Source organism: Pagrus pagrus (assembly GCF_965226575.1).
Source record: "Pagrus pagrus genome assembly, chromosome: 6".
NCBI lineage: Eukaryota > Metazoa > Chordata > Actinopteri > Spariformes > Sparidae > Pagrus > Pagrus pagrus.
Genome location: NC_140190.1, coordinates 32199546 through 32487903, shown reverse-complemented (window position 1 = coordinate 32487903; position 288358 = coordinate 32199546). Strand labels below are relative to the sequence as shown.

General features: G+C 41.1%; 4 protein-coding genes and 1 long non-coding RNA gene across 10 annotated transcripts in view; 1 reads left to right on the top strand and 4 right to left on the bottom strand.

The window, feature by feature from the left end:
* The window catches only part of rsph4a (radial spoke head component 4A), a 22357-nt gene extending 13930 nt beyond the window's left edge, over nt 1-8427 (bottom strand). For 2 of the 3 annotated variants that reach the window (XM_084356066.1, XM_084356065.1), the window contains exons 1-3: nt 8114-8426; nt 4248-4470; nt 214-504 (exon numbers count right to left, since the gene is read on the bottom strand). In XM_084356066.1, coding sequence (XP_084212192.1) covers nt 214-504; nt 4248-4470; nt 8114-8220 — 621 coding nt within the window. In that variant the 5' untranslated portion in view covers nt 8221-8426. Of the gene's footprint in view, nt 1-213; nt 505-4247; nt 4471-8113 lie in introns of all 3 variants that reach the window. The other variant, XM_084356067.1, reaches the window with a different exon arrangement.
* An 8454-nt stretch (nt 8428-16881) lies between these two features.
* Nucleotides 16882-25372, bottom strand: dohh (deoxyhypusine hydroxylase/monooxygenase). 2 transcript variants are annotated; one of them, XM_084354309.1, is made up of 6 exons: nt 25284-25372; nt 23629-23738; nt 21803-21970; nt 19422-19498; nt 18423-18678; nt 16882-18111 (listed from the first exon to the last, which is right to left on the bottom strand). In XM_084354309.1, exons 2-6 carry the CDS (start codon nt 23732-23734, stop codon nt 17801-17803), a joined length of 918 nt encoding a protein of 305 aa, XP_084210435.1. In that variant the 5' UTR covers nt 23735-23738; nt 25284-25372; the 3' UTR covers nt 16882-17800. The 2 variants fall into 2 exon arrangements, with proteins under 2 accessions (XP_084210435.1, XP_084210436.1); XM_084354310.1 differs by having other exon boundaries at nt 23629-23735; nt 25284-25363.
* Nucleotides 25373-29015: 3643 nt separating this feature from the next.
* Nucleotides 29016-49845, top strand: cherp (calcium homeostasis endoplasmic reticulum protein). 3 transcript variants are annotated; one of them, XM_084354823.1, is made up of 20 exons: nt 29016-29172; nt 32153-32326; nt 35435-35473; nt 37025-37194; nt 37868-38005; nt 38105-38256; nt 38914-39025; nt 39585-39674; nt 41500-41692; nt 42336-42499; nt 43433-43687; nt 43809-44004; nt 44101-44342; nt 44752-44885; nt 45796-45882; nt 46171-46323; nt 47186-47299; nt 47394-47488; nt 48184-48369; nt 48675-49845. In XM_084354823.1, exons 1-20 carry the CDS (start codon nt 29148-29150, stop codon nt 48710-48712), a joined length of 2757 nt encoding a protein of 918 aa, XP_084210949.1. In that variant the 5' UTR covers nt 29016-29147; the 3' UTR covers nt 48713-49845. The 3 variants fall into 3 exon arrangements, with proteins under 3 accessions (XP_084210949.1, XP_084210948.1, XP_084210950.1); XM_084354822.1 differs by having other exon boundaries at nt 43433-43696; XM_084354824.1 differs by lacking the exon at nt 35435-35473.
* A 45698-nt stretch (nt 49846-95543) lies between these two features.
* LOC311258352 (cadherin-2-like) lies at nt 95544-221600 on the bottom strand. The gene is made up of 16 exons (XM_084354555.1): nt 221389-221600; nt 209725-209863; nt 162396-162604; nt 157703-157876; nt 153839-153994; nt 149928-150072; nt 149665-149837; nt 148087-148224; nt 147542-147727; nt 143318-143571; nt 140588-140730; nt 135101-135334; nt 131021-131254; nt 121930-122069; nt 113295-113456; nt 95544-101653 (listed from the first exon to the last, which is right to left on the bottom strand). Exons 1-16 carry the CDS (start codon nt 221428-221430, stop codon nt 101447-101449), a joined length of 2736 nt encoding a protein of 911 aa, XP_084210681.1. The 5' UTR covers nt 221431-221600; the 3' UTR covers nt 95544-101446.
* A 60147-nt stretch (nt 221601-281747) lies between these two features.
* LOC311258325 lies at nt 281748-284600 on the bottom strand. Its single transcript, XR_014622727.1, has 6 exons — nt 284567-284600; nt 284434-284496; nt 284268-284355; nt 284080-284180; nt 283902-283962; nt 281748-282021 (listed from the first exon to the last, which is right to left on the bottom strand). It is a non-coding gene; the product is annotated as an uncharacterized lncRNA (long non-coding RNA).
* Nucleotides 284601-288358: the final 3758 nt, after the last annotated feature.

Genomic DNA, 288358 nt, shown 5'->3' with positions numbered 1-288358 from the left:
AATAATACAGTGGAAATTAACATTATTCTGAGTTTATCAAGAACTAAACAGGTAGGAGGAAGTGGTGACTTTGCATTAACAGCTAATAAAAACAGGGAGGCTTCAGTTCTTCTTAAATATGATCAAATATACAAAGAGGAACATCTGATCAAGGGCCTCTCTCTGCAGTTTAGGTAAATAAAGATTCTGTACACTGAACACTTTCCACCTCACCTCATTCTCAGTCAGATGGGTCTCAGCCTTCCTCCCCTCTTCATCAGCTGCTTCCTCATCAGTGCTCTGCTCTTCATCTTCCTCTCCCTCTCTGTACTCAGCTTCAGCAATGATGTAGCTTGTCTCTATTCCCAGAATCTTCCCCCACAGGCGGCAGCGCATCAGTGCCTGTGACTCAACGAGCTGCTTGAGTGCAAGGAAGACTCTCTGCATCTCCTCTCTGCCCAGACCCACGCCAGCCTGCTCCAGGTAAAAGCCAGTCTCACTCACATTAGGAAGAGGTGTTTCCACCTGATGAAGACCAATAAACAGTGTTACATTATGCATATTAAGCTCCAGTGTTTCCCACACATAGGTATGTTCACAATCCCCTGTGTGCTGTATTTGGTGACCCATTTTAGCATTTTTTTACTCATTTTTTTAATCTGTTTGAGAGAATGAGACCATCAGGGATTTACTAGTGGACAATCTGCCCTCGCTCTTCCCCTCCCGTCTACTGTCACTCACACATGCTGCATGTCAGTCAGTAGCATGCGTCCTGTAAACGCACTGATTGTGATGTTTATTTTCATTTGGTACCATGTTGGTTTTGATAGTTTTTACATAATGAATGCACGGCTCACATATTGTAGTGAAAATGGAATCAGGAGTGTAAAGATCCTAAACACAGGTGTGTTCTTTTTTTTAAATACATTTTCAGGGGGGACAGTGTAGAGGCAACATTATCATGGTTAACAGGTTTTCTAAAATCTTCTGAACTCAACATTAGTGAAACAGCACAGACCCTGGAAAAAAGACTGAATGAACATGGGAAAAAGACAACATCATCTGTATATGAACGCCATACCAAAACATCTCACAGCACTAATGGGTGGAGGTCAAACATCATGGACAAGCAGTCAGTCGATCTGTTTCATTCCTCATACCTGCCCCACCCTCTTGTCTCCTGTGTTTTCACTGTGTGTGTCCACTCTGGGTACTTTATGTGGTTACCTCCCTCCCCCTCCTGGACTCCTGTAGCTGGAGTCCCTGCTCTTCATTTCCTCATCAAGCTGCTGCAGTGTATCAACTCTGGCTCTCTACTCAATCTCTGCCATTTTGTTTGGTCATGTACACTGGATAACTTCTAGTTTCTGCTTGTTCTAACATTGTTCTCCTGTGTGTGATCAACGTGCCGGGCTGCCCACTCTCCACCACCGCTCTTGTCTCCACCCTGCCTGCCAACTTGCCTCTGGATCGTCTCCATTTCCCCCTCATCTGCTGGATCACTTCATGTGCCACTGTCCCCCCCCCCTAAAATTATACACATTAAAGTGTGTTTACAGGTCTTGGGGAGTACTACTCCATATGTGAAAAAGTAGAATAAAGCATTTTGTGGCTGCAGAGGAAGCTGCATGTAATGTGTAATTCTTTCTGTATTTGCCTTTGTATTTTCATTGTATTCTATATCTAATCTGATAAATTAAATCCAGTCGCATATCAAAAACCATCTCAGTGAAGACAGGTTCACCCCAGGGTTGGTCCTGAGCCTATGTTATTCACCCTGCAGACACGACAACACTGCCAGACTCAATACCAATTACGTCATTAAATTTGCTGACGGAGGTGGAGCAGACAACAGAGTGGTGCAGATCCCACAATCTCTCCCTCAATATAGAAAAAACAAAAGAGATGGTGATCAACCTCAGTAGGGCCAGCAGGCATCATCACACGCCGCTGACCATCAATGCCGCTGCTGTGGAGAGGGTTAGCAACATCCTGGTTATCAAGATCCTGGGTGCATATCTGGCGGATGACCTGACCTCCACCAGCAACACCAGAAAGCCCAACAGCGGCTCCATCCTCTCTGGAGACTCAAAAAAGGCCAGCCTTCCCAAATTCACACCTCACCCCCTTCTACAGGTGGTGGCAAGATATTGAACCCCAGACTGCTCCTGATGAGCAGTTGGCACCTTGCATGGCAGCCTCTGCCATCAGTGTATGAATGTGTGTGTGAATAGGTGAATGTGACAAGTGTTGTAAAGTTCATTGGGCATTCAGTATACTGGAAAAGCGCTGTAGTCCATTTACCATTTACAGGAACACCACAGAAAACATCATCTCTCTCTCTCTGGTTAAGCAACTACAAGCCATCAGATGGATGGATGGATGTTTTGTTGTCCTTTTACAAGGAAATGTGTTACTACAGTCTGTACAGAGCCTCCATACATAGATACATAAATACAGTAAACATCCATAGCACATATACATGAAAGACATCCATAATAATAATAATAATAATAATAATAATAATAATAATAATAATGCATGTTATTTAAAAGGCGCCTTTCAAAGCACTCAAGGTCACCACACATAGCAACAACGATACAACAAAAAAGAAAATCAGAAAATATTTTAGTGCAATTGTGAAAGGTAGGTAAATAAATAAATAAATATGGATGTGGGATTACATGCAATAGTAGAATTTAGGCGCCCCCCCTCATACAGGACACATCTACCCACATATACAGCACATACACACAACAGCTACCGGGGTGTTCTGTTTAGAGTTGCTATGGCAGACGGGGCAAGCTCCTGCTGAAACATGCTGGTGGGGGGGCCCAGGGTCAAGTGTTATGGTGAGTGCTCTACAGTTGAGGTCAGAAAGGTTGAGTGTGGGAAGGCCAATAATTTTGGAGGCACTTAGTTTGTGATGCATGTGAGTTTGACGGGCTGGTACAGTCATTGGTGTAAAGGGTGTACAGGAAGGGGCTCAAGACACAACCTTGTGGGGCTCTGGTGTTGAAGGTTGAAGATGTCACAGTGTCCACTCGGACTGCTTTTTGCTGTCTGTCTCTGAGGAAGCTGTGCACCCAGTACCCAGTTTTCTGATCATCTGGTGGTGCTGAATATTGTTGAAGTTGACGGGTGATTCTAGGTGTTGCAGGAAGGAGTGAAGGAGGCAATGCCACACAGCCTCAGTCCCCCTTTTGGCCTTATAGGCGAACTGATAGGAATCCAATTATGGTCATTTGGCAGGATGATGTTGAGAATCAGTTTTTCCAGGCATTTCATGACTATTAAGGTGAGTGCACCTGGCCGGAAATTATTAGGTTCTGAGGGGCGGGTTTCTTGGGCAATGGTATGAAAGTCGATGTTTTTCATAGGGTGGGCACTGAGGCAGGCCTGGGAGAATGGGAGAAAGCTCTGTGGCACAGTTCTTGAGCACCCAAGCCAGGATACCATCTGGTCCCAGAACCTTGCCTAGCTAGCACCGGTTCAGCTGCCAGCGCATGTCCTCCACTGCGAATGGAGAAGGGTGTGGTGGTTCAAGGATGGGTGTGGTTTCCAGTAGTGCCTCACATTCTTCTGAATTTATGGTGTCAAATCGTATGTAGAAGGTGTTCAGGTCTTCAGCAAATGGTGCAGGGTCAGTCATTGCAGATAACTTGGGGTTTGGGTCATATCCAGTGAGTGTTCTTACTTTTTCAAAGGCTTGTTTAGTGTTCATGGGGCTGAATTCCTGTTCAAGTTTCTCTTTGTATTTGAGCTTGGCCTTGATGATGTCATTCTTTATTTGATGGTTTATGATCTTGAGGGAAACCCAGTCCTGCTGCTGAAAGGCTTTCTGTTTTTGCCTTGCTTAATATGTTGAGTGATCAAGGGTTTTCTGTCAGTGCTGCGTTGGCAGAGCCTCCAGTATCATCAAGATCCTCTTGCACCCTTCCCACAGTTTGTTCTCCCTCCAGCTGTCGGGGAGGAGTTACACAAGTACGCAAAGAAATGACAAGAAATTGAATCTTGAATCAGTGGCTAAGTTACTGGATTCATTATGGACAGTCTTCCTTTTGGTACAACCCTCCGGTTCTCAAGCCAGGTCCCGACAGACTGGGCCCCAAACAGTCAACAAAATGCTGTTCAAATAAGAGATATGAGATAAGATATGTGACCTGGCTTCATGAGATGTACAAAAAAACAGGTATGCCAAAATGCCTATATGCCCTTTCACCAACAAATCAAGACAAATGTGCAGTGTAGGTGTATGTAGGCAGTACCAGTTCCTCCTCTCTGTCAGCGTCTTCTGGCCGAGAAAACAGCAGGTGCTGCTGCTCAGCCAGCAGCTCAGCAGCTGTAGGCTGTGGAAGGTCTCGCAGGGTGCTCTGCTTGCCTTCAAATATAGCCCGCTTCACATCGAGGCTCATATCCTCTATTACATCCACCACATTCTGTGGCTGCTCATCCATCACCTTCATCAGCAATCGAGTGAGGTGTTCATAGCTGGAATATTACAGAGCAATGTCAGTCAAGTGTTCCTGAACATCTATTTGTTGGTCATTTTACATATTAGCACATACTGTAGGTCAAATTTATGATGGTACAGAACACAGGCATCATCCTTAGAGAGTGGTAGCATAGGAATATTCTGTCTTGTATTACTATTGGTTGTGATGCTGGAGGCTAAATAGGACTATTTTGCTTCTATTCAGAATTTGGTATAATTATTAATATTCAGAAATATGCAATATTCAGTGTTTTCTTAAAAATGTTCCCCATTACAATGAATGGTGGAATGTTCCAAAAATCCCACATTTTCACACTTTCAAAACTAAACAACTCAATAAAGTCGCTCTCATGGCAATACTTAAACCCCTGAAACTCACAATTCATCGAGTAGGGAAAGTCAAAATGCGAAACACAGATAATTAGCTCCGTCTACACACCTGGCTTCTTCTGAATACAGCTTGTTTCCAAGCACTGTTAATTTAATGAGATGGAATGCTCCACTGCGCAAGCTGATGTGATTGGTTCCTCAGGTTTGTGACATATGAAACCCTGGCTGTCTGAATCAGTTTTTCAGACTGTCCTTGGCACACTGCAGTTCTGAAGCAGAAATGCTCGGCCATAAGGTTGGCGGGTTATTTTGATCACCATATGTCTCGTATAAAATAAAAAACACCATTTGGAGGTTTACAAGGTTAAAAACTTGATTTTCCTTGGAGATTGTCTGTAAGGCTGTCCGCTAGAAACTCCATACAAACTTGGAAATGTTCCACATCTTGTCTACATTCAAGATACCATTTCAACTTTCACATCCCATTATTAATATTTTTGAAAATATTAAACTGTCTTTGAAGATAAGTTATAATGGACGTCAATTAGAAATCCCATCAAACTCACGCATCTTCAAACTCTTCTCAGTCCCTCATACATTCACATAGAAACTCCATTCAAAATTTGAAACGTTCCCAAAGATTCAGACTTTTTTCTTTTGATTCAACTTTTTCATATCATTCAAATTGGCTTTTGGTTTGGTGGGCTCAGCAGTGACAGGTGACCAATTCACACACTAAGTTCCATTTGACTGAGAGGAAAATATCTGGAGGCATGCAAACACATACACTTTTCTTAACTGCTCCACTAACCACATTTTTGACAAGACACACAAAAATCTCACAGTGTGCTCAGTCGACTCTAATAGTTTATACCATATCATCACAAAGTTACCACTACCATCTTAGATACCATCACCATGGCAACCTCTGATTACAGCTGAAGTTTTTTTTTTGACTGTTTGGTCAGATTCAACATGTTCAATCTTTTTGAGTGTTTGATGATGTTTGGTCAGTTTGCCATGCTTTCAAACAGACAATTATCCAGACAGTAGGCATATAGCATGTGTATCCATAGCAACACAGCTCACATATGCCCAGTATTAGTGGTGACTGTGAACTGATTGGGGCTACACAATTAATCAAAATATTATTGAAATTGCAATATGACCAAGTGGAGTATCTGAAACCCTAGAAGCTGCAGTATTTGGACAAAGGGAAACTGTGTGACAAACATGTTTGTTTGGTACAGATCCCAGCAACTGTCACATCATGACTTGAAAATTATGACTCAAAAAATGATAATTTCCAGTGATTGTGGATCATATCGCAATCTGTCAAATTATTAAAAATGTTCATACTCCTTCAGGTGCAACTTCAAGTCAGTATATATTGTAATGTAAAACTTAGATCGGTATTGCGCAACAATTGTTGGTATTTCGCACACTGCTCCCGAGCCACCGGCCACCTGTGCCGACAGAAAAAAGGATTGCTGTAAATGACCTTTAATATGAGCATAGTATTTCTATAAATGTGTTTTTATGTTTACTTATTAACATTCTTTAAACCGATCACATCCCGTGCTTCGGACTTTACCGGCAGTAGGAAAAGTGTGTCTGCAAGGCTAAGAGTGTGTCTTCAATGCTAAATTGTGCCTAACTCACATGAAACGCCCTAGCACCTGGCTAATAAGGGGCACAAGCTCTTACGGTGTGTTTACATTGAATACGGTCCAAGGAATAAAGCATTGTGAACCATCAGTTTGAGAGTTCGACCATCATTTAGCCGGGGATGCTACAATTGCCATAGCTCTGTATAAGCCTGCTTCATGCGCGGATTACCGGGTCGTCGGGGAAACTTTCGGCGTGAGTAAAGCCTAGTTTAAGCTTCTGCGTCGCAGCGATGGCGTAGTTACGTCGTCGACCCTACGCCGTCATTGAGTTCTGCGTCGAGGGAACGCGTTGTTCTGCAATTCACCGCCAACCGGTGTTGTTATACTGTTGACTGGAAAAGCAACTGCCGGAAAAGACGTTCTGAGCGGACCAATCACAGTCCTTGCTGTTCGCGTCTCGACGCGTCGACGCGACGCGTAGTCAGGATTTTTTGGAGGCGCACGTCAGGCTACGGCGCAGGGTCGGCGTAGGGGTAAATCAGGCTTTAAGCCTAGTTTATGCTTCTGCGTTGCTGCGACGGCGTAGCTACGTCGTCGACCCTACGCCATCATTGAGCATTCGAAGTTCTACGTCGAGGGAACGCATTGTTCTGCAATTCACCGCCAACCGGTGTTGTTATACTGTTGACCGGAAAAGCAACTGCCGGAAATGACATTCTGAGCCGACCAATCACAGTCCTTGCCGTTCGCATCTCGACGCGTCGATGTGACGCGTAGTCAGGATTTTTTGGAGGCGCACGACAGGCTACGGCGGAGGGTCCGCGTAGGGGTCTGCGTCGACGACGTAGCTACGCCGTCGCCGCGACGCAGAAGCATAAATCAGGCTTTAGTCCACGGTCCATCGTTGCGTGTACGCAACACGTGACGCAATAGGGTTAGTCATGATTTATTCGCAAAACCTGTTTCCATAACAAAAAGTCGCATTTTCCTTTTATCGATACGCTGACAAATCCACCCCCTCCAAGCGTAAAAACCTTTATGCGAATTTACTGCCTTTATTCGAATTTCTGGCGTTTCCATCCAAGTATTTATTCGCAATTTTTGAAAATGCGAATAGGAAAAGGTGGCCAGCCAGCAGCTCACTGTGGTGTCACATTCTCAACAAACTGTGATTTTTATTTTAGTATTCCACATTTTTCTCATTGATTTCTGGCTTGGCTTCCACTATAACTAAGCTTTAAAGCAAGTTTAATATTTCTGAAATGTTTTAATTGGAATTTAAAGTTGAATAGTGGCTTAAAAGTAGACAATATGTGAAACACAAAAAACCCCAACATTTGGTGTCAGCTTTTCAGAACTTCCCTTCTCTGGTTCTAATCATTATTTCTCAGTAGCCTTTTATAACTGCATGCTGACAGTAAGAAGCACTATTTGTGTGGTCATGTTTGTTGTAAACCAGAACAAAGTGGTGAAAAAAGGGAGCAGTGACATGTTGGGATTCATGAAGTGAGCAGAGGAGGGAATATGACTGATACAGGCTCTACCACTTAAACCACATCACTGACGTTGTTACTAACAGCTTCTTAACATGAGTTTGGTCACTGGCTGCGCTTCAGTTTACACCGAGCAGGCCCGCTAACAGGAGCCTGCGGCCATGAGCTAACACATAGTTATCACGTTATCATGTCGCGTTACTTACGCGTTCAGGTTGCTCTTCGTGCTGCTCTTTAACAGGAAAGCCTTGAACGAAGCTGCGGACTTAAGTCTCTCTTGACACTTGTCCCGGATTCCGTCCGAAGTCTCCATCGTTCTTCAGCTCCGTTTAGATATTTCTTATATGATTCTGTCGGATTTGTTTTTCTTTCACTGACTGAGATAAAGACAGAGCGGGAGCTACACTATGGCCAAAGGCGTTAAAACTTCGAGTTAGCTAGCGCTCAGTGTATGAACGGTGTAACCGGAAACAGTGGCAGCGTCGACCCAAACTTTACCGGTTGCTATGGTTACTGTAACAGAATGGTTGCTAGGGCCCCCGAGAGGAATATTACATCATCGACTGCATCGACGGTGCTATCGACAGTAATAATAATAATAATTATAGTAATATAATAATAATAATAATAACAATAATAATAATAATAATAATAATAATAACAATAATAATAATAATGATGATGATTATTATTATTTCGATATTATTTCGATATCAACGTGCTAGTATTATTATTAGTAGTAGTTTTAGTATTATTGTGAGTTACAATGAGTCTTAACAAAATATAAACAGAAGATTTATTGTTATGCTCATAATTTCACAAAATATAATGTCAGACATAAAAGTTGATATAAGCTTGAAATATTTGTTTATATGACATTAAAACAGTAGGGGAGAACAGGGTAAAGTGAGCCACCCCATCTGACAAAACATATCATTTTGTGTCTGTAGTGGCCAGTGCTATCCTCTATGCTGTTGTGTGCTGGGGCAGCAGGCTGAGGGTAGCGGACGCCAAAAGACTGAACAGGTAAGGTTGTGGGAGTGGAGCTGGACTCTGACGGTGGTGTCAGAGAGGAGGATGCTGTCAAAGTTAAATGTCATCTTGGACAATGGCTCCCATCCACTCCATGACGTGGTGGTCAGCCACAGTAGTACATTCAGCACTAGACTGATCCCACCAAGATGCACCACAGAGCGCCACAGGAAATCATTCAACTTTGGCATTATTGCTCTGTATGTATATTTATTTGAGTGTGTTATGTACAGGCCTATAGGGATACTTTGTTGTGCCCGACTGGTTGTGTTTTCTCTCTCTGTCTCTCTCTCTGTTGTGCTCTGGCACCCTCTCTTCCTTTTGTGTCTGTTTTCTTTCAGAAAGACACACCTGTCCAGGGGTGTCGCAATTACCTGAGAGCATTTAAGGAGGATTGAGTGGAAGCCACGGGTCTCTGAAGCCACTGCCCAGCTGACACCTGAGGGAGGAGATTCTTTCCACCTAGTCTCCTTTGTCACCTTTTCCCCACATGTTTTCAGTGCTGGGGTATCTCTTTTGTTAATTTGTTTGTAGTTTTGGAGATCACCAGCAGTCTAGTTTTCGGCGTTTCTTTACTTAATCTAGGATTAGGTTGTTTCTTGTTTAGGTTAGAGGGGATAGCTGGGCGCGACGGCCAACTGCGTGGCTGACCCAGCAATTCCCCCCCTTAATTTATTTCGGCTGGGTTCTCCAACCTTTTCTTTTGGTGTGTAGTTTTACTTTTTTCTTGATTTATTAATAAAATTTGGTTTATTCCTTGATTTGTTTGTCTGAGCGTCCTTTTGAATATGTTGCATCCTCTTTACGAGCTTTTCTGTTAGAGGGTCCGTAACATAGTGGTGTACATTTCTTGTAGTTTTGTTTTTGTTGTTCTTGTGTATATATAGATATTATTATTGTTATTGTTATTATTATTATTATTATTTCTGCATATTCTGAACTTTGAATGGGAGCTGCTGTAACATAAACAATTTCCCCTCGGGGATGATAAAGTATTTCTGACTCTGATCTGATTCTGAAATAGGTAATCATAAACAAAATTAGTCATGTGACCACAAATTAAGAAAGTACACTTCACATTTCTCAATTCATGTTGGACTGAAGCATATGGAGAGAGTGGTGAGCAAACCAGACCAATACAGATATGTAATGCCAAGTAAATTCATCATGTTTCTAAAGTTATCAGCCCTGTATCTCAAATAAAACAGAAATGTTTTGGACCTTTTTACATGTTGATTTCTGTCAGTGTAAGCCCCAAAACTAGGTCATAAACCTAAACATAAACAAATTGGAAGTTTTGGGGTAAACAGTGTCAGTGAAGTTGGTTGAGCAATACACACACACGCATGCACGCACGCACGCACGCACGCACGCACACACACACACACACACACACACACACACACTGACCCCGTGCTCATTTTACCTCCACTACTGTTTTTGACTGGTTATTGTTGTTTAGATAACCTGTTTTAATTTCCATGGATTCACAACCACCTGAGGTGTATTTAGTTACTATTATTTGAAACAATTATACTTTGCAGCAAAATAATCAAATGTAAAAAGTGTTTCATCTTACCCCGTTCTCCCCTAAAATTTAATATTGTAGACAAGCAACTGTACATGCTATGAAAATTGACAGTTTTTATACCACAGGATACCTTGACAAAGGTGTACCACTGCCACCCTGTTGCAAATCCATGAAGCGTGTCTGGATTAAATACATAATCTCTCAAAATTTTCTTTTTGGATGCAAATATAAGTGCAAATAAATGACAATGTACATTGTGTCATTGGCCTCCAGTTTTGCATTGACAGAGAATCTTTGTCGAGGGATCAAAGTAATACATCCTTACTTCCTCGTTGCTGTCATTTCTTTGTCTTGTGTGGCTTCAACAACATCCCAAAATCACAAGTACAATTATATAAACTGTAAATCCTAAGAGATTTCTGAATTTTCACATGTTTCAAGGCCTCCAAGAATTGTAAGCTTAGAACAGATTTTTTACAATTCGTTTTATGTTGTTATGAAATGGTAGATATACAGTATATTGTTTAAATGGGCACTTTGTATTTTCCAGCCACCTGTTCAAACCAATAGGGGCCAGTATTTCACCACTCACCATTCTGTCACTCTAGCTTCCATGGGGCCATGCCAATTTTCTCTGTATTCCAATTTATCAAATGTGCTACCTGAGCAAGCACACACATCCCCAACCCCTCCATGTTTGCAGTGAACCTGTGCCATGGCCATGTCAAGCTTTTCTCTGCCTAGTGATCCTGTAAGTCCCTGCTAATACTTCATTTTACATTATTGAAGTGTTCTTTGAAACTATTCTGTTCTGCTACTTAACAAAATGAAATCTCACTAACAGTAATGTTTCTACATTAGCGCCGAGTCCACAGTACCTTACTGTGCAGTTGCACCACTAAAGAGCAGGTAGCACTATTTGAGTCCTACCTTAATTTCTCTGATGATGCAACTTTTCATTCAATAACTATTTGCTCATCATAACATAAAGCACTGGGCATAGACTGGTAAAAGTCAAATTTTGTATCTCTTTTCCTCCTCATACCTCACATTGGCTTCCACAAGACCTCAGCTCAAAAGAAGAAGTCACCAGTGACATCTTAGAGAGGCAGCCAGGCCTGGTGTTCCATGTCTAGATGATGCACCAGAACAGGCAAGGTGCCCCGTATTTGGCTGGATTGCCGGTGGTACAGAGGTGTACAGGTGGGAATTGCAGGGATATGCCTACAGGCCAGAAGAAGACATGCTGTTGTCAAGTACCAGTCAACTGTTTAAGTACACTGCCACATTTCTGTCAGTACTGCCAGATCAGATCAGGTGTTTAGGTACAGTTACAATGGGTTACGGTGGGCTTTAACAGTACTCTACCAAAAGTACTTGGGTGGAAATGCACCTTTTGTCACCAGCAACTTGGGTTCCGTCCAATCACAAACATTAAGTGTTGTCCCACCTTTTCCATCATCTGAATTGTTGTTATGTTTTGTGAAATGTTGATGTGTTTTCAACCTCATCCTGACTGTCACAATAATCTTAATAGAATGATAGCTTTCATTCCGCCTACTCTTGAGACCTTATGGAAACAAAGTCATGCCCATGCTCAGAGACCAGCTACAGGTAGGAAATTAAGACCAGGTTAAGTTTTGAAATTTATTTATTTGTTCACCAGTAGCCACTCGCAAGCCCTCCCTCGGTTGTGCAGCAGGACTACCAGGACACCTACAGGGCTGTGGCACAGGAGGACAGAACAGGCACTCCTATGATCAGTGAATGTCTGGTGTTAATGGGTTGATGTGTTTTCCTGCGGTTGGTTTGTAAAAGCAAACAGCCAGCGGCGGAGACACAGCAGATTGTGAGTTGTAGTTTCCCTGCTGGTAAACGCACCATCACTTTGGCTGTCACAGCTGTAGTGTCTCTGGGCTTGGTAGATGAAGCAGACAGGCCAGTGGTGGAGCAGTCTCAGGGCAGCCCGTGCTAGGTCTTTGTATTTCTCGTGACCGTCTTGGTTTGAGTCATCCTATTGAGACTTTGGTGACGGTCAGAGTGAGGTCTAAAAAGATTGTAAGTTATGGATGTAACAATATATCTGTGAGACAGAAGGATGGCTGCCACTATTCTTGTCGCTTGGAGCTCCCTGAGGTGTTCAAGGTAAGAGAGCGAGCTGGAAGTTATCCCATTTTTATAGCGTGCCCCCTGGGGTAATGGGCATGACTTTGTTTACATACAGACATACAGGAGGAATGAGGGCTATCATTGTAACCATAGTGACATTAGTTTTATTCATAACTTATGTTGTGTTTTGTGAAATATTTTCATGATTTGTGAATGTTTTTTGTGCAATTTTGTGGTTTTGTGAAATGCCATGTTTTGTTAATTGTTGTTGAATTCTTCAAACTGTTGTGTTTTATGAAATGTGTTTCATGAAAAGGCTTTTTAGCCTGTTTTTGACAGGACAGCATAGAGAGTGACAGGAAATGGGGGAGAGAGAAGGGGGGAAGACCTGCAGCAAAGGGCCAAGGGTCAGATACGAACTTGGGCCACTGCTGAGGACTCGGCCTCCAGCACACGGTGGCCCATTCTACCAGTTACGCAATACATGTGCCGACTGCACATCGTGAATGAGTTATGGCCATTTTCCTGGGAAGCCCTGCCTTTTGCAAAGTTTGCTGGATGATGATCATGCATTTTGACCAGTCTTGCTCATTGGTAATAGAAATGTGTATCTCAGTTAATTACAAAGCTGCCAATTGGGCTCAAGTTTCTTGGGGAGCATTAGAACATCATTTCCAGTTATTGGGCCAAGTTTTATGTTTCTTGCTCATTTAGGCTCTCAGCAATTTGAGCTGTGGCATTATGGAGTTATATTTGTGTCTTTACATGTGAGAAAATAAATGATCTGAGAGAAAAAAAAAATGTTTGATACCAATTGCAAAAAATAATAATATTTGAGACTAAAAAAAGTTTTGAGACAAAGTATTTTCTCATAGAACATAAACAATATAAATTTGAAATTTTTAAAATTATTTCTGAGAAAAAAAAATCTCTCACAAAATACTTTTTTTAACTCTCAAATCTATATTTTATTAAACATTTATCAAACTTTTTTTTTCTCTCCGATCATTTATTTTCTCGCATGTAATAAAGACACAAATCTAACTCCATATGGCATAGGACAAATAATCATAATACACCTGCAAAAACACTGAAAAAAGCTCCATGTTACACTGTAATGTGATTTTGAATCGAAAACGAAAATACGGTAAATCTCAAAAGTGGCTTTTTCGTCGTATTTATGCTTTTACACAAAGGTTTGACTCGGGTTCCTTTACAAAAAAAGCCTAGGTTGCATTTTGGCAAGAGTTTCACTTTAATTAGCATTGTGTGAATTCATTTGATGAGGGCTAGAAGGTAGACCAGCAGTCATTCATCTATATGTAAATGAACTGCATTACAGGTTTAAAGATCCCATCCACACATGTATTAAAGCAAACAATAAATTATTTAAAAGTTATAATAAATATAATTACCACATTAAGGTTGATTGCACCAACAAGGATTAACCTTAAACTGATTAAATCATGGTTCAAATTTAAATTCTGTTGCACCAAACTTTTAAACTAGCTTAAAATTAGGAAAGATTTAAATTTAAAACTCTCGTTAATCCTCTGTTTAGGTTTTTCTCTAAACCTAGATTAAATTAAATTCTGTTGCACCGAAACTTAAAACTCCAGTTAAAACTGTGATCCAGTATTAACTTTAAACTCACACTGGAGGAGGTTTAACTTTTAACATGGCTGTCTTTTTTAAATGAACTGAGCATAATAATCAGGTTACTGGAATGAAATGAAGGGAGTGGAACAGAAGACTGGACCGACTGTCAGACAGGGCAGTGACAGAGATGCAGCTGGTTCATTAATAGGACATTTCCACATGTGCTAGCTTGACTTGACTTTATATTATTATTATTATAATTATTATTATTATTATTATTATCATTATTATTATTATTATTATTATTATTATTATTATTATTATTATATCTCCTCTCCATGACAACAGGGCTTCCTGCTTCAGGTTGTCTCTTTAACTAATGAGCTGTTGTCTTGAGTAGAAGACATTTAAAAGCAGCGTTTAGAGGAGCAGCTGTATTATCCAAGAAACTGTTCATAAAATTCAGTAAAAGGCACATTTTATTTCCTATAAATTCTTCACAATAAGCCCTATGTCATTCTGTCATTTAAAAGCTTTTATTATAAAGCAGCTAAATTTGGAAAATGTTGGTTTTCACCAGCACTAACTTTACATGACTCCTGAAGCAGCTGAAAACCAGCATGATGTAACTAATAGTTAAGCTAAGATTTTAGCTAACTAGCATACAACGGGACCTTTTATTAAGAAATACATAGCAGCTGAAAATAAACAGTTTTTTTCGTCCTTTATAGGACCCTAGGTCCCAACAGGACACAAATTGATTTTATTTTTAGGTTTATTTTAATTTGGGTAGCATCTCCACAGCGATGAAACCCTGTTTAACTTTGCTTTACTAAGCGTTTTTAGTGGTGCAACTGAACTACATTAATTTTGAATCTGTATTTACTCATTTTAAACCCAGTTTTACTAAACTCTGATTTGAGTTAATCCTAGATTAAATTAATCCTTGTTGGTGAAACCCCGCCTTAAATCATTTGAAAGGTATCTATTCAGCATTTAGAATGTCATAATATATGAATATGCCAATGTTTTTCATTTCACAAGTTGAAACACAAGAAGTCCATTCTCAGTCTATGTGCACTGGAGGCTTCAAGTTTCCACATCACACTTGTGTTTGCTGAATACTGGACCATGATTGGTTTCCAAACTACACTGCCTAGCCCAAAAAAATTAGCGTTTTGATTAGCTTATGCAATGTCACAACATTTATTTCCGTCCATAGTTGCATAAATTTTTCGCCAAGATCTTGTGTTGATGGTTGGAGAGTCAGGCCGCTGCGTAAAGTCTTCTCCAGCACATCCCGAAGATTCTCAATGGGGTCTGGACTCAATCCATGTGTGAAAATGATGTCTCACACTAGGGTTAGGGTTGGGGTTAGGATTAGGCATGATGGGTGCATCACTTCCTCTGCCTCGCTTCTTACCCCTTACCCTTCCTAGCAAATTGAAGCTTTTTTCTCCAGATAAGCCTCACTGATAAGTGGTTTCCTTAAGGCAACACAGCTGTTTAGTCCAAATCACTTGAGTTCTCTTCACATTGTGTGTGTGGAAATGCTTTCATTATTAATCATAATCCTGAGTTCTACTGTTGATTTTTTCACCATTTGATTTCACCAAATGTTTAGGTGATGACCCATCATGATCATTATCATCCGACTACATTTCTTCCTCAAAGATGATTGTTCACAACTATCCTTCCAGGTTTTAATAATGCCTTGGACAGCTCTTAACCCAATTTTAGTAGTTTCAGCATCTCCTTAGTTGTTTTCTTTGCTTGGTGCAGGCCAATAATTTGACCCTTCTGAAACAGAGTAACATCTTTTCCACGACCACTGGATATGTCTTCCGACAGGTTGGTCAAGAAGTGAGAAGCTACCCAGCTGAAACACATTATTCACTGCAGTAATTATCCAATGGGAGGCTCTTACCTATTTGCATAGTTAAATCCAGGTGGTGACTTTTTTTTGGCCAGGCAGTGTACAGAGAAGATTTAAACTTGGAGCAATGAATGTGAAACAACCTTTCAGTGTCAAACTCTGCAGACGTCATTCTACACAGTGACGCTCAAATATTCAACTGTAGGAACAACTGTTGATAATGTAAAATGTAAAAGTAAGTGATAAAAACTTCCCTCATACACTGAGGACCGCAACTGTGACAGGTGTGACAGTGCTACCACAAATTCCAAGGTTTTCATGAGGACAAAAAACCATCATGTTCATATAAAGACCTGAAGCTACAGCAGCATAAATCACCTTTCCAATGTCCATCATTACACTAGTGTTTCTGCTTGTATGTTAGTCAGAATATACTGCTTCTATGATGCTGTTTTTTCAAAGGATATTTTTTCATTTAGTAGGGTTAGATGATGGGTTAGATTTTGATGATAGTGGTGAAGTGTGCCAACACATGGCTCCAAATCTAGAATGATTCCTTTCATTTTGTTCTTCACAGACACATATGGATTGTGTTGTTGCTTCACCCATTCATCAGGCTTTCAGGCTTTTCCTTTGTAGTGTCATCTGTCTCTTGGTATATGAACAAAACTTTATCTTTGACATTGGTATAATCAGTTTCCCCTGATAATAATAATAAAAAAAAACCTGCACGTGATTGCAAATAAAAATCTTTACAACACTGCTGCTCAGAGAACTTGAGCTGTAGGAATGAAGGGATAACGAGGCTTATTGGAGATCACAGCACATAAAATGTACACGGCATGATTTTAATTTGACATACAGCACACATCCGCTTATAAATGATGAAAGATACAGACTTAAAATATAACCTGTGTTAGGCATTAATGTTAGTCTTACTACAATTGTACACTGTCAATCTCTGTGGCAGATTACAGATTGCTTTCCCTACAATGAGGGCTGTGTACTACCCAACACACTGTAAACCCACAACCGAGAAGTCTCTTGATATTTGGCTTGTCCAAATTAGTTACACCAAAATGTACATCAGGCCTGATAAAGCACAGCGCAGCCTGGACCTGAACCAATGCAGCTCCAGTCGAAGAAATAGTCCTGCAGAGGTAAAGTCCTTCAACTGAAATGACCACATTGGCCCATCAGGCTTTTAACCCAGAGTGACCAGACAACGTGAGCCAGATGGAGGTGCTGTAGCTTCCACTTTGCTCCAAATGATTACAGAAAAGAAATACGCGGCCGAGAGGACAATAATTTAAAAAACACATCTGCCCTGAGCTGTTACACGCTCTACATATACAGACACAATATGCTGTGTTACTGTCTATTGTCATTGGCTCTGTATTTTTGCTGTATCTGATGCAGTAGTATCTTGGAGAGGGGACGCACACAGACGCACAAGAATCTGCTACTCCCCGTCCCCCTACAACAACAACCACACCCAAATCTAAGAGCTCTCTCCTGCAGCTCACCACTCTTGTCACGTTTGTTTGGGATATTACAGTTTCAGTTTTAATTTGATGTGCTGAGTATACTGTATACTGTCAAGCTTCATCCCAGAGGACTCTACAGTTTTATTTACATAGCACTGAGTCGTCCAACTGTGTTTGCTATATAAGGTAATACAATAGAACAGAGTAGAAGTGCTAAAAGAGATGTGAGTGAAGGCCCCTTTGGTTGTGACGCTGATGTTTAACCCTGTAACCTGACCAGTCCATCTGCATACTGGAACTGGTCACTGTTTTCATACTCCAGCATGTCAAGAGCGACTTCACAGCTCTCCTTGACAACACGTTCTTCGTCTCCACGGTAACGCTGCAGCACAGCGAGACACTCCTCTTTGCCTATGGAGCCAAGAGCCTCTGCCGCTTCGTGTCGGACCATGGGGTTCTCGCCGGAACGCTCCAGAGCTGCACTCAAGGCTGGGACCGCTGCCGGGTGCTGCATCTGACCCAGGACATAGCCAATCTCATGACGGAACAGAGCACTGGAGCATTGCAGGCCTGGAGACAAGATGGTAAAATATGTCTAGCATTGCTAACATCACAGGGCTGCTTCACTGAGAAATAGACTGCATTTCATTTCCTATTTCCATCATAATACTAGTGCAGTCAAAGTTCAGCTCCCGGGAGGCAGTGGGAGGAACTGAAATAGTTCTGGTGGTCCAGGACCATAATGCTTCATATGATGGGATTAATTTAATCTGAGGTCAATCCATGAAAATGACAACAGATCTTCAGTTACAGTTGTGTGGTTTTGTAACAACTGCAGTGATGCACTGAAAAAAACAGGAAGTTACAGTGTTGTATCCTACCATCTGCCAGGGCCAGCACAGCCTCCTCGTTGCCAATGTTACGCAGGGCAAACATGGCTCTGTAGCGTTCAAAGAGCGGCAGACTCTCATCGAGCAGGATGATGCGCAGCTCTGACACACTCTTCTTCACTGCTGGAGGGGCTGGGTCTATAGAACAGTAGGGGTTCTTATCTGTACTGGCATCATCGAGCTGTTTCTCTCCTCCACTCTGCAGCCACTCCAACCGACGGACAGCCAGCTGACATGTCTCTGCAACCTGCAGGGAAGCATGGGCATTGGAGGGGTGAGGGTGGAAAGAAGAAATAGGTTTTAGTACAGCAATAGAATTACTTGTTTTTGTATCAAAATTGTGATTTGAGATTAAGTTTTCTTTCATGCTTGGAACTCCAATTAGAAAATGAAAAATTACATCTCAGTTGACACTGTCTGGATTACAAGAGACTAGCTAGGACCCCAGCAAAGTTTTAGAAATACGTAAAATATTTCCATTTTCAAAATGCGCTGAGCTCCGTCAAAGAAGGTTTCTTCAGTGAAGGAACAGGACTCTCCATCAGCCTTCAGCACTATCAAATCTTTCATTTTTACTATCTCCTACATCCTTATCTGTCACTACGGCAGAGTGGAAGTCGTGTGACTCTAGCACCACTTGGCGATGCCTAAGCCTGCTCAGTCGTCCCCTTGGATCCACACTCTTCACATACATCTTGTATAATTTGCTTGTATCAGATATTCTGTCAATTAAATTAGCAGACTGTGATTTTGTTGTTCTGTTCTGTACATGCGCATTACTTCATGTCTGTCCACCCTGGGAGAAGGATCCCTCCTATGTGGCTCTTACTGGTGTTTCTTCAAACTTTTATTTCCCCCGTTAAAAAGTTGTTTTTGATCACAACCCTGTGATCAGTGGACATCCCACTCTACCTCCTGAGCCACAGCCGCCCAATTAGTGGCCTTGATACCACTGCCTTTGTAGTCACAGATCATGTGTTATGATCCTACCTCTATGACAGGATCCTGGCTGTATTCTTTCAGTAGGTCCAGAACCACTGCATCACCAATTGCTCCCAGAGCCTCCCCTAAAGACAGACATACAGTCAGAGTGACAAACAGGCAGAAACAGTGAGAGCCCTGTTGTTTCTAGCTCTCATGCAGCTCTAGTATTTGTATGCTGTATATTTTGCCATCTGGTACAGACTTGGTTGGAATTTAATCATAACTAACAATGAACGTCTTGATATCCGAGATACAGGAGTTCAATCTAACTTTGTTTTATAGAAAAAAACTATCAACATTTCAGTTGTGACTTTTGGGATCCTACCAGCTCACACATTTTTACTCATTTAATGCCACACAACACATCTGTTTGAGATGGCACTATCCAGGGGAGAGAGGATGGTGGAACTGGAGTTAAAAGGGCAACACCCAGAGTAGGGGAGCCTCAGAAATATGTCAAAACTCCAGCAACAACTGTTGCATATAGAACAACTTTATTGTTGGATCAACACGATTAAGCTCGAAGCCTTTATCATGGATCACATTAAAAACAACATTTAAATAGGCGAGGTATATAGGTGAAATGTCAGTAATAACATCAGCTAGCTGATCAGCAGATGTTTAAGTACATGGCCAGGTAGATCATCTGGACCAGCAGCACTATTTATATTCACTCTCAGCAGGATTTTTCTCACATCTGCTGTGGTTACTGACAGTGGCCGGTCCTCTGGAGGTGGAGTAGACTTCACAGCTGAGTCTTTGTTGAGGAGAGGAGAGCAAAGCCAGCATAAAATGTGTTCAGCTCATCCGGCAGCGTGGCCTCACACATGATGGGGGCGCTCCTGTGACATTTTGATTTGCCTGCCACATATCTTTAGTGCTGTAGCTGTTGAGGTCCCTCTCCAGTCTCTGCTGATTTCTCCTCGTTGTCTCCTTGATGCCAGCTTTCAGTCTTGCTCTGGCGGTGTTGTATGCTTCCTTGTCACCTGACTGAAAGGATAGAGCCCTCACCTCTCCATCCATGCAGGCCTTCTGGTTGGGGAATGATCTTAGTAGGGCTGAACGATTTTAGGAAAAGATCTTATTGCGATTTTCTGGCAGATATTGCGATTTCGATTTGATTCACGGTTTTCTTCAAATCAAGCTTCAGTGCAATATTCACAATGTACAGTAACATTAAAACATTAAATGCTATTACTCTAATGCAAGGATGAAAACTAAAGTTAAAAATTGCTTCCAAATGTATTTATTAACAGATATTATATATTAGATATTTATATACAGTTACACTGGCAGAAGATGCTGTAATTGTATTCTGTTTGCTACAGTGGGCCTGAGTATCATTTTCACCGGACTTTTTCGTCATACACTCGTCATGCAAATGCCTGTGGTTATTTTTCAAGTGCCGGTATAAATTGGTTGTGTTTCTGCTGGAAGTTGCAACTTTTGCAAAAACCGCAGCTTTGGCGATCACATGATCGCGTTGTCTGAAATCGCAATTTCAATCAGAAAACGATAAATCGGTCAGCCCTAGATCTTAATGTCTTTATGATCACCACGTCATCAACATACTTGCTGATATATGATGTCACTGAAGATGTATATTCCTCAAGACTGATGTTATCCTGAGTGTCAGCATCTCTGAGCATTTGCCAGGGATTGTTTATACCATTAACTTTCAAAGACTGTATATTATAGTACTGCATGTGCATTAGTCACCATAAACATGCTTCCTGTACCTGTGAAAATTCAGTCCCAGCCCTCACAAAACAAACAAAACAAGGTAGAACTGAACTTGTTATAATCTTAAAATAATCGTTCTGAGTTTAAGTCACTTTAACCCTGTTAGGAACTTGAATTATGGGGTATTATTTGTGTTGATGCAGGAGCTCCTTTTTCTGCTGCCATTCTCGTTGTTGGGCGGTTCTGTGTAGTATCAATGAAGTTTTATCACTTCTTGAAGTTATTTGGTCCTGCATAAAAATTGAGTGCCACAGATTTTGTTAAATATAGCTCCGGAACTGAAAAGCATACTGATTAACAACAAACCAAACCATTACAAGCAGTGACTTGTTTCAGAACCCAATGAATATCCGGCTCAATAGGTATCAGACATGTAGAAAACCTTGAAGTCAACATATTACAAATATCCACCTATGAAAACCAGTGAATGGAATTTTACAGAATAGGAACCCCAAGAAAGAAAAATAGCTATTGTTAAAAAAACATTAAAATGATTGAATGATAAATGACCATCTTTAAAGGTTTTATGTCTACTGTGTACAGTAAGTAGTCTGTGCAGTAGAAAAAGGGCACTGCACAATATAGTGTGTGTGTGTGTGTGTGTGTGTGTGTGTGTGTGTGTGTGTGTGTGAGTGAAAGTTTACCTGCTTCATGCCTGACCATCGGCTCCTGCTGTGTATCTTTGAGTACAGCAGTCAAGGCTGGTATAGCCCGTCTGTCCTGCATCTGTCCCAGGCAGTAGGCCAGCTCATGCTTCAGTAGGGCAGACTTATCAGTGAAGGCCTTACTGATCCATTCGATAGCACCAGCACCTGACACACAGGTTACAGCTTCAATCAGATCACACAATAGAAGACATCACAGAGATTACAGATTACAGAGATGTGGATTAGACCACATGCATGACCAGGAGACACAGCAGATTTATTTACCCAATACATAACCAAGAGCTCAACTACCATGCAACAATAAAGGATGCCTCTGTCTACGTCTGCATTTCATGACAATTCAACAACAAAAAAGCCATCATAAACTCCACTATTTGTTTTACTAATCTGGACATTTTCTTCGTTACTTCCCTTTGTTGCCTGTTGCAGTCATTCATAAACATATTGACACTATAACAACAGTGAGTCAAGGCTGGGTAATACTGACGTGGCTGTGGTCTGGGCGGGTTGTTTTTTCTCCCAAGAGTTCATAATGTCAGTGGTGATTGTTAATGGTGAAGACAATACAGGTCTTTACAATAAATCACAGTACAGGCACAAGGCTCGGGGGGGGGGTCTAGTTTTAATGTGACGACAATTCCTTCATGTCTCTCACTTTTTTCAGTCAAAAAGATTCAAGTGCATTGTACTCATTGACAATGTCTGATGGAATTAAAATATTGATTTGACTTTTCTTTTGTTCGCTCTATTTGCATTTAGTAAATTGATAAAAATAAACAATTATTATCTATATTTTTGAAAGCATTCTTAGTTTACAGCATCTTTCACACCTGCCTAAAACTTTTGCACAGTACTGTATAATTAATATATATATCTATATAGTGTTTTCATTGAGTCCTCATCCACCATGCATTGTGGAAAGTTTTTTGCTCTCAGTGACATCACAATCACCATCAGTAAATAGCGGACCCTGTCTGGCTCTCACTCCGAGGACGGATGCTGTCTTCCGGGGGGAAGTTCACTGAAGACTTGGTAGGGAGGGCTGGCTGACCATTGCCCTGACTTTAACTCTTTAAATTTGGTAAATTTCCCAGAGACAGTAACTACAACAACAACGTCTTGGAAGACGACAAAGACTTGTGAGTTTCAGTTTTTTGCTCTAAATCACGTCGCATAATCATGGTCAGTAAACAGCAGGAGCTGCCTGGCTCTCTCTGCCAGGGACAGACGCCATTTTCTAGGCGGAAGTGTGACGAAGAGCCAGTAGGACAGACAGGATGACTGTGACATTTCTACCTATGAATTCTGTATTATTTTCCTTATACAAGATGCTGAAGACACTGCACCTGCTTTCACATTACCGTTTGGTCCTGTAACGTTGCTTTGTTGGTTGAAGTGTGGGACATTTCTCTTAAATTTGATTAGTGAAGGGTCTGTTTAGTTGTCACGCTGAATGCCATCAGACCGACACACTGGTGTCCCGCCCTGCTGGCTTACCCTCTCACACAGACATCGTCTTGCCTCTGTTACCTCCACTGGCGGGTCAGAGGCTGAGGGAAACTGTCCCCTCATTCCACCCCTGTAACTTTCACACAGACGGTGAAGCAGAGTATCTCCACAAGAGTCCCGCCTTAAAAAGGCAGTGTGAATGGGGCTCCTCTCTCCCTCCCTCCCTTCCTCGTTCAGCCTCTCTCTGTGTCTCCCCTGTCTGTATAGTTTGCCTCAGCAGACCTGATAGTCTATTTGTTGATGATATCATTTCTTACTTTTTTTTTTGTCAGTGTTTTGTGGGCATGTTTTACCTCCTAGGTTCTTCAGGGTGAATAAAGCTCGGAACCGCCGGGTCAGGTCAAGTTCTGGGTCCACCAGAACCTGTCCGACTGCTTCCACCTGCTCAACACCAGACATGCTGCTACATTGGGAGACAAACAGATGGATTAGGTTTACTGCATAATGATTCCTTTCCTGCTTTCATCTAAACACCTTACTTCAGCTGCTGCTTCTCAAAACAACTTCCCCCTTTAAACATGTTAAAATGATGTGCTTATTAAAAAGGTAAAGCTGCAAAGATTAAATCGATTAATTGACAAATTCATCAGCAACTATTTAGATTATTCTTTTTTGGGACTAATTAATTGATTCATTGTTTATGGTCATATTTAAGAAAATAGTCCAAACTTTAGCGTGAACATTTGCTGATTCGCCTCGTCTTAACATTATAGTGCATTGATAATATGTTGGTTTTGGACTGTTGGCCAGACAAACGAGGCATTTGGGAAATGGATTGAGATTGTGTACCGTTTTGTGATGTTATTTCAACCAAACACTTAAGAACTTAATCTGCAGATAGATGATTAACTGTGTGAATCAGGCCTTCATGGTGGAATTGCTGCAAATAAAGCCACTACTGAGGAAGAACAACAAGAAGAGGAGAAGTGTTTGGGCAAAGAAACACAAGGAATGGACATTAGACCAGTGGAAATCTGTACTTTGATGAGTCCAAATTTGAGATCTTTGGTTCCACCCACCATGTCTTTGTGAGACGCAGAAAAGGAGGAGGAGGTGTGACGGTGTGGGGTGATTTATTCAAAATTCAAGGCACACATCATTCCTAGTATTACTAAGGAATGTCACATCCAGGTCAGTATACCCATCTGCTGTTGCTTGTTGGGCTGGAGTTTGTTTTGTTATGGTTTCAGCATATGTGTTTAGCATGCAGCACCTTTGAGGTTACTCTGTAGAATATTCTGGACAGTACTTGTCATTATCTTGGAGTGTTGCAATAATAATAAACGTGCATTCACGTTTGTATTTGTCAACGTTTGAGCAAAACAGGTGAGAAGAACGACAGCATTGCCTGTCTGGAAGTCCAACAGTGCAAGAATACACGACTACACAAACACTGGACTAAAAAAAAGTTCAACAAACGTCAATATGGGCCACAATAAGCTGCCTTCACAGTTGACCTTTAAATCAAGAAAGCACTGAAATGTATAAAAAATAAACACGCCTCGGAGATTGTAACGTCAGATATGTGGCTTTCTGATTAGACCTCTGACTTTCCCTTTAATTAATACTTTGAGGTTTTGTTTAGTGCGTTTGTTATTACTGTCATCTCATGGCTAGTCTGTAGTTGGTCACTGTTTGCGCTATATACCGACTGAATATTGTAATGAAGACTTTGATTATAAATAAAGCTTGTAGGTGGAAAAGAACAAAAAGAACTGCCATCACACCCGCCACGTATCGTTACCCTACAAGGTATCGTTACGTTACCAGCTGTTGTTACGAAAGTCTGACTCGGACCAGGCTAACTGTTAGCTTCCTGTGTTGTAACTTGCTCACCTATCTACCAGCTTATGGCTTATTTAATGTTAACGATACAGAATTCAAATACACGAATGCCAACACCCGACAGAGGAGAGCAGAGCCTGCCGGTGCCAGGAGCCGCACAGACCTTCAGCGTGGACAGGTTTTGTTCCTCACAGATCCTCACAGGTCTCCCCGGCTCCTGATGCGCTGCAGCTACACGCGGCACTGTATTCTTCTTCTTCTTTGCCCCTTAATAGCGGTTGGCAAACAGCTTTTATGTGCACTACCGCCACCGTCTGGACTAGAGCATGGATCAGAACAGTAACTACACACCATATAAGCCCACATTAAATTGTCCTAGGAATTCCTGTGCTTTCTTAAAACCTAAAACTAGCCCTGAACCCTACATCACCTGAGCTCCTCTGCAATATGTGCCTTACACCTAGCGTTATTTGATTCATTTGGAGTGTAGCTGTAAGACTTTTCTTTCTCAACTATACCTAGAGCAGATCAAAACCACATGTTCCACTGTCTCCTGACGTCCACAGTGTTCACATCTGTAGCATGCTTACTCATCAATCTTAATTTAATGTTCAGACCTGTGCAAACAGACCTCATCCCTGATATGACGTCTTCCTCCTTTTCGTTTCTATTCATTTCCTAATTTCTCCTACTTTCCTTTGAATGCTGTGGTAGTATTGGCCCTTATTTCCTCTATCTCACTCCTTCTGCCATTTCTTCTTCATTTCTTATTTGATTATGCTTACGCACATGATTACCAGACGTGTCTGTCTTCCTTACTCCTTTTGCAAATGTATCTGGGTCCGTGTACGTTTCGTTAGTTTGATTTTTCCTTTAAACCGAACTGTCAGAAAACGAAAGTAAGCTGGTAATTTGGTTTTCCGTTTCAAACCAAAAACCAAAAAACCAAAATTCAGGCTGGTTTTTTGGTTTTTTGGTTTTTGGTTTTAAAACGAAAAAACGAGGAAACCAAAATCAAATTACGGTTAAATTTTGATTGTCTTTTCGTTTTTTGATCTTAAACAGCACATTAAGGCCGATGACTGACCGGAAGTGTCTGAACTTCAAAATAAAAGCCCAGTGAATTAAGTTTTAGCCGTAGACAGTAGATGAATGGCCTATAAAAAAATTCTTCTTTGTAAATGTTGTGTTTTGAGCACATTAATACATATTCAAAGCTGTGTTTATTTTTACACATTAGCGACAAGCTCATCGTTTAGTTCATCTTCTCCTCGCTGCGCTGGGTCTCTGTCTCCGCTGCGCACGCTGTAGCGCTTCGCTTCCATTCAGTCAGATCATTTTCACAGCGTGTTCTGCCGCCCGTCTCCGGTCCCAACCGGGCTGCGGACACGGAGCAGAGACTGTCCGACAGGCTGTCCCTCTTTGAAGCAGAGGATGAGGTCAGCTTCACTCCCGCTTCTGATCTTAAAAAACACTGAACTTCAAAATAAAAGCCCAATGAATTGAATTATAGCCATAGACTGTGCTGACTCAATCCGACCCTGAGATCTCCAACCCCGGGCGTATTTGGCAGGTGGCAGCGACCCCTTTACGGTTCTTTTCTACTGTCCTGATCGTCCCAGCTACACCCAGGCGCAAGCGGGCAAGAGGACTTCTTGTCCCACCACTCTCAGGAGTTGTAGTGGTAACTGTTAAGTGTGGCCTAATTGGCAGCTTAGATGAGGGGATCACCTCCGCCGTGCGTAATAGTCGCGCGTAATGACAGCTCTTCGCCGGTTAAACACAATAAACTGCGCGACTTCTTGCATGTTTGTCTCATGACATGGTGGAACCTACACAGAGGTATACAGACAGGTGGATCAGGCGGCAAATTGATATGACAGCTGGTTCAGGACGTCTTCGTCCATTTATGGATAAATATGGAGTGGAAGTTGGTTCGTAGCTACATTAACTGAGTGTTAGCGTCACACAGCATTATTATATGCCGAAAACAGTGTAGGCTATTACTGGCTTTGTGTGTGCCTGACAGTCTTATCAATGAATCTACAGTTATCCCACTAGCCTACAGTATGTCCGCCCATTGCGAAACTCATTCCGTCGCCAGCAAGCATACAAATCATAATAGTATCATTGTTAAGATTATGTCAGTGACAGACTTCGTTCCAGTGTGATGTTTACAGGACATTGAGTGTAAATCCTCTCTCCACACTGGAGATCCAATCACAACCTTTATTTTCTCCTTTTAAAATCCATGTTGTTCATTTACCAAAAAACACCAGCAGGTGTCGCACTGCGAGCATACCCTCAAGGTCATCTCATCCGAAAAGTTTCATAATTTTTATCCATACTTTGTGCTAAACAGTTTAATTACTACACATGTGGAAGTCTGATTAAGTGTCATAATTCCTCTCTGTAAAAAAAACCAAAAAAACCAAACCCACCTCCCTCCACCTCACATCCATTGAGTCTGGAGTCTATAGGCAGCCAGCTCACCTGTGAGGCCTTTGCCTTGAGAACAAAGGAGCTGGCTGGCCTCATCCACAATTGTTGAGCTGTGTATTTGATGTGACTTACCCATTTCTGTTCCACACACACTTAGTATATTTAATAGTTAAAGAAGATTATTGATGCTAATTTCTACCCTCTGTCATTACGCGCGACTATTACGCACGGCGGAGGTGATCCCCTCATCTAAGCTGCCAATTAGGCTACACTTAACAGTTACCACTACAACTCCTGAGAATGGTGGGACAAGAAGTCCTCTTGCCCTCTTGCGCCTGGGTGTAGCTGGGACGATCAGGACAGTAGAAAAGAACCGTAAAGGGGTCGCTGCCACCTGCCAAATACGCCCGGGGTTGGAGATCTCAGGGTCGGATTGAGTCAGCACAGTCTATGGCTATAATTCAATTCATTGGGCTTTTCCATCTGACTGAATGGAAGCGAAGCGCTACAGCGTGCGCAGCGGAGACAGAGACCCAGCGCAGCGAGGAGAAGATGAACTAAACGATGAGCTTGTCGCTAATGTGTAAAAATAAACACAGCTTTGAATATGTATTAATGTGCTCAAAACACAACATTTACAAAGAAGAATTTTTTTATAGGCCATTCATCTACTGTCTACGGCTAAAACTTAATTCACTGGGCTTTTATTTTGAAGTTCAGACACTTCCGGTCAGTCATCGGCCTTAATGTGCTGTTTAAGATCAAAAAACGAAAAGACAATCAAAATTTAACCGTAATTTGATTTTGGTTTCCTCGTTTTTTCGTTTTAAAACCAAAACCAAAAAAACGAAAAAACCAGCCTGAATTTTGGTTTTTTGGTTTTTGGTTTGAAACGGAAAACCAAATTACCAGCTTACTTTCGTTTTCTGACAGTTCGGTTTAAAGGAAAAATCAAACTAACGAAACGTACACGGACCTATCTGCCATCTTATTTCCATCCCCATGTACAGCATCCACATGAACTTATTTTATTTTCCTTTTGTCTTCATTCTGAGTTATGCTTACCATGTCCAGAATTATGTCATACCTTGTTTCTGATTGCATATTCTTTGTACTTATAAGTGCACTAATGGAGTCAGAGCCGATCAGAACTTTCCTCGGCTTGGCTTCGTCGATCCAGTTTAGAGCAAGTGGCTAGTAGTATAGTGTATACTGCCAGGTTATCACTAACCCTTTTATTTGGCATGATATTTAGCTCTGGAATGATAAACGCTGTCCCCGCTCTATTGTTCACTGTTAGATCCATCTGTATAAACTTTTGTTTTTGTTTCACTGGGATGAACCCAGTGTTACGTGAGCGGATCAGGTGCTGACAGCCATCCTCCACCTCACCCCAGGGGGCGCTGTAGGAAAATTGGACGGCTATTTTTCGTCGTGCTTTTCCCTCCTGTACAGTTACACTTCCGGTGTATCTTCCAGGGGCAATGAAAGTGTTTTTTGTCATTTTTATAAGACATTTAGTGGAACAGAAAACTGGTTAAGTAATCCCTGGAGTACCTATGGTTCGCTGCACCTGAAGCTAAACATGGATATCCCCAATGCCCCAGAAGGTGAGCAGTGCGCCGCAGCGTTGTATGAGCTTCATTGTACGTCGGTTAATGCCAACGTTAGCTCCGAGAGCTAACGTTACTGCCACAATATAGCTAACATTACTGCCGCATGTCACATGTCGGCTTTCTTTAGTAATCTTCAGTATCTAAATGTGTCTTACAGGTTTTGTACCTAAGCAATACGTTAACAGCTACAGCTAGGTAACAGCTATGTTAACTACTGTTGTTACGGCTATGTTCATCATTCGGCTAACGTTCAATGCTAAAGTTAAGGTAAACATTGTCTTCCAAGCTTAACTTAAAATGTTACTTCATCATGAGCAGAAATGTAAGTGTTGAAGATTAAAAACATGGCCCATTATCTGGCCATTCAATCAATCCACTCAGTGTTCCCAACAAAGCACGGGTCAGAATCCAGTTCTGACAACAGTAACAGTGTTTACGTTTTCATATTGTAGAGAGTAATCAAATAAAAAAGGAAACTAAAGCTACAAAAAAACATCAATATCTGTTTTCTTCTAGATTTGTGTATTTCTTAGTTTCGACTCTGTGCATGTGCTGAAAGGGACCACTGTATGCAACTTGCTGAGCGCAAACGTGGAAAACTACTGGTCGTTTTTAATGAGAAGATATAGTTTGTATGACAGATATGAGGGCAGAGACGAGAGCATACATGTTCTGTCCCGGGTAGGGCTCTCCTATAACGGCATGAGTAACTTTCTTATCACAATGCAGTTATGGTGTGTAAATTCATTTAAGAAGTGTTTTAAAATAATCATACCATACCTTACTTTATCACATTTCAGTATCCTCGTCTGTCACTTGGAACGTCCATACAAACAAAAACAATCAGCTGACTTTGCAGAGTACTTTGTTGGGGTTTCTGAATCCAAATCATTCCCACATGGCAGAAGTTAAACCCCTTTTAGCAACTAGTTATTCTCCCTATCCTTGAGTTGGTTGGGATGCCCCCTGTTTTGTATTAACAATGTCACTGTCCTCCTCCATGTTTTGTAGTCGGCCTCATCTTCTGAGGTGGTTGCCAAACCAGCTTGGAGATGCGTTACTGCAAGGCAGCTGGATTTGCGAGTATAGTATGCAGGCAAGATTTGCTTTTGTCCTGAGTATGTATAATAGAGGCAATAAGAGACAGCTTCTGCTTGATATCAAACTGAGAGGATTGCCGTGAACATACTTGAATACAAGATGCTGTAGCATGCTCATTTTTAATAACAGTTCACCCAAAGATTTGATTTAATTTATTAACTACTGCTGTAAGAAGTCAAGTGAATTTTCCTAGTCCGCAAAACATTTCTGGTGCTTCATAGCAAAACAACTGAAATCCAATATAATTTTAAATATTGCAAAAGTTTGCGTAATTCACCATCAAATAAAACACAAGTCATCGCCTGAATGGTTGCTCAGAAGTAGATAGGCCGGGCATCGTAATAATGGTAAAAATAAAAGTAAATAACATACAAAGATTGGATGCTAATCTTCAAAGTGTAACTGTTAATTACCCTATAATAAACAGCAGAGCAGGCGTTATTTGTATTTTTTTCTGCCTTTATTTATTTAGGGTGAGTTCACTGAGAGCAATGCTCTCTTTTCAAGAAGACCCTGATCACTTTCACACAGTTACACATTGACACTTGGCGGTTGCTCAGTACTATCAGTCTGATCTGTTGGCCACAGAGCAGCTTCACTGGAGTGGTTTGGGTTTAGGGCCTTGCTAAAGGGCACCTCAGTGGTGGTAATGAGGGAGGGGAAAGCCCTCTACTTCCAGATTTATCCTGCTGGTCCGGAATTTGAACTGGCTGAACTCTCTGACTTTTAGACAGCCACTGCCCCATAAGAAGCATGAGCATAAGAAGTCTGACACTGTGCTTGCAGTACATTTATTTCAGGCCAGAAATATTAATTTGATCATTTGTTAAACAGAGTTGGTAAAACGCTGTCTCTGTTGGGGATGACAGCACTGTCAGGTTAATGATAGCTCAGCAGGCTGCTCTTGAGTCTTAGAGCTAACAGCAAACATCCCAAACAGAAACATGATGTCATCAAAAACAATCATCTTGTTGTTTCCTCAGTCAGCATCTTAAACACAGTCCAGGCTTGTTGCCATTATTGACCTCCTGCATGCCTTATCTTTCCTGTAGCTTGTCAATCACATCAAATGTGACCAGTGTCAGACCTACATGCAAATCTTCTTTAATATTTAAATATGCTGTATTGAGTCTACAGTTTAACAGCTCGACAGTGTGCAGTTGGCACTTTAGAAAACGGTAGGCATTGAGAGTGCATTGAGTGGCAAAATAAATATTACATATTTACACAATTAGTAATTTTTTGCAGCATTCCTGCCCAAATGGCAGCAGTGCTTTTTTTTATATATATTCATCAGAAGTAGAGGTAGTTTTCTTACATTTTGTGTGGAAAAAGAGTCAAATGACACAAAGCTTCACTTCAAGCCCGAAGAAAAGTGTGTGTTAACAAAGAAAGTTGATAACCACCGTCATGATACCGGTTATCTCTGGTTGGGTTTTAGGTTTTGACAAGCCAACTCACACAAAGAAAGCCTGGCTATGTCTCGTAGTGTAGAGCCCTGAGCATTAATCATGATCAGAGGGGAATACATTTAATATGCACACAGGCGCGCACACACACACATGGTCAGAATTAGCCCTGGTTTGTGCCTTTTTATTTTTTGAAAGATAAATCCTCATGCAGCAAAAAAACATTGAAAAACACAGAAGATTTGAACTACACGTACCACATGTCATTCAGGTACAAAAGTCTTTCAGGAATCTTAAAAATGTAGCAGTTCTATGACTAATATAATAATACATGAGAAACACAAACTGATCAATTGTCACTGCTTTGTATTTTTTGTTATTGATGTGTCTTCACATTTAGGCAGATGCCCAGCTGTCTCAGCTCTGACTGTATTTTTTCCCTCTTCTTCTCTTTCCTGATGCAGATCAAGAACTGAGGAATGTCATTGACAAGCTGGCCCAGTTTGTCGCTCGGAACGGGCCAGAGTTTGAAAAAATGACAATGGAGAAACAGAAGGACAACCCTAAGTTCTCCTTCCTCTTTGGGGGAGAATACTTCAGCTACTACAAGTGCAAGCTTGCTATGGAGCAACAGCAGCGTATGTAGTTAAGGGGACAGTCCACCATAAAACCATTTGCACAAAGATATTTGTATGATGTTGGAAAGTTTAATTCATTAGGTCTTTCCCAGTACGCTATAAACCGTCATGGAATCAGTAAGACCATGAAAGAAGTCCAGTTAAAATGCCACCTGTTTATTTGAATACATAAAAGAGAACATGCTAGTAAGTGATGGACATACAATTCATTTATCACATTAATACATGTCCTGTGTCAACATGTATTTAGCGATATAATCCAATTTAGAAAACCTTGTGCACCCATTTATGGACCCATTGAATTTATTATTTCTTCTGAATGAACTCTCCAACATCATATTAATAATGTGTATTCTGTTCTTCAGTGGATTTTTTTCATTAGTAGCATCCCTATCAAGCAAATAGTGTACCTGTTTACACTTACCTCCATCATTGTGTTTACTTATAGCTTACTGTCTGCTGCCATGCCAGCTGTGTTCTACAGTAGAGCAGCAGTCCACAAGCTGCCTCCATCTACTTGGCCAAGTTTTCACAGCAAAGCAGTGTGGATGGAGGAGTGCTGAACTAAATTACATTTTGAATTAACCTTTTATTTGATACAAGAGTAGGGCTGTGTATGGAGCCATAATGGGTTTTAATATGAGCACAGATTAGATTGTTTAGCTCTAAATAATCAAGTAGCCCTTAATAATGGCTGTGCTCATTAAAGTAGGGCATTGTAAGAAGCATATGTATTAGGTTTCTATAACCAAACTCAGGTGTTGTATACCCCAATACCCAGCCCTACACAAGATCCCTGTTTTCCAAATTGATATCCAAGACCTCTTGAAAACTGAGCAGCATGACTTGGGGACATGAACTCATGAAGTCATCCTTTTTGGCCTTGTAGTAAAGACAAAGTTGTTAGCTGGGGCTGAAAATGTCAGGCCCAGCTCACATCTTAAAGGGAAATTGTAGTTGCTTACAAACTGGGTCTGATTGTCGTAGTTTTTTTGGTCAGTAATAATGACTTTGGCCTTGCTGAGAAATCCAGCTGTTACTTTTTTGAGTAAAATGTTCACAAGTGATAAAATACAAAAATGAGACCCCGTTTGTAATAAGCCAGAAATTTCTTTCAACCTTTAATATGTGCTTTATTTGGTCATTTGTATCCTCTATCCTCTGCCCTGAATGAGATGTCATGTGTGTATGTACCTGTCACAATACGTGCAGGCCAGCTCTGAATGCATTCTTATTACTGAAGAAGATATACTGTCTGTGAGAAGTGCACATCTGGGCAAATAGGTAGTGTTTGTTGAAAGAAGAAAGTATCAATTTAATGAAAAACTCAAGAAGTCTGTGCAACACCTGCATCATAATGCACTGCTGCCTTAATGAGCCCAACCAAACGTTCATCTGGTGAGTAACACCAGGTAAACAGTTATAAATCACAGCTGGTCATCATTTCTCTGCAACTTGTATTTAAAAGGATGGCGGTCTTTAAAGTGTGTAAGATTTAGAGGAATTTAGGAGGATCTGTTCGCAGAAATGGAATATAATATTCATAATTATGCTTTGACTAGTGTATAAACACCTGCAACTAAGAATTGTATGTTTTCGTTACCTTTGACTAAGTCCCAGAAGGACTGAGGCTTCTTCCATGGGACTTCCTAAAAACTTTGTCATTTGACCCAGGGGCCTGCATCACTCAGATTTTGTGTGCCTGATGTGCATTCTCGTTTGCTCGTATTTTTTGAAGGGCCTGCCCATTTTCAAACAGTGTCTACTGGCACCTTTCCAGGTGGTGCTGTGTAACACTCCATCTGTTGTGTTGGGTTAAGTTCCACTCAGATTTTTTGCTCCTTTTCCTGCTGACATGGGTACAACAGCAACTACTTTGCTGTAGATTTTCAAAAGACTTTTACCTGACTTGATAAATTCTCAAACTGACTGTCACAACATTATACTGGAAAATTCATAGTACTCAATAGTGTGGGATATGGCTGAGATGGTCACAGAGCTTGCTGAACCATACACTGCTCAGTCCACCATCTTGCACTGCCATGTTTCTACAGTAGCCCACAACAGACAAACCATGTTTTCTGTGTTTTTAGTGGCTACAATAGGGGAAGGTGAGGCAGGGTGTATTCGGTTGGTTGTAATCTGCAACCTCAATGCTACATACCACTAAATCCTACACACTGGACCTGTTTTATAGATCATATCTTCCTCACAAACTGTAAGACAGAGGGTGTTAAATGTCAATAATGTCTCCTTCATATCTGATGAGTCAAATGTTAAACTCCATACATGAATAATACAGTGCGTTAAGTCATTAAATAGCTATAGCTATTTCACTCGTACAGTTCTCATTTCCCATGACTAATCTATTTTGTCTGATATAACACAAATGCTTCACCATTGGAGCAAGCTCGTATTGGTCATGAGAGCACCAGGATTCTCCCTGAAAAGGAAAACATAGGTAGTGCCTCCTGGTAATGCAGTTTATTAAGGGCCATCATAGAGAACCTGATATGGAGAGGGCAGAACAGAGTACAGGCAGTTTGTGAGAAGTGCGAGAAAAAAGTTGAGATACGCCAAAGCTTAAAATGTGAAAGCACGAGTAGTGTGTACTGGTGGTTAGCGGCCCAGTTCAAGCAATCAATGTGTGTTTTTCCCAGTCTGAATCTCTTCAAGAGTTACCCATCAAACCTGAGGAACCTGGAGCTGTGGATAAACTGAAATATCCCTGTGCAAAAAGGGGCAGAGTACACACTTTAGGACCAAAGATATTGGAAAAGTGAGAGGGTGGAAAATAAAAGGGAGCACTAACGCTAAATGAGAAAGTAAATCACTGCAAGTCCAATTTAATTCACTGAAGCACCAGATTTTTCACAAATGGCAATATAACTGTATTAAGTATTTAGTTGTACTTTTGACTCATCAGAATATTCTTGCTGCTGATGCAGGGGCAGTCACACCTTCTGACAACATCTACAGTGAGGCTGTGGTCATTGAATGATGACCAGATGATCATAATAGCATTGTCTGATGCAGGGTTGCATAGAGTTCTTCTGACAGTCATGTCATATCACTGAAATGCTTTAAAGTTTGCTTTTCTCCACTCAGATCCCTCTACCCACGATGGGGAGGAATATAAATCTGAAGGTATTTATTTGGAACCAGAATTGTCCGATAAATTCAAAATTCCAGTTGGAAAGACACATTTTATTTCTGCTTATTTTCGCTGGACATAATCACACCTAAAGCTGTTTGGTTTGTTTTCTGTTGTGTTTTTCATGTTATTATGGTTTTCTTTTTAAAATTTGCTGTATTGTTGTTTTGAAGCTTCACTGAAGACATTGCAGGCATATCTTCTTGATGGTGCTCATAAATGCTCAAAATGTGCTTAATCCTCTCTTTAGGCAGCTAGTTTAACCCAGAAATAGAGAAAGAGGAGCCCGGTGACATGTCTTTGAGGAAGGCCTTGTTGTCGAGTCCGTCTGTCTCTGAAATGCCTCTTCTTATGATTCACTTCAGGGTTAGGGTTAAGTGTTTGGTTTATTACACTAGTATTTGTGTGATAATCTCATTTAATTTTGAGGAATTGTGTCCCAGTCAAGCAGCAGTCAGTGTTTACACCTTTGCAGTGAGTGTTCTCCTGTTTGCACTGGTGCAGACTTTGTTGTTATTTCCATCCTGGTTTGGATGTGTTATGATTTAATATTTTGCCTCCCCTGTTTGGTACATGGTGAGCTCCACAATATGACGCCCAGATGCACTGTCCCTGTGATGTTATACTGATATATTTTAGAAATGATCAAAGCTGTCGCGTAGCTACAAGAGGATGTATGTCACTGTTTGAGAACTTAAGACTACAGTGAACGTGGATCAAATCACAGGGTAGATGAATAATACTGATGACAGTGAAATACTGGGGTCAGAAATGATACCATACAGTATAGTAAGCTCCGCCTTTTCACTCTCTTTACTTCTGTGCCACATTGCCTTAAAGCAGAAGCCTAAAATCAGCATAATATTCAAATGTGTAGAGCCAGTTTCATAACGGAGGGCAGTGGCGCATTTTTAAACGCTTGCATACCCTGAGCTTAATGACTCGTATTAAAAAAGGATTAGAAATCGACAGGTCTTATCTTGATAAAAGTTCTTGATCAGATGTTTGTGTTTTGATTTTACAGCTACAGATCACTGTAGGCAGGGATTGTGTGTAGTATATGGTAGTTTTATTAGTTGTAAAATATTCCCACCTCTTGGAAATGTGTGACCTCACATTTCTGTTCTATGTTTTCAGGCCTTGGTGCCTCTGAACTTTATGATTTTGGAGATGCCAACATGTTTGGTTTTTCAGCAGCCATTTCTAGCTGTAATTAGGAGGTTTGGAATGAAGACACTGGTTGTGTTAATGTGGGTTGCATGCCACTGAAATTTTGTTAACCCTTCTGCTTTGTTCTTGGAACGTTTCATCCGCTTTCTTTATGTAAGCTATCACTTCTTATTTGACCGTCAGAGGTCAATATCTGCCCTGTTTTCGACATGGAAGGGAATGCACATTTCTCTTTGGGAGTCGGCGTCTCATCAGACGTCAGCAGTCTGACAGCTTCAACCATCTCATCATCAGCCCTGAGATCAAAACTTAACCAAACCTCCACACTTGAAATGTTCATATTCCTTGCTGTTTTCCTGCTGTTGTTTTTGCAGACATGTACAACCCAGGCGCCAAAGACATGGTTGATGTCCCTCCTCCACCAGTGCAGTTGATTGTTCCGCCTCCGATTGCTCCGCCTGCTGCGCCTCCCATCGATGAGCTCATCCAACAGAGCCAGTGGAATCTGCAGCAGCAGGAGCAGCATCTGCACACACTCAGACAGGTACAGAGCAAGAAATACATTCTAAATCTGCCCGAGAGGACATCCTCCCCTCGGAGATGTTTTATTTATCCTTTTTGGATTTTTTTATTTATTTTTTTTGCGACTACAAAACAATGCTTAGTAAGGGGGTTCCCCAAATCCTTACAGATAAGTAGCCAGCTAAGTTCTGTAGTTGAGGTAATTTTACCGAACAAATGAACACAACTGAAACATGTGTTTCATGTGTTTCTTCTGTCTCTTTTTTTATGTTTTTAGTGTGTTGTTTTTATTATTCTGCTTTTTAACCTGTAAAGTGTCTTTGAGTACCTTGAAAAGTACTTTATAAAATAAATGTATTATTATTTATGAAAAGATGACTGTTGTAATAGTGTAAATAAAAATGTTATCAAAGGCACGGACGCTGATGAAGTTAAAACCACATAGAAAAGTATCACAATTTCATAACAAAACACGGATCATACATTTTGGATGGATTAGTTGTTGTATTCCCGTTTAAGATTCCACACCGTTAAAGTCTTAGTATGATGGCCCCGTATCTTCTGGTCTTTCGTGATGAGAACCATCTTTTTCATCTTCTTAAGTCCTGTGACACTTAGGGGAACATTGTGAGAATAGTGGGAGGCTAAAGAAGAATGGTATTGCATTTTCCAATACTTTTTTCCCATCTATGTAGGAACAAGTGACTGCAGCCATAGCTCTGGCTATGGAGCAGCAGACCCAGAAACTACTGCTGGAAACTCAGTTGGACGTCACAGAATTTGACAACCTGTTGCAGCCAATCATAGACACCTGCACCAAAGATGCCATCTCTGTAAGCCTGCCATAATTGAGATTTTCTTTGTATACAGATTCCTAAAATAACTCAAGGAGAAGGTTTTCTATGTTCCTCATGTGTTTGTCTTCATGTCAGGCTGGTAAGAACTGGATGTTCAACAATGCCAAGACTCCCCCGCACTGTGAACTGATGACATCGCATCTTCGCAACCGCATCACTGCTGATGGGGCGCATTTTGAGCTCCGTCTACATCTCATCTATTTAACCAATGACGTCCTCCATCACTGGTACACAAAAACAAATACATACACAGATAACCCAAGTGGATCACTTTACTGATCATTAGATGCTAAAATGTTATTAGTGTTCTAGAGAGTGTTGTGTAAACCTGATTACACCTTCATTAGCATGTCTCTGACTACAAGAACACATACTTATTAAAGTATATAATATCAGATAAAGGGTCTGAAAAGCATTCACTACGTGTACAGTGGCATCAAACATTGAACATCATAGGTTTTGGGCTTGATGGACCCACTGCTAATAACTTATTTTCAATTTTTTTACATTTGATTTTACTAAATGAAATGTTTACATTAAACGCATACAACAAACAAACAAATGAAACTGCTGAAGTTTAACATTTAAGCATTTACAGAATGGCTCGGTTAATAACATGCCAGTATGTAATCAGTCAGTTGTGAAAAAATGTAACTGTCTATAAAAAATGATCAATTGATTAATTGAAAAAGTAATTAGAAGATTCACTAATAAAAATACATAAATTGTGGACTTGGTCTAATTATGAAACAAATCTTGTATAAAGAAGCTTATTTGGGCATTAAACACAGATGTTGTAGGAAGAGTCAGTGAGAAGAAAAGTGTTGAGCAGCCTTCTGTGTATTCCTTTTGTAACGTGATGCGTGTTGTCATGTGTCTTCCAGCCAGCGGAAGCAGCAGAAGGATTTGTTGGCAGCGCTGCAGAAAGTTGTGGTTCCCATCTACTGTACTAGCTTCTTGGCTGTAGAGGAAGAGAAGCAGCAGAAGATCACCAGGGTAAACAGCTGCTGATTAATAAAGCACTTAGTTTGGTTTTGGATTGAAGGATTTTAGTCCATTTCTACATCTTTAACGCTTTACAAATACCAGGAAGATTTTGCTCTTGGTAGTATCACAAATGTCATGGGACACTAAAACTGTCCCCTTGAACCCAGAATAATTCAGATATGTATTCACAGAAAACTTGTTCTTTGATCATTTTTTAATTTGAGTCAGCAACAGGGGGCTCTTCAACTGAAGAGAGTGGTATAGTGGACTATAGTACAGTCCAATGATTATCACCATGTTAGTTGAACTAAGTATCTTGTTTGTCCTGCACTCTGACTCTAATATTCACTTATTAAAACACTCACCCACACATAAAGTAGCTGAATATACAGCTTTGATGAATAAAGATTCCCTGGCACTTTGTGCTTGTTCTGCTCTTGATTTATTACATTGCAAGAATCTTTACTGCTTTTGGTGAACGAGATTTCCCTTGTGTCTAAAGTCAGTTTTCTCTGATTCTTCCTGCGCCCCTCCTCCTCCTCGTCCTCCTCCTCCTCCTCCTCCTCAGTTGTTGCAGCTTTGGGAGAAGAACGGGTACTTTGATGAGGAGACCATTCAGCAGCTCCAGAACCCAGCACTGGGCCTTGGCCAGTACCAAGTGAGTGGAACTTTTTTTTGCTTCCGTTCGGCAATTTCCTGGCACCAACGTGTTTGCATTCAGATTTATATGTCCATCAAAATACAGTTTATAATGAGATTGATGAATATTCTTACTAAATATATCATGAACAACAGTGGAATCCAGTGATTGAGTGTCACAGTAATGTGGAACCTGTGGAATGTTGCTGTGGTCATCACACAGCAACAACAGTGATGTGTGTGCCACATCTACAGTAATGGATTTGAGGAGGAGCTGTTAATAATTTTACACACAGATGGCTTCATCAGCTATTTTTAACTCACCAGGCACAGCAACAAGATAAGTCAGAAACTAACTAATTCATGTTATTTGTGTTGAATCAAACATCTGACTGCAAAGTTGTTACTCACAGATTACAGTCCTCGGAAGTCCTCTGCTCCATCAAATCTGTAGCAACATTTTCATTAAAAGCAAAAATCCAACTGTGCTTCTGCTGGAGAATTAAAAAGTTCACACATGTAAGGTTTTTTAATCTCTGGAGCCAGTCCGAGTCCAGCAAGGAGGCCAGTGTACCCACCATACACACCAGCAAAGCTCATCATTAACTGATCTGTGACACGCAGAAATCTCTAAATCATTTTAAGACTGAACTCGACCCATTAATATTACATTATTAAACAGACTTAATTAATTATAAGAATAAATAAAAACTCATTGTGAGTGCAGATTGTAGAGGCAGACACACTTAGTGCACACTGTATCTGCTCATCATCAACTCCCAAGCAGAGGATCGCCCTCAGATGCTTTACACACAGCTGACACAGGGTTGATACAATCATTAATTATGTAAGAGTGTGCTATTTATTGGTATCTGACCCTTTTTGCAGTTTTAATATGTCAGGAAGGCCTTGAGAGAATTTCTTCAAATTTGGCACATCCATATTTTAGAATTTGTAGCTTTGTTGCTGCAAGATCCAAATTTAAAGCATTGTAGTCCACTACAAGCTTTTTGGTGTTGCTGATATCAATCTTCAGGTGATGGTCGTTGCACCATGTGATGAAGCTCTCTATCAGTCCTCTGTACTCCTGTAAGTGAACACATCATGTTTCTCAAGTCTTTACGACACACCGTGTCTTCAAACGCATACAACTGCATGGCAGTGATTCTAGTTCCAAACATTAACTAGAAAGTTTACAAACCCCATTTTGTTTTTGTTTGCTTGAAGATATGAGTACTATTGGTATTGATATTTATTTATTATTCTTAGACAAACTTTTGTGTTTATTGGACTTTCAAAGACCTACCTAAATGAATCTTCTCAGATATGCAGAGGAGGAACCAAAACCACAGACATGAAATTTATAAATTATATCAATATTAAGTGTTTGTACAGCTATAATGAGCTGCACAGTATTCCAGCCGCCACAGCACCATTATAGTACGTCTACTGAGAACATATTTGGGGCAGTTTGGTGCTTCATGGAGAACTCTTTTCTCTTTTTCCACAGACTCACCCTCTCATACTTTTTCACTTGATGGTACTTTTAAAAGGGGATAAAAATAGCTCATCTGATTGGTCATCACTGAATCTTTCCGCTACTTAACTTGCTGTTTCTGTATTCCTATAGTAACGTATTTAGTTTTTTCCCCCACAGTGTGCCAGGTGCACCTGGTTTACAGTAATGTCTGTGTTTACCAAAATGACAAAAATGTGCTAGTCACACCCATTTACATGTGCACCTGAAGATTTTGCTTGCTTTTGGAAAATAAAGCCCTCAGTTTTCATTGACTGATAACACTGTCACAGTCTCAGATTTTACACCCTCTTGTCCTCTCTCTCAGGCTTCTCTGATAACGGAGTATGCTGCGGCGGTGCAGCCGATCCAGCTGGCCTTCCAGCAGCAGATCCAGTCTTTGAAGACCCAGCACGAAGAGTTTGTTTCCAGTCTGAAACAGCAACAGCAGTCTGCTCCCGTGGCACAACTAGCTACCCCCACTGAGTCTGAAAAGGCCTTACCTATGACCTCACAAGCTGGTGAGAAGACACTTGTTTAACAAAACCAGAGGCACAGTAAATAAAAACAGACGTATTGTTCATATAACAACAAAACCTAAATGTTTCATTCATATCATTCAGACACGCTCTTGTTCAATTTTAAACTAGTTACTTAAGAAAAAGCATTTAACAGTTGCGGACACCATCAGTTAGTTCTGACCATTGATTGTATAAAATGGTTGACAGAACCACCGTGACATCACTCATAGGCTTTTGAAGAACCATAATGAAGCTCAAAGTGGGTGGTACCAGCCGTTGCCATGTTGGCAGTGCCTGACTACGCCTGCCTCTCAGCTAATCAAAAATGGGCGAAGAGGTGGAGCCTGGGTGGAGCTGAAGCGAGCCAAGTTATTTAACAGGCATACCTGTTGAAGCTACCAGGCTGGCTAAGGCGAACGAGCTATCAGTGTTCACACACAAAGATTAGCACAGCAGTATTTAGTAGTTCCACATTGGATTCTCAGAACGGGAGTTTGCCGCTTGGTTCTGACTCAGAAGTTTTGGGGCAGTTTTCTTCTAGTCTTGTTAAGTGAGGCTGTTCGTGTTTGTGACCTGCTCTGCATTGGCCAAATACATGTACAGTACGTTTGTGCTGTAATGTGTCTGTGTTTATTGTGTGCAGGTGATTTGAAGCCTCCAATGTCAGGTCCTCCTCCAGGGGAGTTTGAAGGAGCTTCATCTAGACCACAGGACACCAGCAATCCCAGTGGCCCCTCAGATATCCCCTCCAGCAAGCCTGCGTGGTATGACCCTCAGCACATGGGCCCTTGGACCCCTAACCAGCCGGTAAAGACTCATGTCTCTCTTGCATGCGTGTGTGTGCGTACCTTGATTTAATTGGGAGATACTTTTGTCAATGGTAAAAGTCCACATTAAAATGAAATACATTTTGTCCCTTTCAGTCCTCCAAACAAACTCGAAGTGATTAGATTGCCTTTTCTGTAGATATAAGAACAATCCAAAGGTTTCAGACCCCTTCTTTGCCCAGAATTCATTGGAACTCAAGACTGCCATGATATACATGTTCTTTACAAGTGGATGTAAATTTGACCACAATTGTATATGCCCTGCTCCTCCCCTGCCCACTTTCCTTTTGCTCTCCAAGTGGCCTCCCTGTGCCATATGTTTATGGGTGCAAAAGTATTAATAAGTCAGTGTCCTTAACTTTAACACAACCTGCCTGACAAGGGGCAACAATTATCTTGTCCACCCGGGTGTTGTGTTTCCATCACAGCCCATCAGACCTGGAGTCGATAAACGCCTGTGACTACTGCAGAGTCATTTAACATGGGAGTACACGCTGATTGTACACATTCACGTTAAAGACAAAAGCCAGATGGTAGTGGGTGTTCGGGTTATTTTTGTCTAGTGTGAAAGGGGTATTAGAGAGTTGAAAGAAGCGAACCATCATCCTTGTTGAGAGGCAAGCCAAGATCCACTCTTTCATCCTGCATTACTCTAAAAACAACAACGGTGATATGACTGATAAGTCATATGCAAGCTGACTGGGGGCTTCTCAAGCCTAGTCTGGCCCTTTCTTTAACACTGGTACTAACCCTGCCCCCTTTATGCACATTAGGCTTCCTTTCTGTGGTGAGTCCTGTCCTTGGCTGATCTTGCCCAGCCTTCGGAATTCCCTGCTCTTGGTTTATGCAGTGTGTGTGTGATTTAAGGCAACAGGCGACACTCACACGCTTTCTGACTTTTGTACTTCCTCAGCCTCCTTTTGACCCAAACCAGCCTCCCCCTCCTTGCCCACCATGGAACAGCCATGAGGGGATGTGGAATGACCAGAGGGACCCAGGGAACTGGAGCGGAGGTCCACACAGAGAAGGAGGTCCCTGGAGTGGTCCTGGTGGGTCTGACCCTGGCCCTCCATCTTGGAACTCATATGACCAGCAGCCGCCATGGGGGAACCAGCCAGACCAGCCTCCGTGGGGCCAGAGGGAGCCCCCATTTCCTCCACGCATGCAGGCAATTACTGTGACCTGATTTCTATATTTTTGTTTTGCATTGTATACTGCAGTATGACCCAGTCTTAGACTTTGAGTGTTGGGCCATTTTTGAGTATATTGTCTGTCATGCATTTTTACAGAGACCTCCTCATTTCAGAGGGCCCTTCCCTCCCCACCAGCAGCCGCCTCCTTTCAACCAACCTCCCCCCCCACCGCACAATTTCGGACGTTTCCCACCACGTTTTATGCAGGACGACTTTCCACCCAGGCACCATTATGACAGGCCGCCGTACACCCCACACCGCTTTGACTACGCTCAGGGAGATTATCCTGGAGGTGTGAAGCTATTGATCAGTAACTGTTCTTGAATGCATCTGGATGTCTACATGCTTTTAATTACAGTCCTTAATAAAATCCACCTTTGTTTGCCAGACATGCCAGGTCCTCCTCCACACCACCATCCCAACCAGAGGCCCCCCCCCCCAGGTATGGGGGCTGATCATCCTCCCTGGGGTGGAGGCCAGCACCCGGACTTTGGCCCACCCCCACATGGCTTCAACGGCCATTCACCCCACATGCGTCATCGGCAGCATCCGGTCCAAGATGATCCAAGTCTTGTGCCCAACGTACCCTACTTTGATCTTCCAGCTGGTCTTATGGCTCCGCTGGTCAAAGTAAGTCACATGCTTCTGATGGAGCACAAGGAGATAAATATGAATTAGAATGTTATTAGCTGGTTAAACCTTGAAAGTTACTTTCTTGCTACAAGAATGAGAATGCTCCCAGAGGAGAAAAGAACAGTGGTAAAGTGTGATGCAGTACTGCCACACTGGTGTACAGAATGGATACAAGACTGTGGAGGTACTTTAAGACGACTTTGACAACAGACTTAAAGAAGACTTCCAGTCACTAATGGAGTAAACTTTTCTAAATAGATTATAATAATGGTAAAGACCATCCAAGCATGCCACAGATTTACTGACTGATCCACTGCCATCAGATTTAGAATTGAATTAGACACATTTACCCACAATAGTCAAACCTGCAGGATCCATGACTGTCTCTGAACTCTCTATTGCTCAGCTTGAGGACTGTGATTATAAACCTCTGGATCCTAAAGACATCCGCCTACCGCCTCCCATGCCTCCTAGTGACCGTCTGCTAGCTGCTGTGGAAGCTTTCTACAGCCCTCCATCCCATGATCGGCCTAGGAACAGGTACTCACACCTCAACAAATCAGACCAACATTAAAATTGTTACTCTATTTGTGTGATTCCTATCATGCACTGGGTGACCATTTACATCCACTGGGTGTTTGGTACCAGTTAGCTAACTTACTACTACTTGTCATTAATTAATTCTCTGTTACTCATTAACTCTTCTTTTTTTCTAAAACTAATTTGCATTATCAAACAGTGTTTACTTAGATTTAATGGCATTTAACTGATAAAATAACTTCAATTCATGGCGATCTTTAATGAATCCTGTCTAGATAATGATTAATATTATTTTTGAGGGAATCTGTCGATTGACTTTCATTGACAGCTGCCCCTGCACAGTAAATCCTGGAGCCAGGATGAAGAAAACAGCCCACAGTTCATGTGGAATAACCTTTGTCTTTATATCAACATAAATACAACTTTAGTTTCTAAAGACGGCGTGAAAGCGCAGATTATCCAACGTTAGTTTCTGAAGACGGAGTCCTCTCCTCTCCGTTTCTATGCTTTACTCACTGTTAATCACAGGTGTGTTAATGGACAAATGAAGCGTCCACAACTCAAAATAATATAACATCAGAGATAAAACGCAGCCCTCTTCACTGCTCCTCCTTCTCCACCTCCTGTCCTCTCTCGTCCTCTCCTGTCCTCTCCTCCCTCTCTCTTCTCAGCAGAGGTGGTCAGATTTCAATGCACCGCTGCTGTTTGTTTTTGGGGGAAACACAGCAGTACTTCCGCTGTGCTTAATCAAAATTAGGCTATGGTTTCATCTTTGTGATTGTGTTTAAGGATTTAATTAATCCATCAGATTGGTTTCTGTAGTTTTGTAGCAGTCCTGTGTACTGCTAGCTTGTGACAGAATTTGGTGTAGGTAATATTTACACCTGGCTGCGGTTTGTTCCTCCACCAGTGAAGGCTGGGAGCAGAATGGCCTCTATGAGTTCTTCAGGGCCAAGATGAGAGCCAGAAGGAAAAAGGGACAGGAAAAACGCAACAGGTGAGCTTCCTCTTCATGTGGATCTTTCTCTCTTGTTGTCTCTTTGTTATTTACTCACATTCTGAGTGGACAGCTTGTGTTGTTGTCTGCCAAAATGAGTTTTCAGACTGCAGTGTGTCTGCTCGTTCTAGTCAAAGTTACTTGTTGTTGCAAAAGGCTTTTTGATGTCACTGTTGGTGTGTTAAGAGATGTAGACACCTCACCCACATGTTTATTATGTTCATTTTAATGCTCCCTCCTCCTGCACCATTCAACCTCGCCCCTCTCTCTGTGGCTCACTCCTTCCAGTGGTCGTGGAGGCAGTCGCTCCAGGAGTCACTCCCGCAGCAGAGGGCGGTCTTCATCTCGCTCCAGCTCTCGCTCTTCAAAGTCCTCTCAGTCACGGTCCCGCTCATCTCGCTCCCGTTCTCACAGCCGCTCCCGTTCCTACTCACGATCCAGGTCTGCAAAAACACACACACACACACACACATACTGGAATGAAATCTTGTGGTGTGAAGGTCTTGTCAATATGGAAATGAACACACACTGTTTGCTAAAAAAGTGAAGGAAGCAGTTGTGGTACAGACAACAATGGAGGAAGCAGAGCTGATATGTTATTGTGTAAGGAGCATCAAACCACTTTATTGTTTTTAAATTCTCAAGTTTTCCAGCTCCAACCCCCTCTGTTGTGTTGCTTCTAGTCATCTTTTAGATGCTGTAGTTGCGATACAGTGTCACATCTGCTTGGTCAATCAGAAGTGACAGTACAGCCAAAGATCCCTGAAAGCACCTGGAGATTGGTTATAGTATCACTTCCTGAGCAGAGTCAAACATTGGTACCGGGAACTCGTCCCCAAAGCAATCAAGAATGCACCAGAAGCAGAATTTGTGATAACAACAGTCAATGTTACATTACATGTGGTTACGTTTGTGCAGTGGAAAAGTTTTTAGAGAGAGAGAGAGAACTGTCTGTCTACACAGAAAGTGTTTCAGCTTTGTTTTTCAATCATCAACCTTACATGTGTCTGACTGAACAGATTCACCTTGTTTCACTTACGCTGTACTTGCGGTAAATGCAACATGTGGTATGCTGTTAATGCAACCTGTGGTATGTTGTTAATGTGACAAGTGGTGTGTTGTTAGGCTCCAAGGCAACATGTTCTTATTTTATGCAGTGGTTTCCATGCTGAGTATGTGTGCAGCTTCCTTCCTGCTGTGTTTGAGCTGCCTGCATACTGTGAAATCTTGCCTTTTATCATCCTAACAAGCATTTTAAATCTTACGCACTTGGCCTAATATGCCTTAATCTGCTTCTGTTCAGGTCCAGGAGTAGGTCCAGATCATCTAGGAGTCACTCGCGCTCCAGATCCAGATCCCGTTCAAATTCACCCAGCAAGAGACGGCGTGGCCCCAAGTCCCGGAGCTCCTCCCCCCCGTGAGTCCCCTTCACTGCTCTTTGAACAGATGTTGTCATAAGACTTTTCATGATTTGCTGTTGTATGGATGACCACCTTTCCTGCTCTCTACAGATCAACATCAGTGTTGGGTGCCCCTCCCTCCAAACTGTCTGCAGACAATAGGCTAGGGGAGGAGAACAAGGGCCATCAGCTGCTGATGAAGATGGGTATGCACTTTCTTTTTCTCATGTATTATTTCATTTCAACTGATTCTTCAATTTCCCAGTAAGAACGTTTGAGCTAGTCTTAAGTGAATGTTTCCCATCCTGTAATGTAACAGGATATATTTGGGAGCGTTAAGTCAAAGTAAAATAAACCACGTGCTATAGATTGACTGTAAATATAGTGGACAGAGCCGCCATGACGTCGCCCAGAGGTTTCTGAAGAGCCGGAATGATGTGGGCGGCACTGGCTTTGGTCATCTTGACATCACCTGACTCTGCCTAACGCTCAGCTAATCAAAAATGGGCAAAGAGGTGGAGCATGGATGGAGCTAAAGAGAGCTGAGTTTGTTAGTCCACTGAGCTGGAGACTACCAAGCTAGCTAACACTAATAAGTAGTTAGTGTTCACACATAAAAAGCGTTCTGTGTGAGTTTGATCGAGGGATCATTTGTGTTTATGCAAGTTACTCATTTGAGTTGGACCGTAGGTTTATTTGCCCCAAACAGACAGAATACCTTACTGTATATTAGCAGCAAGATAGCGAGCAACAGTAGGTAACAGATGTGCTTTAATATGCAGCAGCCAGTAGCTTCTCCAAATTATGATAAATTTTGTTATTTTGAAGTTTTGGATTAAGAGAAGCTTTTTTAGCCCCTGCTATACACTCTCTTCTTCTCATGTGGTCCTCTCTGCTGCAGGCTGGAGTGGTTCAGGTGGTTTGGGGGCCAAAGAACAGGGCATCCAGGACCCCATCAAAGGAGGAGACATCAGGGATAAATGGGACCAGTATAAAGGTGTTGGGGTGTCACTGGATGACCCTTATGAGAACTATCGCAGGAACAAGAGCTACAACTTTGTAGCCCGCATGAAGGCGCGAGAGGAAGGTACGTATACAGACTTTTGCATTCAAACCGAATTCATGCTGCTCACAGTTAAAGATAAGCCATTTCTATTATTGTACTGCCAATTGTGTGATGGACTCGTACTATAGTCAAGGACTAGACATTTACATGTTCACAATAGCCCATGTTCTCTGTTAATAAAGCAAGAACTTGAAAAATTAGTGATAGGATTGCACCGTATCTTTATACCTTTGAATCTGATTTATTTTTATGAAACACAATTGGATTACCGTTCTATTCAGATTACAATAATTCTTTAACAAAAATCTATTCTCTTCTTCATTTAGTCAATCGGGAACCTCAGGAGGCCCCTCCAACTGACTGATGTCATCAAATTGCGGCAAACATTCTCCCCACCTTCCCCTTTGCCGCCACCACCACCAGGGATCTGAATTTCACTCAGTTTTCCGTTCAGGATTATAGTCAACACTTCCAAATCCTACCTTTTTCCTCAAGAAACGATACACAGGACCACCACACTTGTGAGCTGCAAAAGACATGCAAGATCAAGAAGTACAAAGACTTCTTGATCTCTGCTCAATCAAGATCATTGATGAATCTGTCTGAACAGAAAGCATCAGATTTGAAGATGGAACATTTAGCACTGACACTAGTAACACAGCAGAAGGCAACCAGGATTTCCTTCAGGAGTCTTCGCAGGGACACTGGAAACACTGCCTAATGTCAGTGTGTTGGCTGATAACAGAGGGCCGACTCAGACGGTGTCTGAACATTTTTAGCTAAATGGTTAAAAATTGAGAATGTAAAAAAGTGACTGAGAGGCTGTTCACAAACAGGCTGTTTATCTGTCCTGATAGATGTGATCACATGTGGACTGCTTTATGTCCGTCAGTTCACACCTGGCGTGAACCTGCTTCTCAACCTGAATCTTGAGTGACCACCTGTGATCAGATCTCACTTCACGCTCAATATGCAACTAAACATGTTCATCACTGGGACAAACGGATACAATGTTTTTCACGCAAAGAAGGAAATATCTTTATGTATAATGTTTGCCAAATCAACCAGAAGGCTCAAAGAGTTACGAGTGTGTTGTAGAAAGTGTTTCACAAAGTTTGTAAAGTCTGTCCTAACTCCACAACTCACATAATTTAGAGTCTGGGAATGTGAACGTGAACAGCCTCTGGTGTCATGGCAGTGCTTTAAAAAAAATCCTCATGGGGCAAATTAAGATGAATGCTTTAAGCAATGCTTTTCCTTCAGAAATACAGCCTACATAGTAATCCACTGATCTTACTGTGGAAATACTTTCTGCTGAATAAATGTGGTCTTTAGAACAGAAAGTAGAATGAGGTATGGTGGCTCTGTTGACTCTTGTTGGTTTTTTGCTGCAGATTATTGTGATACTTTTTCATGTAATGACTTCTATGGATGCACCATATACAAGTCTGTCGTTAAGTTGTAGTATTAAAATAAATCCAACAAAACAAAAAGTGATTATGAAATGTCTTGTATTTTATCTCCACAATCACACTGTAAAGACATGGAAGTCTAAATAAACAGAACCCTGACTCATAAATTTGACTTTTCTTTAATTTCATGTAAATATTGAAGAAAAGTTTAGCTTTCATTTAATGTTTTAATATAAGATTTTTGCAGGAATTAAAATTTGATGTCTAAATGTTTAAAAGTGCATTATATAGTTTAAACAGCTTGTTTATTCAGGAAAAAATAAGTATTTCCGAGTGCATCGTCGCCTCAGTTATATTCTAAAAATCTGAGTTTGGATTTCTTCTCCAAAACTACTTTGTACCCCTTTAAAGTTAACATAACATTACGTGTATAAAGTTGCATTAACTTCAGCTCTTAAATGTAATTTGCGGGAAAAAAATGTATCAATCACTCTGCAGCGTATCTAAAAAACAAAGCCAACATTTAAGAGTGACATTTTAGTGTGACCAGTCCAAAGCACAACTGTGCGCTCATCATGCCGTTTAAAGTTTGACATTGTCGGTCCAGCTTCCTCTATATTGATTCCATAGACGTTGCATTCTGTGAGTCTTTTGTTTCAGGCTTTGTGTAAAGTCTTTGTAGCCAAAGGTGATGACAAATGGTACAGCAGCTGCTGGCGAGCTCACCATGGTGTCATTTTGAGCTGTGTTGTTGCTGCAGCGTTCGTCATCATCTGAGGCCACGGGCTTGTGAAACAGGAGGGAGGGAGAGAGGGAATGACTGTCAGCTTGCCAGACTTAAAACAAAGATTGTTCCCGAGTTCCAGCTCGTGAGTCTGAGTCAAATCTTGTGAGCACGATTTCGAGTCAAGTGTCAAGTCTCTGTGTGTAGCGACTTAAGTGCGACTCGAGTCCAAGACGCAGACTCGAGTAACACAACTAGAAGCCTCACTAAGGGTGTTTTGAAAAAAATATCCTCTGCCGAGGATAGAACAGTGCATGATGCTTGAACTCATGCAGACTAAAACAGGCATTTTTTAAAAGCACATTGCGTACCCAAAGGCAAACCAAAGTGCGTTACAGATTACACAGATTAAATAATATAACAGATATAATAATAATCAAAACGGAGACCAAATTCACAGAACATCAGAAAATCAACATGAATAGTGTGTGTGCGTGCGTGCGTGTGTGTTCACACACAGGAGTGGCATTGTACAATCAGGTTGGAGTGTGCCTTGCAAACGTAGGCATCACATTTGTAGCATGTCAGTCTTGTTTTATTGTCTCTCGGGGCACAGAGCTTGCATCTCTTCCTCTTTTGGCCCTGTCCTTGTTGGGGGGCAGAGCCTGGGGCAGCGACTGGGGCTTGCAGACTCCTAACCAGACTGGCAGAGGCTGGTGTGCGGGGAAGGTGCTGTTGCCATTGAATGAGTGGAGTCACTAAAGCTTTCCCAAGCTCTGCCAGGAAGAGTCGCCTCTTGAAGCATTTGCCCCGATTCCAGGCTGGGTTGATCGCCATCCACACCACGTATGCAGTTTATGCAGACACATCCAGCATGTTGTTGAACACTGCCACAGGCCAACGCGCTGTCATTCACTTGCAGGTGTATATACCAGTAAGCTGCAATGAAGAAACAATAAATAAGAGATTGGAAACGATATTGAATCTGAATGCCATGTTATACATGAATAAAAGTAAAATAAAATGCATGATAGATGAAAAAAAACATTACCTTACCAAGGCAGTCAACTCCTCCTTTGTTGCTGTTGTAGTCCTGGATGATATGGGGCTTCCTGTCCTCCTTAGTGCTGACAGCGTCGTCTTTGTGCATTGTGCTCATCAGGATGACATTTCTATTCTTCTTGGGAACATATGACACAAGACTGTGTCAGTGAAAGCAAATTTTGACAAGAGTGCCTCTCTCCCTCTGGTCGACACCAGCACAGGCGGGAGCTCAGGCTTGTTCTTTCTCACCATCCCCACCATGGTGAGCTTTCGTTTCAGCAGCTCTTGACCAAGTGCATATGATGTGAAAAAGTTATCACATGCAATATTATTCCCTTTGAGACTGGCTCTCATGTCCAGCACAACACGCATACCCTGTTTTTTTTTCTGGCCTTCCAGCAATAGGTTTCCCTGTGTAGACCTGCTTATTCCAGGCATAGCTGCTCCTGGCATCTGATGCTGCCCAGATCTTGATTCTGTACTTGCTTGGTTTGCTTGGCATGTACTGCTTGAAGGGACAGCGACCTCTGAAAGGGACCAGGTGCTCGTTGACTGTCACCTCAGGGCCTGGTACATCAGTGGTAGGCGGTCCACCCACCTGTCCCAAACGTTCCTGATGGCAGCCAGTTTGTCATATCACCAGCGGGCAGGTCGTGTATCTCTGTTATCAAATCGGATAATTCTTGAGAGGACATGAAACTGTTGTAAGGACATAGTTGACCGGAATGTAGGCCTCCCAGACTCTGCATCCCACAGACTGTGTGTAGCCTCATTGTTTGACCGATATACTCCTGCTAGAATCAACATGTAGGCTTGGAGGTCTACCTGGTCCAATGCTCTCCACGTGTCCCCAAACACACGCCTCCCCTCCAGGTTTGTCATGTCCAGTATAATTTCCTCCATGGACTCACGTAAAAGAGTTGGAAGCTGGACTTGACATCATCCACACGAGATATTGCATACCGTGTTGGCCCTGGCGTCATCCTTACAATGACCCTTACACCTTAGGTGAAGGGGAATCTCCTCTCCTCTCACATCCTGATATGTTCTCTACCATACATTGATTACTGAATTTAAAACTATTTAATTTCCCACACTCTTACTCCATTGTAAACCTGTCACTGCCTAACTGTCTGTCATACATTATTTATGACATTATTATTAATGAATCAATCAATTTAAATGTGTTTGTTGATGTCACCTTCCCTCTGCCGTTTGGCTTTTACCATCAGCTGCTACATAGTGCACACCCAGCGGAGGACGCTGCAGAATTTTCAATGATGCCAGGAGCACAAAAACAGAATAGGTGCAAATATGTGATAACAAACAGAAACAATGAACATAATCACAGAGCGAATAAACAGAATGGGTACATAAAAATTATGACAGATAAAAGCAAACAAACTAACTGCAGCAAATGAACATGACAGAAGACAAATAAAACAGAGGTGCATAAAAGATAAATGGCAGACAACCATACAGGACAGCACATAGTTAAAAACAGTTACATTCAAATGCTGAGTAGTTTGAAATCAAAGTCTTAAACTGGCCTACAGGTATAACTGCCTGAGGTTTAAATGTACATTGTAAAAAGGTGTATGGAGCACTGAAACTGAAAGCAGTTCTCCCAAATTTAGTGTTTACCCGGGGAACTTGGCGCATTATACAATCACTAGAGCGTCTTGAATAGTGACTCTGTGAGCGGCTTCATAAAGAGCTGATATATGGTGGCATCATGTTGCCCTTCAAGGCTATAAACACAAACAGAAACCAATGGCTGTCACGTCTTACTGTTAAAGGTGCCCATCCAACTTTTTCATATAGAAGAAAATGATGAGTGGAATAACAGTCACCAGTAATGAATCTGAGGGCAGAGTGATAAACCCAGTCTAGTGGAGTAAGAGTGGAGACAGAGGCATGTCTATAGATAACATCACCATAATCCAGGACAGATAAAAAGACAGCGTCAGTGAACCGTTTCCTACAGAACATTACATTTACATTTAGGGCATTTAGCAGACGCTTTTGTCCAAAGCGACTTACAATAAGTACATTTGTCACAAGAAAGAAACCACGACATATCACCGTCGATAAAGTAGAAAACAAAAGAGAAACAATCTCAACTCAAGGATACCATAATTACAAAAGTGCTATGATGTAAGTGCTAAGGGTAAGAACATACAAGTGCATATACATTTTTTATTTTTATTTTGGGGTGGTGGGGGGTGGGGAGGGAGTCATGCTATGCGGGGTTGAGGTGAAGTCTGAACCATTGAGTCTTGAGTCCTTTGTGGAAGATGGCGAGTGATTCTGCTGTCCTGACATTGGTCGGGAGTTCGTTCCACCACTGGGGTGCCAGAACAGAGAAGAGTCGTGACTTCACTGAGTCGGTTTTGTTTGCTCTTAACGATGGCGGTACCAGCCGGCCAGCTGATATAGTAGAGCGAAGTGCTCGCGCTTGGGCGTGTGGTCTGACCAGTGTTTGGAGGTAGATGGGTGCAGTTCCGTTGACGGCCTTGAAGGCCAGGACCATGGTCTTGAATCTGATGTGGGCTGCAACAGGAAGCCAGTGGAGGTCACAGAGGAGGGGGGTCACATGGGAGAATTTGGGTAGATTGAAAACAAGGCGTGCTGCGGCGTTCTGGATACGTTGCAACGGTTTAGTCGCAGAGGCTGGGAGTCCAGCCAAGAGCGAGTTGCAGTAGTCCAGGCGGGAGATGACCAGCGATTGGACCAGGAGTTGCATCGAGTCCTTTGTGAGGAAAAACCGGGTCCTGTGGATGTTGTAGGGGGCAAATCTGCAGGATTGGGCCATCACGGTGATGTTGGGGATGCAGGATAGTCTGTCGTCGAGGATTACGCCCAGGTTCCTCGCAGTCGATGAAGGCGATACCCTGACGTCCTCGACAGTGACCGACAGGTCCATGTGAGGGCAGTCTTTCTCCGGGATGAAGAGGAGTTCAGTTTTACTAAGGTTGAGCTTGAAATGATGTGCAGTTGTTCAAGATGTCTGCCAGACATTCCGAGATGCGTGTGGCAACGTGGGTATTGGAGGGTGGGGGAAAGGAGAGGAACAGTTGGGTGTCATCAGCATAACAGTGGTAAGAGAATCCATGTGATTTGATTGCAGAGCCTAGTGATCTAGTGTATAGTGAAAACAGAAGTGGTCCTAGTACTGAGCCTTGAGGGACACCAGTTTCCAGGGAGCAGGGTTTGGACAAGGAGCCATTCCACGTGACCTGAAAGGTCAGGTATGATGCGAACCAGGTTAGAGCAGAGTCAGCGATACCAAGTTCAGCCAGAGTGGAGAGCAGGATTTGGTGGTTGACTGTGTCAAACGCAAAGGATAAGTCAAGGAGGATGAAGACTGACAAGAGGGACAAGGCTCTGGCGGCACGGAGCGACTCAGTCACTGTGAGGAGGGCCGTCTCAGTGGAGTGAGCAGTCCTATAGCCTGACTGATTAGGGTCAAGGAGGTCGTTTTGCGAGAACATGGGGGAAGTAGTTCTGTTTCTGTATAAAAACCCCTTTTTTGGCTTAGCTTGCTAGTAAGTCTGTTAATATGAAATTTAAATGTGAGTTTCTGATCCAACCAGATACCCAAATATCTGTATTCAGAAACCCTTTCAACACTGTGTCCTGTTAGAGTGGTAACATGCAGACCAATGTCTGTGATATCTCTGGCTCTTGAGAATATCATGAATTTGGTTTTGTTTGCATTGAGGACTAACTTAAGGTTAAAAAGAATCTTGCAGTTTGTCAAAAGCTTGCTAGAGAATTGTCATGGCTTTATGTGCAGTTTTAGCACTGGACTGTATCATCAGCATTAAGATGGGTGTTACAGTTTGTTACAGAGGATGTAATATAGCTAATATAGATTGTGAATAAGACAGGACCCAGTATTGAACCTTGCAGAACCCCTTTAGACAATGGTAAAAACACGGAACGATCATTTCCTACAGTCACACATTGTTGTCTATGAGACAGGTAGTCCCTGAACCAATTACAATCAAAACCAACATCACTTAAAGCTATGGTCTACGATTTGAAAGATTTGTTATTATTATTAACATCATTTAGATGGTGGTTATGACCCAATAGCACCACCTACACAATGTGAAGAGTAAAAGGAACCAAAAAAATCCATTCTCTCTAGTGTCTGTAAAACTGAAAAGAAATTGACCAATAGGAACCATCCGGCCCGGATGGCTCCTATTGGATCAATTTTCCGATCCAATCCTCGCTCACTCTCCTGCTCCTGCTCACGTCTGGTCCCGACCCACTTCCGCATTTGAAACTACAAATCAAATCAAATCAAATCAAATTTTATTTGTATAGCCCAAATTCACAAATCACAGTTTGCCTCAGAGGGCTTTACAATCTGTACAGAGACGACACCCTCTGTCCTTCGACCCTCGATTCGAGTGAGGAAAAACTTGCCCCAAAAAAGGCCCTTTTAACAGGGAAAAAATGCGGAAGAAACCTCAGGGAGAGCCACAGAGGAGGGATCCCTCTCCCAGGACGGACAGACGTGCAATAGATGTCGCATGTACAGAGCAGATCAACGAGATCACAATGTATTCAATTATAAGCGATGGTTGACAGGAGTGAAAGTACACAAAGATGTATTACAGCAATAATGATGAAATGCACATGGAAATGTGATTACTAGTGATAACAGTAGTAATGATCAATGGCAAGGATGGTATGTAGCAATGCAGTACGATAATAGTAGTGGAACGTATGTAACAGAGATGTGACTAATATTAGCGACAGTAGTGGTGGGTGTCAGGCAGGGTCATGGCAGTAGGTGCATCCACGATCAGGCAGGGCCATAGCAGTAGGCGCATCCACGATCAGGCAGGGCCATAGCAGTGGGCGCATCCACGATCAGGCAGGGCCATAGCAGTGGGCGCATCCACGATCCACGACCCGGGCGCGGCCAGGATCCAAGGGAGCCTGTAGGACTAGAAAGCACAAGGACTCCGGGGAAGAAGCAAGTCAGTGACATGCAGAGATGGGGCATGTATACAGGCATAATGTATACAGATGGAGAGGAGAGGAGAGGGGAGGAGAGAGAAGCTCAGTGTGTCATTGTCCCCCGGACTAGGCCTATAGCAGCATAACTAAGAGCTCGTCCAGCCCTAACTATAAGCTCTATCGAAGAGGAAGGTCTTAAGTCTACTCTTAAAGGTAGAGAGGGTGTCCGCCTCCCGGACCAAAACAGGAAGATGGTTCCACAGAAGAGGAGCTTGATAACTGAAGGCTCTGGCTCCCATTCTACTTTTGGAGACTTTAGGAACTACAAGTAATCCTGCGTTCTGGGAGCGTAATGCTCTAGTTGGGTGATAGGGTAATATGAGCTCCTGGAGATATGATGGTGCCTGACCATTAACAGCTTTGTAAGTGAGGAGAAGGATTTTAAACTCTATTCTTGATTTTACAGGGAGCCAGTGCAGAGAGGCCAGTACAGGAGTAACATGATCTCTTTTCTTAGTTCCTGTCAGTACACGTGCTGCAGCATTCTGGACCAGCTGGAGACTCTTTAGAGACTTGTTAGGGCAGCCTGATAATAGAGAATTACAATAGTCCAGTCTGGAAGTAACAAATGCATGGACTAGCTTTTCTGCGTCTTTTTGAGACAGGATGGGCCTGATTTTTGCAATGTTACGTAGATGAAAAAATGCAGACCTTGAAATTTGTTTTATGTGGGAGTTGAAGGACATATCTTGATCAAAGATAACTCCCAGATTCCTGACGGTGGTGCTGGAGGCCAAGTTAATGCCATCCAAACTCGCTATATCATTAGATAATGCATCTCTAAGGTGTTTAGGACCAAGTACTATAACTTCGGTTTTATCTGAGTTTAACAGCAGAAAATTGCAGGTCATCCAGGTCTTAATGTCCTTGAGACATGCATGGAGTTTAGTAAGCTGATTAGTTTCATTTGGCTTTATTGATAGGTATAACTGTGTATCATCTGCATAACAATGAAAGTTTATGGAGTGTTTCCGAATTATATTTCCTAGAGGGAGCATATATAAGGTGAATAGTATGGGTCCAAGCACGGAGCCTTGAGGAACACCATGACTAACCTTGGTATACAGGGATGACTCATCATTAACATGTACAAACTGAAATCGATCCGATAAATAGGACTTAAACCAGTTTAATGCGGGTCCTTTAATGCCAATTAAGTGTTCCAGTCTCTGTAGTAGAATGTGATGATCAATGGTATCTAATGCAGCACTAAGATCTAGTAAGACCAGGACAGAGACAAGTCCTTTGTCAGAAGCGATTAGGAGGTCATTTGTAACTTTCACCAGTGCCGTCTCTGTGCTATGATGTGCTCTAAAACCTGATTGAAAATCCTCATATAAACTATTTTTATGAAGAAAGTCACATAGCTGGTTGGCGACTGCTTTCTCAAGGATCTTGGAGAGGAAAGGGAGGTTGGATATAGGTCTATAGTTGGCTAAAGTTTCTGGATCAAGATTAGGCTTTTTAAGGAGCGGTCTAATTACAGCTAGTTTAAAGGATTGTGGTACGTATCCTGTTAATAGAGACAGGTTGATCATTTCTAGTAAAGATGTGCTAATTAAAGGTAAAGTTTCTTTCAGCAACCTAGTTGGGATGGGGTCTACAAGCGGACAAGAGGTTTGTTTTGCCCTGAGCAGTTCAGCTGCCTCTGCTCGCCCCACCGACAAAGAGTCAAAGAAAGAAAGTCTGTCACTGAAAAGACACAAAGCGGAGATGTGAAACAAAGAGGGCTCAAACCGAATAAACATCGGGTCATCGTTTGAACGGTGGCGAAAGGTCCGTGAAGATATGGACCCGGTGCTGATACAGCGGCGTTTCTGTTGAGCAGGTAACCTTCGTCTCTATTGTGGATGTTGTGACACAGATAACTTTCATGCCGATGCTGCTGATGACTGTGAAAGCTGCCGTTAGTTTGTTTCTGTGTTATTAGACGGTGTCTGTCTCTGCAGTGTTGTCAACACTTGTTTACTTGTTCGACGGAGACGTTAGCCTCTATGCTAGCATTGTAAGCTAACAACAAGCTAACATTGCTAACATGTTTACACCAAATCAGCCTATTTATTTGCTCGTGGCAGCTAAATGAAGCAGCAAGTAAGATGAATGAGGGATGGATGAAATCCCAACGTGAAGCGGAGGGGTTTCGGATTTATTTCCGGATTTTTATCTTATTTGTCCGGATTTATTTCTCCATAACAACCTCTCGCCGGGTCACTGCTCAGCTGTTTTGCTAACCCTCCTCCCGGTCTTGTCCATTTGTTTTCTACGAAGCCTTTGCTAAATCAATATGATGGATTATCATAAACGCGTTACGATGTGTGTATGTGTGTGTCTTATCTGTCATAAACAAGAGATTACGGTTTACGGACACGTTTGTGCCGCGGTCTGTGTGAGTGTGTGTCCTAGCTGCTGTCTGGTGCTACTCAGACAGCAGCTGGGACACACAAAGTTGCTCTGAGACTCAAACAGGTTTGTTTTTCCAGCCACAATGTGGAAGCGATCATTGTGCTGAAAGCTGACGGCAGCATCTGTCAGTCTCTTGGCCCTCAGTAACTTTTAGAAGTGGCTAACTTAGCTGTTGTAACTTATTACGTAGCTGTAAGGTAACGTAGCTGTAGCATGCTAATGATGTTACGCTAGCTTGGCTGTGGAGCTTAGCTGTGGACATTGTAGTGACTTACAAGATTTACGTGAGTTTCAACGTGCATTGTAATAACTTTATCTGTGAATCCGACATCGTTACTCCGCATTCAAAGCTGAGCTGTATTTGGTTTCTGCTGGTTTGTTGCTCTTGGTGCTTGTTGCAGGACGTATAAAGTTCGTTGAAGAGAAAAAAAAAGCTTGTAGCCGAGGGGGTGTGTCGCGGGACTCCGAGGGGAGAGCGATACAAGCTCGGAGGGGAGGGGTTAAGGAGCACAGAGGGGAGGGGGGTGTGTGGGGGGGGATGCTTTTTTCAAACCTTTCTCAGATCGTAGACCAGAGCTTTAACCTCTGTATGAGCAAAGCATGGTCAACAGTATCATAAGCTTTTGTTAGATCCACAGAGAGGGCAGCACAGTATTTCCCTTCATCAACAGCAGATATAATATAATTAGCAACTGAGCTGATAGCAGTAGCAGTACTATGCTTAGCTCTGAAACCAGACTGCTGAGGACTCAACACAGGATATATTGAGTGGAATGATTTGAGCTGATTATTGACTAATGATTCCAGGACTTTAGCAAGACAAGGCAGGTTAGAAATTGGTTGAAAGATCAGCATTATCACCACCTTTATACCCTTTACACCTTTACCCTTGAAATGCCTCCTTAACAATAGAGGAAGTTGTCAGTTGAGACATTGTCCGGCAATATTTGGCGATCAATTAATCTATCAGTGCTAATAATCACATTATTAACAACATCCTGATTAGAATTCACAGTATTGATCAAAGGCTCCTTCTCCTTTCTCAGAGGTGTCTGATTCATCGCATTCTGTCTCTGAGCACCACTCTGTGAGGATCTATCTGGCTCTCTCTTTTTCCTTTCTCCCTCCAGAGGGCAGCAACCTCAATGCACAAGTCATCATTCCTGTGATGAGCTCAAATCATGTCTTTCTGTTGATATGTGCCTGCGTCATAACCAACTAACCAAGATAAATGGTTACTGTTGTGGAATTTCAGCTCGCTTGACCATTCAGGAGAGATGAAGAAAACTCAGAGACACTGATGACTTACGTTGAAGTAGTTTATATAAGCTTGATCAAGGAGGAACAACATAACAGCACAACTGTGTGCACAGTGCATTGTCAAGTTAATCCTCCCGAACCTTCTCTAGTTTCAGGTTATATCCTCCAAGCTCAGAAAACGTGGGAGACAGTTAGTCTGCTTACAGAAGACAGGTCGTTTGTCAGAGATCCCTTTTGTAAACATATCTACAGCAGCTTTGAACTGCTACGTTTGCAAAGACCGTGAGAGATATAAACTCATAGATCAGACGTCACTATGCCCTCATCCATACCTTATCAGGACTAACCTTTATACAGGGTACGTATGACATCTTATCCTGTGGGGCCAGAATGTTCTGGGCTGCAGATTTTTTCTCCCACAGTTACCTTTAGAATCCAACAAGATGTTTTTGTTGTGTCCTCCATATTTGGCGGAGGCACAGTTGATTAACTGAATCCAACAAAAACAAAGCGATACTGGGCTGCAACTTTACTGCAGTATCTGTTCAAATTTAAGAGGCAGTGCACACGTTAATGTGTTTTTTGAACAGTAAAATAAATTGTACAACTGTACTACAACCACTGCATTCTTTCTCTTGATGAACCCCTTAATGATAAGCAGCAGGGCTACTGCACGTTGTGATGCTCCTCAACAGACATTTCAGTGTTTCTTATTAATTACCTAGACTGTGGCAGGCCGCCAACGTGTAATTCGCCACGCTCTAGTTTCGTATTGATAAGAAAATATTTTTTACCTCTCGCCCCCCACCCCCTGCTGTACGTTGACATGCTAGCTTGCAGTCCATCTCCCAAAACCAAATCATATTATTTCTTAATTATTTGCTAATTGGAAACAGCATTCATGAACTGCAACTCGACAAAGACAACTGCATCATGTGAGAATATGTGTTTATGTGTGCATGCACGAAACGAAAAATGCGTTTTCCATGTGCAAAACTTTCTTATGAGGGAGCCCCAGACACTAATAAAGGGACAAAGGTCATCCCATCATAGCCTCATGAAATCCTGTGGGAAACACTCCATTTACACACCAGGGAGCCTCTCTGAGATGCTAGCTTGGCAACAACACTCGTGCCACACCGAAAGTTTTAAAAAAGGGCATTGAATGTGTTTTCAGTGAATGTGCAGCTCCCTTGGGCTTTGTGTTCCTTCTACAATGGTCAGTCTGTCACACAATTCACTGTGTCTTGGCTGGTAGCAGGGGGAGCTAGCATAATTTTGTTTTTTTTGTTTTAGTGCAGTGTAACCTAGGGCGGTGTAACCTAAGGTGGTGTAACTTGTGGCGGTGCTTCAACACAAATGTGTAAAGGAGCCACTGCTTAGCCTTTGTAGGCAGCTTAGCTGTCGTTCAGCAATGACAATGGTAACAGGCTGTTGTGTTAACTTTTATACAGGGGCTACTTCCAACAAAATGAAGACACTGACTGAGATGTTTTCAAAGGTGCCAATACCCACAGTACACCACAGATGTGCCTCACATTACCTTCTGCTTACCAACGTACCTCTCTTGGTTTTCTTGCTTCTCTTTTTGTTCTTCTTGTTCTTTCCTTTCTTTCCCTTTCTTTGTCTCATTTTTTCTTCTTCTTCTTTGACTCTGAAGAGGATGAAGAAGAACGGGAGGAGGGGGAGGAAGAGGATGATGAAGAGGAGAAAAGGAGGACGAGACTGATATCTCATTACAATTCTCTTCCTCTCTGTGTAATAGAGGCGCTGTAGTGGTTGGGGCCTTGAAATCCTGTTTTTTGGCAAGTGCCAAAGCTGACACATACAAGATAATTAGCATGTTATTAGTGTAACTACAAGAGCACAAAAGATTCAATACGATTACAGGATGCACAGTGTTCTTATGTAAAACTGCTGCAGTAAAGTTCATTATAGGGAAGACAAATGCACTGAAAAGTTGGGTATATGTTGAACATCTAAGATCATTAAATACATTCAGTTAATGTCAACAAAAATAGGCTGTCTTGTTTTTGTCTTGTGTGCTAAAGGTTGAGTAGTGGCACCATGTTTTGGACACCAGTTTACAATCCATTTCTGTAAATAAAGAATCTGCTTTCAAGCACCATTTACTGAATTTAAAGATTGAATTTGCCTGTGTTTAAAGTATGTCTTAATATGATTCAATAGGGCCGTTTTTGTGCATAACAACTAGGGTTGGGTACCGTTCCCATTTGAACCAATGCGATTCCGATAACGGTACCTGGAATTTGATACCGGTACCCAATGTTACCTTTTTTTGGTACTTTACTATCTTTGTAATAACAAAAAAAGTAATTTCAGATCTAATCAATTGAATCGTTCACTTCTAGAGACAATATATCATGAGTCATATTTCCAGTAACAATGCACATCACATGTCAGTCAGTCTGTCTAGGGTTTATTTCAGTAGCATCTTGATATACTGCATATAAATCTGGTAAATAAATGGCAAACATAAGCCACTGGTACACAGCCCTAAAGACTACAACAATAAATTGCATTTTGATAGCCTCTACAGTCTATACTTCTAAATATTTCTGTATCATGACGTGGTTGAATATCATTTCCAGCCTACACTATTCAAGATACATTATAATTAAATAATTATTTTACACATTTATAAGTTCTACAATGTTACACCCGTATTGCAGTGAATCATGGGTAATTGAATCAGTGGAGTCCAGTGGGGTCTGGAGCCTAAGCGGACTCCCTGGAAGTCATCAACAATCCACGACCCGGGTGCGGCCAGGATCCATGAGAGCCTGTAGGACTAGAAAGCACAAGGACTCCGGGGAAGAAGTGAAGTCAGTGACATGCAGAGATGGGGCATGTATACAGGCATAATGTATACAGATGGAGAGGAGAGGAGGAGAGAGAAGCTCAGTGTATCATTTGTCCACCGGACTGGGCCCATAGCAGCATAACTAAGAGCTGGTCCAAGACAGGCCTGTCTTAGCAGCCCATGTCTGTTTGAACTGCGACCTGTGCGGTCATCCCATCCAGCCTCAGCATGTACCCTCACCACTTCTCTGCCTCGCACCTCGGCTCCAAACAAAAGAACCCCCATTGTTTTCAGCAGCTTGCCCCCTGCCGCACCCCAGTGTCCATCACCCCTAAACCTGCCAACTTACAACCAGACCCTTTCTGGCCTCTTCCAGAGGTGTGGATAAAAGAAGAAGACTAGTACTCTACCAGGGCAGGAGGATGGTATGCAGTAACAACATGACCTTGGATGCAATGTTTCCAGCTGTCATTTCCTCCACACCTGCTCCTTCTGCAGTGGAGCCATCATCAGATCAACCTGTCCTCACAACCCAACCAAGCTCAGCCTGTCTAAAGCTTGATTTATGCTTCTGCGTCGCGGCGACGGCGTAGCTACGTCGTCGATGCAGACCCCTACGCGGACCCTGCGCCGTAGCCTGACGTGCGCCTCCAAAAAATCCTGACTACGCGTCGGCAAGGACTGGGATTGGTCCGCTCAGACCGTCATTCCGGCAGTTGCTTTTCCGGTCAACAGTATAACAACACCGCCAGTTACTTCTGCTGCTTGCATGCTTGTCTCCTATTGCTTGTGAACTCCATGCTTTGTGAGATCTCAGCAGGGCAGGAGGAGTATTGGTGTTGTGCAGCATGTAGCTTGTAGCCCCACACTGTGACCAGAATGCTACACAGCATATCCGCTCTGACCACAACTGCAGTGCAAGAGAGCAAGAACCCCCCGAAACCAATTCCCCCCCCCACCCCCCCTCCCGGCTTGGCGGTAAATTGCAGACCAACGCGTTCCCTCGACGCAGAACTTCGAATGCTCAATGACGGCGTAGGGTTGACGACGTAGCTACGCCGTCGCCGCGACGCAGAAGCATAAACTAAGCTTAAGTATCTAAGCACCTCATTTAACATTGCTGCATCAGCCACTGCCTTAAAAAAACACCCTGACCACCAGTCAGGTACCTCCTGCACAAGCCATAATTTGCAGTAAGCCACATCCGACCCCGAAACAGTTGATAAACTCTGGATAAAGAAGTTCAGAACAAACTCATGATTGGTCCATTTTGCAGTCCACCTTTCCCCAAACTCAGGGTCAGCCCCAATCGGCTTAGCAACCAGGAAATATTTAGGGAAAAAGAGACTCATTATAGACCTCTCATCCCCCCACGGTTGAGGGAATATCTTTGAAAGGATTCTGTTCATCTTTTTAGAGTTTCACACACTTGAAGAATCAATACCAAGGAGCCCTGAAGCTGTTCTGTGCTTAATGACACACTCCCCCATTTGTATATTCTGTTACAGCTTGATTTGGGTTTTATGGAGTGCTGTCTCGACTGGGTCTATCCAGTGGAGGGCGGTAGACTACTCTTAAACAGATTAACAGAAATACAGTATGAGGCCTTGGTAATGTATTCTCTCTCTCTCTTACATTGCCCCCCTCTTTCTTACATTCAAACTCAGCAAAGATAATTACAATATCTTTCTTTATCTTTGATTTTCAGTCAAAAAAATCTTTTCAACCATGCTGAGGCAATCAGTTCTCGCTCACTCTCTCTTTCTCTTTCTGTCTCACTTACACACACACACACACACACACACACACACACACACATAAAAAAAATCAATAATTTCAAATACATTTACCATATTCAATGCTTGGCCTATTATGAATCAGTTATATATTTCCGTGTAATATATAATTTGGTGGCAATACAGAATATATGTCTTCTTCTGGTTCTATAATAATATCAGTAAAATAAATAAATACATAAAAGAATGTATTATGTATTAAATAAATACATAAAATAAATCAAATTAAATACTGTAAACATACTGTATCATCAGTTTCTTGCAAAAGAAGAAGAAAAATAAATAAAAACAACACATCACTAATTTCAAATGAATTTTACTGGGAAGAGACATTTTTATAAAACAAGCTTGATAAAGACCATTTTTCCTTATCTCCATATGCTTTCTCCAGGTAAGTGGCTAGTCCAAATATTTCATATGTAAACAGCCAGCTTAATCTTTTGCATCATCATCATTGTACAAAATCAAAATTTGTTTTTATGTTACTAAACAAAATTCTGATCCCCATAAAAAGGGCAGTAGAAACAAAATGGAACTCTTCACTCATTTATCAGCCAAACAGCACATAGAACAAATCCTCCTTTCTTCTTCTAGACTGACATTAGATCCAGTTTCAACCATAAGTGTTAAAGTACCAAATCTCAGAAGAGCACATACATACAGTACATACATACACATGCTGCATACAAAAGAAGAATTTCCAATAATGGGGGGTGAAGGTGTTGAAAACCAATTTGTGTAATACTCATTTAATCTTACACATGCTGTGGTGTTATTGTTGATGGCCTGTATAGCCATGAAAAATCTTTCATTTACTCCATATTAAATAAGTCTGATCATATCAAAGGCTTCTAGACTGTGCATATTAGGCTGATGCATCTGTAATTTAGAGATGTCCTTGGGTCCTCATTGTGGGTTTTTTGTGATTGGGTTTATAATAGACTTAGATCACATAGATGGTATTTTACCAGATTAAAAACATGTTAAAATAATGTGAACGATTTTAATATCTCATTTGGTATATTTTCAATTCCAGCTGCTTTTCCTGGTTTTGCTTTGTTGATAGCCACTTGAACTCATTGACACCGTATTCAACCTTTAATATTTGGGGCTCTATTTCCAGAGTCCAGAGGATGCCATGCATAGATACCGAGCTGTCCTGAAAGGGTTCAGGCGCACCCGAAGCATCAGCCTTAGCTGTGAGAAACTGAAGGTGGACAGAAACACGACCGCCATGACCGATATCATTGCTGTGTATGACTTATCATATGCAGTAAAAGACCAGAACAATATGTAAGCACTGTGAAAGTTTTTTCTGACTGGCTTCTCTCCTGCAAACAGTAAGTGCAAACCATAATCAAAGTGCAAACAGAGACCGACCAAATTTTTCTTCAAGCACAATACAGAGCTGAGAGCTGGCTACAACTACACTGCCCAGCCTAGGATATTCCGGGCTATCGCACGAATTGTCAGTCACAATAGCTTTGCCATGGGTTGCCTTTTAAGCTCCCAGTCAGTGACAGCTTGCCCCTGTGTGGGACTCGAAAAGTGGGCGAGTCTGCAGTACAACATTTGCCATTTCCCAGGCATTTGTCAGCATTCACTGGCCTTTCAGTGTTTTCGTCACTGACGCGGTTGATTTTAATAGAGAGCTATTGTGGTTCTGTAGGTGTATTTGTTGACACATCAGTTACATCATTGTAAAGTGTTACCAATATGTTTTCACCAAAAAATGTACACCACCTAAATCAAAATCAGGTGTCAAAATTGACATTCCTCCTCACATTATGCTCCGTTTTCCTTCACTTGTTAAAGGGAACAGGAGCATTAATGTGTGCGTTTAAATCATTGGCTCCTCTTGGATCTGCTCCATCAAGTTAGAGTGAAGCCGAGCAGAAGACTCTTAACTTGTAGCAATGATTTAGCTTCAACATTCCAACCTGAGGGACCCCTGCCTTCTGTAGCACAGCTTCACTGAGTTGTTTGAGTCTTAATTGTGAATTATTCAGCTGGTGTCATGATCGGTTAGATTCTGTGGTGGATATTTTGTGCTTGGTGTTTGTTTCTTTATCTGTTGTGCTTACAGAGGTGCATTGAGAGGCTGGGTGGAGCTTCCCACTCACTGGAGCTGCCGACACACGCTCACCTGCAGCAGGTTGGCAATCAGCGCCTGCTGATAAAGCCCTGCTCTCCACGCTACCTCGTTGTTTTGTATGACTTCTAGTTTTTTGGTGTTTCTCTCTCAGAGATCTAACATTTTTGTGTTCTCTCTACACCCAGTGTTCACCTGCACACCAACTACCAGTGTTTCCAGCAGTTCCAGACACCTCTGCAGCCAGCAGCCTTACCCTGTGCTCACCGGAGTCTCAACTTGCCCCGCTACCACCAGTGCCACTGTTAGCTATCTGTCCTCACCTTTACCTGCATAACCCTTGTGAAGTCAATAAATTACCTTACATCCTATTTCCTGCCTCATTGTCCGCTTTTGGGTCTACACTCCACCAACCACGTGTATCAGCTGAGGTATAAATAGTGAAGCACTTGCCAGTCACAAGGTTGTGGGGTTCAACTGGTTGTCAGTGTGTACCTCTCAAGGTGAGGTGCAGTTTTAGCTCAGCAAACACAGATGAGACTAGGGTGCCATGCAGCTCTCTCCAAGAGCAGTCAACATGGCTTTGTTGAATGATTCTTGCTATTCATTGTCTGCCCTTGTATAGCAAACAGAATGGAGGATGTTTTAGTACACCTGAAACAAGTAGTGTACGAACCCAAATGCAGCACACAGAAGCCATGAATAGTGAATTGTGGAGTTTAATGAGAAACAGAGCACCGTGAGCAAAATCACAGAAATGTCCCTTCACAAAGTCTCTGGCGGAGCCGCCAATATTGCAGGCGGAGCCGGGCAGGACAATTGTTGGGCGAACAGTAGACTTCAACGGCTAAAACAACAGGCAGTGGAAAGCAGGCGATGAGCTCGTGAAGGTGGAAGCCAGCAAGTGAACAATTACACGGCAGACTCAAAGCAGTGGGCGAGTCAACACAGGGAGAGTCTCTGATCACCAGGAAGTCACAGGGAAGCAGAGTGGAAAACTCACACAGTAGTAGAGTAGTGGCAGCCACAGATGAAACAGTATCCAGGGAAGTGACAGGAAATCTCAAAGCCGGGGACAGAAGGCAGGTGAGTTTACCGGGGATCAGAAGAGGCAGGTTGGTCAGAGGCAGACAGGGTCGGCAACAGGTAATCAGTCCGGAGAAAAGTGCTGGAGAGTCTTGCATAAGTGGCGAAGAACAACCTGGCAATGAGTGTTTGTGTATCTACACCGGGTTGGCGCAACTGTGTGAATAGATGAGTAGAGTTGGCTGATTTGGTGAGAGAGGCTGGACACAGGGCAGGTAGAAGTGAGTTGGTGACCTGTATGCCAAACTGTGACAGAACCCCACCCCCACACAAAGAGACGGCTCTTGCCGGTCCAAAACGTCCAAAATCAAGCTGGGTGGGCAAAGGGGGACTGGAGGAGGGCTAATACTATACTAATAAGACAAGTCCATCCCATCCTCTTGCTCCTCAGCATCAGGGGGTGAGCTGTCCTCATCAGAGGATGGCTTCTCCTCATCCTCCTCATAATCTAAGGCCTCAGACAGAAGAGGGGAAAGTGTCTCCTGCTGAGCACCACCAGCGGCCGCAGAGGTCTTGGAGGGCTGGTCAGGATGGCGGCTGTGGAAATCCCTGATAATGTGGGAGTCCAAAATATGTCGAGCTGGGACCCGGGACCTTTTTTCTGGACCGTAAACTTCCCTGTCGACCAGGAACTGTAATCCTCTTCCATGGCAGCAGGAACGAAGCAGGCGGCGAACAGCGGAGTATGCAGGGCCTCCATCAATGAAACGAGGAGGTGGTGGAGGTGGAGCAACAAGAACCAGTGGATTTTCGCAAACTGGCTTCACCTTGGAGACATGGAAAGACGAATGAATCCACATGGACTGTGGCAACTTTAGCCCTACTGCTGCAGGGTTGATGACCTGCATTTCAAAAGGGCCAATAAACCTGGGTGCCAACTATTTAGATTCCACCTGCAAAGGTAGGTCCTGAGATGCCAAATACACTTTCTGGCCCACTTGGTAGGTGGGGGCTTTGGTGTGGCAGCAGTTAGAAGCTTTGGGATACCGATTGGCTGAGCGAATGAGAGTTGACCTGGCTAGGGCCATGAGATTACATCATAAGAGAGCGTGAATGTATCCATGACAACAGTTGACACTAAGCTGATAGTTGACACTCAGCTGACACTCAACATCATGGACAATTTACTGGTGAACCTGTCGGCTCTTGGGAGAACATTAGCTACAATTTTGTCAGCGTTCACAGCCTACAAAACCCTTCTGAAGAGGAGAAGGAAAAGAAGATTTTTAATGTTACGAGTGCTGTCGGAGTTTGCTGGAGGGAGACCGCGTCGTTCTCCATTTGTTTGGGAACGTCGCCGGGTGAATGACTTTTGGGACGTCGTACCATGATGTCACATCCAGGTTAGTCATGATTTATTCGCAAAACCTGTTTCCATAACAAAAAGACACATTTTCCTTTTATCAATAAACTGACAAATCCACCCCCTCCAAGCATAAAAACTTTTTTGCGAATTTACTGCCTTTTTTCGAATTTCTGGCGTTTCCGTCCAAGTATTTATTCACAATTTTTGAAAATGGGAATAAGAAAAGGTGGATGGAAACGCAACTAGTGGCCCCAATGAGTTTGCAGAACGCTCTCTAGAATACTGAGGTCAACTGAGGACTCCGATTTGAGACCATCTCTGTGGGAAGGCTGTGGAGCTGGAAGAGGTGCATCAAAACAAACTGAACCAGGAAGCTGGCGTGGGAAATCTATTCTATTTTAGCCTACTTTCCTATTTCTTAACTTGTTTTAATGTCTATTTCTTAACTTGTTTTAATGTATTTTAAATGCTTTTACTGTAATTGTATGCACCTGTAAAGCACTTTGAGTTGCCTTGTGTCTGAATTGTGCTATACAAATAAACTTGCCTTGCCTTGCCTTCTTGGCCATGGGGAGTTTAGGCAGGGGAACACAGCAGGCCATCTTGCTGAGACAGTCCACTACTGTCAGAATAGTGGTGTGTCCATTAGATGGAGGTAAGCCAGTTACAAAGTCAAAGGAGATTTGGGACCAAGGATGATGGGGTATGGGCAGAGGTTGCAGGACACCAGCGAGAACCTAGTGGGATGGCTTGTTCTTGTTGCAGATGGGGCAGGCATTGACAAACTCCCAGGTGCCTTCCTCCAGGGTGGCCCACCAGGACCTCCGTTTGCAGGACCTCCCTGGTACGCTGGATTCCAGGGTGGCAGTTGAGCCTGGAGCTATGAGCCCATTGGAGAACATCAGACCTCAGGGACGGAGTTACGAACAGGCGATCAGGATGGCAGGAATTAGGACCTGGCTGGTCCACTGGGGTGACCTTAAGGGAGAACTACCGTTTTTTACAACCTGGACCTTATTTCTAGCATAAAATACGATGATTTACTCACCCAGATAACTTTGGTGTCATTTGGCGTCGTTCGGACGAAATTAGATCCAGTGGAGTGCCGCGTATATCCATATAATGCGAGTGATCTGGGCACCAAAGCACAGCCTCTATGAGCATTATCTGCCGCGAAACTAGTTAATTTCACCAATATTTTGTTATGATACGCTAGTGCTATTCCCCTCTGGGGCCTGGGCGTGTTTGTTATCAACATCCGGGGTCTGTAGGTTGACCTACTACCTCTGACCTGGAAGATGTCATCTCTGAGCTGTGCGCACACCCACGACAGCCTGCTTGTTTACCTGTAGCTGCTACTGCTAGTTTGACCCCGGATGTTGATTACAGACAAGCCCGGACTCAGAGGGGAATAGCACTAGCATATCATGACAAAATATTGGTGAAATGAGCTAGTTTCGCGGCAGATAATGCGTTATATAGAGACTGTGTGTCGATGCCCCGTCACTCGCATTATATGGATATACCGGTGCTATGCTGGATCTAATTTAATCCGAACGACTCCAAATGACACCAAAGTTATCTGGGTGAGTAAATGATCATATTTAATGCAAGAAATAAGATCCAGCAGACTTAGCCCAAATACACTTGCAGCTCAGAACATCAAAGGCTACAGCAACAGGCAGTGGGAAGCAGACAATGAGCTCATGAAGACGGAAGTCAGCAGGTGAATAATTATATGACGCACTCACAGCAGCGAGCAAGTCAACACGGGGAGTCTCTGATCACTAGGAAGTCACAGGGAAGCAGAGTTGAAAACTCACACAATGGCTGTGTCCAAATTCAGGGGCTGCAGCCCACGAAGTGCGCATTTGAAGGCCAATTACGTCGCAACGCTGCGCGAAGGCTGTCCAAATTCAAAGGCTCCTCCAAACGCAGCCCACAAATGCAGCATGGCCTTCCCTCTTTTAGGAGGACACACCGCTACTATCCTTCGCGGCCTGCTATATCCCAAGATCCTTTGCGCGCTGCTGCTAAGTCCCGAAACAGAAGAGGAAGCAAGAGAAAATGGCGACACCAAGTGGCGCAGACATGACATGACAAATTTAAGTAATGGGTTTATACTCGGTTTTTACTCATTTGAACATCCAACGCCAGATATGTTAAACTTCAGGGGACTATAAAACTTCCAGATGTTAACTTTCAGTGAAAATACGTGACGCTGGTAATGCTATGGTAAATATAGTTGTTATTCACCAATGGGTTAATGTTTATTTTGTAATGTTGATAATTCAATTTAGTACAGTATTTTGTACACACACAAATAAATGTACACATTTGATAGATTTGAACCAAAACAGACTTTAATGCATCTCTTCATTCACAATCGTGGCGTAAGGGTAAGGGGCGGGAACATCTGGTGAGGCAACAAGGAAATACTCCGAAGGCTAGACCATCCCATTTAACAACGGTGGACGAGGCTTTCAAAGACCTGTTCGAAGGACCCGGCCCTCGTGGACCGTAAAGGCTAGGTCACTGAAGGCTGCAGCCCCTGAATTTGGACACAGCCAATGAGAGAGGCTGGAGTTTATATACTGGGTTGATTAGTAATGAGTTGCAGATGTGTGAACAGGTGAGTAGAGTTGCCTGATTAGATGAGAAAGGCTGGTGACAGGGCAGGTAGAAGTGAGTAGGTGACCTGTATGCCAAACTGTGACAACAACATACTGATTATGTCTACTCTCTGACTCTACCTCACACATCACTTTTAAATTTCGTTTCAAGCTTTGACATTTTTACAGGACATATATGTAGTCTGTGTGGTGACACGAGGGTCGTACTTTGGCCAGCACTTGATTAAGAATGAATTTCTCGCCAAACAATGCCACCCTGGGGGTTTCAGACTTTCCCATTGTAGCGTATGCAGAGTTTAATGGGTGTATTAGACAAGCCCTATCAAAATGGGCACGGAAAAGTCATCACCTGTTCAATCAATCATAGTTACTCAGAAGAAGTTAAGAGGCAAATTTGATCAACACAAGGATAATTGCCGAGTATGCTCGCCATGCTCAGTGCTTTCCGGGAACTTTGCCTCATCATCAGCCCATCCATCACCAAAGAAAAGTAGGAAATTACCATCTTCATGCATTCTGTCTGACAGTTGATGCAGAGCTAATTCTTAAAGGATTTTTGTTTTTATTGATCTTGGTGAAGTACTTCCCTTTTAGAATTGTTTTTGATAACATTCATTCATTAATTCTGTCGGTAATAGTTTAATAACTACATTTACAATTCATTCATGCCTTTTTATTCATCCAATCTAGTTGTTTTTTATGTACATACAGTATGTATGTATGTATATATGTTTAGTGGCACTTATTCATCACCCATGTCCCTTAGTAGTTTAATAAATATCTTGAATTAAGTCATTGTACTTGTGTTTTCCTTTATGACGGAGATGGAGGTCAATGTAATCAGAATTATCATCTTTCAGATATAAGATTGATTAATTTGATGGGATTCATTTTCATCCTAATTAATTAATCAACTGATTTAATAATCAATGGAGGTGGTGCCCCTTCTAACAACTGTTAAATAACATTTCCTAAATGTGTTGAGAACTTGTTTGGAAGGCATTCTCAGCAGCGTTGACAAGAGCTCAAGTAAAAATGGGTTACAAGAAGGAGCACCTGCAGGTTCCGAAGGGAACCCTAAAAAGAGAATTCCCCATCATAGACCTGTTCCAGCCTTATGAAGTAAAGGATGTGGTAAAGCAAAGAGTCAAACTAAAAGTCTGGGAAATTGCCTTCTGTTGCAAGGCATCCAGAGTCATCTGAAGGATTCCTGCTAGCATATCAGAGGTTCACTTCATTTAGAGGACACCCCAGGAAACTGTGGTCAGACCCTGGCACAAATTTTGTGGGGGCCAAACCTGCACTGGGAAAACTCCACAGGTTTCTGGTCCAATTGAACAAGTCTGAGCTTGAAGATGAAGCTGCCAAGCATGGAACAAAGTGGTCTTGGAAGATCCACCCTGCAGACTCTCCCCATAAGAATGGAGCAGCAGAGGCATAAGTCAGGATAGTTAAGCAGGCCTTGAACAACCTTGGTGGGGATGGAGCCTCACGTTGGGAGAACCCAAGGGAATTCCAGTTTGATGGCTATCCATATAAGAGACTCAAAATTAGCAAGAGGTCAGAAAATTCTGGAAGAAGTGTTGCCAAGAAGAATAAGTTGCTTCCTAATGAAGAACAGCCAGAGGCTTGAAGGAATAGTGTGATCTCCCTTTGTGTCCTGCCTTTTGCTCTTGCTGTTCTTGAATGAGGTTCTGTGTAAGCACACTAGTGAGGCTATTGATGATTGAATGATGATGAAGGCAACATAATTGGGGAAGCCCCTAAGCCTTCTTTATTATGCTATCACTCACAATCCCACGCCCCTTTCAGTTGATGCCATGAAAAAAATATCTGAAACCAAAAAATTAAGACCTCAAAAATCAAATTATATATAAGTGAAAATTAAAAATATATCATTTATTCAAAAGAATATCTTGAACTTATTATTCTTTCAATTAAAATTATTTTTCAAATTTACAACATTTTGGCCATGATCTGGCTCCATAAATTCAGGCTTAGCCGCTCTGGCACAAAAACTGTTACACTTTACATCCACCTTTTTCCCCTAACACTGCTCAACCTCTGAGTGAACCAGGTCTAGGGCCTTAAACACCTCCCTCTTCCTCACACCTGGATACACTATAATATGAGGTCAGCCAAGCACACAACATTTATGATTAGTGTTATTGGATAGTTAACTAAATATACTGTTTTGGAGAAGTAGGGTACTCTTTTATTCATTCATTCATTCATCCATCCTACAAGTAGGCAAACGCAGGCATTGAAGTAAGAGCTGCTCTGTAAATTAAGCTAAAATAAAACAAACTAAATAAGATTATTATTTTAAGGTACCAAGGTGAGCTATTGACTGTGAGTCACTTCACAGCATGCCCTGATGCATATAGTCATGACTACAATACATTTATTATTATATTGTCACGTGTCATTGTGCATGTAATTTATTTGGGGAAATCCACCACTTCAGTATGATGAAAGCGTGCTGGGGTCTTGGTGATTCACGATGAATGTGTTGTAGCAATCAGCTTATTCCTTCGTCCTGGCCACAAGGTTGTTGATGGTAGTGTCCTGTTGCATGTTCTCAGTCATTGCCAAAGAAGTTTGGCAGATTCTACTTGTAGTGACTATGGTTTCTTGCAGAGACTGGCCCACTGCTTTGCATGGCGGGAACACAGTAACACAGGTAAGCAAACCAAAGACTATATGCATTTTGGTAGCTTACAATGGCACGTGTCTCCCCCTCAATAGTCTTGTTGCCCATAACAGGTGAGCAGACGACATAGTGCCACAACTCTGACACACTACTGAGATGGACACAAGACAAGCAGGTTTACCACCTCCCTACGTCCAAATAGGGACTGGCACAAGGCCTTTCTCATTGCTAATTCGATGATAATAACAGTAACCTCTGGCACCAAGTTTAGCGTATCACCATCCAGGCGCATTTCTTTTGTCACTTCTTGCAGCACTTAATCTCATGAGTGACTTACTTATCGTACAAACACAGAGTCAAACACACTTCCTTTAGTCAAGCCTGCGTCCCCTTGTAGGTTTTTCATGGGCAAACTGTACATTCTTGGCTCAGATTTGTCTCTGGATTTCATGAGTCTGCTCTGCTCTGGATCTTTTAGAGGTTTTGACAACCAGCACAAGCTGGGGGTCACCAGGACCCTAAACCATCGGGCAGATACCATGCCCACAAAGAAAGAGGGGAAGGAGAAGGAACAGAAGCACATCAGGGGAGCACATAAAGACTGTGGCTACCCTTCAAACCTACCAACACACTGAGGCAGAAACTTGACCATCCCAAGGACAAAACACCCAGGCATAAACAGAGTAATGTAGTTTCCGCTGTTCAATGCACAAAACAACCTCTCCATGAACAAATGGCACAACACAGGAGGGCCAACTCCTCAGGTCAAGATTCTGCTGTCCACTTACATCTGAGGGAGAAAAATCATTCCTTTGAGGACAATAACGTAAACATCTTAGCCAGAGAAGGCAGATGGTTTGAAAGAGTTGTAAAAGAATCCATCTATCCATCAAACCGGAATGACTGTCTTGAACACAGGAGGTGGCCTACTGCATTACTTCACCCACCTACAATGCAGTACTGAGTTCTCTCCCCAGACAGCTTAACAGCCATTCACACCTGGGTTTACCTAGCCCTAGCAACCCACATGAAGGCTGGTTAAGTCAACGACCCACAAGTGGCCCTAATGACTCTGAGACTCAGAGCTCACACGTGTCCTTAACGACTCTGTAAGGACACTCCTACGCAGAGTTTAAAAGCCTGCAACTCCTCTCCAGGTAGTTAGAACTGAAGAAGCCTCTTGGATGAGAGGTGAACCGTCTTCAAGAAATGGAAACACGTCCAGTTGCCTACGATACAGCACTTAGAATTTTGGACAAGGAATAATCATTCTCTGGTGGTCTTAAGGACACTGCACCTGCATCTAATATTTGCTTTTTGTGACATTGCCTCCAAAAATGGCTGCTCCACTTCCTAGCTAACAACTTCTGCTATCAGTGAGTGCACACACATCAAAAGTTGATACATTCACATCTGTCTACATGACTGATCTTATAGCTGCAGCATCATGTTAGTAGGCTATGTGCCATTAACTGACTGCAGACATTTTCATTTATTATTTCCAATGTTATAAATGCAAATATAGTGACAAACGAAAGTCAAATAAAAGGAACATTTCTTTCTTTAAAAAAAAGAGGAAACACATAAAGGAATCTGATGATTGATGGCTGGTTGCACCCGCACTCCCCCTTTCAATGTCTATGGTCTTACTCCTGCACTAGAGGGGTGTTTCAAGAAGTGACGAGGAGTACCCACAGCGTCAAATTTAGAAGCGTATGTCCACTGACCAGGCTTCTGTATTTGATGTGTTTAGAGTGTGAGTGAGGCTGACAGAAGTCATGACGATAATAATCCAATATTTAATGGTTGAAACAGGAAGTTGATCTATAAACTGTGCTGGGTGTTTATAACAGTCTGAGTAATACTTTAAAGGTTCATCCACCTCTTCCAAATAAGTTCATCACCATGGGGGTGGGGGGTGTGTGTGTGGCGGGGTTGTTTCCAGTCTGTCTTACTGTTTGACTAATTGTTTTTTATGATCCATGAAATTTGTTTTTAGTTATACTGCAGACCCAGATGAAAATAGGTTGTAAATAAACATTGTTATCCCTTAATGAAGGTTTTCTACTCCGCAGAGTAATTGTTTTGGTGCTGTTTGTAACTATTTATTTATTTATTTATTTATTTATTTATTCAGTTTTTTCTGAAGTACTGAACCGAATTTACAGACTGTTTTTTTTGTTGTTGTTTTTTTTATGTTTCACAAGGTTTTTGCAGTTATGTTGCCATTTTTGACCAATTGTACCAATTTTTTTATTTTTATTTTTTTCACTCAAGAGATTTTTGGTTATTCTGCTGTTTTGCATATTCCTGGCAAAATGTGGGTTCAAAGTGGAGCTGTATGACTGGACGGGTGAATGGAGCTTGCAGCAGTGTAGCTGTAAGCAGTCAAGCTGTGAGGAAAGCTGCAGCTTTCCACTTTACAGGCTCAGGCTCAGACTCTGGCTCTGTTAACAGCTTTAACACTTATCTCCCCTGAGCAGGTTTGTGTGTGTGTAGATGAGTGTGCATGTGAGCAAGTATGGATTTATCTGACTTGTTTTTTGACACTCAAATGGGTGTAAATGTATGGAGAATTTGTGTGTGTGCTGTTTCTCCACATTTGCATATGTGTGCAAATTTATATGTAGATTACAGATGCATTCTCTATCTGTGTATGTATTTGTTTATTTAATATAGATTGTGTATATGAAATATTTAAGTTTGGAGTTTTATTGGAAAGAAAGTGTGCTAAGTGGCTTGGAGGCTGCATATGGTCTAATCACGGCGGAAGTGGAAGAAACTGAAGAAGGACTAATAGCCCTCGCAATTTCCTTCAGTGGACAATGCAGCACTGTACTGTTTCAAAGAATGCTGCCAACCCATGTGGAAACCAGGAGAACCTCTGGAATAACCTAAGTTCAGATGCATGAATTCTCTACCCACAGGCAAGAACAGGCAGGGGAGTAACAGCAAGGGGAACAGTACAAAGCCCAAACATTAGGAGGTCCCACAACAAGCCTGTAATTAAATATTTGTTTTTAAGTGAACTGATAGCCTAAAAGGCTGAATGAGTAGTTCAATATAAAGGTTATTACTTATCTTATATATTGTAGATATTGTAGATGGCAGGTTCTAAACCTGTGTTCTCAGGTGTAGTGGTAAATGGACTTCTTTCTATAGCGCTTTTCCAGCCTACTGCCTGCTCAAAGTTCTTTACAAGACTTGTCACATTCACCAGTTCACACTCACATTCATACACTGATGGCAGAGGCTGCCATGCAAGGTGCCAACTGCTCATCAGGAGCAATTTGAGGTTTAGAATGTAAGGGAAATTCTCCTTGTTGAGGTAGAGAGTTGCTAATACTCTGAAGAGAATTACAAACTCAGTATGATGAATCGGATGTCTTTAATACATGCAGCATGGAGAGAAGACCCGCAGTGTTCTCTCCAGTCTTCCAAATGTTTCTGATTTAAATACAACAGAACAGTGGTTACATACTTTATATGTGGAAACAAGTGGAATTTAGGAAGGGGGAGTGTAACAGAGTTTATAGGGTATGTCAGTACACTTGCCATTATCACCATTCTGATAAAGATGTATTTGTGTAGAAATGTTGGCTCAGAGGCGCCCTCCCTCAGAGGTGGTAAACACTGGCAGGAAATGTTGCCATAATGAGAGACATGCCCAAGTGTGTTGCTGCCTTAGCGAGCCAAATGTATGACTGACCAATACACATGCAGATAATAAATTGCGACATAAAACAACACACAAGCCTCCAGGTCATCATTCTTCACAAAGGGTTGCTTAAACCAGCTAGTTGAACAGTGAAGTGATGTGGCTTTCTGCCATGTGATAGTTCTGTGTGCAAGTAGTTATGAAACCAACATCAGTTAGAAAAAAAACACTGACATGTGAAAAGGCCTTTAGAGTGGAAAGGAATCACTGAAACTCAGTTACAGTGATCTGCAACTTAAAACTAATGTGGGCCAGCACTGTAAAGTGGGGCGCCGTTGGCTACTTCTTGCGCCACACCACACCCTTCTTCAAACTCAGCCTTCATTTTGATGTGAACTACACAATTGTAATTTTATGTGACTGTATCTTGCAGTTTTGACATTATTATGTTGACAAAATCTCTCCACAAACAGACATATAAACACCTGGCAAAGTACTCAAAACCTCTTCTGTAATAGTTTCTGCTACAATAGGTGTTGTTTTGCCATTGTGATACACACACAAAGACTCAAAAGGTAAAAACAATAACAGCCACAACCATGTCCTGGCTTGTAAAAATGTTAAACTGTTCCTTTAAGAGTGATATAATGTTAAAGTCTCTATAGAGGCGTCAGCAGCACTCTGATTGATGATAATCGCATTAATGCCTGGATTTACTGACAAATATTTTTTTCTGCTTGGTGAGCATTTTTCTTTTCATTTTCTTTTTCTTCAAGTTGATGTAAATTGAATTTTGTTTAGAATTTAGTGTTGAATTTTAAGTAAACTCTGCTCACTTGAAACATGGTAAACTTTTAACCAGGTCTTTCTTTCATCTCCCTCTCCCCTTGATTTCTCTGTCTTGCTGTGTCTACTCCACACTACACACACACACACGCACACATTTTGAATTTGAGTTTTTTTATTAGTGCTCCACAACTGTGTTCTACAAAAGTTAAAGACAAACAAACAGGGAGTGCTGACTTGACTCTTGGTTTGCTGAAATTGTTCTTTGATTAAAAAAGGTTGCAGTTAAGTCTTTTATGATGGATATAATGCAGCTTCATTGATTACATACTTATTTGTCACAGGCTGTGTACAAGACAGCAAAGGACCCATATGCAGAAAAACAGGGTGACAGGAACAGGAACAGTGATTTAAATGGCAAAATTCTGATGCAAAGGTTTACAGACAGAGACAGCATGTTCAGTAACCCACAGGTTAACAGGGACACAGCAGGTAGAAGGTACTGATTTAAGTTCAGGTAGAAGAGGCTTTAAAGCAAAGGTACACAGTTATGTTTCACTTAAGACCAGAGTGAATCTGTGTGAAACTCGTAATGTTATCGTGTGTGCATGTGCATAGTATAGTCAATAATTCTTTATTTTAAAATTGTAATCCTGTTAGCACACCCCATTTTTACTGGATGTATTCTGTAATCTCATTATGCCTTTTTCTGTAACTTTGCTGGAATACAGTTACCTTTTTTTTCATTCTAACTATGTAATCCTGTGACATGTACTCGTTGCTCTCCAAGTATGGGTATTAAGTAACATTGGCTACATTTCCAGGCACACAATATTCCGGTTTTTGCCATTATTCCAAAAAAGACAATCTTCCAACTAAGCTGTTTACATAACAAATGACAAAAAATATTCCACTAATATTCCAGTTTACATGCAACCATGCATACTCCAGTTAACATAATGACACGTCCTTGAAGAGGTCAGCATTGCAATATTTATACATAAAACCTGTTGATATCCAAGTCCCTTCATGATGTTTCAAAGTAGGTGTTTCTCCTTCCGACCAGAAATGTGGGCTTTTCTTCTGTGCATGTATCTCTACCTCAGCTTTGCAAACTATTTGCTGGTTTGTTTACAATGCACAGAGCTGACACACAGCTGTGTGTTGCAAACTACCATACAGTGTTTCTTGTGGAACCAAAAGTTTGCTGTGTGGGGTGGTGTGTATAACAATATGTTATCATTGTCTGTAATATGCAGTTTCCAGAGAAGGCTATTTAGTAGGCCTATATGACATATTTTGATGAGCCAACGTTGATCCCAGATGACAAGGTTGGGTGATTATGTGTTACTTGGCATTATTTAAGACATTATAAATTGAATGCAATAATATTACCAAATCCTATTAGTAACAAAAACAGAAGAAATGAACTGAACTTGTTCAATTTAATCAGCATGAACTACACTTTCTAGCTCTGTGTGTAAGCTTGGATAACACTGATGATTCAGTCTAGTGGGTGTGTTGTGAAAGAAAAGTGTAGCCTATATGTCATTAGCGGTGGTCACATAACTTTATTCAGCCATGAAGTGTGTGGCAGTCCATTTTAAACACGTTGGAAAATGAAGTGCAGGAGTGGATTTAGCACAGCGAAGCTTGAGGCGAGCATTGCCCCCAACATCTTCTGACCATTCATCCGTACCAAACACCACCGTAAGCAGTGCAAGCTCCCCTGAGGAGCCGAAGTTTTACAGACGTCTCTTTTATAATGATGGTCTATTGCTTTTTCGCTGCAATACTGAGTGAGTGGTAAAAATAGTTGACAGGACACCTCTAACAGCAAACAAGGTCAGTTATGATTCTTTCTATTATGAATTTTTAATCCATGCTAATTATATATTTGTAAAACTTTCCTCAAGCTGAGAAAAGCGGAAAAAAAAATCTGTGATGTCATCACAATGTAAAATCTATGGGTTGAGCGGGAACTCGCAGGTGGGGCCAGCAGGAAAACTATACTGCGTGTATTCATTAGCTGCATAACCAAGAAGTAAACCCGGAAAAGTACTACTGAAGTCAGTGCACGCATTTTAAGAGCCAAACGCTACAACAAGCTTCTGAATACTTCTCAGTGAGACTGTTAATCCAGATTTATTGATCATTGCTGATTTAAGGAAATGCCCAAAGTGAAGAAATATGTTTTATCTGTCAGCAGAGAGAGACAGTGCAGGAACCCAACAGAAATAGCAACGCAGACAATTTACTATCAGCGGAACTGCTGACGCAGCCTGCAGCTTATGATTTTCAGCTGATTGCCAGTCACTAGAGCAGAATCCTCCTGTTCTGGTACCTATTGACAATGGCGGAACAGAGAAAACTACCAATTCCAGTGCTCCCAGTGATGGCTTTATACTACCAAACATGACAAGCATGAAAAATGCTTGAAGAAAAGAAAGAAGCAAAGAGTGCTGCCTCAAAAAAAGAAAAGAGTTGTGCAAGTGTGGTGATGTAGAGAGGAGGAAGGAGATTTCTCATGCTCACAGCAGAAAAATGTAATGCAGACAAAATTGTGTTTTTCAGCTCAACCAAAGCTGGTTCTTTGAAAAATAGTATTCTGAAATCGCATTTGCTTAAGTGTTTTTTTTGTTTAATGCAGAAGCATAACAATCAACAGATTCCTTCCACAGTGTGCAGCTCAGTGATTGAAGTCCAACCCCTAAACACAGACTTGTTCAAATGGTGTCCACAGGTTTGCCGGGGTTAAATAACATGTTTTACGAGAAAGGTAAAGCCCTCATAAGTGTCAGGCGCACATAATTACAACAAATTAAGCAAAGTTCTAGAAATGGAACAGATAAAGAAGATTACAAGTAAACTATTTGGTATTACTGGTTAAGTAGAATTGGGAAAAAAGAGTATGAAAGTGTTCTTTTTTTTTTTTTTTTTACAAATAAAATACAATATGACAAATTAATAATATATTTTATGTTAATAAAATGGTAATAAAAAGATTTAAAAGGAGATTTTGTTGGCTGCTCTAATAGCTACTATAAAATATTCAGTCTCTGATCTCAGATATTGGACGGTGACAGCCACTGAGCTGCTGGTTTGTGTCATAGTGATGTAACGTGTATTTATTATTTTGGTTCACAGGTTGCATGAATTCAGAGAGATGAGGTCCAACCACTGAGAGTGATTGAAAACAAATTTCTTTGTGTTTCCAAAATTTTGTCCTTGACCTAAAAGGGACATTTGAGTTGGGTAAAATTACATAACCCAGACTTCAGATGGACACATCAACATTTCCAACTCTGTAAAAGCTGGGAAAAACAGAATGGCTCTGATTGTTTGTGGAAAGTATTCACTGACTGACATTACAGCAGTAACAATTCTCTCTTGAAACAGTGGCAGAGTTTTTCCTTTTTTCTGTAGCAGTGACAAACAAAGTGTTTATTAATCTGCAAGGGTTGGAGTAGAGCCTTGTGGCCTTCCAGACAAAAACGTGTGTCGCGGTAGTACATTTCTGAACAACATAGTTCAGCTCTGTCCAAAACCGCACTGTGATTAAAGGTTCATGTTAGGTTGGCAGGCGCAGGTCATCCATTGTCTTGTTCAAGTCTCGCGGTCACATTCACTGACCAGCCCCCTGTGGTGACGTACCCACTAATGTGCCCACTTGTGATATCTAAAACTCTTGTGTGACGTGATGTCCATGAGATTTTTAATTGCTAATAACCAAACCTGCCCCTGCCAGTGAACCCACACCTGCCAACATTTAGCAAATTTTAGAACACTGAGTTTCAACTGATTTCATCATTTACATTAAATATATGAAAGAGGACAACATTTTATCGATGGTAATCATGTCTATTTTACAAATACAGTAAACAGTAACTTATAAAGGCTACATCTTTGTCAACCACGGGGAAAGTCCCCAGACTCCCTTGAAACATTTAGATTTTATGAGTTGTTGAGGTATAAGAAACTTTATAAACATGAAACGCTGTCTATGACAAATTCAATGATATGAAGCCAAACTGCTTTCAAATGTAATTTTGCAAGTGTTGCATTTTTACATTCTGATAAAGTATGACGATGTTTTTTTTTTTTTTTTTTTTACAGTTTCAGAGGTTGACAACATGACTGCAATTTGCAATTTACCTTCAACTAGGGTTCAGAGAGGAGGGAAAAACTAACAATTTGCAAATAAATCTTAATAGCACTATGAAATATAAGATCACCCATCTTTGCTCACTAAACCTCAGCCTTTGTTACCCTCAGGTGTGCATAAACTACAAGTAAGGAACTTCTTTTTGAAATACAAATTTGTATCATCTAAAAAAAAAAAAATCTATATCATGCGTCAGTAATATCTTGCCAATACCAGATGTGGAGCAGGAAAAATAGGCATTCACAGAAAGAAGCATTTTCTATTTTCTACACAGATTAACCCTCGCTCTGGGCAATGGCGGGGTACACCCTGGAAAGGTTGCCAATTCATCATAGGGACAAATAACCCTTCACGCTCACACACCTAGGGACAATTGAGGGTAACTGGTTAACCTAACTCTTTTGCATGTGGATTGTGGGAGGAAGCTGGAGTGCCCAGAGAGAACCCACACAGACATGGGGAGAACATGCAAACTGCACAGAAAGGCCCTTCCCCAGCCAGCTCTCGAACCCAAGTCCTTCTTGCCGTGGGGCAATAGCACTAACCACTGCACGGTCATGCTGCCACATATACAAATAATATGAGTGTAAATCAGGATGTATTCAAGTCAGCAAACACACACACACACACACACAGTTGTGAGCGTGTTGAAGGACAGGAGAGCAGCAGACTCTTGAGTAGTTGTGTGGGTGTGACAGAGAAGAGAGCGTATTATTGTGCTTTGTCCCATACATGCTTAGTGTCAGTGTGTGTGTTGGATTGATGGAACAAGAAAGAATATGTTAGTAAAGAAACCTGAGAAAAAAACTGCTAAACAGCTCCATCAATCAACTAGCAGGTGGTTGAATATTGTGCATGTGGTAGCCAAATCCTCAATATGACCAGCATTGTCGTAATACCACTTTGTACCACAAGAGGTTATAGTCTGACAACTCCTGTAGTTTCAGCTGGGAGATGAATGCAAGTGAAGTGGAGGATGCGGCATGTCACCAAAATTGAATTTTGTGAACGATGTGTGAACTTGTTTGTAGTATTGCCACTGCTGTTTGCATAACCCAATTGTCACAATAAATGTTGGCAATGTACATTTCTGCAAAACAACTGTTCAATTTTAACGTTATCCTGTGAAAGTGCTGTGCTCCAGGTCTGGTTAGGTTTAAGCTAAAAAAAACATTGAAGAAAATATACCTTTTTGGCTAAAAATACGTTTTTGGTTGCCACAAACATGGCTGGAGAAGTCCTTGCTTCCCATGAAAAATATATATTTTTGTCGACACAAACTTGGTGTCATGCCTAAAAATATTGGAACAGTCAATATAACTGAATGTATTTCACAAGGACATCTTGTTTTAAATGCTTGTGCGACATGGCTTCAAGAAGTGAAGTGAAGAAATACTGACCAATATCAAAGACCACACAAACAACACCATTATTATTATTATTATTATCATTATTATATTCTAACACTGTATTATAATATTTTAGGGACCAACTGCCCTTAGAGAGCTTATAACTTTAGCCATCCTTTATTACATGTTCTTCTTAAATATCAAAGATTACCGTCTTAATTTTGGAATATATATATTTTTTTTTATAGCAGTCTGTTTTAAGGTACCTCCATTCACATTCTATTGTGTGCCTGAACACAGCTCCATTTACACCTGGTCCAACACCCAAATCTCTTTGTCTTTGTGTAATGTCTTATAGTTTAGTTCTGCTGAGATACAATATTTTTTTCTCCACCAGTCATATGCTACTCCACATGTTCACTTAATGATGTCCCCATATAGAGCTGTACTTATCCTGTTGATTGATGAGATTGATACAAGCATTGGAGAAACAAGCCAGGGTGAGAGAGAGAACACAGCTGCCTTTGTCTCTGTAAAAAAGTTGCCTGCACATGATGACCTTGTAGTGAGCGGTATCTGTCTGTGTGTCTTAGAGGAACTCAAAGTAGTGCAGAAGCAGTGCAGGATGAGACAGGAAGAGAACAGGAAGAGGGAGGGTCTTTCCACAGGGCGATGTCTTCACGGATTGGAGGAATCGTGTTGCCAAGAGGCTGGGACCAGCCTGTGCACCAACGACCGGAGAAGCCAAGTCTAAACCACGGCCTCCTCACCTTTTAGACCAATGAGAAGTTACAACACCTCAACAGCAAAATATAACTGTTATTGTAAAGTGAATATCTCCATCTTTTTCTGGCCGATGGGTTACAGAGTAACAGCAATCCACTGGCTGTGATTTGTCTAACAGAGAAAGGTCCATGATCATGCTTGCTTAATGATACAATTCTAAATAAATAGTTAAACGGAACGTCGTTGTATGTCTTCACTCAAACAAACAAACACGCCGACAGTTAATGTGTTTGATGTTGTCACGTCTTGTAGTAAATAAATGTTTGACTATAAAGTGGTTGTTTGTGGTTTCTGTACATTTTACAGTTTGGTCACTGAAAACATTCCGATTTAGCTAATGTTTTATGTAAATAACAATTATTTCCCTTGAATTGATATGTGTGTTAATAGACCCACTCTTACCTGATTAGCAAGAGGTTTCACTGTGTTGTTGTACTGACTATGAGGTCATCTCGCTGGTCGAGGGATCAACAATAGTCTGCATAATAACCATAATAATCAATGCCATATTCATGCTAATATTTTGAGCTATAATTATAATCTTACAGATGCATAAAAAATGATGGCTAATTACTGCAACAATAAAGACATAAATATAGAACACAAAAATGACATTACAAATGCAAACCTCTTCATCATAGGATGTGCAAAAGTTCACAGTATAGAGAATATGTGTTGTGGGATGATGGTCAAAGATGTCAGCTGATGTAATGTATAGAGACAGATGTCTACTGTGGGGTCCTGTTGATGAGACAGGCTGCAGATGAGAATAAGGGGCAGGGTGGTAATTCATCACTGGGGGTGGCTGGACTGGAATTCTCGTCCTAAAAAGACAAAGATGTGGCAGGGCAATTAGTTTAGTTCAGACATATTGTTTTTATTTAGAACATGTTAGCACTGTGTTTATTATACAGTGTGAGCAGTGATTTGATCAGGCTGAGATATATACAGTGTGAACACTAGTGTTTGGAATGTTTTTTGTAAAGCCCTCTGTACATGTAGGATATGATTAGTAGGATCTTACATCTCACAGACAGGATTGATGAATTATTTCACTCTGATGATGTCAGTGCTCATAAAAAATACAACATAGTGTCATCTGCCCTCTCTCAGGAACAAAGTAAGGAACATTTGTGTAAAAAAAAAAAAAAAAAAAAAAAAAGTGCTGTTCCTCAGACAGCCACATGGTTTTAACAGGGCACACGATTTATAAAGTACAAATAATTTAATTGAACTATTTTTAATCCCACAAGGGGAATTTTTTTTTTAATCACTCACATTACACACACAGTGTATAGAGGAGATGCATTGTAGTGTTAGGGGTCGGTGCCTTGCTCAAGGGCACCTCGGCAAATGCCCAGGATGTGAACCAGCATTCTCCATTACTAGTCCACATCATACTTTTTTGGTCCGAGTGGGACTTGAACTGGCCACTTTTGAGTCCCCAAGCCGAGTCCCTACGGACTGAGCTATTGCTGCCCAAGTCAGCGAGATCCTCAGCCACTTCAGGCTTTCTTGTTACTGTCACTTGGTCCAATGCTTGATTGCAGCGGGATCTTGAAGCTCTACAGGCTGGTCAGTGCCTCAACTCATAACAGTAATGCCAAGTGGTTACAATGTGATGAATTGAATGACATCATACAAGTACCTGGGAGTTCACCTGAACAATAAACTGGACTTGACTGAGGGTCAGAGCAGACTCCATCTGCTGAGGAAGCTCAGGTCCTTTGGAGTGCAGGGGGCACTCCTGAGGACTTCCTATGACTCTGTGGTGGCATCAGCCATTTTCTATGGCGTAGTCTCCAGCAGCAGCATCTCGGGAGCAGATAGGAAGAGACTTGATAAACTTATTTTGACGGCCACAGCTGTGGCCACACAATCATGAAGCGGTGGTAACCCTCTGCACCCACACTTTGTTTTATATCTAAGTTAGCCATATTTCATTTATACATATTATACATTTAATTAAGTTGGTTTACATTAGTTAACATTCAGTATCGAAATAAACCACACAGGTTTTCAGTTTCATACAACACACTTTATTATTTGACAGTACATTAGTTTCTATTTTGTTAGCTTTTGTACAGTCTTTGTTTCAGTATAGTTTTCTAATGTTTTGTTTTGTTCTTTTTTGAGTTACCGGTGCTGCTGGTGCTGCTGCTGGGATCCAGGAAATAAGGCAAAAGGGATCCGCCCCACAAGCTCCGCCATTTTGTAGCAGTGATTGCTGATTGGGCTAACCCAAAGGGCCGGTACACCATGGGGGGGTATTTAGTGCATTAGTTACCGTTTATTATTTTCTTTAGACAATCAGTAATTTTATTTGGTTTGGTTAGGTATGCTTGTGTTTATTCTAATGAGTTAAGTTCCTGATTTGCTTTGTTTGTAAATTAGCTGTTGTCTTTTGTGTTCAGTGTTTATGTTAATACCTCTTGTGTTAATATGGCCTGATCACCCAGTATATAAGTTCCCCTCTTGTGTTCAGTAGTTTAGGTCTGTTTAGTCTGTTTGTCTTCTGTTAGTTTGGTCAGTTGACGTTTGTACAGTTCTGTTGATTTGACCTCTTTTACGGGCCCAGTCCTTTATTATTCTCATTTGAGAAATTTATGTTTGCTTTATATTTTGGGTAAATAAAAAACTTTTTGTTTGAAGTTACTACCTGTTGTCCTCATTGCCGACTGACTCGGTCCCTCACATTTATCAAGAAGGCCAGCTCCATCCTGGGATGCCCTCTTGACCCAGTTTAGGTGGTGGAAGAGAGCAGGATGATGGATAGGGAGTCCCACCCCCTGCAGGTCACTATCACAGCACTGGTCAGCTCCTTCAGCGACAGACTGATACACCCCAAGTGTGTGAAGGAGAGGTATCGCAGGTCTTTCCTTCCTGCTCCTGCTGACTGTACAACCAGCACTGCTCCCAGTAGACCTCACTGTGCACTGTGCAATAAAAATGCATAACTCTATGCATAACTCATTTCTCATTTTTGTTTGCACTAACTGGACAATTTCCATACTCATATTTATTATTTATTAATAACAATACACTACCCTCACTGTTTATAATTACACTGTTATGTGTTGTTATATTTGTACATATTAAGTATAGAAGATTCTATTTCTTACCTTTTCATTATATTGTTTATTATTGTTTATTGTTATATTGATATTATCCTTTGGCTGCTGTGACGCACAAATTTCCCCGTTTGCGGGACTAATAAAGGAATTCTGATTCTGATTCTGATTATTCCAGTCTGTCCACCAGTGTATCCACACAATCGCAATTTACAGTCATTTGTTATAAATAAAGACAACTACTGTAATAACTAACAGCTGAGCAAGAATATGCAAAACTCCAAACTGCTGAACCTCCCACAGCCGGTCAAAATAAGACTGCTATCCTATAATTTTCATTTGCATTATAACTTACTTAGCTCAGCTTTAGCAACACCATAGTAACAAGAAAACAGTCACATCACGCTAACTGTTACGGTTGGTGTTGTCATCAGGTACACTTAAGATATGTTTCAGTAAACAGCCAACATTAGATGTTAGGTCAAAAGAAATTTTGCAAGTTCATCTTTTGTCTCCTGCCTTGGAAAGCACTGGCAAAATCTACTCTTGTGTATTTTATGTTGCTTCTTTTCTCTGCCGCGAACATGGTTTCTTTTCAGCAGCTTTTGTCGGAGATGATGATAAATGTTGTTTTTCTGGAGCTTCTGAATCTTTGTGTCTACTGAATAATTAACTGAGGCTGTTTCAACTTCTCTGTGGTATTTCATTCTGGCCTGCTCGACTTCTTCTTCCTCTCCTGCAGCACACTAGAGGCTTCAGTAACTCACTCTCCCCCTCAGGCTGGGAGGTATTATTACAAGAAGGGATGGCCTGAGAGGCTAGAGAGGCTACAGTGACTCACTATTGCCTCTCATGCCAGGAGGACTTACTACAGAGGGGACGGCCCGTCCCTGGATGCTTAGCAATGAATATCTCTGCAATGCAATACATAGGCATCTTGGACATAACGCGAGAACTGTTACTTCATACTCTGTTTATAGGGTTAGTTAATTTTTTTAATGTTTTAAACTAAAGTTTTTTCCACTTCTTACAAAATGCACCTTTAAACATTTATAAAACAGATTATATGAATCAACAACAACAAATTACAATAAACATGAGCAATCTTTATCTTTTACTCTTGTGGGCCTACTCAGAAAATAAAAGCAAAAGCCGGCAATAAACACGAATAAACAACCCCCCACTGCAGGCCTGACTTAACTTGGTTGCAAGGTGTGTTTCACCGCTTGTGTTTCAGGAGCGGCACTATGGTTGCGTTCTTAAAGTAAGCTTGTTTGAGATCAACCAGGCCTGCGCAGAATCGATCAGCAGTTATCAAAACTCAACTAAAAACTCTTGGTTTTGCTGACATGGAGATTTTGATCTTTTTTGTCTGATTTGGAGGTTTAGGCTGTGTGTCCGGTGTGGAGACTAAATAGCCCACACTCATATAATAAAAAGCACACATTAAATAATCGTTGTCTATGTAACTATTGGACTAATTTAAATCAGCCTGTAAAATATTTAACAACACAAAAACTTGGTAAGTGAGATGTGAGGATTCAGATGTGAAGCCCCGAGAGTATAAATATCTCGCAGATCAATAATGAAAACTATTGTCTTGTATTTCTTTCCTTCATGTTGTACTGTTAATGTATTCCATTTATTAATGTAGTCTGAGAGGGACAGGTCTGCTCAGATGATTTATAAACAGCAGCACACTGATATGATGGTTAAGTCATGAACAGAAATAACAGCTCGCCCGTGTAGAGTTTTAATAGGCTGCCGTGTCACACTTAACAACAATTGAAGACTGCATACGAACTGATAAATGCGTCTGACTTAAGTCAATTGGAATCAGATTGAACAGGATGTGAGTGTTTCTGTGACTTCTTGTACAGACTGAAGGCTGCTGGAAAGCTGTCCAACTTTACATTTACATTTACATTTAGGGCATTTAGCAGACACTTTTGTCCGAAGCGACTTACAACAAGTACATTTGTCACAAGAAAGAAACCATAACATATCACTGTTGTGACAGCCCACACCTTCTAGTTTCCTGTGTTGCTCTGTAGCAGTCATGGTGGGTCGTCAGACAAACGACTTGCACCTGAGGAAGGGAGGAGCCAAGCACATAAAAGGCTGGGCAGCCTCTATCTCATACCATGGCTTACACTCACACATACACTAACCTTCAGACATGCACCACTGACTGCATTAAATATATTATGTTAAATAAATTACTTTGATTTTGAACTTTTGTGTGTGTAAATTCCCTATTTTGTTAGAAGACTGAGCCAAGTTTGTAACACCTTCGATTAAGTAGAAAAGAAAAAATAGAAACAATTTTCAAGCCCTCATCTGAGCAAAGTAGCTGCTATTTATCAAGGATACCTTAAGTACATAAGTGCTATGATTTAAGTGCTAAGGGTAAGACTTGATCGAGCTTTTTGCCTTTGCCCCCTGTTGATCTTGTTCACTTTCCAGCTGAGGCACAGCTCACCTCAAATGAGCCTAATGCATGTCTTTAGAGAAGTTACCTTGTTAAAGTGACGAAGACTTTTATTGTGGCAGCTATAAGATGCATACTGCTATGCATACACATTACTATATTAACTCTGGGCTTTACCCAGGGATTACTTGTGGGTGACAGTATCTTGACTATTCCAACGAGCAAAACAACTATTAACTTCAAAATAAAGACTCATCTTCTGTAGCAGTGACCAGAACTGTAGTGCATACAGATCCTGTTCAAAAACAAATATATGCTTGAAATAAAGAGAATGACAACAAACATATCAAAAGATAGGTGACATATCAACAAGCTTAAGTTGTGACTAAATCATCATCAGAAAACAAAGAAAAGGGAACTCTATCCTGGTAAAGTTACAGAAAAAAATGTGTAGTATGTATTAGATTACAGATACATTCAGTAAAAAAGGGGATTTCTAACAGGATTACAATTTCAAAATAAAGAATGATCTGTAACCATGCACATGTGTTCACATGACAACACTTCACGAGTCTCACACAACATCACTCTGGTCTCCAGTGAAACCAAATACACAAGTGTGTGTTCTTACACAATCAAGTTAAATTTAAATACAAGTCATCTCATTGGTATTTCTTTTCTCTCATCTTTATTTGCAGATGTTTGGCATGAAGTAATCCAGAAGTTACAGAAAGTAATCGAGTTACATTACTTTAATATTGTGATACTTGGATTACGTTACTGACTAGATTTTTACCAGGTAATTAGTAACTGTATTGGAATACATTTCAAGTAACCTGTTACATGCTTCCTCTCTGTGGCCAGGATCTGCCACTAATGGGCCTCTTGACTGGCCAGGTGACAGCGGTTTGGCTGATTGGTGGAGATCCTATAAGAGGGGGTAGGGCACTAGGCTCTGGGTCTCTCTGGCTCATGCTCCTACTCCATTCCACCTGACGCTGACAAGGGTCGCAGTGGTATTTTGTTTCTTTGTTTCGTTGCTTGTTGTTTTATCTGATGGGTACGGCAGTCTAGTTTTCGCGGTTTTATTTCAATTAGGGTTAGTTGTTCCTTTTGTAGGGTAGAGGGTTAGCCTCCAGATCTGACGGCCCTGGTGGGTTGGTCTGGATGGCTGCCCTTCTTTTGTTTATTTTGGCCGGCCTATCAGTTAATTTGTTTGTTTGCTGTTTATGTAATACATTTATCTTTCTTTAAACTACAACTTGTTGGGTTATCTTATGTTGCATCCTCTGTACAAGCCTTTCTGATAGAGGGTCCGTAACATGCATATCCATAAATGAAAATGTATATTTTTTTCAAATACTGAAATTGTATTTTTCATCCATGGAGTTATAATATCTAATTTGTGTCTACTCTAAATTATATATATATGGTATTTTCATGCATGTACATATATAAGATTTTTGTAACTTTGAATGCCAAACACATGCAACAGTCATGCTTTAAACAGTTTTGAGTTCCCTGTTTTAGACCCCTAATGCACTGACAATAGATATGTTATAAAGTATGTACAGACCCTTTCCAAAAAATTAGAAAATCATGGAAAAGTTTATTTATTTCCATAATTCCATTCAGAAAGTTAAACTTTCATAGATTATAGATTCAGGGCCCACAATTTAAACAATTTCAAGTATTTTTGTTTATTTGTACATGATTTGGGCTTCCAGCTCATAAAACCCACGAAAACAGGAATTAAAAAAATTTGAGGTGATATGATTGTAACTGAATATTGGCATGTTAAGGTTCTGGTTGGGACTCTTATAAAAAATTTGAAGATTGGGGCAGATTTGACCATGCACAGTGTAATTGTAATTGTTTCATGGCAACACCTCGAAGTTTGTCACGCTACCATGGCCACACCCTGCAACGAAAATTAAAAATCTTCACCATACAGTCTCATCAAGGTCTTTATTGTTTTGTTACCACATTTGAGGGTTAGGGTTACATCAGTGAGTATACATTGCACTATGAAAAATGCGATTTCCTGCTGCCACTAGGGGGGGCTATGACTGTAAGTGAACATTGGCACGTTAATATGTACAGACTGGGACTCTTAGATTTGACCATGTATAATGAAGTTACAGCAATGTCCTGTTTTGAATCATCAGTATTTGCCACAACCAAAACAGTAACACCGTTCAATGAAAACTTAAGTCTTTACTTACTTTTCTTGCAGAGGTGTTGCGATTGCTCTGACAAAATTTCAAGTCAATGGACTTGAAGCTGTATGAGGCATTAGTTGAAGATGGAATGGTACCAAGACGTCTTGGCGCAATACAAACGTGTACTTATTTCATGCATGTACATCAAAGTAGCAACAGGCACTGCTGTAAGAGGTAAAGAAAAATTTAATTTCCTGTTGCCACCAGGTGGAGCTATGTAACAGATAATTGGCGTGTCAATGTCGGGACTGTTCTGAAATGTTAAGGTTTGGGCAGATTTGACCACGTATAGTGAAGTTACAACGACTACCTGTTTCACAGCAAAGCATCAACCTTCACACCGCCGCCACATCCATGCCCTTGAACAAACTACAATCTTCACAACACAGCATCATCAAGGTGTTAAATATTAACTCAACATGAGGCGGATTGGGTCATCTGGCTAGGAGGAATACATCACTGTTTTCTATAAGACCTCTCCTGCTGCCACTAGGGGGCATTATAATTGTATGTGTTCAGGCAGGGACTCATGAAAAGTGTTACGTTTATGGCAGATACGCCAATGTACAGTGGAGTAACAACAACGTTTCCCGGCAATCATTGCAATGGCCCGCTCCACCATGCTCACACCCACAACTCAAACTTTTGATACCTTTCATCACAAAGGAGTTAAAATTGACTGGGCAAATTAGAAGTTAATCAAGTTAAACCTCAGGGAGGAGTTTGTTAAAGTACAAAGCCTGGAGATCACCAAAAATGAGCAGAAAATTCAAAATGGCTGACTTCCTGTTAGGTTTAAGTCATGTCACAAAGAAACTTTTTTGTAAGTCCAGGGATGATACAAATGTGTACCAAAATTCAGACATGCACATGAAAATAGTCCTCGGGGCTGCATTTTAGGAGGTGACAGTGAACGATTTTGCCCTGCCCATGGCCGAAACCCATACATACCCATACCCATACCCATACCAAGATTGAATTTTGTACAAAGTTACATGTGTTTTTAAACATGTTAAAGCCCTCAGAAAAGCAAACAATTTACCCGAAAAAGAAAAATTGTTTGTTTTCCTGTCCTGTAACTTAACTGTTTTGATTCATTCCCCTTATCAACCAGCAGATAGATGTTTTCACTGAAAAAGCTCTGATTAACCCACTCTACACAACCTGCTCAGCACCAACCAGCAGACTAAATTAGGGACTAGCTTGTGAACATAGTGGAGCATTTAGCAGCTAAAGAGACTATATCCCTGCTGGATATGTAAATTAGTAAACTGTTGCCAACAGCTTTGTCAATGTCACTAATGTCAATGTTGTGCTTACAGCTTGTTCTGCTGCCTTCTAATGGCCAAAAATGAATGAATGCTGCTTTAAAATGTTCAACCTGGTATCAGGCCAAACTGTGTAATAGACCTCCTGGTCAACTGTCACTGTCATGTTTGGCCTGACCTACCCAACACAGTGTCATTCAATGGTTACCTTGGCTCTATCAAACATGTAATGTCCGGTTACACTTTCAAGATAAAAAGCCACCAAAACTACTTTGTTACGTTTAGGAAAAGAACATGGTTTTACTTGAAATAACTACTTCTTGAGACAGTCACCATTGACTATTTGCCTCATATGGGACTCAAACACTGAACACCTGGGTCAAACTCCCAGGAACGAAGGAATGGACCTCCTGACTTTCTACAACATCCTCTTGCAATGGTGACCCTCACACACTGACCTCTAGTGGCTCAGTCTATTACATACTCTGGTGTCGAGCAAAGATTCCACTGGATGCATGTGCATTGCATTCCGGCTCCAGTACGGTTTTGCTCCGTCGGCTGTCGTCCGTCATCCAGCAACCCCCACCGGCTGCGCTTTGAGTCCGGCACGGCGCAGCACCACCGGACAGCTGGATTTGCAAGACCGAGGAGTTCCCACGATAATTATGTAATCACACGTGACGTGTGGGTAGTTATACGTATGTGTTATAAACACAACAACAAGTCTTCCCAACCGAAGGATTAGAAGAAGAGCTTGTATTTTTGTATTTTTTTAGATTTTTGTGCTGGCATCAACATGGACTGTTTTATTTTGAAAATGAATGTGATGTTTTTGTGTCGGTGTGTGACTTCCTGTCTGCTCTGTGCTGAATTTGGCTGAATTGCTGCATCGTGCTCCGGCATCCGCCAGAAATAGAAACCCTGCTCCGGAAAGGTCCGGACTGACGGAGCTGGGACAGAGCAGATACGCAACGCAGTGGAGCCAGTGGAAGTAAACACATAGACTAGAGTGAAACCTATCAGCTCCGCTGCCGTGGCGGAGCGGAGACGGAGTGGAGCCAGACCGGACACGTATCTTGTGGAATCTAGCCGTCAGTCTGGGCTAGAGTGTGTGTGTGTGATTGGTATTGGTTTGCGAAAAATGTGAAAAATAGGCTACTGTTTTCCCATAATGAAAAGATAAAAACATGCAAAAACGTTTTAATTTGTAATCCAAATTACACATATACAAGGATTCAGGATATTAGCATGTCATTTTCAGAGACCACAACCAAAAGAACAACAAGAGAAAAAATACAATCTGTACATACTTCAGTTTACAGTGAGTAGCCAGTTGGAGAGTACCAGAGAACACTAAGGCAAATCATCAGCAGGCAGAAGAAAAAAATGCCTTTTTTGTATTTAATCCACCACAGCAGAGTATCAAGAAGTACTTTTGCTACAAAACACAGACTGATGTCTCCTTTAATAAGCAATCAGCTGCATAAGTTACATTGTGATTAAAGCAAAACAAAAAAACAGAAGGTATCTATCTAAAGTCTAGCATTACTGTACATGTCTTCTCACTAGATTTGGAACACCAAACTGGCAAAAATATGTAACTCTAATGTACAGCTCTGGGTTTGACCAATATCTGCCTCCCCACTGATAGAAACTCACGACACTGTAAAAGCCTGTGACTCAACAGGAAAAATGATACTCATACAGTCTTAATGCTGTCTAACACTGGGTTTCTAAATTAAAAAGAGTTAAGCTATTGAGAAACGTAAAGGTACTCAATAACTTCACAGCAATTTGCCCATTTGATTTTACAGGTACAGGAAACTCAGGAAAATAACCGCTCTAACAGAATGTCATATTGAGGAGGTGCAGCGTGCAACTGTCAAACAAAATTATTCTGACCATCTCAAAAAGCCTGACAGCAGTGTGAGTATGTGACAATTAAAACCAATAAATGGAAATATTTCAATGGCAAGACTAAAGGCTGAATTGATCAAGTGTTTCTAATTTTAATATTTGTTAAATATAGCACAGGTGTTTGAAAGGTGGGTCGCTTGTAATCAGAGTCATCTTATATTTGTGCCAGTATGATAATTATTATAAATTGTGAACCTGCATTGATACTGTTACCTACACTGACCCTACAGTTACAGTAGCAACCTCATTCAGTGAATGTTTCCCTCTAACAGAGCTTGTTAGAGGGTTTGGATTGAAATTTGTCCTGAACATTCTAGAGGCACTAAGCATACTTGGCAACATCTGTTTATTTAAATAGCTATTGCTAAATGGTAACTATAGTCAAATTAAGACTAGGAAGTCATTTTTTACCAGAATGAAGATTCTGTCATTTTGAAAATATCTACTGATTTGTCATTGTCATGTGCTGCAAGCTAGATGTCTTCTTGTTCTGTGTCTGAACAAAATATTCATCTTAATTCCTTACACATACAAAACACACAATGCACATATTCTTTTTCACAATTTCAAACTCTGGACTTATTTCTAACACAACCAAGTTGCACTGAAACCAATAAATCAGGTCTGGGATTCACCCAAAATGAAACAGGCTTGGTTGGATATTGCTGTATTATATTGGATAGCAATAAAACCAGAATTATTAAAAGTGCAATCCCAATTAATTTCATCATTAATCAGTTTGATGTGATGTGAGATCATGGAGCCCTGCTCACTTGGAAAATCCTAGAAACAGAAGCCAGCTGTCACAAAACCGCCCATGTAGAAGTTGATTTTTTATTTTTTAAAGTTTGGCGGAGTTGTTGATATCAGAAATCAGTTAAGAGAGTTTAAAATTGCGAAATAACATATGTGTATTGAGCTAAGGAATTTAAGTTAATATTTTGTCCAGACACACAGAACAGGATTAAATCACCTATATGCAACAAACTGAGCCATTACAAGCTGTAACTTTTGTAGTAAGTTGTAAATGTGCAGTACCCAATGAACCTATGAAGCTGTTTAAATGAAAACATGTTTCCAAGTTTCCGTAGTGTCTCTTGAATGTTCAGGTCAAATTTCAATTCAAACCAGTGAGAAATAAGATCTTGGTGAGGTTCAGAATACACATACAAAGAATCACAAAAATGCTGAAATTTAGCTCCGATGGCCAAACTTCAAAAATTGGAGTATAGCTATAGGATTTTGCATGGTCAGATGAATTTAATAGAAGCTTCAACATTAATTAATTTTTTTTCAAGGAAATCCATAACATGAACTGGGAAAAGTTCTGAATTTTGGATGAGTTGGTATAGAATGACCTTTTTTTGTGTAGAGATAATATTATCAGTTCTCGCTCAAACGTACAGTATATAGCTGCAAGATTCTTTAAGATTCCCTACACTGTTTCCCATTCTTATGTATTGCCATAGCAACCTTACACGAATTTGCTGTCTTCATTTTATTTGCTTGTAACAGAAAAAGACATACACCTACTGTCTTTACTGGATAGTCAGGATAAATAATGGATTCTGTAACACGTTTTTAGCTGGTATTTGACATTTTGTGTAACTTGATGCTTTGTTCAGTAAATCACGTATACACATGCAATACACAAAAATAGATTCTATGTTTCCTGTACCTTTTATTCTTGTTTTGTAAAAGTAGAACTTTTCATCTTAAGATTTATCCGCCAGCGACCATGAATACCCAAGTGTCAGAAAATCTAGCCAGAAGTTGTCAAAAATTGCCCAGGACTGTTGGATGAATGTTTCTTAAAAGAATGCCAAGTTGGCTCAATAGGAAACCAATGGAGAAAAGCTGCAACATATGCCACTATTTTACTGCAATAAGCAAAATTTGTGAATTTACATCAGCCTAATACCTGAACTTCATGTTTGTCACTGTAACAAAGATGTTTTAGTAGAAGTAGAGGTAGCAGTTGGTGAATGGCTTTTCTGCTTCTGTTTCACATTCTGGTCTCCCACTTTTGCACCATTCTGCTGCAGATCCAGACATTACAGAGGAAAGGTTTTGGATTTTGGATTTTAAGCACAATACCAATATTCGATTTATATTCAGTTCACCACCTCTTCATCAAACATACATATTCATCTGTAAATACAAACCCATTATGTCTGCTGAACCTAAAGTGGTCACCCTTGTTCTCTATCATATAGATTCCATATTTAATTACTCAATGACTTTTCTTTGTGATGGCAATTTTAATTTCATAGATCTTCTCTGCAACCGAAAGTGTTTCAAATCATTCACTGATTGTTTATAGCTGTTTTTTACTTTCTGTTTACCTTCATCTGCACCAACAAAATCATTGTTTTTCACCAATTTGCTTCTGTATTTTAAACTACATTCCATTTAAAGTTCCCATTTGTGAAATCACAGCAAGGACATAATCACATTATGTAAAACTGCAAATAACATTTTCTGCTTGTCACAACCACCTGGATTCAGAAAGGAAGCTATTTAAATTCTTTGTGGCACTTGATGTCCTTGACTATCTAACAGGAGAGGCAGCCAGTTTTTGTAGCAATTTAATCAAAGCTTTGACGTGATGTAATGTTGAATGATCAGAGTATGCAATGGAAAAATGAGTGTGGGAGAGTCTGGAGAAAATTAAAACTAATGATCTGTAGTAGGATTAAATGCAATATGTAGGAATTTCAGTTTATAACATTCACAAGTAAACTGAAATTATCAACAGAATGTGAAAAAATGTATTTCAAAGACATCTATTTATTGTGTTGCAGAAATATTTACTGAAGTTACATGAAGCATGCTAACCAGCTAGCCCTGGCCTGTCCTTTCTCATAATTCCACCATCTGTCCAGAGGTCTCATTTATAAAACTCTGCAGAGAATCCACACTGAATGTTTGCGTACATACAAATGAGGAAATGTACATATGCCAAAAAATATTCTGGCATACGCCCAACAATGCGCAGTTTCCTTTTATAAATCCCAAATCAACTTGGAAATGTGCGCATTGGATCCACCTCATATACTGTTCTCTCCACACCCACATTCAATGCAAATGCAAAGTGCCTCATGAATGTTAATGCATGGAAATGAGCTGCTAATCAATGGTTCTTGTCACTTGTCAATGGTCACAGCAAGAGAAAGACGAAGAAACTAAATATTTCTGGCACAGAGAATGAGGTGTTCGTTGATGAAGTGGAGGTTACAAAGCACATATTGTATAAGTTCACTCATGTTGTCCTCTAGCAGTGCGAGGACAGTGACAGTCTGTGTAGTCCATGCAGCATTGTGCACAAGTAGCACCGCAGTATTTATACGTTTACAGCGATCAGATTGACTATTCCACTTGCCAAAATTATCACAACGCAGAGTGTTATCCCCCACCCTTGGATATCATTTTAAATTGGAAGTTTGATACGTGAACACTATTTATTTATGTATTTAAGTTTAGTTACTGTGAACGCGGCCTGCATTATCATTAGGACTCACCATGAGGATATAGAGTGTAACAATTGTGCAAGAGCTGTCACCGACTTTATTTCCACACTATCTAATTTACACAATCCACATCTGCTGATTGTGAAGATGTACCGGGTGAGCTGACTGGAGAAGGCAGAGTGTGTGTGTGTGTGTGGCAGCCACAGCACTGTCTCGCACTTATTGTTATCTGTGTACAGTATTCATTCTTTGATGATATCTGATGTGATCTTGGATTTCTACAACCAATGATAATAATTTCTTTATCAAGCAGTCCGGCCCTGTCCATTGCTCTTCGGGGTTGGGAATGTGATGGTGAGATGGTGCTGAGGAAATACTGATTCCAGATTTGAGTTGGCTGATATCTTTTACATTTAAAAGGTGTTTATGGAATAGTTATGCTTCACTAGTACAGCAGCGCAAGTACAAATGACTCTGAGGGTCTGAATGTTAATGATAATGTGGATCGATAATTAACGTTGATACAAAGTGAAGTCAAATGTGACATGTATTATTATGCACAGAATAATTTTATTTCTAGTCTCCTTCAATTCACTGCCTCAGTGCCTGCCGTTTGTGCCAAGACGTTTATATGCAATGTTTAAAAATGAGACCCCAGACCACTAGCTACACAGCTAATGGAGCTAACTAGCTAACAACAGCTGCAGTTATTGGTAACTCTGTTGATTTACTGACCCCCATTTGTTTGGAGTATCAATTTAAAGGGAGGGACACTTCAGAAAATCACAGAGACAAATATTTCTATTGTGTCACAGACGGAGTAGTTTCACTGCCCCATATATGTAATGATAAAAGTTGTAAGCTTCTGCTCAGAAGAAAATGTCACAGATGCAGTAATCAGTGCGAATGCTACTTATCAAGCTTGTATATTTGACTCTGTTAACTGTAAATTGAGATCTACACACTGTTATATTATATTGTCATTTTCTGACTAAATTGGATGGAAAAATAATCCTTCCAACACCCAGAGCAGTACAGTATAGCCATGTTTTGCTGGTAGGATCATCCAAGGCGTCTCATAGTAGGTTTTTGCCTTTTAGAGTGTCCATCCAGTGTGTCTCTGCGGAAACGACTCACAGCACTCTCAACCGCACATACAGGTAATGATGTGGTACCCAAACACACACACACACACACACACACACACACACACACACACACACACTTTTTTTCATGGCGAAGTGCTCCTCCAGTTGCAAAACAGCGGAACACAATCAAAAAAATTTACAAAAAGGCACATTTGACCCCAGTGCTCCTGTACTGTGAGATTCAAGTGTAAATGAGCATCTGTAGCATGGCTGTCGCAGCTCTTAACCAAAATAGAGACAACATCCCCTCTGAGCACACTGTTCAGCCTGCTGAGGTTTGTTAGCACAGGGGCTAACGCTCAGATGACAGCGTCCATTAGCCTGAATGCTAGCCAGTGTCAGGCCTTTCTAGGCCAGGAGTCCAATTGGTCCCTAGTATCATCAACCGTCGCCAAGGCCGTGAGTCTCTTTACAAGCTGTCTCGTGGTAATACAGAAGTGCCGGTCCATACCCCATGTTCACCCCATACCCTCTTTTTTATTTCCACCCACCACCTCAACCTTGGAGCAAAGGTGGGGTGGGGAGGTGGTCATAGATGGTGGGGGTGTAGGTTGCTAATCATCCCCTCCGCCATACAGGTCAGCCAGCTTGCGGAAGCGCGGACCCCAGTCGCCGAGGTAGTCGTAGTCCTGGTCTCCGCAGCTTGAGGAGGAGTGCAGGGAGCTGAGGGAGCCAGCGGTGGAGCCACTGCCCTCGTAGTCAAACACCAGCAGGGAGTCGTACGGCGGGGCGGTGGGGTCGTTGTCGGCTGCTTTCAGGCCCTGAAAGGAAAAACAGAGGAGACAAGACGGTGAGCAAAGAGTATTGTCATGGCAAATAATAACAGCAGAGAGGGCATCCTTATCTAGCTCCATGGTAAAAAAAAAAAAGAAATCACCATTGACTGTCAGAGTGTGGAGGACAGGTACCAATATCAAATAAGGCTTGGTGGACTTTTATAACCTTATAAATTAAAAAAGCAAAGCAAATATAAAGAAAGTAAAACAGTATAAATTGTGCTGTTGCCTGAGGACAATTTATTAATTCAGTTTATTCAGTCGTGAAAATCAATCAATGAAGATTTTTCTCTGATTAAAATGTCTTCCCCAAAATCAGTGTAATTGGTTGGGAGGTCTATTAAAGTGTAAAATAATAATGTTTCAGATTGGAAAATCACTGATTTTAATATAACATACCTGATTTAAAGGCTGGTTAGTGTTAGTTAAAGGTGCATTTTGTAAGATCGGGACATAATTTAATTTAAAAAAATGTATAAAATGAACTAACCCTATCAACAGAGGGTGAAGAAGTAACAAAGTTTTGTCCAAGGTGCCTATGTATTGCATTGCAGAAATATCGACTGCTAAGCAGCCAGTATGGACCGTCTCTTCTTGTAATACCTCTTGGCCTGAGAGGTGATAGTGAGTCGCTGTAGCCTATAGTTGTAGTTATTAAGTAAACACAAAGATACAGAAGCTCCAGAAAACAACTTTTATCATCATCTCAGACAGAAGCTGCTCAAAAGAAACTATATCTGGGCAGAGAAAAGAAGCAATGTAAAAAGAGGCTAGACCACATTACATTTTGCCAGGGCTTTCCGACACCGGAGACAGCTCTGGGGAGTAAAAAGATGAACACTCAACATTTCTTTAGACCAGTAAGTAACTTCTTAATTGTCTGTTCACTAAAACATATCTTTAGTGTAACTAATGACAACACAAACTGTAATAGTGAGCTTGATGTGACTTTTCTTGTTACTTTGGTGTTGCTAAAACTAAGCTAAGTAAGCTATAAATGTTTACACAAAGATTACGTGATTGTATATGTGAAGATTATAAGATAGCAGTCTTATTTTGACCGAGTTATTTTAGTTGAGTTTTGTGTATTCTTGCTGTGCTGTCAGTTATTAGCTGCCTTTCTTTATAACAGATGAATGTAAAAAAATGTAATTGTATTGACCCAGTAGTAGACAGACTATCAGCGTTCAATCCATCATATTGTAATGATTTGGTATTATGGTTATGAGATTTATGTAACTTCGCTATACATTTTTGAGGACCTTTCAAGGTTTATTATGGGTGTCTCACTGTAGCAAGGACACTGTAAAATCTTGTCTACAGTAAATAAATCATGAAATTCTTGCTCCAGGTATGAAGAAACAACCAGGCCTGCAGAGCTGGAAGATCCCACCGCATCAACCATTGGTCCGATTGATAGTTACAAGAAAGCCTAAAGTGGCTGAAGAATCTTGCTTATTTGTACTTTGTAAACCGTGTGCCCTGTGAAAACCATGTGGCTGTCTGAGGAACACATTTTTCTCTGTACACATGTTTCTGCTATGTGACAATATGAAATTGTTAGTTTTGTACACAAATGTGCTTTACTTTCTTCTGAAAAGAGGGTAGATGGCTCTGTGATGTATGTATAATGAGTACTGACATCATCAGAGTGAAATAATTCATCAATCCTGTCTGTAATATTAAAATTAAAGATCCTACTAATCATATCCTACATGTACAGAGGGCTTTACAAAAAACATTCCAAACACTAGTGTTCACACTGTATATATCTCAGCCTGATCAAATCACTGCTCACACTGTATAATAAACACAGTGCTAACATGTTCTATTAAAAACAATATGTCTGAACTAAACTAACTGCCCTGCCACCTCTTTGTCTATTTGGGACCAGAATTCCAGTCCAGCCATCTTTGACCATCATCCCATGACACATTCTCTACACTGTGAACTTTTGCACATCCCGTGATGAAGAGGTTTGCACAAAACTGCACGGCTTAGTGAATCTAAAAAAATACATACTTGCTATAGTGTATTTATTATAGTATTGCCTTATATTTTATTATAATTTTTGTGTTCTATATCTATGTTCTTGACTGTTGCAGTAATTAGCCTACATTTTTTATGCACCCAAGGCAAATTCCTTCCTCTAAAAGGAAGTGAATTTTAGTATTACACAGATATGTTTGTGAATTTTGTAAACTTTGTAATAAATCGTGTGTTGACAATAACTGAAATGAAACATGCCAAGCTGCTGTTTTCAGAATGTAGTATCAATGTATACCTCTTAAAGTTTTATTTAGCGCTTAATGTGTAAGAAAAGAATGCAACAATGCAGCTGAGGAATGGTGAATGTGCGGGTAAATAAATACATACTTAGTAGGAATTATTTCTGTCTTTACAATTTTAACAACTTACAACAATGAATATGCATAGAAATAAATAAAATAAATTACAAAAAGGGTTTTGAACTAAATATTGAGAAGGGGGGAAATACTGCCCCCTATTTGTTTGGGAATTACAAACTGAGGCAAAAGCCAAGTCTGTGTGAAAGTTACAGAGGCAGAATGGGGGGACCGTTTCATTCTGCCTCTGATCTGCCGGCGGAGGTAGTAACAGAGCCACAACAGAGGCGAGACGATCTCTGTGTGAATGGAAATGCTGGCCGCGTGGGACAGGTGTGTGTCGGTCTGATGGTGTTCACAGCTAAACAACTAAACAGATCTTCACTCATCAAATAAAAGATAAATGTCCCACATTTGAACACACAAAGCAGTGTTACAGGACCAAACAACAGTAATGTGGTGGCAGGTAGTGTCTTAAGCATCTTAAATGAGGAAACAAAAACGTGAAATTAGCATAGAAGATGCCCCCGCCACTTGTAAATCGTTTGTATGGCAGCATTTTGGGTACCCGGTGGTCGACAGAGTGACAGACAAGACACAAATGTAAGCACTGTTAGAAAATAATGCCATTCACTGCAGCTAAGGCGAGCACTATGCAAAGACACCTACAGAACCACCACAGCTCTCTCCTAAAATCAACTGCGCCTGTGAAGGAAATACTGAAATGCCTTTAAAACTAAACTTCCACAGTCAAGCGCTAGAGCCACGGCAATCATGAAAGACATCAGAGTTTTCATTGCAGCAGATATAAGGCCATTTTCCCTGGTGGAAAATCAGCATACCTTTCCATCCCTGCTACCTCCAGTCCAAGTGTGTCTTTTTCAACTGCAGGAGACACAGTTAGTGCCCAAAGGCCTCAACTATTGCCAGAAAACTTAGACATGTTTATGTTCTTGAAAAAGAACGTGACCATATCTTAGGCTGGGCAGTGTAGTTGTAGCCAGCTCTCAGCTCTGTATCGTGCTTGAAGAAAAATTTGGTCAGTAGCTGTTTGCACTTTAAGTATTGAGAGAGTACTACTTTGAAAAATAAGACTATGAAAAACGTAGTTATTTATGTTATTTATACTGTTTAAATTTTTACTTTTGAGTTCAGTTAGAAGGTCACACGCAGCTTCAATTAGAAGTTAAAAGCTCACACATAGTTATTCAGGTCTGAAGAGACTCATGAGAAATCATACAAGAGAGAAACCAGTCAGTTGAGTTTGTGACAAAACCTTTTATAGTGCTTACATATTGTATCATGTCTTGTACTGCATATGATAATTCATACTCAGCCAGAATGTAGAACTGAAGTGACATTCATTAAAGATGATTACTAGTTAAAACATTTCAAAATGGACCTGCATTGTTCTGCATTTTGTGACTTTCGATTGAATCTTTAAGAAGTTTCCTTAGTGTTAAAATCTTGTCTACTTTGTTCTCTTGAACCCAATATCATGTCTTGTCTCATCTCGTGAGCTGAGTGTATCGTCACAACCATAGTGGCTTTCACCCTGTCTGCCCTGCTGACTCATCACATTTACGTCCAAAAACAGCGTCTGTCCCCTGCAGCAGAGCCAGGCATCTACTGCAGTTGACTGGTGGTGATTATGTGAAGCTATTTAGAAGCTATTTAGACTACCTCATCTGATTGAGAGAATGCCAAGAGTGTGGCAAAGCTGTCATCAAAGCAAAAGGTGGCTACTTTGAAGAATATAAAATATAATATTGTTTAACACTTTTTTGTTTACTACATAATTGCATATGTGTTCCTTCATAGTTTGGATGTCTTCAGTATTGATCTACAATAAAACTAAAGAAAAACCATTGAATGAGAAGGTGTGTCCAAACTTTTGACTGGTACTGTATATAGAACAATTAAACAGCCTGGATCTTTAAAAAATAAAGGAATGGCCTTGGACACAGGGACGAGCAGGCAGACAAAGGATCAAAGTCTGATATATTATGAGATAGGAATAAGTATTTTGAATTGTAGGCTCAGTCATATGAAACACAGTAACCTATACCTTCTATAATGTAGCCTATAATGACATGACAAGTCAGAATGTAAATTAAAGTGCGCTCGGAGGATTAGGCTTCATCATTAGGCTTACGAAATACAGCTTGTTTCAGTCAAACAGAGAGATTCTTTTATCTGGTGGAAGAAGGTCACAGTCATGCACGGTGTGGATGGATTCTTAAAAAAACAACAATAAACGCTTCACTTGGATCTGGAACACGGATTTTAACCATTACGTGATCTAAATATATTACTAAAATGTCTTTCTTTTGTAACGCGTTACTCCCAACACTGTCGACTAGATCCACCTCACACGCTTATTTTGAAACTATGGGTGGGGTAGGTAGGAAGTGTAGAACAGTGCTTGCTTTTGTAGGGAAACATGCCTAATGCTCTCATGTGGACCTTTGACCTGCTGAGGCCCTGTTGTTTTTTTCATTATTAACACCTTCCATCTGTGTGAGGACGTTATCAGGATGGAGACGCTGGGATGTCTCCCCGTGTCATCTCTTAGGAGGGAGAACAACACTCTCGTCATAAAACCACCAGAGGGAATCAGTTTGAATTAATTTACGATGGTAACCCCTGTACGAACTGTTTTTGACCTAACAAACAGGAACATTCCTTTCACACAGGTCAAACGAAGGAAACATATGAAGCTACTTCTCCTTTAAAACCTCAACCAAAGGAACCGGGATTGTTTGTGATAAAATTGTTTGTGATATAATGTCTTTATAATTGTAATTAGGTAACACGTCTGATGGACCGATCTTGCTATCTGTCCCTCTTTCTCATTCTTCTTCTCCCTACTTTCCAATACACACACTAGAGAAAAGGACGGTGGAAAACCCCCCTTTCTCTACCTCCTCTCTTTGAAGAGATTAACGACACATCTGGTTCAGTCTTATCTTTGGTACATTCCAAACAAATGGTCAGAGTTTCCTCTAGACTTCAGAAGCATTTCTAATTAACAATTAAATCAGAGTCTCACCTGTTTTATTCTTACAATTTGAAATCCAGTAAAATAAGCTCATCAAACTGAACCAATTCCTAAGTTTCTGTGATGAACATGGACTGAGATCCTGCTTAATGCTCACTGGTGTCTGGTGTTTGGTGGAGTCACAGTGCCATCTAGTGGTAAGTTATGGTTAACTGGATTAGACTGTCGGAGATCTTTTTAGTTTTCTAACGTGTTTATAAACTACAATTTAAAAGTCTGTAAAATGTTTTTCTTCACAAGCCTTAAGCTAACACTAGAAGGAACATGTATAAGCGACCAGTTTCGTCAGTCCTACGTTGTCTTCAAGTGTATTCTTATGTTCTGATCCAGTGTTGATTTCATTTAAGTGTTCAATGATTTTAATCAGATCATAATGTCTTATTGTTTCACAAAAGTCCATCTACTTTTGCCATGGTAAAGTTCTGAGAAAGGCTAAGCGCGATTTCGAAGCGTTAACTTGATAGTTGGAATTAATCAAGTTTAAAGGTGTGGAATTAAAACATCCACACTAGGAGTGTGGTCGGTACGCCCCTTTTTCTCCGCCTTTGTCGGAACTATTAAAGCCAAGGGACAGAGCTCCCTCGCTCTTTTTCTCTTCTTTGCTAAATTTTTCAACACTTTACTTTGCTTCTTTTTGTAACAAGCTCCTAGGTATAAAAATCTCCGTACAATCGACCACGTGCGATAATCTTTAAGAGCTTTTATTTTTGTTAGACGTTAATAGAAGTAAGTTCCGTCTTTATTATTTTTGTTAAGTATCACTATTTTATTCAGTGGAACAGAATTCAGTTTAATTATTCTTGTATTGAGAAACAACTGAGGAAGCGCCAGGCCAGCGTCATCCTTTCGTTATCCTCGTCAGGAAAGTTAAATATCAGTTGAATTAGAGTTAAAAGTCGCCACTCAGAGTGTGAAGATAAACAACAGTCTTTTTTAAGACTAAAACGCCAAGCAAAACGCGCAGTATCACTGCCTGTTTCAAGGACTTTGTGCCAAGCTGAAGTTAAGCTGCCCTCTACGCTCACGAGCGGTACCATCCCGCTGGGCAGCGAACCGGACCATCCTCTGCTGAGCGCTGGACCAGCTGGTCTCTCTCCGACACCTGGACGAGAGAGAGCCGCCTGCTGTGAGGTCGAACCGGACCATCCTCTGCTGAGCGCTGGACCAGCTGATCTCTCTCCGACACCTGGACGAGAGAGAGTCGCCTGCGGTGAGGTCGAACCGGACCATCCTCTGCTGAGCGCTGGATCAGCCGATCTCTCTCCGACACCTGGACGAGAGAGAGCCGCCTGCTGTGAAGTCGGATCGACCGCATCTTCCCTCTTTCTTCGGGACCCGCAGCTACCGCGAGCCAGCAATCCCTCAGACGAAATCCGGCAGAAAGATCGAAGCGAAAGGCTTCTCCACTCTTCAGACAAAGTAGGCTAAGCATCTTGCACACGTTTCACTAAACGTTCATGAGTTGGTGTTCTTTTAATTCCTAATTCATAATAATCTTTTCACAAGACAAGTCCGGTTAGGGTCTCGTTAGTATCAAAATTACTCTCGTAACATTTGAATGCTGCCCAGACTCACGACTTTACCATCGCTCATCCACCTTAAATAATCCTGTCACTTTAACCATATAGTCTTCACATTTCTGTTTGTTTTATTGTTGTCTGAATCATCATTTCATTTATTCACCTTGATTTATTTAGTAAATAAACATATTTAACCGTACGTCGTTGTCTGTGCTTACTTGCTTTGATGTGGAGAACCGGGGAAACTGTATAAAGAAGTCACTAATTCAGCTATGAGACTAACTAAATTGATTTAAATTGATACAAGTTAACCTTGTTTAGTCGGATTTGATTAATTACCTCCGGATTATTCAAATAGACAAAACATCGGAGGTGGTGCCCCATTAACGAGTGTTTTATTAATCTTCAGTGATTAATACCTTGCCTTTAATACAGTGTATCTCCTACACTTTCAATTTACAAGTATTTAAGCCCTCAGACAAGTTTAGGAAAGCTAACATAAGAGAGGACTAAATATGATTACATAATATAATAATAATATTAAAAGTAAGAATAATTGCTATTATTATAACTTTAGGGGTGCTAGAATAAAATATAGGTGTACCTGAGTACCCCTAAATAGAGTCTAACATCACCAATGGGAGAAAACAACGAGAGAATTGTAAAAATATCACATTTACGCCTATGATCAATTGACTACAAAATGCTTAGTCGTTATTACTAGTGACTACACATCACCAGCAGATGGGTGGGTGGTTCGGCTGGGTGTTCAATCCATTGCTTGGCACCTTATCAGCGGTTGCTGTAGCAGGGGAGTCATTTGACATATAAAACCTTCACACACAAAGCCTGTGTTTGATGTGGGATAAAGAGCATGCACATTCATGAGAGACGCATGTCACAACTTAATCCAAGGAATTCCATATGCATTATTTCTAAATCAGAGAACATTGTATGAATTATATACTGAGTAGAGCTGTTAACTTTCAGTTCATTAAAAAATAACAAAGCCATGTTTGTACCAGAGATTTTCCACACAACACTGAGACTGAGAAAATAATTTATGGGGGAGTGAGCTACTGGACACTGACAATATCTACTCCAGGATTATACTCCAGTAATCCTGAAATATTTTTAAAGTAACTGTATAGTAAACCTAAAAGGGTATATGTTCATGCCTTCATACCAAAGCAATGCAAGATCTAAAACCGCCTCTGATGAGCATTGTTGATCTTTTATCTGAACATTCACTTTCCCAAAGAAGTGGGACTCGAAAAATCAATCACAAGCCAGCCTCTCAAACCTCTCTATGAACAGTAGGGAGTGTTGGAGAAGGCAGGAAGGAGGGATTATTGAGGAGGGTAGAAGAGAGGAGGATTTGGGTCAGGCTGGACAGATGCCGCCACTATCTCCAGGAGGAGATTCAGCAGATTACCCAGTGCCGCCTCAATTTATCTCAGTCTCTTATCCCCCCCCTCCCACACCCACACACACACACATTTTAGAAATATACATGATGTGTACGAACTCACTCTAAGCAAGCTGGAGGAGTAAAAGTACTTTCTGAAATTACATCTCAAACTATCAGTAGAAAAATGCCTCCCCCCGCTGTTAAGAATGGTGGAAATGAAAGCAGTAAATCTGATAAGCTGTAGAAATGTTTTGTGGGCCACGTCTGTTGTCTGACTCAAGTCACTTCTGTCACTCTGAAACTCAATGGGACAAGAGAATTAACGCAGAGAGAGTGAGAGGGAGAGGCAGGGCAGGAAGCATCAGCTTGTCATGCCTGCTGGATTAAGCTGTCTAGATCAGCTTGCCATGCCTGACAGCTCATTATTCATAGCTCCACTTGGCAGATGTCTTTATGAATGCCGACCAAAACACACACACTCGCACACACATACAATATGGAAGCAACTAGTGCACGCAGAGCAACATGATTCTGCTGCATCGACAATGATTACTCTTCATGCCCAAGATGACCCTCTGTCTGGGAGTCGTGCATTCAAAATGTGATGACAGTTATGAGCCTTGTTAAAGAAAGAGTTCAGTCTCTTCAATACGCTGATCTTAATCTGATTAACTCCGAGATTCATGTTAATCCATCTGAGAGAGTATAACGCTTTTAGGCTTAGATCAGACCTGCACTGATGCAAACCAATGACCTGTATTCAAATACAGTAGGCTAGCCCTCTCACTTGGGCTATACTGGACTTTTAAATGAGATGGCCCTCCTGAGGAAAATATAGCATCATTCATTTCTTCAAATACTTAAATATGATTTATGCTAAATTTGATTTTTTTTTTCTTTCTTGGTTCTGTTCTGGGAAAAACTTTTGACCAGGTTCAAAATGCAGGGATCAATATTTTGGTAATTACACAGGTCAAATGGCAATGGCTTACAGAACACTTTAGCATCTTTCAGACAATTGTTTTGGTTCAGTCTCTCATCAACCTGGTTTTCAGCAGCAACAGGCAGCTGTTTTCATGAAAACCAACTACACACTATATGTATCTGTACAGCACCAACCAGCAGCAACTAGCAAGTGAACATGCCAATGTTGCTAATATGTCTGTTGGATGTGTAATGTGGCTTTAGGTTGACACATCAATTGACTCTCGTCTGGTGGCATACACTTTTTCTGTTGGTACATAATGAGATAATGTAATTTTCTGTAATCTATGCTATGTGCACCTAGAAGAATAGTAAATAGTATACTATACTGAATGCAATTTTTTTCCCCTGGCTAACTCATAACCTGCCGCACTCTGCCTCAGACTAGCTACATGTAGTACTCATTGCCTTTATTGGTTTGGTTGGTTGGGTTTAGGCATGAGCAGTGACATTGCTTATAAAAGTAAGCCAATCAGATGCAGAGTAGTGCAGGTCATGCCATCGCCAGAGAAATGAGCAATTTGAAAAGCTTAGAGGCAGACCTATTACCTACACAGTAATAGTAAAAGTTAGAATGGTGTTTAATGGATGTAAGGATATTGGTAATGAACTTGTATACCCAAAAGCAGACAAAGCAGCCAAGTCAGTCATGGCCACTCATCCAGTATAGTCTGGTTGTATGTACAACCACAAACTGCAAATATTGTCCTCGAGCTCTGGGGGTCCGAGCACATCTAAGTTAGCATCTTTACTGAGTGAATACTACTAACACTATTATTATTATTATTATTAGTAGTATTATTGCTTAGCCAATTTGCAATGCCTCTACAGCCTTGAAAGAGCTGCCAGTGCATCAGTTATTATGATACGCCAGTTCCGCCGACCATCCATAATCACTTCCCCAGTAACCTCCCCAGGAAACTCGTGGATATACTAAGTGTTCACTGTGTTCCATTTTAAAGTAAGTAAATGGGACACCGCCACAGAGTTCCCTTTACCTCAAACTGTCCTTTTAAGAGCTGAGGATGGTCTGCAGCCAATCTGTGGGATTAACTAAACTCAATGGATTTACCTCCAATGAGGGAGCCAGACTGTGGCTATGTCTGAAGCCAGCTAATCCTGACCATAAGCATAGCTAATTAAGAATTACACGTACACTTCACTCTGTGTTTCTCTGCCTCTCACTCCCTCTTGCTACACTATGTCTGTTTCTTAAAAAAAACAAAAAACAGTGTTGGCTGTTGGTGTGCATCCTCCTGCCAACCACACACCATCTCATATCAATGACACTACTTGTGTATGTATTGTGCATACACCCGAGGATCAGGCTGTACAACTGAGCTGAGAACTAAATACATTTTAAATCTGCATCATTTTGTGTGTGTACTTCCCTGTTTGAATGTAGACATTGCATTCTGATTTAATTAGCACCCACTGTAACAATCAAAGTCTTTGAATGTTACAGTGGGTCAGTCCCCATACTGGCACCTCCAAATGGCAACTGTTTGAAAAAACTGTTGGAACTTCAATATCCCTAAATCCCATAAGGTGATGAGGTAAACTGCACACATCTCAGCCAGTCTTTGATGCTTTATACCAAAGGATAGAAAAAGGGGCAACAGAGCCAACATTGGCATATCCAGCTTTTTGGACACAGTGTTTGCTTACTGCTGTCGAAAAGACAGTTTGTATTTCACTCAAGTTGTGATTCATCACTTCCTGTTGTCTGAGAAGTGCGTGTGTCCAACACCAGAATTCAATCTGGGCAAACTGATTGAATGTCAGTAAGTGAGGATGGGACACCCTTCCCTGCTATGGTGTCACACTTGCTGGTTTAGACTGAAAAGAACACTGACATTTTTCACAAAGATAGAGTAGGGCTGGGCAGATATGGCCATAAAATAATAATGTCATATTTCTAAATTATATCACTATACACAATATATATCTATGTCATCCGGGGGCAAAAATCAAATATCACCATATTTTTGACCAAATAGCAACAATTTATAGGGATGACTGTTGATGCTTTCACAACATGTTAACACAATGAGATTTTTTATAAATAATCATCAGTAATGTGGATCTAACGATCAAGTGGGTAAAATCAAGTGTAAGAACAAGTTGAAGTCAGAAAATGACATCACTTTACTGAAATGCATCCTTTAAAGCCAGGAAAAGACAACACTTAAGTCATATCACAATATAACCGTATTCAACATCTGAGATGATTTATAGACTTATATCATAATATTGATGACACAGTAAGATTTGTGGATTCAGATTTATTTGTGCATTGTCGTACCTCATGGATGAAGTCTCCTATGTCTCCTGGGTGGGGGGCAGAAGAACGGAGAGGGTACTGGTGGTCATGATGGAGAGGCCTCTCATCCATACGTCGGATTCCCACCTTGACACAATCTGATTCCAGGGCATCAGGCTGCTGCAGCTGACTGAGATCGTAATCCTAAAGACAGACACAAAACCACAGTCAATTTTAGCTATATAGCCCAATATCACAAATCGTAAATCTGATCTCAATAGTCAGGATTGTGGAAAAATTAATTACTTCTGGTTAAAATCTGTTTGGTGAAGCATTCTTACAAGATTAGGAGTCTAAAGCCATGCTAGTGGTTCTGTGAGACTGTACTTAGGTACTTCTGTGCAACATGCTATATGTCAATGCCAGCATTCTAAGATGCTCTCAGTAACAATTTTAGCACTTTGAGGTATAAAACATATTACCAAGTTCATTATCTCTGTTTGTCAAGACATTTTAGTCTGAACCAAAGTGGTGGCCCAACTGAACGGCACAGACAGACATTGCCATCCCAAAAATAAAGTCTTATAAATGTCAAATAATTTTTTAATTATTATTATTATTATTTTTTTTTAATGGTTGATTTGTCACTTTATGGTAAAGGTAGCAAAATTAAGCTAAGCTAAGATACATTTAATGTTATTCCATCACAAATATACTGAAATAATGTGATACATATATTTTTTGTACACTTCTGAGATGTTTTCAAAGTAAACCTAGCAAAAAATATGTGGAAATAAAACAAGTACTGGTAATACAACTAATTCCAATTTCCAAATTGACATATGCTGGTATTAGGGCTGTAGCTATCGATTCTTTTTGGAATCGATTAATCTAGCACTTTATCGATCGATTAATCGATTAATCGTATATATATATTTTTTGCATTTTTAAACAACCAAAACAAATAATGCATGACGAAAATGATGTGGCTGTAAAATGATCAACCATTTGGCTTTTATTTCTTTAAAAAACAGAGGTATTTCTTACAACTCCAACATTTGGCTCCAAAACTTTATTGCAATTTACTAATCTAGTGCAAGTGTAAACAATTAAATAACAATACAGTTTCAACTTACTGTAAAACATGTATAACATGTAACACTATGAATCAATACAAACTTAAATAGTAACGGCCATTTTGCCTTAGTGTTGTCTTATACAACATTACAAAAAGGGATTGCACCTTCTAACCACCTACTAACAAATAATATATAATCTTTGGGATAGGCCTATTTGCTATGGTAACCTAGCAACCTGTGTGTGTGCACGCATGCTGTGTTATATATAATTTTATGTTATACATAGCACCAAATCACAACAGAAGTCATTTAAGGTCACTTTTCCTATAGAACCGGTCCGGACCGTGTTCATTTAATTAATAATTTCTTCATCGTCGCGCATCTACAATTCTCCTCCGCTCTGTTTTACGAAGGGAGGAGCTCCGGACCGACGTAAACAAACACGCGTGCACACACACTTACAGACAGACAGAGAGAGAGAACATGTCACGTCGGTCTCAACTGTCTGTAAAGCAGATATCATATCTACGTTTTTTAAACGCGCACAAACTGATTCTGCTCTGGCATGTCATCTCGAGCCTTCGCAGTTCTCCGTCGTGGTGGCGGATACGCAATGCAATCCCCCCCGGGCTGCTGGAGAACCAGCGTGAGGACGTGAGTTTAGAGGACCAATCACAGCCCTTGCCGTCTCCGTTTCCCCGCGACGGAGTGCCGGACACTCCGCGCCCGGAGAGGCTCTCCGGCTCTCCGGCGACGGAGAGGGCTCTCCGTGTCCGTGTATGGCACTTTACGCAGTAGTATTAACAACGGTCCGTGTGGAACATTCAAGATCCCTGCGCGTCATAGGAATTTAACGACGCTTCGAGGCAGAGTTTTTGCCTCGACCAATTTTTGTAATCGAGTAACTCGAGTAACTCGATGAATCGTTACAGCCCTAGCTGGTATACTAACGGTTTTACAAATATCAGATGGATTGTACCTTGTATCAGAAAATCCTCAAGACTCCTATGCTGATCTGAGTGATAACGATGACCAAATAGTGGATCGTGATTATCAGCCCACAAAGGCAGAAGTGACTTGGGACATTTCTTTTGAATCCCTGGAAGATGATGAGGTTGCCTCAACAAGCTCTACAAAGCTGCCTCACAAGAAGAACAGAAAAGGGAACAATACCCTAAAAACATGTTTATGAAGGTTCTCAGTCATCCAGGACATGGTAACTCTAAATGCTATATCGTCGGCAACTGGACTTGTTTCAGTTTCTTGAAGACGTTTCACCTCTCATCCGAGAAGCTTCTTCGGTTCTAAAAACAGTTTCCTTGGAGGAGCCAGATGACACCCCTGACCCAACTCCTCCCTCAGGCCCAAACAAAGGCACAATGAGAATCTGGAAGCATGAGGACATTGAGGAAGTCCAGGTTTCTAATTCAATATTTGAACCCCCTGAGGCTGTGCAGACACCCTTGCAGTACTTCAAAATGCTCTTCACTGATGAGATGATTGAACACATTGCTCATCATACCAATCTTCCAATCTACTCTGTCCAGGAGTTGGGGGATCCAATCAAGACTAGCCCAGAAGAGTTTGAAGATTTCCTGGCAATCCTACTCTTTATGGGTGTTTTCAACATCATCCATGACCTGCTACTCTATCACATCCACCTTCTTCAATGTTGCCCTAAATGAGCAGTAGCAGACGCTACCTCTAGGGGCCAAAGTGATCACAACACTATGCAAAACCATAACACAGCCATGGCTTTCTGTTGTCTTCTGTGACAACTATTTCACAAGTTTCAACTTGGTCCAGAACCTGCATGCCTCCCTGGGTGTCAAGTGTATCAGCGCTGTGCGACCAGACTGCATCTAATCTGATCTAATTTGAGTCTTTGTGCTGTTGCACCACCAAACAGATGAGGTCAAGATGGAAAAGTTAGAAATGCAATGTTTTCTTGGTTTTTGCAATATTTTCTTTTGTTGAAAAGAAAAACAGCAATGTTTTGTAGCATACCACCAGAAATAATGTGGATCCATTCTCAAAAAACAACAACAATTTTTTGCTGTTTATTTCTTTTAAAAAGTTAGATTAATTGTTTTTGGTATTTGTATGTATTTCAGTACTTTTACCATGAACTGAAATCTCGATAGAGGCCTATATTTAAAAAAGCGTTGGGTCTGTTGAAAAAAAAATCATTGTTGTTATTGTTGCTCCAAGGGAATAAGAAATGCAATGAAAGTTTTCCATTGCTTTTTTCTTGGTGGGGTTGTTCAAGGGTTACATATTGACAGTATATTTTCTTGCCATGAATTTCTATTTCTCTGTATCTTTATCATCATGAATAATGCCTAAAAAATATTATTGATTTATGATTCATGCATGAAGGTAAGTTATCCCTATAATTCACTTTAATAAGCTACTGGTATGCATGCAATTCTTGCCATCACCATCGAAGTGTGGCGGCACAATATCAATATAATAACTCACTTTAACTCACTTTTTTTAAGAAAAAGAAAAAACAACCTTTTAGTCTCACTCACTTTGTGAGCCAACTTGCTCTGCTTTTGCTCTTTTTTTTAGTCAACATAACTTTGTGTCACAAAGGTAACACTTGCAAAGGCAGCTGATCCCCAGCCTCTGTGGTCGCTTCTGTTTTAATGTAAGGGCTTTTCCCAATTAACTGTTTAATTCAAGTCTCCAAATACAACAGAAAAAGTCGCTAGATTTGTCGCTAGTCTTGTCGGGTCTGAAAACTCGCTAAATATAGCGACAAAGTCGCTAAGTTGGCAACACTGCATCACACAGGTGAACGTGAGGTGGGATTGATTGACATGGGGCCCCATTCGGGAGGTTTCGAGATGTCAATGCAAATCGCCCATTGTTGTTTATTTAACCTTTATTTTTCAAATCAAATCAAATCAAATTTTATTTGTATAGCCCAAATTCACAAATCACAGTTTGCCTCAGAGGGCTTTACAATCTGTACAGAGACGACACCCTCTGTCCTTCGACCCTCGATTAAAGGGAATTTTTAAAGGGAGGTCGGTTGAGAGCAAGCCGTCTTTTTCAATTCTCTCTTCCATTGTGGTCTTTTGCGGGGGGATGGGCGGTGGGGCGGCATGCGTCGAATATATTTTTGAAACATTCATAAAACAGCCCTCGGGCCCCGAGTCTCGCAACTCGGGGCCCCAAGCAGTTGCCTGCCTTGCCTGTTCACAAGCTGCGCGTCTGGCTGTATGTGATTTGTAAAAAAAAACATGCCATGTGGCCTGGCATGTTCAAAAATTCAACTCAGCGTTGCAGTTTGGCTCATAGCTTATAGTATATTTTGAATCCTTCATGTATTGGTGTGTATGGGGCAGAATGTTGACAGCCAGAGTGGAGGACTCAACTGACAGGGGAGAAGAGCTGTACAACATTCTAAAAACATTGTCTTCAACTTGCTCCCATTCCCACAATGTTCACTCAAACAGCGAAATGATGATGATGATGATGTTGATGATGATGAGTTTGTGATGGTCACAACAATGTGCCGCTGGAAGGAATTGGACAAATACATTTGGATTGGTTTAAATGACAGGAGCGCTGACCAACTGCTGCAAGTCCCATTAAACTGAGAGAAAAAATATCTGGAGGCAGGCAAACACATCCACTTTTCTTAACTGCTCCACTAGCCACATTTTCAACAATAAACACACAAAGTGCTCATTCGACTCTTGTCGTTTCAACCATATCACCATTTTAGTGATAGCAGTTACTGAGGGAGAAACATGATAATGTGAGGTGAGCCTCAGCTAAAATCTCTATAAAATCAACTCTCTCTGTCGCTTACCACTACCAACTTCATTACCATCACCACTGGTGACATACAGACAGACAGAAGACAGAAACACAGAAAAATTAAAGCTCCTTGTAGTAGCTTTAAAAAGCAAGAACAAGAGTCTCGTTAACACATACCATTTGAAAAAAAGGAAGGCTATTGGGCATGTTTAGCATTGAACATATAATCTACATCCTCAGCTCCAACTATTTTCTGACATTGCCCCCACAAGCTTAAGATGGAGTTGTTCACTTTAACATTGTTGCAGCAAAGGCGATATTTTCTTTGTAATATGTGTTAGGTAGCTAAGGTAAAGTAAGATTGATTGGTATTGCAGTCTTTTATCTACACGTAAGCTGGTCTGTGCAGTCTTGTCGGGAATCAAGACAAGCACCACTAACTACAGAGAGAACATTTGCATCAAATTCTCTTCTAAATCATGCCATTTGGCCTCTTTTGAGTCTTTGGGCTCTATGTTACACTGGGCGCAAAGTGGTGCACAGTGCAAGTGTCATTGCTAGTTTCAGGCTAATGCAGTTTTCATCTTCATGCCCAGCAATGTGCAGCAATAGCAATTGTACTTAAGCCCACTTGTGCCGTCCTGTGCCGTTGGTCCTAAAGTGAGGTTTGGTCATTGCTATCTTGAGGCAGCAGAAAGTGACTGCGCCATAGACCAACAAAAAGCTTGTCAAAAGTCCGTTTTCTGCTATTTCAAGAGTGCATTATTGAAATAGTAAAATGCACCGGCACAGGCAGCGTCACAACGTGCATACACTCTGAGTTTGTGTGTTAGCAAAATGGACTTGGACACGCCCTAAAAGCATTTACGGCATTTGCTTTAGACCAAGCGCCATAGTCCGTTTAAATAGGGCCCCTTGAGTCTCTGCAGCTGGCTTGAGGTTTAATTAACTGAGGTTTAATTAACAAGGACTGCCATCCTGTCTCGATGTGTCTGTATTTGAGTCTGTATGTTAATGGGGGTTTAGTCTTGGCTACATGATGATGGGAAATACTGACAACTTAAAGGTCAGGGATTTAGGGTATTTACTGGTAGAAATAAAATAATCATAATAATGTTTTCATTCGTGTATAATCACCTGAAATTAAGAATCATGTTTTCATAACTTTGAAGATGTTACAGATATCAACATTAACATTAACATTCAGACACTAAATGTGGCTCTCCATCTCCCCCCTACCATTGCATTCACATTGCAACCGGTATTTACATCCAGCTGTGAGCGACCGAGCAACACAAACAAAAGAGGGATCTGCCTGCACTAGTGATTTAAATAGGATGTAAATACCGGTGTGTATCTATCGCGAGTTCTGTTGATCTTGTCTGGCGCGGCTTCCGTAGTGTGAGCGGCTGTGAGGGAGACTTGTGTGCACGCGGGAGCGTGCCTCCAGGCAGATATAGCATAGTGACTGTTTAGGCTTTAAAAATGTAATAAATGACGTATTTTTGAGTAAACTCTGGATGTCGCCACTTCAGGATACTTGGATTGCAGTGGACGAGCAGTATGGAGGAATATTAAAACGTTTTTGTGTAGTTTTATGGACCTTTTCGTCTCGGGCACCATTGACGCCCGTTAAATGGATTTTTGCTGCAGGACGGTACCCCCGCGGGTCTCCAGCTGCACTTTGAGGAATAAGAAACTACACCGGACAGCTCATCAGCATGAGGGTGAGTCGATAATGACTGAATTTCATTCTAGAGTGAACTATTCCTTTAAGCCAAATATGCTCATGTAAAGGTAAACAAGTAAATTGGACGATTCTCACTTGATTTCAAGTTTTGCTTGTCAAAATCCATTAAAGACCACACATATTACAAAGCTGCATCACAGCTGTACTCCATATTTCCTCAGTAGCAGCTACTACCAACAGTGTGAACCACACGTTGGTGTAAAAATAAAGAGTAAATATATCAGTAATGTATCAGATTAAAGACCATATCGAAAAGTAGACCCAATCAGACTAGTAAAATTGGGTGTGGTTATTGTGATTATATGTGTCACCTGAGTCACCAAGGAAGTATAACAGGACATTTCCCGCCATGCTAGCACAAGAGTGCAGGTCCATCTCCGAGATAGGCATTAACTCTTCATAACACCAAGTGGCAGTTGATTGTATTCATCATTCGAAATAGGGAAACCACAAGACACAGGACTGTGATGTACAAACCATTGTTATGAGGCAGCTTTTGTTAGACCCCACTCCTACTAATATAGCCATTTCTAATCAACAATATGTCAGATAAACTGTGAAGCGAAGAGGCAGAGACTAAAGAAACCGCACTAAATGGGCGAAATCACATCGATACCACAGCGACAAGTTTAAGGGGCTTTCCCTTTCTTTTTCTGTTTCTCTTCTGTGCACTGATTCTCTTAGCTGAAGGCTCCACCACTGATTCACTGTTGGCCTGGTGTGTCAAGGCCTTTGGGAACAGCAGAGCTCAATGCTACCACCAGCCTGACAACATGCTCACAATAACACTGCTCACATGCAGGTATAATGTTTACCATGCTTACTATTTTAATTTAGAATGTAAACATGGTAACATTTGCTAGTTAACACTATATTAGTATATTAGTGAGTACAGCTGAGGCTGATGAGAATATTATCAGTCAAATTGTTTGTTTTCCAAAACTCTGTAGGCAGCAGGAAAAGTATCCACAGGCTAACTAGCTCTACTGTCTTATTCTGGACATAAACAAAGCTGGTGAGCCTCGGAAGCCCCCAAGCAATCTCCTTAATATTCTTTGTCATGTGGGCTGCTGTTCAGATTCGTCGTAATGCTGCCATTTTAATCATTGGCAGCTAGCCAAGGTGCAAGCCTTTGTCAGTGGTGGACTGTGGTGGCTGTGACTTTATCCAGGAAGCAGTGCAGACCTAGCACATGTTGTACTCAGAGAAAGCAATTGGTAGAAAATATTTGTTTGTTCATTTATTGCAAGCATGAGTCTGGAAACAGCACGCAAACAGTCAAATACTGTGGTGCTTTATGGCAGATGATCCCCTATACGTTACCTGAGGTGTGTGTATGTTTGTACAGATACTGTGTGAACTCCCTTCCTTTTACAGACACTGTAATAAGCTGCTGCTGTAAAAAATAAAAGATGTCCTCAGTCTAGTGAGCTGGGTAAATGAGGGTTGAAAATTTTTCCCAGCAGAAGTGTAGAACAGCTTATGTGCTTGGCACCAGCAGACGAGTTGTGAGGAGGGACACAGGAAATTGTTCTCCAACAGAAAGCAATTAATCCTGTTCCGAGGTCCTCTTTTGTAGTACACTTAATCTTAGCTGGAGGACAGATGATTGAAAACTGTAGAGAGGCAGAGTGTGTCTTTTATGGTTCATTTCTGGAATTCTGCCTGTGCATGACTGCGTGGGAGTGTGAGTCTGTGCGTGTTAAAGACTGAGCCGAATGTTAGTGTGAATTGTTAAAAGGATGTGCATATATTTAGGACTGATAAATGCAACTGCAGCTTAAGGATGATTTCTGTCATAACCATCAGGTTATAATGTAAACGTAGAGTCAAAACAACCAGTCACAGGTGATGTACAGTAGCACTAACCTGTAGTCAGTTCAGCCAATCAGAAATAACAGACAGTAAATGGACTTGGATTTTTATCGTGCTTTTCCAGTCTACTGACCGCTCAAAGTAGTTGACAACACTTGTCACATTCACCCATTCACACACACATTCATATCCTGTGGCAGAGGGTGTGTGTGTGTGTGTGTGTGTGTGTGTGTGTGTGCGTGCGTGTGTGTTTGCTAACCTGGTCCTCCTCTCCACCTCCCTCCTCGTCATATTTGAGGATGTTGTCTCGGACGTCATCCTCCGGGTCAATGAGGAGCTGCTTGGCCTGACGCTCTTTATCCCTCCTCTTCATCCACATGACAAACAGCAGCACCAGCACTGCAGGACAAGTGTGACAACAGATGATAAGGACACTATTCAACATAAAGGACAATTCAGGTTCAGTGTTAAAAAAAAAACAACCAACAAAACCACCCTTTCTACAGCCCAAGAAAGCCCAAAACGTTTAGTACACCTTGCCATTTTTACAGTAGAAATACGTGACTTTGGGATGGCATTAGAATCCATAAAATACTATTCAAAACAGTTTAGGTCAAGGGACCTTGAATGTACTTGGCAAATATGTTGGAATTCACAATTTTATGATGCAATACTTGCATACAGGTTGGTTGTGAAAGTGACAGAATCAGAATAAATAGTTTTGCCAGTGACAAGCAATTACCTTGTCCTATCAGTGTCACTAGAGGGATGCTTACACAAAGACCAAAAAAGACACAATTATATCCTGAGATAATACAAAAGTGGATTATTTGGCTAAAGTAGTGAAATTGAGGAAAAGTCAGGGGTCAGGAGCAAAAAGTCAGAATCAGCATCTGGGTCCTTGATAATCAACAACAAATGTCATTGCAATGTGGCCACCACATTATCTGGCAACATTAAAAGCTAAAATGCCATCAGACATAGCAATTTACTTTGTGATATCAACATACACTGATCAGACACAACATTAAAACCAGCGACCAAGTGAATAACATTGATCTCATTTCACTGCAATGTTCTACTGAGAAACTTTGGTTTGGTTGGCTTGGTGCATGGTCGGCAATGGTGTTTGGGTAGCTGGTGCATCCAGATGAATGCCAGAACCCAACAAACACAGAGAAATCCACAAGTTTACTCAAGGTAACCGTGCTTATCATCAGGTCACCGCTGCTACTTCCGGGATAGGGATGTCTGCGAACAAGACTAGACATATGGTGTATAAAACTTTAAAACATTACCACATCTGTGCACATTTGTGCCTGAGTCATGTCAAATTGATTTTCATCAGCTATGGCTGCTGTTTAATTTTGTGTTAACCACCAGCAAAGCGAGTTTGACCGCAGGATCATTTGAGTTTATTTGCCTTACTCATGTAGTGCTTATCCACTGCAAACAGCCAGATTACTTTACTGTACAAGGAGAGTGTGTGTGTCTGTGTGTTTAGATTCAATTCGAATATCACTATCCGGCACTCACGAGAGACTCAAGTTCTCTCTTCTTTTCCTCTCTCCTCTCTGTAATGTCTCAATGAATTAAAGGAGGCTACCTTTCCTATCCAGCTCCAGTCAGCAGTCAAGATTACAGTAACGTGGCATAAAGACTGACTTGGTCTCCTCCGTGGATCACTGCTTCAGTCTGCTCAATAAATGGAAGTGAAGATAAATCCTCTTTTTAATCCTGAAAGTTCTGAAGTAATCTGAGCTCTTCTCCTGTTAGTAAACAGCTACACATCAGAGCAGAACCTGATGTTTATACCTCAGGTCTGACTTTAGCCGACCACACTCCCACACACCTTAAATTCATCAGGGACATTTGGAAAGTTAACGTCAGGCCTGTTCAGGTGTTAATTTAATCTGTTGGCTGTGTTTCTCTGCTTGTATGTCAGTTAAAATGCTCTTAGTTTTCCATCCCCTTTATAAGTAACAGGGTAGTTGTAAGCCTTTGGTTTATTGTGTCACAGTTTATGTTTGTTAAAGTGTATTACTGTTAATACTCCATACTCCAAATCATTCATAGGCTATATATATATATATACATATACATATATACATATATACATATATATATATATATATATTTTAGAACACATACAGTATATATATTTTAGAACACCCTAATTTTTCCAGTTATTTATTGCAATTCAAGTCGTGCAAGTCCAATGAATACCTTGAAATGGTACAAAGGTAAGTACTGAACAGCCAGAGGTTAAAAAAAAAGGTTTGATTACCCAAAAGTGAAAAATAATGTACATTTCAGAATTATACAAAAAGGCCTCTTTCAGGGAACACAAAGTGGGTGAACAATTTAAAGCTGTTCTGCAGCAATGAAGGTTGAATCAGCCTTGAAAGCTGGTGCTACTAATTCCTATAGGTGTTCCAACTTTTCTTGATTACTTACAACCCCCTCTGTCTGCATAAAAGCAGTGTTGGAACACACTGTGGTACCAGACCCTCATGAGCATCAGGTGAACAGTATTGTACTGCAGAAAGTAGTGTGTTGCTACAAAAATGGCGAGAAAAAGGCAATTAACAATGGAAGAGAGACAGACCATCATAACACTTAAAAATGTAGGCCTTTCCTTCAGGGAAATTGCAAAGAAAGACAAGGTGTCAGTGAGTACAGTTTTCTTCACCATCAAAAGGCACTCAGAAACTGGGGGAAACTCTGACAGGAAGAGGTCTGGCAGACCCAAAGCCACAACTGAATCAGAAGACAAGTTTCTGAGAGTTAACAGCTTGCGTGATAGGCGGCTCACAGGACAACAGCTTCAAGCACAGCTTAATAGTGGTCGTAGTAAGGAAGTCTCAGTTTCAACTGTGAAGAGAAGACTTCGAGCTGCAGGTTTGACAGGACGAGTTGCAGCAAGGCAAAGAGGCTCGCCTGGGCCATGAAACACCGCCATTGGACTACTGAAGACTGGAAGAAGGTATTATGGACTGATGAATCCAAATTTCAAATCTTTGGTTCATCACGCAGGATCTTTGTACGCCGCCGAGTAGGCGAGAGGACGGTTCCACAGTGTGTGACATCAACTGTCAAACACGGAGGAGGAAGTGTGATGGTCTGGGGCTGTTTTGCTGGATCCAGGGTCGGTGACTTGTACAGAGTGAGAGGCACCCTGAACCAAAACGGCTACCACAGCATTCTGCAGCACCATGCAATACCCTCTGGTATGCGCCTAGTTGGTCAGAGGTTCATCCTACAGCAAGATAATGACCCAAAACACAAGTCCAAGCTATGCCAGCACTACCTCAGGAAAAAAGAACAAGATGGTAAGCTTGAAAACATGGAGTGGCCAGCACAGTCTCCAGACTTAAACCCCATTGAGCTGGTTTGGGATGAACTGGACAGAAGAGTGAAAGCCAAGCAACCTACAAGTGCCACATTTATGGGAGCTTCTGCAACAGACTTGGGAAGAACTTTCTGAAGAATATTTGATCTCTATTGTAAAAAGAATGCCACGAGTGTGTTCAGCTGTTATATCTGCCAAAGGTGGCTACTTTAATGAGTCAAAAGTTTAGAATACATTTTGGTCTATGAATTGATTCCATGTTTTCTTTTTCAACTAAAATTGCTTATTTGTTCTATGCTTTGAGACACTAAACTGAATAATTTTCCGTAAAAAACTGGAAAAAGTGTAGTGTTCTAAAACTTTTGACCGGTAGTATATATATATATATATATATATATATACATATATATCTATATATATATATACGTATATATACATATATATCTATATATATATATACGTATATATACATATACATATATATACACACACACACACACACACACACACACACACACACACATATATATATGTGTATATATGTATATACATATATGTATATATAGACTCATTACAGTAAAATATTTCAAGCCTTTATTTGTTATAATTTTGATGATTATGGCTTTGAATTACTGAAATAAATGAACTTTTGCATGATATTAAAATTTTTCGAGTTTCACCTGTATATATCTCGAGATGTTACTTATTTACACCATATTAATATTTAGATTAATTACATTTTTATTTTACATACCGGTCTTACATACTGGTAGACAAATCTAAATGTGGGTTCCGGCGTACAGCTGCTGTCACACCTGAACAGTGTTGGGCACGCTACTTTTAAAAAGTAATTAGTTATAGTTACTAGTCACTTCTCCCAAAAAGTAATTAGTTATAGTTACTAGTTACTTCTCCCAAAAGTAACTGAGTTAGTAACTGAATTTCTCCACTATAAAAGTAACTAGTTACCAGGAAAAGTAACTATTGTGGTACTTTTTTTTTTTTTTAAGTTTAAATATGTCTAAGAATAAGAGTAGAACTGCATAGACATGTACCTACACAGAACCTTTAATATTTATTGCACCTCAACAGACCACAACTGGTAGACATACTGTACTTCAAGTATTTTCTTCATCACAAAAATACAGTGTAACATTATGAAGTGCTTTTAACTCTCTGTACCTGCTGTACTGTTTAAGTATTTTCTTAACAATAAAAGTACACAGCTTAAATATGGAGTGCTTTAACTCTCGTTGAGAGATGCTTCATTAGATTAGAGTTGTTTACAACGGACGTGGACAAACACTTCGCTCTGGGACATAATGTACACTTCACATGTACGTTCTTGCCTTTTACCTCAAGGAGATTAAAGCAGTGTCTGTACTTCCACTTTGAAAACGCCAACTTTCCCTCTGGACTCGCCATTGCTGCAGCTTACCTCTGCTAGTTTGTGTGTGTGTGTGAGGCTGCTGTGTGTGGGTGTGGTTTGTGTGTAAACTGAACACTGCCTCTGATTGGCTTACGAACTCTTACTCTACCTTAGCCAATCATCATCACTTATGCGGTTGTCTCGCCCCTCTCAACTCAGCTTTGCAGCTCCTGCGGCTGAGAGCCAAGTCGGATTACAACAGCTTCAACGAGTAGCTTCGGTTTATGATGCGCCACATTTAATTGTCGGTAACGGTAACGGCGTTGTAACGATGTAAATAATTAGGGCTGTAGCTATCGATTCTTTTTGGAATCGATTAATCTAGCACTTTATCGATCGATTAATCGATTAATCGTATATATATATATATTTTTTTTTTGCATTTCTAAACAACCAAAACAAATAATGCATGACGAAAATGATGTGGCTGTGAAATGATCAACCATTTGGCTTTTATTTCTGACTTTGATTGTGTGTTAATTGTTGGTGACTTTAACATCCATGTCGACAAACCTGAGGACAGATGGACTAAAGAACTGTGTCGTGTCCTTGATAACTTTGGACTCACTCAGCATGTGATGCAGCCCACACACAACAGGGGCCACATCCTAGACTTGGTTATCTCCAAGGGTCTGAACATTCCTAAGGTTCTGGTATCTGATGTTGCTCTCTCTGATCATTACTGTGTTCTCTTTGAGAGTGATATATGTGTGTACACAAATGTTCAAACTGAGGTCGTCTCAAAGCGTTACATCACTGAAAACACCAGTGACATATTCATTGAGGCTTTCTCCTCCACACCTCCCCTCTCCAGGTTCTCCGTCAATGACCTTGTAGATCACTTCAGTTCTAAAGTTACAAATGTTATTGATGCCATTGCACCCACTAAAGTGAAGGTGGTCTCTGGTAAGAAAAAATCTCCTTGGAGAAATGCCACGCTTGTCAAAATGGAAAAAAAGGAATGCCGAAAGGCAGAGCGCAGGTGGCGCAAAACTAAGCTCCAAGTTCATTTTGACATTTATAAAGAGAGACTTTACATTTTTAATTTAGAACTGAAAAAGTCAAGGCAGTCCTTCTTTTCAGACATTATCACCAAAAACAATAATAATGCACGTGCCCTGTTTGCTACTGTCGACAGGCTAACAAACCCTCCTGTGCCAGTAGCCTCTGAACATCTATCTACCAGGGCCTGTAATGAATTTGCATCCTTCTTCACTGACAAAATTCAGAAAATTAGACAAGCGGTCTGTGCCACCGTACCTAGTACAGGAGGCGTGTTATCCATGTGTCCACCGAAAACCAACTCTAACACCATGACACAATTTGACCAAATCAATGACAAAAACCTGCAAGAGATAATACAACATTTGAAATCTTCCTCATGCTGCCTTGATATTTTACCAGCAGGGTTCTTCAAAAAAGTTTCAGACTGCATGACTCCAGATCTGCTACAGATTGTCAACATGTCTCTACTTTCAGGCGTCTTCCCCCAAGCCATGAAAACTGCAGTTATTAAACCACTCCTGAAGAAGAACAATCTAGACACATCAGTAATGAATAATTACAGGCCCATATCGAACCTCCCAATTTTAAGTAAAATCATTGAAAAAGCTGTTTTTCAACAGCTGAACAATTACTTAATAGTAAATGGCTGTTTTGATGTCTTCCAATCAGGATTTCGACCACATCATAGCACTGAGACTGCTCTAGTCAAGGTCCTCAATGACATTCATTTAAACACAGACAATGGCAAAATTTCAGTCTTAGTATTACTGGATCTCAGTGCTGCGTTTGACACAGTCGACCACAACATACTACTGGACCGACTGGAAAACTGGGTGGGACTCTCTGGTACAGCACTAAACTGGTTTAAATCCTATCTAAATGATAGAGACTACTTTGTGTCTATTGGTAATTACACATCTGAAAGGATGAAAATGACAAGCGGAGTACCCCAGGGCTCCATTCTGGGGCCTCTACTATTCAACATTTACATGCTTCCTCTAGCTCAGATAATGGAAAACAACAAAATATGTTACCATAGTTATGCAGATGACACACAAATTTACATAACCATCTCACCAGGGGACTACAATCCCATACAAACACTAAGTAGATGCATTGAACAAATCAATGATTGGATGTGTCAGAGTTTTCTTCAGTTAAACAAAGATAAGACTGAAATAATTGTTTTTGGAGCCAAGGAAGAACGACTCACAGTCTCTGCTCAGCTTCAATCTATAATGTTGAAAACTGCAAACCAAGCCAGAAACCTCGGTGTAATAATGGACTCAGACCTGAACTTCAGCAACCACATTAAGTCAATTACAAAGTCGGCCTACTATCATCTTAAAAATATATCCAGGATAAAAGGACTTATGTCTCAGCAGGATTTAGAAAAACTTATCCATGCATTTATCTTCAGCAGACTCGACTACTGTAACGGTGTCTTTACAGGACTCTCTAAAAAATCCATCAGACAGCTGCAGCTGATTCAGAACGCTGCTGCTCGAGTCCTAACAAGAACCAAAAAAGTAGATCACATCACTCCAGTTCTCAGATCTTTACACTGGCTTCCTGTCAGTCAAAGAATAGATTTCAAAATCCTGTTGTTGGTTTATAAAGCACTGAATGGTTTCGGGCCAAAATACATTTCTGATCTGCTGCCACGTTATGAACCATCCAGACCTCTGAGGTCATCAGGCTCAGGTCTGCTTTCAGTCCCTAGAGTCAAAACTAGACATGGAGAAGCAGCGTTCAGTTACTATGCGCCACACATCTGGAACAAACTCCCAGAAAACTGCAGGTCTGCTCCGACTCTCACCTCTTTTAAATCAAGGCTGAAGACCTTTCTGTTTGCCACAGCCTTTCACTGAAGCAATTTTAAGTCTTTGAACTGCACTGTGACTTTTATTTTTTCTCTGTGACTTTTGTTCTATTTTAGCCTACTTTCCTATTTCTTAACTTGTTTTAATGTTTTGTTTTAATGTCTATTTCTTAACTTGTTTTAATGTTTTGTTTAAATGTCTATTTCTCAACTTGTTTTAATGTTTTGTTTTAATGTATCTTAAATGTTTTACTGTAATTGTATGCGCCTGTAAAGCACTTTGAGTTGCCCTGTGTCTGAATTGTGCTATACAAATAAACTTGCCTTGCCTTGCCTTGCCTTTAAAAAACAGAGGTATTTCTTACACCTCCAACATTTGGCTCCAAAACTTTATTGCAATTTACTCATTTAGTGCAAGTGCAAACAATTAAATAACAATACAGTTTCAACTTACTGTAAAACATGTATAACATGTAACACTATGAATCAATACAAACTTAAATAGTAACGGCCATTTTGCCTTAGTGTTGTCTTATACAACATTACAAAAAGGGATTGCACCTTCTAACCACCTGCTAACAAATAATATATAATCTCTGGGATAGGCCATTTGCTATGGTAACCTAGCAACCTATGTGTGTGCACGCATGCTGTGTTATATATAATTTTATGTTATACATAGCACCAAATCACAACAGAAGTCATTTAAGGTCACTTTTCCTATAGAACCGGTCCGGACCGTTTTCATTTAATTAATAATTTCTTCATCGTCGCGCATCTACAATTCTCCTCCGCTCTGTTTTACGAAGGGAGGAGCTCCAGACCGACGTAAACAAACACACGTGCACACACACTTACAGACAGACAGAGAGAGAGAACATGTCACGTCGGTCTCAACTGTCTGTAAAGCAGATATCATATCTACGTTTTTTAAACGCGCACAAACTGATTCTGCTCTGGCATGTCATCTCGAGCCTTCGCAGCTCTCCGTCGTGGTGGCGGATACGCAATGCAATCCCCCCCGGGCTGCTGGAGAACCAGCGTGAGGACGTGAGTTTAGAGGACCAATCACAGCCCTTGCCATCTCCGTTTCCCCTCGACGGAGTGACGGACACTCCGCGCCCGGAGAGTACGGAGAGGCTGTCCGTCAGGCTCTCCGGCTCTCCGGCGACGGAGAGGGCTCTCCGTGTCCGTGTACGGCACTTTACGCAGTAGTATTAACAACGGTCCGTGTGGAACATTCAAGATCCCTGCGCGTCATAGGAATTTAACGACGCTTCGAGGCAGAGTTTTTGCCTCGACCAATTTTTGTAATCGAGTAACTCGAGTAACTCGATGAATCGTTACAGCCCTATAAATAATAATTAGTTAGATTACCTGTTACTGAAAAAAATAACGCCGTTAGTAACGCAGCTTGAAGCCTTGCATGATGGAATTGCAAGATTACATGATCAAAGGTAGGGCAAGTAGTAAATGTTTTCCATATGGCCTGCCACAACAACTGCAGAGGTACAAAAAAGTACAAAATGCCGAAAGCTTCTGATATCAGCTTTAATGTTGTATACAAATTTAATTTTCATCTTTTCAGGTTGTGTAAGCAGAAAATACTGTGAGAAAACACTAATTCACTAATCATTTCTTCACTTTTATTTTTATATTTCCACTGTTTAAATTTAAGTGTGTGTGTGTGTGTGTGTGTGTGTGTGTGTGTGTGGGTGTGTGTATGTGTATGTGAGGCTCACCTAATAGTATGATGATACAGATGAGGATGGCGATGATGGCTCCTGTGCCCAGTCCAGCAGCAATAATTCGCTCCATGTCCACACAGTCTCCATGGTGATCACACTGGCAGACCTTGACCCTTAGGTAGGACGTGTTGGACATGGGCAGGTTTCCAGAGTCTGTGATCATGATGGGAACCTTGTAGATCCCGCTGGCTAGAGAGCCGATCCGCAGTCGAAGCTGGGCATATTCACCTAGAGTGTGACATGAAGATGGAGGAATATAATAGAGAAAAATAAAAATAGAAATACAGAAATTGAACGATACGAAAGCATAGTAATGCCTCACTTATGGACTCCATCCTGCTTCACATTCAAGCCACTCAATTACACTGGGAGCTGCCCAGTAATGTTAGAGTCTGTTAATGGTAGTCACTAGAGTAGCTGGGGTTTTTTTGCTTTGCATACGCATTTCAGCAGTATTTGCTGATGGAGATAAGAGTTTTATATTTTATCTATATAAATTATATATTTTAATATTGGTTAACCAACATATCGGTCGGGCCCTTTTTGCAACTGAAATGTGTCACAGTGGCTTCAGTCACAGCAGGCCAGTTGAGGCTCTTGAACAATCACCTGTAGCTGCTCAGCAATGTCACGCGTACACTGGTTCACAGGCCCCTGATTATTGATTATTGAAAGACTGACATTATTGTTGAGCTTGGGAATACACATCAGGGGTAAAGATTCTAAACTCAAGGTTCTCTTTGTGACTCATTCCAGAGCTTCAAACCATATCTTGTGGTCTTCTTCAATGAGTTCAGTTATCTTGAACAGAGACAGAAGTTACCAACTCCACCCACATATGACTGCTTGTTATCATATGATTCCACATTCCTGTATGTGATGACTACTGAGTCAGTCCCATTCGCTGAGGAACACTCTAAGCTCTGGAAAAGGCTTTGACTATACTGTACTGTAATTACTTGAGTATCCTTTTGGCAAAATTGGCAAAACTCAAAGTCTCATCTTCAGCATGTCTCAGGTCAACTTACAGGTATTTATAATAAATGTATATTTATGTCCTGTCAGTATTTGCAATACAAATACAACTTTAAATAGCTCACTTGACCTGAAGTTCACTGGACCTGGAGTTACAGTGCATAATGAGGAAAATCAAGCCTTTCTGGAGTCTCAGGACACGGCAAGACAGGGCCTGTTCTAGCCTGCTAGATTAGGTTGGGCTGGTAGAAATAATAGGTGGGCAACTTTGGCAGTATAACCCATAGGTCTGAGAAACTGATTAGCGGCCCAAAGGTTGCCAGTTCAAATCTCTGACCGGATGGCAGAGTCAGGCTATGCCAAATGACAGCTGTTAACTACTGTTGTTGGAATAGAGGGGTTAATTCTTCCCTGAGTATCTTAAACCATTCACCCAGGAATCCATCATTGCCTGCTAATTTGCTTGATTCTAATCTGCTAATTGCATCATATAGTTCCTTCTTGGTGGCATTAGAAATTAATTTATAATAATTTTATTTTGTGCCCCTCTTATAGATGGTAAGTGTATTGTGAATCTAGTGAATTGAGAAATTCTGTAATATTCTTCTTTTGCAGGGGCTGTGAATATACATTTTCATAGTAATTTTTGAAACCCTTTTCTATTTAAAGGTCCCATATTATGGAAAACACATTTTCTCTGGTCTCTACATATATAAACTAGTTAGGTCCGCTTCAGTCCGCTACGCAACGGAAACATGTGCAGACTGGAGGCAGAGACTATGCGAACAGTGTCCAAGAGTTTGGAGACTGTGTTGGAGACAAACACAGCTCTCGCTAGCTGTTTTTAGATGTTACCTGTTGCAGGTCAGTGGGGGATGGGAGCCGGGTGGTTGTGTTGGGGAGTGGGGAGTCTCTCATGTAAGTTTATCTCCTTCTGGGTCCGATTCTGGGTCAAACTGGTGTGGTTGAACGACAGCATCTCGGCGAGCCATAGTGATACATCCACCGTAAACATTAGCGCATGCTACTGCTAGCGTGAACGGCATCCTCTCCCTGAGAGGGGCGCGTAGCAGGACGGAGCTCATTAGCATTAAAGGTGCAGGCACAGAAACAGCTGCTCTCAGCAGAGCTCACTTGAGCGACTTTTAGACAGCTGAGATTCAGCACGGATGGGTTTGGGGCAATACATTTCGAATACAGTGTTGTTGGACCTCTGACAGCTGTGTGAAATTGATGAAAAACAGTATAATATGGGACCTTTCATTTTCATACAGTAATTGTAGCAGAGGCTTGCTGGTTTTTGTCTCTTGTTACTGAGAATGTTGTTTGTCTATATTCTTATTAATTATGTTGTTGTAATATTGATTTATCTTTCATTTTTTAAAAATTTGTATTATTTTTTTTGTGGGCGAGGGGAGAAGTTCTCTCCATACATCAAATATCCCAAGCTCTGTTATCCAGGTACCGACGAGTCTAGATAGCTGGGTCCTATTTATCTTATTGTTAGTGGTATCAAGTTTAACATTTTTAATCAAATTGAAATCTCCAAATAAGGATTCCTACATTCTTCAGAGCTATAGTCTCAAATAACAACTTTAAAAACGATTTATCACTCCTAGGTGGTACATAAGCATTGACTGAAGTAACCAAATTATATTTATATCCAAACTTCTTTAATTCTGTCATGGTTTTGCTAGGATAAATGTGTTTCCTGTAAATATATCACTTGAATTTTTCTTTGTTGAGCAGTTGAGCTCCAGAAAGAGAGGGGATCTTTCAGGCCCTCCAGTATTTTGATCCCACTGGAAGATTGAAGGGAAAAACCTCTTATATGAAGAGGACCCTAACTTAGAAATGACTTTTAAGCCTAAGGTAAGGGTTTCAGTCATTCTAAATGAGTCCACCATTCGAAAATAAAAGTTCACAACCAAATCCCCCAGTAGTCACTTTGTTGTATACATAGACTCAAAATGCTGGACACCAGTCAATAAAAATCGAACATTCCTACTGGTTGGAATATAATTGTCCTGCTTCATCAGGCTTTAATCAGAGGGTCTTCTTGCACCTTCTCCTTTGCCTGAAGTCCTGCTGTCATGTTGCTTCTCTGGATCCCCGACTTACGCTGCAACTCCATTGCTGTGCTGAGCCGTGACTCTGGTGCCATGTCAACTGCTACAGGTGCAGACATCACCTCCATGACTTTGCACTTCACAAATTTCTGACTCACCTCCCTCACATTATTGTACGTTCCAGTTACCGTGTCCTAATGAATCTGCATCCTGGTAAACGGTGTCTGGAATTAGATGTCTCTCTCCTTTAAGACTCTTTTAGCGGATCTCTATTGCATAGTCCTGATGGAATGACAGGATTTTGTTTCCCCACTGAATAGTAGTAGTGTGGTATCTGTGTGTGCAACAATAGAGATCATTGATTGGTGGGGAACTGCTGAGGGCGGGGCTTTGGGTAGGGATCTGACAGACATGGATCATTGTCCTAGTCTGTCTTTCTCCCCTATATCAGGTAAATTAGTGTTTAGCAAATAGAATGCTGATGAAATTCACTAGTAGGCTCGCTACTTCTGGTCAAAAACATCTCTTCTCTCTGGGATTACTGTTTTTGTACATGATCTATGTTTTTATGAAATCAGAACCATCCCTCTCGACATGCCATGCAGCCGACTGCTGCCAGTGGTCCACTTCGTAGCTCTGTGTGTTTGTACTTGAATGGAATCTCTGTCAGCCACTCCCCCATCACTTGTTTCTATGTAATTTCAATGAGAGGGTGGGATCATAGTTGTGAGTTTTGACTGTAGTCAACACCTAGATTGCGTCAGACAAATTGTTACAGACCTGGGATTTGTATTTATGACACTGGTGTTGCAACTAGAAATTGTGGGGGGCACCAAATCGCACAAAACACAGATTTCTACATAATGTTGCTTTACTTTTTGATTGGGTGGGTAAGACGTACATTTGGGTGGGCTGAGATCACCCCTGCTCATGCCTAACTCTTACCCAACTGCAGGACAAAGTTCACTTCAGTGAATGAAGATACATATGAAAACTTACTCTCCAGCACATTATTCATTATTTCACTGACCATTGATGCGACTCAGTGTCCAGTTACGCCGCACATCTAATGGACGACTGGCCAACTCAAAGGCAAATGGTCCAGCGTTGGGGGTCAGGTCAGGGTCACTGGCTGTAATGTTGATGGCATTGGGATCTGGCCTCTCACACATTTCCACCTCAGGGGGGAATACGTGAGGTGCATTGTCATTTATGTCCAGCAGGTACATCTGAAGGGTGCCTGTCCCACTGGCAGGCGGGATACCTGCACAGAGAAAACCATGTTCAATATTTCATTCAGTCTTTACTAAGTTAACTTAGCAGCGACAATGCACAACACATTTTTAATATGGCCTTAAAATAATATTGGGACAATTTTAAGACTATATTGCATTACAAAATATTTGTCTCAAAATCTTCTCAAAAGCACTTCATAAATGCTAGGACTGGGTGACAAAATCAAATATTACAATATTTTTGACCAAATAAATCATTATTGATAATAGAACAATGTTGTGCAGATGCTTTTAGTACTTTGACAAAAACAGAATGAGATTTTTGATAAATAATCATCAGTAATGTGGATGTAATGGGTAGTGGGTAGAGACAAGTATGAGAACAAGTAGAACATTCTGGTAAGGACAGAAAATGACATCTATTTACTGTAATGCAGCCTTTAAAAACAGGCAGAGACAAAACGTATGTCATAGTCTGATAATAATGACACCATATAGTCTCATGATGATTACAATATCATATCTATATATTCCCCAGCCCTAATTGCACCAAATATAGGTAAAGGTTATTTACAATTTTTTGTAATTTGATGGAGGCCACAACTGATGCACAGGTTGAGGAAATACAGTTGAGGTGAATTAAAACAAAGTTAAAGTGAATTATAACTATGATTGTAAGAGTAAAATCTCTGCCCATTTCACTGACTTTACTTGACAAATTGAGAATGCATGTTTAAAACCAAGGTAAAAGCTGCTCATTGCACCCCATAATAAAATCTTTCCTGAGGATTGTGGTGGAAAAAGCAGTCATTAAAGTCAAAAAAGCTTTATTCCCTTGGGTTGTTCATGTAATGTAACAGGCAACTCTTACATCCAGACATAGTCTGTTCAAAGATCATATTTTGGCCTGGTAGCGCTACAATAGTTCATGTGTTAGGGTTTGATAGCTATCAATAGCAAATTTCGAGAATATGCACAACTCTACCTATTAAAGGAACAGTTCATCCAATAATTAAAATCTAGTCATCATCTTCTCACCCCCATGGCGATGGAAGTCCACACAAAATGTTTCGAGTTTCACAGCAGAATAGTGTTGCTGCATCCTCCTAAACAACTTAATGGGGGCTATTGTAAAACAAAACAAAACATAAAGTCGCTCCATACAGCTCATCTGGCATGATCCAAATCTCAGGAAGTCCCAAGATCCAAAGTTAATTTTAAAAGATGTTATTTACATCCTTTCGTAAGCTGAAATCTTCACTGTTGTCGCTAGGCTTAAAGCGTTGGCTCGCACATAGTCTGATGGGTGCATGTGCTGGACCGCATGGCAAGAGTGCAAATAACACCAGATGACTTGGATTACAGTGGACAAGCTGTATGGAGCCATTTTATATCTTTTTTATGTTTTAAAACAAGTCCCCAGCGAATTAAGTTGTTTAGGAGAATGCTGCTGTGAAGTTCCAGAAATGTTTTTTGGTCTACGAAACTTCACCTGACTTTCCATCAGCATGGGGGTGACTAGATAATGACTACATTTTCAGTTTGGGTGCACTTACCCTTTAAGTGAACGTCCAGTTTCTTAATTTCAGAATGCACAACCTTCAGAGCAAAATCATACCCAGTAGGGAATAATCAACTGTGAAGTTAGTTCTAAATAATGCATGCAAGCTGGCTAAATACAACTACAGAGTATGCAAATCCTTCAGCTATGCATACTATTCACTACATCAGCTGTTTGAAAGAAATCCATGTTCTCTGGCAAATCAAAATGCATTCTTTGTGGACAATGTATAAACTACAGTATGCTCAGTAATAGCAGGTGACTGGTGCACATATGGTGAAATGCAGACATTAACTTCTTACAAAAGCTTGCGTGTTTGTCCTTGTGTCTGAGTATGTTTTATTTTTATCGTTGAGCTCCTCACAGTGCATGTATGCTTGACAAGGGCAGAGAATGTGCTAAAATAGTCAGTTGGCAGGAAGCTCGGAGCACAGCGGGGTCTCTGTATGAAGAGGGTACAAGGTAGAGTGGACAGAGCTGCTGCTGAATGACATTTGACTCTTGAACAATTTTCAACTAACAGAGATTCCTCTTTTCTCTGGCTATAAAGCACCTTTGTGTTAAGAACAAGTGCAGGACCTTAGGAATCATGCACTAAACAGGCAGAATGGGGGGCGCTAGTGAGCAGTGCATGGAGTAGAGGTGCTTCCAGAGGCTCCTCCATGCCAATCTTCATATTCAATATTTTTATAGTCTCACATCTCATTTCACCTGCCTCGGGAACTTCCCTGACACAGTGGTGTACTGTGTTTTTGCGATGACATGCCTAATAAGAAGCCCAAAGACACCTAGTCGCTCCGACCTGCTTTAGCTGATGCTAAGGCTAGCAACGCTAGTGGCAGCTCTCCCGGTCGAGCTAGTGGTCAAGCTACAGATGGTGATGACATTGGTGATTTGCCGCTGATGTGGGAGAACGTCTCCGACAAGATCCTCAAACACATTAATGACAGGTTTGATACGTTGGAGCTGACTCTCCAGGCAGTACAAAGCTCCCAAAAGGAACTGATGGAGAAGGTAGAGTCTATCAGGGAGCAGATGTTGGAGCAGGAAAGCTGTATTAGCTGCCTGGAAAAGTCACTCTCCAGCCTGAAGAATGAGAGCGGCGCAGTTCAAGGTGGATACCTGCGCCCACCCGTGCGCTGCTGGGCGTGTTGGTCTTAAAATGAGTCGTGGTCAGGCGCACTGCTTGAGGCAGCAGAAAGCAACTGTGCATTTGTTGAGATACAATATTTTTTTCTCCACCAGTCATATGCTACTCCACATGTTCACTTAATGATGTCCCCATATAGAGCTGTACTTATCCTGTTGATTGATGAGATTGATACAAGCATTGGAGAAACAAGCCAGGGTGAGAGAGAGAACACAGCTGCCTTTGTCTCTGTAAAAAAGTTGCCTGCACATGATGACCTTGTAGTGAGCGGTATCTGTCTGTGTGTCTTAGAGGAACTCAAAGTAGTGCAGAAGCAGTGCAGGATGAGACAGGAAGAGAACAGGAAGAGGGAGGGTCTTTCCACAGGGCGATGTCTTCACGGATTGGAGGAATCGTGTTGCCAAGAGGCTGGGACCAGCCTGTGCACCAACGACCGGAGAAGCCAAGTCTAAACCACGGCCTCCTCACCTTTTAGACCAATGAGAAGTTACAACACCTCAACAGCAAAATATAACTGTTATTGTAAAGTGAATATCTCCATCTTTTTCTGGCCGATGGGTTACAGAGTAACAGCAATCCACTGGCTGTGATTTGTCTAACAGAGAAAGGTCCATGATCATGCTTGCTTAATGATACAATTCTAAATAAATAGTTAAACGGAACGTCGTTCTATGTCTTCACTCAAACAAACAAACACGCTGACACAATAGACCAACAAAGCTGGTCTAGAGGCAAAGGCACAGTGTGTTTTCTGGTATTTAGAGGGTGCATTACTCAGAAAATAAGATGGGCCTACATAAGTGGGTTCACAACACACGTACACTCTGCTTTAGTGCTTAGAGAGGCTGCTTTCAATTATTTTAAACGTTTCCATGCATCTAGTAATGTCACTGTAACAAATACTGTGACATATTTAAGTAGCACAACTAAAAGCTAAAGAGGAAACTCCAGAGGAAACAGAATTAAACTTAAATATATAATATTAAATATTTTTAGACTCAAGATTTATCAGGAGGATGGCTGCGTCACTTAACTCAAACACTCAATAATTTTACTGTATGAATCTAGTTTGTTTGTGTGACCTTTTGATGAGCAGAAGAACAGAGAGAAATAGTTAACATGAAATACTAACCAATCCTAATTGTCTACGTAGGTGCTTGCCATATGTTGTAGCCTGACGCACACCTCCCCAGAAATGTAATGCTGCGTTCCATTACATGTCGGATGTCGGAATTTCTGTGTCGGTATTCTTGACTTTCAGTCTAAAAGCATTCCAGTGCATTTGCCAGGAAAAACATGGACACTAGCTGCAAACAGGTGTTTGAATGGAAAGTCTGCGCACTTCCCAAGCAACTATAGCAGCTGATTTAACAGTCAATGGCACTTTAAAAAGGACAGGATAACTAGACTCCTAACCCATACTGTCAAAGACTTCAATTGAGCACAGATCAACTGAATGAAAGTGAAAATGACAACTACAAATTTAATTTACTGCATGTTTCACAAACAAACACTATATAAAGTAAAAAGTGATAAAGAGGTCAAAAGTAATTGTTCAAATGTTTGTTCCATACTGCTGTGATCTCATGTTTGTTTACGTCAGCGAACAACTTAGAATTTTGACTTGGATGGCCGTTCAAGTGCACTTTTCTGTGTCAGAGTTCCAGGTGCAAAGGAACGCACCATAACTGTACGATGCACATTTTCCAGCCTCTTATCTGGAGCTTAGCGGCGGTGCTAATAGCGTGGATTATGACCTGAGGTTTCCCCAACAAATACGCTGAACTCTGCGACTGTTGCAGTCCCTCCTGACCGGCCGGCTGCTGCTCCCTTTGGATTACACACCTCCTCCGGAGCTGGCACTCCCTGCAGACACTCTACCTGTCCACTCTCTCTAGTCCAGAGACATAGAAGTGAGCCTGTGTGTTTAAAGGGAAAATTCAGCTGGCAATCCGCTCACCACCAACAGCAACGCAGACACACCAGACACACATGTATAATGCTCACTGTGGCGTAGCTCACTTGCGTAGGTTACCGCGGTGGCTCTATGTAGAGCCTACGCAACCATAAATCAGCCTCTATTATGTCACCAGAAGCCAATCTTGGTGGATGACATCAAAGTCCCAGATTCTACTGTAGTCTATTCCATAGTAGCGACAACTTAATTCTTTTTTAAGCTTAAGCACAAAATCAAATTTTTGTCAAAAATGATAAAACAGGAAAGATCACAATAATACCAAACACACTGGAGTGGAGCTTCACAAAACACCCAGATGGAACTGTTGACAGGAGCACCGTTTTGTGCGTTTGGTGTTGCTATATCCTAACAACTTCCAGTGAAGAGCTCATATCCACTACCTACTGTTTCCAATTAGCCTTCCCAATACTGCAGACACTCTGCAGAAACTTGATTATGAAACTGCCTCTGCAATAAACCAGCATCACTGCAATTAATCAAAGAGCACAAGGCACTGTGAACGCAATCCACCTCCATGTGTGTGTGTGTGTGTGTGTGTGTGTGGTGGGGTGCAGGGGGTCCCGCAGGACAACAGCGCTACCCTCTTGTCTCACCGTTATCAGAAGCCATGAAGGTAACGTTGTAGAGGTTGTTCTTGACATAGGGAGACTCTCGATCAAGGACGGCGATTGTGGAAATCTGACCGTTAGCCGGGTCAATCTCCAGCCAGTTGGCAGGGTCATACATCTTGGAGTACCTGGATTCAGTCAGAGTGAGAGAGCATGAGAAACCACCACAGAGAGGCTTCTTTATCTGCCTCCCTGGCTACAGGGCAGTAAATTCTGTTTGACAAGCAGTTACTGCTGAGCTGATATATGCTGCAGCAGCAACCACAACTCATTCATTTATTCTCACAGGAAATGATTTTACATTTAACAGACACTATATCAATGAATACATTTGTCGATAGAAATTTGTTATATTTTTGTATATATATACATATATTTAATGTTTTCTAGACTTGCAAAAACAACCCATAAAAAGAATGACGCTGTGACTTGCTGATGATATGTATTTATCTCACAGAATTTACTCATACTCCTATGAGTTGAGTAGGGGAATGCAGTCGAGAAATAATGTGAATAAACAGGAAAACAGCACAGCTTAAAACAAAGGCGAGCAGAGCTGCCATAAAGCCCCCATAAACTACCCATGAGTAGCCAATACTGTAAATTTGTTTTTTTTTTATAGGTGAGATAAAGAGAAAAAAGGCACAGAGAATAAGTGTAGGAGCAGCACCAACTACAGAAGACAAAGCAACTAAAAACAAAAATCACAAACCCAAATGTTCTCCTTGGCCCACTCTGTAGTCCACAAAACACTTGCTTTATGTGTGTGAGCATGTGTGTGTGTTCATGTTTTTGTGAACACAATGTGCGTCCACCATTGGCTGTTGCTAGGCTACAAAGACTTCAAAACTACATTTAGAAACAAATAGTGGGATGTAAAAGAAAGAAGGATGGGGACAAGAGACAGCAGTCCTGAAGGCTTTCACAGCTCTGGTCTGGTTGTCACTGAGCGGTGAGCTCAGTGCTGCAGGATCTGGAAATATAAATGTTTCCTCTAGACAAGATGGTTTTAGAAAAAAAAAAAATCTAGCTATCTTATTAGCTTTTATCTGAAAATGGGGCTGCAACAGAAAAACAGCATGTTGCCCTCGCTAATTGAGTAGGCAAATGAGTGGTTAACTTCTACACACAACATTCAAAGAGGAATTCCAGTATTTTTTAACCTGGGCCCTATATTGACATGTTTTGGTGTGTAAATGATTCACACTTACCAAAAGTTTTGGAATCTGTCTCAGCTGGCAGCTGTGACCTGAACATCAAAGTTACATCCACTAAAAATGCTTGATTTTGCCACTGAGGTTGTTATTCCAAGTGTCTGAAAACATGACAGACACAATTTCTACAGACATAACCTTTTTGTTGGTCTTGTTCTGAAATCTATCAAGGTGAGATTTTCAATATCAGTTAAATATTCAGCCATGACTTAATTGTTACTGGCAATTCCTCCAGGTAGAGTCTAGACTCCGCTATGCAACCTCTCGCAAGAGCATGACTTCTTGAATGAAACTGTTGCTGGTAACAAAAAGGATCTTATTGTTTAAGAAAAAGGTCTATCTCTGTAGGAATGTTTACATAATATTGTCAGACACATAAAATCTGAGGGCTCCTTGCACAGTTGGTAGAGCGTACACCTCATGTACAGAGGCTTTTTCCCTGCAGGGGCCCAGGGTTCGAATCTAACTGGTGGCCCTTTGCTGTTTGTCATCCCCTTTCTCTTATCTCATTTCCTGTCAACTCTCTAAGCTGTCCTATCTAATAAAGCCATAAAAAGACCCATAAAATATATAATAATAATAATAATAATAATAATAATAATAATAACCTCAGCTTGTCAGTGGCAAAAACAATCGATTTGGCAGACATAGTTGCCCCAAAGGATTATGTTGTAGCTGATGCAGCTGTGTCAGCTGCCAGCTGAGGCGATCTGCTGGACCAATTCCAAAACTTTCGGTAAGTATGAATCATTTATACCAAAACATGTACAATAGGGTTTCTTCATCATAATTCTTTATCAAATAACTATGTAATATTGTAATTTTTTTTCTATTTTCATATAGTTTAATTGTGCTTATTCATGATTCTTTGACACAATAAAGTACAGTATGTCGTTTCTGCCAGTACGGGTCTCTCAGTCAAAACAAAACAAAACATTGTTGTGTGGGATCATGGGAGTTGCTGATAAAAATCTATCTGACGTGACTCACGCATGAATGTTAACAAACAAAGAAATCTTTTAAAGTTTACTTCATGTTGTGGTTAGTCTCATTCACTGTCTTCCTTCCTCACTCTCTGACTCTCCTGAAAGTTTAGCGATAGGTGAGCACTATTAAATGAAAAGCACTGTTACCTTGAATAAAATCACAAATTTCTCTAGATTTGAACATTGTTGGAAACAGTTAATGTAAATACACAATTCAACAAAATATATAATAAAGGTATAACTGTTTTTAGACATTGCAGAAAATGCAGAAATGTAACATATTTTATCTTTAAATATATACTAATAAGCTAATTTCCTTTCAATTAAACCTTGGCAGCGACTTCAGAATTAACACTAATAAATGCAGGGCTAAGTTCTAAGTTAAAGGGTGCGAAGGCATACAATATCCAAAGGTTCCTCTTATCAAAATATGGGGAAGGGCACATTCATCCTTTTAAAATTTTAACATTACACTTATTGACCTCCAGCTGAAACTCTTCCAGTGGTCGTCTTACCGCACAGTTTGTCTCATGAAGCGGTCAGGGTCCTGGGCAGTGAAGGAAGTGAGTAGAGACCTAGCAGTTAGACCTTCCTCCAGTTTGATGGACTTGGGGTTGGGGCTGAACTCTGGACTCTCGTTGATGTCCAGGATTCGTACAGAGACGGTGGCTGTGGACTGACGAGGTAGGTGGATGCCACGAGCCAGTGCGACCTCATTCTCTGCCTCCACCGTCAGCGTGAAGGAACGGGTCAGCTCAAAATCTATGGGCTGGACAGAGAAAGGAGGGATAAATGGGCAATGGACTGTACTTAAATAGCTTCTTTCTAGTATCAGCTACCATTCAAAGCACTTTACAGCAGAAGTCAGCATTCACACACTGGTAATAATAATAATAATAATAATAATAATAATAATAATAATAATGCATTTTATTTAAAGGTGCCTTTCAAAGCACTCAAGGACACCACACATAGCAACAACAGTACATCAAAAAAGAAAATCGGGGGAGGAAGGGAGGGAGGGAGGGATATGTTAAAAATGTTTGCACTGTCTGACCTTGTTATGTGAAACTATATTTTCAATAAAACAGTTAAAAACAAAAAAAAGAAAATCAGGAAACATTTTAGTGCAACTATGAAAGATAAATAAATAAATATATATGAAGATGGGATTACATAGTGCAATAATAGATAATAGGCAAGGGTGTGATTGAATGATTAGTCTGATACAGAGTAAGCCACTCGGAATAAGTGTGTTTTCAGGTGGGATTTAAAGGTGGAGACAGTGTCAGAAGTGCGAATGTCTGGTGGGAGAGAGTTCCAAAGGCTGGGGGCAGATCGGCTGAAAGCTCTTGAACCCATGGTGGTTAGGTTGGCAGATGGGGCAAAGAGCTGGATGGTAGAAGAGGATCGGAGAGTGTGGGGAGGTGTGTGGATATGGATAAGTTCAGAGAGATATGATGGTGCCAGGTTGTGAAGGATCTTGAAAGTGAGGAGTAGAATCTTAAAATCAATGCGGGATTTGATAGGGAGCCAATGGAGTTGCTGCAGGGCTGGAGTGATGTGTTCAGTAGAGGGAGTTCTGGTGATGATACGAGCAGCTGCGTTCTGGACCAGTTGGAGTTTATGGAGTGATTTCCGAGGTAGACCATGGAGGAGAGAATAACAGTAGTCCAGACGGGATGTAATCAGGGTGTTTACGAGAATAGCAGTGCAGGTTGGTGTAAGTGCGGGACGGAGACGGTTGATGTTGCGTAGATGGAAGTATGCAGACCGGGTAACATTATTGATGTGGGCTTCAAGGTTAAGGTGCCGTCCAGGATGACACCCAGGCTCTTTACCTGAGGTGATGGTGGGACAGTGGAATTGTCGATGGACATGGAGAAGGGGTTGTGTTTTGCTAGGGTGGATCTGGTACCAATGAGGAGGACCTCGGTTGTGTTGCTGTTCAGTTTAAGGAAGTTGAGTGAGAACCATGATTTAATTTCCAGTAGGCAGTTGGATAGAGCTGTGGGTGGCAGAGTGGAGGTAGGCTTGGTGGAAATATAGAGCTGGGTATCGTCAGCATAGCAGTGGAGTTGAATATGAAATTTCCCGAGAATTTGTCCAAGGGGTAGAAGATAAATAGTGAACAGGAGGGGGCCAAGGACAGAGCCCTGGGGAACACTGCTGGAGACTGGGGAGGAGCCAGATCTTAGGTTCTTTAGTTGAATAAATTGGGTGCTACCAGTGAGGTAGGACTTCAGCCAAGCCAAAGGGATGTCAGTGATTCCAATGGAGGCCAGTCTGTCCAGGAGGATGTCATGAGAGACAGTGTCAAAGGCTGCGCTGAGGTCGAGGAGAACCAGGATGGAGAGTAAACCAGAGTCGGATGCCATCAAGAGGTCATTTGTGATTTTCACCAGGGCGGCCTCAGTGCTGTGAAGGGGATGAAAACTGGAGTGAAATTGCTCAAAGAGGTTGTAGTATGGTGGCAGATGCTACCATGCAAGGCACCACCTGCTCAACAGGCTCGATAACCATTTATACACAATCACACCGATGGAGGGGCCACCAGGAGCAATTCAGTATCTTGTCAAAGGAGCAGGGGTTGGGGATCGAACCACCAACCTTTTCGATTGGTGCATGACAGTTGTACCTCCTGAGCCATACCCACCCAAAGATGATGATATAATAGTAATTCTGGATGTGCATGAAATTCATGTTGATACATTCACCATGGGCAATTAAGAGCACAATAGATACCAGTGTTTTTGGAAGAATTTCTGGAGCATCTCAGGCACTGTTTTCACCAAGCAGTATGGTACAATTCAGTTTGGTTCGTTACACAATTACAGATTTCCTCAGTTCTTGGTAGATTTTTCCAAACATATTTGATATCACTAAGATGATGTGTGATGATGACTGTCTAATAACATGCCGAAATAAATAAATAAATAAATAAATAAATAAATAAATATACAAATAGCTAGAATGTAAATAAACAATTTCAATATTCAAAAATATGTTTATTACATTGTGTCTCTTTATTCTTTTGCCATAAGAATAGCCATAAGAACGGTAGCAAAACTGGAGTTTCCATTAACATTATTAAGTAACATTAAGTACTGATGTATTTGTGTGTATTGGTTTCTTTTTCTTTTTATAACATTTTTTTTTTCATTTAGTTATCAACATTATTGTTATTATTATTATTATTATTATTATTGTTGTTATTATACATTAATTCATCATGTCATCTTTGTTGTGTCTCAGTCATTTTTCATTATTCAGTCATGCCTGAATACATAAATATAACATGGAATTAATGAAAATACAACATACCTACACTTTCATATGCATGCAAACACATACAATACTTCCTCTCAAAAGAAACAACTAAAAATCCATACTGAATCAAAATGATAAACCTCGTAACCCGTTTGTAACGTCTTGCTGTTCTGTTACTGCATTATGTCACCATTATGTTTGTCTAATAATCTGTCACCTTTGTGTACTATGTCCTGTTGCAATAAGAAGAGAAATTAATGAATCATTCTGCTGTTTTAACTAAGTCACAAATACATATTAATAATATAAAATGTAATAAATGCTTACTGGGAAAGAGCACAAGCAGATTTCTTTAAATATTGAAATGCTCAATTTCACTAATCATCATTCAGAGTCATATTGTATCAAAGTTTTGATACTATTTGTGATTGGAATGTTTTATTGCACAATATCATTAAATTTTTTTACTATTCCCACACTGGATTCAAGTTATTATACATCCACAGGCACAGGTTTAACGGAAAAAAAGACATGCCGCTAACTGTGATGCTACTATGTAATCTAAACTCTCTGATATGCATCCCCACTGCTGCTCGACATCTTTCTTCGTAGACGAACAAATTTGTCCCTGAGCGACCTCCATCTCTTGATGCACTCAGGGACCGACAAGTCAACTGCCTTAGCTATTTCCGACCAGGAATTACTGGTCATTTGTGCGTCCTTGTATGTCTTTAAGGAGGTTACATTAAGGTTCTCGTATTTTCTAATTTCTTCAGCTAGGCGTTCTTCGATTGGATTCATTCTCGTCTTGATTGCGAACTGGTCAAACTCTTTTGAAAATGGCGGTGGTGGTGTTTATGTTGTCGAGAGAGTAGACAAACTGGAAAAGTAATTCCGGAAATGATGTTTTTAGAGGACCAATCACAGCCCTTGCCGTCTCCGTTTCCCCTCAACGGAGTGACGGACATTTAAAAAATATTTCATGCGCCCGGAGAGTACGGCGAGGGTCTCCGACAGGCTCTCCAGTGATGGAGAGGGGTCTCTGTGTCCATGTACAGCACTTCCGCAGTAGTAAAAATTGGGCTTTAGAGTTTATGATGGTTCGACTTTCTTAACATACCACCATGGCTAACCCTGTGACCATGGCAACCAAAGAAAAAGCAAAGGAAACAATACAGGATCTGATTTTACTGATATGAGAACAGACAGCAACAACGACTTAAGGATCACAACTATATGTACAACAAGTCTGATGATTGAAAGCACTATAATATGTTATGTACAAAAATATATAAATGACATACATGAAATTTTACAGATTACAACATACATGTATAAAGGAAAATGCATACCAGATTATAGGGTAGTATTATAGTATTATAAAACGATTCATATCCCAAGTTAGCTTCACTTTACACTTTCAGCTGTGTGTGTGTGTGTGTGTGTGTGTTTTGGAAATCAAATCCCACCTTGACCACAGTGAGTAGGCCCTCATTGGTGGTGGGGTCAGTGGGGATGGAGAAGCGCCCAGTAGGGTCTCCAGCAGTGATGCGGTACACAGCGCTCCAGGCTTGGGTATGAGGCTGATCTTTATCCGTCACAGTCAGGTTAGCAACGATCACATTCACCCTGTTCTCATGAACCTCCCCGAAGAACTGATAAAGGTGGACAAAATACACAGACCTGTTAATGCTTTGCATAACTTTTAACATCAATATGTCACAGCAATACACAAATAGCTCCGTAAACAGCGAACAAATGAGACCAAAGTGGGGATGATTGCTTTCTTCTCTCATCAGTGCTAAATGTTTCCCAGAAAAACTTCCTGTCCAACCTGTTCGGCTGTACTAAGGAAGATGAAAATATTGGACATTTCATTGTTTTCTTTTTTACTCCTCCACCATCTGCCGCAACTAATAAAACCTTGGGAGAGCTTCAGTGCCATTGAGAAGAACAGCGCCTTGCCCCTGATGCAGTGGTACGGCCGATAGATGTAGTCTGTGTGTGGACCTACTGTGTCTGTGGTGAACTCAGGGGGATTGTCGTTGACATCAGTAATCCTGATGATAGTGGTGGCTGTGTTGGACAGGCCATAGGTCGGGTTTCCCTCCATGTCCGTAGCCTGGATGATCAGGGTGTACTGGGTGACTTTCTGGAAACAAAGAACAATGACAGTCAACAACTGGAATGATAAATCTTCTTCACAGTTTTTCACAGAATCTGTGAGCATCCCACCATCTATTATACCATCATCATCATCATTATAAATGTAAAACATATATTAAACAAGCCATAGTTAAAAGATTGCTGCAGAGATCATAGTTAGATATAAATCCAATTAAAAGCATGTGACAAAAGTGGAATGTCTTTCTGTCAAAGCACCATTATAGCTGATGACTCAATCAGTGCTGCTTAACAATAATGTTCAGGGAGCTAATAACTGCTAGATTTAAAAAGGGTTCCACACACCTCCGGCACAAATGTTATTACCTTCATGATAACTTTGAAAGGAAAACAATATAATTTCCATTCCAAGAAAATGAACCATCTAGATAACATTGTACCTTTAAAAAGTAGACTTTACCACTGACAGAGTGTCAATTGGGTTGTGCTTGTGTTTTTCTCATGGTTGGTTTGTAAAAACAACCAGCCAGCGGCAGAGCTGGTGAAGCTGTTTGTGAGCCAGTTGCCCTGCTACCACAACAGACAGGCCGGATGGCGGATGTGGGCTGCCCTACCACTATACTGTCATCCGGCCCATCCGGTCTACCTAACCAGAGACTGGGAGAAGGGCCTGAGAGATCGGTTTGTTTACCCGCAAAACTACAGCTCATAAACCATCGTAACAGAGCGGTTTATGAGCCAGACCTACTGTGTGAATGAACAAAGCCAGAATAAATAACTTCTGGGGCACACAAATCGGACAAATTATATATCAATATCAAATTCAGCCCATAGCTGTTTTTTTTATTAATTCCCTATGTTTTGATCTGAGCATAAAATCGAAAGTACGAAAAACAAAGGGTTATTTTCTTTTTATCACGTTCATAAACAATTAATGATATAAAAAATATTATTTCATTTTCAGATTTTTGATTCTCAACTGAATTACTAATTATCCGATGATACCCAGACCATATGCTCCTGCCTAATGACAGTCAGATGTAATTGTCGTATGACTGTATGCATGCGACTGCGACGTGCGAACCAAGATGGTTTGAGATGAATGCATTAACTGCTACAACCCTAGTTGGATCCATATTTGATGAATATACAGATACAACTGACATGTTTCTAACTGAATGATAAAAATGTCAAAAAATTAAGGTGTGTTAACTGTTAAGTCCTTAACATATACAACAAACTTGAAAAACGTAGAAGGCAGGCTTGTCTGATTTTGAGTTATGAACAAATCCTGAAAAACATAATTATTGTACAATGGCATGCAAATAGCGATGCAACAGAAAACACAATATTGTGTAGGACCAACTGATGTGAGAATATGACTATAAAAAATCCAGAAGCTGTTTTAAGAGGAAGGAAACAAAGCCTTACAAAATGTCCACCCACACCCACAAACACATACACACACCTCCCGATCAAGTCCTGCTGCCACAGTAATGATGTCACCAGTCTTGTTGTTAATGGTGAAAATGTTGGAGGAGGGGCTCTGGGGATTCTGGGAGAGGATCTTATATCGCAGCATCCCATTGGCAGTTTTTGGATCATCCTTGTCCACTGCTGTTACTGTCATCACAAAGGATCCTGCAGGGAAACACACAGCAACTCAACACAGATATGTCAGTGAAGAAGGATTATGTAAATCCACAATTGTGTGTATCTGTGTGTTGGTACCAGGCTTGGATCCCTCTGGTACAGAGCCGTTGAAGATGGTGTGTGTGAACTCCGGTCTGTTGTCGTTCTGGTCAATGACATTAATGACAATGTCAATGGGGTTCTCCACCTGATTCCCATTCAGGTCCACAGCATGGGCTCGCAACTGTAGACACAGACACAGACACACACACAGACACACAGACACACACACACACACACACACACACACACACACACACACACACACACACACACACACACACACACACACACAGACACACACACAGGTAAGGCAAGGCCACTTATGATGGTAATGTAGAGTACCAATTTAGTATCTTTGATCACATGTTCAACTTTAGACGCAAACTGTTTTGTTAAAAACAACTACCAACCACTGTTCAATGGGACACGCATGCTTGGAAATAAGCAAGCAATCTAGACTGTAACAAAAGGCAATATACACCAATTGACATTAACACTACTGACACTTCAGGCCAAAGATCAATGATACACTTTGTGGAATGTCTGCTGTATGTCTTGAACACTAGGGTGTATAGAGAAGCTGGGCTGTCAACTGATGACCACCTGGTGGTGAGTTGGATCAGATGGTGGAGGAGGCTGCCAAACAGACCTGATAAAATCAAACATGTATTGAGGGTGAACTGGAAATGTCTGGTGGCGGCCCCTGTCCATGAGGTATTGAACAACCATCTCTGGAGGAATCCCTTGGGCAACCCAGGTGAGGTTGCGAACAATGAATCCAAGTAGGCCATGTTCAAAACCTTCTTTTAGGTAGCAGCTGCTAAGAGTTATCGTCAGAAGACCATCAGTGCCTGTCATGGCAGCATACTAAGAACCCTCTGGTGGACTCCAGCTAAACTAAGAACAAATTATTTCCAGTTTTTGTTTAACTTTAATGCACATAGAGTTGAAAATCAAGAATCTATTTTGCTAACTGCCTGGGTCCAAAGTGATCTATGTATTTAGCATAACATGGTCAAAGTTGCTGAATATAACTATTGATTGGCATCGGACCCTCAATAAGCCATTCCTTTAAAGCATATGAAGTGTCCTTATGAGGCCCTCAAAGAGCCAATGCCTCCCTTATGAATAAACATGTCAGCCAATCCCAGCTCCAAGCTCTGACAACTACATCCAATCACATGAATATTCATCAGACAGCTTCAATGCAAATCACCCTGCTGCGACTCCAGATTTTCACTCCCCTGTGTGAGCTGGGTAGGTGCATTCCTACAGATCAAAAGGTTAGACTGCTCTCGAAGGTTTATGTGACTGTATTAAATATAGTGAGCAAACACCAAGAGTTGTAAAGAATTTCTTCTTCATCTCTGTACATCAGTGAGAATATATCCAGCAGAGTGACAGCAAAGATGAAAATAAAAACAGGGGGATGACATTCAGCCATGGTGGCAAGGCAGACTGGAATAAGATTCAACCATTTTCAGTAAATAGAATGTGAGTGTTAGGGTTTAATTTTTATGTGATTTGAATCCATTTTTTAATTCCTAATCAAGCCCATTTCGGTTAAAGTTTCAACATTTCGGCAGATTTCAGAACACACACAACCATATCTTTTAAAGGATACGCTCACCCAAAAATGAAAATTCTGTCATTTTCTAGTCAACCCCCATGCCGATGGAGAGAGAATTTTCATAGTCTACAAAACATTTCTGGAGCTGTGAAGCTCAAACAGTGTTACAGCATTCTCCTAAACAACTGAAGTAGCTGGTGACTTGTTTTAAAATGTAAGAAAACAATTTCCTAGTTTGACATATCTGAGTTTTGAGCCTCTGTTTTCAGGCAGGCACAAAAAGGCAACCTTGATCTGATTGTCTGCTTAGCATGGCCCATGTTAGATATTATGGAATATTGCAGCATTTGCCATCATATGCCATAATTTACACAATACTGAATATCGAACAGCTGTTACAGCATCTTCAGGCTTTTATTTGGAAAAGAAAATGTGCACAAAGCAGCGAAGGGGACGAGGTGGGGGACCAGTGACAGACTGCTATAGCTGCAGCTAATATATAGTCTATTTGGTTATGTTTGCAATTTGTTCTTTGCACTTATTATTAAAAAGTTTTGTTGCTATTAATTTGCTCCGTAAACCTCTAGAACCCAGAGTGCCCATTCTGTTTTTAACTAAAGATACTTTAAATTGTCATCAATAACCAGAACCTCAAATACTCATCATACCATTGAGATCTTTTTTTTGCATGGTCCCACCCAGTTTTCACTTAGAAATCTAAAAATGTCTTTGGTGAGTGTTTAGTGTCTTATAGATGGTGTTATATTGTGGAAGGCGACATTCTTCAAGTATTTTGAAAGACTCGATTGGGGGGGGGATGATCGGATTGTGGTGCCTTTTCCATATTTATTTTGGTGATTTTTTTTTTCCCTATAAGCACCACAGCGGGTGCTGCCTGGCTCTCGCTGCTGGGTACAGACGCTGTTTTCCAGGAGTTGTGACGAAGAGTCTGTGACTCAGGAGCTGACACTCAGGAATGATCACCCTCACGTGTTTAAAACAGACCATGAAAGGAATGGAAGGAAAGGAAATGATTATTCTAATAAATGGAGAAAGTTGTTTGTGGTCGTTTTGTTCTCCTACAGTCAGGCTGACACATTTAAACTTGCTGGTGAATCAGAAAACAGACAAAATATAAAACTTGATGGTGATACACATGAGTTGAATCTGTTATCTGTCGTCACTCCTGTATGAAACTCCAGTCATGTTGTGATGTATCAGATCAGTCTGATCAGGCAGCTATCACTCCTTGCTCCTTGCAACTCGGAGCACAAATAAGAGCATTGGGACGGCCTGCAAGATGGCCGACAGGAACGGCTTTCGATTCAAGCGAGGATTGAGGAAACGACAACAAAGAGAAATAAGAAGTACCAGCTAACTCCACAATCCAAGGAACATGAAGCAAGTTAGCGCCGAGCTGCTATCCCTGCAAAGGAAAAGAGTGACCAGTTTCCTCCATCCGCTGTCTTTCATCAGACCTTGCACAGCAAGAACAGCATTGTTCAATATTGGGATTGCAACCTTCTTCTGCTTGGCTCATCAGCCAAGGAACCACCAGCACCTTTTCTTCAAAGACTGGTAATGTTGAACTGGGCCTAGATAGCACACAGCATAGCATAGCACAGCTAAGCACAGGACTTTTAACTCTGGTTGATGTAATACACATGCGTTCAATCTTAGTGTTTGTTCACTGTTTGGGTGTTATTGTGATCTCAGGTCAGGTATTTGGTAGTTTGCTTTGCTACATGGCTATTTTGACGTTAGTTGAATTATGCTTCACACAGACTCAGGATCTTTGCATGCAACTAACCACCTTCTCTAACCTGGGACTATGTCACACACACATACACATACACTCCTTCTGCCTGGACCATATCAGACCTACGTGTGATATCAGTGAGCTAATCATGTGAGCACCACCATTGTTTCTTTGATCTCTCTATCAAAGAAACAAGTGGTGATCCACCATCTTGGACCTTAGTCCATTACTAGCTGTTATGGTAATTTTGGTTGTAGTTATTAAGTCAATTATTAATCAAAGTTACAAAGTGACAGTTGAGTAACTTTTTACGAGACTGATTTGGTACTTTTTCTTTTCCCTTCTTCAAGATGATCTTATGTAAATTGGATCTTATTATTTGTCATAATTAATAATTATCTCTGATAATCATTAATTATTATTGATAGCCAAATTTAACCCAAAATTCCCTATCAATGTTGCATGAAGCACTACATAAATAGTAGTGTCATAGTAAGAATAAATGAAAAAAGAAAACCATGATGTTGTCTGTGTGTAAAAACTTACAATGACCTGGACTGAAACATTACAAGTTTGCTTTGCTGTTGACCTCAGCTGTCACAGTGTGGAGAGTCTTACATGGAAGTTGGAGATGTGCTCTCTGTCCAGAGGCTTGGTGACAGATAGCTGGCCTGAGATTGGGTTGATGATGAAGATGCCATTTGGAGGCTGGTCAGCCCCAGGGCCCGTCACACTGTAACGCAGCATCCGGTTTTTATCCCGGTCTGAGCGGATCTGAATCACAGACAGATAGATGTGGAGAGAAGGACAGGAAATGGCAGAAAAGTATTTTCAATTAATTTACTGTACACAGGATAAGATGGAGCTGTAACAATAATTACTGTGGTGAGCAACAAGCTGTAATTGGATAAAAAGCACGTCCTATAGGGCCTGGACAAAATGAACAACTTTCTTTTTACTCAATCTGCTGCATCTACTGCTGTCAGTGTATTTTGGGAGATCTTTCTCCCCAGTATGCATGTATGTTTTTTTAAAGGTAAATACAATATACAAGTGAAGCCTAACTTTTCCAGCTTGACTCGAAGGCCTGGATGAAGAGAGAGGTCTGGTGCAAGCAGCATACAACACTGCCAGAGAAAGACTGAAAGCTGGCATCAAGGAGGCAAAGAAGAGACATCAGCAGAGACTGGAGAGGGACCTCAACACCAACAGCGATTCAAAATGTCACAAGCTACAAAAGCAGGAGCGGCCCCGCCATGTGTAAGGCCACTTTGCTGAATGAGCTGAACACACTGTAACACAGAGCCGCTGTGGCAAGCTCAAGGGGTCTAAACACAAACTCAAAATTCCCACTCTATTTCAAATACAGCTACCATTAGTGAAGACATTGTGTGCCAGGAGAGGGCAGCACATATACATCTTGATGTTTTCTATTATATTTATTCTTATAGCACTAGGTTGAAAGCTAAATGTAGCAGTTTACTTTATGAAGTATTATATTCTCCAGATTTACAGTATATGCATCCCTGACAAGTTCACATCCCAGGACAGGAAGGCTCTAGAGTGGGTGATTAGAACCACCCAGAACATCACTGGTACAACCTACACTGCATCAGTGACATTGACGAAGTGAAATGTCTGCACAGAGCCTAAAAGACACTGAAAGACAACACCCACCCAGCCACAGTCTTTTAACCATACTGTCGTCCGGCAAAAGATACAGAAGTATCCGCTGGCATACAACCAGACTACAGAACAGCTTTATTGTCCAGGCTGTGAGAGTCCTCAATTAATCATCAACACTACATTTTTTAAAACAGATGTAGCACAAAGGACTCAAACATAGTTAAATTTTTTTAACCATAGTGTTTTGAAAAATGACAATTATTAACCATATAACCTTGAACTGGTTGTATCTCGTGTTGTCAGTATGACTCTGGACTTGCACATGCAACACTCAGCAAATGCTTAAGGCTGCTCCTACATAACCAAGAAAAATCGGATTTGTGCTGAAGTCAAAATAAACTGGGATGCCTGGCGCACCACAGTTAAGTACGACGCTATGACTTGTATTGAAGTTGAGGACGTTGGATTGTTAATACTTTTCAATCCGTCTCCATTCACAAACAGTGCTCAAACATTGCTCAGTTGGTGCTGAGTTTGACCAAGACACCGAAGAAAAACACATTGTAAAAAACTGGCTTTGTGTCACTAACTGAGCCTCTCCAGCTGCCTGATCAGTACTGCACATGCACAGAAATGAAAAAAGAAACAAGAAGTCTCACTCCTTAGCATCGTCTATTATCAGCTCCGAAAAACAAACAAACAATATGTCTAATTCAGAATGCTATTGATTCAGAGTATAGTGAATCAAGTATAGTATAGTCTTCTGGATGTAATCTGATGAGGTATATGATCTGCTGCACTGTTCCCAGTTCTTCTGGTGCATTCCTGATGACAAACAGGACACACAAAAACACAGAACGAAACAGAAAGGCAACCTCGTATCCTGGCAATGGGAAAGGAGTCAGATGCCTATTTTTAGCAAATTTACACACATTTAAAGAAACCTGCATTTACACAAATTTTGGTGTAGAAGTGGTATTAGAGGTCAAGACACAGGACGAGGAGGACAGGACTTTGTCGCATCTGTCAACTTCATGAGAAGTTGCCAAAATTGAATTCTCACTTTTACATACATATATACTTCCACTTAGCACTTGTACATACCTGCATACTGTCATGCAAATACATACTGTATATATAAGCTTTCACATACATGCATACTCTAATGCATAAACATACGTATAGGCTTGAACATACATGCATACTCTCATGCATATACATACATACAGGCATGCACATATATACATCCATGCATGCATAATGTGAGACTGTGTGCATGAGTGTATATGCGTGGAGAATGCATATATGTGCAAGCTGAATATCCATATACTGTATATGAGAGTGAGAATGCATCTATGTTGGAGTTGACTATCTATATTTATATGAGGGTGAGAATGCTAATATGTGCAAGTTGACTATAAAATATGTGAGAGTGAGAATGTATGTATGGCCGAGTTGACTATGTATGTAAATGAGAGTGAGAATGTATGTACTGTATGTGTGAGTCAAGTATCAATGTATCCTGATGCAACATGAGCTGTGTATATTCTATAGCAAGCAAATCCACTGCATTTACATAATCATATCAGAAACACCTCAGGATGGGGCAGTCCAGTAAAACTCAACACTATGACTGTGACCTCAGTAATTAACATAAAATTGATTTACACGTCTTGGACTGAATATCTGCAAAGCCTCAGCATTTGTTAGCTTCATGTATATGATTTTATGGCAGGGCTGTTGATGGCTCCATTTTGGTTGTCTGTTGTTATAATAACATTTTAACCTAACAGCGGTCAGGGTACCGTTGGCTATGACATGGAGGTATGTTCCACCCTCCAAGGATATGCCTCCCCAGACCATTAGTGACCCAGAGCCAAACTGGTCATGTTTGACGATACATGTTACAGGCATAGCATAATGCTCACCACGGCATCTCCAGACTCTTTCACAGCTGTCACATGTGCTCAGTGTGAACCTGCGAAGAGAGTGGACCAGTGGCCAATTCTGGTGTTCTCTCGTGAATGCCAATCGATCTGCGCAGTGCTGGGCTGCGAGCACAGGTCCCACTAGAGGACGTCGGGCCCTTATGCCACCCTCATGGAGTCTGTTTCTGACAGTTTGGTCAGAAACAGACACACTAGTAGCCTGCTGGAGGTCATTTTGTAGGTGTCTGGCAGTGGACCCAGTCCAGCTCTCCTCGTGTAATGGCCGGTCTCCTGGTATCTCCTCCATGCTCTTGAGACTGCTGGGAGACACAGCAAACCTTCTTGCGACCGCACGTATGGATGTGCCATCCTGGAGGAGCTGGACTACCTGTGCAAACTGATTGGGCTGCAGGTACCGCCTCATGCTATCAGTAATGGCAAGGGCACGAGCAGAACACAAAACTAGAGAAGAACCAGTCAGGGAGGATAAGAATGCAATTGTCTGTGGCCACCACATGCAAAACCATTCTCTTTTTGGGGGTTGTCTTGCTTTTGCCTCTCCATTGCACCTGTTGTCACTTTCATTTGCACCAAAGCAGGTGAAATTGATTCAGAATCACTGGTACTTCCTAAATGGACAGATTGACAATCCCTGAAGTTTAACTGACTTGGTGTTATACTGTGACAATTAAGTGTTCCTTTCATTTAAATAGATAGATAGATAGATAGATAGATAGATAGATAGATAGATAGATAGATAGATAGATAGACACTTTTTAAATTGCACTTTTTTTAGATACATGCATACATACTTTTTAAATTTACCTTTACCTTTTTTAATTAGTGTGTGTGTGTGTGTGTGTGTGTGTGTGTGTGTGTGTGTGTGTGTGTGTGTGTGTTTGTTTGTGTGTGTGTGTGTGTGTCTTACTCTGACTAGGTCCTCTGGGAACTGTCCTCGTGAGTTCTCGGGGACGTTGATAGGCGGAATGACCCAGTCCCTCTTCAACCGCCTCAGACTGCCATCACCCCTGACAACCGCGCTGCGCCATGGAAACAAGATCTCTGGTACCCGCTGAGTCAGTGTTGCATCACTGGGCTGTACCTGCAGAGACAGTAAACAAGCATTGTGTACTGGACTACACACACACACACACACACACACACACACACACACACACATCTATACTGTGTTTGTGTGTATATGTGTGTGCACAGCCAGCCTGCTGGGAAGGCTTGGTGACTCAGGTATTTCTGACCTCATTCCAGAGGCTTAGATTAATGCTCTCATTATAGTCCGTCTGATAAATGACCACCACCTGTCACTCTGTGTGTGTGTGTGTGTGTGTGTGTGTGTGTGTATGTGTGTGCGTGTGCGTGAGTGCATGTTTGTCCTATGCAACCACAGATCTACATGACTGGTCAGTGAGCAGCCACAGGGCATGGCTTACAGGGGATGGTAAGGAAAAGGAAGATCTTCTTCTTTACTCTTCCCTCTCAGGCTCGGTTCAGTCCCTGTCCTTGGAGGGAGGGATGGGTAATTTATGTAATACAAAAAATCTCATATTGTCCTTCATTAATGGCTTTAAATATTTTTTAGAATACATTGTAAAAAAGAAAAGTCTTTAGATGAGAATAAAGTAAACTACTGAGAACACAAACCAAAAAACAAACTAATTATACAAGAAAGGAAGAGCATTTCTAATGAGCAGAACAGAGTTATCGAGTCAAAGAGTAAACGGGATGGAAAGGTTTTTATGTTTCTGCTTTGATTTTAATGACAGACTTTACTTCATATGAATATATGTTAGCTAGCTCAAAGTTAATGTTGTGCATTCACAGTGATTTGACCCGGGCCATTTATCGGTTTAGAGCTGCTGTTGTTTTGGTTTCTGTTCCTTACTGTGACGCTGTCACTGTTAGGAGCTTGTGAGCCAGAAATGCATGCTTTATCTTCTTTCTCCATGTGCATATCTCAATATTGATCTTGTACTGATGAATAATAATCCTATCCCTCTGCTACGTCTATTAGTGACTTTGAGTCACAACAGTTTTTTCTGTCTTCATTCATCAATGAATTCCAGTCCTTTCTGTTGTTCCAATTCATTCAATTGTTGCTGAGCAACTGTCAATAAAATGCAACAATTTCTGGAAGATGTTTTTCCATTTAAAGGGATAGTTAACGCTTACACACTATTAATCCATCTAGATTGTTTTGGTGTAAGTTGCCGAGTTTTATAGAGATTGACCATAGAGCTGTCTGCTCTCTCTTGAATATAAAAGAACGAGGTGGCACTAGGAAATGTCTCTTTCCAGAAATCATGGCCCTGTTACTCAAGATAATACACAGACTGAGTTGAGGAACTATTTTCATGTAGGAACAGTTTTATTTCTACCATATCACTGCACAGAAGGAAGCATGCATTTAGTCAAGGACAAGAGGCTAGCTAACTAAGCTAGCTAACGTGAAAGCTTAGCCAGGGAGGACACCATCAAAGGTTAACTTGACTATTTTTGCACATTAAAGTGTGTTTACAGGTCTTAGGGAGTACTATGGCATGTTTGAAAAAAAGTAGTATAAAGCCTTTTGTGGCTCCAGAGATGAACTTGCATAGTGAGTAATGGAGTCACCAGGTTTTTTAAAAAGACAGAAAAAGTGTGGAATTAAAAGGCAATATCTCTGTATCAAATTTGATCATTTCTTTTTAAACTGTCCGCAATTAGTGTTGTAGGAGTTCAATGTTACACAAGTGGACCACTTTTCAACACCTGGTGCCTACATTACTCACTATGCAAATTAGAGTGACATCACTTGAGGTTTATCAGATTACATGCAGTTTCCTGTGGAGCCACAAAAGGCTTTATACTACTTTTCTCACAATGCTGTAACGTTTTATATCCTGTGCTGTAACGAGCTTAAGCCTCTTGTTCTTCCAGGTAGGCCTAAAGCAGGGTTCTCAAACTCAAATTATCTTGGGGCCACTGTTGGAATTGTCATCAGGGCCACAGCAGCATTCAAGTACTACCAGAAAGTGAAATATTTCAGAGATGTTAGTTATTTATTTCATGATTTGTACATGATAATGCAAACAGCAGTTTGTTTACCTTTTTATGTCATTAGTTTTAATAGTTAGAGCAGATCTTTTTCCATACTCTTAAATTACTTCTTGAAACTTTGCACTGAACTAACAACTCTAATACATTTGTACTGTATTTCTTGCCAGACACCTGTTAGCACTTATGTCTATATTTTCTTCATATTTAACAAAGAAAATGCAAACAAAAGTATACATACGTTTGCGCAACTAAAACAGAATTAAATATACATCATCATATCATCTTTACTATAAGAAGCAAAAGTGAGTCTGTAATATGAACCTCTGTCTGCAGTTGAGGTTCATACATTGGAGCATTATACGTTTTAGAACAATTTGAGAATTAAGGTATATGAGGCATTTAAAAGTACATCCTCTATTGCTGGCCACCATGGCCAGCATGTAGGACAAGGACTTAATAGACTTTATATAACAAAGTTGTTTTACTGATTTTACTGATATTTGGAGCTGGGTGGCTGTAATTGTGATGCCTGTTTGTCTCCCTCTTTTATCACTTTTATTTGATAACATCACTGGACCTGCGTCTCAGTTGAAGGGCACATTGCTGACACTGCTCCCCTGGCAAATGACTGGCTGTTAGCTGACATGGCTGCTTCTCACAAGTTTTCCTCATGAAGGATTGTTGACAGCTTCTTTCACTCTCTGTGATTCTCCTCCTTGCCAATTGCAGGGAGCAATGCTGAGAGCAGCTAAAGCATATGGCAGCCGCCTATTTCTGGCCCACGCTTAAAAGAACAGCCAATCAAGGCCAGTGTCTTGTCTACATTCATGCCTTATCATCACTGTTGCACATGAAACAAACTAACTCTCTTTGTCTCTGCAATCAGCACTTGGCCAACCTCAGACGCCTGCTGGGCTGGAAATGAAGAATTTATATCTGTGTCTAGTTCATCCAGCATTATTGAAGCTTTGAGGAGAAATAACAGCCTGTCATGCTCAGGCTGTGTAATGCCTTCATGCACACTCAGGTATGTGTTATCACTGTCAGGTTCTGCACGTGTTAATGGACTCACACTTATTCAAATATGACTCAATGACAGTAGATGTGTGTGAACTATAGATTCACTTTAAGACAATGAGGGTTGTGCAGTGGATGAATAACAGCATCTTTGGACTAAACCAAAATGTATGTAATAAGCACTTGAGTCTAATAACCAAGCTAACAAATGGTTAATGAGTGGGTTAGGGCTGCAATTATTAATTATTGAGTAACTATATTGTAAGTATTGTATTTTTTACTTACAATGTGTTGATCATCTAATCTATAAAATATTGCAAAAGTGAAGAATGTCAATCACAAGTTTCATTTATTTTTTTATGATTAGTCTTACCAACACATCAATGTACTGTATTGGTAATGTAAACAAACACAACAATTCTCTCATTTATCTAATAGTAATTGATTAAAGGTGTAATTTTTCAAATATGCCAATGATGTCGAAGGTAGCTCCAAAAATATAGGGAGCAGGATATCGCCAGAGTAACTGCTGCTCTTTGCTAGCTAACCATGGCTGTAGCTAGCTACCATTAGCTTGTTAGACCACTTAGCCATGGAGCTACTGGCCTTATTAGTTGATTGGAGTTTGCCTGGACAATGACCTTGGAGCACAGGGGGAGTCGCCATGAGCAACAGGGCTCAGCTCGACCAGGCTCAGCCATGTCATCACTTGGAGGGTCCACTTTACCCCATTTTCTTGTGGTTGTTTTTTGATAATTATTTTTCCTATTGCTTTTTTCTGACATCTTTTGCATGATCTTGTGTACATTTTCCCCAAATAATGACATTTTGTGGCATTTACTCCGCATTCTGTCCAGCATGGTAAATTCGCTGACCTTGGGCAGGATAAAAAACATTTTTTTTTTTCCCAAGAGAATCCCCTCCATATCCATGAATTGGTGGATTGTGATGTGTTTTCCATGTCTTGCCAATCATCATCAACACCAATTTTTTATATTGAACTCTGATTCCCATTTTGGGTTTATATAGAGCAGATATCATCATCAACTATTATTCCATTGCATGAACAGAATATAATTTGGATCAAACCATTAAATTCTGTGGAGGGATCCATCTTGATTTATTTTTCATAATAGTCCCTTAGTTGTTGATACCTATAGAATTCATGTTTATCCAAATCGTATTTATCTATCATTTTCCAGAAACTCTCCAGCTCCTCCAGCTCCTCCTAATCCACAGCTGGTTTGAAATCACTGTCAAATGCTTCCCATTTTAGCTAATTTATTTCCTTATTTATCCTGTACTTTTTAATTATTCTGAACCATAATTTAAGTGTAAACAATGTAATCAAATTCATTTATTTTTAATTTTCTGTTTAAAAAGTGGTAATTGCACATTACATTACAACCAAAAATGTGCAACCCAGCATTGTCAAATAAAGAGACAATAGAAGAACCTTCTACTGATTATTCACAGTAAACAAGTTTGTGCACGCTGAAACATGAGTGGGTCTACAACGAAACAGCTGTCTACTTCTGCTACTGTGTTACCTGTTGAGATCCTGCGTGAAGGTGCACTCTGGTCTTCCACACCTGTTTGGACTGCAGGTCTCGAGCGTAGACCATCACCGTGGCTTTTCCTTTCCCCACTAGGCTTAAGTGGCGCATGGTGTAGACCACACCATGCTCACTCACCCTGAAGTCAGAAGGGGCTCCAACCTCGAACCAAACCTTCCCTCCACTGCAGTCCATGAAGCTCACTAAGAGAAAAGACAGAGACAGGTGTCAGACTGAGTGAAAGAACCCATCAATCAAGCCTGATGTCCTGTGTGTGTGGTGGGTGCTGTATGTGTTTAACTTTTACACCTCTGCTGAGACCATCAGTAGGTTCATGTTTACATGCTGTAATTTATTTATTTAAAGACGTTTAAAGATGATTTAAAGGTGAAGTATGTAAGAACTGACAACTGGTCAAATTCATACTGAGGAAAAAAATGAGAACTTCTGCCAACCGTAGCTGCCCTACGGAGCCTGTAAAATGACATGGGGATAAAAAAAAAACTTAAACTTAAAATACGAAAGTTTCTTGTGCGCACGGGAAACTTTCTGGTGAGCACGAGATACTCTCTCCTTTTCATGTAGTGTGTGTGTGATATCGCTGCAGTTGACACGACTAGGGTTGTCACAAGAACCGATACTTCGGTACCAATTCGATGCCGACACGAAAAAAATAATACGATACTTGCTTTTTTCTGGTAACGTCAGAACCGAATATACAACTTTTCACTCGGCGAGCCGTGTCGATTCTTGGCGGAACTGAAGGGGGCAGTATACGCGTGTGAGCAGCACAGAGCAGTCAGCAGCGCTGAAGAAGGAAACCTGCCGTCTTAGAAAAAATGGCTTCAGCAAGTGAGAGTGAAAGCACGACATGTCGGCTCGTCGACAAGACAGGTACTAAGAGTCGCATGTGGAAATATTTTGCATTCGAGGCGGATGAATACGGAGCAATTCTAGACTCAAACAAGCCGACATGCAAACAGTGCCTCAGAAGTTTTCAAACGAAAGGAGGAAGCACGTCAAACCTGGCCAAACACCTCAAAGACAGGCACCCCGACTTGTTTAGAGAATTCAAGTGAGTTTCGAGTGAGTTTCCGTTTACTATCACTGTTGTGTCACGTCATACGTTAACCCGAATATGCCTACGTTCCGTCATTTGGGCATGAGAGTCAGCTGGGGCACAGGCTTCTACTCTCGCTCAGTCGCTCACTCATGTAGATGTTTAACGTAATGTAACGGTACGGTCTGCGTCATTATATGTAAGGTGACATGATGAGATACTGTCTGACAGTCTCTTACCTTATGTTATTTAAACTAAAAGTACCTTTTGGCAGGTGGCAGCTGGTACTGCAATTTAAATTCTGTGCAATAAGATGTTGAAGCACAGTGGTGTTAAATACTTGACAGTTTGAAGCAGTTTTCAATAAATTAGTGAATTTAAAAGTACATGGGTTCTGTTGTTTTTTTTAAAATTGTGGTATCGAATTAGTATCGAGAATCGTGGAAATTCGCAGGTATTGGTATCGACTACTGAAATTCTGGTATCGTGACAACCCTAGACACGACTGTGCTGTCAGACACACACCGTGCACTGGAGACAGCGCACAGAGCGCACTGGAGACAGTGCAGTCTCCGCACACACACTCAGCCTTCTCCAGTCAGCTCATCTGGATCATCCTCACCACCTGTGAATATGGATTGTATGATTTATGAAAGCCTGTAAATAAAGTCAGTGACAGCTCTCACAGAGTCGTTCCACTCCATATCCTCATTGTGAGTCCAAATCATGATGCAGGCCAAGTTCACCGTAACTACACTTCAATGAATAAATAGTGTTCACCTATCAAACTTCCATTTTCAAACGATATCCCAGGCTGAGGGATACTACAGATTGTCGCACATAATTTGGGCACATGAAGCAGTCAGCCTGATTGCACGCTCACGAGAAATGTTTCTTGTGCTCACCACAAAGTATCTTTTGAGCACCAGAAAGTATCTTGTGCTCAACAGAAAGTTTCTTGTGTGCACCAGAAAGTTTCCCATGCGCATGGGGAATGTTTTCTCTGCAACACAATAAATAGACATGATAATGTCAAAACTGCCATTTATTCATATTCAGGTAATAATATTGTTATTTTATTTCTATGTTTTCAACTAAAATTCTTACATACAGTCACTCTAACACTGATTCTACATGTCAGGTAAAATTTTGCAGTGGATATTAAAAGGAATCAAAAACTCCAACACCTCACATGATAATGATGTATACGCATAAATGTTAGAAGTAGGGCAATTTCTCAATCGTAAGATGGGGCATAAGAGGGCGCAATCACACTGCTCAAGAAGACAGGCTCCAGTCCCACCTGAGTTCTTATAAGACTAACAAGACAGGCAGCTGCCGCACTGCCCTGCCATTGATTCACCCCCGGCCTGGCCAGAGAAGCTGGAGCTGCGACTGCCAGTCCATGTATTTACCGGCCAGGACTCTATGGCTCATAATCCACTGCCTACGGTCCGCTGCTGGCTGTTTGTTTTTACAAACCAACCACGAGAATAACACAACATCGCACCATTAACACCAGACAACCACTGAACATACAGTTAGGAAATAACGTGTCAGTTACACTGACCAAGATTTCCGTGGCCCTGGTTGCCTGCTGGACAACAAGAGGGAAGGAGATCAGCGGAACCCATGGCCAAGTGCCTGATCTTGGCTGTCCTCCCGTGCCACACCCCCCCGGGAGCCCTGGTTGCCCTGCTGTACAACCAAAGGGAGGGAGGGATTGCTGCTGGCTGCTGTATTCTTTTGCAATTTTACACAGACCAATCATTCATTGCCAAAGACAATTCATGGCTACTCTTTGCACATGCTTAGGTCATGGTCAGCTTCTTTTATTTTACCACAGAAGGAAACCAAAGGTGTAAAAAGTTAAAATAAATAATAATGTAATGCTTTACTCTATATTGAAGGACATTTTACAAGTCATCGTTGTCTTTGTGTTTTAATATCGTGATGAATATTGTATTGTGGACAGTTTTTCGTGATGATATTGTACTGTTATTTTTTGGTATCGTTACATCCCTAGTAGAATGGGTAGTCGCTGTAGATTTTTAAGGACTTTCTAAATAAAAAAGGGAGCAGATTAATCTTACTGCTTGTATAAATTATAAAATGTTTTAATATAATAATTAAATTAAATTAATTTAATTAAAATTATATATCTATCTATCTATCTATCTATCTAGATAAATATATAGATATAAAGATATAGAAATATACATGTATATCCTGTCACCAGAACGACCACACTCCCTTTGGGTAAAAACAAACACTGTGAAAGTCTTAGCGCCAGATTGAAAACAGCTCGCAGACATGCCTAAAAGCCACTGTGTTGCATTTTTCACATCAAACAATAAAAACATCGAAAATGTTATGATTTTATTTACTTCCTCGAAGAACAAAGGACGATAAGAAGATAAGATAAGAAGATAAGAAGAGATCTGTGACTTTAGGTCGTCCACAGAGAGGATGAAAATGGTAAAACGTGAGACCCAGCCAGTCCATACGCGTCACACTTCATCACAGGTTAATTAATGATGTTACTGAGTAAATGACATGTGTGCCTGCGTCCAACATATTGGACTGGAAAAGTGCACTAAATGATGCCCGAGACACAATATTTTCATTTGATTCTTGGAAAAGATAGAACTTGAATTATTTACTCATCCTGGAACAAGCAGATACAAAATATACTGTATATGTCAAGCTGTCAAGCAGTGCAGAAAAAGAGCTTTCTTTTGATTCAGCGCTGCTTAAGGGAATATTTAAGGGATAAAAGGGCTTTTAAGAGGTTAAAAAAAAAAAAAGAATGCTTGAGTAACAGAGTGAAGAGCATGTCATGTAAAACCTGACTTGCTTTTAGAAGAGCATTATAGGAAACATCAATGTACCTGACCAGAGGGAGTTTATCCTGCCTGGAAATTCCAAAGTTGAAGACTGATTTGCAAAAGTAAAACCATCAATGGGGAGAGAAGGGACCAGTTTCCAGCAGGAAAAGCATGGTTTTCTCTCCCTACAATTTTCTTTTTTTGTTTGCCAACTATAGCCTACCTTCGCAGAGGAAATGGCTTTTGTGATGCCTGGGGGGAGGTATGCAGCACTGTGACTGCATTTTGCCAGAAATCATTGCAAGTTTGTCCGCCGTGTGATTTGAGCGGACACTGCACACTCATGCAGAACAAAGCTGTTCACGGAAAATGTCAGCTCATCACAATTGGGAAATTACCAACAAGTCAGTGCATCCAGAATGGTTTCTGGAGAAGATGGAGGGTTGAAGGATGCAGCTTCGATTTCTGTCCAAGTACTTTTTTGGACAAGTGGCAGAGTATATAAGCAGAAATGGAAATAGATAGAAATAGATTAAAACTTTATCCACTGCACTTCCTGAGTGCCAACTCATGCGCTTGGGACCACCTTCTCTGCTCCGTCGTAACAGTTGCATGTGTTCACTGACTTTTTCAGCATTGTGTTCAGATTAGAACTAGAATTAGATTAGAATTAATAATTATATATATATTTGTTTACTACATAATTCCATATGTGTTCCTTCATAGTTTGGATGTCTTTGGATGTCTTATAAAAATAAAGAAAAAACATTATTGAGAAGGTGTGTCCAAACTACTGGTATTGGATTGATACTTTCTTCAAAAAAAGTATACCGTATAGAGTTATTGAGATATTTCAGTCTGGACCACAGTGGGGGACCGACCAATCAACAGTTGGATCAGAAAGAACTAAAAAAAAAAAAAGTTTCTATACAGATATATTGCCATCAGAACTTGGAAGATCCAGACATTTTGTGAACCAGATCCACAATGGAACTGACTATAATAAGCCAACCCTAATCAGCACTAGTTGTATGGCATAGGGAAAACGATGCAAAAAATCATATTTATGATGGCACTAAAAGACCATACTTACTAGCACATATTTATGTCTTAATGTTTAATAGTTATTGTTCACATTCTTGATGCTAATTTATCGAATCAGCCAAAAGAAACGCAGTTATTCACAGTTTATTTTTTAGTGGTGTTCTAAAAGTTGATTTGAATTGTGCTTGATGGCTGGATGGAAACAGCATTTTTGAGGCAGAAAAAACAGAGACAAGAAGGGAGGCGGAAAGGGAAAGGAGAACTTAGTACAGGGGTCACAAATTGCCGTTTCACACCAATTAAAAGTAGAACTTCCAATGCAACCGAAAAAAAAAAAAATTCTATTTTAAAAAATGCAAGTTGATTTTGAAGTAGACTAGTCACAGGAAGTGCAATGTGTTCAGTTAGCACTACTGTCGTTCATCAAAAACGCGTCTACAGAGTAAAACAGTGGTCATTTTCAGCATTTGTAGACAGCTGATAAATTTAAATATGTCCCGGAGTAGTTTTTTTCAGTCTGTGGGAGTACTAAACAAGAAGGGGCTATTCGATGAAGAGCTGCAGGCAGCAGGCTGCACACCTCCAACTTCTCAGAAAGGTAGCAATTCCTTTTCCCTCATTAATGTTACCAGTTTATGACTGAGTTAAATCTGACATATTGCCAAATAGGTGCTTTTGCTTTTCGCTTTGACAAATCCTTCAACATATCCTACGCCATCATCTTGTAAGTCAGTTCTCCTAACTCTCTCCACACTAAAAGTTAAAATATGACTTCTGCTACTCTGTGCTGCGACTCTGCTGCTGGCCCCACTGCTGCACAGAGTAGAGGCCTCCGGCAGTTTTTAATCAAAGCATCCGTCTTGGACTATTGATTCTTTTTAAAGTAAAACAATGGTTGGGGCGATGGGCAAGTAATGTAATTGGTGTAAACTCGACCATTGTGTGACACCAGGAACAAGGACTACTGTGGCAAATTCTAGTGCAAGGTTTAAATGAGTTGTTTATAAAGAAAAAGATTGGCACTGTTAAAAACCAATGTGCATACAAATGTATACTTATGTTTGCTTTTTTTTGTTAAATATGAAGAAAATATGTGCAGAAGGGCAGGAAGGTGTCTAGCAAGAAATGAAGTACAAATGTATTAAATTTGCTAGTTTAATGCAAGGTTTCAATAAGTATTTTAACAGTAAAGAAAAAAAACATTTCCACTAACTGTTTAAAAAATGCATTTTTGTATTACTATGTTAATAATGAAAATAAAAAGCAAAATTTTCAGAAATACTGCACTCTCTTGAAGTACTTTAACATTGAAGTGGCAATCCTACAAGATGACAATACATTCAGTTGCCTCAAGCTAATTGAAGTTCAAGACCCCTGACTTAGTATTCTCCTGCCCAGAAATGTGCAGATGGAAGTCAAATGACTTGATTTTTCTTATTTCTGGGATAGAACTCCATGTGTAATTATTTAATGCATCAGCTTAATCATATCATCTCTGTGAATAAAATGTAGTTTCATCACAATAATGGAAGAAGAGTTTGTGATCAAGTCTGTGATTTGTGCTTCTAATCAACAAACCTGTTGAAAGATTAGCACAATGTTTTGGTCTGAGTATTCTGGCGTGCAGCCAGACCATTCTTCATTTCTGATTCTTTCACACTGATTGTGTTTAACCAGCATCCAACAGACTTATACTGCTTTGTAAGGATGTTCAGATTTTCTTCCTGATCAAGATATTGACATTTGATTTGGTTAAAAAAAAAAAAAAAAATAACTCCAAGAATAAACAAAAACAGTCTAAAAGTGTGAAAATTCTCGTTTGTTTGGAGTGATGGTTAGGTTTCCTGTTGAAACTCACCGTAATACTAAGTTTTTTTTAGAAGAGTTTTATAGGCATATTCACTACCGTCTACATTTGACCACCATAAAACCAAAGTAAGTAGTTGTTTCCTGTGCACAGGACTCAGCACACAACATCATTTAGTGTAAATGAAATTAAGAATCTTCATTCAAAACAGCTCTTTCCTGTCGAAGCCCTAAGCCTTCTGTAAGATGATGTAATGAGATAGAAAAACAGTGTATGTCTTCTTTATGAATTTACATCATGTCCTTTTTTTGTGAAATATTAAGGAGTTTTCGGCCTCTAGACTTCCAGTGACAATGAATCAAATCAATAACGCATAAGGCAAAATCATATTCTTGTTTAGCTGTTCACCATATGCACACCTTGACAGGGCGGATGTCACTGTGTTTTATGGCGTCACAAGCCAAAAAAGTTTGACAACCACTGACATTGCAGTATTCTACAGGAACAATCAAAATGTGTCATATCCATCAGAACAGAGTACATTACATTAAATTTAGTAAAAGGACACTTTTGCATCAGTGGTCTCCCAACAGAACTCATCTGTGACTACATGGCAGAGTAGCCATGAGGTCACCATTATTATTCTGAGGACTGGAAGAAATATTTTTGAATCCCATATTTGAGATGTCATATCAAACATGGCTATTTGCTGTTTTTTTCAGTTGACATACCGTACCATGTCTGTATACTGTATATGGCATTTCTTTTTTTTCAAGCACATGGAGGGAGCTCCAAATGGATAGGAATATTTCAATGTTGCTTAATTTGACAAAGACAAAAAGTCTAAAAACAAACAAAATTCTAATAATTGTGCTATTCCAGGATCCTCATTAAGTGTCCAGCTTAATTTCTTTGTAATTCTACAGCAGAGAGTTGAACAATAAAATCGGTGTTTCTCACACATACAGTTTACTTGGATGGGCCGCCCAGGTAGATCAACAGTACATTTGGGTGGTTGTTAACATGAAATGACAACACAATCGTGAGTGAAAAAAAGTCAGACATTCAGACAATCGATTTGACATTTGTGAATAGATTCGGAACCGCGGGAGATATGAATCATGATTCATAAAGGAATCCTTTTTTTTTGTACCCATCCCTACTCAGAACAGTCCTGCAGGGCTGCTGTAGCTTCATCGGTCCAACCTTAAACAGGTTTAACTGATGGTTGAACCCTCTTTATCAACTATGCAGAAGAAGCAGAGAAATTCGATCTGATCGGCCAAAGTGAGGACGTAGGAGGGCTTTGTAGCTGCCAGGATTTTTTGTGAACACATGGTCCAGGATATTTCTGCCTCTGGTGGGGATGTGGACACGCTGGTGAAATTAAGGTAAAACAGTTTGAGGTTTAATAAAAATCACCAGCTAATATGAAAATAAAAAAAATAAAAAAATCCTGCTGATATCATACAATTCCTGCAGTGTATTTCTTGAGTATGCATCCAGGGAAATATACACAGGAACAATAAAAACACAGGTGAAATCACTGGCCAAATAATATGCCCTATTTAAATGGTCTATGGCACTAAGTCTAAAGTACCATAGTGCGTTTAGTATTCCTCTGTATAAGTATAATGAATAGTATAAAGTCTGTGAGGTCCCCTTTCAAAGACAATAAAAATCTATTAAACGATTATCAATATGACTACCACACCCTATCTGCACATTAAGAAATTTCACACTGGGACCAACCCCATTTTAGAGACATTGCTCTCACAATCATAATGGATTGCTATAAAGAATACAAACCTTTCACCCCACGCCTCCCCACAGCTGTAACATCTCCCACTAGCTCTGATGGTCAAAAACCCTTAATGCTGCGACATGATGTTAGAACTATCTGGTTTAACATTCATCCCTCCCATCCGCAGCAGTGGGTGGCAACCAGCTCAACCTCATATTCAGACAGTATAATGCAAAAACATGCAATGAGAGTCCAATCAGGGTCACATGGAATTCAACAATATCAACAGACCAGGGTTGGGCTGTTGTAGTAACCGCAAAAATTAATTACCACAATATTCACAAGCAAACGACGGAGCCCACCGTTATAACCGTATGTGAAGTCACCTCGCTCATGTTAAAAAAAACCAAAATAAAACAAAAAAAAACTCACTTCATGTTCAGATAGAAACAATGGCAACTGCACTGGAATGTTACTTCGCCCCTTTGGGAGCATTTCGACTTTCAGCCAAATGAAAAAGGAAAACCAGGTTATTTAGATGAAGCAATTTGTAAAATCTGCACCAAAAAGATCACTGTGAAACGAGGACACACATGAAATTTGAAGTCTCACCTAGCAAATTACCATCAAGCTATCGAGGCAATTCTGGCCCCTCACAGAGTCGCGGAGCAGCTCATGCTGGAACCAGTCAACAGCTTGGAGTGAGGCCTTTGCCCGAGTTGCCAGATAAAAGATCGAAAGTGAGGCATAAACGCCTGACAGGCACTATTACACAGTATCTGGTTGAGGAGATGGTGCCGTTTTCCGCGGTTCTAGCATTCAAGTCAATGCTTCAAAAATTTGACAAATAATATGAGTTGCTTGGCAAAACCTATTTCTCAGAAACTGCTGTCCTGAAAATGTAGTCAGGGCATCAGTTCAAAGTGAGCTCAAAAATGTGGACTACTTCTCTGCCACTGACATGTAGTCAAGCGTCAATATGACTCCTTACATGACACGTCTAACTGTGCATTATCTGACCACAGACTGGACTCTTAAATCACGTTGCCTCGAAAAAGTGTTTATGCCCCAGAATCACACATCTGACAACAGTGCAGAGGCTCTCCGCAGCACATCTGATGAGTAGTCCTTGGATGAGAAGAACCTGGTCTGCATAATGGGCAACGGGGCAAACATCGTTGAAGCAGTGAAGAAATTGAGCTGGCCATGGCTGAACTGCTTCAGACATAATTTACACTTGGCAGTGACAAATGCAATGGCAAGTGTTTAGGATCGCACAGCCCGAGCAGTGGGCCATGCTACACCTTAGTGGGTGCATTCTCTCAAAGCCGGCTCAAGAGGAGAGATCTGGAGAAAGCACAAGCGGAGCTCCAACTACTGCAGCACAGGTTCATAATGGTAAACTACAAAAGTTATAATCTAATTGTATAAAGTTTTGTACTAATTAAAACCATTGTCATTCAGGCTTCATTCAAATTCCTCAATACAGGTAGCCTATACAAACACTTCATGACAGTAAATACAGCGTTGTGGCGCCTTGTACTTCGTTAGTTCTGCAGTTTCTTTTAAAAAAAAAAAACATGCGCACTTTTTCATTCATTAAGATGTGTTATTATTTGCACTTAAAGATTTAGCCTTAACAATCTGCATTATTTATTGTTGTTTGACAAATGACAATTGATATGTAGCCTTACCTTAAGCCTCAATTTTGTTAAGGAGAAATGGCGTGTAGCCTGTTCTTATTGCGCACCATTGCCGCCCTGTGTTCTCATTTAAAGGATAACTACCGTTTTTTACAACCGTGACCTTATTTCTGGCAAAATATATGGTCATTTACTCACCCAGATAACTTTGGTGTCATTCGGCGTCGTTCGGACGAAATTAGATCCAGTGTAGCGGCGATATATCCATATAATGGGAGAGACGGGGCAGCGACACACAGCCTCTATATAACGCATTATCTGCCACGAAACTAGTTAATTTCATCAATATTTTGTTACGATATGCTAGCGCTATTCCCCTCTGAGTCCGGGCTCGTCCGTTATCAACATCCGGGGTCAAACTAGCAGTAGCAGCTACAGGTAAACAAGCCGCGCTGTCGCGGGTGCGCGCGCAGCTCAGAGATGACATCTTCCAGGTCAGAGGTAGTAGATCAGCCTACAGACCCCGGATGTTGACAATAGACGAGCCCGGACTCAGAGGCTAATAGCGCTAGCATTTCATAACAAAATATTGATGAAATTAACTAGTTTCGTGGCAGATAATGCGTTATATAGAGGCTGTGTGTCGCTGCCCCGTCTCTCCCATTATATGGATATATCGCCGCTACACTGGATCTAATTTCGTCCGAACGACGCCGAATGACACCAAAGTTATCTGGGTGAGTAAATGACCATATATTTTGCCAGAAATAAGGTCCAGGTTGTAAAAAACGGTAGTTATCCTTTAATAAATGGTAAAAGTGTTATAAAACTGTCATCTGTCTGTTTTTCCTTTTCTTTTTAAGATGTGTATAAGCCAAGTTTGAGTAATGAGTTTAAAATGTATCACTGTAGGATACCATTTACAAACAAATAAGCTTAATAAATAAATAAGGGGTGGTGCAATAATATTGCATACTGCGCTATTGAGCCACCCTGAATTACCACAGGGGGAATTCCTTCCCCACGACAGCCCTAGATCAGGAAGCTATCACCTGAAGCAGCTGTAGTGTAAGAACAAGTTTGACTTTATCCAAGCCTGTGCTGCAGAAGCAACAAAACTAATGAGCATTTAAAAAATATATATTTTATTTATGCATGAATAAAAATAATAAAAGTTGGTATACATTCCTTATGTTTATCTTTATTGTTCTGTTTAATGCAAATCCAGTTAAAAGCTCAACAAGAGCTACTCAATGGACTTGTGGTGAGATTGTTTGCCAACTGCTGTTTCCAAAATCAAGAATCAGTTTTCAGTGCCAACTATTCAGCCACTACAGATGAGAAGCTCTTGAAGTGATCAAAAAATTAACATTTGAGCATCTATGATTCTATGATAATGGGTAAACTCATCATGTGACATCATGAAAAACTGCATGAATGAACTTTGTACTGAGATTGCGCTGAAAACTTTGTTTGTTTTATTTTATTATTTTCTCAGATCACTTTCTGCATAAATATTTGTATCAATTAAATATTTCAAGATACATGGAAGTAATGTATATGTTGGTTTGTTTGTTTGTTTTTCAGCACAAACTGGTCTATTTGTATGCTGCACTGAGTTCATGAAGGTATAAATACTTGCAGGACCAAAAGTATAAAATAAAAATTAAATTATATTGATTTTTTTTTTTTTAAATACAAAGCACTGGCAGAAGAAAAGTGGTGAAATAAATTAATACAATCAAGTTAATGGGGTTCAGTCTGAGAGAGCTTCTCAGCAATGGCAGGAGAGTATTTCCCAAGAACCCTTCCCAATCCTGAAGGTGCCACTTAAGCGCAGCCTGATCAGTGCAATAACGGGATCAAATCAATATCCTCAGTGGGAAAAAAAAAAGGCTTGTAACAGTAGTTCAACACACACACACACACACACACACACACACACACACACACACACACACACACACACACACACACACACACACACACACATGCTACAAGACTACAAGCAAGTAGAGTGTTTACAGCAAAGATATGGGAATAGAGAAGAGGACACATCAAAGGATAAGAACAACATGCATGTTAATAGATTTGTTTGGACTGAAGTTACCAATAAATAAATAACCTTGTCATGCCCAATAAGATCATAGACATCAGATTGTTAGTCATATCAGACTAAAGGCTTCCAAAATATTGCATTTAGGCCACACGGGGCTACAACTCTCTACTGAAACCCCAACTAATTAATGGTTTGAATAGTTAGCAGCACCTCATGGCAGGCAAGGACTGGTTCATTACATGTTTAACTGATTGAAAATGCTCCCACAGTACACTTATTATCATTGGTCAGGAACTTTTATAGAATTAACATTTAACTAAAGAATCCTGAGATCATGTCATAAGCAACACATACAACACACACTTCTGGGAAATGTATCTAACAACTTTGATTCAGCATTTGCAATTGAATAGTGTTTGTGCTTGATTCGTATTAATGAAATAAAACCATCTTTGGCTATCATAATTTGGCAGTTTGTGTTCTAACTCTCAAGGTTTAGAGGAGTGTCCCTGCTCTCCACATGCACTACCAACAAAATATGGAGAGGGTACTGCATGCTGAAACTGCGAGGCTGTTTACCACCTGGCTCTGTTAACTCAGTCTTTACCAATTCAGCTATGAACTTTTGAGTACAGGTCATTAAATCAAATCCAAATTTGAGCTCTTTAAGTAAATTATATAGTTAAGTATTCACATAAAATGAATGCAAACTGCTTGATGCTACTTTCCTGTTTGTTCAAATCAAAATGACTTAGAAAACCTTTTACTGAATGCTATTTTACATTATAATTAGTTTTCTAGTTTTATAGTGCTGTAGCTTGTCATACTGGTGCTCTGAGCTAAATGCTAATATCATGCTAACATGTCGACATTGACAATGCTAACATGCAAATGTTATAAACTAGCCTATCATGTTTAACAGCAATGTGTTAAAAAAATCATGAAATCATGACCTGGTTACAATAATCCACAGACATGGGCAGTTTCATCTGAGAACTCTCTACTTCCGTATCACTGCGCAAAAGGAAGCGTGCATCTACTCATGAACAAGAGGTCATGCTTGAGACAGCACAGGATGTAAAAGTTTGTGGCAGCATTCTCCATGGGTAGATATACGGTTCCTTCTGCACAGTGATACAGAAAGAAAATAGTTCTTTCATGAAACTGCTAACAAGGTCTGTGGATTGTGGATTGTCGCTTTGAGCACCACAAGCAGAGTACCATCTAGTTCCATTTTGTTCTAGAGAAGGCAGACACACCAAAACAATCTAGATGGATAAATAGTAGGGGTGAGTCTCATGATTTGATTGACTTCAATTCCTGAGTGTCCGATTCGATTCAGAATTGATTTTTTATTCAAGACGATTCTCGATTAAAAAACAATTAGCGATTGAAAGAATAGAAAAGGGGACACTATTTTCAGTTTGTGTGCCAAACCATTCACTGGTGTCCTTAATTTGCTTAGATACAAAATGAAACACAACCAGAAAATAAGACAAACGATGTGCAGCCTTTTTATTTTAAAAAGTTAACAGAATTAATTAATTGATTAATTTGAAAACATGCATGCCTGCATGTGGATAACAAAGTTAGGGGGTGTGCTCCACTGTGTTATTAATGTAAGTCCAGAAGTGAGAGCAGCCTCGCTACTGCACTGTTAAGCTTGATTTCTGCTTCTGCGTTGAATCTACGAGGTACCTACGGCATAGCCTCTGTGTAGGTGCATGCCCTACACCGCAGCCAAAGTAACTACACATCGCAGCGACGCGGACCACAAAGATGTTGACAACTCGTCAACTCTGTATAGGATAAAAAAGACGGAGAACCAAATTATTTTCTTCACCACAAAGTTTAACTAAATTATTTAATGCTGTGTGTTGGTCAGCTATTCTTGTTTGTTACTATGGACCGCTGCCCCTCTTTTTTTCTCTTTCTTTTTTCTTTTTTGATCTCTGGTCCCCTCCATTAAGGTTAGTCTCTGGGTACAAAAATGCAGTCTACTTCATGTTTATCTCGCAAAGGTAATTATTTAGTCATTGAATAAAATAAATGCTTGCAACTGCTGCCTTTTTTGAAGATGATCTTCAAGGTTACGTGATAGCGTGTGCATGCTGGAAATTGTCAGCTGTTACAGCTTTTTTGTTCTGTCAACATCACACTATTAATTAACATTAGGGGTGATTTGTCCTTTTAACAAGTTCACAATTTTAGTTTAGTTTGTCAGCATGCTAATATTGGCTAATTAGCAAAGTACAACTGAGGCTGATACAAATGTCATTTTTGCAACTATTTGTTCAGAAACTAAATCACTGGATGAACGAAAATGTTGACCTGGGGATAGCACTAGATGAAAAGGCAGAGGACCACCAATTTACAATCCATCCAGAGCGGAACATGACTGATGAGATATTACAGTGTGCACCAATATGGTGGACACAACAACCAAAATTACCGCTCCATACTGCAGAGTAAACATTGATTGTTTTAAGAAGGCTCTTATACATAATACAATACATGAATACATAATGGCGCTGACTGTGTATATTGATGAACTGTCCACACGAAGAGTGACAAACATCAGCTCAGACCCAAAGGAAACAGTGTGTTGATCTTATGTCTGCAGGACAGCGTGAGGGTCAACTCGATGTGATTAAAGTGGGCTGGACATGGACTTTGACCTGAGGAGATTTATCCTGTCTAATCTGACAGATTTAGGAAGAGCTCTGTGAATACTGATCAAGGAAAAACACATGAATAATTAAACCTGCTGGGGTCAATGTGTGAGCTTTGTGGGATGATCAGTTTATATAAGCCCGTATTTTAAACTCAACATTAAGGCATGAAAGGTAAAGACAGGAAGCACCAGAACAGTCAAACCCACAATCCTGTGACATGCTGTGGAGGCCCAGTTGTAGCAGTGCTGTGATAGGCTTAACATACTTGCAGATAAAAGGACAAAGACATTTACATAAATGAACACACATCAATGAAGGCGCAGGAACCTACACACACACACACACACACACACACACACACACACACACACACACACACACACACACACACACAGGCAAAGATTAAAATACAACAAAGCAAACTAAACAGGATTAAAGCCTCACTCGTGAATCTTCCTAAACAATTTTCTGTCTGCTAAATACTCACAAACACTGCTGAACTTTGAGGCTCCCGGCATTTTTAATGTGTGCATGAGTGTTTGTATGTGTGTGTGTGTCTCATAGTGACAGCTGGGTCTTGGTAGATAAACTCTGTCTAGGAGCAAAGCCAGAGGCCATCTTCCTTCTCTCTGTCAGCCCAACCCATGCGGAGACAGAATATGGAGAATGATATTTCATGAAGTTAAATTAAATTGAGAGGCTCCCGCCAGGTCTATTTACAAAAAAAAAAAACACTGTTGTAATTAAAAACCATATGCTAGTTTTCCTAGCAGTGGATTGGCTGGGCTTTTAGATGTGATTAAACTAACCAATGTTCATGTTTGTACATGGTTAGCTGGTTAACTTGTTTACCAAATATTTTGGCCCTCATCCTAGTCATTATACTTAAACTCTGCTACTGGAATTTATTATCTACGGAGCCCCAGACATGACATGGTCAAAAAAAAAATTTAATTGTGGCCACAATATAGCTATAACGTGCGCACAAAATACAAAATACTAATTTGTGGCCAGGAAGTAGGTATAATGTGCGCACAAAATACTAATTAATAATATTAATATCATTCCTGGACAGCTGGGTAAGCAAATTGAGCGCACCTTCTCTAGAAACTGCAATAGCCTATGTGATGTCCTTAAGGTGAGTGTCTTTTCTTATTCTGTTCTAGTCAATATCTTGTTATCCCACATTTAGGCAGTTATTTAATTAGGCCTATGTTTGATACTTTGTTACAACGAGTAGCCCCTCTACTGCCTCTACCTTAGACCTTAGAGAAGGTGCGCTCGATTTGCTTACCCAGCTGTCCAGGAACGATATTAATATTATTTATTAGTATTTCGTGCGCACATTATACAGTACCTACTTTGTGGCTTTGGAGATGTCACCTTGGGCTCTGGGAGATTGTGATGGACAATTTTCACAATTTTTATTCCTTTTTATGTTTATCAAAATAATTGAAAGTTTAATTTTTAATAAACATTAGACAAATATTAGCCCTTCTGCTAACTGCTCCAAGGTGTTTAATAAAATATGTAAATAAGACAGCATAAAGGAAGGAGGAATGCTCACAGTTCCCTCATGCTCCCAGTCTTTGTGTGAACTGACTTGCAGCACAAAGACACCCATCAATATCTAATAACTGAGCTGCAGAATTGAATTGGGAGGCTTTAGAAGAACCTGCAGATACCCTATTCTCTTAATTTTGGACACCATGGGAGGTTACTATATTGTAATTATTCAAATAGAAATTATCTAAAAGACAAACTATGTGGTGTTCCCAATTTAAGACCACTCAGCCAAAAACAATACTAGTCCTCGTGAAATGTATATGGTTTTTTAGCACCACCTTGGTTTACCTTGGCAACTGCACCCCACTTCTGAGAGATAACAGTGGAAAGCATGCATATAATATGTTGCTAAGAAACGCACACACAGGCAGGCAGAGTGAATGCTGAGCTGGTCGTCAGACAGGAAGACTCAGTACTCTGCAGTCCTTTAGCTGCATTACATACTCTGTCAGGGTGTTACCATGTGAAGACAGCACAGGACTGATAGATGAATCACACACAATAATAACCTCTGAGAGGTTGACCACTATCATCACCTGCCGTTCACAAGTCCAATCATTTACTGACCCACCATGCCTTCCTGCTCCACAACGGGTTGCCTTAAAGCATTCGGATATGTGTTGAAGGGAAATATCTCTCCTTAAGCACACTTGGCTGCTGCCCAGCACACAGGCAAATTTACAAAGAAACTGATATTCATACATTTTTAATCATTTTAGAAATAGTATAACAACCGCAATAAGTGTGGCTGTAGGGACTTTCATCTTGTTTTTGGCACAGTTAAATGAACCATTTTCATTTTTCTAGCTTTCTGTCATGTTTCCAGTATTGCTTTAAACAATATGAAATGTATGTATGTTTATATGTAGTGCTGACTATTTGATGCACATTCTTTGCTTGATATGTCTAGAATCATCAAATACCCAATAACATTGTTTTTTAAATAAAGAACCAACAAATACTGGGTTAACTTTACAATACGATAAGATACGATATGATACCCAACACCAATGGGTTGTTTGGACCCAATGTTAGTGGGTTTTTTCAAATTACATATAAACACACATTTTATATTGTGTTATTGGAACTACACAAAACCTTGTCTCTGGTGTCAGTGCCATATTCACCACACTAGGTACATTTTTTACCCACTGATTTGTGTGCTATCTAAATTCAGTAATTTTGGTGCATGTTGTCAGGTTATGTAACCTGACAGGCCAGATGGTTTGTGACACAGAACCATCTGGAAAGGAGTCGCTTGAAACTATTTGGAAAGGGCAGTCACTTTCAAAACATACTTGGCAGGTGTTCAGAGGAACCATATGTCTATCGCAATCTATCACAGGCTAACTTTCACCAATAAGATCAACAGTAGCTGATTGGTTCAACAATCCCCTGCGCAACAGAAGATACGTCACATACGTCACAGTGTGTTGCACTAATATACACAAAGCTGAGAGAGCAAAAACATTTAGCCGCCCACTGGTCATTCGACAGAATGATGGACAACACAATGACAAATGATAGCACATTCCTTTTCCAACCTCTTCTTTGTACTCCAAAATTCCACGCTAAGGCTGTGCTGGACATAGGTGCAAGAGTTCAAGATGATAGGTCATGTACATACTATAAGTAAAAAGAAAAAGTATGCGATTCGGAACGCACCCTTGGTCTTTGGGTGTATATTGAAGCTGTCGTGTGCAGTCTGGTCTATGCACAGTACCTGACTGGCACACAAAGTGAAAAGCTTCATGTACAATGCACAGAGGATGGAAGATGATGGGGGTTTAATAGCAGCCTAAAGGCAAAATATTTCCCCAAGGCCGATTAAGAATTTAATCCTGCCATCTGCATTATGTTACTTTTTAAAGCATTTTTGTTACATGTTGATTCATACTGTGGTGTATCACATCATATTATTTTGCATCATAAAGTGTTTTGTATCATAGTGTATTGTATCTATTGCATCATGTTGTGGTGCATCAGTGTAAATTACCACAATCAAACTGATTCGCTGACTCGCTCAGAGATATAAATCTGCTTTATGAATGTGATATAAATCTGCTTTACGGTGGATTTTCCATTTAACACACACACACACACACACACACACACACACACACACACACACACACACACACACACACACACACACACACACACTGAGATCAGCAGTACTTGTGAGCTTGCAGGCAGAGTACATACTGTAGTGAAGTGGTTTCAGGAAAGCTTCATCTTAACCAGAGCTCCCATCTGTTATTCCTATAGCGTTGGACAGACAATCAATATCTGTAACACAGATCTGCGACATCTGCTGATTGTCTTGGTGGACTCTCACAACTAAATGAGATTTACTTCAATATACTGCTTTATGTAATTGTAGCAGGGCCAGGACAGACACACAAAATAGCCCCTGGAGAAATCAGCCTGGCCACTGGACCTGTGGTCACAAACTCTGTTTCTAGTTAATTTTTAATAGAGCAATTCCAGAAGTTGTGTATTTCTAACAACACAACAGAAGCTGGCCATTTACTCTGAAAAATATTATTTACACATAATATTCCTGGCTTCAGTTGAGTTTCAGACCTGACAAGTTTTGGTCCTTGGAGCTTTGAACAGCTTAGCAATGTTCCTCATTGTGAATCTGACAGAATGGAAGGAATTCTGTTTAAACAGAGCCTGGCTCATTTCCACTGTATGCAATCTGACATTTGCTGTCTGAGCAAATAACCTCATTCACAGCCACTCATTATCAGTTCTAAATGTTATGTTTGTTAAGGCTCTGATCAATCCCTGAATTGATTTGCCTGTATTCACACTACACATAAGACATGCAAACAGATTGACAGATTACATTAGCTCCGAGGCTCAGAGAAGCCCACCGCAGCCATGTTGAGGCTGATCCATCCACCCAACCTCTTGCAAGTGATAAGCTGCAGCGTGGGTGAGGAAACACTGAAGAGTATCTGGAGACAGCAAGACAATGGAGCACACAATTACACACAAACATATACTTGTCCAATACAGTAAACATAATGTCTGTAGGGCTGGGTCTCACACCACAGTAGTATCTTACGGAAATGTGTCTGTCACACCAAGATTGAAATACAGCTGTGTACTTAAAGCCGACATCTAACATCTAGTCTAGGGTTGCACTGCATGGCAGAAAAATCATATTGGGATTACTCTTATATAGTGCAGTTACAATATCATTCACGATTAGTAAAATGCTCCCATCACAAATGTCTTTTTCAAAAAATATTAAATGATGATGTGACATTTGCTGTTTACTTTTATCTAAAAATTGCCTTGACAGACATGAAACTGATATAAAGTGGTAGAATTCCACTCACCTATATTTGACAGTTCCATTATCCTAACCTTGCAGTTAACCGACCAATCATTGTATCTATCAAAAGACGAAATGAATTCAAAAAGTAAATCACACTGAAAAGGTTTGACCCAGCCGAGGCATCATTTTTACGCTAAGTGTAAACAGTGTATTCAATCAATCAATGGCATAAATAAGAAATCAAAGATGAACATGCTAACTAATCATCTTTGCACTATTGTGGAAAACATATTTGCGGCGAATAACAGTTTCGGGAAACAGCCATATATTGTACATCACCAAGTGTTCTTCCATTTCTGCATGACTATGCCTCAAGCTCAATGCCACTTTAAATTTGCGTAAGTGAGAAGAGGGTTGAGGACACAGAAAAGCAAAAGGGAGACAGAGAGGAAAAAGCCAGAAAAAAAGAAAGAAAAGAGTGGAGAGACAAAGACATACTGACAGCCATGGGTGAAGCTTGAATATCAAAGCCAATGAGACAGTGAGGATCTCCACTTTTAGATCTGTGCCTGAGCAAACATGAAACTACTACCAATTATCACCTCCTGCACTTACCAACACACACACACACACACACACACACACACACACACACACACACACACACACACACACACACACACACACACACACACACACACACACACACACACACACACACACACACACACACACACACACACACACACACACACACACACACACACACACACACGGGGCATGCCTTGTTCCTCCCCAGTCTACCAGTGGGGCTCTCCTTTCGGCAGGGCTGCTGAGTGTTAATGAACCCATCTCCTCCGTGTTAATGAAGCCATTCACAGGTCCGCTCCATCCTCCTGCTCCTCTGACGCCCCCCCCCCGCCTTGAAAATCTTCCTGAAATTCTACATGTCCTGGATAGAGAGCGCCAATTTCTGGACTAAAAGGAGTTTCATGTGGGAAAAACAAACACGTTTTATCGAGCTCAGGCATTTAGAGTCATCATAAGCACACACATATTCTCCTCCACTCCATTTTCCTCAGGGCTAGAGACAGACAGCAGCATGCACCAAAGAGATCCCTCAGGGAAATCTTTGAAGTAGAAACCTGAGATATTTAAACAGTCTGGTAAATTCTCACTTCCTACCTCATCTCTGCCAGGTAACTATGATATGGTAAGGGTTAGGGAAAGTTCATGGTAATGGCATATAAACTATGATTAAGGTATGGTCAGGTGAAGGAAACTCAATCACTTGGTTAAGGCCTGGGCGATATGGACGAAAAGTCTTTCATGATAATGAATGTTATACCAGTCGATATAGATAATTATTGATCATTTTTAATGACAAGGCAAAAAGGTTGAATTCAATGTCTTTATTTTGAATTTAAGGCACACAAGAAATATTTTTTTTGTCAACACAACAATGAAAAACACATAAACAAAATCACATAAAAAAAAAAAAAAGAAAAAAGAAAATACTGCCATACTGGCGCGCTGACCTGTCCCTTATCACAATTTCCTTGCTGTCAGCACTAATTTTCTCACTCTGATGTTCATGGATTCCGATAGTGTTTTTCCCATGGTTGGTTTGTAAAACAATCAACCCGCGGCAAGGCTGATACAGCGGGCTATGAGCCATAATTTGCCCTAGTAATCACCACTTTGGCTGGCTGCATACATATGTATATATGTATATATATATATATATATATATATGTATACATACATATACATATATATATATATATATATATATATATACACACATATATATATATATACACATATATATATATATATACACATATATATATATGTATATACAGTACCAGTCAAGTTTGGACACACCTTCTCATTCAATGGTTTATTTTTATTATTTTCTATTGTAGATCAATACTGAAGACATCCAAACTAAGAAAGAAGACATATGGAATTATGTAATAAAATAAAAAGTGTTAAACAAACCAGAATATGTTTTATATTTTTTAGACTTCAAAGTAGCCACCTTTTGCTTTGATGACAGCTTTGCACATTTCTGACATTCTGGTAAATGGGCTTGCATTTCTATAGCACTTTTCCAGTCTACTGACCACGCTGAAGCGCTTTACAACACTTGTCATATTCACCCATTCACACACACATTCATACACACATTCATACACTAATGGCAGAGGCTGCCATGCAAGGTGCCAACTGCTCATCAGGAGCAATTTGGGGTTCAGTATCTTGCTCAAGGACACTTCGACATGCAGCTGGGGGAGCCAGAGATTAGAACCAGTGACGTTCCGATTACTAGACGACCAACTCTACCTCCTGAGCAACAGCCGCCCGTATTCTCTCAATCATATTCATGAGGTAGTCACCTGGAATGGTTTTCATTAACAGGTGTGCCTTGTCAAGAGTCAATTTGAGGAATTTCTTGCCTTCTTAATGTGTTTGAGACCATCAGTTGTGTTGTGCAGAGCTAGGGTTGGTACACAGTTCAATACAGTGAATAGCCCTATTCGACTACTGTTCTAATCCATATTATGGCAAGAACCACTCAGCTAAGTAAAGAGAAACAGCAGTCCATCATTACTTTAAGACATGAAGGTCAGTCAATCTAGAAAATTTCAAGAACTTTCAATGTATCCTCAATTTTGTATATTTGGTCTGCTGAGTCCAAATTTGAGATTTTTGGTTCCATCCGCAGTGTCTTTGTGAGACGCACAAAAGGTGAGCGGATGGTTTCTACATGTGTGGTTCCCACAGTGAAGTATGAAAGTATTCTTGAAGGAGGAGGTGTGATGGTTCTTTGCTGATGACACTGTTGCCAGCATGGCTACCACAGCATTCTGCAGCGACATGCCATCCCATCTGGTTTGCGCTTAGTGGGACCATCATTTGTTTTTCAACAGGACAATGACCCCAAACACACCTCAAGGCTATGTAAGGGCTATCTGACCCAGAAGGAGAGTGATGGAGTGCTGCGTCAGATGACCTGGCCTCCACAATCACCCGACCTAAACCCAATTGAGATGGTTTGGGGTGAGTTGGACCGCAAAGTGAAGGCAAAGCAGGCAACAAGTGCTCAGCACCTCTGGAAACTCCTTCAAGACTGTTGGAAAAACATGCCAGGTGACTACCTCATGAAGCTGAATGAAGGAATGCCAAGAGTGTGCAAAGCTGTCATCAAAGCAAAAGGTGGCTACTTGGAAGAATATAAAATATAAAACATATTCTGGTTTGTTTAACACTTTTTTGTTAACTACATAATTCCATATGTGTTCCTTCATCGTTGTCTTCAGTATTAATCTCTACAATGTAGAAAATAATAAAAATAAAGAAAAAACATTGAATGAGAAGGTGAATATATATATATATATATATATATATATATATATATATAAGAAAAATATATAAAATAAAAATATTGTGCTTTTTGAACATTTAAGCATGTAATTATTAATTTGAATTTGAAGATACAGACCCTAACCCTATATTGTAAATTGCTGAAACTGTAACTCAGCATGAACCTTAAGCAAAAAATCATGGAAGGGTTAAAGGAGACCAAGCGGTAGAAAAATGTTAGGGGGAAATTAGATGATTATGTGCCAGCCAGCCACCCACCACACACACACACATCAACAGAAAAAGTCTGTTCCTGGCAGGGAGTGTGTTATGGTGGAGAGCCAGGATAAGATGTCATCCTCGATTAAACCAAGGCCTTGATGAGCTACACTTGTAGTTCTGAACTCTGACCCACCAAACCCCCCCAACCTAACCGCTGCTACCAACACCCCAAGTGTTATGTGAAAATATTGTTAAGCTCCTTATAACAGTATCACATGGAACCTCCACAGACACATGGTCTATGGCCAAGCATGACATGGTGAAGTTCTTTGTTCATGTTAAGTTTAGATTCTGGAGTAGTCACATTTTTGTCGGAAGCCCCCCACAGGATAACCGAAGGAAATTTGACGAATTAAGTGTAGCAGACCGAACACAGGAATATACAAAGAAACTAAATTCAATCACAAACATTTTGATGGTTTAATTGAAAGGCTCTTTGTGCCTGTTTTAGAGTGCCACAGAGAGAGAGACACACACACACAGACCCAATGACCTCTGATCTTAAGGAGGGAGGGAGTCAAGAAAGACATTTCTCACTAAGTTGGTTCCTCTCTCTCTCCTTCCCCCCTGCATGGCCATGCAGCCAACAGGCATTATGGGTGGCTTTTGTTTTTTCACTTTTTACTGAGAGCTGAAGAATGCTCCAGAAGGAACGCTGAACAGAGACTGCAAAGATTCCTAAAAGCCAGCAGTTTGCTAAATGAATAATCATTAATTTTGTAATTTTTTTTTTTTTTAATGTAGTTAACTTTTTGACTTTTTGGCTCCATGCGTCTCCTCTATGGCCTGGACTTATCATCCTGAAGAAGTGAGACCAGCTGCTTCACTGAACCTACTGTACAGAAGTTATCATCTGGTTGCACCATGGTTCCAGAGAATCATCGAATCTGCTTGCCATGCTCGGTGCTTTCCGGGAAGTTTGCCTCATCATCAGCCCATCCATCACCACAGAAAAGTATGAAATAACGATCTAAATGCCCTCTGTCTCGGAGTTGATGCAGAGCTAATTCTTAAATGATTTTTGCTCTATTGACCTTAGTGAAGTATTCCCCTATTGCGTTTTTGATTTACTTTTGAAAACATTAATTCATGAATTTATTCAGTCCATTGGCAATAGTTTAATAACAACATTTTCAATTCGTGCATGCCTTTTCATTCATCCACTCCAGTTGTGTATATGTACATATGTATACACAGCCCTAACCCTTGACAATTTTCGATATCCAATGTAACTAGAGCTAAATCAATTATTCCATCCATCAATTAACAGAAAATTAATATTCACCAATTTTGTTAATCGATCAATGACTTTTCAAGCAAAAAAAGCAAAAATGTTCTGCTCCTCCAATGTGAAGATTTTTGCTTTTCTCTCTATTCAATCATTGTAAGGTTAACATCTTTCAATGTATGAAATTATTCTTGACCTTGGTAACAGTAGTAACTAGGGGTGTAACGATACATGTATTTGTATTGAATTGTTTCGGTACAGGACGTTCGGTTCGGTACAGGGCTGTGCACGGGTGAGTTTCCGGACAGAAGTTGCGCGTGTTTTTTTTTTCTGCCTGCAGCTACACCTGCAGCCCGTTTACATCATGGCTAACGCTAGCGCGAAACCAGAGCTTGAAGACCCTCCCTTGTCGCTTAAGTCTCCTGCTTGGGAACACTTCGGCTTCCTGGTTAAATATTGCAACGGAGAAAGACGAGTCCAGCACGGCGCAGTTCAGCTGGAGAAACGAAACCGAGGAATTCCCATGATAATTACATAATCACACACGACTGCAGTTATACGTGTTATAAACACAACAACACGAAGTGTTCCCGACTGAAGGATTAGAAGAAGAGCGCTATTTGTCTCTTTTTTGAGGTTTTTGTGCTTGTATCAACGCGGAGTGTTTTATTTTGAAAATCAACCGGATGTGTTGTTGTTGTTTCGTGTCAGACTTCCTGTCTGCTATGTGCTAAATTTGGCTGAATTTCTGCGTTGTGCCGGAGCACTTGAAACGGTACCACCCGAGTGTGAATATCACTGCTACAAGAAAAAATAATGACATTGACAACAGTATTCTATTTTTTTATTTTATTTTCATATTTTGTATAATGTTACAATAAATTGTTGGTTTACAAAAGTTCCAAATAAACAACAAGCAAATTTATGTTTTGCATTTTGTTCCCGTACTGTACCGAAAATGAACCGAACCGTGACCTCAAAACCGAGGTACGTATCGAACCGTGATTTTTGTGTATTGTTACACCCTTAGTAGTAACTGATGTTGCAGCCCAATCTCCTGTATAAAATGTTGGCAGATATTTCTGCCAACCACTGACACGCTCACCTTTGTGCTTGTCATAGGCTACTCGTTATTACTTACTGACATTATATTGAATAAACAATTACTACTACAGGCATACTTCCAATGGTGCAAACCAGTTCATCAACCAGTGTTTCCCATACATAAGCTTTACTTGGGTGGCATGCCCGGGTAAACTAAAACCTGCCGAGGTGGATAAAAACCAGCAGGGCTGAATTCATCCTCATCTTCTTCCACTTATCCAGGGTCAGGTTGTGGTGGCAGCAGGCTCAGAAGGGTGCTCCTCCTGGGGGATCTCAAGGCATTCCCGGCCAGATGAGCCATATGTAATCTCTCCAGAGAGTTCTGGGTCTGTCGAGCCCAGCCAACCTACAGAGGAAACTAATTTCTGCCATTTGTATCCGTGATCTGTTCTTTTGGACACTTCCCATAGCTTGTAACCATAGGTGAAGGTTGAAACGTAGATGGACTGGTAAATTGAAAGTTTTGCCCTTCCGCTCAGCTCGCTCTTCGTTAAGAACATCTGGTGCAACGCACGTAATACTGCAGATGCCGCACCAAACCGCTCCACTTTCCCATCACACCTGAACAAGACCCCAAGATACTTAAACTCCAACATTGACGATACTCTACCATGATTCCTCAGCCCAATCATGTGAGCAAGCTAAACTAATCGTACGCACTGTGGGCACCTATCCATAACCATGAACTAGTCACAAGTCAAAAATATTGATCAGTTAGTTGTATTATTATCCCAAGTGGACAAACATTCTTGTGAGGCACAGCGGATTGTTTTGTAATTTATCAAACCAAACACTCTGACATACCCTCCACCTCAGAGACCTACGGAGAAACTGTCGAGGGTGAAAGCTAACACATTAGCCACGGCAACTGCCGCAGACTTGTTTATTCATGGCACTATAGGCTGCCCTGCATGTTACTGTAGGTCCAGTTTAACACGCAACACAATTTTATACATAGTATACAGAAGAGGGTCGTTGTTTCTTGGATGCGCCCTCAGGACTCAAATCAGCCACAACATTATAAGTTAGCTGTGGCTGATTGATGAGATTGGTTTTAACGTTGTGGCTGATTTGAGTCTGGTGAGTTGCGAGGTGGGGCCTTAATGGATCAGACTTGGTCCGGCACGCCCCATGGATGCTTGGTAGTATTGGGATCTAGGGAGTTTTGGTGTAGGTCGACAATTTGAGCTCTTTGTCATGTTCCTCGAGCCATTCCTAAACATTGTTTGTGGTTTGGCAGGGTGCATTGTCCTGCTAGTGGGACAAAAGTGAGGGGCTCACCAGAGTCATTAGGATTTATCCTCTGGAGACTATGAATGTCTGCATAAAGTTTAATGGAAATCTATCCATTATCTGTCAATATATTTTCAGTCTTGACCAGAGTGAAGGACCATCCCAAGAGGCACAGTATTTCTACACTATATTCATTGATAATAGGACTTGGCAGTATATAGATATTGTATCAATACCATAATACTAAACATATGACTATGATACATTACACTTTGGATATCGTTGATTTGGTATCAATATAGTTTTTTTCCTTGTTCTAAAGGCTGCATTAGGGTAAAGTTATGTAATTTGCATTAACTTTAACAGTTCTACTGTTATAATCCTTGACATTACCAACTTAGTCATTATACCCACAATACTGTCCCCCGTGCCCCACTCTGCAAGATTGTTGATTTCCTCCAGATATAAACTCTCATTGTTTGTAAAGCAGCCGATGATGGTGGTGGTGATGGTGGTGTCATCATATGTAAAGTATGGTGACAACACCATCCATGACTGCAACATCCATGACCCATGACTGCACTCCCACACATACTTCAATGTCTGGGAGTGCAGTCACGGGTGTCTAGTGTGAACAGGTAGGGGCTGAGCACACAGCCCTGGGAGGCTCCAGTGTTGGGCAATAAAGTACAAATATTACTAAATATTGTGATATTTTATTTTATTACCCAGTCCAAGCATTTATGAAGTGCTTTTGAGGAGATTTCTAAATATTTAAATATACATTGTACATCACAATATAGCTCAAAATTATCAAGATATTTTAAGGCCATATTGCCCAGGCCTAATTAATATATTAATTAATATATTAAGATTAATAATAATCTATATTAAGTCAATGACACTGTTCTGAAGTTATACTGTGATCCTATATTGCAGTGTTTTACAAGGGGGTGATATCACCACCACTACCAGGCATTCGGAAAACATCAGGGGGCACTTGAAACAATACTTTTGACAGGGTGGCGTTGAGGTGCTCTTGGGGGCGTTAGCGAGGTTACACCAGAAAAAACAGGACAAGTTCACTCACTTATAGGTCTTCTGAAAATGTGACCAAATCTGCTGGATCAAAAATATACATACATCAACTTGAACAGTCACTTTTGGTAATGATAGCATGGCCTCTTAACTTCTTCTGAGTGATTATGATTGATAACAGCAGATGACTTGATACAGCCATTAGACTAAGCCATAAACACTACAATGGGAAAGTCTAAGGATCTCAACATTGATCTGAAAGAAATGATTGATTTGAACAAGTCAGGAGAGTCACTTGGAACCATTTCAAGGCAGTTACAGGTCCCAAAATCAATTGTACAAACAACTGTTTGTAAGTATAAAGTGCATGGCACAGTTGTGTCACTGACACCATCAGGAAGAAAACACAAACTATCACCTGCTGCTGAGAGAAAACTGGTCAGGATGGTCAAGAGTCAACCAAAAACCACCAAAAAGCAAGTCTGCAGTGAATCAGAAGCTGCTGGATGACAGGTGTCAGTATCCACAGTCAGGTGTGTTTTACATCAACATGAGCTGAGAGGCTGCCGTGTTAGAAAGAAGCTCTTGATCCAGACGCAGCACCTTAAAGCTCAACTGAAGTTTGCTGCTGATCACATGGACAAAGAAAAAACCTTCTAGAGGAAAACTCCGTGGTCAAACAACTCAGTTTTAGTTTCATGTGACCACAATGAGCAGCAATATGTTTGGAGGAGAGAAGGTGGGGCCAGAATGGTGGTGGTAGTATTATGATGTGTGGCTGTTTCGCTGCCAGTGGATCTCGTGCTCTAAAGAAAGTAAATGGAATGATGAAGGAGGATTATCTCCACATTCTTCAGGAAAACTTCAAAACATGAGCCAGAAGATTGGGTCTTGGGTGCAGTTGGGTGTTCCAGTCGGACAAAGATCCCAAACACACATCAGAAGTGGTAAAGGAATGGATCAGTCAGGCTAGAATTGAGTTTTTTTTTTATTTAGTTGAACTTCACCAAATCTGTCAAGAGGAGTGGCTAAAAAATTCAGCCAGAGGATGACCAGAAGCTTGTGGATGGCTATCAAAAGCACCTAATTGAGGTGAAAATGGCCAAGAGACATTTGACCAAGTATTAATTATTATAAATAATTACTGTGTGTACATTTGTCACCCAGGACATTTGGTCACATTTTCATAAGACCTATAATAAATTAATTATTGAACCAAACTTCATGAATGTTTTTTGTGACAAAGTAGTTTGTGTTCCACTCATTCCATCACAGAAAAATGACAGTTGTAGAAATCATTGGTACTCAAGACTGCTATGATATACATTTTCTTTACGGCTTTCTTTACATTTTCTCTAAGTGTATGGATACTTTTGACCACAACTATACCTGTTTACACCAATATGACCAGACAAGATGCTGCATCGTTTCAAAGCAAAACGACTCTTCAGTGTTTCTGTTCGCTTTCTGCTGCACAGCTTTCTGCTGCCTTCCCAGGAACAGGTCAGAGTATTACCTATACAATTTACCATTTCCTCCTTAGTATTCACTGTGGAGAAAATTAGGATTTTCTTCCTCCTGAAAGCATGAATCTTTCCCAGTGATATGCTGTGAATGTTGTGTTTTTGTTACTGTCCAAATTAACAAGCAGAATATTCAACTGTTGGACTTCCTGTGAAAGCAACTCAGCGTCTAGCATCCAGAGACACACTATAACACTATTCAATTGAAGAGTTTTTAGTTTTTATGACTGCATTTAATAAAAATGCTTCTTGTTCGGCATTTCTGATTGACTGCTGTTTCTGATGCTTCATTATAGTTTGAATGTTACATTTCTAACTGTTGCACACACTTTTTTGCTCCCTGGGAAAAATAATTATAATAATAACAATAATTTAAAAAAATAAAAATAAAAAAATAAAAATAATAATAATAATAATAATATTCTCGGAGAACAATTAGAACACATTTTATTTGATGGGTGGCGGCATAGGACCTGGATTATGGATACCCCCTATCCATAATCCAGGTCCTAAAAAAGGCCTAAAAAAGGTTGAGAACCACTGGTATAATATGTGAACTCTGCAGAAAAGTACATATATTCTGCAATAATAGAACATCAATGAGGAGATGAACAGCATTCTCCATTCAATACTTACACTGAGGTACACACAACCCCAAGATACACCACTCATACAAGCACACACACTCGCACACATACTCTCACTCATACACAAACATATTCATTAGTAAGATATGAGGTCGGGAATGCAGCCATCATTCATTTGCCAGAAAATAGCTGAGGGACAAAGATTGGGAGGGAGATGGATGGGAAGCAGAAAAAGACAAATGGGAGGACAGGATTTAGCGGAACATGAACAACCACAACTGGAAGAGCACTCTTGGGAGTACACACGTTCTCACACACACACACACACACACACACACACACACACACACACACACACACACACACACACACACTGTACGCAAGCACACACGCGCGCATGCATGGTATTGCATACAGACATTATAATGACAACCAGAAGTTCTACCCCTACCCCTCGTTTTCAAGTGCTCTCTTGCCTCAGAAAAGAGTTACATGGTCATGTCATCAGTTGTCGTTAATGGACTTTGCAATATGCTGCTTCAGTTGTGGTGATTTCTCGTGTTACTGGCAATCCTGGTATGATCTCAATATCATTTGCCATTTATGATGGAGATAGAAAAACATGGGACTTCTTGTATGGCGACATACTAGGGCAGACTTGTTCTAGGCTCTGAGCATGGTTTCATATATTTCTACATTTAAACACAACAATAAACAAAAAACTGAACTTGTTCAGTAAAAGCCAATTCACCAATGTCGGGAAAAGCAAAAAACGGTGTCCAAAAAGGAAAGGTTGCCCTCAAGCCTACCAAGCTAGCCAACCCTGTTGACGGAGCACCCATGGCTGGGAACTCAGAGGAGAACAGGCTTTCCATCTCCATGCTAAAATCCAAACTGGAGAAAAAAGGGTCAGCTATCATGTCTGAGACTCAAGCTTCACTCTCACCTATAAATCTGTCACTAGATGTGATGTGTAGAAAGCTCAAAACCTATGAACCTCACATCACGGGAAAAGGAAGTTTGTCTGTCGGACCACAGTGACAGGCTTGAGCGCTTGGAGAAGCAGGTGGATAAGCTCCAGAATGACAACAAGGAATTACTGGCAAAGACGGAGGACCTCAAAAACAGAACCCGCTGTATTAATTTGCGCATTATTGGTCTGCCAGGGGGATACGAGGGGTGAGCAGCTGCCACCTTTATGTAAAAGTTTTTCGTCAATCTCCTAAAGGATGACTCGTTTACCAATCGACCCGAGCTAGATAGAGCACACAGACCTGTGGGAGCTCAGCCTGCACAGGGAGAGAGACACAGACCCAATACTGTGCACTTTCTGCATTTCCAACAAAATCTCAGATCATTCTCCCTTTGCTTTAGACTTGAATTTTAAATCTCAACCAAAAGAATTTAGTCTCAGCCACAACAGTTGAACTACTACACTAGTATGTAAAAAAGGTTTAAGTGAGTGTAAAATGTTCCACGCATACAGAGCATGTGGTTTATAATTGTGGCAACAGATTATACATAATTGCAAAGGTAAGGCTACAGCGTTTCTCTTCAGCATGTAAGGTACAGTCAACTCCTACAACTATTTCAGTCATGGTGAGCTTTTAAACTACCTTGATTTTTACAGATGGTTTAATTTTTCCCTTGCAGAAAAGCCTTGAGATCCAATGCTGGTAACATCATGTCCCTCTTCCTCTTTACACTGCTACTCCATCCTTCCCTTAACTCCTCCTCAATGTGCTTCCTTTCTCTGCGGTGCACCTAGACTCCCATCTCCCTCAGTAGCTTTGCAGTGCTCGGGTGCAGTCCTTTTGCCTGTATGTCCTTCTTTTTAAGCTGTTTGGTGACTTTGTGGACTCTCGCTCACTTTTTTGTAGCTCAGGAGAGTAGTCCTGGTCGAAGAAGATCTGCTTGTCTTGGAAGAAGACCTGTCCCTGACTCCATGCTTGCCACATGACCGCATCTTTTACTGCTACATCAAGGACTCTTACTATGATTGATTGAAGAGGGGCTGTTGGATCTATAGGCTCTATAAGTGAACAATGTCCTCTTTCAATCTCAATGTCCATTTCTGGTGGCAGTTTAAGTAATTTATGTAGCAGGTCTTTCACAAATCCAGCTATGTCTCTTCCCTCTGGGATTTGGAAGATTCTCATTTTTATTCTGTCGGAGTCTGTTTTGGAGTTCATCACATGTCGCTGAGAGGTCAAAATCACATGAGGAAAGTATTGTAGCGCCCTCTAGTGTCTTATTACTGTATCTTTAGCAATTCCAAATCTCTCTTCTATCCTTCCGATTACTACCACTTATTTCACTCAGAGCAACACCGTTAAAATTAGCTTAATGGTTGCATGGCAGCAGCACTAACACTCCTGCTTAACCACACATGCACACACACACATATGCACACACATACCCCTCTAGTTTTACCACATACACATGCTGCTTCATTGACCTTGCCTGACCTCTCATTCACTTCATACACTGTTTTTAACAGCCAAGTTCAGTGAAATCGGAAGAGAGACATTTCACTCATTTAGACCAAGACTCTTTAATTTCATTATGCTGTGAAATGTGTCCTCTTAAATTAACATTTTAGCTGTGATATCAGTCCCCCACTCACACCCATTATATGATTAACTGAGAAACAGTGGAGTGCATAAAATAACATAAAAAGTGTTTCAGCTTACTATCTGAAACAACTAGCAAACTATGCACTTAACAGTAAACTATACTTTTTGCAGCTACCGGATCTAAAATAAAAACAATTCCTTTTTTTAAATTAATCAATCATAAATATCTCAATTTAATTACCTCAATTATATAACTTATGATAATACAATTTTTTAACTGTTAGCAATGCTTTTTCCAGCTCCCTGATCTGGAATGAGGGCTACATGTGGTCAAAATTGATAAAACATGAATAAAAATCTACACGTAACAACAATATCTTATGGGCAAAGCATTTTGACACAGCTCTGAGAAATTGTTTGTTATAAGAAAAAGAAAAACTGTTAATTAGTGCATAACAAATAATTGAGTACCCTTAATAATGCATTGTTCTCACTGACTGCCCACAGATTAGCCAGCAACAAGAAAATGCAAAAAAAGCCAACTGGATTCAAAACCAACTGAGCCTGAGACAAGTTTGTACCACAGCTGCTTTATATAAATCTGCAAACTGTTCAATGTCAACCTCAAAATTTTAAGTGCTTTGTATGAAGTTGTTGTTTCATGCTGTTTATGGTTCATGTTTTTGGTTACTGGCTGTAGGCATTTTTTATTGATGAAAATGTTGAGGATAGGAGAGGACAGGTTTTAGCCAGTGAGGAAATTAATAAATCCCTGATTGGCTGTGAGAAAAAGCGCCTCCTAGCTGACCACCGGCACTGAAATAAATGGTAGCTGCTCTTGATTGGTGCTGACACCTCCCTGTCCGCAGGCCCCTTATATGTTTAGTAATCTAACTCTCTCTCTCTGATCCAGAGGCACCTTCAATAAGCACACCAATAGAATGTGCTTTCTTTCGTATCACTTCATATAGAAAGGATTACACACTGAAGTTGATGCAAAGCATTGGTTAGAACTTCAACATTTAGGCGGGCAACACATCTACAGACCTCTCCATAATTCACGAGGATATTCATTACATCAAATGAGCTATACTGATTGCTTTGCAATAAAGTGAATGTCAGAGCTCTTAATTTAAATCAAGAAAGCCTTTTTATTAGCTTTATGGGTATGAATATTATAAAGACTGCACAATATATCGTTTCAGCATCGAAAAAATAATGTACGGCAGTCTTGGTCATTTTATAATGTGTGTTACAACACAATAAAGTGGTTTAACGACAGCAGCTATATATCCATACAAAGCCATAGAACGAATTGACTGAAACACGCTCACCACAGATAGTTGAAATGAATGAAATTAAAATACAGGAATAGCTAGATAACTGATACTGCACTTGACATCCTGAATATAGTGAATTATGTTAACTTAAAATAGGCCAACACTTTGACATTTGAAAGCGTTTTTATATTTATTAATGTTTATTTATTTGTAATTTATAATATTAAACTGACATACATTTTCTTTTAATGTAGAATCATGTTATGGCTTGATTTCATTTGTCAAACAGATGTTACACACTGGCCCTCTTTCTTGGCTTTGAATATGCAAACTGGTGTACAATATGACAAAATCAAGACCCCTAACAAGTTCATGTTTAATGGCCAGGAGGGAAAGTGCAGAAAGTCGTCTCTGAGATGTTTGGTCCTCAGCTCATTTTTAACCTGTTTTAAAATGGAAGACGACCTCTCGTATTGCAACATAAAGATTCAGAAATGTTGTCCATCACTCTTATTTTGTATGCCATGAGTTAACTGAAGAAGTTTGTCTACCAAAGAATTGTCCAGGTCTCTCATAGGACAGGTGGAGCTCAGCTTAGCAGCTCTTTCACATACTTCACATTCACCACAGTCCCTCTCAACTAAAACGAAAAGAGTTCACCTGTGTAGGCTGAGGTATCCTTAAAGACATAAATGTTGTCACATTGTTCGCGTCGGGGTTCCAAACAACCTGTCGGGGTTTATTTCTACATAACAACTGACTAACTATACATTATCCCGCTTATTACACAGCTTTCGAGTGAAATAAATAATAAATAATCACCCACAATGATTCAGCAGCGACAAGGATTGCTCGGTAAAGTTTTCACTTTCACTTTCACTCTCAAGGCCGGCCTGAGAGAGGAGCTGGACAGCAGTGCTGTCTTGCTTATGTTGCTATATGTTGCCGGGGCGGATCAGAGAGCCATCCCTAGCAACGGTCTGTTATACTTGACGACGGTCATTATACAGAAATAACAGACCGTAGAACGCAGCGATGGACCAATCAGAGAGCAGCATTCAATAGACCTGTGTAATAACTGCTGTTATGGAATACTGTGTTCCAGCAATGTTTTGAGGCACTGCTTAATGTATACGGAGACTCGAGATTCCGCTAGTCTTATACCTGTGTGGCTGTGGATGGGCTCAAACCCAAAGAATCTCTCCCTTACTCTGCAATCTGCACTATCAAAGCAAAAAACAAATGTGAGCTGATCTGCATGTGCTTAATCTGGTGTTGAATCAATGATTACAGAGAAATATTTAGCCTGTTCGATTTCTGATGCTGAAGACATGGCTTGCACATTGTATCCCCCACATAAAACAAGTTAAAGCGGACATATGAAAATACTTGGAATTCCAAACCAAAAAGACGACTGTCAACTGTGGTCAATGATTAATGTTATGTCTTGTATATTGAACGACAATTCCCACAATTCCTCACGGTCGCAGCTTTTACTCCCGCTCTGTCCCATACGGCTGGGTTGGCACACAGTGGCTAACGCTAACGTTACTCAACAACATGAAGAGATTTTTCCAACCTGTCCGCGTTGAGAACAAAAACAACCTCTCCCTGTGGAAGACCCTCCTCGCCAAGGAGCCTTATCGCACTGACTTGGAGGTATGTGTAAGTTGAACACACTCGGCTTCTTTCAGAATTTAGTCATGTCTAAACTCATTAATAAATATTTTGCTTATTATTTCAGAATGTCCTACATCTGGTGGAGATCCTTCTTGTACTGCCCATCTCCTCTGCTCAGTGCGAGCGTGGATTCTCGGCACAAAACAGAATCAAAAACAGCACCCGCAGCAGCCTGCATGTTTTGACCACCGAAAACCTGATGCACATTAGCACAGAGGGCTGTCCAATGGAGGACTTTGACTAGGGATGTAACGATGCATCGTGACACGATTAAAAATCGGTACAAATGCGTGAGGATTCGCACCGGTTGACAGAAAAAATGAATCGCGAATGCGAGAGAAGTAGGATACGTTCTTTTTTTTCTTTTTTTTTTAGAAATAGGTTACGTTATCTTAAAAAAAAGTCACTGGTTGGTGATTCATTTGTTCAACGTCAGGTGTCAAGTCACGTGACTAACGTCACTACGTAGGTACGGGGCACAGAACGAGGGAAGACATAATGGCGCCAGGCAACAACTTTGAAATAGCGGATGCACCGAGCGGTTTTAAATCACCTGTGTGGCGGCATTTTGGATTCCCCATATACACAAATACAACCGGTGAGAAATGGACGGACAAAACCAAAACAGCATGTAAATATTGCAAGAGACTGCTAACATATACCGGCAACACGAGCAACATGCAGCAGCATATTAGCCGCCACCACAGTGAGAAGCAAAGTAACGTTACACCACCTCCTGAGCGAAAATTGCCGAAGGGGCAAACCACCCTGACAAGAGGCTTTGCATCTCCTCTCCCCCATAACAATGCAAGAGCGCAAGGAATTACCAGGGCAATTGGTTATTTTATTGGAAAAGTTTTGAGGCCATTTTCAGTCGTTGAAAATAAGGGCTTTCGGCTGTTGATGAACACGCTGGAGCCAAGATACCGCATCCCGTCACGACAGAACCTCAGCCAGGTGGTGGTGCCAAAACTCTGCCAGGAGGTAAGAGCTCATGTGGTTGAGGTTCTCCAGAGGGCTGATACTTTACCTGGCCAGTGTTTAACAGTGTTTCTGCAAAGAAAGGACCTCTTTTTTTGGTCAAGATTTTATATTATTTTTTTATTTAAGATATTGAATTACACCAGTTAATACCAGTTTACTTGTGAGATTGTTTCTAAAGAAAGGAGATATTTTTCATGTATTTTGTTGTTTAAGATGACCATTTAAGTTGCACTTTTTATAAGAGGACACAAACTGTTTTACAGAGTTTCTGTAAAGAAAGCGCCTCAAGATCATTTTATTTGGTCATAATTTGTCTGTAGCTCATTTTGATTAAAAAAAAAAAAAAATCGTGAGAAAATCGTATCGTGAACAAAAGATCGTGAACCGTATCGAATCGTGAGTTGAGTGTATTGTTACATCCCCAACTTTGACCCAACCAAGGTTGCAGAAAAATGGCTGGCTTCTTCCCAGAGGGCCAGGAGGCCATTTATAAAGCAGTGGCCAGCAGACAGTCTTTAGACTGGCAGTGTTTTATGTGTAAATATGCCTGTTATGTAAAAATTAGTTGTTTGAAATAAAGATGCTTCTTCTGTATCTGAAAACATTTCGAGTTATTATTCTATTATTGTATTACATTATGTATATATGAATTACACTTGATGTTACTGTGTAAGTGATAAGCTGCATTAATTGTCTTCTGTAGAGGTGACAGGCATTTTTAGGGTGTGCTACAACTCTCTGGTCCTGTGCTAAAAAACTGTCAGCCTCTGTAGTACTAGTGCTATGTTCTGAAAAAGTTAACGTACAGCCCTGCTGCAAGCCACTACTCCACCACCTGGTCACTGCTTGTATCTGGTTACTTTCATCTCTTACAGAGGATTGATAAAATCTACACTCATGTAAAGTGTCTGTAACTCTAAACTCAAGGGTCATGTCATTCCCCCACTTGGGACAACAGAAAATGTATTTCTTATGAACAATCCCAACTGATAAAGTGAACTATACTTCTGACTAACTTTACAATGACTACAACGGAGCAAGTCTTCTTATACTGTTACCATAGTTATCTGTATATCTCTACAGCGCTGTTTCAGCGCTAGTTTCAATCATTGGCTGGCCTCTCAGCACAACAACTAACGTTATGAGAATTGTTTAGCGGTACCAGTCCATCTGTCCTCTCAGCCACAAATGGCTAGCTGGTTGGACCTCGGAAATATGTTGTACCAAGTGGTCACTGAAAATCTGTACTGATATTGGCAGATGCAGAGCCAGTTGGCTGTTAGCAGCCTGTTAGCAGCAGAGTCCTGCAGTGTGTGTGGACATGGCATTTTACCAGCAGATAGACAAAAGGTCTCGTGTGTATTTCTGATCGGCTCTTCTGAACGGGCCTTATAGAGGCCGCTGATCAAACTTCGGCCGATAAAGATTGGTTTCCAATCAAGCGGAGCACCCTTACGTGAAATTCGTCCCAAGCCTAATCCACACTGCTACCAAACTGGTAGATGTCAAGATATTTTAAACTGAAAGTTATGTTGATATAGTGAACAAAGTGTTGGACAGCATGACATCCATCCAGCCATCCCTGAACTGAAATGAATAATTCATACCTTGGAGTGGTACAAATCAAGTATATTCTACTACAAAATTCAAGTTCAAACACCACGTTACATTCAGAAGGGGAAACATATAAGAGCAATGACCATCCCATTGCTAAGAAGTTAACAAGCCCCTTAGAGACAAAGCAAGGGCTAAAGCAGAAGAAAAAAAAAGAGTGGGACTAATTCAGGTAGAGAGAGAGGGAAAGACAGAGGCAACTCTCATTCTATATCTCGGCCGTCCTTCCTGAATCTGGCATAGGGGAGAGACTAATATATGAAGCTAGAATAAAGTAGGGCAATCCCCTGCATGACAAGAGAAAGAAACAGGAAAAGAAAGGGAGAGAGAGAAACGATGGGGTTTTAGAGGGAGGATGTGGGGAGATAAATGTGCTCAGTGTCTGCTAGCTTGTGGGATGGGGGTTTCCACGGCTATGTATGGCATTGCTGACTAACACTCACTGCCTTAATAGGGAAGATGGATGGGAAAATGGGAAGGTCAGAGTAGTCAGCCCTGCTGTACTCCACAGGAAGTACAGGATAGCCACTGACCTCAGCCTGACTCTCTCTCTCTCTCTCTCTCTCTCTCACACACACACACACACACACACACACACGCACACACACACACACGCACACACACACACACACACACACACACACACACACACACAGAGATACATACATGCAAACGCAGCACTGGACCGCAAATGTAGGCCTCACACACACACAAAGTTGTGTGTGTGTCTTCCTGTACTTCTTGTAGATAGACACACACTCATATACAAGAACACACACATACCAACAATAGCAAATAAGAAGAAGAGGACCCACACTAACACTTCCATCTTGGCTATAAAAACAAGCTGAAACTACCACATCTTTTTGTTTTGCAGTCATTCAAAGCACACACACACACACACACACACACACACACACACACACACACACACACACACACACACACACACACACACACACACACACACACACACACACACACACACACACACACACACACACACACACACACACACACACACACACACACACACACACACACACACACACACACACACAGAAGGACTGGTCTGACAGCAGCTGAATCAACTTTCCATTCCCTATTTATTTTTGTTTCCTTTCCACAGAAACGGAAACCTGACTCAGGGACGATTGCTTTCAGGCTGGTTCTTGTAACAATCACAATTTACAATGCTTTAAGGACAATCTTATATCAGTCCAAAACCTGTTCACCTAAACAGAAGGGCAGGGTGTCATTTGAAACATTTTTTAGTACTTGTGCTGTAAGATACACTTTCCACTGGATGTGGAACTCCGTGTGGACGGATTTGAAACCGTGCTCTTGGTTTCACAATCCGCATGCACAGATTTTGTCCTCTTCTCATTGATCAACTGGAGGCACCATCTGTATCAAGCAACCCAGCACAGCTACTGACAGTCCTATCTTTCTACATGGGGTTTGCCTTTGACAGTGATCAATAAACAATAAAGATGGTGACAACAACTCTGTTTGACTGTATAGCAAAATGCTCTCTTTAACTGGAGGAGGAGGAGCGCTGCGGTGCGCCTGTGTGTGTACTGTGGTGCGCAGATCTCAGTCCTCTGATCGGACAGGACAGGTCATAAGGACTATCATTGTAATTAGTAGGGGATGGGGTTTGGGTGGGTGAAATAAATCACCATTGATAAATCATCATTGAAAGTGAACCTTTTTGTTCACTCTTCCAACAGGTCTTCCAGCCCCCACAAGGTGCATTCTCACACTAAGAGCAAGAGCCTTGTATACAGTGGCAACTGCCGTTAGCACATATTAGCTAGTTTAACCCCATCGTCTGAAGAACAATAACCAATAAAATTACAATTTGACGTATTTGGACAAAATCAACAACGGCTACTTACAGCCATAGTCCTCACAAACTTCACTAATGTGTTGTCACAGGTTAGATTGTCAAAATCAAAAAAATAACAGCTTAAATCCCTGAGGAGCTACATTAGCTTTAGTGGTGGTTGCATCCACAAGTGTGCAGCTACCTAAAGTTCCCTCAAACAATGTAACGAAGACGCGTATCAGAGGGGATTTAGAAGTGGGTATATGCACTGCCAACTGAAAATTAACAAAGAGGGATCTAATTTTGGATAAACTCTTACAAAACAATCAAAAAAGCCTAAAGACAGTATTTAAGAGAATGGACTGTATCATAGAACCTTCAATGCGACAAGCTGCTCAATGCTACTTCCTGTTTCCCACTACTGTCTGTCCCTATCGGTCTGACTAAGTCCCTGCTGCTGATCGGCACCCTTTCCTTCACAACCCATCCCCCAGACACTCTGTCAGTCTGTCCGTCTGTCTGTCTATAATTATTCCACTTCCCTCCATCTGCTTATTAATATTTCAGTCTTCCTCTGCTCCAATTAAATAATTAACAGCGCCCAGAGCCATTAGATTGTAACCCAGTGAAGACACCCAGCACTGGTCCTCGAATCATCTTCAAACGGTCCAATGAGTCCCTCACATCCTGCTTCCACGCAAAATGATCTAAATACATTATCCAGCATTTCTGAGTTTGTGTATGTAATTATGGAGTGAAAAAGAAAATTAGAATTAAAAAAACTACAGTAGCCTGGTATATTTCAATTAAAATCTAGCAAATCAACAAATATTTAAACACTAATTTAAATAACTGTTCGTTATGTATTTCAATGCAATGCCAATTTAGCATGTTCACAACTATGTTCTATACAAAGAAATTTCAGTTTATCATGAAAAATTAGAAGGTAAAGAATAGTCTGTCATTGCACAAACCACATTAGAAATGAAATATTGGGTGCATTCGTAAATCTAATCTGACACTCTGCAATAAATGAGAGCATAGCTGTTCACAGTAGTAGAGCGTGTGCTTTCTGTATGAATTAATGAACAGGTCAACTGCCAGAATATTGATGAAGGAAAAACTTTATCAATATGTACTATAATACAGAATGTATTGCCTCTTGTATTTACAGACAGTGAGGATGATGACAATGTTAGAAATAATGAGACATACTGCAACAATATGCCTGAATATGTTTTAGAAACAAAGCCTACTAGCTAGCAGTTAGCTAACAACTCACTCTTGTGTTGAATTACTTTGGTACATTCACCCATTTGTCTGCAGTTGCTTCATGTGTGAGTGTTTCATGACTGTTCATTATTCACTGCTCTTGGCTCTCTGCTGTGTGCAGTCTATTCCAACAGTGCTTCGAATGTACAGTCCATTCTGCAGCAGAGTGAGCTCTGGTGCTCAGAGTGATATTTACGAACAAATTCCTTGGTTCCTAAGTTAGAATACTTGTCAGTGTCAACTCAATTATGTTAAGTAAGTAGCCTCGTGTACTTAATAGCACAGCAAAAAAACATAAAGTGTTCTTTGTCTCTGCCTTACTCATTATTTCTAGGATACCTCATTGAGGATGTTTGGCTTTATATGGGTGGACGATTTTATTTGAAGAGGTTTGAAAGTTTTGATGGTGAACAGTAGCTGTGAATCTTCACTGGCCTCATGATTTGATTACGATTCAGCTGTCAACGATTCGAATGCAAAATGATTCTCAATGCATCGCGATCTCGTCTCAGTGTATGGCATCCTCAATGATCTATGTTACTGCACATGGCTTCTTTTCCTCATTTAAAATTACCCTTTTGTTCAGAAAGTCCTTCCAATAATCAGACTACAGCAGTCTACAAAATAAAAGCTGCATCTTTTCAATATCTGTACCGCAGTACATAAACATTACAAAAACAAAACATTTATCCATCTGCAGTGCCTTACACATTTGTTGTAACCTCCAATAATATTGTTTTCACATAGCAGCTTTAAGATAAGGCATTTATTGACTCTGCTGCACATACCTCTGTCAGAGTTGGACGGCAAGGTTGACAGCACCTCCTCAGATCTTGGCTGATTAGCTGGGCTTGCTGTAACAGTTATTATTCATGGCTGCAGACGTTAGCTTCAGGTGAAAATAGATAATAGATAACCCTATCCCTGACATGATTAGTAATTGCTCGTTTAAAGAAAAACTCGCCATGTTTTTTTTAGTTGTTTTTTTTTTTTATCACTGGCAGATGATCTCTGCCTCTCTCCGACATACCTCCTACATAAGTAACGTTAGCCTAATGTCCGCCCACAATTCAAAGGATGGGAGCAATGTCGTGACGTAAATTTATTGTCCAGCTGTGGCCGGACAATCAACAATCAACATAGGCTGCAGACAGTCGATTATGCTGTCTCAAAATTTTCCATGTCTGCATCGCGATGCATCTTATAATTGAGAAATGTCCACACCTCTAGTGAACAGTTTGTGTCTTAAACAATCAGACTTCCAGAATTTCAACGACCAACAACACACAAATCTTTCTCTCTTCATCTATCCAACGGCCTGACTGCAAAATGATGTAGCAATTAGTATTTGTTACACTGTATAAACAAAACGTCCCTGTAATTCGTTTCATCACCCTCTTCACCTACTGACTCTGACACACGTGCACAATACAAGCATCACCACCAACAAACACACCAAAACACTCTCTCTTCTTGTTTCTCCAGCCGCCCTGTCAGCTGTAGTCACTGTTAAACTTCACAGCGCCCATACAAGTTTGCTGAAGCACACAAACATGTGATCTCATACACACGTTCTTAGGGTTATTGATTTATGCACAGTACTTCAGTGTGGTTAGACTTTGATTGGTCAGTGTCGATATCGCAGTGCACATGCACAATAGTCACAATGCAGGACATGCAGTGTCTGCAAGCTCAAATACGTGCTGCTACAGCTGTTTAGCTGCTTGACACAAAAGGAAAACTTGCACAGTTCTTTTGAGTTATCTTTCTTTTTGTGGTTGCAAACTGTATTGGAACTGAACTGTACTGGGTTAGTGGGGAAAACAAAACAGACCATTTACCAAGGGAATTGAGCACCCACACCAGTAATTCATTGAGTTGTGATATATTTGTTGTTGCAGTGCGGCTGGTTTTTGGAGACATATATATCATTGCTACTAGCTATTTGCTTTATGATTTTATATGGTTTGACAGAGCTATTTTGTAATACTATAATTTTACAATTCACAATATATACTGCACAAAAGAAAAAAATAAATAAATATTGTGCATCCCTACTCACAACATAATACTTGTCCTCTTAAATTGAAGACAATCTTAGCAGTAACATTTATACAATCCAAGGATTCAAACAGGCATCCTTCCTGGCCAGAAAAGCCTTTACACAACCCTCCTCAGAGCAGAATGAAGCTAAACTATCTGTGCTTGATGCTGCAGTCTGAGCCTGAGTCTGGTCACACTATCACACTCTGACACAGTGCCCACGATTTCCATTCCCTTATATTAAGAGGTAGAATTCTCTCAACAGTGACATGCTAATTTCGAGACAACAAAGGGTCTTAGGACTTCCTGTATGGAGCTAATAAGCAGAGGCAACAACTGGCAAAGATGTTTGTGTGGAGATATCGACTATCAACACACATATCTCCCTATACAGCCACTTGAAGACACCACACTGAGGAAAACGGTGCCAGTGGGGAATAAGTTTCAGTCCGACTATTGATTGTCCTCTGTGGAGCATGTTTTAATCCATATCCAAGACGATGTTTCTCCCTACCTAGATTGCTGTTAAATTGCAGTCAGTACCGATAGGTTTCTTCAGAGTGCGAAACTACACACGAAAACGGTACACTGGTTGAATAGGCTACATAGCTAAATTGTTTCATTATTTGTCTGTTTTAAGTGTGTTTATTGTTAATATTTCCGGCTTTGTTGTGCTGTAGTGCCAGAGTCCGCAACAAGTGTTTTATTAGTTTGACGACATGAGAATCAAACTCAAAAATCATCTTTCCTTATAATTGTTTTCAGAGTTTGCCTGCATAGGCCATAAATAGTGTGGCTTTAACTGTCGAACTTAATGAACGCACACTGGCTTGCCTCTCCTTTCTGTTTCTCTCTACCAGCGATGTTATCTGCTTTCTTCATCAGCATTATGTCAACCACAAAACACATATCCCGTTGAGAATCTTTTCACCCGTGATTCCATTGTCATAACAGCAGGTGAGCCGCATGAGGAGAGAGCTTGTTGTTCATTATGTAGCCGACCAAAACTAATGTGCATCGAACAACATTGCAACAACCAGGTGCAGTTACAAGTTTGTACAACAGCATACACTATATATCATGTCAGTCTTGAGTTCCAATGATTATTGCAACTCATTTATCTGTGATGGAATGAGTGGAACACAAACTACTTTGTCACAAAAAACATTCATGAAGTTTGGTTCATTAAGCAAGTCATCAAATGTGACCAAATCTGCTGGGTCAAAAATATACAGTAATTCTAATATTTCGTTAAATGCCCCTCAGCCATTTCCACTTTAATTAGGTGCTTTCGATAGCCATCCAAAAGCTTCTGGTAGTCCTCTGGCTGAATTTTTAACCACTCCTCTTGACACAGAGACTACCCATTATCTCCGCAGCGGCGGTTCGCCAATTCTCCGCCTTTGTTTGTTCACACAGAACCAAGCATCTCCGGCATAAAGCCCCACGAGTGTGTCAATACATACAGCAAGCCAGCGCTGCGGAACCAAAATAGGCGTAATGGCACACGTCATGATGATGACATCTGTGTTTAAGGTGTTTCTCCCGGTGTCCACCTGTTAATCTAAACATGTACCCACTGACTGTTTATAATCATATGGATGCAGTTATGATGTATTGTGATTGGGATCCTGACCCACCATGCATCCTGGAAAATGACAAAGTTACGTTTTTCTCTAAATTACATTATCGCCATCAGTAAACAGTTCTTGAGGGCTGTTCAAGTCAGGACTTGGGAAGGCCATTCCAGAACCTAAATTCTAGCCTGATTGATCCATTCCTTTACCACTTTAGATGTGTGTTTGGGATCATTGTCCTGTTGGAACACCCAACTGCACCCAAGACCCAATCTTCTGCTGATGATTTTAGGTTTAGAGCAGCAGATCCAATGGGAGCAAAACAGCCCCACAGCACAATACTACCACCACCATGCTGGACAGTAGGTCTGGTGTTCTTTGGGTAAAAGGCCTCACCTTCCTGACTCCAAATATATTGCTGCTCATTGTGGACAAACAACTCAATTTTGATCTTGGGACCTGTAACTGCCTTGAAATGGCTCCAAGTGACTGCCCTGACTTGTTCAAATGAATAATGCACTCTTTCAGATCAATGCTGAGCTCCTTAGACTTTCCCATTGTAGTGTTTGTGTTGAGTCTAATGGCTGTATCAAACAAGCCCTATTAAAATGGGCCCAGAAAAGTCACCAGTTGTTATCAATCAGAATCACTCAGAAGAAGTTAAGAGGCCATGCTACACAGAACATTTGATCGACACAACTTTCCATAATCACGGAAATCCATATTTCAAGTTGTTCAAGATTTGGTAACATTTTCAGAAGACCTATAATAAATTCATTATTGAACCAATGTATGTGTTCCACTCATTCCATCACAGAAAAATGACAGTTGGAGAAATCAGTTTAAGTCAGGACTGCCATGATATACATGTTCTTTACAAGTGAATGTAAACTTTGACCATGACTGTAGGCGAGGTCACATCACAATCAGTTCATTTACAGGAGCGCCATCCGATATGGGCCTTTTTGTTGCAGAGCTCCAAGCAAGATCAGGGTAAAAGTCTTGCAGCGTGAACTTGGCACAGCACAGTGTGATGTCGTTGCTTAATTGATATTTAATGCAGCCTTTTGCAGAGGTATCCCAACCAGCATCGTCACCAATGAGAGAGACCCCTTTGCCGTTCACACTGAGCAAAGCTCACTTAGTCTGGCCTACATATGTACACTGTTCATTGACCAGCCTGCTGCTTATACCCTGAGGCCCAGTCAATGATACTGATCACTCCGACCCTTCTGACATACACAGCATAGAGAAATATCACGCTGATTGATCCTGGTTCACTGGGTAAACTACATCAGGCCTCGTAAGCCATGTCTGCATGTTACTAAAGACTAGGGTTTGACCTATACAGGTTTTTGAAGGCCTGCAGTCATATTTTGCAATTGAAGAATGATACATTTATATATGAATACAGTATTACTCATTTCACACACACTATAGCAGTATTGCGATAACAGTCCACCAAGAGTCTATCATATGGCCAGGCAATGTAAGATTTTAAAAGGAAGAAATAATACATTTTCATAAATATTAAAATACATCTGTTCAGTCCAATACACACAGGCTTTTTGGTTGACCGGTAGCATATGGTGATTGCTTGATTTTATAATTACATTTAGCCCACAGTTTATCCAGGTCATTTTAGTTTGGCTCAACAGGTAGTTTGTTTAAAAATCTGTCTGATCATGTGACCTCTCATATTCACAACTCCTGAACTCTGACCTATTTTTACCAGGTGTTAAATTTCAACATCTCAGTGATTACTCTGGTGATTACAATGCTACCATAACTGGAAGAACCTATTAAAGTGGTTAAAGCTACAAAGATAAAAACCAAGAGCTAATAAACTTGTTTTCTTTGAAGAAAATTACTCACTGACTTCTCAAACTTGACTCTTCATCCCGAAGCACTTATGGAGATGATTAAACCAATCTTTAATAACTTAATCTTTTCTCGTGGCTTGAAGAAGTAGACATCCCCCAAGAATTGTGCGCTAGTGACGGGATAAAAACCCTCTGAAACAGCGCTGAGACCACCATTCAACATCCTACCCTTCCAAAGAAAATCTAACCAACATTTTACAAGACAGTCAAAGGAAGCACAATTCACCATTCCCAGTCACGTTTCATCATAATTATCAAAGGGTGGTAATCAGGACAACACAGAATTGTCCACATTCTTCTCCACACTCAGTCAGCATAAAGGTCAGTCCTTTCGAAGCTCCATTATGGTTCAAATATCAGCAGGACTCTTAAACAACCCCCACCCAACAGCAGGGGATTATTACTGGAGCTGTCCCCGCTCCAAGTCTGTGTGTGTGTGTGTGTGTGTGTGTGTGTGTGTGTGTGTGTGTGTGTGTGTGTGTGTGTGTGTAATGTACTGACCGTTGAAGACAGCCTGTCCCTTTGCCAACTCTTGGTCCATTTCTATGATGTATTCCTTCTGAGTAAAGCCCCTTGTGCATGGCAACGACCCCTCCTTGCTTGACAATGAATGTTCTGCCTCTCCACCCAGAACAACAACCTTGAGAGGGAAGGAATAGAAAGATGAAAGGGAATTTTAAAAAATTCAGATATTTACATGCATTTGAGATAATATCTCAGAGCCTTCACAACCTATTGGCTGAGACGCTTTTGTCACTTTTTAATGACTTTTCATCAAACTGAAGATTGACTCTCTTGGATGCCCTGACAATGTTTCATCAGCATCCATAACATTATTCAAAACAAATTAAATATCAAACATATTATATATTTGCAAGCTGGATGGTAACACTGAATATAAAGCCAATAATAAGATGTTTAGCGGCCAACGATACTCCATATTTCGGGCCAATGCTGATACCAATATTAGGGAGTAAATAATTACAATATCGATTTATCGGACGATTTACTGTACACACATTTTTTGCAATGATCCCTAAAATGTGGTTATCAAACACAAAGACGTAACAGAGGCAGGATATTCTACAGTAAAACAATAAACTTTATTCTCTAAAATGACGTCTCACTGCACTGAACCTATGTATATATATATATATATATATATATATATACACATATATACACCGCTCAAAAAATTTAAGGAACACTTAATTGTCACAGTATAACACCAAGTCAGTTAAACTTCAGGGATGTCAATCTGTCCATTTAGGAAGTACCAGTGATTGTGAATCAATTTTTACCTGCTTTGGTGCAAATCAAAGTGACAACAGGTGCAATGGAGAGACAAAAGCAAGACAACCCCAAAAAGAGAATTGTATGTGGTGGCCACAGACAGTAGCTCTCTCTTTAATCCTTCCTGACTGATTCTTTAGTTCTGGGTTCTGCTAGTGTCCTTGTCACTACTGGTAGCACGAGTTGGTACCTGCAGCCCAATCAGGTTGCACAGGAAATCCAGCTCCTACAGGATGGCACATCCATACATGCAGCTGCAAGGTTTTCTGTGTCTTTCAGCACAGTCTCAAGAGCATGGAGGACATACCAGGAGATTGGCCGTTACACAAGAAGAGCTGGACAGGGCCGCAGAAGGGCATCAACCCAGGACGTCATTTTACAGAATAAAGTTTATTGTGTAACTGTAAAATATGGTGCCTCTATTACATGTCTGCCTGGGTGATATCGCCTTCAAATAATGTTGCAATATTTTTAGGCTACATCACAATACACAAAAAACCCTTGATGTTTTGAAATCGCCTCAAAAGCACTTCATATATACTAGGACTGGGATGACATCACAACAAGATAAAATATCAGTTTTTCTGACCAAATACCTTGATATTGATATTGCGACAATACTGTAGAGGTGACTATTGGTACTTTGATAAAATATTAACATGATGGGATTTTGGTTAATTAATTATAAGTTATGTGGATATAATGACTAAGTAGGTAAAGACAAGCATGAGAACAAGTATAACAGCCTGGTAAGTTAAGAAAATGACATCACTTTACTGTAATGCAGCCAAACAAACGCAGCCAGCTGCAGCAAAACAGTTGAAAACGACTCAACTTTTGGAGAAACGCAGCCGAACCTCGTCACAGCATGAATGACTGACACCACAGTGGATTGTAATACCATGTCTTATGTGTCATGTGTATTCACTCAGTCTGGCATTGTGCACCAGCTTTAAACACTTTTTTTTTTTTTTTATCTGTCGACCATCATTGTTGGACAGGCAAGCTTTACCTACTCTGGCAGGGCACCGGAAATCATAAAAGCAGAGCAGAACGGGTCAGTAGTGGAGCATGTCATTTAGCATGGCTAAATGCTACAGAGAAAACACAATGAACATTTCTCTGTGTAGCGCGATGTTTCACTTGTTATCACTCGGTTTGGTCTTTTGCCCCAGTTTAAAACACACAGTAATGATCTGCCTGGCATTCTGGTTGTTACTATTATTATTAATCTGTTGGACAAAAGATGACTAGTAGGACCATCATGCTAGTAGCATAAAAGCATAGCAGCTTCACCGTTCAGCAAACTGTCTTACACACTGACCATGGAATGACAGTCCCACACCGCTGCACAAACCTGCGGCGTTTCGTCACACCACCTGATTTGGTTTGAATGTAGCCTTAAAGCTGCTGTAAGTGTTGGCGTCATTTGAGCTAACTTCCTGCTAGTTATGCAGTTAGCAATCCCCTCCCTTCTATCTATGTCACCACATGAACGTGTAACTGTAATCCCCAGACATAGCAGCAAACAGGAGGATCATGCTCTCTGCACATTCACGAGCAGACAGGACCGCCTCTTTATGGAGTTCTCTGTCCTGATAAGATCAAGTGGGCAGGAATACCAGAAAATGTATTTTCTCGTTTACTACATGAGGGGGAGGAGGGACATGGGTTGCTGACCAAACACTCTATAACAGTGATTACTGTTGGAATAAAGAGCTATTTAATACTTATATTAATAAAAATGTATCCCTTACAGCAGCTTTAAGGGTGGATATAAACAAGGGAAACAGAACACTGAGAGAAGCAATTAGAATCATCATTAGATCAGTGATTTAGTTTCACACATGTTTTAATGGGCTTTGTTGTACAAACTAGCAACAGTAAAGGAGTCAAATCTTGTGTGTGAAAATAAAATCCAGTTCGGCACCAGTCCAAACCAGGAGTTCATTATCCATCACCTTGAGGAACAGCAGACAACTGGGTCAATTAATTTTAATGATAATTACATCTAGACTTTTGTCTCTCTTGTTGTTTGAGCCCCGGCCCGACATGAACCCCACCCCCACCCCCACTCTACTCCTGGCCCACATATAGGCACACATACAAGTATCCCAGCTCCTCTGCTGCGCAGACAGCATCTGTTGCAGCTTGGTAATGTGTGTACTAGTGTATTTGTGTGTGTTAGTGTGTGGGGGTGTTCTTCTGTGATTAAAGTAATGACGCCAAGAGGGTGCTGTGATTTGCTTCCACTTAACCCAAAAACTTTAAACCTTCATCGTCCTCACTGCCCATCCTAACATGCCTGGAAGAGGTGGGGGAGGGGGGATTTAGCACAGCAGGCTTTCGTATCTCCCCGATTAGCATAAGGAGGAAAGGAAGTAAACAGACATAGTGAGACTCTGGTTTGGTGCTGTGTTTCTGCATTATGCTACACAGGCGTCAGTGGTGACATTTAGAGGGCAGGCATAAAAGGAAGTGGGGGAAAAGAGGGGTCATGGGAGGGCAGTGGGGCGTACCAAACTACAAAATCTATCCAATTGCAGTACTGTATTTACTTTAATATGACAGTATCAAATATGAGCCGAGTGTGTACATTCATTATTGAGCTTGACAATATAGTTGAAAACAATCAACACAATCATTAGTAGCTACCAAATTATAATTAAATTAAACGTTAAATAATGATAATGGCAATAGTAACATGTGCAGCTCTAATCAATTAATTAATTAGTGAATCATTTTATAATTAGTTAAAATTTTGACTAGCCAAACATTTTACAGGTGCCACTTTATAAATGTGAACTTTTGGGGTTGAAAAGTGGATTTATGCTCGCTCCTGTTTACCATCCTGACTGCAGCAGCGATCTGCTGAGGAGGCAGCCGCTGTCGGTGTGTTGACTGCTGACTGGTGCTGGATGGGAATTTATTTTTATGTAGACATCATGGAGAGTGGAGGGGGAAAGAAGATGGAGAATCACAAGCCCCATTCACACTGACGTTTGCATGCGGGGATCCTGCGCCAATTTTCTGCATCCGCCTCTGTGTGAAAGTCTCAGATGTGGCAAGGGGTGAAATTTCACTGCGCCTCTGATGCGCCTCCAGAGGTAGTATCAGAGGCGCAGTATTGGCAAACCGAACCAGTGTGAATGGATCAGCCGGCGGCGCGGAGTGAGGGTGTGTCGATGATGGTGTTCACTGTCTGATAACTGTACAGGTCTTTCACTCAACAAAAGAGAAAATGTCCCACAAAGCAACGTTACAGGACCAAACAACAGTAACGCAGTAACTGGTAGTGTCTTTGGCAACTTATATGAGGAAAAAAATACACCAGTTATTCATGGAGAAGTGTCTGTCATCCTGTCTGTCTGACCGACTCTTCATCACATTTCTGCCCGAAAAACAGCATCTGTCCCCGGCAAAAACTTGAACTCACCAACTGTTTGTCACGGTGAAAAAAATCACTGCGACGGTCAGCCCTCCACCAAGACTCAGTGAACTTTCCCCCAGAAAACAGCCTCCCTCCCCGCAAGTGGAAGTCAAACAGCGTCCTGTTGACTGATGGTGATTATGTAATTTAGAGAAAAACTTAACTTTTCCAGGATGCATGGTGGGTCAGGATCTCAATCACAACACATTATAACTGCATCCATATGATTATAAACAGTCAGCGGATATGTTTAGATTAACAGGTGGACACTGGGGGAAACACCTTGAAAAAAACACACACGTCATTATCATGACGCGCGCTGGCTTGCTCTGTGAATTACACTCTGGTTCGTCTTTATGCCGGCGCTGCTTGGCTCTGTGTGAACAACCAACGGCGAGAATTGGTGAACCGCTGCTGCGGCGATAATGCGGCGTCTCTGTGTGAAAAGGGCTACTGTCTCTTGGTGAGTGCAGAATAGTGAGAGTTTACCTGAAACACAGAGTCTTTGTAGTAAAGTAACATGGCTGTTTGCAGCTGCTAACACTGCATGAGTAAGGCGAATAAACACAAATGGAGTATTTCAGCCCGTTAACATAATTGAAATGGTCCATATTCCAGTGAGAAGCAGTAGCTACAAGCATAACACTACAACATACCATACAAAGTTAGCTCTACAGTTAGTGAGACATTTCCTGTGTGTGTTAGCTCATATCAAATGCAGTTACTGTTTGTAACATTAGCATGTATAAATTTCCAGTTATATCTAGAATATACCACATACTAGATATATGCCGGATGTATTACATTTAGGGTTGGGCTGTAGTCATCATCGGTATTATATTGTGCCATGACGTGGATTTTCAAATAACATCAATACTGTGATACATTTATGGTAATTCAAAAAAATAAGGCATTTAACTTTTTCCCAAAATCTTTAGTTGCAGTCTGAATACTTGTCCTTATATTCTATATATCTTCTTACAAATAACAAGTTAAAAATATGCTGACAATAGACATGTTTTTTGTTTATAACATATAATTACAGAGTAAATATTGACTGCACAATGTAATGGCTGTATAGAATACTCTCCTGGAAAGGCTCTGCTCTATTTCTCCATTATAGACTAAATAATGACTAAAGTCACATTGTTTCCTGTGTTACTGATAGTTGTTACTCTGAGAAAAAATGGAAATGAACCAGTGATCTTCGCAACAGTGGCGTCAACAGTAATACCATTTGAAACGATAGGGGGTTTAACTTTCTGTTTCCACATTAATAAAAATATACATTCAAATAAGCAAGTGTCCATTACATGACTGTTAGGCAACCAAAAAAGAGACAACTGGCAAGAACATATCATGAAGACAGGATTGGCCAGTAGCCTATGAGCGATGAATGGATTGGGATGGGGGGACCTAGGCCCCAAGAAAGCAAACTCTCATTCCAAAAGGAGGGGGGGTTCACCTACCTCAGTTATTATCACTACTTTCTACAAAAATTATTTCAATTACAACATAATTGCATTTATCTAAAACCATTCACTTGCACAGCTGTCATTGAGTCCCACACTAAAGCTAAAAATACACTACAAACTGATCTGCATCTGACAGATGTTCACACCATTTTTTGAAATGCCTTAAGCCTGCAGTGGAAAACTGTTGTCTCCCTTTCTATGGCAGTGAAAGTAGGTACACGGTCAATGTGCTTATAGGTTCTGCCATACTCTTATTTGCTGGAGCATAGCTAGTGCTATGGCACGTTTTTTTGGCCATTGGCGTGCACACAGTAGGAGTGAACAGGAGGCAAATTTTTCATTCACGTGTGTGTGACTGCAATCTTATACTGTACTACTCTTCAGCTCCTGCTAACCAATAATTGCTGGTTGACATAAAACGCATCACTACTGGTGCACCAGCATTAAAACTGTGCTTTTAAAAACTACAAAATACAGAGAGATTTACCTGGTGGCGATAAACATTGGAAAATAAAAATGGTCCAGTTCAGTTCACCAAAGACTCGGTAGGGAGGGCTGACAGGGATGCGGTTACTTTTCCACAAAATATTTGATTTGATATTTGATATTAATATTTGATTTCAATTTTTTATATAAGTTGCCAAAGACAGTAACTACAACAACACAGTAGAGAAAGGTGACAAAGACATTTTGAGTTAAATCCAGTGAAGGATCTGTTTAGCTGTCAGACTGTGAACTGCATCAAAAAGTTGCAACCCTGTCCTACGCTGCTAGCTTACACTTTGACACGGACCACTGATTCACCTCTGTTGCAGCCTTATTACTACCTCCGCTGGAGGATCAGAGGTGAACAAAATTGTCTCCCCATTCACTCCCCAGCATTGTGAATGGGGCTTATGTAAGCACATGTAAAATTTTGTTTTACAGGAGGAAAACATGGCTGGATTTTTATATAAAAAATACAAAGAAATGCATATTTTGTAATTATCCTGTCATATACGTATTGTTAAATAGCTGCACACAACATCACCATGGATGTGGTCTTAAAGGGTTAAAAAAGCATTGTTCAGCATTGTGTGATTCCTTTAGCAATGGTTTGATTGTAACTGAAGTAAATTCATATGCTAGACCTGCACTGCAGATTTAAATATGCAGTAACAGTGAGGTCAATGCATCATATGAAATCCAGAGCTCTGAGTAGCTACAGCTAATAGCTAATTCTGCACTCAGAGCTAAGCTGATGGCTTCTTTCTTAAGAAAATGAACACTCCAACTCCATATGTCTACACATTCATCCCCTCTCAGGCTCTCAGTCACTCTGGTTTGTTTTCTGCCTCCCTGCATGTGCATGCATCTCACTGATGACATCATTCAGAAGCCCATCTGTGCTTGTTATGTAAATAGTTTGACACACGCTGACACCACAATTGTTTCTGCATTTTGAAGAAGTGGCATTTATAATTAATTAATATTATTAATCTAGCAAGTCCAGCAAAGTGGGTTATAGAAATAAAAACACATCCATAAGAATGTTATCCAGGATACAGGCAGGAAGTGTTGGCATCTGGTCTTATTTGTTCTAGTACACTTGCAATATACAAGTAGTACAATAGAAGTAGTGAGCAGTATCTGTATAACTGAAGTTTTGTTTTAGTTTTACATACAAATAAAGCAACCTTAAAGAAAAAGTTGACACAAAAATGCAATTTCAGTAATTATCTTCGCTTTCTCAGCCCATCATAGAGTAGGGTGAAGTTTGGTAGTCCCCAACTGAAGTAGCTGGGGAAAGAAAAAACTGTTCTACAGACAAACAGAGTCTGTCTAGTTTTCCTTTTTTCTTTAGAAATCCAAATGTCTTCCAAACTTTTGACTGGATGATGCACTGTAAACAGGGTTCGCGTTACAATCTGAGCTTTGTGGGGGTCTCTAAAATAACTTACCCTCACTAACGTTAGGGCGGAGATCGATAAATAAATAATAGGCTAACGGGTGTGTTCTGAGAGAGAGAGGGGGAGTGAGAGAGGCAGAGAGACAGAGATCCCGGCAATTCACACCTGGCATTAAATGCGACCAGCTCTCACTACATGCAAATATTTTTAAATTAAGAGAGAAATATCTTCTTGAATAGCGTTTGCCAAATGAACAAGAAGGCCTAAATACTTAAAGCTATGGTCTACGATTTGAAAGATTTGTTATTATTATTAACATCATTTACATGGTGGTTATGACCCAATAGTACCACCTACACAATGTGAAGAGTAAAAGGAACCAAAAAAATCCATTCTCTCTAGTGCCTGTAAAACTGAAAAGAAATTGACCAATAGGAACCATCCGGCCCGGATGGCTCCTATTGGATCAATTTTCCGATCCAATCCTCGCTCACTCTCCTGCTCCTGCTCACGTCTGGTCCCGACCCACTTCCGCATTTGAAACTACAAGCGGACAAGAGGTTTGTTTTGCCCTGAGCAGTTCGGCGGCCTCTGCTTGCCCCACCGACAAAGAGTCAAAGAAAGAAAGTCTGTCACTGAAAAGACACAAAGCGGAGATGTGAAACAAAGAGGGCTCAAACCGAATAAACATCGGGTCATCGTTTGAACGTGGCGAAAGGTCCGTGAAGATATGGACCCGGTGCTGATACAGCGGAGTTTCTGTTGAGCAGGTAACCTTCGTCTTTATTGTGGATGTTGTGACACAGATAACTTTCATGCTGATGCTGCTGATGACTGTGAAAGCTGCCGTTAGTTTGTTTCTGTGTTATTAGACGGTGTCTGTCTCTGCAGTATTGTCAACACTTGTTTACTTGTTCGACGGAGACGTTAGCCTCTATGCTAGCATTGTAAGCTAACAACAAGCTAACATTGCTAACATGTTTACACCAAATCAGCCTATTTATTTGCTCGTGGCAGCTAAATGAAGCAGCAAGTAAGATGAATGAAGGGATGGATGAAATCCCAAAGCGAAGCGGAGGGGTTTCGGATTTATTTCCGGATTTTTATCTTATTTGTCCGGATTTATTTCTCCATAACAACCTCTCGCCGGGTCACTACTCAACTGTTTTGCTAACCCTCCTCCCGGTCTTGTCCGTTTGTTTTCAACGAAGCCTTTGCTAAATCATTATGATGGATTATCATAAACGCGTTACGATGTGTGTATTTGTGTGTCTTATCTGTCATAAACAAGAGATTACGGTTTACGGACACGTTTGTGTCGCGGTCTGTGTGAGTCTCGGAGCAGCTGTGTGTGTCCTAGCTGCTGTCTGGTGCTACTCAGACAGCAGCTGGGACACACACAGTTGCTCTGAAACTCACACAGGTTTGTTTTTCAGCCGTTGTGATGAAAGCTGGCGGCAGCATCTGTTAGTCTCTTGGCCCTCAATAACTTTTAGAAGTGGCTAACTTATCTGTTGTAACTTATTACGTAGCTGTAAGGTAACGTAGCTGTAGCATGCTAATGACGTTACGCTAGCTTGGCTGTGGAGCTTAGCTGTGGACATTGTAATGACTTACAAGATTTACGTGAGTTTCAACGTGCATTGTAATAACTTTATCTGTGAATCCGACATCGTTACTCCGCATTCAAAGCTGGGCTGAATTTGGTTTCTGCCGGCTTGTTGCTCTTGGTGCTTGTTGCGGGACGTATAAAGTTCGTTGAAGAGAGAAAAAAAAAAAGCTTGTTTCGGGAGGGGGTGTGTCGCGGGACTCCGAGGGGAGAGCGATACAAGCTCGGAGGGGAGGGGTTAAGGAGCACAGAGGGGAGGGGTGTGTGTGGGGGGGGATGCTTTTTTCAAACCTTTCTCAGATCGTAGACCAGAGCTTTAAGAATATATTGTATACAGTGTATAACAAACAAAGTTTTTACAAAGCAACAAGTCTCAAAACTTTTGTTCTCCAAAGGAGATGTTAAATGTTAGTTACCGTTTACTGGACTTTCACACCCACTTCTTGCAACAATCGTGTAAAGCAGATAACAACAACAGTTTTTTAACTTAAATATGAAAAGGTGTGACAGCACACAGCTCTGACAGAGAAACTTGCGTGGTCATTGTCACTGTCATTCAGAGAGAATATGGCTCGTAGTTCCTCTGGAAAAAATGTTTCTTTATTTGTAATTCAGTCAACCGATTAATAACTTTAAAATAGGGCCATCAACCCACTCACAGTGCATTCACATGGATCCAGGGCCCGCACAGCGATGCACTTGCATCTTTATTGTTAAAAAAAAAAAAGATTTCCTACTAGTATTGGTGAATCTTTACACCCATAGAAGGTAGAGTGACCTTCCAGAGACTTGGGTTATGCTGGATGAGCTGTATGGCATTTTATGTTTGTGTTTTTATCTCATACATTTTAAAACAAGTCCCCAGCTACTTCAGTTGTTTAGAAGAATGCTGTAATGCTTATTTGCTGTGAAGCTCCAGAACTGTTTAGTGAACTACCAAACTTCACCTGACTTTCCATCAGCATGAGGATGAGTGGTAATCTTATCCTTTACCATTGCCTTTAACCACTTTTTAGGATAGCCTATATTGTTTGTGAACATTTTTAAAGGGTACTCTTTGTAACTCTTTGTAATGTGATTTTGAGTTGTTGAATACCGATGCTTTGGTTTTCCCAACTCATCAAAAACTGATGTTTTGGGGTGGCGGCTGACACAAAGCGTCAGTAATTGACGAGTTGGGAATGAGACTCAAAAATCAACTTTTCATACCATCAGTACTTTTAAATTGCAAGATGAAAGACAGAACATTAATGACAGTAGGGGAAAAGCATAACAATACAGACAATAAGCCTAACTAAAGTTCAGTCAGAGAACAGGGACATAGGTTGTTTTAGGCTATCACCTTCTCATCAGCAGGTGGCTGCCATTCAGTTTGCTAAATACATTTCAATGACATCAGACGTTTTGTAGAGTTAATGTACAGCTGGAGTGACTCAAACACCCATTATAAAGTGAAACAAATGGTAGCTTACATTCAGGAGCATGCTCAGCGGCAGGCTAAGCTGCAGTGGTCTGTATTAAATGGAGAAGGCCTAAATCGTGAAAAACGTTGGTATCGTCCTTTCCAGATGAGACCTGTTGGGAATGGGCGGAACAGCAGGTGGCCCGGACATCACTGTCTGGGCTGGGAGCCCTGCTGTCCTGGTTCTCTCAGCCCACACGTTACAGAGCCTCCATTCAAAAACGTGCCTTTTTCTCTCGCTTAATTTGATTTGAGATACCATGAGAATAATCTGTGCTTCAATACTTCATCTCAGTCACACAATGTCCACTTTCACATTAAGTTCATTTTCCCACTACGCTCACGTACGGGCCAAGAGCCAGACCAGAACACAGCTGCATGTTGGCCCGCAGCAGCAGAATGACGGCTACGAGTCAGGTTGTTTGGCGACATGTCCTCATTTAATGTAGAATCGTGCCACTGGTGGAGGAGGCTTGAGAATACCGCAGTAAATGCAGCTCGCACTGTGTAACAGTGCAGACAGGACGCCAGAGAGAAGACACGACACAGGAACGTCTTAAATCTCGCTCAGCAGCCTGTCATCTGAGGACGGACGGTGTTAAGAACAGACCTCCTAACCTCGGTTCCGCCTGGACTCTTTACGTCCGTCCGGCGCATTTCATCTCAGACGGTTCTGTTTGACCACACGGAGACCGCCGGGCTGAGGACGCGTCTCCCTGGTGTGTTTGATAAATTACTAAGGGTGCAGCGGAACCGGAGCAGGTCTGGGATCAGCAGCCCTGCACTGCCAGTGTGAGAATACAGGCTGCTCGTGTCGGCCCTCTCCTGAGTCGAGGATGGTACAGAATGAAGAATAGAACTACAATGAAGCAAACAAAAGCGGATGCGGAGTCAGTTTGAATCGCATTGTCCTCTCTCTGTCTGTACTAACGGACATCACTCTGTGTATCCTACTCCAGCCTCAGCCAATCCGAGCTGACTCGGTGTAAAATTGAAAATAGTCTTACCTGCAGAGCCGCCATCAACATCCAAATCCCAAAAAGATGCATTTTGTTGTGTTATAATTCCTCTTTCCAGACCTGACAGAGTCCGTCGCGCAGCGCTGGACGTCAGATTTTTAAATCCCGGTAAACCCCGGCGGCATGAAGCAGGCTTCGTCCCTCCACCAGCCTTCCTCTGTGTCTGTCTGCGGTGCGCGACTCAGCGGATCTCCAGCCTGCCTGCGACGGACTCAATGTCGGCCCCTCCGTGCGCCCTCTAGTGGACATCAGGAGCATTGAGCCCGGCTACAGAGATGCAGAGATAGTCAGTTATGGAGTCTTGATGATATCAGACAAATTATCAAGTACTCACTCAGCACCACATCAGCTATTTGTTGGAGATTAATTAACTGGTCAACATAGCAGAACAACTCAAATCTCCATTTGACAGCCGCTTTTGGCTCCAATATGTCAGCCAGAAAGCGGTGAAACATAGACATTAGGGGCCACAACCAATGAGGCTGGGAATGAAGAATAGCCTATGTATTTCGGGGGGTCCAGACCCTTCAGGAAAAAGAGAGATTTTTTCCCAATAACCTTTATCAGTCAAAACATATAATTTGAAATGATATAATAATATTCAACGCAAACACTAATTTAAGATGCAGAACGCTGTGCTTTTAAGTTTCTAAAGACTGATCATTAAAAAGGAATTCAAATAATGACCCAGAAGAGACAGCCTTCACTCTCATACATGCAAGACTTATTTATTACCCTGATATGATCCTTCATATGGAAGCCTTCTGCCAGTTAACGACAAAAAAATGATGAAAACTTAGCCTTGATAAAAAAATATATACTGTATCTATATCGTCCCATGGACACATAATTGTGTGATAAAAAGTAAAGAATATAAGATTTTTTAAAAAGTCATAATTATGACATTTATATCTCAGTTTCCACTTTATCTAGTTTCAACTTTTTTTTATCTCATAATTATCACCTTTTAATCTTATAGTTTCGACTTTTTATGTTCTAGCCTATGTATGTTTTTATTTATCTCATAATTTTGAAGCGTTTTTATATTTCATAACTCTTGAAACTTTAATTTCTATTTCATAATTTTGACTTAATCTAATGATTATGGCTTTTTATCTCATAATTATGACTTACCATAGAAATATTTTTTTCATCACGCTTAGTTTTCCTCTTAATCTTTTCTTTAACTGGCAGAAATGGGCTTCCATAATTATCACTGTGAACCTCGAGCAAAGCCTGGAAACGGGACACTTTTGGGGTAGATGATAACAGACAGCATGACTGGGCTGTGCACTGACTTTTGTCATAATGTTTGGCTCACTGTGAATATTTGTGCCACTGAAAATGTCAGAGCAGAAACTCCTAATTGACTCTGCACATGTAGCATTTTAAATTAATATAGGTTAATAGCTTGTTGGCTCAGGTCCCAAACACAGTTGCTGCTTCTGTTCCTGTGCTGTAACTCATAGTTACTTGTTGTGAGTGTGCAGGTCGATGAAATGCGAATGAATTGCTGTTCCAGCCCCTCTGTTGTTCAGGTTTAATGTGCGTCTTACCTCAGCAGTTGTTTGGACAGGGGGGCGCCCTTTTTTCAAAAATAATTAAGAGCTGGCATTCCGAAACATGAAAGTGAACATTCGGAATGGCGGCCCCTTCGGAATGCCGCCCTGGAACCGTTTGAACATACTGTTTCAACTGATTTCGCTATTTACACCAAATGAATATAACATATTGATGGTAACTGGCAAAAATTTACAAATACAGTAAAAAGTTACTAATATAGGCTACTTCTTGTCGTCCATGGAGAAAGTCACCAGACTCCCTTTAAAAAAAAAAAACTTCCCAAGATGGGGGGTCCTGCCCCCCTGGGATTTACCCCTGTGTGATGTGTGACTCCTAACACCCACTAGGTGACCATTTACATCCACTGGGTGTGGCTAGCTAGTTGTCAGTTAGGGCTGGGTATCGATTCAAATTTCAAGAATCGATTCGATTTCGATTCTGTAGATTCAGAATCGATTATCACAATTTGATTCGATCCGATCCGATATTGATTCAGGTTAGTGTTATTAAAACCGTTTTTTTGGAGCTGTTACCTGAATTACATGACTGAATAGTTATGCAACATATTAATACTAGTATTATATTGACATTCAACAGTAAATTAATGAAGTATTGGTAGTTAATGATGGCTGTAAGGACCAATCCCCTCCCAGAATGTTGATACAATTGCTTTCACAAACATGCTGTGGAGCAGAATTACCGAACAGATCCAGGGCAGCAAACAGAGGACGGCAGAGGTATGTATACCTGCAGCAATGGACTGCTATTGGGACACTAACCTGTTGCATTATTAAAAATAGGACATTAAGAATTCACCCAAAAGCTGTTGCTGTTGAATACAAATGCACTTTTATTTTAATTATTTATATGAAAAACAAAGACGTTCTGTAAACAGAGTGCTGGTTACTGGTTTCAAAGTAACCTAACAGTCATTACTGTATGCAAATAACTAAGAATCAATCAAAAGGTACAGTACCTTAGGAAATATAAGTGTCTCACAGTTTTGTGTAAAGTATAAGACATTTTAAGTCTTTAAAGTGCGAACATGTAAACTGGACATTTTAAACTTAAACTGTAAATAGAAAATAAAAATAAAATAGAAAAGGCTTTGCCTATTAAAGTGCAAACAAAAATAAACTGGAAATTAAACTTGACTTAAGACAGACTGTAAACTGTCCTCCTGTCAACTGTCATCATCACTTGGGAATCTTAAGATTCTTCTGCAAGAAAAGTAGTTCATTAACATGCCCTGGAGTAAGGCAGCTTCTTTTAGCAGTGATGATGTCACCTGCGGTTGAAAAAACCCTCTCAGATGCGACACTGGTCCCGGGGACACAGAGATATCGCTTTGCCATGAGAGCCAAAAGAGGATACTGCTTTTCATTCTCCCTGTGCTCAAGTTTTCTGTGCTCCTCCTTCCTCTCTTGGTCTGTAAGCTTCCCCAAGGAGAGACTCCAAGGCACTGGATTGCTTGGGGTTAGGTGCAGGGGGTTGGGGTTCCACCTCCTCCTCCACTCCATCAACTTCATCATCAGCATCATCTTGCTGTGTGAGAGAAGAGAGAGAGAATTTTTATTGTATACAGAGGTGAGTGAGTGAGTGAGTGAGTGAGTGAGAGAGAAAACAAGGTAGGATTTGCTTGGATTTTTTTCCACAGGGCTTCTTAGTATTACTTACATTAGATGCTTCTTCCTCCATCCCACTCACTGCTTCAGTCTGGAGTCTGGAAAATGTGCTGCTTCGCTCCTCCTCACTCAAGAATGGCAGGGCTTTGAAGCGTGGATCGACAGCTGAGGCGACATGCAGCATGTCCTTCTGGTTCACATACCTGAAATTTAAATTTCACACATTTAAATCAAATTATACCATCACAGGAGGATAATAGTATTTTCTTTAATTATGTTTCCTTTAATATACATTTATATACTCTCAACTTGCTCTCTCTCGCACACACACACACACACACACACACACACACACACACACACACACACACACACACACACACACACAGCATAGGCCTACCTTGTGCTCAGGTTTTTCTTGATCTCATCCTTGATGTCCTTAACAACTTTGGAGTCTTCTGGGAGGCTGGTCATCTCCTTCAGCAGCAAGGCATGCAGGGGTGCGATCGAGTGAGTTGGGGACTTTTCTTCTGATATGGCTTGAGTGGCTGTCTTCATTGGCTTCAGAGCTCTGACCACATCTTCTGCATCTGTTATGTCTTCCTCTTTCAGGCTGCACAGATCCTTTTCATTTCTGCAGACTTCGGGTGAGAGCAGAGCGGCAGAGATTGCAGGTTGCTGCTCCAGAAAGCGTTCAAGCATTTCCAGCGCACTGTTCCACCGGGTCACGACATCAATTGTGAGCTTGTGTGCTTTCAGCTGCAGTAGCTTCTGCTTTTCTTTGAGGATGCGGGTGGCTGTCGTACTGCAATGAAAGAACTTTGCGATGTGCCTCACTCTGCCAAGCAGGCGTGCAATATTCGGGAGTTTGAGACCAGCTTGCGAGACTAGGTTGATAATGTGTGCAAAGCAGCCGACGTGGGTTAGCCCCATCATCCCAACCGCACGGACCATATTTGCCGCATTGTCGGTCACAATGGCTGGGTCTTTTCTCATCAGCCCCCACTCCTCTATCGCCGCCGTCAACATTTCAGCTAGGCTGGCGGAACGATGGTCAGTTTCAACTTCTGTGGTCTGTAGTACGTACGAGATGAGGTTCCACTCCTCGTCGATGTAGTGCGTTGTCACGCTCATGTAAGACTCCGTAGCCACGGATGTCCAGGAATCACTTGTAATGCCCACCCTCTCTGCTGACTGAAGCTTACTTTTAACATGTTCTTTTACTGACTGGTACATGTTTGGGATGACTTCTTCAGACAGACGTTTGCGAGACACCATAACGTAGTGCGGTTCCGTTACTTTCATTAGCCGCCTGAAGCCCTCGTTTTCAACAACTGAATACAGGCGCATATCTTTGCAAATGAAGCCCGCAATCGCCTCAGTTATTTTGACAGAACGTGCAGAATTGGCTGGTAGTTGTAGAGTTTGCTCGAGTTTCATCTGTTGTGGCCCAGTGGACGACTTGGACATGAGATCTTGGTGATGTCGCAACATGTGGTTCCTGAGGTTGGTCGTATTTCCGAAATACTTCACCTCCATATGGCATGCCTTGCAAATCGCTTTGCTTTTGTCAAGCTCATCTGTCTCCTTGTCGTTTCTGAACCCGAAATGGTGCCAGATAGTAGCTTTGAGAGTTTTGGCGTTTTCAAAGCCGGGGCTGGGCTAACACTTGGGCTAACTTCACCGCTGTCCAACGCCATGTTCATTGTTTTGAGAGCTTCACTTCAGTTCACGCGCGACGTGACGTGGGGTGGGGTTAAAGTTCACCGGGGGAAAATGCATTTTTTTAAAAATCGATCTTTGGACGTACGAATCGATCTTTAGGAATTAATATGAGAATCGATTCAGAATCGGAGAATCGATTTTTTCAACACAGGTCTATTGTCAGTTATTCTTAAATTATTGATTCTTAACTCGCCTTTTTCTAGAATTAACTTGAATTACCACAGTGTTGTATTATTAACCCTCTGAAGTCGACGGATGCACCGGCACGTCCAAATCACATGACCGATTTAAGATGACATAGCAGCAAGACGCAGCCTCGCTAGGTCTCCGTTTCAACTTGTGTCGAAAGTGCGGACTTCAAACTATATACCAGTATTAAATTGTGTTGATAGGCCAAGTAAAAACCAGACTAATGATAAATAATTTACACCATGCTTTCTCCTGAGTGCTCACAAGCAGAAAGTGCTTGCAAGCAAAAACACATGGCTACCCCCTTTCCTATTGGTGGAAAAATGCACCACATCAACCAATCAAAAAATGATATGGCAACGCACAGCATTTGGTTGCTGAGGAAGAGGATAAAGTCAGTCTGCAGTGACGGCGGCGAAAGAGAGACAGCGTTAGCGATAGCAATTGCGAGTTTTGAGATTTGTGACATTTAGTGTGTTTGGAGTGTATAGTTAGTGTGTAGTGTAGTGTGTAATGTAATGTGTTTAGTGTGTAGTGTAGTCGTTTTTTTGTTTTGTGTGTCAAAACAATGAGGCGACTACTGAATGTGAAGCAGGCAGTGCAGCTCTTTCTTTGAGCTGGGAGGAGCTGAGGGAGAAGTGGAGCCTGAGGCATTGCCTGCATTTTAATGTAAATAGTTGTATATAACTTTGTAAATTTCAAAAACTTATGTACAAATTTAGCAAACAACAGAAAAATATATATTTGCATTCTAAGTTATAACGTGGTTCGTAAAACATGTTTGTGGTTTTCACAGTAAAAAATCTAAATTTTCCTACTCGGATTTTATGTTTTTTGTGTGATTTTACGTCCAATGTGTTCATGCAGTATGTCAATATTAAAAAAATAACTGTATAGTCACACGGGACGTTGTGCTGAAAAAAATGAAACCAAACAAGGCAAGGTAAACGGTGAAAAGGTGAAATATAAAGGTGAAATCAAAAGCAGTCAAAAATGGCCAATTATACCCTTGACCTCAGAGAATTAAACCGTGGTAATTTACTTGAAGTTAACAATATTTTTGTGATAAAATAACTTAAATTTTGTATCTTTTAAGAATCCTGTCTAAATAATAATTAATATCTGTCAACTGTCTTTGATTGACAGCTGTCAGATCATGGTGCCCTAGCGCACAGTAGGCCAGCCTCCACAATGAAGAAAACAATCGGTTCATGTGGAATACCTACTATCTTTATATCAACATGGATCTTCCAAATGTTGTTTATTTCACAAATTAATGTTCACTCGAGTTTTCCCTACATGACTGCGTTCGCTGTAAATTAACTGTGTGACACTCACTTGAAGTTGCAGGACAGTTTTTTCCCCCCTTCTGTAAGAATGATCCTGACTCCTTGTTCAACATTGATTGCTTCAGTGTTGACATCTACCCCGATGCTGTTGTTATAATCATTGAGCTGGCATATTCAGGTAAGTGTGTAATAGTGCAAAATATTGTAAAATTAGTTTCTAAAGTTAAAAGAAGGCACCCTCTCTTTCAGCTTATATGCTTCTACTCGCAGGTGCATTAATTGACCTGTAGCTATATGAAGCGTCAAAAGCGCAAAATAATATCAGCTGTGTCAGATAAAATGCAGCCCTCTCCACTCTTCTGCTCCTCTTCCCCTCTCCTCTCCTCTCCTCTCCTCTCCTCATTGAGTATCTACAACTACAGGGCAAGCTCAACAGTACAAGCCTCAACCCCTACAATCTGCAGGACTTGAATGGATGGCTTTAAGGTAAAGCCCAGTGTTATGACCACCTGGCTCACGGCAGACCACAACAAAGGGGAGACTACACAGTTAAACCATTTCCAATATATTTATTAAAAGAAAGGCCCTAAATTACAAAGAAACTAAGGATCAGTGTAAGTGGCGGCTAACTATGTGCAGTGTGATATGGACTGTTGCATTGAAAATGTGCAAACTAACAAGAAATAACTAAGAAGAACGGTTGGCAGTCATCATCGCAGGCAGGGAGGGAGAGAGGCGGCCCTGGAATCTTCTCCCTAAATACTCTCCCAGGCAATCAGACCCAACCATGTGCACCTGGATTGGACCTGACCTGGAAAGCAAAAATGGGCAAGGCACCAGGGAAACAGCACCTCCCCCACCACACAGGAGAAGGACACCTATCCCCAGGAATACAGAGATACATAACACTCAGCAACAGCGCCTGTCCAGCAGACTGGTGCAATGCTACCAACAAGAGAAACCTCAAGGTAATGGGAAGGAGAAGACCCTATTCAAGAGCAACCGTCAAAGTGCAGCTGTATATCATGGAGAAGAGCCCACTCAACTGAACTCCTCCAGTAATACCACACCATCCAATAACAAGAAACCATTCAAAATACATTGCCTGTTCTGCGACAGCAAAGAGCACTAAATCAGTCGCTGTCCCAGTGTTAAAGGGCAGTCAGCGGCAGACCTGGACAAGTCGATAACAGAAGGAAGGCGCTGCTGGAAATGTGCATGTGCCCATATGCCTGAATCATGCAACCTCAAGAAACCATGCAGCGATTGTGGTGACATTCACCTACAGGTCCTCCATGACGTAGCTCAATGTCGCTCCATCGACTCACAGTCAAGGGCCTCAGAGAGTCGTGTCTACCTGACACCCAGCATTGCTTCAAGCAAAGTACTCCTAAAATTGGTCCCGGTGCTGCTGCACAACAATTCTAAGTCGATGGAGACCTTTGCAGTTTTAGATGACGGGGCACAATGGATTATGTTTTTACCAACCGCTGTCCAGCAGCTCCAGCTGAATGGTGAATGTGAGACTCTTGCCCTACGCGCTGTGCGGACAGACCGTACACACCTCAGGGGCTCCAAGGTCAGCTTTGATGTCTCCTCCAAAAGTAACCCACAGAAACGCTACAAAGTACAGGGAGCATTTACTGCTTCAGGTCTAGACCTGGTGGAACAGACTTGCTCAGTACAGATGCTACAAAGACGACACGTTCACTTACGTGGGGTCCCGTTGCAGCCATTCTTCAATGCACGCCCACTGGTGTTACTTGGGTCGGATCATGTACACCTTATCACTGCCAATAAGCCAATCCGCAAAGGAGCAAATCGAGGACCTATATCCATCCACACTGCCCTCGGATGGGCCTTGCGGGGGGCCAAAGGGGGTCCACCAGAACAGACCTCAGTGCAGCAGTGCCTCTTCATGTCAGTTGCTAGCCCTGAAGATCTCCTCTACCGGAACGTCGAAAGGTTATGGCAACTAAACATTCTGCTTGTCAAGGCTGGGTACGTCAAGAAACTTCTGCATAAGAGGTGGATCAGTCTGCAGAGGCATGGTATCTCCCCCATCATCTGGTGTGCCACAACAACAAGTCACGGCTGGTATTCAACTGCTCATCCAGGTACCAGGGCATCTCAATGAATGACCAGCTCCTATCTGGACCCACACTGGGCCCATCACTGCTAGGCGTCCTTCTATGGTTTAGACAGCACCAGGTTGCAGTGAGCGGAATGCCTGTTTTGTTCATTAGCTAGCTAACAAACGCTAACATTAGCTAGTGAACGCTAACAGTCGTAGCAGTAATTAAAACATATTAACAGACAAACTTGCTCGATAACTTACCTTATTATTCTTCAAAAGTATAAAAAGACGGCGCAAAAGTCGAGTCAGCAGGCTGCCTCAGTGCCCCGGCCTGTGTGCTGGACTGGTGCGCTGCTGAGCGGGAGAGACTGAATGTTGCTACTGCGCATGCACACTTCTTCTTCTTCTTTGAATGCACAGTGGGAATGAGACTGTGTTGGCTACTTAGTGTTTAGAGCGAAGATTACTTTATTTAGAGTTAAGCTCACTCGCAACAATAAGTATTTTGTGTTTTTCACCTTGCAAGTAACTGTTACTTCATAAATACCAGTCATAAGTGCATATGGATGTTTACCCCTTTTATTGCTTTTATAAATGGAATCATGGTCAATATAAGTTGGCTTTTGTTTTTCCAAAACATTCACCCTGTTGTCTTTAAACCATTTCTGGGTAGCTTTTGATTGGTGGCCTCCCTCACTAGTCACCTTCTTGCACAGTCACTCGGTTTGTGAGGACGGTATGCTCTAGGCAGATTTACACGTGCCATATTCCTTCCATTCCTTAATGATGGTTTCACTGAACTCTGGGGGATGTTCAGTGACTTTGAAAAGTAGGGGATGGATACAAAAACATTTCCATGACCTTCACGGAGTTGCTTGGAGTGCTCTTTTGTCTTCATGGTGTAATTGTAGCCAGGAACACTGATTAACCAGTGACTGGACCTTCCAGACACAGGTGTCTTTATACTACAATCACTTGAGACACATTCACTGCACTCAGGTGATCACCATTTCACTAATTGTGAGACTTGGTTGTATATATGTATATTTATTAGGGGTGTGACGAGATCTCGTGCCACGAGATCTCGCGAGATTAAACTCGACGATATTTCTCGTTGCATTAAAAATCTATCTCGTGAGATTTGTGAGCTATCCAAACTTCTATTTGTGACCTGTGGGGGCAGTAATGCGCCTTTGCTACGTCTAGCCTGCCAGAACCTAAAGAAGGAGAAGGAAAAGAAGAAGAGGAGGAGAAGGAAGCAGAGTGGAATCAGCCAGAATGACGTCGGAAAATACCGGTATTACCATTGAAGAGGCCCCCGCCACTTTCAAATCGTTTGTTTGGCAGCATTTTTGGGTACCCGGCGGAAATGATAGTTTTAGTTTCAATTTGTGGAAGAAGAGGTTTATTAAAAGCTCATGCTTACATCATGCATGTAAAGAGTTATAATAAAACATTTCATAATGCATGTGCACGTCGATTAAATAAAAGTCTGTTGGTCCAGTCATATATTTTGTCATTGTAGTTTTCTTAAAATCTCGTCTCCTGAACCCAATATCGTGTCTCGTCTCGTGAGCTGAGTGTATCGTCACACCCCTAGTGTATATGTATGTATATATGTAGTAGTACTACGGGCAGTAAATTTGCAACAAGGAGTGTTTAGATAATCCTCATCACCCATGAGACAGTGCACCTGCCAGCACCTAGTAACCTGAAGAGAGGAGAGCAGACTAACACACAAACACCCACAGCACTACGTCCGTAACACAGAACAAGAGGTATCTTCCAGCGACCCTGGCCACATCCGGCCACGCTGATATGAAAGCTAAAAAAGTTACATGTGCTTGCAGTGCCTCCCAAAAAACATGCTTTTAAAAACTCCTCTGCTAACCTCCACAAGCACTTTCAAGTCAGTTGCACATACTGTACTGTAGGTGAAAAGGTAGAAAACTGGCCAACGTTACCTTTGTTAATTAAAGTGTAATGTTAATCTATGATGTTGTGATAATGACATTAACTTATCTTGTGGCTAGTGGTCTGCTAGGCTTTGGTCTTTTAAATTGGTGCACTTTAGAAAGCAGTTTAAATAATGCTTCAACACATGTAACTGGATTACATAACCAGGATTTAAAAAAAAAGTAAACTGTACTCTGCTAAAGTTACAGGAAAAATATGTAATTAGATGACATATGCATTCAGAAAAAGGAGGATTACAATTTAAAAATAAAGAATGAGTAGTAGTAGTAGTTAACTAGCAGCCATGCAAGTGTGCACACATGACAACACTTCACAAGTCTCACATAACATCACTCTGCCCTTAAGTTAAACTGAATACACAGGGTATTAAGATTAAACAAAAGTCATCTCATTGATATTTCTTTTCTCTGGTCTTTATTTGCATATGTTTGGTATTAATGTAATTCCAAAAGTGAACAAAGTAATCAAGTTACATTACTTTAATATTATGATACTGGATTACATTTATGTATATATTTTTAAGTTACTCTCCCAACCCTGGTAAAATCCATATGTAAATTGGCTGAATTATTGTTAGATTATCTGTTAATTAACTTAAAGGTGAACAGCTACCTTTGACGTGAGAGGAGGTACACATTTTCCAGTCAAGAAGTTCTTTGAGCACCCCTTTTTTTTCAGGATATGCTTTTGGGAAACTGGTTTTGATTGGATATGTGTTCAGTTAGGATTACAAGATAGCTGAGAAGAGCCCCCTTTATAGCTTTGTTCTCAAGCTTGGATACAACGAGGCTATGGGGATGGGGGTTGGCAAGCGGACAATATGCTGCATTTGATGTGTCTGTTGCCTGTACAACTGCTGTAATAACATATTTTCCATACAGTGGAGAGTGACCAGAGAGTGTTAAACCTTTAACATTAAAACTTGAAGGGGTACTCTGCCAATTTGATATGCCAAAGTTAAATTACAAGGTGGACTTAGCCTAGGGAAAGAGATATGTAATGAGATATGTAATGTCTCCCATGGTCAAGTTTCAGAAAATGACTCAAGTGACATCATTTGGACATCACAACAAAACAAGAAGAGTCAGACTCTTAAAGTAGAGCTAAAATGGATCGTGGTTATTCTTCCAGCAAGGAAAGACACCTGCATGCAGTTTTCTGATTTCCTCAGATGAAATTGGTCTTTGAATCAAAGTCTTTACTACAACTGTCTAATTTTTTTTAATTTTTCCACTGTCATAATCCAACCATTGCTCAACTGTTGACCCAGCTGGCCTTGCTGCTCCCCCCAAATTCGTGACATTAGCTTAGTTCTGAGACATTTCTGGCAGACACACACATCAAACTGTTGAGCCTTCATAATTGTTTGACAGCTTCAGTTTCCAGCTGTTTTTCCTTTTAAGGCGACATGGCCCAGTTCAAAGTTTAGACTTAAGTAACTTCTTTTTCACAACATTTGTCAATTCTTTATTGGAAAGTAAACTTAAAGTGGTAATCTCAAAGATTTCTGGAAGCGGCAATTGCAGATTTTTGGTGTATGGTTCTAATTAGGGTCACAAAAATAGCCACACGATATATCATATCTGGTACAACGGAAATAGTAATTATAGTGCATGTACATGATCTGTATTAAGAAAAGGTAATTTATGATGTTTTAGCTAAAACAGGAGTTGAGGTAGCGGGTCCTCCGGTCTGCCCTCAGGACTGACGCGAAACATTTACTGTACTGATTAAATTATAAATTTATATAAATTGACCAAGTGCCCATTTCTCTCTCCCATAGTGGTAGGTAAGGTTTGAAATGTATAAATTTAAAATTGGCGAAACAATGGCGATAAACATCCGGATTACACTAGTTGTCGGAAATCCACAGAAGAAGAAAAAATACGTCATCTGTGGGGCGCTGTAAAATCGCCGTTTTTTATTGAAAGAGCACCATCAAACAGCTACATAAAAGAACACAAATAACAGCCCAGATAACTACACTAAGCAAAAAACGATACAAACAGCGTGCAAGCTGTGGTTTCCGCCGTACCAGCGTCTATAGCAACCACCATAGCAACGATATCATATGTAACAGCCCCACAATTTTCTGGCCAAACCTGCAATAATCTTCGTAAAAACTAACTAAAGACCACATACATTCACTGAGCAAGGATTATGAAATAAAGTGCATATTTCTCGATAAAAATGTCATCAAAACACATTTTAATGTAATACCCATCTTAAAATATTGCATTTTTCACTGGAAATAAAAGGAATGGCAGCCATGTTTTTTGTTCTCGCAGCCAGAAAGTTGGTGGTCATATGATGTGGACACAGGCAAAAGAATGTAGACATCTCACAATTTAAGGGGCGTTATTATGAAACTACTACATTTTGCCCTGTGGACCAACGTAGCTATTACACATTTTCATGTGAGACTGGGTTGGCACAGAACTCACAGATCACCTGTGTAGTTTTGAGCAGGCACAAAGGTAAGAAATGCCATTTTTTAGAAGAAGTGTTATGCTTCCTTAAAATACTTTAAATTATTGCACTGGTTTAAATGTATTGAGATTCTGTGTGAAAGCATTTAGAGGTTCTCACACCGGCTGTGCTGCTGCATAACTGATTGAAACACAGATGTTAACAAAGACAATTTAAGACTAAAGTTTGAGCTATACATTTTAAGGATCGTAAGATTCATTTACAGCAGCTAACAGCATAAAGCTAGTTAGTGTTAACCTGCTCAAAAATGACTCAGCATTACAAGATTTAGGATACTCTTCCACAGTACCTCTTCTCAAAATATAATTTTTTACCAGTTTGTTAGTAGGTTGTCCTGGTGAGGAAGATGCCATTGTAATCCTTGATACTGTGCTGCGTTCACAGTCTTATGTGGAAATGGGAAACATCATTTTTTTAAGCGTGGCTGTTAAATTTAGCAATCTGGCATATTTTACTGCTCTTATATATTGATAACTGCCAAGAGTGGTTCTAAAACAGCTTGTTAAATGTAACTTTGTCCTAAGCATCACTTAATTCACTGCTAATCAGGTCAATACAGTTTATATAAAGCGTTCAGGGCCAAAACTCTGAAACTGAAAAAATACGATCCGAAAGTTAAAAGAAGAAATGAAAGTGAAATTTTTTTTAATAAAAACCTGAAACCAAAAATAAAATAAAATTTGAATGAGGAAAAAATCTCCAACTGAAAAAATAAGACCTCAAATATGAAATTATATAAGTGAAAATTGAAAATAATTTATTCAAAAGGATAATTTAAATTGGAATCAACCTTTTCCTAAGCTGTTTTTGATTTCTTTTATAATTCAAGATCAAATCTTGAACTTTCCGTTTAATTTTTTCGATCATTTTTTTTTCAAATTAACAAACCTTTTGGCCTTGATCTGGCTCCATATTAGGTGGCTAGAATACATGCTGTCGGTGCCGATTAGCTGTCATGATGTGATCTGTGTTATCCTGTGGTGTCCCCTTAATCCTCCCTTTTGCAGTGTAAGTGTGTGTGTGGCGGAGGCGTGGTTTCATCTGAGGGCAGTACCAGGTGCACCTCATTATCCTCATTCCCTGGCTGTATTTGAACCCCGGCTTCCCTTCAATCCTCGCCAGAGTATTCAGTCGTCATACGCGGTATCGCTTCTGTCTCGGCCACACCAGTGTGTATCTTCTCTCGTGCCAACTAGCTTGTAGCTAATGTTTTTGTGTTTTTGCCTGCCTCCAGATCCCAGTGTGTTCTCCCCGGTCCCTGCCTGCCTGTCCGCCTTCCGCCTGCCTGCTTCCTCACCTGCCGTTTTGTGTATTCTGGATCAAGATCCCCCTTAGCACGTGAAGTGGCTTCCACGTGTTCGCTTTTTGTTCCCCTTTGAGCCAATAAACATTCATTGTTCTTTTTTTGGCAAACTCCGAGTCTGTGTCTGCTTCTGGGTCCAGCTCCGTATTCTAGTGAACCATAACAGAATACTCTGGCCATAAAACATGGACTCAGCGGACACGGATCCGAAGCCTCAGCTGGAGTTTCTGCGTCAAGCGGTTTCCAGTCAGGGGATCCTGCTCGGACAACATGCCACCGCTCTTCATGGGATAATGGGAGCTCTGCAGGACCTCACCGCCAGCTTCACTCGCTTGGAGGAGCAGCTTCAACCCGCTCCGCCGGTGGCTCTTCCTCCCGCTCCAGCTCCTCAGCCTCCTCTTCATCAACCCAGAGAACCTTCCGTGGTTACAAAAACATAATCCTGTAATTGATTGGGCAGCTGGTAAGATAACTAGCTGGAGTTCCTTTTGTCACTCTGTTTGTTTAACTCATGCTCATCTGTGCAAAAGCAGTGTGTCTAGCTCGGCTCCACCAGAACCTCCTAACCTCACCTCAGTGCCTCCGGAGTACCATGACCTTGCTGAGGTATTCAGTAAGGAGAAAGCTCTCTCCCTGCCCCCGCACCGGCCATACGACTGCGCCATTGACCTGCTGCCAGGCGCTCCTCTACCATCCAGCCGCTTGTACAGCCTCTCTGCTCCGGAGAGGGAGTCCATGGAGAAATACATCAACGAGTCACTCAACTCAGGTATAATCCGCTCTTCGTCATCTCCCCTGGGGGCTGGTTTTTTCTTTGTGGAAAAGAAAGATAAAACCTTTAGACCATGCATTGACTTTCGTGGGCTAAATAACATAACCATCAAGAACAAGTACCCTTTGCCACTCATTAACTCTGCTTTCGAACCCCTACATGGAGCCACCATCTTCACCAAGCTCGACCTGAGAAGTGCATACCACCTAGTCCGGATAAAGGAGGGAGACGAGTGGAAGACCGCGTTCAACACCCCACTAGGACATTTTGAGTATCTGGTAATGCCTTTTGGACTCACCAACGCACCTGCCATCTTCCAAGCTCTGGTGAATGACGTCCTCCGCGACATGCTCAACAGGTCAGTTTTTGTTTACATTGATGACATTTTGATTTTTTCCCGGAACCTGGATGAGCATGTTACTCATGTCCGTCAAGTCTTACAGAGGCTCTATGACAACAAGTTGTTTGTGAAAGCAGAGAAATGCGAGTTTCACTCATCCTCAGTGACATTCCTGGGCTACATTCTGGAGAGCGGACAGGTGAAGACCGATCCAGCTAAGGTGCAGGCCGTGCTAGAGTGGGAGACACCGACCACAAGGAAGCAACTACAACGCTTCCTCGGCTTTGCTAACTTCTACAGACGGTTTGTGCGCAACTATAGCCAGGTTGCCTCGCCATTAACTCGTCTCACCTCTCTTTCTGTACCTTTTGTTTGGTCCCCAGATGCCCAAGCGGCCTTTCAGGAACTAAAGAAACGGTTTTCCTCGGCACCCATCTTGATTCAACCAGACCCGGCATTGCAGTTTATTGTGGAGGTGGACGCCTCTGATATAGGAGTTGGAGCAGTTCTGTCTCAGCGGTCGCCAGGGGATGATAAGGTTCACCCATGTGTCTTTTTCTCTCGCAAACTCTCATCTGCAGAACGAAATTATGACGTGGGGAACCGCGAGCTGTTGGCAGTCAAGATGGCCCTCGAGGAATGGAGACACTGGCTGGAGGGAGCTGAGAGACCCTTTGTGGTATGGACTGATCATAAAAACCTGTCGTACATTCAAACTGCTAAGAGGTTAAACTCTCGCCAGGCCCGGTGGGCATTATTTTTTGGTAGATTTAACTTCTCTCTTACCTATCGCCCTGGCAGCGAGAATGTAAAACCGGATGCTCTCTCTCGGATGTTTGTTGAGACCAGTGAGAGACCCTCTAGCCCAGACACCATCCTGCCTGCTACCTGCCTCGTTGCGGCCGCTACTTGGGAGATCGAGTCGGTGGTGAAGTCTGCACAGGAGACTGACCCAGACCCTGGAGGGGGTACCCCAAACTGTCTGTTTGTTCCTAACCCAGTTCGTTCACAGGTGCTGCTGTGGGGACACACGTCCCGGTTTGTCTGTCACCCAGGGATAGCTCGAACGACTGAACTTATTCAGCGCCACTTCTGGTAGCCCACCATGATGAAGGACATCAGGGACTTTGTGTTGGCGTGTACAGTCTGCGCCCGCAACAAGCCAACCCATCGCCCACCCGCTGGCCTCCTCCGTCCACTTCCCGTGCCCGGCAGACCTTGGTCCCACATAGCCCTGGACTTCGTGACTGGTTTGCCTGCTTCTCAAGGTAACACCACCATACTCACCGTCATTAACCCCTCTGCAGTCCGTTTGAGACTCCCCTCGGCTCTCAGGATTCATCCCACTTTCCACGTCTCCCAGTTGAAGCCAGTGTCCAGTAGTGACTTGTGCCCTCCGGCCATCGCCCCGCTACCCCCCCGGCTCATTGATGGCCATCCAGCCTACACGGTCCGGAGAATTCTGGACGTGCGGCGTAGGGGCCGGGGATTCCAGTTCCTCGTGGACTGGGAGGGATACGGTCTTGAGGAGAGGAGTTGGATCTCCCGGTCCCTGATCCTGGATCCTGGTCTCCTCCAGGACTTTTACAGAGACCACCCTGGCAAACCAGGTAGACCGCCTGGAGTCGGTCTTTGAGGGGGGGGTACTGTCATGATGTGATCTGTGTTATCCTGTGGTGTCCCCTTAATCCTCCCTTTTGCAGTGTAAGTGTGTGTGTGGCGGAGGCGTGGTTTCATCTGAGGGCAGTACCAGGTGCACCTCATTATCCTCATTCCCTGGCTGTATTTGAACCCCGGCTTCCCTTCAATCCTCGCCAGAGTATTCAGTCGTCATACGCGGTATCGCTTCTGTCTCGGCCACACCAGTGTGTATCTTTTTCTCGTGCCAACTAGCTTGTAGCTAATGTTTTTGTGTTTTTGCCTGCCTCCAGATCCCAGTGTGTTCTCCCCGGTCCCTGCCTGCCTGTCCGCCTTCCGCCTGCCTGCTTCCTCACCTGCCGTTTTGTGTATTCTGGATCAAGATCCCCCTCAGCACGTGAAGTGGCTTCCACGTGTTCGCTTTTTGTTCCCCTTTGAGCCAATAAACATTCATTGTTCTTTTTTTGGCAAACTCAAAGTCTGTGTCTGCTTCTGGGTCCAGCTCCGTATTCTAGTGAACCATAACATTAGCAGTACAATGCTCTGCTTAACTGTCAGTGCAACGTGCTGCTTCTCCACGCAGGGGGAGCGCTGACAGTCATCTACTGCAGGTAATACAACCCCTAATCCAAAATCCCAAACTATCACTTTAAAGAAGCGATGCTTCTCTTATAACACACATGATCAGAGCTGACCAGAGATGTGTAGCAGTTAAACCCACTGTGTAACTGGGACAAGGATTAAAGAGGAGTGAACTGATAGCAAATTTACAACAAGAAATGGTTTTCTTTTATGAAAGTATATCAGTGCATAATGTGAAGTCATTTTTGACTGCCTAACCCCTAAATTCCACCAATTCCGCTTTCGGTCCATCCCACACGGCAGCGGTGTCTATGTGTTTACTTCCACTGGCTCCGCTGCGTTGTGTATCTGCTCTGTTGCAGCTCCGGCAGTCCCTTCCAGCCCTTCCATAGCAGATATGCAAGGCTTCTATTTCTGCCTGATGCCGGAGCACGGTGCATTAATTAAGCCAAATTCAGCACAGAGCAGACAGGAAGTCAGACACTGAAACAACAACATAACATCCAGTTAATTTTCATAATAAAACACTCTGTGTTGACAACAGCACAAACATCTCAAAAAAGAGACAAATCCAAGCACTTCTTCTAATCCTTTGGTTGGAAACGTTAACATTTTGTCTGTTTGTTGTTGTGTTTATAACACATACGTATAACTGCGGTCGCACGTGATTCTGTAATTACCGCGGGAACTCCTTGGTCTTGCAACTCCAGCTGTACAGAAGTGCTGCGGTTGTGGTCCCGGATAAAAATTATGCAAGAGAGTGGAGGAGCAGGCAGGGCAGGAGGCAGATGAGAGGGTCTACAATTTACCTATCCACTCCTCCATTCAAACATATTGTCTTGTGTGTGTTTGTGTGTGCTGTTTGAACACTGAGTACTGTGGTGATCCCTTAAATCCCTTCTTGGTATTTTATGACTGCTGTCACAAAAATATTTGCAGCAGGTCTTTTGGTTTCAAATTGGTATTGAATTCCAAGTTGCCTTTAAAATGTCATAAAAGTGTAGCCCTTAAATGCTGTGGACATGGCTGACTGGGAGACAGAGGCTAACATGACCAGTTTTATTGCACTGCTCCAAACTGAAGGCTGAGCAGCGTCAGAGGAATTTTCCTGAGTGCCACCTACAGATGCGAGCAGTGAGCAGAAGAGGCTGTGGATGCGAGTTTAACAGTGCAGCAATACTCCAGAACCCATTAGAGGCTATTCAGTGTCAGATCAAGTTTAAGTGTTCTGGCCACTTACAGAGGAGACAAACCATACAGTACATTAAGTAAAGTTTTCTATGGCTGAGCTCCTCAGTTGGCTGTGAGGCTAACGGCTTGAGTCCAAAACATTATACCTTCCATTGAAGCAAGGTGTAGGCACACTAAAAATAACTCTCCATACTTGGTGTAGACTAATCTCAGACACTTTGTCCAACATGTACTGCTTAGCTGCTTGGTGAACACACACAGACTAGACTGCCCGAATGATTTCCAGGCTCCTCTCGACAGATAAATGTGCCTTGCCCGAAGGCAAGATTACTCATGGCCTTCTCATGTCTTCAGGCTGGTTAACCATTTATCGCTGTGGGCCCAATGGGCTTACTGATAAACTAGGTCAACTTGTAAAGACATTTCAGTGGAATCACAAATCTCCCAGTCACTGTGTGTAATGGTATTATGAATCTCCAGTGGTGACCTGGTGGTATACAAATGTCGAACAACCCTTAAAATTATGAGATATGACAACATGCTCTCACTCCCAACTCGTCAAATACAGCAGCTTGGTCAGTGGCTTTAAGCTTCAATGCATGACACTCTACCCAGCACCATTGTATGAGAGTTGCAACTCCCATAGGCTCCTGTTGGAATCAGAGAATGCGGAAGTGAAGCATGTCATGGGGCAGCTGATAGTTCCAAACACTGCAGAGTTACAGCACTGAACCCTGTTCATTTTAGTGTTTCCCAAGCACACTGGCAGGTATGATGATGAAATGACTGCATTTTGTTGACATTTTAATGCAGTAGCTGCTTTAGTTGAGGTTTGTAGTGCGATATTATCTAATTAGGTACTAATTGCAATTAGCTAGCTAGTTAGTTAACAACATTTCATTAGCTATCTTTACCATAATCAGATGTTAGTTGGACTACATTTACCTTAAATTAATCACAATTATTGGCGTACAGTTGGCAAATTTATCTTCAGTTATTAGATTTAAGCTCAGTTTGTGAAACAGGCCCCAGATCTGCTTTTCTTCCTACTGTTGGGGTGGAAGTATGCAATGGCCATTTTCATGTATGCCTTTCTTGGCCTGCTTTCTGATTTCCCTGCAGGATGTCGGCTATATTACATATATATAATAAAATGTTTTTTTCAATGCAGTTGCTATTCTTTTTTATTTATTACTTATATATTTAATGTTTGTTGTTGACATTGTTGCTGGCTGTCTTGTGAATCATCTGTCAGTCATTGCGACCATCTTATCCATCATCTTTTTATCATATTATTAAAATATTACATTATTTTAATCTGAATAAGTTATCAAAAATGTAGTAGCAGTGTGACAAAAAGTACAATAGCCTATATGACTCAGAAATGTACTGGAGCAGAAAGGATTAGGAAATGTAAATATTCAAGTAAAGTGCAAGTACCTCAAAATTGTAAGTGCAGAAGTAGTGTAAGTAAATGTGCAGTTACTTTACACTGTGCAGATGTTTTTTCTTTACCAAAAACACCTTCAGAAATGACCAATCCTAAAAAATGGCCTCCTCAGCTAAATTAGAGCTACATGTTTCCTAGTTTTGTTATTGCGACCACAGGCCGTGACAAAGCCCAGATTTGTGAGGTGCTAAATTACATCGACTCTTAATACTCAAACCCAATTAAAGGCCACAGTTATAATGGGGTTATTAGGGGTTATTTGGGACAGAGCCCTCAACACGCTCTGTGCACTGCACACACTGCAAAACAAAGCATAAAAGTGACTAAAACAAAATATAAAGTTGATAAGAAAGTAATAGGCTGACGGAAGGTAACAACTTACAGTAACAAATCAGCCATAAATCTAAAGAGACTAAATACTATAAACGAGAATGAAACAAAAATAAACTATCACAAAGCAATTGTAATCAAACAAAACAAATTAAGACAAAACAGCAGTGGCAGTCAGTGTCTACAAAGAAACAGATTAAATGAATTAATACGCTGCCAAACAAATGCACAATATAAACAAACCTAAAGCTGGCACTTACCTCTCCTGTAAATCTATTGCACAATCCACATACAGCTCAAGGCTCAACACGGGAAAAGCGGCAGTCTCTATAGAGCGGGACCTACAGTAAGTGAAACAGAGGGTAAATCACACCGCAGCTATGCCTCAAACTAAACTAAAATGAACAGCTACCAGGGCACTGCACGTCACCGGCACAACCTGTTACACCGGGACTCAGAGAGGGGAGCAGTCTCTCATCAGTAAAGCTTATATAGTGAATCAAACAATTCGGAAACATGGAAGTAGGAGGTGCTATGGCCTATCTGGCCCTATAGTGGAGGAACATTTTACTGCCGGCTACATTCTGTTAAAAACTGTTATCTTGGAGGCAAAGCAAAATTAAGTTATTATGATTCCAATCAGATGATTAAAACCATTCAATTAAACATAAAATCTACAAAACAGTCCCCCTGTTTTCGGTCAAAGGCGCTGTTTGGAACGATTGAGAGCTCTATGGATGACTTGACTGCTTGGCGGCGAGATCGAAGAGTGCCACAACTCTCATATTCAATGGTGCTGGCTATACCCTCCCCTCTAATGACGGTTTTGCATGTGAAGGGCTCCATGGTCAAGTTAGCTAATTAAGTTAATTAACTTTCAACATAAAGCTTGTTGACAAACAGGTTACATATTATGACATGTCATTTTTTGTTGAACAAATGACTTGGTTAAGTCTAGAACAGGTTCATCCTTCCATTTAAATTACTACTATTAGTCTTGTAACTTTGATAACAGAAGTAAGTACAGAAAACACAATGTTGGAACAAAAAAATCATTGAAAACGAATCCCAATAATTTGGAGCCAGCCACTGACCACATTTACATGTACACAATATTGTTGATGGAGGTTCTCAGTCATCCAGGTCATGGTGACATTATGATGGACCACGGGCCCCTGGGACCATCTACCTCTCCTGGCTCCTGCTGCCTCACACATTGATACATATGGATCGTCATACCCTGGGCACCACTGTATCATTGCTCTCCTCTGTTTTACTATCTCCGTATATCTATATTTCTGTAAAATCTGATGCCTCTTCACTCTGATCGTCTCTGTTTTACTGCTAATTATCTCTTGTGGCCTGCCCTCTTCCAGGTCACCACGGTGGAAAGGACGTCGTGTGGCACTGGCACCACTTAGCGATGCCTAGGCCTGCTTAGTCGTCTCCTGGATCCACACACTTTCTTTAACCTTTATTTAAATCTCGAGGTAGCAGAGTAAATGAAAGCAGTTTTACCAAATTCAGTGTTAATCCGGGGAACGTTGAGCATTAAGTAATCACTTGAACGTTACTATGAGTCCAATTTAATAAAGTGCTGATGTATGATGGCATGTTGCCTTTCAAGACTTTATAGATGAAGGTGAACCAGTGCATGTCTCATCTCGTGGATAAAGGTGTCCATCCAACCTTTTCATATAAAGTGCAATGCTGGGCGGAGTAGCTGTCACCAGTAATGAATCTGATTGCAGAGTGATAAACTGAGTCCAGTGGTTTTAGAGTGGAGACAGAGGCATGTGTGGCTGGAAGATGTAGTGGCTCGCCATGCCTCTGTATGGCACTGTGCCAGGGTCTCGCTGTGCTGTTTGCTGGGCGGCACCATGCGCACCTACATAGACAGGTGCCTGACCACACCTCTTCCTCTCTCTTTCATCTGGATGATTCCTGTGGTGGTGGCTGCAGTCTGGCGCGTCTGCCATGTGCTGCACCGTCGTCTAGAGGTAATGTACTCTGCCAGTATACCCTCTCCATTCCGGTGCACAATCGGCGCCGTGTGCGCACTGGTGACACCGGTGTTTGTGTGTGTGCAGCTGGCTGTTGGTGCGGAGGGACGGATTGCCCAGCTCGGAGCCCGGAGTGGTTGCTTTCCGGTCCTCTCGGTGAGTCGGCGTTGTCTGCCCGGCTGTATCGCCTGGCGCCCGGCTCTCAGCTGACTGACGGTTTAATTGCCCTTTTCATCTTCCTCCTATCGTCAGTGAGACTGTACCGTTGCCGGTAGGTGAAGGTCCTTTTTATGAATGAAACCCACATTGAAATGATAATGGTAATAATTCACCAAATTATTAATATAAATCGGTTGTGCCCTTTTTGTTAGAGGCTGTAGAGGTGCCTGGCCTGTCACTGGCCTCCGCCCCCCCCCAAATACGGCTGCTGCTGTTCGCTGCTGCTCGCTGCAGTTGTTTGCTGCTGCTGTACTGCTGCGGCTTTGCCGCTCTGGTCCCTTCCTCGTTTGTGTGCATTGAATTGGTTGTTTGTTTGTTTTTCTAATTATCGCTCCTTAGTCATTTAGTTATTCTTTGCTCTACTTTGTGTTAAGAATTTAAACTGTTTATTTTGTACTTTATTCTGTGAATATTAATTTGGCTGGTTATAGTTCATTACTGTCTCCGCCAAGGTCCACTCTATTAAAATACATGAGGGGGGCTCTTCTCTAGATTTGTGCGGCTGCTCTTTTTTTTCCTCTACACTGCCCCCTAACAGGTCAAAATGACATAGAACTGTGTATAAAACAAGTATAATCTGTTTTAAAATGATTAAATTAAATCCCTCATTGTACCAGAGACAAAGCCAGCAGCAGTGCAAACTTGTAGAGGTTTTTTTTACATTGAACATATCTAAATAAATGACCCAAAAATACGGAGGCATTCATTGTTTAACTCAACTAGTCTCTGACAGATATGTCTCCTATCCAGTGCATCCAATTTCTCTTGATGCACATGGCAAATGGCAAGGTTGTTTAGCTGGGTCTGCATCATTGATGTTCTTAGCCATGTCTTTAGACGTCTCAAGGCACTGAAACTTCGCTCTGCCTCTGCCGAGGAGGCAGGAACAACCATCAGCAGTCTCAAGAGGACCTCAACTTGCTTGAAAAGATGTCACACCTCTGGCACCATTCCCCTGAAAATGTCTGCTACCTCTGAGGAAATTGTATATTTGAAGTCGGCCTGGAACATTTTCAGCTGTACTTCTAAAGCCATGGCATTCAACTCTGGGTATTCATCTAGGACTGTATCAATCTTCCCAGAGATGAGTACGTCCTCTAATTTTTGCAGCCTTTGAAGCCCCTCCTGACTGAAACGCTCAGTGCACTGCACCACAGCAGTGTCCAAGGTACTGAAGTACTGCATTCTGTAGTACTCCTGAGCAGTAGAATGACAATGTGGTGTGGCTGGACCATCTCTTATAATGGGGGAAGATACACAGGCAGCTTGGGTAATCAGATTAACACAATGTGGCCAACAATGAACATACACAGCAAGAGGTTGCTCTTTCTTGAGATGAGCTTGCACACCTTGCATCCTACCAGACATATTGGCAGCCCCATCGTACGTTTGACCCCGTAGTTGTGATAGTGGGAGATATAGGCGAATCAGTACATCTTTAGCTACACTAGCTATGTTTTCTCAAGTAGTGGATGTAACCTGATATAGACTGATGAATTCCTCTCTGGGTTGCAAGTCTTTGTCAACGAAGCACAGACAGAAGGACTCTTGCTCAACTCCTGCTGCATCCTGTGTCCCATCAATGATAAAAGACAGGATCTCCTTTGTAATGTCATGTATAATTGTGTTACTGACGATTTTAAGGACCTTGTTTTGAATTTTAGGGTTGGTGAAATTATTCGGCTGCTGAAGCCAGCTTGTAAGTTCTTCATCATCCTCTGCCTTGTACTTAATCAGCTGGTGGAAGTTGCCCTCTTTGTTGTCATGCCCCCTTAAAGCATTGCCCTGTCTTGCCAAGCACATCACCCCTCCCACAATCTTCAAGAGATTATTTCTGGCCACGTGCTGCTGTTTTTTTAACTGAGAGGAGAGTTGTGTACTGATAGTGCCTGTCATTAAGGACAAGGTTGGGAAAACTAAACTGCATGGATAACTATAGACCTATTGCCCTTGCTAGTATTCTATCCAAAGTGCTAGAAAGGATCTTATTAACAAGAATAGAAATGTTCATTTTAACCTTGGATAATCAATTTGGTTTTAAAAGAAAACATAGTACAGACATGTGTATTTATGCTCTTAAAGAAATTGTTGCCCATTATAAAAGTATTTCTGTGTTTCATAGATGCATCTAAGGCATTTGACAGAATTAATCATGAAAAATTATTTTTGAAACTGTCAGCCAGAGGTATTCCAAAGTACATACTTAGAATACTTGTATTCTGGTATGCCAACCAAACAATGAGGGTTAAATGGGGTAATGTTGTGTCGGCCCCGTTTCATGTAAATAATGGTGTTCGCCAAGGTGGCATTCTGTCTCCGATTCTGTTTAATGTCTATATGGATGACCTGTCAAGACAGCTGAACACATGTAACACAGGCTGTCTTGTTGGAAATACTGTTGTAAACCATTTGATGTATGCTGATGACCTGGTTATTTTTAGTCCATACAGTGCTGGTCTACAAAGTTTACTAAGGGTATGTTCACAGTATGGAAATGACTATGACATTAAATATAATGACAAGAAGAGTAACGTAATGATAGTCAGGAGCAAAGAGGACAAGAATTTAGTGTTTCCTCAGTTTTCCCTAGATGATAATCCGCTCATGACATGTCAGGAGACAAAGTATCTTGGGCATTTTCTTACTAATGATTGGTGCGACGATAGAGATATTTATAGGAAGTGTTCTAAGCTATAAGCGCAAGCTAATATGCTCCTTCGTAGGTTTAGTATGTGCTCAGTTGATGTTAAATGTTCCCTATTTAGATCTTATTGTACACCTATGTATACAGCTCACCTCTGGTGTAGCTATAGGAAAAGCAGTATGCGGCGGCTCATTGTGGCCTACAATGATGCACTGAGGTTGTTGCTTCAGGTGCCCAGGTGGCACAGTGCTAGCCAACTCTTTGTTTCTTCAAATGTACCCAACTGTGAAGCACTTTTAAGAAATTTAATTTATCGTTTTATGTGACGCCTGGATGACTCGGAGAACAGCATCATTGGGGCTCTGACAAGCCCTAATAGGAGCTGCTATAGATATTCATCCAGGCTTAGAAAACACTGGTGGGATAGCCTGCTTATGAATCATGTGGAGAGTTGATTCTCTGTCTGTCTGTCTCTTTCTCTCTCTCTTATTAATCTGTTTTATCAAGTTTGTTGTTGATGATATGGACCACTTTTTGTGTCTGCAATAAAGATTAATAATAATAGGCTGTTTCCAGTGCAAATGTGTTGTCATTGTTGCTGAATGACAATCACTGTTTTCATGTTGAGAGAACCTTTGGAGTGCTTTTTTCCAGTTGCTAAATCCTGTTTTAATAAAAGCTCCATCAGCCTTACTGGCTAAAGATTTCTGATCTCCAAAATATTTGGCACAGTAAAAACACAGCAATGAGGGGCTGTAGTGAAGCCATGTGTACTTTCTAAACCAACTGTCCTGAAATTTCAGTGTCTTTTTTGTCAGGGACTGAGTCACAATGAAACAGGTATTCGGCTGGCGTGGGCAGCTACCAAGCTCCTCTGTGCGCTGATCACTGCTCTCCCTGCCTGGTTCTGTCTTCCTGAAATAAAAATAACATGTAGTGTTGACCTGTAGTGCCTTACTAAGCTAAGCTACTTAGATACTTACACTTACTGTTTATGTGCTCTACTAAATTGCATTATAGTTCCCATTCCAATATCTTACCTGTATCTTCAGAGCAGGTCTCTGTGTGTCCTCTCCCTCCATCATGCCTGTGACTGTCCCTCTCTCTGTGCTGCCTGCATTGTGACCAGATACCATTATTGTACTAGAACAATGACTGACCCTAATGGTCATTTTAATTTGATGCATTGAATATTCTGCTTTTATTGCTGCTAGTGTTATTTGCTTTAACCTTACCAAGCTTGTTTAAGTGCCGATTGAATTTTAAAAACCCCACACACACACACACACACACACACACACACACACACACACACACACACACACACACACACACACACACACACACACACACACACACACACACACACACACACACACACACACACACACACACACACACACACACACACACACACACACAGGAGATGGAGAAAAAAGAACAGCACACACGGATGATACAGAGTTCAAATGGACCCCTTTTAAAAGTTTTTCCCCCACCAGAATTTAGCCTAACTTTGGAGCATTATTCAGCCCATTTTCCGACAAGCTATCATGCCATGGTCGGTACCAATGGATGCCTTATATATCCTAGTTTCCTATGATATCTGTATCTTCATTCTAGCTTTAATACTGAGCCATTTAAACGTGATAATTGTTTCACATTCATTCAAAAATTAGCGTGCTCATTTTGACCATAGCACTACTCTTTAGGTGTCTAGTTGCTTACCGTCTGAAAGAAAAGGCGACTGTCCTGCTTTTTCCACTTTGGTGCTACTCCCTCCATTTGTTTATATGCCCATGACCATATGCCCATGACCACCAGTGACAGTCGGACTGAGCGGTTTTTCAAACGAAGCCGGTGTTTACGGGCGCAACCAAGTGTACAGTCGGGAGGGGGGTGGTCACACAGTTTTGTTTTCCTTGTTTTTCCTAAATTGAAAATATATCGTAACCACCATATACTTTGGGGGGGACGTGTCCCCCCCCCCAAAGTATATGGTGGTTACGATATACGCCCATGATATGTATCCTAATTTTTGTTTTAATTTACCTGTCAGTGTATCAATGTGAAATTTAAATGTGAGTTTTTGATCCAGCCAGATGCCTAGATATTTGTACTCTGTAACTCTGTCAATATTGTGTCCTGATAGCTTGGTGATATGTAAACCATCATCTGTGAAGTTTCTTGCTTTTGAAAATACCATGTAATTGGTCTTATCTGTGTTAAGGACTAATTTCAGGTTGAGAAGTGACTGGTGTAATGTGTCAAAGGCTTGCTGGAGGATCTTAATTGCTGAGTGTGGGGTGTTGGAAGTGCAGTACAGAACTGTGTCATCTGCGTAGAGATGGGCATTACAATCTGTTATGTAGGATGTAATGTTATTGATATGAATGATGAACAGGACAGGATGCAGTATTGAGCCTTGTGGAATCGGACTGTTGAGGACTCAACACATTATTATGTGAAAGGAATGATTTGAGCTCATTATTGACTAGAGATTCTAGGACCTTTGCAAGACAGGGTGATTTGGAAATTGGTCGATAGTTATCAAGATTTGATTTATCACCATTCTTATGAAGAGGGACTATATGTGCACTTTTCCAGACTATGGGTATGACTCCAGAGGAAATTGAGAGATTAAACACATATGTAAGTTGGTCTGCAATGTAGGGAGCACAAAGTTTTAAGCAATAGGGATCTATTTTATCCTCACCAGTTGATTTCCTGCGGTCTATGTTCTGAAGAGCCTTTTTAACGGTGGAGGAGGTGAACGGCTGCAGTGAAAACAAAGAGGAATGGTTTGAGGACAAGTGATGTCGTGGGTGGCTTTTATGAGAAAGACCAGGATATACCATATCGAACTGGTTTCCAACAGCAGCAAAGTGTGCATTAAACGCATCACAAATTTCTGAGGGTTTATCAATTAGGTGGTCATTAAGTGTGATGGAGGGAGGGAAAGATCCACAGGACTTGTTTTTATTTACATTAACTGCTTTCCAAAATTTAGATGGATTTGTAAGGGGGCTAGAAATCAGTTTGATGTGCTTTTGCCTTTCTAATGCGGAAGTGCATTTATTTCTAAGTTGTCTAAATGTTGATCAATGAGCTGCTTCACCAGTAAACCTTGCTTGGGCCCAGGCTTTGTCTCTTTCCTTCAGCATCAATGATAACTCAGTGGAGAACCAGGGGCTTGATCTGTTTTTAACCCTAAGCTTTTTAAAGGGTGTGTTTTTATCAATGGTTGACAGAAAGGAGTTTGTAAAGTAGTCCAGTAGTAGTAGATATTTCACATGTGTAATTTTAGAGAGATGTTTTCATTTTAGCGTTTCTGACACTGGCTAAAGCACAGTGGTCACTGATACTGAGGTTGAAAACACCAGAAGCAGTTATTTTTTCACTCCTCTTGCACATAATTAAGTCTATTAAAGAAGATTCAGATTACTACACATTTCGTTTAAACAATCTGAAACAGATGTCAACCAGTTGAGATTAAGGTCACCTAGTATTATCATCTCTGAATTGTTGTACTGTGCGTAATTGCGCACAGCTCTGTTAACAGAGAGACAGACTTATATTGTTTCTTATAGTGCAGGTAATGTGATGTTTTCCTCATTAATGACATGTATTATTTCACCCACCAGCAGCTCATTAGATCTTAATCACAATGTTGAGTTTTATGACCTAGACCGCCCATCACAGATTTCCCGTGGTCTCCATGGATATAGGGCCTACCTGTGATCAGCGCATCATCACCGTGAAAAAATCAAACATGCGTGGATGATCACTTTATTTTTTTCGAAGGCTGATCTCTGGAGAAACAGCTGGATCTGCATCTGCTTTGCTGTCTGGTTTTGTGGTTTGTAGTTCAGTTCCTGTCTCTAATTGGACATGTCGGGATGTGATGCTCCTGCTGATATCCTGATTATTCATTTTCGTCCAAATGAAGATTCTCTACACATCAAACTTCTTCTGGGTTCTTTTTGTGGACCAACAACCTTAAAGTTCAAACTGCGCCTGTGATTTTCTGTCTGTTACCTGTTTAACAAACAGCTGCGGCTGAAGAACAAGCTGCAGTCTGTATTTATACTGTGTACTGTGTATTTATACTGTGTACTGTGTATCTATACTGCATACTGTGTATTTATACTATGTACTGTGTATTTATACTGTGTACTGTGTACTTATACTGCGTACTGTGTATTTATACTGCGTACTGTGTATTTATACTTTGTACTGTGTATTTATACTGTGTACTGTGTCTGCTCAGAGGCACAGGAGCCATTTCAACTTGCAGAATGTGTTTATATATTAAATACATTATTTTTTGCTCTGTATTCAGTGATATTCTGATTGTGAAATCATCATTTAATAACACAGAATGTGATTGTGGTGTCTTCTGGACACTGGAAACTATTTTTAGGCTAAATGTTTCAGGGAAACTGAAATGATGTGAAATATGAAAGCTGACACTCAGGAATCATCAGCCTCACGTGTTTAAAACAGACCATGAAAGGAAAAATATTCTAATAAATGGAGAAAGTTGTTTGTGGTCGTTTTGTTCTCCTACAGTCAGGCTGACACATTTTAACTTGCTGGTGAATCAGAAAACAGACAAAATATAAAACTTGATGGTGATACACATGAGTTGAATCTGTTATCCGTCCTCACTCCCGTATGAAACTCCAGTCATGTTGTGATATATCATTTCTGATCCGCTGCAGCGTCCAATCCATGACTAAGGGAGTGTGTCGGCTGGTAAAAAGACTTTCGTGAAGGCAGCTCTCATGTGTCCTCGCTTGGAGCACAAATAAGAGAATTGGGATGACCTGCAAGATGGCGGACAGGAACGTCTTCTGGTTCAAGCAAGGAGCGAGGAAGGGACAAATAAGAGAAATGAGAAGTACCCACAGACACTCTGCTCCAAGTGGCAATGATGGAGAGAGCCAAATGGCCAAGTGTGGTTATACTTCATGACAATTGATGCAGACAATGCCCGTTGCCACAGCGCAACAAGTCTTTTGCATGTAAGGGCGGGAACATGAGCAATCTTTCAAAATATCTTTGTATCTTTGTGAAATGGTTTCACCATTTCAGAGATAATTTTTGAACGCATACCTAAATATTCAGCTGACTAATAGTATGTATGTATGTATGTATATACTGTAGTCATGCTGCATTCTCATACGTGTTACCACTGTATTCTTTATGTTGTTGTGGGTAATAATTAATAATTTTTTTTTACATTTCTTTAATCACAACATTATAGAGTCATGAATAGTGAATTGTTGAACATGGCTGCTAAGACGTTAAAAAAATGTTCATAAATAATAATAATTAGATTTATTATCACATTATACTCTATAATAGTTATTTGTTCAAAATAGTGCTGGCTCAGTATTCAAGAGTGTTTATATAGAGTACAAGAAAATAAAGCAATTGTTCATTATGGTATTAAATTGTGATTTTTTTTTTCTTGAAAAGGTAACAAAATGAATGTAACGTATTCATCAGGTATGGTGGCTGTAACATTTATAACTAGCCTAACATTTAATTATAACATAACACATTTTGACTGAAAGCAATGACTAGAAGTTGACTAAGGATTACTGTTGAGATAATAATTTACTAGCTTGCTTGCTATTTCCTAACTCTATGTTTAGTGGTTGTCTGGTGTTAATGGGTTGTATCTGTGTTTTTCTTGCAGTTGGTTTATAAAATAAACAGACAGCTGTGGAGCTGATACAGCAGACTGTGAGGTGTAGCTGCCCCAGTAAACACACCAGCCTCAGTGTCTCTGGGCTAGTAAACAAACCAGCAGCAGCCAGCCCTGCAGACACCCAACCTGTCTGCTCTACCAATGAGCCCAGAAACAGTTTGAGTCAAGCAAAGACTGTACAACAAACAAAGGAACCAATCAGAGGCAGCGTAGGACAGGTCTTGCAAGAAAACCAGGGGGATCCATAATAATGCGTCCCACCCTGTGTGTGATGTCAGAGGAAAATGGCTGCCATGTGAATATGGTCTATTAACAGAAATATTTTGTGGGAGACAATATTGAAAGAGAAACAAGAGATGATGACATGTTCCCTTGATAGATGAAATGTTCCTTTCTTGTGCATACTTGACACAGATTGTGTGGCTATGAGCTGTGAGCAGTTAAACTGAGTGATTTCCCCCCTTAGTTTGCTTAGTTTCATGTGAACAATCCTAAAAAGGCCTACAAAGATTTACGTATGCAAACTATTACCTATGTTGCAGAATTATGTTTTCTTTTTTCTTTCTCATGTAGTAACCTCCTAACCCCTTACATTCATCAACCCAGCCCCAACAACAATGGAGCTCTATGGCACAGTGGAATAAGATATATCAGGCTTTGATTCTCACACAATTCTTGTTAGGAGATACATTCAATGTTTTGCTCTTACTATTTGCTGGTCATAATAAGCACATAAAATAAGCAGCCTTATCGATAAATAAAATATCAATCACCACCATATCCAGTAAACTATCAATATATACATATAATTAGTTGCTTTTCATCGAAGCAGTGCAGCATACAGTGTGTTTGCAGCTGAAGGATGCAGAATGACGAGAGACATTAGAGAGTGATTGGAGAATAGGGGGAAAAAACAGAAGCAGAGCAATGGAGAGAAAATAGACTTGGTGAGATGAAGGGAAAGAGACGCCTGAAGGGAAATGGAATGATAGGGAAGAAAAAGGCTTTAAGAGTGAAGGCTGAAGAAATGGAAAGGACAGGAGAGATGGGGGAAAGGATGTTTGAGATAAAGAGAAAACAAAGCTAGGAGACCGATGGACAGATAGACAATATGAAACGGCAGCAGAGAGAAGAGGGGGAGGGAGCGCTGGGTCATGGAGAGAAAGGAGAGAGACAGTTAAGAGGACGAGAGAGATGAGAGGACCGAGTGAAGTGGAGGATAGAGGAGTGCAGTGATCAGTACTGGGCTGCAACCCCACTTAGTGACCAGACTGAAAGCTTTCCACTTCAGCAACCTGCTGGCTTCACGCCTGATACCACATACACTTACACAACATGCACACATTCTGTGACTGATGCCTACTTCAATACAGTCACACACACATACACCTCTTCATATCAGAGCAGTTTAAAGCTGCACAATGAAAGATTTTTGGATAAAATTCCAGCTTTCTTATCACTCCAAATCACATCAGGCTCTATCCATCCCATCCCTTACATCACACATCCTCCTACCTTCTACACCCAAATTAAATCCCGCTATTGTACTATGTTCCATAAGCTGATGAGTCAATACAAGAAGTGCCAGAACTGTAGCAGTTTTCTGATGTTACCTTTCAGGAATTATGATGATTGATGTATCCGGTGTTTTCTGGTCCACCAACTTATGAAGTGTGGTTTAATTATACCGCAGGCATCAACTGGGCTTGATAGGCTGCATTACTTTCGATATTTAGTCAAATTCAAATCAAAATCCCCACTGTGTGAGTAAACCATGTCTTTAAAATCACATTAGACAGCATTTATGATCACTGTGCCCTCTATATTGTGGTGATCAACATAACAATTCACAGCTGTTGATCTCACATATATTATATAACAGAAATGGTTGATAGAGGCATCATTTAAAAGATAAGTTTAGTGATATTCAATATTTTTCTTCTTGTAATCAAATCTTATATGCAAAGCCAACAATGAATGTATCCTACAAACAATTATTATGTGCGGATCCAAAACCTAACATATCTTGTTCCTCTGTGACAAAGAAGCCCGTTATCACACCCACTTTTCAAACACGGCAACCTGGTCAGTTGCCCTATGCTTCCAATTATGATGCTGTTGTTTTTCTGGAAGTTCTGGAAGCATCTCACTAGTGCCAATGTGTTCTCACTCCCAGCTCTTCAACTACAGCAGCTTGGTCAGTGGCCTTAAACTCTACCTACCCCTCAAGCATTAGTTTTGCATGTGAAGGGCTCTGTGGTCAGATTAGCAGTAATACAGTACATATGATGTGGTAAGATTTAGGCACAAAGACCATTTGGTTAAGTTTAGGAAAAAATCATACATTGGGTTAAAATTACTACGTTCAGTCACTTAAAGGCTAACTTTGCCTTAATCTCTATCTATTGGAATTTAGTTCATGATGACACACTTGTGAGCCCCCTCAATGTTCTCTGTGTGGCTGGGGGGCGCCGTAGAATCTGGCCTACTTACCAGTGATGTTACTGGTTCTCGGAAGAACTACAGGCCATTTCAGGTTGGATTTCTAGTTTCCACCTCTGGGTACCCAGCAGAGGTGATAGATTGAAATAATACCTTCATGGGGGGCGTGTCAGTTGGCACTTAAACACAAAACTTTTTTCCTGTCTCGCTTGTATGCAAATTAGCCATGTGTTCAACAGCGAGAGTATGATTTTAACAAGAGGGCAGAGGAGGTCATAGAGGGGGAGACCTTTTACAGTGTTTTGGCTGACTCTGGTACTCAGGCAGGATACTTATTCGAGTAAGAACAAACAACTGAAGAAATCCAGCAGAGAGAGGCCGAGCTGCAGCTGAAATAGTGCAAGACATTTGACATTTAGTCTGGCTCCATCTCACTGACAATATTACTGTAATTAATTGATACTGCTACTTTTTTCACACGCTTTGAACCCTGCGGCCTAAACAATGTTGCGGCTAATCTATAGATTTTTACGGGCTAACGGCCTCCAGGGGGCGCTCTAGCAGGAAGCGCTCTAGCAGGAATTGCAAGAGCGAGACAGACAGGTGGAAGAGATAATGCGCCGAGGAGGACGCTGGTTTGATTGTGTTTTGAACAGTCATTTTGCGCATCATTCACACACCCCACAAATTCGCCTCGAGACAAAAGTGACATTGAGAGCAACAACGAAAGAGAGACTGAGAAAGTGTGTGACGAAGACATTCTGAGGCTGTTCAACTCCAACACTGAAGAAAACGACTTCGGTGGTTTTGGTGCGCAGGAGGAAGATGAAGATAGCAATCAATGACTTTTCTGGTAGGCTGGTTATTTTCTAACCAGCCGTGTTACTGCCGTTTTACAGCCGTGTTACTGCTGTGTTACTGCCGTGTTACAGGCACTGTTCGGAACAAAGCATTTATTTAATAAAATTTTTTTAAAAATCTTTCTGTGTACCATCTTTCTGTGCAACTATCTCATGTTACAACGTGGACACTTGCGGCTTATAGACAAGTGCGGCCTATACATGTACACATTTTTTTTCTTTTTAAATTGAGTTGGTGCGGCTTATATTCAGGTGCGCTTAATAGTCTGGAAATTACGGTATACTACGACGTTATACACTCCATCAAGCCCAGGCTTGAAAGTATCCAGCCTATAAACCCCCCCCCCCCCCCCCCCCCCGCACTCAGGCCTCTCTGCAAAGCCACTCCCCCTAAACCATGAACGTTCACTGTCTGACAACTGCCGAATACCGCTGATGGAGTCCGAGTCTTCACGTGTGGTGGGAAGAAGAGTATCGGTGCATTGGGTTGGTTAGCAAAATGGCAGTAATTTACATAGTTCCAGGTTCTCATTATTTTTAATAAACATTTTGACAGAAGTGTGTACAAGCTGTACTTTCTGGACTTTTTGTTGTACACCTTGCAGTACCTGGCCTGAGAGAAGTTAGTTCAATTATCTCTGTAAAAATTATAGGATGGAGGACTAAATGTGTTTACAGGACAAAAAGTTACATCTGAATGTGCTTATGTGGCATAAAAAAATTATTGATTCTCTCAAAGACAACACAGGACTGTTGCTATGTAAAAAGAGTAAAAATAGAAGTCTGGGGTTAGGTGGGTGATGGGAAGTTTATGTGATGGTGGCAAGCAAATTTTTGCAGGGGTTGGTAGGTGCATTGTGTGTTTCCCACATTCTATTGTGGTCAGCTGACAGTCAGATCATGAACTGAAATGCAAAGTGTATTTTCTTTAAAAAAAAATGTCTTACTAATATGCAATAGTCTCAAGCGTTAGGCTAACATGTGACTGTTAGGACCAGTACTTGGAGCATTTTCCCGGTACAGCTAATAAAATGATGCCATTCCGTTTTGTATTGTGTCCCTGCTAACAAGCACATTCATGCACATAGAGCAAACCAACTTGATATGAAAGAAGGACACATGCATATATGAAATGTATCCATCAAAGACACATATTCGATGAAAGACAGTGGTATGATCTGTGTTGCTATCAGCATCAAGTTACACTCACCTGTCAGAGAGAGACTGCAGAAATAGTGGAAACAGGCGGACATGGTTCTGTCGTGAACTGACAGAAGGCTGGAAGCTGATGTGTCCCTCTCATAACTATAGGACACAGAAATAGGCAACATCAGCACATTTGTAAAACGTTCAGTTCGAAGACCATCGAAGATATGAATGAATGTCACATAAATACCATCTCACAAAATCTGCTTACAACTACAATACAAGGCTATAAAGGAACACATATGGAATAATGTAGTCAACAAAAAAGTGTTAAACAAACCAGAATATGTTTTATATTTTATATTCTTTAAAGTAGCCAACTTTTGCTTTGATGACAGCTTTCTACACTTCTGGCATTCTCTCAATCAGCTTCATGAGGTAGTCACCTGGAATGGTTTTCCAACAGTCTTGAAGGAGTTCCCAGAAGTGCTGAGCACTTTGCCTTCACTCTGCAGTCTAACACATCCCAAAACATCTAAATTAGGGTTGAGGTCAGGTGATTGTGGAGGCCAGGTCATCTGACGCAGCACTCCATCACTCTCCTTCTTGGTCAGATAGCCATTACAAAGCCTGGAGGTGTGTTTGGGGTCGTTGTCCTGTTGAAAACCAAATGATGGTCCCACTAAGCGCAAACCAGATGGGATGGCATGTCGCTGCAGAATGCTGTGGTAGCCATGCTGGTTACGTGTGCCTTGAATTTTTAATAAATCACCAACAGTGTCACCAGCGAAGCACCTCCACACCATCACACCTCCTCCATGCTTCACGGTGGGAACCACACATGTAGAAACGATCTGCTCATCTTTTCTGCGTCCCACAAAGACACAGGGTGTAACCAAAAATCTCAAATTTGGACTCATCAGACCAAAGTTCAGATTTCCACTGGTCTAATGTCCATTCTTTGTGTTTCTTGGCCCGAGCACTTCTCTTCTTCTTGTTGTTCTTCCTCAGTAGGTGGCTTCTTTGCAGCAATTTGCCCATTAAGACCTGAAAAAACATTGAATAATAAGGTGTGTCCAAACTTTTGACTGGTAAGGGCTGGGCAATATATATAATATATATTGTATCCTGATATGAGACAGTATATCATCTCAGATTTTGTATCTTGTTATATTGTAATATGGCATAAGGATTTTGTTTTCCTGGTTTTTAAGGCTGCATTACAGTAAAGTGATGTCATTTTCTGCATTTATTAGAACTTGTAAAACAGAAAATGAAAAAGATGAGTGTAGGCTGACCAGGAAAGTTGTAGGTATGGGAGTGAGCTACACCATGTCAGGTTATCAGTTGGATCATAGACAGATGATTAACAATCTAGTTCTGTTCTCTGTACTGTAATCTAGAGACATCCAACCATTTGAACTTCAGCAGCCTTCATCACCTGTCTCAATTTAATCACTTTCAAATAGTGTTATACAATGAACCTTCAACAAGTGAACGTTGAACATCATAACAGGGATGCAGTCCAAAATCAACACTTACCTACCACTGGCTATTGAACCATAAAGTAGAAAGTACAGAATGAACAATTGTTTTATTTTCTTGTACTGTGTATAAACATTCTTGAATACTGAGCCAGCACTATTTTGAACGAGCATTGTCTGCATCGATTGTGAAGTATAACCACACTTTTGGACATTTGGCTCTCTCTATCATTGCTGCTCGGAGCAGGGTGTCTGTGTCTCTGTCTGTCCCGGCGTGTGTGTGAAGTGACGGACAGGCAGTGAGCGCCCACCCCATCCTCTGCACAGGACAGGCTCCCACACAGATCTCTGTTCAGGATTGGGAATAGGGATACATTACATTTTAACAGACAAACTAGATGCACAATTGGGGGAAAATATCATACATTTTAAATGTCCGCCATCCCATCACTAACATTTTAGTCCCATCCTTTCTCGTCATTGAAAACAAAACAAACATTTTGTGTTAGTTTTTATTATGAATGATCTATTTTTAGCTTGTCATCATCTCGTCTTAATCATGGAAAAAACGTTGTTGACAAACATTTTTCATTATAGTTTTAGTAAACGAAATTAACACTGGACTAAACATAATTAGCTCAATCTGCTGCTGTATCTTAAACACTGAGAAACTACAGCAAGGTCAATGGGTCAAAACGGAAACTCAGAATTCCCAATTGGTTTAAAATACAGCCAACATTAGTGGAGACGTTGTGTGCCAGGAGAGAGCAGCACATATACATTTTGATGTTTTCTATTATTTTTATTCTTATAGCATTAGGTTGATGAGCAGGAACAGCAAAATGTAGCATTACTTGTAGTTGGTGTAGTTTACTTCATAAAGTATGCCATGATTGGACTTTGTGGTGGCCTGTTCTTTTGCTTTTGTTTCTCAGAGGTGCTTGGTGAGGTGGGATGTGGTTTATGCTGGCCCTTCGCCGACCAGCCTCCTGCACCTTTTTCACCCTGCACTACCTGGTCTTCTGAGCCAGCTACCAGCACAACAGTGAGTCTTCCCCTGAACCACCTGCGGAGCCATCGTCCTGCGTCTGAGCTCAACTCCTCTACCAGCCTGTTATTCATCGTGTCAGCTTTTTGGTCCACCTCTACACTACTACACATTGTAACAAAGTAATCTGGCCAGCGTGGACCCAACTGACCAAAGATCTCTCCACCAAGCCCTCAACGCTCAGTTTGCAGCAGCTTTTCCCATCGACTTCCACATTTTAGCAGCAGAGAGTGGTTGGAACGAGTGAGCGCTCATAGATTTATTCTGGAAGGGGCTAACTGACAGCTTGCGGGATGAGTTAGCCACACAAGATCAACCCAACACACTTGAGGAGTTAATTACCCTTGCCATTCGTATAGACAATCGCCCGGGTTGGGAGAGAGATATATAGAGAGGCTAACTGCTAGTGGTAGGTCAGCTAACCCTACCCCTAGCCAGCCCCCCTACTCTTCCTGTGAGTCACTTCCTCCCTGATGTCCCCCTCCCAACCCGGTTGCTCCCCCTGCTGCCCCAGAGGAGCCTATGCAACTGGATGGAGCTCACCTGTCCCCTGGGGAGCGCCAACGGCATATTCTGAAGAAACTCATGAAACTGCATATACCGTGATCTGCCTGGACACTTCCTAGCCACCTTCCTGTCTATGTCGAAAGACCGGGCTCGCCAATGAAAGGGAGTACATTGGTGAGCCAGACCACCTCCTCTTCTAGCTCTCTCAACTGCATCAACCTCTCTGCCTCCCTCCAGTGATCAATTGAGTCCCTGCCTATCAATGTTTTGGTAGATTCCAGTGCCGATAAAAGTTTCATCGATTCAGCTGTAGTCCAACAAGCTTCAATTCCTGTTGTGCCTCTTGATGATCCAAAGACTGTCAACGCTGTGGATGGCAAACTACTGGCTAAGGTCATCACACAGTCCCGGTAACTCTTCTCATTTCTGGCAATCACGAGAGCTCATTCAACTGTTTGTCATCACCTCACCTACATCCCCTGTGGTCCTTGGTCTCCCTTGGCTTCAACTCCACAATCCCCACATAGAATGGTCCTCTGCCTCCATTTCTATTTTGGAGCATATTCTGCCATTCTCACTGTCTCCATTCCACTGTGCCTACCTCCAGAACTCCAGCTCCACCTCCACTCCCTCCTCCAGATCTATCTCAAGTGTCCTCTGAGTATCATGACCATGCCCAGGTTTTATAGCAAGGAGCTAGCCCTGTCCCTTCCCCCACATAGACCATACGATTGTGCCAGCAAGCTGTCTCACACCCGGAGAGAGAGTCCATGGAAAGCTACATCAATGTCTCCCTAGCTGCAGGACTGATCAGACCATCCTGCTCTCCTCTGGGTGCTGGCTTCTTTTTTGTAGAGAAGACAGACAAGTCTCTATGCCCCTGTATTGACTATCATGGCCTCAACGAAATAACTGTCAAGAACAAGTATCCTCTCCCCTGATCGACCACATCCAGCCACTATGTCATGCCCAAGTCTTCACCAAACTGGATCTTCGTAACAACTACCACTTAGTCCAAAATTTGGGAGGGAGACGAGTGGCAGACTGTGTTTAACACACCCCTGGGCCACTTCGAATACCAGGTTATGCTCTTTGGCTTGATCAATGCCCCTGCTGTTTTCCAAGCCCTTATAAATTACATTCTCTGAGACATGCTTAATCTCTTCATGTTCGTCTACTTATACGACATTCTGATATTCTCAACACTTTCTATGATTTACCAATTTCTACCAGAGGTTTAAGTGTAACTACCTCAGAGTGGCTGCCCCCCCTCACCCAGCTGACCTCCCCCTGGACTCCTGAGGCTGAGTCTTTTCTCAAACTTGAAACTTGAACTTGAAACTGTTCACAAATGCCCAAGTTCTCAAGCATCTGGACCCAGAGTTGCAGTTTGTGGTGGAGGTTGACTCTTCTGATTCTGGTGTGGGGGCTGTCCTCTCTCAATGCAACATCACCTCCCAAAGACTCCACCCATGTGCCTTCTTCTCATGACACCTCTCTCCAGCAGAGAAGAATTATGATGTTGGGAATAGGGAGCTGTTTAGCGGTGGTTTTGGCCCTCCAAGAATGGCATCATTGGTTGGAGGGTTCCCAACAGCCCTTACTCATGTGGACTGACCACAAAAACCTCTCCTATTTACGCTCCGCCAGACATCTTAACTCCAGGCAAGCCCGCTGGTCCCTCTACTTGAGCTGCTTTAACTACATCCTTTCCTAACTCCCTGGCTCCCGAAACGGCAAGCCTGACGCCCTAGGGGCAGCCACTTGGGAAGTAGAGACACTGCTTAAAAAGGCTCAGCGCAACTCTCCAGACCCAGGTTCCGGTCCAGCCAACCGCCTATTCATGCCCGAGTCTGTACGTTCACTTCAACTTGTCATTTCAAGTTCTTCAATGGGGACACGCCAAAATTACCTGCCATCCTGGAGTTCAACGCACTCAACTGTTCCTCCGTCAACACTTCTGGTGGTCTGGTCTTTCGAAGGACGTCGTAGGCCTCTCATCGTCCTGGTCTCCTCCACCAGCCTGTGCCCAGCCGTCCCTGGTCCCATGTTACAGTGGATTTCCTCACCAGTTTGCCTCCCTCTGAGGGAAATACTGTCATCCTCACCATTATGGACTGTTCTCCGAGTCCGTCCATTTTGTTCCCTTACCGAAACTCCATTAATTTCTGATGAAATTACTTATCTTTTGAATCTATCCATTTCTTCTGGGGTTATCTCTAAGATCTGGAAAACTGCACATGTTGTCCCCCTGCCTTGTCTTGCTAAAGTCTTGGAATCATTAGTCAATAATCAGCTCAAATCATTCCACTCAATATATCCTGTGTTGAGTCCTCAGCAGTCTGGTTTCAGAGCTAAGCATAGTACTGCTACTGCTATCAGCTCAGTTACTAATTATATTATATCTGCTGTTGATAAAGGGAAATACTGCTCATACAGAGGTTAAGTGATGTTGGTTTTGATTGTAATTGGTTCAAGGACTACCTGTCTCATAGACAACGTGTGTCTGTAGGAAATGATCGTTCCATGTTTTTACCATTGTCTAAAGGGTAAGGGTTCTGCAAGGTTCAATACTGGGTCCTGTCTTATTCACAATCTATATTAACTATATTACATCCTCTATAACAAACTGTAACGCCCATCTTAATGCTGATGATACAGTCCAGTGCTAAAACTGCATATAAAGCCATGACAATTCTCCAGCAAGCTTTTGACAAACTGCAAGATTCTCTTTTTAATCTGAAATTAGTCCTCAATGCAAACAAAACCAAATTCATGATATTCTCAAGAGCCAGAGATATCACAGACATTGGTCTGCATGGTACCACTCTAACAGGACACAGTATTGAAAGGGTTTCTGAATAGATATTTGGGTATCTGGTTGGATCAGAAACTCACATTTACATTTCATATTAACATACTTATTAGCAAGCTAAGACAAAAAATTGGTTATTTACACAGAAACAGAACTACTTTCCCCATGTTCCGTAGGAAACGGTTCACTGACGCTGTCTTTTTATCTGTCCTGGATTATGGTGATGTTATCTATAGACATGCCTCTGTCTCCACTCTTACTTCACTAGAATGGGTTTATTGCTCCGCCCTCAGATTCATTACTGGTGACTGTTATTCCACTCATCATTGTATTCTATATGAAAAAGTTGGATGGGTACCTTTAAGACGTGACAGCCATTGGTTTCTGTTTCTTTCTAAAGCCTTGAAGGGCAACATGCCACCATATATCAGCTCTTTATTAATCTGCTCACAGAGTCACTATTCAAGTTCCCCGGGTAAACACTAAATTTGTGAAAACTACTTTCAGTTTCACTGCTCCATACACTTTAAAACTTAAAGTTTACATTTAAACTTAACACAGTTATACCTGTAGGTCAGTTTAAAACTTTGATTTCAAACTACTCAGCATTTGAATGTAACTGTTTTTAACCACGCACTGTCATGGATAGTTGTCTGCCATTTGTCTTTTATGCACCTTTTTCATTTGTGTTTGGTCATGTTCGTTTGCTGCAGTTTCTTATCATTTTCAAGCACTTTTTTTTTCTGTTTTATTTGTATTCTGTCATATTGCTTCTTATCTATTATCATTTTTATGTACTCATTCTGTTTACTCGCTCTGTGATTATGTTCGTTGTTTCTGTTTCTTACCACATTTTTGCACCTATTCTGTTTCGACATCATTGAAAATTATTTTTTCGAGATTTAAATAAAGGCTGAATGAATGAGTGAATGAATGGGTAGAGAATCCTGTGAGACGTGCCCAGTGAAATCAAGCCGTCACAGTTAACCTTTATGATGTCTTCAACACGATGGCACAGAGAAAACGCATCAGTAAAATGAGACCTTTACTATTATCTCCTGAAGACATCTGCACTGCTTCCGCATGTCACAACCAGCCATACGCAAAGATGCTGTTTGCACCATGTGGAATGAGAGGAGGGAATTCATTTATCACTCAACTACATGAAACATGGTTTACACAGTGTTTTTTATCCTGATCGGTTTGCCCTCCACAGTGAAGTGGACATCTTTTAATTTACTCAGGCTGTGTCATCCATTACCAGGTAGAAATAGAATCATGCAGCTGCTGATCTATTGTTTCCCCCCCACACCCCCAGCCTCACCCATCATCTGCTTAAGAAAAGAAAAGCACAAATTGGTGTTGATGACTGTCCCATCAACACACTGTTTGACTGCAATATAAAAAAATACTGATATTTAACTGAGGAGGAGGAGGAGTACCTTGCTGCATGTCCCTCTGTGTGAGAGGATCTCAGTCTGTGGATCAGGAAGGACGGGTCATAAAAAGTATCATCCTGATCAATAACAGGTGGGATGAGAGGGGAGAAATACGTTCTTAATGAAGAAAATATTAATGACATTACCTGCATCAATCCTCCAACAGCAGAAACCACATGTGTATCTCTACATTAACATGCACATTTGCACACAAGGAACAGCTGATAAACGTAATTGATTATTTAAAACTTCTGATTTGTATCCTTTGGAGAGAAAAGATGAACTCTCACACATAGCTCTAATATAGATCTGCAGAATAAAAAGCCTGCAGAACAGTGTGGTTTGTCTAATGAGACAAGAATGAGACAATAAAAGCACTGACAATGTGTCATGTTGCTCAGCAGACACCCACTCATATTCCACCTCTCCATCTCTGACACTGTGTGAATGTGATTAAAACCTCTTCCTGGTAGATGGCTGCCTCCCTGAGTCCCTTGCCTCCTCCAGCCAGCAGCCTTGAATCTGAGCGGGTGTTTGCCTGCTAACATTTTTATACTATAGGCTAAGGTTTGAAGAACTGAATACAGTCGCAACTCAATGGCTGTCATTTTAAGCAGTTGATATACAGAGCTCATTATAAACCCCAGAGTAAACAATAGGTCGACTGAGTCCTCATTCACAAGTAGTGCAGAATGTTCTTTTGTGGTTGATTAATCGTTAATGGTAAAGATAAAGAATGCATGCTTGTTTCATTTAAATATCCAGGAAATTTTGGACATCAAAATCATTGGACAATGATGAAAGGCAAGAGCTTTGTTATGCTCTTTTCAGGTTTATAATTTTATTTTGGGTAACTACAAGAATAAGTTTACATGCTTTAATACCAAACAAAATATTGTCCAGTTATGCAGCTCTGTATTCTCCCTCTGTTTAAGATCCTGGCCCCCCTCTAGAAAAAAACATTTTGCTCTGATTGTCAGCTCACACACACCTTCCAGAGCCAGCACCGCTAATCATGTCTTCAGTGTTGTTTTTTTGGCTTCCAGTTTACTTCACAAGTTAGAGAGAGAATCTGATCCCTATTAGCTTCAGCCTTAGCCTCAGGCCGCTAATGTCACAGCTTTGGAATGGCCATCCCATGGTGTTAGCAAGCTAACTGCTAGGTACTAATCAAAGTTACATAGTTGTAAAACAAATTAATTCCATAGATTTACTGTTTTTCACACATATGTAGCTATATCGGCATCCTTAAGGCTTGTCTATCAATTACATTTATACACAGCAGCAACATGGGCTTTGTTCGCATAATGTTACACAAAAAGCAACAAAAAAACAGTTACCAGCATCAAACTAGTTGGCTTCAAATGATGGCTTAGGTTCACACAGCAGAGCAGCGCAAAGAGTAGCAGAGCAGCGCAGAGCAGCACAGCATCCCAGGATACTAGCTATCATCTACGTCAAGGTTTTATGTGGTATATCAACCCATAGTACATGTAGAAGAAGGTGCATGTCTAACTGAGACCACTGAGATCACCCATGAACAGCGTTTGCCAGAGGCCACAGCTACTGCTAAACATACTGACAGCGTCGGAAAATCCCTGACAGCTGACAACCAACTAGCTTACCGGACACCCAACCACCTCACCGGGCCCAGTATTTGGGCCCGTGCCGGTAAGTCTCGCCTCCTTCCACCATCTCAACAGTCTGCTATATGTGCTTCTTTAACGCCATGGACTCCAACTGGAGTCCTCGTGTGTAAGTCTCCACTGCCTACCTGAAGTTAAATGTTACACTAGCGATCCAGCTAGCCGCTAGCCAAACAGGCATAGCCTACTACAAACACTGTTGCTGCTGGAGCTCTCTTTTCACAGCCACCATCTGCTCCAACCATGGCACCACGCACCCCACCATCCACCACCGGGGGTCTGCGATGATTGCCGAAAAGCAAAAAAACACATCACTCACCTCACCGAAAACATCAGACGACTCTCAGACGAACTCCGGGAAAAAGACTCTCCCCTTACCAATTTCATTGACACTGCAGCCACACATTCTTAAATCATCTCCTCCATGAACTCAGCCTTCGCTGACACCATCCACTGGGACCCTTCTTCATCACCCTGTCACCGGTCCTCCTCGTGCTCAACCCCCAGCTCACAGGCCCCCTGGTCAGTGGTAGTGGGCAAAGATAGGAGTGTGCGTCCTCGCACTGCCTCGCCTCTCCCATATGGAACTGGACTGTGTCCCAGCTGTGGCAGCAGTAGCAGTGACTACAGTAGTGGAAGCATCTCCACCTTACGCGTCGACTCGCCCGGTGGCAGCTGTGGCGTCGGCGCTCCCATCTCCGGCCACTACGTGGTTCAGGTCTGGAGCCAACAACCAGCCTGACAACCCAGAGTTGAGACCAGGAGGCAGAGCTGCAGTCTTACACGCTTCTCTGAGCTTCCATTAGATCAGTTGCACACCCAAAACTTCATTGAGACTGTGTCTGCCCCCCGACCACCTAAATTAATTAAATTAATCAAATCAAAAGTCCACAGAAGAGGAGTTGTGCATGAAAATCTAATAAAAATTAACAGCAACTCTGCAATCTCAAAACATGACAAGAGAATTAAATGCGGACTCCTAAATATCAGATCCCTGTCATCGAAAGCTGTACTAGTAAATGACTTAATTTCAGACTGTAATATTGATTTATTCTGTCTTACTGAAACTTGGCTGCATCCTGAAGAATATGTCAGCCTGAATGAATCCACTCCACCCAGTCACATTAATACTCACATTCCTCGAGGCTCCGGCCGAGGAGGTGGTGTTGCAGCTATTTATGACTTAAGTCTGTCAATCATTCCTAAACCTAAATTAAATTATAACTCATTTGAAAGCCTTGTTCTGAGTCTTTCACATCCAACGTGGAAAACTTTACAGCCAGTTCTATTTGTTGTAGTGTATCGAGCACCTGGTCCTTACTCAGAATTTTTATCTGAATTATCTGAGTTTTTATCAAGTCTAGTCCTCAAATCAGATAAAGTAATTATTGTAGGTGATTTTAATATTCATGTGGATGTCGTTAATGATAGCCTTAGTACTGCATTTATCTCATTATTAGACTCTATTGGCTTCTCTCAGTGTGTACATAAACCAACTCACTGTTTTGACCACACCCTTGACCTTGTTCTAGCTTATGGTATCGAGATTGAAAATCTAACAGTTTCTCCACAGAATCCTCTTTTATCAGACCATCACTTAATAACTTTTGAAGTTCTATTACTGGACTACACACCATTAGGCAAAAACTCCTTCACTAGATGTCTATCTGATAGTGCTGTAGCTAAATTTAAGGAAATTATACCGCTGGCACTAAACTCAATGCCATGTCTTAATATAATAGAGGACTCCTCCGCTAACCTCAGTTCCTCACAAATCGATCATCTTGTTGATAGCACTGCAGGCTCATTGCGAACAACACTGGACTCTATTGCCCCCCTGAAAAGGAAACCTATAAAGCACAGGAGGTTAGCACCCTGGTATAACTCGGATACCCGCAAATTGAAGCAAACATCACGGAAATTTGAAAGGAAATGGCGTTCCACCAACTTGGAAGAATCCCGCTTAGCCTGGAAAGATAGCCTTAAAATATATAGGAAGGCCCTCCGCAATGCCAGAGCAAGCTATTACTCGTCATTAATAGAGGAAAACAAAAACAACACCAGGTTTCTTTTCAGCACTGTAGCCAGGCTGACAGAAAGTCACAGCTCTACTGAACCATGTATTCCTACAACGCTCAGTAGTAATGACTTCATGAGCTTCTTTAATGATAAAATTTTAACTATTAGAGACAAAATCCATCATCGCTTGCCCTCAACTGGCACTATTGTATCTTTAAACACAGGAACCTCAGAAACAGTTGTAAATTCTGACTTATATTTAGACTGCTTCTCTCCCATCGACCTCCACCAACTAACTTCGATGGTTTCTTTATCTAGACCAACAACTTGTCTCCTAGACCCCATCCCAACTAGGTTGCTGAAAGAAACTTTACCTTTAATTAGCACATCTTTACTAGAAATGATCAACCTGTCTCTATTAACAGGATACGTACCACAATCCTTTAAACTAGCTGTAATTAGACCGCTCCTTAAAAAGCCTAATCTTGATCCAGAAGCTTTAGCCAACTATAGACCTATATCCAACCTCCCTTTCCTCTCCAAGATCCTTGAGAAAGCAGTCGCCAACCAGCTATGTGACTTCCTTCATAAAAATAGTTTATATGAGGATTTTCAATCAGGTTTTAGAGCACATCATAGCACAGAAACGGCACTGGTGAAAGTTACAAATGACCTCCTAATCGCTTCTGACAAAGGACTTGTCTCTGTCCTGGTCTTACTAGATCTTAGTGCTGCATTTGATACCATTGATCATCACATTCTACTACAGAGACTGGAACACTTAATTGGCATTAAAGGACCCGCATTAAACTGGTTTAAGTCCTATTTATCGGATCGATTTCAGTTTGTACATGTTAACGATGAGTCATCCCTGTATACCAAGGTTAGTCATGGTGTTCCTCAAGGCTCCGTGCTTGGACCCATACTATTCACCTTATATATGCTCCCTCTAGGAAATATAATTCGGAAACACTCCATAAACTTTCATTGTTATGCAGATGATACACAGTTATACCTATCAATAAAGCCAAATGAAACTAATCAGCTTACTAAACTCCATGCATGTCTCAAGGACATTAAGACCTGGATGACCTGCAATTTTCTGCTGTTAAACTCAGATAAAACCGAAGTTATAGTACTTGGTCCTAAACACCTTAGAGATGCATTATCTAATGATATAGCGAGTTTGGATGGCATTAACTTGGCCTCCAGCACCACCGTCAGGAATCTGGGAGTTATCTTTGATCAAGATATGTCCTTCAACTCCCACATAAAACAAATTTCAAGGTCTGCATTTTTTCATCTACGTAACATTGCAAAAATCAGGCCCATCCTGTCTCAAAAAGACGCAGAAAAGCTAGTCCATGCATTTGTTACTTCCAGACTGGACTACTGTAATTCTCTATTATCAGGCTGCCCTAACAAGTCTCTAAAGAGTCTCCAGCTGGTCCAGAATGCTGCAGCACGTGTACTGACAGGAACTAAGAAAAGAGATCATATTACTCCTGTATTGGCCTCTCTGCACTGGCTCCCTGTAAAATCAAGAATAGAGTTTAAAATCCTTCTCCTCACTTACAAAGCTGTTAATGGTCAGGCACCATCATATCTCCAGGAGCTCATATTACCCTATCACCCAACTAGAGCTAGTTCCTAAAGTCTCCAAAAGTAGAATGGGAGCCAGAGCCTTCAGCTATCAAGCTCCTCTTCTGTGGAACCATCTTCCTGTTTTGGTCCGGGAGGCGGACACCCTCTCTACCTTTAAGAGTAGACTTAAGACCTTCCTCTTCGATAGAGCTTATGGTTAGGGCTGGTCCTGGACCAGCTCTTAGTTATGCTGCTATAGGCCTAGTCCGGGGGACAATGACACACTGAGCTTCTCTCTCCTCCCCTCTCCTCTCCTCTCCATCTGTATACATTATGCCTGTATACATGCCCCATCTCTGCATGTCACTGACTTACTTCTTCCCCGGAGTCCTTGTGCTTTCTAGTCCTACAGGCTCCCTTGGATCCTGGCCGCGCCCGGGTCGTGGATCGTGGATGCGCCCACTGCTATGGCCCTGCCTGATCGTGGATGCGCCCACTGCTATGGCCCTGCCTGATCGTGGATGCGCCTACTGCCATGACCCTGCCTAACACCCACCACTACTGTCGCTAATATTAGTCACATCTCTGTTACATACGTTACACTACTATTATCGTACTGCATTACTACATACCATCCTTACCATTAATCACTACTACTGTTATCACTAGTAATCACATTTCCATGTGCATTTCATCATTATTGCTGTAATACATCTTTATGTACTTTCACTCCTGTCAACCATCGCTTATAATTGAATACATTGTGATCTCGTTGATCTGCTCTGTACATGCGACATCTATTGCACGTCTGTCCGTCCTGGGAGAGGGATCCCTCCTCTGTGGCTCTCCCTGAGGTTTCTTCCGCATTTTTTTCCCTGTTAAAAGGGCCTTTTTTTTTTTTTTTGGGGCAAGTTTTTCCTCACTCGAATCGAGGGTCGAAGGACAGAGGGTGTCGTCTCTGTACAGATTGTAAAGCCCTCTGAGGCAAACTGTGATTTGTGAATTTGGGCTATACAAATAAAATTTGATTTGATTTGATTTGGAGCCAGACCTTAGGACTCAGCCAATTTTCCACCAAACCAGTCCACACTCCTGCCGCTCTGGACGGATGTGGTCCGTGGCGAACAGTCGGCCTCCTCTCAGCAGAACAAACAGCTGGGGAAGTCCTCCTCCTTGCGCCGCAGGTTGCTGAGGGAGGCTGTCAACAGGCGCTCTGGTGGTCCTCCCCGCCCTCAGCTACCGGAAGAGCTGTCTCCAAAACTGGATTGCAGCCCCACATCTGGAGCTCTGGCAGCCACTGTGGATCTCCCATCCTCCTCCGCTGCTGCTGCTACTCCTGTCCCCTCTCACACTGCTGTGAACCAGGAACCCACTCCTCTCTTCCCCCCCACTGCCCTGATCGTTGGCGACTCCATCGTTCGGCACATCCGTTTCGCGAATGCGGTCACTCACTGCTTCCCCGGTGCCACCACCGCCGACATCCTGGAAAAACTTCCAGGTATCCTGGAGTCTGCGCCCTCATCAATTACAAAAGTAATTGTTCACTGCAGCACGAACGACACCACCCACACACCATCGGAGATGACATAAGTTCACTTTTCTCAACTTTTTAATCTTCTTAATAACTCTAAAGTCTGCTTTTTTATCTCTGGCCCACTCCCCACAATGGGCCATGGTGATGTTCGTTATAGCAGGATTCTCTATCTCCACACCTGGCTCCAATCCGTTTGCGCAGCACATAACATCTGCTTTATCCACAACTTTGACATGTTCTGGGAGAGTCCCTCCTTCTTTGGGCGAGACGGTCTTCACCTGAGCGTGTTGGGATGCCGCATGCTCGCTGCCAAACTCCAGCATGCTGTGCGTTATGCATGCGATTGACTATTTACCAACGTGCACACCTGTCCATCCGCTCTTTACTTTCCTCTTTCTCCCACACTCAAAGCAAATCACCAAACAATCACTCCTCGTTCTGTTGATTACAGCAGCTTTGCCATTCGCTCCTTCTGGACACTGAGATCACGTGACCCAAACCGAGTTAGGAGGTCGGTTGACCATAATAACTTAATTCAAGTCACCCTACAAGCTCTGCCACCTCCTGCCTCTAGCCGTTACCCCGCAAACATTGGTCTTTTAAATATCAGATCCCTCAACAACAAATCCTTTTTATGCCATGATTTTATAACTAATAATCTAGACTTTTTTTATCCTCACAGAAACGTGGGTGTCTCAGGGAGATTTTAGTCCACTTATCGAAGCAACCCCCCCTGATTTTACACACCTCCACCAACCTCGGCTGTCAGGCAGAGGAGGGGGGGTTGCTGTAATTTTCAGAAAAGATTTTAAATGCACACCTATTTTTGAAATTAGTTTTACTTCTTTTGAACACCTTGGTTTTATGGTTCACGCCAAAGTTCCAGTAATTATTTTAGTTATCTACAGACCGCCCAAACCAAACTCAGCTTTTATTCAGGAGTTCGCAGAGCTTTTATCTCATTTTATGTCAAAATACGACAAAATTCTTATTCTAGGTGATTTTAACATACATGTCTGTTGCCCTACTCAATCTTTTACCACAGATTTTATGGATATTTTGGAATCTTTTAACCTTACTCAGGCGGTACAAGAGCCCACACACTCAAAGGGTCACATCCTTGACCTGGTTCTGTTCAGTGGCCTCAGCCCAGATAACTTCTCTACCAAGCATATTTGTGTGTCGGATCATAAAGCTGTTTTATTTAATATGATTTTATCCCAAACACCCTTTAATCACAGCACACCAGCTCGCGGGCGAGTTTTTAACCCTAATTCTGTTAACAAGTTTTCCGAGCTTTTTACTGCCTCTTTAACTGCTTTTAATTACAATTCTAACACAGAGGAGTTGGTCTCCCTTTTTAACCACACCTGTCAGTCTGTCCTGGACTCCATCGCCCCTTACAAATACAAAAAACAAACAAATAGAGCACTGCAGCCCTGGCTTAATAACTCCACCCAATCACTGGAAAGAGATTGCAGGAGAAACGAAAGGAGATGGAAAAAGACAGGCTTACACGCGTTTTATCAGACTTGGAAAGATACCATGGTAAACTACCAAAATGCAGTTAAGGAAGCAAGAACAACCTTCTTCTCCAACTTGATTTTAGCAAATCACTCCAACCCCAGAATTTTATTTAAAGTCATAGAGTCAGTATCCACCCCCTCCCCCCCTCCTTTTATTGATGACTCTCAAGAAAGGTGTGAGGACTTTTTAAACTATTTTAAAAACAGAGTCAACAATATAAGGCAAAACATTACCCCCCTGGACCAAATTTTACAAACCAGTAGGGACATCCATAGTCATTTTAGCTTGAACCAGTTTTATTCCCCGCTTTAACTAAAGTCATATCACACATGAAACCAACTACTTGCAGCCTTGATTTTATCCCCACCAAGTTTCTTAAAGAGGTTATTGACACTGTTGGACCCAGTATTTTATTCATTATTAACAGCTCCCTAAATGGTGGCATTTTCCCCACACTCTTTTAAACATGCTGTGGTCCAACCTCTTTTAAAGAAACCAACCTTGACCCCTTGGTTCTTAACAATTTTAGGCCAATCTCTAAGCTGCCATTTTTATCCAAGGTTTTAGAGAAAGTAGTTTCCACTCAACTTTTATGTTTTATGTCCCACAATAACATCTTTGAGAAGTCCAGTCTGGTTTTAGAGCTCTACACAGTACAGAAACTGCCCTCCTCAAGGTCACAAATGACCTTCTTTTAATCCTTTTAGATTTAAGTGCGGCTTTTGACACAGTCGATCATGCCATTTCACTAGACCGCCTGAAAACCTGGGTTGGCATTAAGGGTACTGCTTTTAGTTGGTTTTATTCTTACCTTTTAGATAGATCCTTCTCGGTCACCACTGTTAATTATTCTTCAACTACAACGCCCATTACCTGTGGTGTACCGCATGGTAATTATTTATATGCTCCCACTCGGCCAGATCATCGAACACCATAATGTTTCGTTCCACTGCTATGCAGACTACACACAAATATACCTCCAGCTGAGGCCCAGTGACCCAAGAAGCCTAGCTGCTGTCTTAGACTGTCTTACAGATATCAAACATTGGATGGCTCTAAATTTCTTACAACTCAGTAGCTCAAAAACTGAAATCATACTGTTCAGCCCCCCAAACCATACCAGCCTTCTTCAGCAAGCCCTTGGCCCCTTGTCCGCCAACATAAAACCCACTGCACGAAATCTTGGTGTCCAATTTGATTCAGAGCTCACTTTCATCCCGCACATACGCAAACTGGTCCAGTCCTGTTTTTACCAATTAAGATCCATTTCTAAAATCAAACATATGCTCTCACGCCCCGATCTGGAAAAAATCATTCATGCCTTCATCTTTTCCAGATTAGATTACTGTAACTCCCTTCTCTCCGGTATCAACCAAAAATCACTCTCTCGCCTCCAATTAGTACAAAATTCAGCAGCTAGGCTTCTAACCGGTTTTAACAGATGACACCACATTACCCCTGTCCTAGCTTCCCTTCATTGGCTCCCCGTCCGTTTTAGAATTGATTTTAAGATTTTACTTATCACTTTTAAAGCACTTGTGGGGCTGGCCCCGAGCTACATAACAGACATTTTAATTCCTTATGAGCCAGCGCACAGCCTTAGATCCTCAGGCGAGGCCCTTCTAACCGTTCCAAAGTCGAGGTTAAAAACCAAAGGTGATCGGGCCTTCGCCATCATGGCCCCCCGGCTTTGGAACGCCCTGCCTGAGGAGATAAGGCTTGCGGGATCGGTAAAAAACCCATTTTTACCCACTTGCTTTTATGTGATGTCGTCCTTTTACTTTGCTCCTACCGTCTCAGTTGACTATATTGATGTTTTTGTTTTTGTTTATTTAACCCATTTTCCTTCTTTTTCTTATTCTTTACTTATGTTCTTCTACTACTTCTCTCAAATCTGTTCTGTTTGTCCTCTACAATTTTGCATTGTCTTTGTCAAAGCACTTTGTAAAACTCTGTTTTTAAAAAGTGCTATATAAATAAAGTTATTATTATTATGTTATTATTAGTCCAATATCACCCCAGACTGGGAGCAGCCACATTAACTGTGCATCATGTTTACGCCAGAATGAACAGACTGAGCTACAAAATAAAGAGTAAAGCAACCTAAAATATAGATCTTCCAAGTTGGGTGGGGGGTGTAGTTGTTTTGTTTTTGCCCAGTAAATGTGTACATTTTTAAAAGGTAAGTATTTTTTGTCTGCATCTGCCCGAGGGACATAGCACTGAGTAGGAACAATACCATAATGACATGCAAATGTCAGTGAGTTGAAAACTATTGGCATCAGATATTCGCAAAAATCCAATACATCCCTCATTTTATCCCATCAAACATATATCTACAGTAAAGATTTCCATAATGGCCTCCAGTTTGTACCTGTATGACAGATGGAGTGGTAATGTTATTAATGAGGGAACATACTGTACATGGCTGCCATGTCAACAAAAAACAAGACTAGGTCAAAATCTAGCGTATGGCTCGACCGTGTCTGGGCAAATAGTGGCCAGTCCCCCATAGTCACTGGTGGGGTTTATGATATGAATTCCTGGATATGAAATGCTAATGTGCAAAAAGCTGGCAAACAACTGTGTGCTTGGTGTTACTGAGAGAACTCACGGTAGCACGGAAAAGGCTACATACACATTATTAAACATAGTTTTTCTGAAGATATTTTTAATAAACAAACAATGGTACTCCAAACCACACTATCATTATCACTATTCTTTTCCTGCTCCCACTTGCTTATGTGGCCGGAGTCATGTCCTGTAAAAATAACTTAATTGGACATATCAAGTTGAAAAAACTAATTATGCAACATGTATAGGGAATTGACGTCAAATTTGGCGATCAATAATAGTGAATACCAGAGATAATTATTAATTGTATTAAATAGTAAGACCTAATTTACAGTAATACATTTACTGTGTTACTGGCCTTTCTTGGGAGTGGGAAGAGTGGGGAGTCACAGCATGCTATGTCCTGGTTCCCCAAAACCAGAGACATAACATGAATTGGGGGCTTGTCTGTTCTTTCTCTCGTCCTTTGTTATAATGTTGGGTAAGTTTGGTTAGTTTTTGCCTTGTTGTCTTTGCTTTTCCTTATGTGAGGGTGGCAAGATGGGGTTCCAATTAGAAGAATTTGCTACTTATCTAACACTAAAGAAAGTAGAGATGTAGTAAAGCTGATCTAATCTTTATTGCTAATTTTTTCGATGTGCCTGTGCCACTAAATGCAAAACCAAAAAAAAGGAGTTGAAAGAGATCCTTAATGAAAAGCTGAGTGGAAACAGGTTACTTGGTGAGCCAGCTCCTACAGATGTATTTAAGCTGGGTGATCCGATTGGTATTCCTGCCCACTCCAAGACCTTCAAATGCCAATTGGCATGACTGTAGGAGCTAAAACCAAATCTGCGCCTTAAGGAGGCAGAGGTGAGACACCGGGAGTTGGAGGTGAAAGCCATGCTTTTAAGTGTAAAGGCTCTGGAGATAGAGCAGGGAGCCGCTGTAACTGCCAGTCTGTCAGCCTCACAGACACTCTCACCTAGACCCCAAGACAGCTTTGATGTGAGTTGGCACATTGCACTCGTCCAACCTTTCAGAGAATCTGAGGTGGACTCATATTTTAGTGCATTTGAACGCATCGCTGCAACATTACATTGGCCAAAGGGTGAGTGGCCTCTTTTGCTTCAATGTAAATTGGTGGGAAAAGGTCAAGAGGTGTGTAATTCTCTGACAAATGAAGACAGCTTTAATTATGACATTGTGAAAGCCATCATCCTTTGTGCCTATGAGTTGGTACCAGAAGCATATAGGCAAAATTTGGAAATTGGGAAAAAACTTCCACCAAGACTTAGCTTGCAAGGGAGAAATGCGCTCTTTTCAATAAATTCTTCCAGGCCGGTAAGGTTACAACTAAGGATAACATGCACAAGCTCATCTTGTTAGCTTCCTGACAAATGGTTATTTATCTAAATCAGGGATTCCCAAAGTGTGGGTGTGGGAGCTGCCGCTAGGGGTAGCGCGAGATGAAAAATGTAATGGCGGTCTGATAATTACACAATTACAGTTTCCCCAATTTATCTGCTATCTTCCTCTGATCCTGAGCCTGTCATCCATCCTCTTTGCTCTTAAAAATGGAAGCTTGCGCATAACTTTGTTGCATTATATTGAAACTGTGTTACAGTGTTTCAGATTAATTCAAATGCCAGAGCGCATCGTTGTGATCATGATTATTTTATTATGTGTGTGTTCTGGTCATTTGAGCATGATTAAACATGCCGCCTTTAATATGGCTATAAAAAAGCTTGTTGCTTTTTGTTTTTTTTGAAGGTGTGGGGGATTGGGGGTGCGTCAACCCAGTTGGGACATAGAAGGGGGTGCGCGGCTAAAAAAGTTTGGGAACTGCTGATCTGAATGAACAAAATGACACATCCCTTACTGCTGCAACAGTACTGGCAGAGACAGGGACACGTCATTGCTTCCTGCCCCACTCCCAAAAGAAAGGAGCCATTCAGAAATGTAAAAATGCCATCTCCCATAGTACACATCCAAACCAAACCACACACTTCATGTCAATCCTGAATTTAGCAGAAACAGAAACAGGTGAAAAATGTATGAGGACTTTAAGCCTTTTATTTCATAGGGCTTTGTTTCTATGATTGGTGAAGGAAAACGAGTTCCTATTACTATTCTGAGTGACACAGGGGCCAAACAGTTTCTTATTTGCAGCGGTGTTCTAGCCCTTTCAGCTAGGTCTCACGCTGGTTTAGACATTATAGCCTGGGGAGTTGTTACATCCCTGTAAGGCCAGGGGATGAGAGGAGTAAAAAGTAAAAATAAAACCGAGTGTAAAGGAGGGAAAAGAAACAGGAGGTATTAGTTAATCTAGAAAATAATTTCTTTACAAAAGAAACACTGATCAATAAAGGAAGATTAATTTCCAGAAGAAACTGTGCTGAACTGAGAACGAGGGCGACACCTGAGTGGAAACACGCCCACAACACTAGGGCTGTAACCCCCCCTCCGATAAGAACAAAAAAGAATGGCCCACTCAACCCTCGGCCACAGCAAATCCACCGCAATATGCTCAAATGCATTGAAATATGACTCAACCTTGCACTCAAGAAACGGGGGAACTAGAGAATTTTTTTTACTTATGTCAAAAGTGTTATCAGAAGACCGGGCACCGACAGGAGAACAGATCGTAGCGTTTTGCAGCTCCAGCTGGCGCATTTTAATAGCCTCTGCCGCCTCCAATCTTTTAAACTCCAACCCCGCCCCAGAGCTGAAACTCTTGTTTCTGGAGCCTAAACTCCCGTTCCTCCCTCCTCTCCTGCTTCTGTAACCCGCAGATTCCACTGGATACGGTGCGGCTGCGTTACGGCTCTGCCACGGTGTTAACTTCCACCAGGTCCGCTGCGCTGCGTGTCTGCTGCGTCCCAGCTCCGGCAGTCCGCAGCCCTGCGGATCAGATACGCAGGACTTCTATTCTGGCGGACGCCGCAACACAACGCAGCAATTCAGCCGAATTTAGCACAGAGCAGACAGGAAGTCAGACACGAAACAACAACAAGACATCCGGTTGATTTTCAAAATAAAACACTCCGTGTTGATACAGACACAAAAACCTCAAAAAAGAGACAAATACGAGCTCTTCTTCTAATCCGTCGGTCGGAAACACTTCGTGTTGTTGTGTTTATAACACATACATATAACTGCGGTTGTGTGTGATTATGTAATTATCGATGGGAATTCCTCGGTTTCGTAACTCCAGCTGATCGGCGCAGCTGCGCAGTGGCGGACTCAAAACGCAATCACTCACCTGGTGGGGGTTGCTCGACGAGGACGACGGAGCACAATCCTACCGGAGCCGTAACGCAGCTGTACCGTAGCTGTACTGTATCCAGTGGAATCTGCGGGTAACTGTTAGCGAGCTATGCAGAGCTTTATCTATGTGTCTATCCTTGAGCAAGAAGACTCGACCGAGAGTGGTTCAAATCGAGGCAGTGTAAACGGCTTCATCTCCGGTCCAACTTCCTCCACACCAGGAGTAGGGTCAACCGGCCATGCCTGCGCAGCCTCTCCAAACCTGAGGAACAGAACGGCTGGTGACCGAGAGCTCTGGCAACTCGGGGCGGTCTTTGCTCGCAGCCACCAAGCCAGGAGACTCTGACACAGGTACTATTAACACACCTTGATCACCTAACCTGGTAGGGACAACAGCTTTAAGCTCTAGCTTCACCCATGCAGTTGAAACAGGTATATCATAATGAGCAGCAATTTCAAACAAATCGCGCTTCCTACACAGCTCGAGCTGACCTACAGTAGGATTAGTCATGAGCTCACTTAACACAGAAGTCACCATACTCACCGTAAAGCAGACAAAGGGAAATCACACACCTAGCCTACAGCTTGTTCAGAGTAACACACTATTTACTCAAACAAATTACAGCTGATCAATAAACAAAACAAAACAAAAGAATCACCATATCTACCAGCAGCATACGCAATAATACTGACGTCCGATGCCACACACAATTATTAACTGTCCAGCCATAGGAGAACAAACTCCTCAGATCCTACTTATTAAAACTTACCTGTATATCTTCTGGAGCATGCCAGGCTCGAGGCGACTTGAAAGGCTACTATCAGCGGCCGAGGCCCTGAAACGCCTGCCTCCGACAGGGAAGTTTATCCAGATGGACAACTTCCACCAAAAGTTTCTTAGGCTCCTTTTACAATCCCCGACGAGCCCCCAAATATGTTACATCTGCGTAAGGCCAGGGGATGAGAGGAGTAACATAGTAAAAATTAAAGCTGCAAGCAGCAATGAACAGGCCCTCGGAGTCCAAGCGCGTTGGAGTTTTCATATTTTGGGTGTTCTTTGGACTATCACAATTCTTTTGACAACTTTTTGTCAGGAGGGTCTACAGATGCCACATGCAAAGTTTCGTGCAAATCAAGTACGTTTTTAATTTTTCGCGATTTTGCGCATGGAAATTTAGTGCAAAAGTGGGCGTGGCCTTTATCACACAATTCAGCTGAATTCAAGGAACACGTAGATATAAGGTTTAAAAATGTGCGAAATATGATGTGGGAGTTATCAAGCAAAAACATTTTTGTCTTGATAATAGCACCACCTGCTGGTCATTTTTGGTGTGTGAGTTACAGGGGCCAGTCTATACCACCCCTATGAATTTCATTGACATAATTGTTATGGTGTGGACACAGTGCCAAATGTAAAATTAGACTGCTACCAAAGCGCCACCTAGTGGCGGATTGGTGACACCTTCATCAGCTATCCTCAGGAGGGCATTAGCAATAATTGTACCAAGTTTTGCATTAATCTGACCAACCGATGTTGAGATATAAAATACTTGAATTTAAAGAGCGCCACCTAGTGGTCATTGCCACAATTTTGCACAGAGCCTTAGGGTCTCATGTGGAAGTACTAACCTGAGTTTCATGTCATTCAGACAGACCAATGTGGAGATATGCAACACTTCCTGTTTGGAACAAAATATACAGGAAGTTGTTATTTAATAACTATAATATCAAAATTCTTTCTGCAACTTTTTGTCAGGAGGCTCCACAGATGCTGTGTGCAAAGTTTCGTGCAAATTGGTGAAATTGCCTGGGAGGAGTTAGCAAAAGCAGGTTTGCGACATTTTGCGAAAAAATTAGATAACCGGAAATGGGCGCGCTATATCACGTGATTCAACACAATTCAGGGAATACGTGGATATAAGGCAGAAAGCGACAGCGCCATAGACCAACAAAAAGCTGGTCTAAAGTCAAAAGCGCAGTCTGTTTCCTGATATTTAAAGAGCGCATTATTCAGACAGTAAGATGGGCCTACACAGGCGGGTTCACACCATGCACAGATTTTATGATTAGAGAGACTGCTTTCAGTTACTTTAAATGTTTCCATGAATGCAGTCATGTCACTGTAACAAATATTGTGGCACATTTAATCAGCAAAACTAAACGCTGAAGTTAAACTAGTTAGTTAAATTTTTAGCTTCTGCAATACATATGTTTAGACAGGATCTTAAGATTTATCAGGACAGCTGCTTTACGCCAAACTATTTTACTGTATGAATCTGGAATGTGTGACCTTCTGATGTGTAGAAGAACACAGACCATTAACATGAAATACTAACCGTTCCTGTTGGCGAGTCAGGAGTGCTAAACTGCTACAAATACTACTTATGCGCAAATGCACATGTTAAAGTACTATAGAAATACACATATTGTTTCTGCTGCTGGAGGATCGCTGCAGGTAATGTCATTAATATTTTCCTCATCAAGGACGTATTTCAGCCCTGTCATTCCACCTGCTATTGATCAGGATAATACTTTTTATGTATTGTGGTCGCGACAAAGTGGTGCTAATTTCAACAACAAACAACAAATAAACTTGGATGCCATCCGAATGCCAATAACTACAGTTAATTTAAGGTAAATGTAGTCCAACTGACATCTGTTTATGGTAACGTTAGCTAATTAAGTGTTGTTGAGATTGACTAGCTAACTGCAATTAGCATCTTATTAGCCATTTTCTTACGAAAAACCTGAACTAAAGCTGGCTATGTAAAATACCACTATTGAGTAGATTCATGACAGGTCAGTTCATATATTAAAATGTCAAAACATTTGTCATTTCATCATCTTACTAGCTGGCTGCCCCATGACACGTGTCACTTCTGTGTTCTCTGATTACAACAGAAGCCTATAGGAGTGTTGCAACTTTCATATTCCACAGCGCTGATAGATACCATGATGATGGTGGCTGTCTTCAGTCAGGTGAGTTTTTTTTTACAGTTAACCAGTTTGCTCCTTTCATAAATCCTTAGAATATTGCATTACATGTATTTGCGGTCGAGTCAGCCTACATTATTGTGTGCCAATGAGAATGTGGAACTAGTAACTTTCTGACCTGGCCTTCAGAACCAGAATATTTATACTGAATATTGACTCAGTGGAATTTGGACTCTGGGCTGACTCACAGTGCCATATGGAGTGGACAGATGTAGGAGCCCTCACCAAAGGACATGATGAGCTATTTATATGTTATCCGCTCACTCTCTTATTCACTCTAAACTCCCTGGCTGTGTGCTGTGTAGTCTGAGCTTTTGCAGAGAGAACATGCAGGAGAAAAATCCACTCAGGTAAATTATTCATCACAAGGCTTGCATCTAATAGAGGAAGCTGAAAGTCTGCAGCACGTGGACCAACAACGGCTTAAAAATCTAGGATAACATTTGTTAAGATCAAAGTGACACAAGCCAAATTATAATTGATGACACTAAAGGCAATGACATTGCTCTGCTTAATGATCAAAGACAGACTAACAAGCAGTGCAATCAGTCAGGACCAGCTGCCATGCAAAGCTGTTCTAGCAGGCTGGGCTGAGGCGATACAGGGCGGGAGCCAGCATTCAGGGGCCTGTACAGAGACACAGAAATCCAGGCTCTTAGTTTAAAATTGCAACAGCAGCAGATAAAGGCCTGGCTAACATGTTTGAATGAAGACAGGAAAAGCCTTCATCATGCTGATACTTGTTTCCTGCTACATTAGGGATAAAATTAAACTTTACAGACCCAAGTGGGGAGAAGGGAACATATCTGCAGCAAACAATTCTATAATATAAATATGCAGCCACTACTTCTAACATTCTAGTTAAGACAGTTTGAGTGGGGAACGTGGGAGACTTGATGTAATAATTAGACAGGAGAGTTACAAGTCCTCATTAAATAAATAAAAAGGTTATTTGTCATTTCCTTTCAAACCACCCATATGACATGATATTTTTCTAATCTGTTAAAGCTGCTGTAAGTGTTAGTTTCTTATTCAAACAAGTGTTATATAGTTCAGTATTCCAACAGTAATCACTGTTATAGGGTGTTTGGTCAGTAACCAGTGCCTCTCTTCCCCCTGCTCAGGCATTAAAAGAGAAAAGAAATGTTCTGGTATCCTTGCCCACTTTATCCAATCAGGACAGAGAACTCAATGAACACCCAGTCCTGTCTGCTTGTGAGGATGCAGAGAGATCCTTCTGTTCTTGTACCTACACTGGCAATGACGGAACAGGGAAAGCTACCAATTCCAGCGCTCCCAGTGACAGCTTATACTACCAAACAGATCAAGCAATGAAATCACCTGAAGAAAAGAAAGTTGTGCAAGCAGGGGTGTCATGAATCTCCAAATCCATGATTCGATTTGACTTTCGATTTAAAGGTTATGATTCGATTTTCAATTTAAAAGATTTTCAGCACTGATGGCTTTGCTATTGGTAGACTTAGACTTTTATGCCCCAGCAACTCAAATTTTCAAATTCTTCTTTAAAAATGTAGGGGTATTTTACCACAGCAGTTTGACTTTATACTGGTGTGATTTGGAGGTTAGGATGAGACAAGTTCAAATAAAATGACAGAATAAGTTCATGTCACGGTTATGATGGTTTAGTCCATTTCTTTACACCAGCATGCAGACGCCAGGTGACCAGATTCACCACAATGAAAACAGCTGCTGAGTTTGTGCATTTTCCCTGCACCGTGTATCTGCTGGGCTTCTTTTGATGCAATTTCCATTGTTACATTGATATTAATGGCTTTTTCAAGAGCTGAATCACTTTCAGTGAGTAATTTCCTCTGTGCTGCTTCATTCCTTAATCCACACACAAGTCTGTCTCTTAATGTGTCACTTAAGACATCCCTGAACTCAGTGTTTAGCTAATTTGCATAAAACTGCAACAAATATGGTGACACTCAACCTCTTCCTTGTTGCGTCTGGGAAATCTGAATCTTTCTGCAATCCCCAGAGGCTTAGGGGAAAAAAGATTGGTCAGTGTGTCCACCAATTTCTTTGTGTGACCAACCCCAGTGTAAGGGTCTCTGCATAAACCCGCAAACAAATTTATCTCCACGTACAAGGAGAGCCGGAGACGTGCACTCAAAATTCGTCAAAATTCTATTTATTATGCAAACTGAAATCAACTGGTGGTAATGGACCAGATAGATAGATAGATAGAGAAAGAAAGATAATTAGTTTCAGCACAATACCTTTAATATTACAACACTAATAAATATTTAAAACTACAAAAAGGTAGCTGAGATGACTTATTACAATGAAGACAAACAAGCAGGAGTATAAAATACACTACCTGCTAATACATAAATCGTCAGACAGGGTACTCACCACGGGGAGATTCTATCGCAAAACCCAATAGCAACCACCACCTGCACACCGTGACCACTGCAAATCACTGCAACAATTGAAGTAAATCTACAAACTACTTTTGGGTGCTCGCCACTCTTCAGACCTACCACACTGCATGCAAAGAAGAGTGCGTATACCACGGATACTCCCCGCAGATCCTCCCACTGCCTGACAACCAAACAAAAGAAAATACAATATTAGTACTCGGTTGGTTCACAAATGGTTATCAGCTGACACAGTAAAAACAACAGTCCCAGCAACAATGCAAGACAATAAACAACTTACGATGAGCTGGTTTACATCCACAGCAATACAAAACTATTCGGAGACTTCAACCAGGCCGCATGGCACATCAGCCCAGGCAAAGCAGCAGTCTGGCACTAAATCTGAAAAAAGGGAAAACACAGCCATTAAATTGACTGGCAAACATACCTCAGAGGAAATAACCCTCCTACATTACCAGTGGAGATTACCTTCTCAGTCTGGGACCCTGTCAGACACTGGCACCGGTGGAGCTGACTGGCTCTATACTGTGACTCAGGGAAAAGGCTGACTCATGTCCTAAGGAATTAAATTGGACACATCACTAATCATTTCTGTAGTCTGGTGAGATTAAACACCGGGTTGTCAGCAGCCTACCTCTCAAGCATGGGCCTACAGCACATTCAAACTGGACCGAGAGGAAACGGCTGCACCACGGTTCTGTATAAGTATACTGGTCAAAATCCCCCAAAATACCGAATAAAGTTCTCCTTTTGCACAGTTCTCTTACCTGTACAGACAAAACAGTCCCACCACACATCTACCAGGCCTCAAACGAAGAGGCACTAATGGCTCACACCTGTCCTAATGAAGAGGGGGAGCTTCCTCTAGCCCTACCTACAAGGGGCAGTGCTCCTAATCCAGGTGCCAGCCCTCACCCTTATGAACAGTAAGACTGTGTGTGTGTGTGTGTGTGTGTGTGTGTGTGTGTGTGTGTGCATGTGTGTGTGTCTCTCTAAGGTGCCTGCCCTCACATTTTTTTGTTTTACTTCCTGGCTTTGCTGGCTGTAGAAGCTTTTGAGGGTTAAAAGTTAAAAGTGTCGGTTCCGTTCACACCGTTCTCAGTGACTGTTTATCACTTATTCAATTTGCTGCAACAAAGGAGTCAAATCTCTCAGTGTACGAGCTCCACTGCGCTATGCTCTCACTAAAGGGACTGATTGAGCCGAGAACTCAAGCATTATTCTTTTTAGCTCTTAGATATGGCACTATTTTTCTTGCAGACGGCTTCCCTGCGGCAAGTTGAATCACTTCTCATCCAAAACTACATAGTGCACCTTTAAACTGTTTATTTGGTCCTGTCTTTATCTTTAAGGTGACAGGGTGTAATCTGTTATGGTTATTGATTTTATATTTCACTCACTAGTCCTGTTAATATCTTTTCCCGATATCAAAAATGTATCGATCCTAGAGTGGCTGCCATGCACCTGTGACATGAAAGTTAAATCCTGTTCTCTAGGGTGTGGGTGGCACCAGACTTCCACCAGGCCCAGTTCACCCATCATTGCCCAAAGAATAGATGATTTCTCGGACATAGAGCCCACTAATGCTGATAGTCGATCTATAGTTTGTCTCAGAACACAGTTGAAATCTCTGCCTATTAAAATAGTTCCCTCTGCTTTGTCTGCTAATAAAGATGCTATCATCTTAAGGAAATCTTAATTTGGGGCATATAGAGAAGGCATTATGATCCAATAGTCCCTTAAGATCACATATCTACCCTCTTTATCGTTATTATTTTTTTGTGTGTGGCTGAAATAGTTCCATTTCTTAAAGGAGAGCTATCTAGTTAGTCCACCCTTTTTTTTAAAATGATCTGACAAATGGGTCCTGGATTATTGCTATAGAACAAAGTAGTTTTTTAAGGTGGCTGAATTTTTTTTCTCTTAATTGCACTACTTATATATAATATATTTAATATAAGGACCTATTTTCCAGCCAACTGCTTCAAATGCAGAGTGGGCAGCATCCCCCCCCCCCTACTCAATGTTTAGTTCAAACCCTTTCTGTCCTTTATCTTACATACTTCATTTGTTTCTATGCAAATCCATTACTGCAAGTTGTTAACATTTTAATAATTACTACTATGTATATCTATATTTACCCATATATTCACCATTGCTGGTGACTCCTATCGAAAGGGTTTCAAACTACAAATATCTGGGCATCTGGATAGATGATAACCTGTCTTTTAAAATTCATATATCCAAACTAACTAAAAAACTAAAGAGTAAATTATCATTCTTTTATCGTAACAGAGCTTGTTTTACTTTAAATTGTAGAAAACAACTTGTTCAGGCTACTTTTTTACCTGCTCTAGATTATGGGGATCTGATTTACATGCATGCTGCTCAACACTGAAGCCCCTTGATGCAGTGTATCATTCTGCACTCCGTTTCATTACATGTGATGGGTTTAGAATTCATCACTGTGTTCTTTATGACAAAGTTGGATGGCCATCTTTATCTGTAAGGAGGGAACAGCACTGAATGATTTTTATCTACAAGGCCTTGCTGCATGTTTTACCTGTCTATCTTACCAGTTTAATCTCATTCAGAACTTGTAACTTGCACACTTGTTCACAAGAGACCTTAATTTAAACATTCCCAATGTAAGGACCAAATTGGGGAAGACTGCTTTTCAGGTCTATGCCCCTCAGAATAGGAATGACTTACAGCGTGTTCTTGAACTAGATCGTCTTATTTCTTTAGATAGTTTCAAACACTTATTGTTCAATGTTCTGCAGTCTGAATGTAATTGTGAATTATGATCATATTGTGTATGTTTATTCATGTGTTTTGTAATCAAGGCGTCATTGGAAAAGAGAGCTTGCTCTCAACTGACCTTCCCTGAATAAATAAAGGACTCAATCAATAAAACTTGGAGGTATACATTGATACTAAATTCTAACCCTAATTCTAAAAAGACAAAGATGTGGCAGGGCAGTTAGTTTAGTTCAGACATATTGTTTTTATTAGAACATTTTAGGACTGTGTTTAATATACAAGTGTGAGCAGTGATATGATCAGGCTAAAATATATACAGTGTGAACAAAGCAGTGTTTTGAATGTTTTTTGTGAAGCCCTCTATACATGAAGGATATGATTAGTAGGATCTTTAATTTTAATATTACAGACAGGATTTATTACTCTGATTATCTGATTGTCAGTACTCATATCACCTGCTTTCTTTCAGGAAGGAAGTAATGAACAGTCGTGTACAAAACTAATGATTTTATATTGTCACATAGCAGAAACATGGAGTACAGAAAAAAACATTCTCATGAGACACTTGTCACTGTCACTTGGTCCAATGCTTGACACAGCAGGATATTCCGGCTCTGCAGGAAAGAATTTCATGATTTACTTACTGTACACAATGTCTGACAGTGTCACTGCTGCTTTGAGACACACATAATAAGCCTTGTAATGTATAACGAATACATAACAATCTCATAACTGTAATGCCAAGTCTTAACAATATGATGAATTAACAATATTAGGTATGCTACTGGGTACATACAATCGCAATTTACAGTCAGCTGTTATCAATAAAGGCAACTAAAAACTGAGAGCAGAGCAAGAATACAGCTTGCCAAAATAAGACCGTTATCTTATGTTCTTCACGTGTGCCGTTTTCTGTACAAGTTCACATTACAGCTTACTTAGCCCAGCTTTAGCAACATCACAGTAACTAGAAAACAGTCACACCATGCTAACTGTTCCAGTTTGTGTTGTCATTAGATGCACTAAAGGTATGTTTCTGTAAACAGACATCATTAGATGTTACTTACTGGTCTAAAGAAATGTAGCTGCTTCCTCACCTCAGGTCTTGGTGCCCAGCCATGTCTCCTCAGTTACAGTCAGTGTAGGTGTGTGGGTGTGGGTGTGAGCGTGTGTGTGCATGTGTGTGTCTGTCTGTTGGTGTGTGTCTGTGTGTACGCCTGCGTTAGTGCCTGAGTGTGTATGTATTTATGTATTTATATGTGGGGTTGGGAGGGTTGGGTTTTTAAAAAATGTATTTTATGTTTTTATCCTCTGTGAGGCACTTTGTGTTACTGTATGTATGAAAAGTGGCATACAAATAAAATTAAGTTAAGTTAAGTTATTATTCCCACAGCTGTTGCCAGTGTTGGAAAGCCCCAGAAAAATGTTGTCTTGTCTGTTCATTGTTGCGTAAGGTGTAAACACGACAAGGGAAAGTTGCTCTTCCTTCTACTTCTTACAGTACAGTATGATGACAGTGGCCCAAAACAAATCTCAAACAAAACAATAACATGAAAACAGCAAAGTAAAGTGAACTTCCACTTGCCCAACTGGATCTTTGAGTATTATTTTGTTGTTCACCTACTTCAAACCTGAACACAAACCAGTCCCTGGTGTGACCTGGGCAGAGGACAGTAACTGTTTGACTGTGGGAATCACACACACAGTGTCGGTGCTGCTGTTGTCCAGCTCGTGGAACAGTAGCTGCTGGTGTGCAGGTAGTACTCACAGCTCATAATTAAGGTCAGTCCATTGGT

Excerpts from the sequence above, each read along its gene's own strand:
- dohh (XM_084354309.1), bottom strand. The coding sequence starts at position 23,734 with ATGTCTGGTGTTGAGCAGGTGGAAGCAGTCGGACAGGTTCTGGTGGAC. Across the intron at positions 19,499-21,802 it reads GATGGTCAGGCATGAAGCAG|GGGAGGCTCTGGGAGCAATT; the intron begins GTAAACTTTCAC and ends GTCTGTCTTTAG. Across the intron at positions 18,679-19,421 it reads GCCAGGATCCTGTCATAGAG|GTTGCAGAGACATGTCAGCT; the intron begins GTAGGATCATAA and ends GCTTCCCTGCAG.
- cherp (XM_084354822.1), top strand. The coding sequence starts at position 29,148 with ATGGATATCCCCAATGCCCCAGAAG. Across the intron at positions 46,324-47,185 it reads CGTTCCTACTCACGATCCAG|GTCCAGGAGTAGGTCCAGAT; the intron begins GTCTGCAAAAAC and ends GCTTCTGTTCAG. Across the intron at positions 48,370-48,674 it reads CATGAAGGCGCGAGAGGAAG|TCAATCGGGAACCTCAGGAG; the intron begins GTACGTATACAG and ends TTCTTCATTTAG.
- LOC311258352 (XM_084354555.1), bottom strand. The coding sequence starts at position 221,430 with ATGCATCTTTTTGGGATTTGGATGTTGATGGCGGCTCTGCAG. Across the intron at positions 157,877-162,395 it reads TTCACGCAGGATCTCAACAG|GTACAGCCCAGTGATGCAAC; the intron begins GTAACACAGTAG and ends CTGTCTCTGCAG. Across the intron at positions 113,457-121,929 it reads GAGGTGGAGAGGAGGACCAG|GATTACGATCTCAGTCAGCT; the intron begins GTTAGCAAACAC and ends GTCTGTCTTTAG.